General features: G+C 36.3%; 2 protein-coding genes, 1 non-coding gene and 1 pseudogene across 3 annotated transcripts; 1 reads left to right on the top strand and 3 right to left on the bottom strand.

Annotated features, from left to right (window-relative positions):
- Positions 1–40,331: 40,331 nt before the first annotated feature.
- LOC124516735 (U6 spliceosomal RNA) lies at positions 40,332–40,438 on the bottom strand. Its single transcript, XR_006963143.1, has one exon. It is a non-coding gene; the product is annotated as a U6 spliceosomal RNA (small nuclear RNA).
- Positions 40,439–62,757: 22,319 nt separating this feature from the next.
- Positions 62,758–102,834, top strand: COL3A1 (collagen type III alpha 1 chain). The gene is made up of 51 exons (XM_047084046.1): positions 62,758–62,861; positions 73,184–73,386; positions 73,871–73,921; positions 74,362–74,475; positions 75,942–76,022; positions 78,042–78,095; positions 78,740–78,793; positions 79,587–79,640; positions 80,289–80,342; positions 80,510–80,563; positions 81,241–81,294; positions 81,717–81,761; positions 81,899–81,952; positions 82,416–82,460; positions 83,031–83,084; positions 83,486–83,584; positions 84,128–84,172; positions 84,327–84,425; positions 84,625–84,678; positions 84,764–84,871; positions 85,086–85,139; positions 85,742–85,840; positions 86,152–86,205; positions 86,364–86,462; positions 86,848–86,901; positions 87,010–87,063; positions 87,395–87,448; positions 88,226–88,279; positions 88,610–88,654; positions 89,243–89,341; positions 89,429–89,536; positions 89,796–89,849; positions 91,576–91,629; positions 91,716–91,769; positions 92,466–92,519; positions 93,095–93,202; positions 93,639–93,692; positions 93,919–93,972; positions 94,148–94,309; positions 94,428–94,535; positions 95,459–95,566; positions 96,714–96,767; positions 96,863–96,970; positions 97,405–97,458; positions 97,840–97,947; positions 98,247–98,300; positions 98,397–98,504; positions 99,367–99,664; positions 100,741–100,928; positions 101,418–101,660; positions 102,412–102,834. Exons 1-51 carry the CDS (start codon positions 62,783–62,785, stop codon positions 102,556–102,558), a joined length of 4,401 nt encoding a protein of 1,466 aa, XP_046940002.1. The 5' UTR covers positions 62,758–62,782; the 3' UTR covers positions 102,559–102,834.
- Positions 102,835–120,494: 17,660 nt separating this feature from the next.
- COL5A2 (collagen type V alpha 2 chain) lies at positions 120,495–272,939 on the bottom strand. The gene is made up of 54 exons (XM_047084300.1): positions 272,840–272,939; positions 194,082–194,306; positions 191,085–191,098; positions 186,824–186,856; positions 185,490–185,522; positions 184,471–184,524; positions 178,944–179,054; positions 177,301–177,378; positions 174,899–174,943; positions 173,893–173,946; positions 173,195–173,248; positions 172,056–172,109; positions 169,133–169,186; positions 165,930–165,983; positions 164,726–164,770; positions 164,231–164,284; positions 161,267–161,311; positions 160,115–160,168; positions 157,775–157,873; positions 156,990–157,034; positions 156,774–156,872; positions 155,500–155,553; positions 155,103–155,210; positions 153,984–154,037; positions 153,324–153,422; positions 151,634–151,687; positions 150,821–150,919; positions 150,659–150,712; positions 150,495–150,548; positions 148,816–148,869; positions 147,989–148,042; positions 145,645–145,689; positions 144,755–144,853; positions 143,640–143,747; positions 143,258–143,311; positions 141,002–141,055; positions 140,730–140,783; positions 140,257–140,310; positions 139,744–139,851; positions 139,573–139,626; positions 138,986–139,039; positions 138,091–138,252; positions 136,892–136,999; positions 135,225–135,332; positions 133,709–133,762; positions 131,713–131,820; positions 131,162–131,215; positions 128,979–129,086; positions 128,557–128,610; positions 127,431–127,538; positions 125,248–125,539; positions 124,338–124,525; positions 121,624–121,863; positions 120,495–120,865 (listed from the first exon to the last, which is right to left on the bottom strand). Exons 1-54 carry the CDS (start codon positions 272,934–272,936, stop codon positions 120,719–120,721), a joined length of 4,500 nt encoding a protein of 1,499 aa, XP_046940256.1. The 5' UTR covers positions 272,937–272,939; the 3' UTR covers positions 120,495–120,718.
- Positions 167,322–168,632, bottom strand: LOC124515637 (heterogeneous nuclear ribonucleoprotein A3-like; annotated as a pseudogene).
- Positions 272,940–288,358: the final 15,419 nt, after the last annotated feature.

Below are 288,358 nucleotides of genomic sequence, written 5' to 3'. Positions count from 1 at the left end.
ACATTCCTTTCTCCACAGTGATCATGCTCTTCCCACAGTCAGGCTGGCTTCCCTCCCTCTGGAACTCCCCTCTTCTCAATCTGACAAATTTCCCATAAGAGCAAGATTCAATCCAATTCAGCCTCAAGAAGACTCAACCAGCCAGTGAAGGTATCAAGCACACAGTGCATTGTGTTGAGAACTGTACCATGACATGGATCTCTCTATGTCTCACTTACCTCCCCTGTGAAATGGACATAATAAAACCAGCTGCTTCACTGGGTTGTTGTGAGGATTAAATAAGATAGTTACACATGATAAAAGCCCAATCAATGTAGTAGGACTACCATAAAAGATGTGGATTTATGTGTGTAGTTAATGATAATGATGACTGCTTAGATATCGCTGGTAAGATATTTGAGGTTCAAAGGTCAGTAATATCAGAGATTTCTATAAAAAGATACAATACATGTTATCTACACTCACACAAAATGAAAATCATTTCATTTTTCTCCTCTACCACATTGAATGCTAGAAGACACTAGCATATCTACTGAATTTTCAAGTGGAAAGTTTAGGACCCGAGACATTTTTACTCATACAATACAAACAATAGAAAGATAGTTTCAAATACTCAGGGACTCAGAGTGTAATCCATGTAGTCTTCATGAAAAAAAAAAGTTATTCAAAACATACTTTGACTGAGAATAGCAGCCAGTGTCATCCTTTTAAAAAGTAGGTCAGATGAGGTCATTATTTTGTTCAAAACCATCCAATCACTCCCTATTCACCTTAGGGTGAGTTGGCAATGGTCAAAAAGGACTGAGAAACTCTGGCCCCAGTTACTTCTCTTACCTCATATCCAACTACCCTCTGTGTTGGTTACTCAGCTCTAATTGCAGTGACTTCCTTGCTGTTCCTCAAGTAAGTCAGGCTTTTTTTTTTTTTTTTTTTTTTGCATCTGGGTCTTCTCAGAGACAGTCCTCTCTGCCTGAAATGCTTATCCCACAGTTATCTGCAAGACTCTTTCATCATCTTACTCAAATATCCCTTCTCCCTGTGACTCCTGACCAGTTGTTTATTTGATTATCCTTATCTTCATTCCATTTTCTCTGTGCCATCTGTAGTATGTGCTGCATCTGTAGTATGTTCTCTGCCTCTTCCATATCTATGAACTCTTTTCCTTCTTTTTTTCTCTTTCTGCTGAGGTCTGAGCATTTTGCTCAACTTTATTTCCAACTTTCTAGTTACTTTTTTTAAATTAGATCCATACTCTTAATTTAATTTTTCTACAGATTTTTAATTTTTTAAGAGTTGTCCTTGGTCTATGATTACTCCTTTCCCTAGTATCTTGTTTATGCTCTATGGCTGATATATTCATTCCCTAAAATATTTCTAAGGATACATATCCAAATTTTTTAATTCTCTACTATTTCTTGCGTTATTTCCATATCTGGGATCTGTTGTTCTGATTGCCCATTTTGGTCTTTCTTTTCCAGGCTGTTAAATATTCTAAGAGTCCTTGGCTAATGTTTCAAATTTGTAAACAGAGTTTGATCTGACTCTGCATAAATCATGATCAGGCTTTTCCTTTTCAGTAGCGTATGTCTGTCAGTCTAAATAGGAACAGCTGACTGAGATCCCCATGTAAGTTGATGGATTCTGTTGAAAACCAAGCTTACTTTATGGTACACACCTGGGAGTAGAAAGGGCAGCTCAAGAACTCCACAAATCCCAAAGTAATGTATATGTTACTTTGAAAGTTGACTTTCCTACAATGTACTTTTTATAGGCACTGTAAATATGTGCCATACTATTGTGCAAATATGCTGTCCTTTTGGCTCCTTCTTTACTTCCTTCACCTGACTACACAGGCTATGACTGACTCCTCCTCAAATCTATTTCTCTGTATAGAAGGAGAGTCTTGGATTTCCATCTGTGCACAAATGTTCTAGAACGCTCCTCCAAAACTGCCCTGGAAGATGAGGAACCAACTTAGACCATACGCATTTCTGCAACACTGCAGCTCCAAACATGGAATTTCTCTGGGGCTCAGCTAGGAAGAGCGTCTCCCTCATCTGTAGCATCTTACTCCTGCATCCCAAGTGTGACTTTTTTTCACCCATCTGCTTTATCTATTAGTATAACCCCTTCTACTTTAAGATTTCCAAAAGTTTGTAAAATCTCTGGTTTGCTAGAGGAATCCTCTCTTGTTTACAGTGTTCCCAGAGAATTACCATGTTTTATACTTTTAGTGCCATTCAGTGAGATCTATGGATGGAGGAGAGATGTAAGTACGTGTCCCGTTTGCAACTATGGAGTGAAAAACAGGGTGAAATGTTAACCGCACAGTGACAAGAGACATATTTCAGATGAAGAAATTAAAATGATAGGAGTAGGAATGCATGTCAGGGGTTTTCCTAAGACAAACCACCATGCTATCGCCTATTACTCACTTTTTAACCACCAGGAAAAGGAACTCCACTGTGTTTTTTTTTTTTAATGTTTATATATTTTTGAGAGAGAGAGAGACAGAGCGTGAGTAGGAAAGGGTCAGAGAAAGACAGAGACACAGAATCTGAAGCAGGTTCCAGGATATGAGCTGTCAATACAGAGCCCGACATGGGGCTTGAGCTCACAAACCGCGAGGTGACCTAAGCTGAAGTTGGCCACTTAACTGAGCCACCCAGGCTCCTTCACTGTGTTTTTATATCTTTATGACTTGGCTCTCCTTGATTCACAAGGCTTCTCATGAACTGTAATATAATATCCCACTGGAGCCAACACCTATCTTTGTAGTCTGTACCTGTCAGAAAAGGTAAATGTAAAAACCAGCCAGAAGTCCAGGCTCTGGTCTTAGGTCTTATGCAAAGGTGACAATAAACTTCACTGAAGAAAAGAATGACCCAAGTTCCATGCAAATTATTTAAATATGACAATAATTTTATAGAAATAGTCTATAAATTTAATCGAGAAAGCTTCTTTCAGACATATTTTATCATATCCTTATTCTGACTCTTCTGTCTTTGTTGATTTAAAAAAAATTTTTTTAATGTTTATTTATTTCTGAGACAGAGAGAGACAGAGCATGAGTGGGGGAGGGGAGAAAGAGAGGGAGACACAGAATCAGAAGCAGGCTCCAGGCTCTGAGCTGTCAGCACAGAGCCCAACATGGTGCTTGAACTCACAGACCATGAGATCACGACCTGAGCCGAAGTCGGTCACTCAACCAGCTGAAGCCACCCAGGTGCCCCTTTGTTGATTTTTTAAAATTTGGTCCTTTGATTTGTGATTTGTTCTTTCCATCTCTACCTCCTCTGCAAAATCTTGCAAGAAAGTAATTCAAGATGATAGACAAGGCAACATCTTAACTTCATTATGGTTTTCCATCCCTTAACAATTATCATGACTAGAGAATGACAGATGCAATTGGCCCAGGAGCCCAATACTAAAATTGAGCTTTTGAGAACAAAAGTCAAGATATCAAAGCCATCAGCACAAATGAAGGAAGTACAAACCTCCTACATTCTCTAATTTTAAACAAAGCAATGAAAATCCTTTTCATTCTAAATTGATGACTCAAATAAATTAGGGCAAGAGAAAGTAAGATATAATAGGATTGTCTAGAGTGATGCAAATGCCAATTTAAATACCATTGTTTCCACATTTGCCTTTATAACTACTCAAATATACATATGTTGATGATGTCCTTTGCTTATAATCTGAAGTTTCATTAGACAGTGGAAAATCTCCTTGGAGGCTTTATAATTAGCATAGACAATCATCATCTGTTTTGGATGATTTTGGAGACAGAATTTTTAGGCCTCTTCCAACTCTGATCCTGTGTCTGGGTCTAAACAAAATGAATCACTTCCAAACAATGTTCCCAAATGCACACATCAGCACTTTCTGGTACTGCCATGTCTCAACTACAAGTGTAAATTTGGGAATAACCACTCCCCACCTTTTATCTCAATACCACTCACCCCAAAACACACTTCTGGCTGTGGTCTTCCCAGGATGCTCTTCTCACACCTCATTCCCCTTTCTTTCCCTAGTCCACCCACACACCATACTCGAGTACACACACATGCTTACTCTTTCTAGCTCACCAACTAATCCTTCATTTCCCCTCCAAGTAAGGCTGCCCAGCTGCAAAGAACATCATTAAATCATAGTTTATATGTTCTCCTTCCTGCTTTGATGTGAAGTAAATCATTGTTTCTCTTGAAAATTCCTTTCTGTTTTCAAAGAGCCAAGTTTTCACACAAATAAGATAATTAGAAGTTTTGGCCTTGGTAGGTAAACAGGTGGTCACACCAGCATACAATGATCCACCATTGAGCAAAATTATTTATCAAACTCAATATAATCCCTCTTTGATGTATAACATTAATCCATATCTGATATATAATATATATTATTATAAAATTTCTAAATAAAATTAATATATCTGACAAAATTACTTTAGAGTTAAGTAGGTTTATGAATTCTATCTTTCCATTGACTTTCATTATAAAATAAGAGCAGGAAAAGATGGAAATAATAATAATATCTAATGTTTCTTGAGATGTAACCGTTGTTCTCAACACTCCAAATGGAAAAATCCATTTAATCCTCACAACAACTCCAAAGAGTGGGTGTATTTCTATCCAGATTGTGTGTGTAAGGAAATGAGATATAGAAATTTTACATATCCCACCCAAGATCACTGCTACTAAGTGGCAAATTCAGGATTCAAACCATAAAATACTTGCAGGATTCCTGGTCTTAATCACCATGCTCAAGATATAATGGGGTAGTGCTAATAGTCCTTTAAAAAACATTTAAAGGAAAATAAAATTATAGAGTACCAATGATAGCACTGAACATTTTAATAATAATAATTATGTGCTGGACAATTTTATCAAAGCAGGTTAAAGTAAATAGCTGCTAACAATGAAGAAGAAAAACAACCCAAAAGCCTTTCTCTAGTAAAATTATGCTATGCATATGCTGCATTTACATACTCTGCCAGAACTACTGTGAAATGACAGACAGGTAAATATACAAAATGCAACGTGACTAAAATTGAATTTATGCCTGTCTATGTCACATAATTATGATTTTCCTAGTGCCTATATAGCAAGTATCCTTTGCACAATAAATGTTTGTTGAATTGTATGAAATTTTATTCGTAGCCCCTTAAGGGAATTATAAGGCATAAAGTATTCAAGTGCCTTCTTTGAATTAAGTTGAATTTAATTCTTTAGGATTTGTAAACTTTGGAGTAATCTTTCTTCAAAAGCCTTCAACAACATACAAGGAAGTAAGTATTTTGTCCATAGGCTGTGAGAATGTTAAAGCAGAGCCATTAGAAACTTTCTGATCTAATCCTCTCATTTAGAGGTAAATGGGCCAAGAGTGGTTCACTGACTTGCCCAATCAGCTGTTTAATGGTAAAGTGACTAAAACCCAAGTTCCTTGATGCCTGGGTTGACTTGAGAGATGCACATGTGTACACAAACATGCACAAATTCCATCTGCCCTAAACTCTCTTGCTCACTAGTATGCTACAGATGCCACAGTTCTGAAATCTTACCTTAAAAGGACAAAATTATATATATATATATTGGTCTTCTCTGCATCCAATACTTCTGCCAAAACTACCATCCATGAATTTGTAAAATGCCTTATCCACCATCATGGTACTCCACACAGCATTGCTTCTAATCAAGGAACTCACTTCACAGCAAAAGAACTATTGCTATGGGCCCATGTTCATGGAATTCACTGTTTTTACCATATTCTTAATCATCTTGAAGCAGCTGGCATGATATAATGGTGGAATGGCTTTTTGAAGACTTGGTCACAGCACCAGTTTAACAATACCTTGCAGAGCAGGTGAAATGTTCCTCAGCAGGCTGTGCATGCTCTAAATCAGCGTCCAGCGTATGGTGCTTTTCTCCAATACCAGAATTCATGGGTCCAGGAATAAAGGGGGTAGAAATGAGAGTGGCATCATTCACTATTACTGTTAGTGATCCATTAGCAAAATTTTGTTTCCTTTTCTCATGACTTTATGCTCTTCTGCTTATTAGTGTTAGTTTCAGACCGAGGGATGCTTCCACCAGGAGACACAATAATGATCCATTGCAGTGGAAGTTAAAACTGCCACCCAGACATTCTGGGAGCAAAGAAGGGAGTTACGGTGTTATCTGGGGTGATTGTTTCTGACTGTCAAGGGGAAATGGGACTACTACTCCACAATGGAATTAAAGAAGCACATGTCTGGAATATAGGAGTCCCTTCCAAGTGTCTCTTAGTATTAACATGTCCTACAATTAAGCTGAATAGAAAATTATAAGAACCCAACCTAAGCAGAAATACTAATAACTTAGACTTTCCAGGAATGAAGGTTTGGGTCACCCAGTCAGGTGAAGGACCAGGACCAGCTGACATGCTTGCTGAAAGCAAAGGGAATACAGAATGGGTAATGGAATAAATTGATTATAAATGACAGCTATGATTATGTGACCAGTTATAGAAATTAGGACAGTAATTGTCATGAGTATGTTCTTCGTATTTTGTTATGAACACATTTGTGTGTGTGCATATGTATGTTTTCATCCCTCTCTTATTCCCTTATCATGTAATATAAGGTGTATTGATTGATTTTATATCATATCCTTTAAATATTATTAATTTTACTTCATAGTGTTTAAGTTACAGTACATCAAGAAGAGTAAACATTACTCAAGAACTTTATCTCCTCTTCTAGGGGAGATAGTGTGTTTTTGGTTGTATGCAGAATAGTTGTATCATATTAGGTGGAATTATGACCTTGTTATTGTCTTTATTTGGAGATTAAGCATGGTTTAAGGATATGTGTGTGGGTGCCCATTTAACAAGGGGTGAACTTGTGATGGTTAATTTTATGTGCCAACTTGAGTGGGCTACAACGTGTCCAGATAAAACATTATTTCTGGGCATGCTTATGACAGTGTTCCTGGATAAGATTAGTATTTGAGTCAGTAGACCAAATAAAGTAGTTTACCCTCTCCAGTGTGGTTGGGCATCACTTTATCCATTGAAGGTGTGACTAGGACAAAAGACAGATGTAGGAACAATTTAGCTTATTTTTCCGCTTCACTGCTGGCGGTGGGGCGTCTCATGTCATCCTCTCTTGCCCTCAGACTGTGATTTACATTATTGGCTCTCCTAGTTCTCAGAACTTTGTACTCAGGCTCAATTACACAACCAACTTTCCTGGGTCCCCAGTTTGCAAATGGCAGATGGTGAGACTTCTCAGTCTTCATAACTGTATGAGTCAATGCCTTATAATAAATCTCATTTTATAGCCCATTGGTTCTGTTTCTCTGGAAATTTTTGACTAATGCAGATTTATTTTTAGCTATATAAATAAGTCAGTTGTTACCCAAGATTTTAAAAGAAAGAGAAAAAAACAATAACCTGACTCCTTACACTTTTCATGAGTTTATTTGTGTTTTAGTCACCAGGCAACTGCTAATTGAATGCTTTCTGCGGTTGCATTGGTAAGCAACACATCATGTATCTGGAGAATGAGCTCTGCACACATCTGAAACTTGTTCTTTTGTAGTATTTTTATTTTTCATCTTAGCCTTCTTTATCCTAAAGTGATGTATCCACCTACCCAAGCCTAAGAGAGTGCTAAGTATATAGAGGAAAGCATACTCTGTCATCTCTTGGCTGTCTTACCAACTTAGCAGCTCTGAGATATAAAAAGAAAATTAGAGAATTGAACAGCTAGTACACTATGTAAAGAGAATCACCTTTTAACTCCTTAAGACCATATTTATCCATGTATTTTTTGGTATAGATTAATTACAAATATAATTGTTCAAATGACTGAAATTGACTCCCCAACATCTAGTTCACCTAGCTGCAACAAGCACTATCAATACAATTTTGTGACCAAGGTTGGGCCCTGATTATTCTGAGATATTCATGATAATCTCATCCCCTTTGCCAGTGATTGGCTTAAAGAGTCCCGTAATCAACTTGGTCTGATGAGACATGTGAGAAAGTATTCAAAGGCTTCTGGAAAGTTTCTTCAGTCTCAAAAACAAGTGACAGAAAAAATTCAGTCCCCCTTTTTTCCCCATACTGGATGCAGATAAAGAAACATGTACTCCTTATGCTACTGAAACAATTATTCAATGAAATATCAGGGTTACTCTGACCAGATAATTCTTTATTTTGAGGTATTACATACAGGATGTTTAGCAGCATCCCTGGCCTCTATAAGCTAGGTGCTAGTAGAAACCTTCCAGTTGTGACAATCAAAAATGTTCTGGACACTGTCAAATGTCCCCTTTGGGGTAAAATCTCTCCCAGTTGAGAAATACTGACTCAGATGAAGCTAGAAAAATGGACAATAGTAGGAAGAGACCAAAATAAATTTGATTCGTGATTATGTCATTAAAACTCTAGGTCAACTAATTATGAGAACTTCTTCACATCTGGCCTATTATATGAACTAATGGATTTCTTTACTTCTTAACCAGTGTGAGTTGATCCGTCACCTGCAGTGGATACTGGGCAAAATATGGAGTGAATTGGAGAGTGGTAGGCAGAAATAAAATGATACAATATTAAAGCAAAAGCTTGTGAAAGAAAGTGAGAAATATGGGGTATTGGGCACATGATAGTTTTTAACTTGGGGAAGAAGTACACAAGTAGGTAGTTGAAAAGAAGACAAGGAATGAGCCAAGGCACAAGACATATTTACTCTATTGGAAAGAATTTTAGACTAATTATATCTCCCATTCTATTGTTCTTCCATGAATTTTTTTCAGCAGCAAACATAATACATTTGTGTAGTACATTTGCTCTCCCACTTCCCTAAATGACTACTTTATATGTCTAATCTCCTCAAACTATCTTCTTACCATATTCACTGTTATCCAGTGACATTGCTCCCTACTACACTGAGAATATAAAGCCGATGAAATCTATTTATATCCCACATCTAAATCTATTTACCAACCAGCATCTCTTTCCATACACTGTACCTTGTCACTATTACTATAGTAATCTTTCCAATCTCTTCATTTATACAATAAATCTCATTATTTTTCTTCTAGTACAACTCACTACCCCACAAATTTTCTCCCTTTCTCTTTTCTGTCTGTATCATTCCAATCATTAGGCAATGCTACAATTTCTCCCACTTTGTATTAGTCTGAGTTCTCCAGAGAAGCAGAGCCAATAGGATATCTATATCTATACCATCTATATATCTCTATCTCTATCTATCTATCTATCTATCTATCAATCATCTATCTCTATCAATATATTATAAGAAATTGACTTACACAGTTAAGCAGGCCAAGAAGTCCCAAGATTGGCATTTGGCAAGCTAAAGATCTAGGAGAACCAATGGTGTAAGTTCCAGTCTGAGTCTAAAGCTAGGACAAGACCAATGTTCCAGTTCAAAGACAGTTGAGAAGAGAAGTCACATTCTCCCTTGCTTAGCTTTTTTGGTCTATTCAAGCCTTCAGTATAGTGGATGAGGTCTGCCCACATTGGGGAAGGCAATCTGCTTTACTCAGTCTACTGATTCCAATGTTAATCTCATCCAGAAACATGCCTATTGATACATCCACAATAAAATTTAGCCAAATATCTGGGCACTCCATGGCCCAGTCAAACTGACACATAAAATTAACCATCACGCACTTTAAATTTTAAAAATAGCATTTTTATGACCTCACTTTCCATGCCAGCAACAGACCCATTCATCTACTTTCCTTTACAGCAACCCCTCAAAAGAGTTACACTCATTAGAACTGCTTGTACTCAATATCTCCAACTTTCTCCCCAACTATTCTCTCTTAATGTCACTATAATCAAATTTTCAGTCCCATTTCTCCATCAGAGCTGCCTTTATCAAGATAAGTAATGACATTTACATTGCTATATCCCACTGTTAATTCACAGCCCTCATTTTAAATCACTGATCAGGAGCCTTTAATAAAACTAATCACCCTGTCTTCCTCTATATATTTTCTTCACTTGACTTCTTACCTCATTGCAAACCTCAGGTTATTATACTGAGTTCTCTTCATCTCATTCACTTCAATTCTGAGCTCTGTTTTCAGTTCTTGGTTCTATTCTTTTCTCTATGTAAATGTAACTCCTTTGGGGATTTTATTCAATTGTGGTTATAAATCGATATGCTGAGGTCTGTCAAATTTATGTTTCCAACCCAGATATGTCTTAAATCTGAAACATGTGTATGCAACTATCTACTTGATACATTTTCTTAGCAATCTAATAAATATCTCAAATATAAGTCCAAAACTCTATTCTTGACTCCCTCCCACCCAGACCCAATCCACCTGAATTCCACCCCTGCTAAGTTGAAGATGAAGCTCTTCTTTTAGTTCTCAGAACAAAAACCTTAAAGTTGTTTATCATTTCTCTCTTTTCCTCACTTTCTAGGTTCAAACTGTCATGAAACCCAGTTGGATCTATCCTCAGAATATATCTGGAATCTTACTGCTTCTTATCAGCTCCAGTACTACATCCTACTGTATATCTTGCCTGAGTTACTGAAGTTACTTCTGTTTTTCCTTTTTCTTCTCTTCCCACAACCATAATACATTCTCAGAAGCCGGAGTAATACCTTTATAAAAGCAATATCATCCCTTTCTTCAAATCCTCTCAATGGTTCTCCGCCTAAACTTTACGAGCCAAACTTCTATCAAAAATACTAAAAACCCTATGTGTGTGGCTTCTCTAACTTCTTCTACTGTATTCCTCTTTTTCTGATAGCTCTGGTTGTCCAGGCTTCCTCCATGTTCTACAAACATGCCAGGCATGCTTCTCCCTTAGGGCGTTTTGCACAGACCCTCTCTTCTGTCTGGAATGCTTTATCTCCAGATATCAATATAGCTTACTCCTCTAACTTATTATATAAATATAGATATAGATGATATAAGTATTGATATTGAAGAAATATGGCTAAAACATTACCAAAATGTTGTAAAAGACATACACAAATGCACAAATCCAAGAAACTCTATGAATCACATGCCATATAAATACAAAGGAAACCACACTCAGGCGTGTCTAACCAAACTGATGGTAAAGCAAAAAGAAAAAGAAAATTTTGAAAGTAGCTAGAAGAAAATTACACATTACATTCAGGGAAAAAATAACGTGAATAAAAGTTGACTTCCTATTAAAAAAACAGAAACAAAAACAAAACTTGAGTTTTATCCCAATGGAATTGTATCCTTAAATTCTGAAACAAACAAACAAAACATACAGCAATTACAACAAAAACATCAATAACCACCAATACCCTATCCAGTAAAATACTCTTTAAATAGGAAACGAAAAATAAAGAAGTTTTCAGATTAAAATGGAGAAAGGGTATTTTCAGTAGTTCTGCAATAAAAGAAAAGCTAAAGAAAATTCTTCTGGCTGAGGAGAACAGAAACCAGATGAATACTTTGATCTATAGGAAAGAATATAGAAAACTAGAAATGGTAAATATAAGAGAATTAAAAATGAATATTTTAGTGTAACTTCTTTAAAAGCCATATGATTGCATGAAAATAATAGCACTGTTGTGGCATTTATAGTATAAGTAGCTGGAATATATATGACAATATCAGTGACCAGATATAGATTACTGTCACAAAGTTATTACCTTTTATATAAAGTACAAGGTTAATTTTAAGATAAAGATGCTTGGGGTGCCTGGGTGGCTCAGTCGGTTAAGCGCCTGACTTTGGCTCAGGTCATAATCTCAGGGTTTGTGAGTTCAAGCCCCACGTCAGGCTCTGTGCTGACAGCTCAGAGCCTGGAGCCTGTTTCAGATTCTGTGTCTCCCTCTCTCTGACCCTCTCCCGTTCATGCTCTGTCTCTCTCTGTCTCAAAAATAAATAAACGTTAAAAAAAAAAAAGATAAAGAATGCATACTGCAATCTTTAGGACAACCACTAAAAATAATGTAAATAGTTATAGCTGAAAAGTATTAAATGACTAAATTAAAAATCAATAACTATGAGATATCTAGGAACTCCCCAAATATTTCAAAATTTGACACACTGCTAGGTAACTCACAGCTCAAAAACAAATTGCAAGGGAAATTAGAAAATATTTCAAAGAGAATGATAATGAAAAGACATCACAACAAAATTTGCAGCGTAAGTTCAAAGCTATGTTTAGGAAAAATTTGTACCTTTAGGATGTGTATATTCAGTTTTTCCCTGAAGAGACTAGAAAGAAAGAACAGCATAGGCTTGAATCATATAGAATAAAGGAAATAATGGTGATTAGAGCAAATGCCAGTAATACAGTGTGAGAAAAAAGATAAAATTAATGAAGTCAAAGTTTGGGTCCTTGAGAAGGTAAATAAAATTGATAAACACATGCAAGATTGATCAAGGAGAGAGAGAGAGAGAAGGGAGACACATTCAAAGAGAATTAATAAAGCAAATTAGGGTAAAACATAAAATAATTGCTGAGGGGTATGGGGAAACTCTTTGTAGTATTCTTGCAAATTTTCTTTATTTGAAAGAATATCAAAAATTGTGAAATAAAAAAAAATCCTATATATTACTTGAAATTAGAATAATATCTGAAGACTCTAAGATAAAACTCAAGTTGGCTTATACCAGATTTCACTGGCTGTTGTTGGGAGCATTTACCCTCTGGAAATCAGCAAACTTCATACATAAATCAAGGTTTGATTTATTTTTTTGTTGATTGGCTAGACTTAAGAAAATGATTGAGGAAATGTTAATAATGCAGATTAAAGTATACTTAAAAGTATGTCAGGTACTTATCCTTTATATTTTGAATAGCACAAAAACAATTAAAGAAATATTCTTCCAGTATTCAAAAGCTAGTATGATATTCAATAAAAAAAAGTTGCTGAATACATTGACCAGTGAGTGAATTTCTGATAGGTGTCTTTATTATTTCACTTTCATCTTAGTCATTAATATAAATGAAAATGTAAAACAGTGTTCATGTCAGAATTTATCCATCATTTCCAATCATACATTGGCTACGGACAGATGTAGACAGAGTCCAACAAAAATCCAAGAGAGTTTTCTGTGAGACTTAATTGGTTATGTGGAATTGACATGGAGTATTTTAGAGTTTATTGATATTTGTAAATTGTGTGCTACACCTCTTTTACATAAGTAAAAGTTACAGTAAGTTTATATATATACATGGGTTTATCTACAAATATAATTACATATGTGTGAATATATATGCATACGTTTATTTTTCAAAAGAGCTGGTGGTTAAACATTTAGCATCACGTCACTGAACTCTAAGCACATCCCTAAACTCTGAAAATTTCCTAGAAACAGTTTTACATCTGAAAGTTAATATGATTAAGAATTACCTCATCGGTTCAATGTGAGGCTATTGAAAAACTGCCCAGTCTAGTTCTTAATAGAAGATGACGATTACTATGACAAATATTATGATCATTGTTTTAGTATTCTTACTACTGCTAGATGGTCACAGCTGATCACTGCTGCTCTAATTCCCTCATACTATTCCCCACTTACTTTGTGTGTCTTAGGGAAGTTTATCTGAAATGTATCTGTCCCATCATCCTCTCAAGTATTTTTTCTTTCTTTTCTAGTTTGCTAACCTCAAAATCATAAGCAAAGTTTATATTTCTTTCTAGGTTTCAATTTTCTTATCAGTAAATGAGGGGGTGACATGTTGTCCTTCAGACAGTGGCATACACCTATTTTTGTGAATGACTAAATGTATCCACTGAGCACGACTTACAATTCCAACATTTATATTTGGAAATTGGAAACTCTTCCTCTTTATTTTTCTTCTAAAAGTACTGGAAAACACTATAAGGTAAAAATATCCTCTAAGTCTACCACCTAAAAAAATATATGAAGATCTGAAATTAGATGTAAAAGCCTCCTTCACACTGCCTCTACTCATACCCGGTCCATCAAATCCTATCTCCTGAAGGCAACTACCTGCAATTTGGAGTACAGTTTTCCAGGCGTGGTCATGAGAAAACTTTTCAAGGAAAAATTTTATTGAGACATGAAAATAATAATTAACATTTATTAGTGCTATGTATTATTCTAAGTTCTTACACACTATTTGATTTGTCATATATATACATGTATACACACATAGAGATATAATATTGAGGTTTTCCTTTTTTTTTCTTTTTTTAATTTTTTTTTTGAGAGGGAGAGAGGGAGCTTGCATACCAGGGGAGGGGCAGAGAAAGAGAGAGAGAGAGAGAGGCACAGAATCTGAAGCAGACTCTAGGCTCTGAGCTGTCAGCACAGAGCCCTATGCAGGGCTCCAGCTCACCAATGATGAGATCATGACCTGTGTTGAAGTCGGATGCTTAACCCACTGAGCCACCCAGGTGCCCCATTATCAAGGTTTTCGTATAAAATATACATACAAATATATGATATAAAATCTGTATTTTTGACACAAGTAAAAATGTATGTATTAGTCTTATTTTATCATGAACATATTTTCCAACTACATATACATCTATCATGTTTTGATAATTACATGTTAATATATTAAGAAAATTTACTATAATGAGGTAACCATTTTCTTATTGCTGACATTTCAATTGTGTCCTGTGTTAGCCTGTAAACTGCATCCTATAAGCAATATCTTTTTTCTCCATTTTATGTATTGGTATTTTTCATTATTCTTTTTGTGAATTAGATCTTTTCTTTTTCATACCATAACTCATTTGCAGCATAAAGAAAAAATATAGTTTGCCTTATATTTAATCAGCTCATAGTATTTATCTTACTAAATTTAGTAGATTTTTAGTTGAATACTTCGCATTTTTATGACAGTATCTTTTCCTATGTGATATCTTATGTGATTAATTCTGCTTGATATGTTGCATTTTGTAGAAATTCCAAAAATTACTTGATTAATAGTGATAATAGAAATAATCCCAATTTCTCCCCGAACTGATGGTGTAGAATATAAGCACTTAAAGATATATGAGGGGCACCTGGGGGCTCAGTCCATTAAGTGTCCGACTTTTGCTCAGGTCATGATATCATGGTTCGTTGGTTGGAACTCCGCATTGGGCTCTGTGCTGATGGCTCAGAGCCTGGAGCCCGCTTCGGATTCTGTGCTTCCCTCTCTCTCTGCCCCTCCCCAGCTCCTGCTGTCTCCCTCTCTCTCTCTTGAAAATAGATAAACATTAAAAAATTTTTTTTAGAAATATGTGAAAAACTGATGCCAATAATTTTAATTAGGTTTAGGAGGTTTCCTTTTATTATTGTTTTTTATCAAGAATGGAGGATGCTTAATCAAATGCTTTTTTGCAAAGTAGCATTTCCTGATGTAATGGTTGGATTTGCCTCCTTTAATTTTTAATAAAACAAATTACTATGGTGAATTTCCTAATATTGAACACCTCTCATTCCTGAAATAGGCCTGTTTAGGCAATATTCATTTCACTTTGTTATACAATGATTTATTCACTTTGTTATACACTAGTTTTATTTAAGGACTAGAACAGGTATGGCATATGCTTATTTGACCAATGTGCATAATGGGATAAACATGAAATTTTGACTGCCCGTGACCGGGAATAAAAGCCTGCCCTCCTGATTTAGCAGCTATGTGATTTATGCAAATTAGAATCTTTGAGTTTCAATTTTCTCCTGACATGGGGCTGGATCCCACAACCCTGGGATCATGGCATAAGCCAAAAACACTAGTCAGATACTCAGCAGACTGGGCCACCCAAACACCCTCAATTTTCTCATCTTTATGCAGAACTGTTATGAGTTGCATAGAAATTTTAAAGGATAAAATGTGTGGAGATATATGAAACCCTAGCAAAGACCTCTGCTCTCAGTAAAGGTTAATTTACCTGTTCTGTGAGCTAACAACTAAGAATAGTAGCATAACACATATATATGCTTTCAAGTGGATGAGAGTGGCTTTTTTCCTGAGTTACATTGGAAAAGTCCAACTGTGTATCTATCCATAAATAGCAAGGGCGATATAAATATCACACCAAATAAAATATTTTTTGACTGTTACTACTTTAATAACAGCAGCCGCTGGTGAGTGAATCTCCTGGCTGGGGTACCTTTCCAGCAATCTGTCTTTTGCAGAACAGGACTGTTTGATCCAAGCATGTGTTCTTGTCAAACCTTTCCCAGGACTCCTTATTTATAACTACACCATGGCCAGTGTAGTTCTCCTTACATATAATCTCTAAAACATATTTGCAATTTAATAGTTATGCCATTTCCTTCTCTGAATTTCTTTCTAGGACACATGGAAAGGAGGAAGGCCCACTGTTTGCATAGCCAAACATCCTCGGTGTCCAGAAATTTCCTTTGGCAGTCAATGCGGTAGGTTTCTAAGTATGATGAGGATACATATTACACTGTGAACTGTGAAAGCAGCTACCAGCACTATGCCTGGCACAAACTGGGTTTGAAATAAATGAATGAATAAATGAAAGAATAAGAATTCAATTAAAAATAAAAGAAGTTACTTTTTTGGAAAACATCTTAACACTTTAGAGAGCTGGGGAAACAGAAATATTTTAATAGTATTTATTTGATAATAATAGAAAATATAACTCATCCATCCATCCACTCATCCATTCATCAAATATTGACTGAGGTTTGCCATTTTCCAGACACCGTGCAAGTTACCATGAATATTGTGCTTCACTATGACATGCTGGTCCACATCGAGATTGCAGTCTGCTGAGGAGATAAATATTAAACACAATTTCAAAATTACTGACAGTTATCAGGAAGTCCACTTGCACAAGTATAACAGGGAATATAAATATAGAAATTTCATACTTTATCTATACCATTATAGGATTCAGTTCATCGAACCCTCCTTAATCTACATTTGTACAGTTAATGTTCAAGGACAACAATCAAGTATATCATTATCAGGTTCCGAATGTTGGATTGATCTAAATTGTAGTTCAAGGTCTAATGCTATATAAGTTTATTATAAATTCATCAACTATAAAATCAAGGGATAATATGTACTATCAGGACAACGTTGAGATTCAGTCCAAATTTATGAAATCAATCTCTTATCTCTTATCATAGCAACATAGCATCAAAAAAAATAATACTACTTGAAAACAGAGAGATAAATCTTCAAATGTTAATCTGGTATAACTCATAAAATCCTGATACTGATCAGACAAAAGTAACACAAAACAGATAGCAGAGTATGCTCAAAAAATTGAAATATAATCAAAACAACAAAATATACTATGATTCAGTGTAGGAAAAAAGGTAAAGAAAAATTACAGTTGAATGTCATAGAAGATTGAAGGCTCTAGATAGATAATAAGAAAAGAATACTTTTAGACTAGTCTGAATCTACAGGCTAAGCATGGGTAACTTTCATTTCTGGTGAGATAAAGCAAACCTATTAGCATGAGTATGCTCATCCATGGAAGTAATTATCAAACTCTTTTGCTGCCTTATTCCTGTAATTTTCTGGCAACAGTCATTGGACCCTGAAGATCTATTAGCTTCTATCCACACAAATCCCACTATAACTGAATGAGACCTTGATAAGATCCCTAAAACCAACATGTATCAGCCACACGAACCTCTTCCACCCTTCTACCACTTTGATTATAGTAGATAGAGCCCCTCCCATCACTTCCTACCCCTATAATGTAATCCTCTCACAGAGCACAGACTACAGGAAAAACAAGATTCTGGAAGGCAGAATTAACCATCCCCTGAAGCAAGGGATTGCCAAGGTTCGACTCTCCTTAGAAAAGGAAATGGAAAAGTACAGTGACACAAAATACATACGAATATTCCAGTATACACATATGAATATTCCAATATACTCAGCACACTCTCTCTCACATGGATCCCTTGCATCAAAATTCTAAAATCCCAAAGTAACATCAACAACAACAAAAAAACGAAGAATAAAAACAAAAATCTCACCACCAGAAACAGCTACATTGTCAAATTCAGCTCAGACGTTTTTATTCCCAAACTTCTTATTGACCTGATTTTACATAGGAATTAAACTTCGACAAAAATTAATTGCCAATCTAATTGCTCAGCTGTTTGCAACAGTTTGGTCAGCTCTTCCTTCTTCAAACATTCCTTTTTCTTTCCCTGCGTAACAACCTCTTGTTATACTCCTAACTCTGCTCAGTGCTCAGCCTTCTCAACCCAGTGCTGCAGTTCTTCAAGGTTATACTGTAAGCCTTCTTCTCATTCTACTCATTTAACTCGACAGTTTCAATTATCAATCTAGCCAACTGGTGACCTGACACTACTGTCTTCCAAATTTCCATTTTTAGCCCCCAGATCATTTCACTGAGTTCTAAGCCTCTATATAGAAATACTACATAGGACTACACAGTTCCACTAGGGCATCTCAGCTACATCTCAAACTTAACATGGCCGAAATAAAATTCCTGCTTTCTCCCCATCAAAACAAAATTGCACAAACAAATGAACAAAACAAATCCTTCTTCACAAAAACATCACGCGGTTCTCTTCCAGTGTTGCCCAGCTCAACACAATATTCTAGTTTAAATTAGTATAAATTCTACTAGAAACTTAAAATAACATTCTTCCTTATTCCCATATTCAGTCAGTTCTTTAGACTTCAGTTCCTACATACCTCTTAAATGCATTTACTCTTCTTTATCCTGTCTTTCACAACTTTAGTATTGGCCTCCGTTTTCTCAAAGCTTGATTTCTGAATTGCGTGATAATTGGTTTCTTTATGTCCACTCTTACTCCAATCCAATCCTTTCTTCATACTGCCTTCAAAGTAATATTTTGAAAGCTAACATTTCATCACTGCTTTCTTCCTTAGACGCTCTTAATGGCTCTGCAGCCTACTGAGAATAAACACGTGTACCTTTATGTAGTATCAAGTGCCTTCCATGGTTTCACTCCTGCCTGCATCTCCTGCTTTGCCTGCCATCTATTCTTGCTCTTTGCTCCAGCTCCACCAGCATTTTCTCAGTCCCCTCAAAGTGTCTTGCTCTCTCCTATTACAGGGCTTTTGCTAAAACTCTTCCCTTAGTCTCTAATACTCTGCTTTTCCCCCAACTTTGAAGAATACTTATTCAGGTCAAATTTCATTTCCTGATGGAATAATTCCCAAACACCAGGGACCAAGTCAAAAACTTTTGTTCTGGACTCTGGTAGCACAATTTGTCAGTATTTAATAGCACTTGCCATTGTTATGTATCAGAGAACAATTTGTATAGCACTAGGATTAATGTTTCTCTTTCCCAGTCCCTCTCTGTAATACTAGGCACCATGACTACTTTTGTCACAATTACATACCTCGAGTCTAACACAGGACCTATAGCATTATATTGATGTTTAATAAATTTTTGTGGTATGAGAAACTAAATTAACCAATTCTGTAGAGATGGAAATTAGTTAATTCAATTTAGGGAAATAATGAACATTTTTTTGATAACTTTATAATAGAACATAATTTAATATGTTATTATGTTATAACATAAAAATGAAATGCTTTTTTGATCTACATGGATACATTTGATCAAGTAAATCTGACTCGAAAAAATGCTGATTTCTGGGGTCCTGGGTGGCTCAGTCAATTAAGCGACTAACTTGAGCTCAGGTCATAATCTCATGATTGGTGGGCTTGGGCCCCTGTAGGGCTTTGCACCGAAAGCATGCTTCAGATTCTCTGTCTTTCTCTCTCTGTCCCTCCCCCTCCCTCTCTTTCTCTCTCTCAAAAATAAATGAATAAACATTAAAAAAATTCTCTAAAAAATGCTGATGTTCTTAACCATGTGCAACTAGTAATATTTATGGATGATTGGTTAGCAGCAGAGCAAGAGTGATCTACAACTTTGTACATTTTGCACCTCTCTATTTTCATGATGCAAAATTCTAGCTCTTATGTATCTATGACTTGAAACATGTAGTTGGCATATATATACACATACACAAACATATATACATATATAATGTGTATATATGTATATGTATTTTTTATCTTACTATATAATGATAAAATATTAAAGGGAGCTGGGCCCTCCCCATCTCCCACTGTGAAATTTAGATTGAGAGTAGTCTTTTTTAATTTAGGAAGAGATTTTTTTTAACATCCTTTTTTTAAAAATTTTATTTGTTTTGGGGGAGAGAGAGAGAGAGGGAGAAAGAGCACAAGTGGGACGGGGTCAGAGAGAGAAGGAGAGAGAGAGAATCCCAAGCAGGCTCTGAGCTGTCAACATGGAGCCTGACCCAGGGCTTGATCTCACAAACCTTGAGATCATGACCTGAGCCAAAATCAAGTGTCAGACGCTTGACCGACTGAACCACCCAGTAAATTCAAAAGTGATAGTACATTATACTTTAACTTAAATATGACCTTAGAGAAGCAATGGGAATTCTCTGAGCAATGCTTGACTCTGCCTTTGAGAAAGCATCTGATTTTAATCTCAATTGAACATTGCTGGTGATTTACCAGTCACACATTGAAGACACATGCAAAAAAAGGAGACACATCATTTAAGTGGTTTATATAATTTATGATAGTTATTTCCATCTTTGAGCTATTCGTAAATCCCCCCAAAAAAATTACAGGTCACTGATGAAGAATCTATATTCACAAGGCTATATAGTCAATATTTTATCATAGCCAACTCTTTGGAAATCAATGTATAAATTCAATGCATATGTAATGCCTATGAAGGTATAAATGTTTTTTTAATTATCACACAAGATATCAAAATCCATTCTATATTTTTATTTTAAAATGTTTTTTAGGTGTTCATTGATTCTAAGATTGTTTATCAGTTATAAAATTCTCAGCTAAATGTGTCCTATAACATAATAAAGTAATTATTATGTGTCACTTTACTGTTAGTATCATCAAATCAAAATTTGTATAAGACATTCCTTCTTTTTAAAAAAGCTATAAAAACAACTACGTGGGAAGAAACACTAAGACCAGACTCTGAATACTTTCGAATGAGAATGTGGAAAATGCACATTTAGCTTCTAAAGATCCCTCTTCATTCATTCAACAAATAAATCTCCCAGACACTCAGAATGTTCCTAATAGCTAAAATGGTCCTGTGTATTAGATCTCCAGGACTTATCTATGTACTAGTTCCAAGTATGTACCCTAAACAATATCTCTTATTCCCCAACTTCTTAGCTCTTGGTGACCACCACTTCACTATCTGTTTTTTGGAATTCATTTCTTTTTAGATTCCACATATCAGAGCTATCATAGAGGATTTGTTTTTCTTTGTCTGACTCATCTCACTTAGCATAATGTCCTCAAGGCCCAGCCATGTTATTGAAAATGGTAGGATTTCCTTTTTTGTCATGGCTGAGTAGCATACACACAACATCTTCTTTAAACATTCATCCAGTGACAGACACTATGTTATTTCCAGATCTTGGCTTTTGTGAATAATGCTGCACATTAAACTTTCTTAGAGACTGGATCTTAATTGTTCCCACCACTAGAAGAATTAATAATTATGTGGCATCAAGGCTGTGTTAGCTAATGCTACAATGGCAATCATAATGTAATATAAATGTATCAAAGCAATATGTTGTACCCCTTAAACTTATATAATGTTCTCTATCATTCAATTATATCTCCATTAAAAAAATTTATAAAAAAGAATTTTTAACAGTGAAAAAAAATTACAACCTCAGAGAGCTTAATCTAGTTCTCTAAGAATTTTAATCTCAATTTTGGTAAATCCCATCGTATAGAGATCTATTTTTTATTCTTGATCATTGAGCTTGTATTATGATCATCGTTATACTCAAATAGTACCCAGTAGTATTTGAGGTTGACATTCAATAGTTAGTTCATAGCATATACACCAAGTAGACAAAATACATGTTTTAATTTATTGATTGTTTCTTGTGTCATTTTCCAAGTATTTTAAAAATTTATTTCATATGTGCATAAAATAAAACATAAAATGGATATTGTACTTAGAAAGAAAATTGGTTTTTCAATTCCTTTCAGTAGCAGAGACTTCCTATTTTAAATTATTCTAGGTCATTTCTAAAGGCAAATTTTGTCATCTGTTCCTCATAACTATTTATATACCTTCTGGATCCTACCCCTCAGGTTGGCAAGAATCTGCATGGTATGTTGTTGGAGAGAAGTATTCATACTCCTGAAGGGGAGCATGAATGAACAGGGTGTGTTCAGGGATCTGCAGAAGTGTTTTTCTTGAACTGTAATGACTGTTCTTTAATTCCAATTGACTCATGCAAAATCACACATACTTCCAGCACAACAAGGGAGTAGGATGGCTATTCTCCATCCATGTTATTTGACTGAATTTGGAAAACCAGGTGTCCTCTCCAAGAACTGTTTTCCTTTATTTTTTTCATCAGAATGACATCTTGCATTCTGAGGAACTATATCTGGATGTAGATAGAAATGTCTCATGCACAACTATTATTATTGATGGATGATGTCATTAGGCAAAATCAGCCATGCATGTCTCATCTTAACATTCTTCTCATGTCTTATATTTGTCAATGACACAAATTCTTCATAATCTGACCCTACCATGACAGAGAACCTCAGGGACAGGGAATATATGTTATTTGCATTTATATTACCAGTGTTGAGCAAATATTTGGACACTTAGAAGGCACTTTAGAAATGTTTGTAACAGTAGGAACAATATGTACCAACTCTCCATTTAATGTTCTAGTCAATTCATAAAATAACTCACAAGGTACAGAAGAAAGACACCGGCATTATATCACCAATAGCTTAGATTATTGCTGCCAATCCTGCTTACTTTGTTGATCTTGCAGTGGTTCTCAACTCTGACTGCATGATGGAATCATCTAGGGATTTTTTTTTAGAAGACCCAACCCAGATCACATCTCAGATTAAACAAACCAAAATCTCTGGAAGTGAGATGCAAACATCTGTATTTCTTAAAGCCTCCCTATTGATTTCAATATGCAATTAAGTTTAAAAAGCACTTTTGTGTAGGAACCTGAAGAATACTGTTATTTCACTGATATATCTTAAAAAGAAAAAGCTAAGCTGACTTCAAAAACTGATTATAGTAAAGATAACTAATTTAAACAACCTCAAATTTCTTAGAGAAGAATAATTAATATTTCAGTTCCTCAATCTTGATAAACTGGAAGATATTTTTGGCTGAAAAGACGAAAATGTACTTGCTTGAAAAGTTGTACAAGTAATACAAAATACATTAAACCCGGAGAAGCTTCCTGGATTTTAGAGACCTTCATTCATACAGTAAGCTGTGCATCTCAGTTTCCTCCCCCGTCAAGTGACCAGGCTGAGCTGGATCATCTCTCATTTTCTCCAGCCCCACAATACTATAACTGATTTGAGAAGCATCCTGAATGATTATTTTAACCAGTTTCTAAACTGTACTTTTCATTTGAGGGAGTATCCTTGATAATTATGATGAGATGTGCTTTTGATGGCCATCAAAACTTTTTGTTTTATATTTAAGAGCTCTATTCAAGAAAAATAAGTCTAGAGTCCTTGTATTTTGATGAAAGGTTTTCCTTGGCTCAAATTCTTTAAGGCTCAGTCCAGATACCAAAATTCCTGCCCGCAGTCCACATGAATGATTCCAACAGTGTTGGCTATTATATTCTGTAAATCAGAGTTCATGGAATAGGGTTGATTCTGATCAAGAAAGGGCTTTGCCAACTAAAAAGAATCGTAAGAATTAATTCTAGCTGCCACAAATCTGTAGCAGAATGATATGATATAGAATATTTCATGGTTAAGAATCAGCATGATAATACACAATTAAATCTATTGTCGAAAATTTCACAATACCAATCCACCATTCTACTTTGTTTCTCAGTACTTTCACATGTATCTCAAAGCAATTCTGTGAATCAGAAAACATTATTTTGACATTTTAAAATGAGAAAACTGAGGTTATAAGAAATTCAGTAACTTGTCTAAAGCCAGCCAGTGGCAGAGCCAAAGGCTTGTATCTTGTATTCTTGATTCCAAGTCTAGGGTGTTTTTGTTATGCCTTGTTGTTTCATAAGCAGGCACATCGTTAGTCAAGTTGCTCTTTTTATTTACTCTTAAAAGCTGGACTCTTACTTTTTTATTTGGTTTACAGTGACTACTTCTTCAGTTCTTTTCAGGGTAGAGGAAGGGACTGAATAGAGTTGCAGACTCATACTTAGAAACCACTTGAGACAATGTCCTAACCAACTATGATGGGTGTCAGTGATGTCAGTTGTAGCAGAAGAAACAAAGTTCTGGAATTAGAGATGGGCACTCCAGTCTCAGTTTTGCCATCAAATAGCCATATCTTCTTGCGCAAGGCACAATCTCTCTGAATCACAGTTTCCTCTGCAGTAAAGTAAAGGGGTGTGAATTGAAAATCCCTTATACTTTCTTCTTCGATCTCAATGTGATTATCTTAGTACCATACAACAGATGATATTCAAATTGACTAGGTTGTCACTTTTAATTTTTTCCTTCTATTTACTACAGATATCAGCTAATATTATTTGTCTATAGTGAATTCTGTATAGGTCACCAAATAATTTTTCTTTGACTAAATGTTTAATGAAATAATTAAATGTCTTATTGTGCCTTATCTCTACTTATCATTAGTAGGCAATTGAAATCTTTCTTTGTGGTCTTCATTAAATTACTAGAAATGACTACCATGTACCTGATTTTTCTACTTACATTTGTATTTCATTTATTTATTTCATTGTATGTTGGCTAAATTATAATTTCCCTTGACCTAATAATATTAAATATTGAACAACTTTAAAAATTTGTAGAAATCACATTTCAAATTTCCAATTATGTAGGTGTTAACAAGTCTAACTGTATCTAAATATGTATAAAAAAATCATTGTGGTAGACAGAACTCTAAGATGACTCCCAAAATATTCTGTCTGAATCTTTGAAACTGTGAATAAAATAGATATTACTCCCATGATTACATTCTGTTCTATGGAATGGGTAATTCTAAAGAAGACAGATTATTCAGTGATTATTCTAGTCACTAGAATCCTTTAAAAGCCAAGAGTTTTCTGAGTCTTGTTACAGAAGAAGTCAGAAATTCAAAATACAAATGTCATACACCTTTGCTGATTTGAAGACATAAGGGTATGGCATAGAATGTGGGTGATCTCTAGGAGCTGGGAGTAGTTCTCTGCAGCAAGGAAATGAAGACTTCAGCCCTGCAACTGCAAGGAATAAGAATGAACTTGGAAGTAGTATCTTCTCTGAGCTTGCGGATGAGAACTCAACCAGGCAATGTATTGATTTCCGCCTTGTGATACCCTGAGCAGAGAATACAAGTACACCATACCAAACTTCCAGTAAAAGTGAACTGATAAATGGACATTATTTTAAGTCATTACAATTGTGGTAATTGTTACACAGAAATAGAAAACTAATGCATACCACCTTGGCTTTAATTTTCTGTATATAAAGTTAATAGTTATAAAGGCATACTACACAGAAAACAATTATTTAAAAATAAATCCAATATATTTTTCAAGGGAGGGCTCTGGTATAGCATTTATTCAAATTTTCTCCAGGCAAACAGAAATCTAACTTATTCCACCAAATGATAAACTATTCTATTTCTAAGCCATTCCAGAGAGTCCCTGTCCAATGCATTCATGTGCTAAATAATTCATCATTAGGAAATTTGTTCTTAGTCCTCATTTCTTCCAAATAATAAAACTTAGCATAAATCATGCATACTATTTACTGCTCCTACCTAGGGATATTATCTCTTATATAAAAATTTGTACATGCTGCTGTTAAAAAAATAAAAATACATAACGAACTTCTTGAAGTTGTTACAAGTGTAAGGGAAAGGACAACAATGAGAACCAGAATGGTGGTGTGTGCTCAGGGAGACTTAGCATCCATCTTATTTCTCTAATTCGCCGCAGGGTTTTCCTCTTAATGTATTTCTCACAACAAATTTCCCTCGATGTCTCATAACTTTAGCTTCGTGTATATAAATGCTATATATTTGCTATAGTCACTCTGTATTGTAATTTTTCAGGTTACGCCCTTTTTCCTAATTGGTAAATCATTTTCTGCATCTGATTCAGATTTTACGAAAGGAATCTGATTGGATTGGCTCACTTTACCCCACCATTTCATGGTAAAGGCCAGGAACCAGCCTAAGGATGTTGCCACTGGATTGCTGAAGCAAGAGAGCGATGATTTCACAAATTCTATAACATGGCTGCCCATGCAGGCAGTAGAGATAGAGATCCCCCAGAACAGCTTTACCCACTAATCATCAGCTCTAGTAGAAACCTCATAACCTCTCTCTGTCTCTGATTTACAAACTAAAACAAAGGGTAAAAATTTGCCTTATCCTTTACTATTGAGACAAGAGGAAACCATACTTATTTAATTGGCAAGAAGCATAGGTACAAAAGAACAGTCTCCATAATTGAGAAATAAAATTGCAACTGATCTTCCCATAAAATATTTTACTCAAAAATGTAATTGAACATTTCTATATCTATACTATAACCAAACATTGTAAAAGTAAATGAAAAGGAAACAAAGGCAAAGTTAACTGGAAGCCATCAGATAATCAGAGCTGAGTTGGGAATAGTTATTAAATTATGTCCCTCAATCTTTCAAAAAATATCTGACAACAGAAGTGAATTTTGATTTTGACAAAGCTTATATTAATAGGGCCATTCTGGTCCTAATTAGCCAACAGGGACAGAGGCTTTAGGCCATTCTAAATTTTGAAAATATGTTAAATATCATAAAAACTCAAAGGGGATATCATCTCTTTCTAAAATAGCTTACAACAACCTGTAAAATTGATCTTGCCTTTGGATGACAGTAGTTCTTGGATACATGCAGAGGAATTGAGAAATGCACTGATAAAGGGGTTAATAGTTTAAGGATGACAATGATGAAAATGAACAATGTCCCCTGAGATAATGTCAAGGCCTGGAGAAAAGCATTCATAAAGTATCTTAGAAGTTGATTTGTACCAGATTAAGCTGTCAGTATGAAGGCAATCTGGATAGAATGATGTAAAAGAAACTGGTCATAACAATTTCATGACTATCAGATAGTGCATTTTGTATAATGACTAAAACTGATCCAGCCTTTATTTAACTATATGCCAGGATTTGTGCTTTGTATGTATCAACTCATATAATACTTACAAAAACCCTTTGAGATAGTTGTTATTTTTTTTTCCATTTTACAGTTAAAGGATCTAAGGCAAAATTGGCCTAATGACTTGCCCAAGGTCATGCAGATTAAAAAAAGAATTTGAGGGGCACCTGGGAGGCTCAGTCGGTTAAGCGTCCGACTTCGGCTCAGGTCATGATCTCACAGTTTGTGGTTCGAGTCCTGTGTCTAGCACTGTGCTGGAAGCTCAGAGCCTGGAGCCTGCTTCGGATTCTGTGTCTCCCTCTCTCTCTGCCCCTCCCCCCCAAAAGTAAATAAACATGAAAAAAAAATTTTTTTAATAAAAAAAGAATTTGAAACCAAAAATGCTAGTGTCTACTTTTTCTAGCCTGTGCTTTCTTTATTCGTGTGTGTATGTGTGTGTGTATTAAGAAAATTGTCTATAGTGTATAGAGAAACCCATTGTATACATATGTATTTGTGAGATGTGGATGAGGTCATTTTGTGTTATTACTCTTGAGTTAATGGGAGAGGAAATGGCAACAATCAAATATGGATTGGGCAAGCACAAACTTGGTAAAATAGAAAGAATATTCATTTTTTTTGAAAATTCATTTGAAAGACTAATAAACAACAATTTCTTTGTGGGCAAATTTGCTTGTGAGCCTTTTTAAACCCTGAAATGTTTAAGGCAACATTCAATATGCCATTTATTTCAAAGGGCATATAGTTTATAACTCTGAGCTGTCATTTATCCCAGTTCCCACAATTTATCACTGAGACCACAGACTTGAATACTCTTTGCAGAAGTTAGCTGGGGTTGCTTTCATCTATTTTTTAAAACTGAGATCTATAAAAATTTCTTGTCAGTTTATTCTTTTCAGGCCAACAATTTGTGATAGTACTAACCATGAAAAAAAATTTTAAAGTTGATTATTGTAAAAAACAAACAAACAAAAAACAAAAACAAAAAAAAGAACCCACCACCACCAAAAAAAACCAAAAAACAAAAACAAAACAGCATTTTATGTGGTGTTTGCCTACGATTCTTGGTTGTATTGAAGTGGAAAAAGAAACATCAAATTGATTAGTAATTAGAGATTTTTTTCCCCTAAATTTATGCTTAACTACTAATATTCATTGAACTTAAACTTCTTTCATCAGTCAAGTTCATGGAGCTGAGGAAACAAGCTTCCTGATCACTCCATTTATTGATTTTTTAAAAAATTCCAATGACAATTGCAATTACACTCTTTGTTGAAAGAAGTTTTTATTAATTAAATACTTCTGTACTGAATTTAACTGAAGGGTGAAAAAATTCCAAAGAAGACCACCAAAACTTGCATAAAAATTTAAAAGGACCTATTTAAATGACAGTGGGTTGTGATAGTAACTTATTATTTTTTTAATTTTAAAATATTTATGTAAGTGAGTAAAATTTGAATAATTCATTTGCAGGTCTCACATGGAAGTTCTTTCAACCTAAAAACTTCTACAACTTGGTTGAATGTAGTGGTTTTCCTTTGAGTCAGGAAACCCCTCATGTGGCCTTCTCATGTTTTTATTGTTTTTAAGTTCACTTTAGAGATCTAATTGAACCAAAGAATTCAGCAACTTTAGAAGAAACCACCGAGGTTTACATGGTTTTATTAAACATTCCTCTAAAGTTATTTTGTTTCTAACAATCTTGGCTGCATACAGTCACTTTCAAAAGGCATATTTGTTTTCTTTTATCTTTGTCTTCTCAAAGATCTTACGTTTTTTTACTGTTCATTTATTTATTTTTATTTTGAGAGAGAGAAAAAATTCAAAGGCGGGGAGAGGCAGTGAGGGAGAGAGAGAATCTCAAGCCGGCTCCACACTCAACATGCGGTCTGAGGTAGGGCTCAATCCTACCTGAGCCAAAATCAAGAGTCAGACACTTAATCGACTGAGCCACCCAGGCATCCCTCACGATTTTCTAAGATGGATATCTAATGATTAAATTACAATCCAATATCTAAAATAAAAGTTGAATATTTTAATGCTTCAGACTTTCAATCTCTTGTAAAGATGGGAAGTAACTAGGTTCCTATACCATGAAATCTCTAATGTTATGTATGCAATGTCTTTTTTTTTAATATGCCACAATTTTTATTGCAATATAGTCATTTTTGTGAGGGTAGGGAGTTTGATCTATATATGCAATTGTGGAGAGCAAAATGGAGTCTCTCATGTCAAGTGGGAGCCTGTGTCAAGCCGTGATGCAAGCAGTTAAATGTACCGCAGCTACAAGATATTGCTGAGACCAGCATTAGCTGACACTCCAGAACTGAGAACAAGCAGAACCAGAGGAGGTCTGCAGGGGCCCAAGACCAATCAAGTCCCTTTAAAAAGGGGAAGACTTTTGCAACAAACTGTCAGACTCTTCAGGTATGACCTCTGTGTGTCTGACCACTTAAAATAGGCAACTACTGGGGCACCAGGGTGGCTTAGCTGGTTAAACGACTGACTCTTGATTTCGGATCGGGTCATGATCTCACAGTTTGTGAGATGGAGACCCACATTAGGCTCTGCACTGTTAGTGCAGAGCCTGCTTGGGATTCTCTCTCTGTGTCTCTCTCTCCCTCTCTGCTCTTACTTTGTTCTTGCACACACACACTCTCTCTCTCTCTAAATAAATAAATAAACTTAAAAAAAGGGCAACTGCTGCCAAAGGTTCCACCCAATTGATCTCTGAACAGAACTGCGACCCTTCACTCCTTGAACCTAACATTCAGTAAGTGCCGGGAGCTGACCTGAATGGGACCCAGGCCTTATCTCAACTGCGCACCCACAGACTGGCTTTGAGTTTCGTTCCTTAACTTCTTATACCCTTCTGTTATCTTGTTTGTTATAGGGTCTGTCTTATGTACTGCTCTGTGTGTTGTGTAAGAAGCTGAGTTTAATCACATGGTGAAATGTCATTCAGTTTGGACTCCTTAACCTGCTTTATAATTGCGATTATTTTGCTTATGATTGGATAAAGTTGACACCACGGAAAAGCTCAACTTGTGTGTGTGCCTTTATAGCGTGCTCCTGATAGCAATGTTTAATAAATACCATCTAAATGTTCTCTCGTATGTTTGTGCACATATGAGTAACCTGATACTCAATAAAATTTCCAGATTTTTCACTGGAAATTTTCTTCTGAGAGCACATCTTAGGTCTTACTATTTTCTTTAGCCCACAAAAGGTGATCAGAGGTGGCATGCCAGTTACTAACAAGAATAATTAATAGTTGTCCAATTCTCTATATTCTCTCCAGCCGACAAAGGTAACCCTAGAGCCTCCTGTTAATGTGACAGCAGATTTTCTATCAGCCTGATTCCCTGAGTCACCACGATGGGCAAAATCCCTACTGATCTTTAGCGACATGTAGCATAAACACAAAATAAATCTGTATTGTTTTAAGAGTTCTTTGTGGGGTATCTGGGTGGCTCAGTTGGTTAAGTGTCTGTCTCTTGATTTCAGCTAAGGTCATGATCTCATGGTTTGTGGGTTTAAGCTCCGCATCAGGTTCTGTGTTGACTGCACCATGGAGCCTGCTTTGGATTCTGTCTCTCCCTCTCTTTGCCCCTCCCCCTGCTCTCTCTCACACTCTCTCTCAAAATAAATAAATATACTTTAAAAAAAGTATTCTTTGTATATTCTGCATACAAGTCTTTTATCAAATATGTGAATTTCAAATATTTTCTACAGTCTGTGGCTTGTCTATCCACTCTCTTAGTGTCTCTCACAGAGAAAAAGTTTTCAATTTTAATAAAGTACATTTGTTTTCCTTCCATGGATGATACTTTGGGTGTTGTATCTAAAAATTCATAACCAAACACAAGGTCATTTAGATTTCCTCCTATTTTTCTTACAGAAGTTTTATAGCTTTGCATTTTACATTTATATCTTTGGTCTATTTTGAGTTGATTTTGTGTACGATGTGAAATCTGTGTGTGAGTTTATGTTTTTGCATAAGGGCATCTAATTATTTCAACACCATCTGTTGAAAAGACTATCTTATCTTCATTGAATTACCTTTGCATTTTTGTCAAATATCAGCTAACTATATCTGCGTGGATCTACTTTTTGGCTCTCTATTCTGTATTATTAATCTGGCTTCCATTTTCCTCAATACCAGACTGTTTTGATTCCAGTAGCTTCATAATAAATCTTGAAATGTAATGATGAGAACACCCTGAATTTATTCTTGTTTCTCAAAATTGTGTTCACTATTCTAGGCTCTTTACCTTTCCAATAATAGTTTTTTCATAGTTCCAAAAATGCTAGTGGGGATTTTGATTGAGATTATGTCTAATCTATGGATGAGCCTAGGAAAAACTGATAACAATATTGAATTTTTCAATCCATGAAAATATCTTTTGTTTCTATTTATTTGGATATTGTTTGATTTATTTCATCAATAATTCATAGTATTCCACAGATTCAGAACATATGTTGTAGATTTAAAGCTAATTATTTCAGCTTTCTTTTTGGTACTATTGTAAATGCTATCTTTTTTTTAAATTTCACATTCTAATTTTTTTTTAATGTTTATTTATTTTTGAGAGAGACAGAGACAGAATGAGAGTGGGTGAAGGGCAGAGAGAGAGAGAGAGAGACACAGAATCCAAAGCAGGCTCCAGGCTCCGAGCTGTCAGCCTAGAGCCTGACGTGGGACTTGAACTCACAAGCTGTGAGATCATGACCTGAGTCAAAGTCAGATGCTCAACAGACTGAGCCACCCAGGTTTCCCTTTTAATTTCACATTCTAATCGCTAATTGATGGTATATAGGAAAGCAACAGGCTTGTGCCATTGTTATTTTAAACGATTAAAGCTTGGGAGTTATTTGTTACCAAATTGACTGTCTTGATGAATATGAAAATTTTGGATTTCCTAACAAAAATTTAAAACATTTGTCATTATCATTGGAATCTAATAGCTGGTGGCAGGGCATCATACTGGAAACTGAAAAGTTGGAGACTTGTGCTTTACAGCATGGTGAAACATTAGTGAAGGCCTGTAATAACATGAAAGATACATCATGTTCCCAACGCACTTGTAGTTCTAAAAGAATACGTTGGAAAGCAAAATGTTGGTTATGTGTTTTGGTAACCACCAGATAGCTTGGCAATAAATTGCAAGAAACAAATGAACCCAGGAAAGAACCAGCCAGTTTCCAAAGCAGAAGGGAAAGGAAATAGAATGAGTCCAGAAATTACTTTTTCATCCCAAACAATGAAAGTCTTATCTTTCATTGAGATATACTTTGTGGAGCCAAAATCTACTAAAACCTTTGAACTGATTAAATTAAATTTGGGCAGAGAGCAAATTAGGAATGAAAACTCTTAAATCCTTTCAATTAGGAAAAAAAGTTCATTATTAATAGATCCTAGAGTGTCAAAATACCTGACACTGAGGAGAAAGAGAGAGAAGGAGGCTGGGGTGGGGTTGGGGGGGCTAGAGAGAGAGAGAGAGAGAGAGAATGAGAGAGAATGTGGAAGAGAAAACATAGAAATGTAAGTCTGGGAACTATATCTCAAAAAAATAGTGTTGATCTGGTTACTAGTCCAAGGAGCTGACTAAAAGCACATAGATAATAATCTCACTGAGTTTCTGAGGAGTCTTCCAGACTTTAAATGATCTTTGGGCACTCCACCTTATAAAGGAAGAAAATGAGTTAAGAAAGCAAGTACATATTCCCCAGTGGCCACTTAAGATGTGGCCAAGAAATATATTGGAAAAGGAGTACTCTCCCAGAGGGTGTAGCTAGTGACTTGAAAAACAATGAACAAAGGAGTTCCTCCCACTGAATACAATCAGGGCATAACCAAGGAACATTCCATACCCCCAGGATAGGGAACCTCATATCTTCCCATTGGAATTTTAGAATTACCATGAATTAGAGTTTAACGAAAGTTCCCCATTCTTTCCCTTTCTGAATGGGAGTGTTTATTGTTTTCCTTTCCCATCCTCGCTTGCTGTGTGTCTATCTGGTTGGGAGGGTAGCACATTTTAGCTGTTTTTAGCTCCCTATTCTCTAGATCAAGGGAAGTCACACTAAGACTTGATGAATAAACCAATGCACATTAGTCAGAGATCCTGGATTCAAAAATTCCAGACCATGACCTGAATGGACTTTTGCATTGCCTCTTTTGAGGTGGTGATGGGTGTGTTCTACACAAGAAAAGTGAACACAATATTTGATGATCAGAGAAGCAAACTGGTAGTTACTAATACTGTTCCCAGAGATTACTGATTCTCCTCTCCCTCCAGAAACATTCATTCTTTAAATTACCCTTGTCCATATGACTTGGTTTGGCCAATGAAATGTGAATGAAGGTGAAGTGTCACTCCTGGGCACTTCAGAAATTCAATTCTCCATGTTCTTTGATCCTATTGTAGCTAACCTGAAACCTCATGCTTAGATAGCAACAGAGCTTCAGTCAAGGTGGTCTCCTGAGCAATTCCAGTGAGTGGGTTGCCCTTTGCCAACCTGGATTACACACATACCATAATGAAGAAATCTATCTCTGTTATTTTAAGCCACTAAGAGGTGGTGATTCTTTGTTTTACAGCATAAGGTAATCTGTCCTGATTATTTTAAAAGGTAAATTACATAACAACATTTGACACTTTGATGCATTAAAACTCAACAACTTTGCAGATAGATAAAAATGTCCAGATTCTGCATGAAATCCTTAGGGGAAAAAATCATGATTTTAGTCCTCTCTATATCCTTCCAAAATGCGGTAGCCATAATAAGCATACAAAAAGAGCAAGATATACAAATCTAGATAAAGGCAATCTTATGAAGTTTGTTTTTTGAACTTCTCTACTTCCTTTTTCTGTGGCTATTCAGTCTCCAGAGAGCCTTAATCTCCACTCACCAACCCCAGACTCTAAATACATAATTGTACACAACTCAGAGCATGATCGTTTTGGAGAATATGTAAAAGTGGTGCCATTTGGAGTTAGTGCAAATTATCTCCATTATTTGGTTTGGAAAGCTTGGAGAAAATGATATGGGATGTGAAAAGTAATGAACAGGTTTATACACATCTACACTAGAAGCAGTGTTCAATCATACTTTCCCTCCTCTTCTCGCTCTTACCCATTTTTTCTCCTTTTCTCTTTTTTTCTATTCATCTTTTATTTTCTCCTGTTACTATGCCTCCTTTACAAGGGCAATTTTAAGATAAAATGCAACAATTTGATGTGTTATCAGGAAAATGTATGTGATGATGTGTTCACTTGAGCTTCTTTAAAATTTTTTTTAACGTTTATTCATTTTTTGAGAGACAGAGCATGGGGGGAGGGGGGAGGGGTGGAGAGCGGAGGAGACACAGAACCTGAATCAGGCTCCAGGCTCTGAACCAAGAGCACAGAGCCCGATGTGGGGGCTCGAACCCACAAACCGTGAGATCATGACCCGAGCTGAAGTCAGACGTTTAACCGACTGAGCCACCCAGGCGCCCCTATTTGAGCTTCTTTTAAATCCATGTTTTATGATGTCTTATTTACATATTATACAAGAATCACAATAAATTCCATTTTAGAACTTGAAATTTAGTGTTCAGAGAAGTTCATTTGTCTGAAGATTTATGATAACAGGGAAATTCAGGTACTGCAGTTGGAGAAAACAAATAGGACTAAATGGTAATAATGGAGGATCTCAAATAGTATAAACAGTAGGTGTGTTGCTTATCATACCAACAATTTTCACTAAATGTTAAATGAAATAAATATAAGCACTTTATTCTAAAATAAAGGCAGATGTTTTATGAAGTACATCCTAGTTCTTCTATTTCCCAAGACGTTATTAAGCATGATCCGGTAAACTATTTTTTTTTATGAGTTGTTTAACATCTAGATAAGGCCTAAACTTTCCAGTGTCCTTTAGGTGGAAGAAATTCAGTGTATAATACACTTATTTCCAGTGACAAGAAATCAACAAATGCCCAATTGTTAATAGTATTTTTTCAATATTATTTCAAAATTAAATGCAATGCATATTGATGTTGATAAAATATGACAGAAAAGTATGTATTTATAGGGCTGTAAAGCACTTAACACAAAATATACACAACAGTGTAAGCCCGTTAGGGTGGAAGCCATTTTGATTCTCTCAGGAATACGTTCCCAGGATCCGACCATTGACTGAGGGCTTTTTTCCATGACTGTGATGAGACTCAGCTGGGCCTCTAACAATCCCCTCCGGGGAGCTGGCAAGTCCAGAGGATATTGCTGCAACTGGCTTCCCTTCCCCCACCTTCACTCTGCTGCCCTCAGTGAGACTGTCTGGGGAGACAAAAGTGTACAGACAGAGGATTCGACACCAAGTTTAAAGCATTGCCAAAACCCACTTTATTTAATGTAGGCTGTGACTTTCCACCCACAGCTTCCATCTCTCTAAACGTTCCAGTCCTGCCGGCTCATGAACAATCTTTCCCTGTGGACAACTGCCAGTTACTTGATTGTTATATTTTCCTTTCTAACTTTGAGCTGAATTATCTTTCATTGGTTGAAAAATCTTTCAGAAATATCCCCCAATAAAAATTAACTCTTTTTTTTAATCTTCCCCTTGACTTGTGGAAAACTTGTAGATATGTGGCTAGGTAGCATTAAAATGAAATTACAGTTACAAAATAAAAAAATCGAATATATTGATATGGGGAAGGAACTGATGTAGGGAAAGTAGTTGATATCTGCTATTATATATTATTTCTTTTCAACATAGATCTCAGCTGCTGATAGCATACTTCCGCTGATACCATACTTTTTTTTTTTTTAACTTTTTGGATAATTGCATTTAATTTATTCTCATATTCATTAGTATAGCCACAAAGAGTCTGCTTTTCTCTGGTCCAATTTTACCTTAGAATTCTTCATTATGGCTCAAAGAAGCTACAAGGTGTAGAAGGTACTAACTGTGACTTTATATATCATTCAATATGGCTATCTTGGTCAGAATAGAATGAGAAAGTTCTGGGCTGCCTGGGTGGTTCAGTCAGTTAAGCATCTGACTCTTGACTTTGGTTCAGGGCACGATCTCATAGTTCATAAGTTTGAGCCCTACACTGGGCTCTATGCTGACAGTGCAGAGCCTCCTTGGGATTCTCTCTTTCCCTCTCTCTCTCTCTCTCTGCCCCCCATGCCTCTCTCTCTCAAAATAAATAAATAAACTTCAAAAAGAGAGAAAGTTTAACCAAACTCATTAAAATCTTGTTACACTGACATTTCTACCAAGTAAATTTGATAATAAAGGATAAGAGATGGTAATAAGAGACTTCAAACACTAGATATATTTATCAGATCAAGAGAAAATACATAAATGATCTTGCATTCTCATCCTCCTTGAAAAGGTGTAATAAAAACTAATCACCAGGTCTAGTTTTCCTAGACCAATTGTTTTCCTATACAGAGTAAATTCCAAATTTTTAAGCTAAATTTCATTAGGAAAGTAATTGAGGCTCAGATCTCATGAGGGATTGGTAAATTGTTGGTTTCTTTGGATATGTGTGTAAACATTGACCTATATATACAATATTCAATGAGTATTAAAGGCAACATAAATGTGTCCTATTTTTTACATAAAGAATTTATTGAATATATATACTTTACACATAACATTGTGTAAATTTAAGGTGTACAACATGTTAATTTGATACATTTACAGATCGCTGCCATAATAGGATTGCCATTGTAGCAATATTTAGCACCTCTATCATATTACATAATTATCTTTTTTTTTAGTGTTGGTAAATTTTTTTAGCGGAAAAATGTCAAGAGACAATTCTAGAATAGTGAAGGGCATGCTTTTTGGAATAAACAACACTTAAAAAAAAACACCCTTTGGCTGTCATATTGTAATGACACACACCATTTCTAGTTCCTGTATAAATGCTTCCATTTCATTTGAGGACAGGTGCCATTTGAGGTCAAGAATAGGGTGGTCAGAACACGTATTACACATTGGCAGTGTTAGACATGACTTCTGGATAAAAGAATGAGAAGTTAATATATTTCCATTCAGAGTGTCAGTTAAAAACTCAGTCTTTGGTGATGATGACGAGTGGGTGGGGAGAGACTTGTATAGTTTTCTTCTTTTGCTGTGGCTTTTTAGAATGTCTCAAAAATACATACACCGTGCCAAAATAAACCACATAGTTTGTAATAAAATAATTGAAAAATTTTATGAATTTTAATGGTGCTCTTTACTTTGATGTAAATAATATGGCTTTCTATAGGTAATTGAGGCAATAAAATATTAGTGGCAGTACTGGTAGTAGTAATAATGATGATGATGATGATGATGATGGTGTTATGTTTGGCAAAGAGAAGCATGTATGGAAGTTCTAAACAAATTGCACTTGCCATAGTAGCAGATCTCTGTCCAGTTGGGAGGTGACAGCAAGATTTATTTTCATTAAAATCCAAGACTCCTTCCCACCTTCACCAGAGCACCTGTTGACAAAATCCATCAAAACTATTAAGGAAAAGCACAAGGTATAAAGCTACTGTTTTTTAAACAAATTAAAGGATTTTTGAAGTAATATTGGTTGTCACTTTTGCCCCATCGTTTTCTTAGCTCATAAATTTTAATTGAGGTAGCTAGTTTGATCTCAACAGATACTACACAGAGAATATTTAATTTACTGTGTGACTTGAGAAAAACTGTCTTTCCGTACATTCATTCATGTGACATAAAAGCCCAGGATGGTAATTTCCTGGCAGGCAGAGCCATAGTCTTTTATACTGATTGAAAGTATAAAGATTGTATTAGTTTTCTATTGCTGTAATGAAATGCCACACACTTAGTGGCTTCAAACAACACACATTTATTATCTTACAGTTCTGGAGATCAGGAGTCCAAAATGGGTCTCACAAACTAAACTTAAGGGGTTGGTAGGGCTCTATGCCTTTCTGGAGGCTCTGGAGGGGAGTTTTCTTTGCACTTTCCAGCTTCTAGAGGCCACCTCATGACTTGATTTGTGGCTTCCTTCCATCTTCAAAGTCAGCAATGGCTGGTTGAATCTTTTTTACATCATATTACTCTACCTTACTGCCTTACTGTTCCACATTTAAGAAACCTTGTGATTATTTTGAACCCATGCAGGTAATAGGGATAATCACTCTATTTTAAAACCCACTGATCACCTGAATTCCATCTACTTCTTTAATCCTTTTGCACTGGAATTTAACAAATTCACAGGTTCTAGGAATTAGAACATCTTTGGTGAGTCATTTTGCCACCTGCCACAGAGCTATTCTTTACACATTTGTGAAGTTGAGCATCTTAAGGAGGTGATTTTCTATATGAAACATGTGGCTACTAATATATTTCCACCTGCTTCTTTTCACAAGGCCATATTCTTGTTATATCTAGCATTTTATTTCTTTAAAGGAAAAAAAACTTAAAAGAAATCATTTTCCTTAAATGAGTTACTTGCTGGGAATATATTTAGGCATACAAATTGATTAAAAACTTTGTAGAAAAAGTAATGAAATTTCCATATTTTAATTTTTTTTTTAAGTATATTCATTTTTGAGAGTGAGGGACAGAGCATGAGCAGGGGAGGGGCAGAGAGAGGGAGGGAGACACAGAATGCAAGGCGGGCTCCAGGATCTGAGCTGTCAGCACAGAACCTGATGCAGGGCTCCAACTCATGAACCATGAGATCATGACCTGAGCTGAAGTCGGATGCCTAACTGAGTCACCCAGGTGCCCCAAAATTTCCATATTTTAAAAATGGCGGGGCGCCTGGGTGGCGCAGTCGGTTAAGGGTCTGACTTCAGCCAGGTCACGATCTCGCGGTCCGTGAGTTCGAGCCCCGCGTCAGGCTCTGGGCTGATGGCTCGGAGCCTGGAGCCTGTTTCCGATTCTGTGTCTCCCTCTCTCTCTGCCCCTCCCCCGTTCATGCTCTGTGTCTCTCTGTCCCAAAAATAAATAAACGTTGAAAAAAAAATAAAAAAAAATGGCATGTGGCTCAGCAATAGTTTCAAGAGAATGAGCAATTCTTTAATAATGACTGATTTGTAAAGAACCCTTCAAATCTATAGTTCTCTTCTTTAGAAGTTTGTCTTACTGAAATATTTTCTTTTATGCACTAAGAGGAAACTTCACTTAGTTAATTGCATGCATCCTTGGGTTTTTTTCCTAATGTTTAGTTATTTTGAGAGAGAGTGTGTGCGAATTGAGGAGGGGCAGAGAGGAATGACAGAGAATTCCATGCAGGCTCCATGTCATCAGCGCAGAGCCCAACGCGGGGCTTGATCATAGGAACCATGAGATCATGACCTGAGCCTAAATCAAGAGTTGGACACTTAACTGACCGAGCCACCCCGGCACGCCAGCAACCTTGTTTTTTTTTTTTTTTTTTAATATTGGAAATATTAAAGCAATTGTGTGTTTATTGTTTTACATCTTTAAAGGTGTTATATATACTTTACCCACTCCCTCCATCCCAGACAACCATTTATTTGCTTTCTGTCTTTATAGGTGGATTTGCATTTTATAGAATTTCATAAAAGTAGAATCAAATACTACATACTTTTTTTGGTTTGGTTTGTTTCACTCAGCGTAACTATTTTCATTTGTTTCAAGATTGGTGACTGAATCCATAGTTCATTGCTTTTAATAACTGAGTAGTATTCCATTGTATACCAAATTATACAATTTGTTATCCATTGACCTTTTGTTGGAGATAGGGATTGATTCCAGGTTAGGATTATTACAAATAACATTTGTGAACAAGCAAATGAAATATGCTTTCATTTTTATTGCGACAATAGCTAGAAATGAAATGACTGGGTCATATGGTAAAAGTATATTTAACTTCCTAAGAAACTGAAAACTATTTTTCAAAGCAGTTGTTATATTTAGTGTTTATGCCAGCAGTGTGTGAGGGTTTCAGTTGTTATACATCTTAACCAACATTTTAACACCTCATCAGTATTTTAATTTTAGACTTTCTAATATTTCTAATAGGTGTGCAGTGTTATCTAATTGTTCTAATTTATGTTTCTCCAGTGATTAATGATGATCTTTTCATGTACTTTTTACCATATATTTATATACGCACACAGACATATATATATATATTCTTTGATAAAGTAGCTATTCAAATCATCTGTTTGCTTTTCTTTTTTTCAAACATGAAACCCTTCACAAATTTGTGTGTTATCCTTGCTCAAGAACCATGCTAATCTACTCTGTATCGTTCGAATTTTAGTATATGTGCTGTCAAAGCAAACACTCTTTCTTTTTAATTGGATTGTTTGCTGTTTCAATATTGAGTTTTGAGAGTTCTCTATGTATTCTGAAAATAAGTTATTTGCTAGATGTGCGGTTTGCAAATATTTTCTACCCATGTTTGGTTTCTGTTTTCACTTCCTTAACAGTTTTGTTCAAAAAGCAAAAGTTCTTAATTTTGATGATGTTCCATATATGAACTATTTCTTTGATATATTGTGAATTTGGTGTTACATCTAAGAAAACTTTACCCAAAATCAAAAAGATTTTCTCTCACGTTTTCTTCTAGTGGTTTGTGGTTTTTGGTGTTTCCTTTAATTTTATGAACTACCTTGAGTTTATTTTTGTATTTAGAGAAAAGTATGGATTAAGATTTTTAAAAAAAAATAAATGGATACTCAATTATTCTAGAACACTGTAAGAATTCTATTTCTTCCCTATGGAATTGACTTTGTACCTTTTTGGAATATCAATTGACCATGTATGTGTATGTCCACTTCTGTAATTTCTATTATATTCCATCAATCTATTTGTTTACCCTACACCATGATCACACTGTATTGACCACTATAATTTTTAATAAGTCTTAAAGTCAGATAGTGTTAATCATCCAACTTTAGTCTTCTTTTTCAAGTTGTTTTGTCTATTCTGGGTAATTTGTATTGCTATATGAACCTTAGAATGAGCTTGCCAATTTCTACCAATAGAAAAAATCCTGTTAAGATTTTGCCTGAGACTGCATTATTTATAGTATAATTTTGGGAAAATTGACATCTTAACATTATTTTGTGTTCCTTTTCGTAAATGAGGTGTGTTTCTCCATTTAATTAAATTTTCTTTGAAATCTTTCATCAGAATTTTAAAATATTCAGCGTGTATAGGTCTTGTACATATTTTTCAGATTTGTTAAGTATTTTATCTTTTAACGCTATTGTAAATACTATTTATTTAAATCTAAATTTCCAATTTTATGTTGTTAGTATATATGATAAAATTAATTTTAGTATATACATCTGGTATTCCCCAATGTGCTAACCTCACTTAGTAATTCCAATTTTTTTATTTTCCAATCTGGATGGCTTTCATTTATTTTTCTTACGCTACTGCACTCTCTAGTGCATCCAATGTTGAATAGAAGTGGTGAAAGCGAACATTCTTGCCTTCTCAAAGATCTTATGGGGAATGTTATATATATACACATAATCATGTGAAAATAAATTAAATAACCCTTTGCCTCTAAATATGAAAAATAAAGATATAATCACATATAATTATCAATTTCATAAATTGACATTGATATAATACTTATATCTAATTTACCATCAATACTCCAATTTTGTTAGTTGTTCTAGTAATTTCTTTTATACCATTCCCTCCCTCTTTCAGAGCATGCAGTCTAAGGCTAGATATAGTGCTATCTGCCATCTCTCTGTAGTTTCCTTTAATTTTGAACATCTCCAGCAGTTTTCCTTTATTTTTTATGACATTGACAGTTTGAAGAATAAAGACCCATTTTTTCATTTTAAATTTTAGTTAGTTAACATACAGTGCAATATTGGTTTCAGGAGCAGAATTCAGTGATTAATCACTAAACATACAACACCCAGTGCTCATCACATGTGCCCTCCTGAGTACCAATCACCCATCTAGCCAATCTCCATCCACCTCTCTGTCAAACCATAGTTTGTTCTCTATCATTGAGTCTCTTACAATTTGTTTGCCTCTGTTCTCTTTTTGCCCCCTCTTCCCAAATATTCATCTGTTTTGTTTCTCAAATTCCACAGTGAGTGAAATCATATAGTATTTGACTTTTTCTGATTGACATTTCACTTAGCATAATTCACTCTAGTTCCCTCCATGTCATTGCAAATGGCAAGATTTCATTCTTTTTGATGGCTGAGGAATATTCCATTATACACACACACATACACATACACACACACACACACACACACACACCCCACATCTTCTTTATCCATTCATCAGTCAATGAACATTTGGGCTCTCTCCATTGTTTGGCTATTGTTGATAATAGTGCTATAAACATTGAGGTACATGTACTCCTTAGAATCTGTATTTTTGTATCCTTTGGGTAAATACCTAATAGTGCAATTGCTGGATTGTAGGATAGTTCTATTTTTAGTTTCTTGAGGAACCTCTATACCATTCTTTAGAGTGGCTGCACCAGTTTGCTTCCCACCAATAGTGCAAGAGGGTTTCCCTTTCTCTGAATCCTCACCAACACCTGTTGTTTCTTGTGTTGCTAATATTAGCCATTCTGACAGGTGTGAGCTAGTAGCTCATTGTAGTTTTGGTTTGTATTTCCCTGATGATGAGTGATGTTGAGCATCTTTTCATGTATCTGTTAGACAACTGGATGTCTTCTTTGGAAAATTAAGACCATTTTTTAAAGTCAATTGTTCTTCTCCTATGTTTGTCTGATGTTTTCTTATGATTAGGTTGATGTTATGGACACTGCATAGTTGTGTTGGATGTTTCTAAGTTATCACACCTGGAGACATAACATATCCATCTATCCTTTATCGGAGATGTTAGTTTTGATCACCTCACCAAAATGGTACCTAAATCTCCACTGTATAATTACACGTTTTTCTCCCTTGAAATTAATAGTTAATCTGTGGGGAGATACTTTAGGACAATGCAAATATTCTACTCCTAATTAAAAATTTGCTTTAGGGATGCCTTGATTGCTCAGTAGGTTGAACGTCCAACTTCAGCTCAGGTCACAATCTCACAGTTCATGGGTCTGAGCCCTGCATCAGGCTCTGTGCTGACAGCTTGGAGCCTGGAGCCTGCTTCGGGTTCTGTGTCTCCCCCCTCTCTGCCTCTCCCCTGTTCGTGCTCTCTCTCTCTCTCTCCTTCTCTGAAAAATAAATATTAAAAAATTCTTTTTAAATTTATCATACATTCATAATTTTGCCTAATTCAATGTATATAACATATTTATCAAATGATTATTTTCCAAGTTTAACATTCCCTCCACATTGATCAGTTAGTCATCTGCATTTACTATAAGGAAGAGATCTCTTTTCTTCAATTATTCATTTCTCCATTTATTACCATTATAGACCCATTAATTCCCATTCATTTAATGGATTATAATTCATTAAGGTGTATAATTATTTTGGTGCTAAAATTGTCCCAGGTTTGGCCAGTAAGCATCTCTTCAAACTGGTGGTTGTATCCTTATAACAAGCTCCCATCACTCTTTTTTTTAGTGCTTCTTTACTTTCTGGCACACCAAGAAGTGCCAAAAGCAGCTTGTACTTACTGTGCCCAGCCATGGTATCAGATTCTTCAAGGTGCCTTCGTTCATCTTAGGGAAGAGTGGTAACAGAGAAGAAGTTATGGGCACTAGGTGGTTTCATTGTTACTGGGGTGTCATTTCTTCTTGATCCTTTTCTTGGACAGAGCTAAGAAAAAATGCATATATATACATATATACATACACGCATATACATACACTTACCTAATTGTAGATACCCACTTACATATATACATGTGTACATAAACATGCATATACATACATACTAATAAACATATATAAGAAATCATAAGTTCACACTAGTATATCCAATTCCAATCCATCCCTATTGGGTTTGTACTTGCCTTTCCCCCATTCAATATATATTGTTTTTCCAAAGTGAAACATCAAAACATTTACCCATTTATTCTATTATTTAATGCATCAAAAACATAACGCTTTGCCTACAGTAGTACAATCAATAAGCCTATTAAGAATACTTCAGGATTTGTCTGTGATTCTTCACACCGTATTTTGCTCAAGATTGAGGGTATATAAATACTATGCTCATGAATTACTTTGATTAGTTTGTTATTTATTTTTCCTGCAGCATGTTTATGGCAGTCAATGGAATTACAATTAGGACATACATTTCAGTGTTCTTTCAGTTTTTGAGTTACCATTAATTTATATCTAAAAATAGGTAGAATGTTGCATGCTTCCAGATATCAAAATTACAAAGAAGAGTATATAGAAAGTGCCTCTCTCTCTTCCTTATGCCTTCTACTTCATTCTCCCCTCAAGGTTTCCTACCACGTTTGTCTTTTCAAACTACTGTGAAACTGTGATTTATAAATCAGGCCATGACAGCATTTGAACTTGGAGAAAATTCAACATTTATATATTAATTAATAATTTGACTTCTGCTTTTCTTCACTGTTCTCAACTCAATTGCAATGGTTTTATTTGGCAACAAAAAGCTGCAAATACAAATATAAATACAGAGACTAATGTTTGGCACTACTTGGTTATAGAATTTTGTTCATATTATCCAGAGTATACATATGTGTGTGGGGGGGTGTATGCTTCTCATCAAAATGAGAACACAATAATGTAAAATCTCACAGGGAACACTGAAAATTCATCTGTTCCAAGGACAAGCAGGATGTGTTCTCTTCTAATTCTTTCTTTGTCAGGAATCACACCATAATTCAGAAAAAAAAAGAAAAGAATTGATGCCACCTTTAATAAGTCTATGCATAAGCCAGTTGTTTTTTGCTCTGCAATCGCATATGAGGTATATAAATAAGTTATATTTTGAAGAGATAAGTAAATGTATAGGTTATATTAAATACAATGCGTGTATGTTCTTCCTAATAGTGTGAATATGACTAAATACAAGGCAAAACCTGAATTTAACTTACAACATTTTTTAAGGTTTATTTATTTTGAGAGAGAGAGAGAGAGAGAGAGAGAGAGAGAGAGAATCCCAAGCGTGCTCTGCATTGTCAGCACAGAGTCGGACACAGGGCTGCAACTCACAAACCACAAAATCATGACCTGAGCCAAAGCTGGACATTTAACTGACTGAGCCACTGAGGTGCCCCTTAGCTGACAACTTTTTTTCACATTCTTCATGTGAGTTTTGGTGGGAAGTGTACTCACTATACAGGGTTTTTTTTTTTAATTCACTAAAGAATAAAAAGAGGTTCAGTGATAATAATCAAATTACAGGTGTAAAATAAAATAGAATTTATCCAACTACCCGTTTTCTTGTATCTCTTCCTCCTGTCTTGGCTTCCACTCATAAGCCAGTCAGCACTCTGGCTTCTACTTCACAGACTTCCTCAAATACTTTTTCCATCTCAAAATCTCGCTCCACTCAATTCCCTTTCCAAGTTATGTCAGATGTTAATTTCACATTCTTTCCTCTCATTGCTCAGATCTCACTTTAACATATCAAGACTTATTGATCACATAATTCTAGAAAGTACATTGCAGTGAATTGATAATTTTGTAGTGAAATAATACCCAACACATTATCAGATAATTTTATTTTATTTTTTTCAGATCATTTTAATAATTGCAAAAATAACAAAAAAAGTTACAGAATTACAGTATAACAGTGACAGTATATGCCAGATATTTGGCTTTAAATAATAAAATTTGATAAAATCTTATTTTCTTGTATCAACATTTCATGATTTAAGTCCCCATTTCCCACATTTTTCTCTTTTATTCAGTTAAGAAATGATTACTATAGTCATAGTTCTCTTATGTAAGCAGACCTTGAGAACAAGTAGTGCACAAAAATGTAAGTTGGGCATATTTTGACTGTAACCAAAAAAAAAAAATTCAAGACACAATATAACAAGGAATTGAACATTCCTATATAATTTTTAGTTATTATTGTTTTGTTTTGTTAGTATGAATATAATTTTGCCAGTTTGGTATGAAAGAGACAGTTCTGTTTAATAATATATGGGAGCTCCTCATCTGCATTCTTGTCTTAAGCATAAAGATCGAGTTTAGTTCTCCAATGACACCAGATGCTGTGCTATCCTGCAACATGAGCTCATGGTCTGCGGAGAATTGTAACATGTGGCAGGCTCGGCAAAGAGATGGATTCCAGATCCTTAGCAGAGTTCTGAAAAACGGCAATAATATTTTGGCGAGGGAAAGTCAATACACATGGTCTTGGCAGCAGTCCCAAACTCAAGACAGCTTCCACCCTTTTTCCTCACCTACATTTCCAACTTTGTTTCAGGCTGGTTATTGTTGCAGATCTGAGAGAGGGACAAAAAGCCTCTAACTTGGGCGATACTTTTGTGAGGGTCCACCCAGCCTTTTCTACGGCACGGTTTCCAGGTCTAGGCAGGTCAATATTTGGAAGTGCTTACCTCTGTATCCTCGAAAGACAAGAGTAGATACAAAATTTGATCAAAGTTGGGGGAAGTAAGAGGGAAGCTGATCATATGGTGGCTCGAAGTTGTTCGAGACATCTGGACATTTTAGAAGTATTGTGGATCCTGGAGAGTTTTGAATGGGTTGTTTGACAACAATTGAGAACATGTATTTAACACAATGACTAATAATTTGTGGAACTTGATTGCCCAGGAATTGATGATTCCTGAAGATGTAACCATTTTAATAGCAATTTTGAAGAAAATATAAGTAATATATACATCTGATTTAGAATTACTTGATTAAAAATCCATTATATTAAGGATGTCTGGGTGGCTCAGTCAATTAAGCATCCGGCTCTTGATTTTGGCTCAGGTCAGAATCTTGTGGTTTGTGAGTTTGAACCCCACACTAACTCTCTGCTGTCCATGCAGAGCCTGCTTCAGATCCTCTGTCTCCCTCTCTCTCTGTCCCTTCCCCACTGTCATGCATGAGGGTGCACACACTTTCTTTCTCTCTCACTTGTCTCAAAAATAAACATTTTTTAAAACAATCCGTCATATTGAGATGACATCTGAGGTTCTCTTATTTATTTCTGTCTGTGGAGTCACCCTCAGTCTTACAGTGAACACTAAGTTGTGTGAACCATACCCTAGCCTGGAGGGCATCTTGAGTGATCTCACTGAAGTATAGTAAACTTATTGAACAAACAATCTATATATATTCACAAAGATTACCTCTTATCTAGCTGTAAAGAAGAACAATCTTGTGAGTTATTTACCAGATATAAATTTGGCATCTGTTAAGGCCTAAGGAGGATGTTGGGTTATTAAAACAATATAGTAGCTTAAAAATAATTATTGAGGGGTGCCTGGGTGGCTCAGTCGGTTAAGCATCTGACTTCGGCTCAGGTCATGATCTTGCAGTTTGTGAGTTTAAGCCCCACGTCGGGCTCTGCTGACAGCTGGGAGCCTGGAGCCTGCTTCAGAATCTGTGTCTCCCTCTCTCTCTGCCCCTCCCCCACTTGTGCTCTGTCTCTCTCTGTCAAAAATGAATAAATGTAAATAAAATAAAATAAAATAAAATAGATAATTATTGAAATGTTTTCTAAAATCCAGCAGACCTCAGGAAAGAAGTCAGAGGTGAAGTAAAGGTTTAGGGTTTATTTATTCACTCACTAATTTTACATATATTTGTTAAGGATCGACCACATCTAGCACTTGGCACTTGCATATTAGGTGTTGGTACTACAAGAAAGAATAAAACAGACAGAAGTCCTTGTCTTTGTGGAACTTAGAATCTAGCTGTAATGACAATAACAGAAAAATAAATAAGATATATAATATTTCAGAGGATCATCAGTGGTTAGAAAAAAAATAATGCAGGAAAAAGAAGGAAGAGGGCTGGTAAGTTGTGAGATTTTAAATGAGATAGTCAAAGAAGTACTTATTGGGGTGAAATTTGAGCAAAGGCCTGGAGAAGATACGCAGATACTGGGAAGGAGTGATCCAGGTGGAGGGACCGGCAAGTACAAAAACTGTAAAACAGGAGTATGTCCTGTGTCCATCAGTCTATGTTGGAGGTTATAGCCATAGAATACACAAGAAAGAAGGAGAAGGAGGAGGAGGAGAAAGGGGATGCCAAGATAAAAAGATATCTAGGTTGCTCTAAAATACAGACACTTAAATAGAACTCTTTCTCAAATGTGTTACAAAATTACTCAACTCCTTTAATAGAATATAATGTATAACATATTTCTCTTACTGCTAAACATTATGGAGAGTACAATGGAATAAGATTTGTTCATGGCTAAGCTTTTGTAGATTTGTTTGCTCCTGCTCTGAAAGTTTTGAGGCTAATGGGATTATCATCTGGAAAATAAGAAAGAAAAACAGATTTGCCTTTTAGATTTCTTCTATCTATCCTCTTTTTTACTTTATCTCATAAACAGGCTATTGGGGTGTACAACTTAAATGCAACTCTTTCTTACAAAGGAGAAGCAAGAAGGATTATGAAAGCTCTTTGGTTCTCAGAATCTATCATTGCCCAATTTAACATTCATAAGACTATTCTGGATGGTTGAGGAAGTTAGAAATGGTCCCATGTCAATCTTTTCCAGACAGTATAGGGGATGGAGAAGGGTTGCAAGATCATTATAGAACAGGCCAAGCTTGGGATCTAGATGTCAGTGGATGAATCTCTTTGTGTGAGATTGGTGGAAAATAGGAGGTGTTATTTTCTACATCACCTTCTCTGGAAAATCCATCTTGAGCTCTGTTGAGGAAATCATGTGCCCTTCGAATGTTTCAGTACCAACTTTATCATGACATTTGTCACTGTGAGTTGAAACTGAAGGCTTCTTGTCAGCCCTCCAGACCAGACCATAGACTTGCTAATGACATGGATCAGGACTGTTTCATCACTAAGCCCTGTACCTAGCATAATGCTAAACACATAATAGGCACTCAATCAATATATGTTTAATTCATGAATGAGGGCATGGGCTAATTCAGCAGTCATATCTCCATGGTAGGATCAACTAAAATACACCAACATTTTTTTTTCTACATCAACTACTACTAAAGCCATATGTCTCCTCGGTATATTCTTGTGCAATCAGTTTTTAACAGATGTTTTTACATTAATCTCTTACGTAACTTGATTTAAGTTGGTTTCAGCCCACCAATACTCTGAGATTTTTATTTTAATTCTAATGCTATCATGTAATATGTAGCTTTGTATCACTTACAAATTTGATAAGAATTTCTGTGTCTATTAGTCATTATTTTATAGGAATATTTAATTAAACTTATTTCATGTCTCCCATTTCAACATTATCCCACGAAGATGTCCTCACTTACCTCGCAAAGTATAGTATGAGAGACTTTGCCAAATTCACTAATAGGAACTCTGTAGTGTCAGGAAGACAGCTGGCATCTCTAGCCACAAACATATAGAATTGTTTAATCATAAGGTATTAAGTGACTTATGTTCTGTCATTTTTAAGCATATTCACTCCTCTCTACACAAATAAGGGTTACATTATTGTCAGCACTTTCTCAAGCCAGAGTGAAGCATTTGATTAGAAATGCTTAAAGAATGCATGCATGCAAGAGCTTGAGTCTTCTATAGGACAAGATGAATCAGACTCAATTGCTTGGACTGAAAAATAAAATAATGTGACAGCCAGATGAAAACTATGCCTGCCATAACTCAACAGTGCAATCACGAATATACTAAACACCCCACCTCTGAATCATGGATAACGACAGCCCCAATATTTATTAAATAGTTGATACTATTTTTAAAAACCCTACTTCTTTTGATGTGAATTTCTTTGATCTCTTGGTATAAGAAACATTATATGTGGAATGAGAAGGTAAGCTTCTTTCTTTTCTTTTCTAGGCCTATTTCACTGAACTGTACACAATGGGAAAAAGTAGATGTCACCTACCATTAGCGAGAGATTCTAAGCCTATTGCCACATTTTGAAGCATCCCATTCAAAATTAAAACATCAGTTAATCAAGGTGCTCAAAACAAAAATGAAGTCAAGAATGATAAAAATAAATAATAACAGTATAGGTGATTCCAGAATTATGTGTACTTCTCTATTTTAAAGCACAAAAATTTCTAGCATGACCTTTAAGTGAAAAACATCCATACATCAGCTCCAGAGAGAGCTTAAATAGTTTAACATCACACACACACACACACACACACACACACACACACACAAACATGTTTGGATCTCTTTTTTTACTTTTTAAGTTTATTTATTTCTTGTAGTAATCTCTACACCCAGTGTGGGGCTTGAATTCATGACCCCAAGATCAAGAGTCATATGCTCTTCAACTGAGCCAGCTAGGTGCCCCCAAAACATGTTTGGTTTTCTTTACCTGTATTCCTGTGCTATAGGAAAAAAGGAATATGTTCTGTTAAATCCAGAGAACAGTTGCATCTAATTCTGTGGGAGCTATTTGGAAAACAGAAACTTGTCTATAAATACAAAATATATTTTGAGAGAAAGGAACAAATTTGAATAAATAATTATACCTCTTTTAAATTGGGGGAAAAAGTGTCCCATATGATTTTTTTTCTTTTAGAAAATTACTGAATGTTTAAATGAAAATAAACTTCTGTCAAATTATATTTTAATCTTATCATTTCATAAATGAATTTGTGATGAGTGGCTGAATAAGTGGTTCAATATTAGATTATAATCTCTTTAAGTCTAAGGTTTATACATTACTTTTCTGTTTGTACCCTAACAAACTCAGTGTGTGCCTTGTACACATTAGGTATTTGAGCAGCATAATTAATTTAGCAAATGAAAACTATTGGAAACATCAGTTAGAAACTACTATTCACCTGGAGGCATGTGCATGAGTTGCTGGGAAGTAATTTGGAGGCAAAAATGCAGAAAGTGAACAATGTCCTTGAAAATCCAAATTTACAGAGTGAAAGGAAATGGCACATCTATCAAATGATAAAAGTATAAAAATGAAATAAAATTTATGGGGCACCTGGGTGGCTCAGTCGGTTAAGCATCCGACTTCGGCTCAGGTCATGATCTCACCGTCCGTGAGTTCGAGCCCCGCGTCGGGCTCTGTGCTGACAGCTCAGAGCCTGGAGCCTGTTTCAGATTCTGTGTCTCCCTCTCTCTGACCCTCCCCCGTTCATGCTTTGTCTCTCTCTGTCTCAAAAATAAATAAACGTTAAAAAAAATTTAAAAATATGAAATAAAATTTAAAAATGAAATATAATAAAAATTGGAATTTGGTTAGCTGCTTTAATTTATTTAATTGTTAATCCACAGCTGTCTCCCAGTTTGTTTTATGCATTCTTCACTTGCTTCTTGTCACTAATAAACATGTAAATCAAAATGAAAATTTCTCTGAAGAAAAAATTTTCTTTGAAGAAATTGAAAATTAAGCAAGCTCTTTTTTGAAAAAATGATCAAGAAAGAAAGTGATAAAGAGAAGGTCAAGTTGAGAAATGCTGGAAAAGTCTAGGGAATTCTGTTGTAAAGAAAAACCTATGATCCTTTGGAAATATTTGTCTAAGTATGTCATTTCGGGACAGCTCCTGCCACATATGTAAGTTTGCTGGAAACTGTTCATTTCTGCACTGTCAGGATGGGATCATTTTGTACAGTTTACAACGTGGACAGGGCCTGAGGGGAGGGAAGGCCTAATTTTTCACTTTCTGGTTTTGCTTGGCTAATCCTAACTTAATATTGACTACAATAAACTTGGACTGTCCTAGCAGATTCGGAGAAAAACAGAAATAGGATTAAAAATATATCATTTGGTAGAGGAGTGAGACTCTTCTCACAAACAGACCTCTCACTTTACAGACCTCCTCATTCCGACGTATATTCACACCATCTCAATACAAGACAGTAGGTTCAAAGAACTCTTATACTGACTTAAATTCCACAGAGCACTGAGATTTTTTTTATCCTTTCTCTCCTTTTCTTTTTACTAACACAACAGAAAGGATACATCTTTGACTATATCCTCACATTATTTTTTAGAACAAACACTTTTGGATCTACTCTATGGGATTATCTTTGGAATAATTTTAGGAGACATGCAAGAAAGTTGGAACTATTACCTTATATTCACATTAAAACAAATTTTTTAAGGTTTATTTATTTTTGAAAGAGAGAGCATGAGCAGGGTAAGGAGCAGAGAGAGAAGAAGACACAGAACCTGAAGCAGGCTCCAGGCTCTGAACTGTCAGTACAGAGCCTGACACAGGGCTCGAATTCATGAATCGTGAGATCATGACCCTAGCCGAAGTCAGATGCTTAACCGACTGAGCCACCAAGGCGCCCCTCACATTTTCTTTTTTGATGCAATTTCACTCAACTTGTTTACTCCCATTTACTCATCGGAAATTGCAGCAAATTGTTTTTGGTAGTCTAAAAAAAAGAAAAAAAAATTAAGCCTGCCCTTAATGGATCCGCCAATGGAAATATTCAAAATAATATATTTCTAACAAGTATGCAATTGAGAAAAAAAGCTGAACTAAATATAGTTACCCAAAATATTTCATTGAAGATGAAAACACTCATTTCAAGTTTTTGATCTCTTTCAAAGAAATTAATGCTACTCAATTCAATATAATGTATGGGGATAAAAAGAATGCATTCCAGAACCAGACTTCATAGGTTTGAATCTTGCCTTTGCGTTCACTAACCGGGTGATCTTTGGCAGGCTATTGTACTACTCATCTGTAAAACAGGTATAAAAGTATATGCTCATAAGGTGATAGTGAGGATTAAATGAAATATATATAATATTTTTATATATTATATCTGAAATACTTTAAATATATATACAGTAAAACCTTAGATTGCAAGTACCTTGTTCTGCGAGCGTTCTGCAAGATGAGCAAACATTGCTAATAAATTTTAACTTGGTGAACAAGTGATGTCCTACAAAATGAGTGGTACATGACGCCAGAAGGCAGATGACAACAACTGAGCCAATGGTTCTTGAAATTTACTTTGATACACAAGTGCTTTGGATGACAAAAATGTTTCCATAATGAATATGCCTGCAAACCAAGGTTTTATTGTATAAGAATTGATTTTATTATTTTTATTAAGAAAGGCTTTGTTTATTGTTTTAATGACACGCAACCATCCACAATTATTTTTCCCTGACAATACCCTTCTTCGTACTAATAAAATAAAAACGTGTAAACCTGCTTTATAAGTCATTCATTAAACAGATATTTACTGAGCACCTACATGCCAGGAACTGCATTAGGTATTAGAGATTTAATATTTTTCAGATTTTATTATGAGATGTTTGGAGCTCTCTGCTTAGTACTTTTTGGGGCTAAGTGCTTAGACGACACTGTCAACAACAATGTCTGAGAATATTTTCATTGTGGGAGACTCTCTTCCTCTTCTTCACTCAACCCCATTCCTTGCCTTTATCTGTGCAAACCAGCATTAAAGGGCCAAGCTTTTTCTTATAAGGCTTTAGAAAAATTATCTCTTGGATACAGATCCAAAATAAACAGTTCAAATAAGATATGCTTTGGGAAAATGTTAATAAACTTGCCTCAGGCAAATTATTTGAGTTTCCTTCATTTCTTCCATTTGGCAGAGATTTTACTTGGGATTAAAAAAAGAAGAAGAAGAAATGAAGAAAAACGTCACTAGATTTTATAGATGAATACTTTTATTCTAAAGTGATGACTTTCTTCTAAAACCACTATTCAAGGTTGAGAATTGGGAGGTCTTTAATTTAAATTTAAATTTAAATTATATAAATTAGGCCAGAAAAACAGTGAAATCACCAAAAAGCTTAGAGTCATTGGCATTGGACTAGATTCTCAGCATCTCCTCAGTGTACAGGTTCTTAGGGAGAGCCTTCCCTGTGAGACTGTGTGCCAGGTGCTAGAGAAATGGTGACCACAAGAACAGGCACAATCCTTTCCCCATGGAGCTTGGTTTTGCAGGAAATATAAAATAATAACTATGAGTGATCAAGTAAATTACCATAATAAATAAACAAATACCAGAAAATAAATTAAGCAGTTTTGGAATGTGATCATTCAATATGGCACATACTTTGGGATTCTTTCTCAATACCTCAAAATCCTGTGTCTTACAATTTCTTTACCCCAAACTTTTGATGCCGATTTCCCCCCAATTCTAAGTTGTTGAAAAGAGAAAACAAGAAGTGTTGCCCTTATCTTTTTTAGCTGAAGATGAGAAAATTTAACTGCACCAATGTAGTGCTAGGAAGAACAAGAAAGAAAGGGAACACCATGATGGGTACACAGAGACACTAGAGATGGCTGACATGACTGCTGTTGTTTCTTTCAGTTCACTTGTCACCCTTTCTTCTTGTGAACAGCAAGGAAGGATTTTGCTAACTAGTATTGGCCTCAATCGTTAACAATTTGGTGAGGTTCCAAAATCCACAGCCCCTAGAAATTTTCCTGGATCCCCTACTTGGAGAAGCACTGCAAGCAACTTACAGCACACTAAATCAGAAAGGTTGGCCTGGAAAACCATTTATGTAATTTCTCTGCCTTTGTTTTGGGGAATCTTCCAAAAGAAGTGTCTAGAGAATCAGATATAATTTTGAGCAGGGTATGCTAACGTGGCTTCAGCAATGATTTTACTTTTCTTGTAATTTTGCACTCGACATCATTTTTTCCAGTGGTGTGTCCCAAATGCTGTCCCAACTGACTGTCTGGCCATATTTTGCTCCATTGTTTGCTATAGCAAAAAGTGCAGATATACAATTGCCTTCTTCAACCTGATGTTAATTTCAGTGAAGTCTCCCAAGATGTATCCTCTCCCCTTTTCCCCTACTAAATTTACATGATTTCAAAGAGACCATCCGTTTTTTATTATATTTTGAATAGGAAATAATAACTCTTTGGTATTTTAAAACAATCCAAGAGCCTTATTTTAGCTATGGATTTCTTCTTAACTAATCATCGTAACTAGCAAACATATTTTTTTCTTTTTTCTTCCTTTCTCCAGCATAAATGTATGTTGCTTACACCACTTCAAGCCGGGAGATGGAGAGAGTCAGGGAATTGTCACACAACCCTACTCAGTTTAATCACATACTGACTCCAGCTACTAACCATTAGCTGCTGGCTTCCCATTGCCAGTCACACCCTAAATGGAGTTTTAGGAGTGACTGCCTCAGTTCATACCACCAAGAGTGATACAACGCTGACGCGGAATCTAGGTCAAAGAAGGTGCCCACTTGTGAGTTAACCTTGCCCCTAACGACCAAGAACTGGATTCCAGTTCCCACACACAAGGGACCTCTTGAGAATACCATTATCTGACTTCTATTTTTTGGCATGCTCAACTAACCATACTGAAGTTTCCACACTGCTCCATGGAATTTAAACCAATAGAGCAAGCAATATAAAACAAAGAATTAAACAGTTGTGTTACATTTTGTGTGGGTGTTTGGATTTGTGGCAGGAAAGGGAAATTTCAGTATTTTGATTTGATATTTTACACTTTTTTTTTCCTTTTTAAAATTTCAATTGCAAGGAAATTGAGTCAAGGGAAGTAAAACAGCTCAAACAAAAAAGTGTGAGAACGTCTTTTTCAAGTATTTTGTTCTTATGATACTCATTTATATGCCATTTTTTTTTGTTTTTACACCCCCCCCAAAAAAACACGTTAAAATTGTGATGAATTTCTAGTTCAATTATTTAAATTCATTGTGAAATGATGCATGGATTTTCTGTCATTTTCTCTTACAATCCTTGGTAAATTACCTGTGTTTCTTTCCATTGTACAAATTACTTTTTTTTAGTGGTCTCTTACTTGTAATACTTGTGGTAAACACAGAGTTTGACTGCTTTCCATTTGTTTGCTAACCACTTCTATTGTTTATTTTTTCTTATTCTAGAAATAAATTAATAACATCTGGAAGTTTTAAAAATCCATTATAAATCCAAAGACTTCCTTTGCTGGAAAGAGTGACCTTTCTTCTTTCAGAGTGATAGAAATACTGGGAGTTATTAGCTTTTTGAAAATTACATGAATTCTAAAGAATACAAAGGAAATAGAGTATTTCATATGTATTTTGTTGAATTAAGTGTTTCATATTTTAAATCACATGTCACTTGATATTTATTAATCACCTACTGTATGCAAGATTCTATAACAACTGCTATGGGGTATAAAAAGATGAACAAACCTAAATCTTACCCTAGAGTAGCTTTTCATTTAATAAGGAAGATAAAAAGCTGTAAATCAAAAGAAACTAACAACCATGGGAAAGATCAGGGAAGTTAGGGGAAGAGGAAAATATTTCAACAGGGTGTATCAGAGAGATTTCCTATATTAGGTGATCTGTGGGTTGAGTCTTAAAAATGTGGTAGAGGAAAGATCATACAGAGATGCATGTACAGATATAGGAAAGATCATGTCAGACAGAAAGGCAACACAAGAAAAAGCATGGAAACAAATAAACATAGGTTAGATATTAGAGAAAGAGAGCTATTCGACTTAAGAAGGCAGTGCCTAAATCAAGATAAATTGCAGATTGGAAACTATCTAAGAGAATTTGCCTCTTGTTGGGGTGGGGATGGGAAATGGAAAGGGTAGATGGACTTGAAAGAATAGAAATAAAGTAACAGTAATCTATTCAGTATCATCATCCAAAGATTAGCGCTTTGCATAATCATGATGGCATAATTTTTATGTGGAAACTTTTTACTTGGAGTGGTTATTTTCATTAGTCAGATGTTTTGATTTAATCACATCATGAAATGTATCTAACATCTGTAAAATGGTGAAGGGTGGAAGCAAATTCTTAATATGATTCCTATAAATTTTAAGAAATACTTACATTATTAAACACCTAAAATTCTTCCACACTTTTATTTATTTACTTTTCAATAAGTTTAAATCCTTGAGGGGTGCACCACCATACAGATTCTGTGTCCAACGACCTTAGCAGGAAGATTGCTTCAGAATTTGGCAGGAACTATGCCTCTGTTTTCACTGGCACCTCTCCCCAGATTACTTTGATTTTGTTTGGTTGGCCACCAGGAGTCACTGTGTTGTCCTTTGTGTGCCTAAGAACATTTCTTGTCCAAAGAGAATTCAGTTTTATCTCAGGGATAAGTGCCTTCAATTTAAGAAGAGCTATGTGCACCCTCTGGTTCTGGAGACTCCACTTAAGCCATCAAAAATGGTCTTGGACCATACTCTTGCAACCATACTTTCATTTTAGAAATCCTGTTCCCAGCAGGCTTCCATAGGCCCCAAAATGGCAGGAAGAGAATGCCTAATATTTTAAATACTCCATTCCAATGCCATAAATTTTTTTCACATTTCCCAATACCTATTATGTTCAAGGGACTGTGCTTGCTGTTGTGTACGATTTTAAAAAGAAGATGGGGTAATAAATAAGAATGACCTATATGTAGGAATAAAATAAATACATAAATAAATGTAAATATAAAGCAAAGCTATTAAAATAGTGTTGCCACATGAAAGCTAAGATTCCAGAAGGCTGAACTTGGATCCTTGAAAACAAAAGGAGCCCATTTGCCATAGCTCCCTCCCACCAAGAATTTAATGTTGGTATTATTTCATAGACCAATAACATACCTAAATACAGAGCTTTTTAAAACTTGATTTAAGGCACAGTCAAAAATAAAGTCTTTAGACAATTAAAACAGGATATTTTTTACATGAACACTATAACCTGAAGACAGGTTAGCTGTATAAAGTAATAGTCACAAAGTTAAACAAAGAAAGGCCACATTTTCGTTCATTTTGGGAAAGGGAGGCCAATGGCTTAAAATTTCTGTGTCCTAAAGAAGAATTATTTGGATCAAAAGATCCTAAATCTAGGCCCCCTCTCCCCCAGTGAATATCTGAATATAAAAAAATTGATAAGAATTAAAGTTAGTCTGCATTTGAAGCATGCAAATCCAACAAGTTCAGCTTTGGCCTATCTAATGGTTCTATCTGTAGATCGTGATTTGGGCCTCCTTTTTTTATCTGTAGACAGAATTGGCTACGTTTAAAAAGCTATTGCAGCTGTGTTGGATATTGCTGAAAATTCCTAAGTATGACTCAAATGACAAATTATATTTGATATAGAGTCTAGTGGGATTTGCAGAGAAGAGCTTCAATCCTGAGAATGATTAAGTTAACTGAAGACCCAACAGGGAACTCCTAAACTACAAGATGTTGCATCCAAGCCTCTGTCACCTTTGTGGCAAAATTTATAAAGTAATCACACTGTTCTGGATGAGTCAGTGTGTTAGGTAATGAGATGAATTTCAGTTTTCTATGAATTTTCAAATATAGTTACCATAATAATTATGATGGCAAATGAATCATCACTGAAACACAAGTATATAAAGACTTCATTCAAGAGGACATACTGACAATGCTTCAGAAACTTTCACATGAATTAAAATATGTATATTAAGGCAATTTCCAGGAAATTGCACTTGCTCAAATTTTTGTCAATCCTTAAAAGTGTGTGTGCATATATATATGTATATATATACACACATATACATATACATATATACATATATATACATATATGTGTGTGTGTGTATATATATACACACACATATATATATATAAACGTACACACAGACACACATGTAAACACACTCAGACACACGTGTGAATTCTCCTGCATGTCCTAAAATTGGACCCCATCATGCAGTGTAATGGGGTTATACTGAATATAGTATACAATATTTACTCAAAAACTTTTAAATTATAGCAATGCTGGAAATTACATAAAATTACATAAAGGTTAATGACAAGCCAGAAATCAGAAGAATAGCAGTTTTTAGATTGGCTATTAACTCTCCAACTTCATTCTTTCTCTTCTTTCCAAACTTTTACAATCCTCCATTAGAAAACATACAAAATTAAGTGCCAAATTTGTGTTCACCCAATTCTTAAATTGCATAAAAATATCTTTACCACAATCAGTGACTAATCCAAGTGGAAAACATTTGAAAAAAAAATTGGAAAGTGTGCTATTTAATTCCAATCCCAATGAGTAATTTTGAGAGTCGTGTAACCTCTTTGAACTTGGGATGATTTTCAGTAGAAAAACATAAGGATAGAAATGCAGAACCTCAGTCAGACCAGCAAAGGATATAAAAAGAATAGATTTGAATAAAGCTATTTAGTGTTTCCAAAATGAGCGTGTGGTAGCACACTTCATTTTACTAAATGGCAAGGAAATCTGAGTCTTGTCCAAAAGTAAAACTTCAAGGCTAGAGAGAACAGGTTATCAATATAGTTCAATGGGAACAAGAATAAGAAGACAAATAATTCTACCTTGTGCACTAAGAAGAAATTAAAGAAAGGAATCTCAAAGAATTAGTCTTAGTAAATCACTCAAATATTTGTCTGTCATGTGCCCTACCAATGTCATTGCTTCAATCTTGGATTTATCTATGGTTAGATATGCCCAAGTTCTTTATCTACAACATGACATTTTTTTTAGCATTTATTTATTTTTGAGAGAGAGAGAGAGACACAGAGACAGCGTGCGAGTGGGGGAGGGCAGAGAGAGAGGGAGACACGGAATCCAAAGCAGATTCCAGGCTCTGAGCTGTCATCACAGAGCCCAACACGGGGCTCAAACTCATGAACAGTGATATCTTGACCTGAGACGAAGTCGGACGCCAACCGACTGAGCCACCCAGGCGCCCCACGACATGACATTTTTCAACCATATTTCTAGCTCAACTACACACATAGTGTGCATTTGTCCAAAATTTTTTTAAAGGGACCATAACTCTCCAAATGTGTTTTCACACGTGTAAACTAAATGAACTGATCCATCCCTCCATAAATAGCAAAGAAAATCTGCATTGTGTTTTACAATTGGATTACAAATTACCCTATCGTAGGGTGCAATTCTGCTATGGATTTGGTATGTTTTTAAGTGAATCCCATTATAGATACATTTTAAAGGACCTTACAGTGATTTGAAAGCACATAGAAAATGTCCATCAAAATCATGTATCTCCTTGGCTTAGAAAAGAAAATCACACAATGAAGCAGTACAAGTAGGAGACAGAGTTCTCCTCCATGTGTTTCTCATGATGGAGATAATTGATTTTCTTATTGCAATTGTAGAGAGCACTGCTGACATTCACTGGTCTACTGAGTTCATCACAGCTGTGTTGATGCATCTCTCCCAGGCTGCCTTTTCCACTGAACTGGAAAAGATTTGAATTTTTGGCTGATAATTTGCCACACCCTCATTTTGCCTCATCTTTCCAGTCTCTTTGTTAAAGGAGAGCCACATTAATCAGTGCTTTGAAGGGTACAGGTGTTTAGATTTGTGTTAAAGCTCCAAATGTAATCCGGAGAACAAAATGACATGTCTGTGTGAGCTGGTTAATATCAGTGGATCCAGGGATGTATGGAAAAGAATGATAAAATACAATAGAAAGGGTACATATAATACTTGAAATAAAGCATAAAAAGCATTATTTTAAAAATAATATAATTGGGGCGCCTGGGTGGCGCAGTCGGTTAAGCGTCCGACTTCAGCCAGGTCACGATCTCGCGGTCCGTGAGTTTGAGCCCCGCGTCGGGCTCTGGGCGGATGGCTCGGAGCCTGGAGCCTGTTTCCGATTCTGTGTCTCCCTCTCTCTCTGCCCCTCCCCCGGTCATGCTCTGTCTCTCTCTGTCCCAAAAATAAATAAACGTTGAAAAAAAATTAAAAAAAAAATAATATAATTTTCACACCGCAAAATGATTTTAATGAAGAAATTTAACAAATTTCAACTTTTATTGACCAAAGCAGTAAGATAATAAATATAGATACATGAATTTTTTTTCTGCAAGTGTCAGGGGCACCTAGAGAAAGATGAATCACATTTCTGGCTTAGTTTGAATGCAAGGTCTTTTTTGTTCTGTTTTGTTTTTATTTTTTAAGTATAGGGTGAAGGTTATTGGAAGACACGAAGATGTATGTAATAGTCTTTTCCCCAACATCTTCACAGTGATCCAGTAAAACAACTTATTTTTTTTCCCTGTTTACTTTTTTTTTTCCCTCAAGTGGTGATTCTCCAATCTAAAATCAGAAGACTCACAAGAGATTGGTCCAACCGGTTCTCTTTTCCTGTCATCAGATTACGTCATCTACACTGGGACATCTCTGTGTTTTTTGTAACTGGGCCTGGGATTCAAGCCTACCACTCTCCATCCTTACAGAATAGATATATACCTGGGAATATACATATAGCATGTAAATTGAATAAAAGTTGGGCAACATGAATCGAGAGAAAGAAAGAGATGAAGGCAAGTTTAAAGAAGGACAGTTTTGAGCTGGGTCGTAGAGAAGTGACTTCCATGAATTGGTGTGAGATGGAGAGAATTTTCTGGGCACATGCACACATGGAAATGGCCACAGTTGAGTTAACACGGAAAAAATAAAATAAATACAGAGGATCGTGACTAGAATTGAAGAACCAAGATAGAATATACAGGTGACTGGTGATTCAGGTGTAAATAAATGTCCTCCTTACTAAAAATATCTGGATACTGCAGACATGCATGTTTTTCTGGCAAAGATTTATCAAAGACTTGCAGATAGTATTTACACCCCTTTCAAATATGACCCAGAAATTACTCTTTAGATCCAGAACTGCATTGAAAAGCTATGTTAATGTGGCCAGGAAATTGTACGTATGAACATCTAAATTTAGAAACTTATGCCCATCTAGATAAAATGAGAACTTCTACTGGTACTCTTTTGATATTCCATGAGATAAGCCCTTTCCCTTCCTTTTTCTTACAAAGTCAAATCATGAAAAAGCTAAATGTTTCTCTAGAAAACTCTGTTCTGGCTTTCACAAGCAGCATGAAAATTTGAAATCTCACCAGAAATCACTCTTTGGCTTGCCAGAGACATTTGTGAGAAATAGAAACAGCTATTGGTAAGTATCTAACTTTTAAGATGCCACGCAAACATAGCTCAGATACTTAGTCTTTTGACATTCGCCTGAAACTGAACTTCTAGGACCCAGAGTGGGTGGATGAGAAGGGACAGAGGCTTTTCTTCCAGTTAATCTCTTACAGTTCCCTATTTAAATTGAATGAGGGTGGATTCTGGCAAAATCCCAATATAAAAAACTTCTAGGAAGATAAGATTTGCAAATTAGCCATGCCCAAGAAAAGGGCATCAAGCAATTTCTCAAAATCAACCAGTTGTTAATGTTGTCAGGGGAGATGAAAAATATATACATTTAATTCTTTCATCAAAACACAGGGCAGAGCATGTAGACATACATTCTTAAGTTATACAAACATATATGTATATGAATAAAATATGTAGCAAACTTGTACACAAACCGATGCACACAAACTCCAGATGTATTCTTTTTCTTACTTTGTGGGTTGTGTCTTCTATAAGGGGAAAAAGACATATTAATCACTTCTTTTACTGCTAAGGGGATGGGTGCTGCTCTCATATTTCAGAAAGGGGCTGGAAAGTGAGGGAAGCCAAACTTTTTCCTATTTAAGGCCAAAGCAAAGGAATCTCAGTGGCTGAGTTTTATGACGGGCCCGGTGCTGAAGGGCAGGGAACATCTGATGGTGCTACTTTGAACTGCTTTTCCTTTCTCCTTTTTGCACAAAGAGTCTCATGTCTGATATTTAGACATGACGAGCTTTGTGCAAAAGGGGACCTGGTTACTTCTTGCTCTGCTTCATCCCACTGTTATTTTGGCACAACAGGAAGGTGAGTAGGTACTGCTTTCAAGAAACTTCATGCGGTTTTTGTCTTTACTTCTCCGTACAAACAGGTATAAAGGGGAAATTAATCTCTGAGAAGTTAATTGCCTCTGTAAGCTCCTAATTGGGGAATGTAGAACGGACTGTGATGGTGCTTTTTTAGACTTGCTTAGGAAGAATGTTGTCATTTTTGTATTTAAAAGTTTTCTGGTTGTCTAAGATAAAGATGTTCTGGTACTAACTCATTTTCATGTCAGCGGCACTGGAAACTTTTTAAATGGCTTTAAAAAAAGTGCCCCTCCTGGATTGTTAACATCTTGGAATGCTTCCTTAGGCAGTCTGGAAGTTATTGGTCTCTTGTAACACTTTTACACTCTTTTGTATGCTGGATTCTTTGTAAGGATAGAATACTGAGCATTGTTTTCTCAATAAGATAATGCATTTTAAGGACAGCATGCATTTAGAATAATTTAAAGGAAAATAGGCACTATTAAAGTTATTGAATATATTTCTGTAAAATGGCAACAAGTGAGTATCTTCAGTGTTCTTTAAATGGACTCAAACGGCTAAAAATGTTTCATCATTCCTATATTTATTCTGTTTCAAGCACTTACACGGTCGATTAATACATGTTTTCTAATAATTTATTGCTAAGGGTCTGGTGTTTTCCACACGTCCTACATTTTAACTGCATTTGCATTAATGAAGAGAATATTTAAAAAAATGTTTTCAAAAAAATGTTTTCAACAGGAATGTTTGACTTTTCTGCAAACAAGGTAAAAAGATACTGGTACTGTTTGAATTCAAAAAGTTGATTTGTTTTATTTTCTAACAACTGCAAACAATGGTTTTTCTGCTCTAATTCCCCCCAAATCACATTTGTTTTCATTATTTGATTGTGTGAAAATATTTCTTTCAATTCATGTTTCTCATAGTCATGAAAATACTGGACGCATTGGGATACAAACTTCCACAGAAATAAATATTTAAATGCTAAATTTAAAGATGTTAGAAGAAATTATTACACATCAATTTCTGTTTGCACGTAATCAAAAGGATTAGTATTTCAATCTAGTTTTTGCAAACATGTGTCTGAAAATAGTTTTTGTGTTTAATTTCAAATCTTTGATGTCCTTGAAAGTCATATATAAGTGGGGGAGGGGGTGGGGGTGGGGGTGGGGGGAGACACCCAATGACATCTCTTCAGTTACAATCAGCCTGTGGCCACGAAAGAAAAGAATCATCCATATTGCTTGTTCCTCTCATTTCCTCTCCCCCTTATTCCTCTTTTCCCTTTCTGTCCCCTCCTTCTTCATCTCTCCACCCCTTTGGCTCTTTTGCACCTCCTCCCCCTTTTCATTCCTTCACTAGTCACCCCCCTTTCCTAGGCAAGCCCATGTTTCCTCATCTCTCCTCCCTCTCTTCCTCTAGCACTTCCTCCCTGGTCCCCATGTGTCCTCCCTGTGCCTCCATCTCTCCTGTTTCTTCTTTCCTCTTGCCCCCTCCCACTGTCTTTCCCTAGGACTCTAAGTCCTCCTTCCTTCCTCATTCTTCTCTCCTCCTCCTTCCCACTTTGTCCCTCCCAGAACCTGCTTCAGCTCCTAGTCCTTGGTGAGGGTACCAAATGCCTCCTGCCACATCCCTAGCCCAATAAAGACATTTATCTCTTTTAAAGCTCTTAAGTTCTCCTGATTTGGTGGGGGGAGGTAGGTAAAAATCACAGAGTTGCCATTTATTGGAAAGACTAACAAACCTTTGGTGTTTAGTTCAAAAGACTGACAAAATATTTGCAGTTGCCCGGTAGTGACCATCTTATATCAGCATTATGGCTGTTTTTCTTCTCCATCCAACTTTAGAGGGAAAATAAGTGTTTAATACCTTTGTTATCTCTACATCACACAAGTTCTTTGCATTTTTCCTTTTCTCTTTAGCTACAGAAAACAACAAATTGTTATGAAATTTGCCATTATATTTGTGTGCTTTTAAGCTCAAAAGAAGTTGAGAGGGATTTTGGTCAGCTTACGATTTTTGTTTGTCATGAAAAAAAGTTTAAGTATTTTAAGATAGTAAGTACTTTTTGCATTCCCTATAAATTTAACAAGAAAATTCTGCTGGTAGATTAGCTTTGGGGACAGTACAGACGGTGGCTGAATATACAGCAGGCTGAGAACAGAAAAATTCAGTTCTGGGATATAGGTTTCTTATATCTGCTCTGAGAATTTCAGAGACAAATAGCCCAACCCGAAAGAATACTAACTTCTAGTCCACTCACACACGTTTTCTGGAGCATAAAACATCTCCCTCCCAAATAATTTTGGTCCCTTTACAAATTTATAAAGTTCTATTTAATTCATGTATTTTATTCCACCAATGGAGAAATGTGGTCTGTTTTATATTTCCTGTAGTTTATAAACATGCCAAATTTGTAGCACAAAGACTCGCCACCTAGTGGCTGACAGTGTTACCATTTACACAACCAATGCCAACATAAATGTTACACAGCTGGATTCCATATTTTAGAATGAGATTTAAAAATATTACACGTGCGAATTTTAAATATGAAACATTACTTTCCTAAGGAAATAGTGTATCACTGATAAAATATTGCCAAACACACATACACACAAACACATGGTAGCAATAGTCAAAGACTGGAAATGAGCTTGAATGTTATGGCCATTTTCAAAATTCCACATGTAACTATTCCACATATAACATATAACTATTTTTTTAATATTTGTCAAGTTTTTTATGTAGTCCTTATTTTACATAAGTATTTTGGTCACTTATTAGATGGATAAACTAATAGATATTATTAAGTAATATTGCTTCTTTAGGGTAAGGAGATAAACTTTATTTTAATTAAAAATGTTCTAATGATTGAACGTATATTTTGCTACCCTGATAATTCCACTGTGATAATGAACTGTGGGACTTTAATTATTTTAGGATTACAAAATAAATGGACTTAAGAGAACCAGTTCCTCATTACAGGTTATGAGAGTCTATTTTCCATTACGCTTAAGGAGAGAATTTGTAACCCATAAAGTAGCAATCAAGTTTTCTGGTTGGTGCTGCTCCCCAAGTTAAACCTATCTAATAAATAAAATATGACATAAAATCACAAGAAACACTTCTCCCTTTAAGAGGAGAGAAAGCATAACTGCTCATGCATTTCAGGGTCAGTAATCTCACATGAATTTAGTGCTTTAGTTGAGATTATACAACTAGGAAATGACAGGGTTAAGACTAGGATCAAAACTCTGTTAAATCTTAGGCAATTAGAGAACACAAAACATACATTAATTCTAGAGCATCTAACTTTGCTCATTCTTGTAACTTTGTCATTGAAAGGGAATACTAAAAAATTGTATATTATCCTAGAAAATATATGAGAGAATGCATTTCTAAAGGGGAAAAACAGTAGATTTTTCTCTATTTAACACTCAACGTTGAATTGGTAACCCTATTTTTAAACAAGAGAAGCAAAATCTCAGTTATGATTTAACCAGAAATTATCTTCCGTTCTGTAATAATATAAATTTTAAGTAAATAAAGTATTGATACAAAATTTTGTGTTTTTCATTCATGATACCTTGCATTTTTTACCATCCACAGAGTATTCAACATCAGATGATCTAAAGACCTATGGGTAATTAGATATTCTGATTAAATTCTGGAATTAAACAACTCAGTGTCATAAGCAGAAAGAGCAAAGCCACTGGAACAATTCTGGGAAAGAAGGAAATACTGTGATAATGTGCCTAATTTAACTAATTTAGGTTCCTGGTTTGATGTCTTACCTACAGGCTTATATTAAAAGGTTAAGAACTGTTGGCTCCAGGAGTTTTCCAGGAGTAGAGTTGAGACAAAATAAAAGAAAAAGCCCCTGTTTTACACCTACAGAGTCACTTGCCAGACCTTGAGTAGTCATTCAGAGAAGAGTGCCATCTACTGAAACCTCATGGTTTTCATTGCCGATGACTGGTGCAGAGTTCCAAAGGTTTTGTAGCCCAGTCTTTTATTTTGTAACATCAAATGATATCACCGCCTTGAAGTCATTAAAGTGGATTGCTTAAGAGTTAAAGTTTTAAAGATGAAAGATGTTATTGCCTTTGCTGGACATGAAGAACATTTGTAAGGTTTCCAGGTCTGCAATAACCTTCTGGAAACGTCTCAGTGGACTGTTTCTTGTAAAACAGTCTTCCCTGGAAAAAACCTCAGTCCCATTGTTTTCCACACTCAAAAAAAAAAAAAAAAAAAAAAAAAAAAAAAGAAGAAGAAGAAGAAGAAGGAGAGGGAGGTGTAGTGTAAAAAAAAAATCCAGAGTTTTCAAAGGGGAAACTGCCTGTTTCATATCAAAATGACAACGGAAAAAATGAGATAGCTACTCTTACACAAATCATTTGTTAACTGCAGCTTGAGGAGTTACATGAACCACTAGAATGTCTGTCTGTGTCTAATGAAAACACAGCAGAAGTGGATTCCTTTCAGATTAACTAATAAAACCCTTGTATTTTCCATGGCTGAGGTCAAGAACTGCCATTTAAAATGTAAATTAATGAACAAAATGAAAAGTTCAAAGAAGAAGGCAAAAGTTAAAATGCCCAAAAGATCTAAAAATCAAAGACAAAGGATCCAGAACCTATTAAAAGTTAAATTTGCTTTAAAAACTTGCATTGAGAAATTCCTGTTTCAGTGAAATGGCATTTATTTTTCTGAAACTATGCTTTCTATCGTATTTGGTGTGGAGGATGACAAACAGGGAATGTGTTTCTCAAAATTAATTAAAATCAGAGGAACGTTCTTTGGAGCTGAAGAATATGTTCATAATGTTTAAGCTTAGAAGGGAAGCTCTAATGAAGTTAGGAGTTCAGCAATATGAAACATTTAGAAAAAATAGATTTGCAGAATCATTATCTTAGTGAGACACCCTAATTATGATTTTTTTTTTTTGCATTGGATACTTAAACCTTACTGTTTGTGGCTTTTGCTGTGAAGATAAGGCTTCTCTGTATACAGTAAAACGTATGCTGGGTTTCCCAATCACACATTAATCGTGTTGGTGGTCTGCATGTCATTAGGGTGGCCTTGGAGATATATCTCTTTTTCCTAAGGTCAGGAGAAAATAAACATCAGAATTGAACTCCAGATGCTATCTTCTTGTTTTGAGACCAGATAGAAAAATATTCTGCAGAAGAATGTTATCCCTTAAAAAAAAGAAAAAAAAAAAAAAAAAACAAAAACACTGTCTTGTTAGACTCTGCTTTTAAGCATGCAGGGCTTAGAAACCATAATGGGATAGGGTTTGGAAGTTGCCCTTGAAATTGCAGGAAGAGTTAAGAGTATCAAATTTAGAGATAGCTTTTCCAGGTTCAACTCTTAGCTTTGCTTCTACCATGTAACCTGGGAAAAATCACTCAGCTTCTCTGGGTCTCAGATCCCTTATCTGTAAAATGAAGATTATAACAGCACTCAGCCATAGGGTCTTGGGAAGATTAAGTAAAATAGATGTGCAAAGCACTCAGAACAGTGTCAGTGACATAGGCAATACTATACCCGCACTGCCTAGTATTAGTTTTACTGGTAGTGCAAAATAAAATTACTGTAAGGAATTAAAGCACTTAGTGACTTAGTGATAAGTAAAGTAAGATATAAAATCTTGGTGATGAGATGCAAAATTTGAAGATGTTTGGCAACTGTAATAAAATAAGTAGAATATATTTTCTTCAGTATTGCTATAATTTGTCACTAATCAGTTTATATTATAATGAGATTGCTGATTGTTAGATACTTTTAATTCTAATTCTCTAATTATTTTTATTTTTCACAGGACAAAGTGTTAATCACCTTAAAGGAAATTTCTAATGGGAGACATAAAAACTCATATATCTATAAAGAATAAAACAAGGAAACATCTAGAAATGATGATTCATAAAGCTTTTTGTTTTGTGGTTTTTCTGATGGGGACAAGAATAATCAGGATCCACCTTGGCCATGTAAAACAACATTTTGAAATTGAAGTTACCCACCTATATAGGTGTATAGATATTTCCTTGAAGATCTTTTTGTTAACTCATCTAACATATTTTAAAATATTTTGGTAGATGTAAGTAGCAGAAACATATTTAATAAAAACGTGTGCTTTCCAAAAAGTATCATTTAATAACAGTTGGAACATTTAATAACATATTTCAGTTGGAAACTATATAAACTTTATATATTCACACCATATTCAACTTTCTCAAGTAACAGGGAAATAATGTTATGATAATTTGCATATCACATCTGCTATTTTTAATTTTCAGATTAAAGAACACCTTTTCACAGAAAAGAATTCAGTAAGAAGAGAAGAGAAAAAAAATGAAATCTATCATTCAGGCTAAATTAACAATTTGATTGGATGCTTTGGGACATATTACTTTTACTCCAAAAGTGGAATTAAGACAAACATAGTTTACCTTATTTTTTTAGTTACAATAAAACTCTAGCAAATCATCATAAATTAATGTTTACAGAATGGAAACAAATACAATAAAAAGGAAAGTGTTACACATATCTAAAAATATTAGATTATGTTACTTGATTTTTTTTTCCTCTGGAGTTTTGAAACAGAGAGCTAAGCAATAAAAGAAGCTAAGAGTGGATTATGTCATTTACTAACTTCATTTTGTTTTATAATTTTGATCCCAATAAGGAGATGGCTTAGTCTAATGCATTGCGTGTGTGGCCACAATGAATTTATTTGAAGACTGTGCTTTGTAATAAGGAACAGAAACATCAAGTGACATGAGAGGTGGAGTTTAAAATTAATTACATATTGAAACAGGGAGACTTAGTTCAAGCAATAACAATAAAGGAAGTAACTGGAAAATCTATTTCTTGTTCAGTAGAAAAATGAGATTATTTGTCTTTGATTTACCACTTTGAATTTCTGAATCCCATTTTCTAAATGCTGCAAGTGACAAACTAGAATATTTTATTCCTCTTGAAAACAAAACATTCTTTTTCCTGACTCTCCCATACTTTTCCCACATACAATTAAACAAAGGTACTAACATTGAGGGCCTTGAGTCATCTGTGTAAGAGGTTTAGCTTCTGGGAGAACATATTGCCAACCATATTTTGTCATGCACGGAACAAGAAATTAGAGGAAACTGCACAAAAGTCTCCATTCTTTCAACAAAGGTGATTGAGCTAGAGTAACAGAGAAAGGTCTTTCAACCACGTTTCTATAGAAACTGACTTCAGGAGAGCCAAATTTCTTTTAAACAGATGTGAAATAAGTTATGGCAATAAACAAATTGCATTAATTCTTATTTTTCAAACATCCCAACTTTCTTCTTTTTCCTTAGAACAATATCACTTATTAAAAAAAAAGAGATGTACAGTAAGGTAACTCAACCTTTATATTGGGACCTCTGTGTTTTAAAAAGCATAATAAGCATAGTTGCTAATAAAATGTGGAAAAAAGAGGCAAAGTAATAATTTTCATTTAGATAGCATTGGGTTTAACCTAATTCTAGCAAATTCATATATACAATTTTAAAAAGTCAATATTGTGCCTACTTAATAGTTTACAGAGCAAAAGGAAAACACTGTATTTTTAATGATGTGATGATACTTTCTTTCAATGAGACATAAACATGGGAGGATGAATACACAGGGAAAATTTACGTTAATTTTAGGGCAGATTAAGAACATAAGAAAAGCTTTCAAAATATGAGATGCTTGACTCTCACTTTAACTGTTATCATTTGTGTTTAATAAATCATTAGTATTCAATATCTATGTTTTGTAACATAGGTCCTGTGTTACATGTAGAAAGATATTCCTGATCCAGAGACAAAGACTTGAAAGAATCATTTGAATAAATTAGTTGTATTCTTTTTTTTCTCCCCCACAGTTTTATTGAAGTATTATTGACAAATAAAATTGTATGTATTTAAAGTGTACAACATGAAGATTTGATAAAAATATACACTGTGAAAAATTACCACAATCGAGTTAACTGATAGTCACCCACATAGTTACCTTTTTTGTGTGTGTTGGGTGTAAATGCTTAAAAATCTACTCTCTTAGGAAATTTCGAGTATACAATACACTATTATTACCTGTAGTCAACATAGTGTTCTACACTATGTGGCATTTTCAAGAAGGCTGGGGAGCCTGAAGTCCACATTATTAAAAGGGAAATCTTGAGCTAAAACTAATCTTTTGGAATGTGACACATAATGTTAATTTAGAGAAAGTTTTAAAATGATTCATGTGAAGAATGAGAAGCCAATGCTAAAACCGAAGAATGCATTTCATGCAATTTTGCTAAACAATCTTCCATCTCATTAAAACATTCAGACTTTTTCTGAAAAATAGTGAACTTAGTCCCTAAATATAAAATGTCAGTTCCACTTAGAGAAAAATGAGTTTGATACCTCTATCTTTTAACATTATTATTGTTCACAATAATATGAAAAGGATTATGCTTTTCTGAAGCATATCTTTCATAACACCATTTAAATAGACCTACTTCATTTGCATTAGGTAAGTATTTTGGCATTCAGCTTTTATGCTCACTAAGTAGAAAAGAATGTTCCTCCAAAAGCTTAGACAGTATTTCTTTCCAATATTCTCATATATCTGCTTCAAACATGGAGGAAGAACTAGAATAACTTTTTAAAATAAACAGATTCTTGCCTTCTTAAAATTGCAATTAAACAAACGTGCTTTCTTTTATTAGCTGTAGACCACGTTGGGTAATTGTAACACATTGAGAACAGACTTCTACACTTCCTAAATTGATCAAGGATATTGCGCAAGATCATGAAAGTTGTATCTGCACACAAAAATGGAAAGGAGGAATGGAGGCAATTTCAGTATGCTATAGAATCTATAGGTTCTGCGAGGACCGTTTTTTGTGCGTGAACTTTTGCTAAATCAGCTAAACCTCTGAGCCCAAAGTATTTAGCATGAACCTAAATCAATATTACTTCAGATATGAGAGGATGTAGAAATGGGAACTTATCAAGGTGATCTTCATGGCTGTATGCAATATCCAGATGGAAAAACTTCAGCAGCCCCTCAAAGGCCTCTGGGCCACAAGGCAGCAAAAAATATGGTTGTTAAACCACTTGCTTCCTCCCAAGCGGGCCTCTTTCAGCAGACATTTTAAAGCTCTTGGCTCTCAGAAAATAAAATTTCACTGTTTTACAAAAATATAAATCCTGAACAGTACATCATTTGTTGTTTGCAAAAATTTTTGCAGATGTTTAGAAACTTCTTACTTATTTACTCAAGTACTGGCAAGCTATCACAGTAATCCTCAAGAACTGAAGTTGTATTTAACCACAATCCACAGCTAATGCTTTAAGAATTGAGAGCAGGTTTTGTTTTGGCAATCCCTGAGCTGATTCATTGTTAATGGCTGCTGAAATGTGAGTACCTTACATATAATTAGGAAACAAGTTTAAAACTTTGGTTGAAGCAAATTTTTGACTATGTTAAGCCACAAATACACATGGTCATGATTCATATGTTTCCCTATTATTCTTACTCATTCCTTGCCCATATTTATTTTTTAAAAACGCTGTTTATTTTTAGTGATTTGGAAATCTCTTTACATTCATATGGGATATACGATACATTATGTCATATCATCTTGACCTACTAATGCCCAGTGGAGTGGCAGTGATAGTCAATACATACAATAAGCTTTGCTAGAGCTTTCCCAGGAATCTGGAAGAGTGTTGTGCAGCCAGGAGTATCTGTTTTCCCCTGGATTTCCTAATTAGCTTAATAAAATCCAGAAAGTTTTCAGAGTTAGTGACAAAATCATCATTATAGTTTAATACTCTTATCTACTGTTAAAGCAAAGTATAGTGATGGCTAGAAAGGCTTGTTTTCAATCACACAAGGAATAAATAAATGTTTAAGTGCTTGGTGTGATTTCCATTGGTATTAAATTCTTAACTCTAATTGAAATTGAAACACTTATTGGCCTTAAGGAGAATTTACTATGATGTACCATTTTGAAATTAATAAGCAGATTTGGTATTTTAAGCAATCTCTTACCAGTTAGCAAATTATGTAGAGAGAATGTGATGCTCTTGGTAATTTAATGTGTGGATTTTTGTGTTTTTTGGGGGGTTTTTTTGTGTGTTTTTGTTTTGCAAAGGCATGCTTATAAGAACATACAAGTTAGTTTACTAAAAGGAAGAAATCCTTTGTTTCAAACTCTCTCCACTTTGGTTATTGGAAAATCATGATAGTGTAACAAAAATCATATTTCAGCAAAACATAAGATAACAACACACCATCTAACTTATTTTCCAGCTGTTGATGGAGGATGCTCCCATCTTGGTCAGTCCTATGCGGATAGAGATGTCTGGAAGCCAGAACCTTGCCAAATATGCGTCTGTGACTCAGGATCTGTTCTCTGCGATGACATAATATGTGACGAACAAGAATTAGACTGTCCCAACCCAGAGATCCCTTTTGGAGAATGTTGTGCAGTTTGCCCACAGCCTCCAACAGCTGTGAGTTTACCAAAAATCTGTACATCTTCAAGATTTGTGTTTTTTTTTTCAACATTTATTTATTTTTGGGACAGAGAGAGACAGAGCATGAACGGGGGAGGGGCAGAGAGAGAGGGAGACACAGAATCGGAAACAGGCTCCAGGCTCTGAGCCATCAGCCCAGAGCCCGACGCGGGGCTCGAACTCCTGGACCGCGAGATCGTGACCTGGCTGAAGTCGGACGCTCAACCGACTGCGCCACCCAGGCGCCCCAAGATTTGTGTTTTAATACATGAACAGTTCCTATGTCATAGGAGCCTGAAAGGAAAAGAAAGTAATGTCTGCCAAACAATCATGTTGGTATTACAAGTAAAAGGTGAACATTCTGGCTTAAAACTAGGGATTGGATGTGATTGGGATAAGAAATAAATATGCAAATTGGGGCACACTTCATGGGAAAGATGTTCTTATGTCTTATTTAATATGTATCTTTTCCATTTATTAGCCTCCTCGCCCTCCTAATGGTCATGGACCTCAAGGCCCTAAGGGAGATCCAGTAAGTAAACATTCTTCAGGGGATTGAAATGAGTTCCTTAAGTAGTTTGCTTTTTTTCTTCTTCTTCTTCTAACAGCCTTTTCATATTTGAGCTTTCATCATTCAGATATTTCTTTTACTACCATATATTTAAATGACACAAAAGAAGGCAAACAGAGAATCCATAATTGTACATGTGAATATTTAAGTTTCCCAAACTTTAATAATGTCTTCATCCCCAATATCAGTTTGAAAAATAAAATATACGTCAATATACAAAGAAATAAATCATACTGAAATTATTCACATGATTTAGATAAAAGTGTATGAATTCGCAAGAAAATATGTATCACGTATATTGACTCCTCATCTTATAAAGTAGAGAGGCTACAATTCGATAATGATTCTGAATCACTAGAATTTTGCACTGTTTTATGAGTTTTTGTCTCTGATTCTTTTAGGGCCCTCCTGGTATTCCTGGGAGAAATGGTGATCCTGGTATTCCAGGACAGCCAGGTTCCCCTGGTTCTCCTGGCCCCCCTGGAATCTGTGAATCATGCCCTACTGGTCCTCAGGTAATAAATTCCAGGACAAAAAGATCCTCCCCTCTTTCCCCCTTTAAAACTACCTACTTCATTTTCTTTTCTTTAGCCTATGTTACATCTCACTTTTGTGGATTCCTTATATCTATTCTCTGACTTTATGTATTTAACAAATCCTTATTTAGTGTTTATGAGTGAGGAGCAGTATTTTAAGTGCTTCATAGATTTTACTTTTCCTCATAATGTCAATGCTGCTGCTATTATCTTTGCAAAATTTCCCAACTTCTCAGCAGGCATATATCACTATGGTTGTGAAATGAGCCATTAACTCCCAAAATAATTAACCTAGAGTATTTAGGAATTGCTGCAACTGTGCCTTATTCTATTCATAACCTCAATGGTGAAGCCTCTGAAAGTTTGGACAAAAAGCAGTTGAAGAGCTGCAAACACTCCTTGTTGACTTCAACAGGATTATTCAAGCTTATGCAGCTACTCTTGCCAAGCCTTCAGAGCACATCCTGCTCCTCCTGAAAAACATGGCAACCAACTACCTCTGCATTTAAAGCATCTAACCAAAACAAATAAATAAGACAAGATTTCTGCTACATGGTGTTAGGAGAAATAAGAAACCACATATGCACAAATCACTCTGAGTGCAAAAAAAAAAAATGCTGTACAAAAGTCAATTCAACAGAAAGCAAAGCATACCATCTAACTTATTCTTATCCTGGTACCAAATATAACCCATTTGTAGGCCTGGGATTCAAAACAAAATAATCTGCAAAGAAATCCAATAAGCACATGAGCTTTTCTATTATTCTTGTGCCTATTTTCTGTGGGGATGTTTACTTGGGGGGTAAATTTGTTAGGCATATTTATTCTTATCCTGGTACCAAACATAACCCATTTGTAGGCCTGGGATTCAAAACAAAATAATCTGCAAAGAAATCCAATAAGCACATGAGCTTTTCTATTATTCTTGTGCCTATTTTCTGTGGGGATGTTTACTTGGGGGGTAAATTTGTTAGGCATACTAACCAGAAGCCAGGCAACGCAAATTTTACTTGCATCATTAAATGTTGGTAAAGTAATTTGACTTCTCCATTTTTTCTGCTCAAAATGAGAAGATCAGACTATATGATCTCAAGACTCTTTCAGCTTTCAAATAGTCTGTGATCCTGTGTTTCTAATGCTGCAGATATCACTTAGAAATAATAATTTGAGTAAGACCATATAGAAACAAGTTATTTGGAATTAACATTGCATAGAGTTAGTTGAAAGATTGGTGCATTACATAAGCAAGTATTTCTGTAGGGTATCTACTATCTGAAGCTACAGACAGGATAAGCAAGATAATTAAATAATGCATACCACATCCTCTGGCATGCAGAAACTTTTTATCAGTGAATAATAGATGTTACATGCACCTCTTCTAAATGCTTTTGGAAACAACTATAATCTATATGTCAAAATGATCATATCTGTTCTCTTTGCTGCAGAACTATTCTCCCCAGTTTGAATCATACGATGTCAAGTCTGGAGTAGTAGGAGCAGGACTTGCAGGCTACCCCGGGCCAGCTGTATGTACAAATGTTTCTCAGCATTTTAGAGCATTATTTTGCTTCCAGTTTGTTAATTCTTGAATGGTTGTTTTTCTAGTAATACATTATTATTGCATACTTGTACAAAATAGCTCATTTTCCATTAAGGCTGGGAATGCACATGGTAGGATTATAACAATCCTTCCATCCTCGCTCATTTTTTCCTCACTCCCTTTCATCCCATGCCTGTTTTGCCACCCCTTCCTTCTTTACACAAGCACTCCTACCAGGGGCCCACCTGCCTTCATGATTAGGTCTCAGACTCATGTATTTCCTCATTTTAACCCAGTTTTGTTATTTTTCCCTTTCATTTTCCCTTTTGCTCCCTAAATTGTTCAGAATCTTCTTTTCATGAGCTTTCATCAGTTAAATGCTCCCTTCTAGATGACAATCCGAGTGATGAATTGTCCAAGATTACAATCTGCCTTACCTCAAACCCTAAAATCTAATACAAATATTTCCAGAATGTATTGAGCCTTTAAGTTCTTCTATTACAAATGGTAGCTATTCACATTGAACCCAAATGGTTTCCCTGAATGTAAATGACCTAGAGTTTTAACAGAAGAAAATAGAAAAAAATCACTGAAACCTGGGCACCTTGACATGATGCATAGTGTCCCGGGTAAATGACCCTTATCATAGAACAGGCTGTCAGGAAAAGCAACGTGGGGAAGATTATGGTTTTACTGCCAGTAACAGGTATGTAAGTGTAAATGAAACAGGACACTGGATTTTCAGGGATTACGGAAGATTGCCCCCCGGATCATTAGACACCACGTTTGTGACTTCCAAAACTACAGAAGACAAAATTTTAACTAATAGATCCAAATGACCAGTTTGGAAAGACCCTTAAATTTGATATAAGTTATAAAAAGAGAATTTTACAAATCTCTGAAGTTTTGAGGAATGTGAATTTTGTTTTTGGTTTTCAAAGCCAGAAGGAGACCTATTTTTTTTTTAAGTTTATTTACTTATTTATTATTGAGAGAGGGAGAGAGAGAGAGAGAGAACACAAGTGGGAGAGGGGCAGAAAGAGAAAGGGGGAGACACAGAATCTGAAGTAGGCTCCAGGCTCTGAGCTGACAGCAGAGAGCGCAATGCAGGGTTTGAACTCACAAATCTTGAGATCATGACCTGAGCTGAAGTTGGATTCTTAACCAACTGAGCCGCCCAGATGCCCCAAGATGGAGAACTATATTAACAATATAAATACCTGGTCTTACTCAGCTACATTGAAATTACGAATTCATTTTCCAATCCTATATACAGTTTTTACTAAAAAACAAAAACTAAAAAGAAAACACTACTTATTAACATTCCAGAAAAGCGGTTACAAGAGAAAGTTTAATTATATCCTGTAGTTTTATATCTTTAGTGTCAGTATTTAGATACAGCATGCTACAAAACTGAAGGTTTTCTAGTGTAAGCTGTATTTCTGAGAAATGATACATCGATTGGTTATAATTGTAATGTATCATTGTCCCATGTATGATGATTCTCAAATACACATCTAGACCTTCATATCAACATAATTCAGTGACGTAGTTAAGAACTTCTGGGTTGATTTACATCATTAGTTTTAGAAACTTGGATTTACAGTATGCAGATAAATATTTTTCCACAGGGAGTTGGGCTGGCAGGCAAAAAAAATACTTCTTTCACCAGTACCAGTTTAATCTTAATATTGCAGGGACTCTCTTAGCATTTTGCATGGATTTTTCCAGATTTTGAATCCCCTTTTGGAGGGATTAGCAATAATTTTAGCAATGATTTTTGTTGATTCTGTGGAAATTCCATTTAGAGTGATGTTTTTAGTGATATCTTTACTGTAAACCTAATAAAATTAATCATATCCTTGAATAGTTACCATATAACAAGGTATGCTATTCTCATTGTTTTAAATGTATCATTTCTAAACAGAGGCATCTCTTTGATGCCTGAATAAAGTGTATTTCAGATGCATTTATTTTATATTTATCCCTCAAATTTACATTCCAGGGTCCCCCTGGCCCTCCTGGTCCCCCTGGGACATCTGGTCATCCTGGGTCTCCAGTAAGTATAGCCATTAGTGGTGCTTTCTATTTTCATGCATATTATATAAATCAAGGTAACACGGATCTTGCTGTAATTTCACCATTCCAGCATGCATAGTCACAATTAAGTACAGATATCACATCCAAAAGACTATCATTTCTTCAAAGATGTTGGAATTTCATATGTAATTCCGTTCTACCAATAACTACGAGCAATTAAAACCTTTGTAAAATTAAGCCATAGGCTTTTCAAAGCCAGAAGGAGAATTATATGTTTTTCTTAAGTTTGTTTGTTTGTTTGTTTGTTTATTTATTTTTGAGAGAGAGAGAGAGAGAGAGAGATTGAGAGAGAGAGAAAGCGCACAAGTGGGAAAGGGACAGAGAGAGAGAGAGGGAAACACAGAATCCAAAGTCTTGGGCTTAATGTGCATGTGTTATGGCTCCAAGTTCAAAACAATTCAATTTCAATGGAATGGAGTGGATAGAATGGAATAAATATGCTTTATTCTAATCTGAAAAATTTTGGTTTCAGTATTTATAAAATGGAATAAAATTCACTGACTGCCTACACGAATCCTGATTTCACACTGTCTTCAAGATATAAATGTCTGGTATGAATATTACATTACTTTTAAAATATTTACACATTATTCTACTCATTAGGGTTCTCCAGGATACCAAGGTCCCCCTGGTGAACCTGGGCAAGCTGGTCCTGCAGTAAGTAACAATTATATCTACATTTAAGAAATTGACAATTCTACATAGAAATCAGCTTCATTTTCTGAAACATAATCACTATAATGTCCTATAATGTATAGATTGAATTTAAGCTCAAATTTTAAAATAATAACTGATATTTTCTTATGAGAGTTGAACTGGTTTCAAAGATCTTTTGGACTCATTTAATGGCTTAGATTTCTTAAGGATACTTGCTATTTATCTAAGAATTCCCTGGCTAATTAGCCACCACAGTAGTTCCCCTCCTAGTGTGGATGCAAATCCTCTATCTCTTAAATATAGATTTAATTTTTCTGTAGCCACTCAGTTCACCTTAATATCTACTCAGATATGTCAGAAGACGTATAATTTTTAAAAGAAATTTTTAAAAGAAATAAGCACAATCTAATAGAGCCCTGTGAAAAAACATGCTGTGTAAATAAGCAAGTGAGGTGAAGTTAGTTTAATATTTCAAAATATTTGGAAATACCTAGATATCAAAAATTCAATCTCTTACAAAATGTAAAAGTGCACATTGGTGTATAAATACTTACATGTGATGTAAAATACAGGTATGCGATATTTTTAATTCCTATTAAAAATAAGTTCATTAGAGAGTAAAAACTTGATATAATATAGGTGTAATATTAACTCAATGTGTCATTATCATAATGAAAACTGTTGAGAGAATTTCCTAAAAGGAGGTTCCTTTGAGGAAAACGCATAATATATAATCATAAATTGTAACAGAACAACCTACAGATATATTTGTATTTTATTTCCTTATTTTCAGGGCCCCCCAGGACCCCCTGGTGCTATAGGCCCATCTGGTCCTGCTGGAAAAGATGTAAGTTTTTAAAGATTGAATGGGGATATGGCAAAATTCAAGTTGGCATATCGTAAGTGGCATATGGTGTGTACTAGGCTCAGAAGAACCTCACTCAAAGAATCATTGCTATCCTAGTGACATTTTAGCTCATATTAATCTTTGAACGTATAGTATTTGTATAGCTATAGATACATCATATTTTGAATTCCAAACTAACAGAACCCCTACATGTGCTTCTTCACTGTCAAGAGGGCCCATCCAGTGAATATATCACTCAACTGGAGGAGAAACAAGTATCTTCTCTCTGCCTCTTGTAATGGAGAAACTGATATCAATACTTTATGATCTTGGACACTTAAAAGCACCTTCAATATTGTGCCATTCTTCCTTTCCCATTTAATTTCCAATGGCAAATTTTTCTCAGTGGATTGAGAGAGAGTCATAATGTTTCAACGAAGAGTAATGCCTGCATTACTCACAAGTTCATATGGAGACGGGAGAAGCCCTCCCCGTTCCTTCTACCAGGAAAGCTGTCCTAACAACATATGCTTAGCTTCATTTTCATGAGTCTTTGGGGAGAAAAAAGCTAAGTAATTGGTTTGCTACTTGGCTACAATGTGTTTACTCTTACACAAGCACCTATGTATTTTTTATTTCTCCACCTAGGGGGAATCAGGAAGACCTGGGCGACCTGGAGAGCGAGGGTTGCCCGGACCTCCAGTAAGTCTTCAGCATCTAAAGAAATAGTTGGAGTAATCACAGTGATCTTAGCTTGAAAATTATGATATAATTAAATGGCATTAAACTTAAAAATAGAAGACATCTTACTACTTCATTGTGATTCTATTTGAAAATTCCTTAATAACTTTTCTATTCCTTATTTTTAGGGTATGAAGGGTCCAGCTGGCATGCCTGGATTCCCTGGTATGAAAGGACATAGAGTAAGTAGAGTTTCTAAATTGACTATAAACTGTTTCATTTCTCTGTGTTTACTTGCTTAACCAATTTTATTGGGCAATTGAGTATGTGTCATATATATATATGTGTATATATATATATATATGTTTGACAGCCAGTTGATTAGATTTTGTAAGTCCATCAACTTTGTTGACCAAACCAACTAATTATTTTACAGATAGTAATGGGACTGTTTTTAAATGTGTGAAAAGGCTTGGGAAAAAAATATTTAATTTTCTTATCATCACTGTCAGAAAAAAATGAAAATATATTATTGAGAACTATATGTTATTCATGGACTTGGTAAATGTAATTTACACTTGAATGAAGCAACTTTATTCTATGCAAGCATTAGGTACATTCAACCAACCGACTCCCAAATCTAACAACTTAATAGAATTAAATCTATGAAGCTGATATTTGCTATAGTTAAGGCAACTTCCTAATTGAACTAAATTGTACTTGCTAATTAGTTCAGATTTTTTACTATAAAATCAATGTCAAATGTCTTCAATCAATTTAAAAGAGCTTTAAATTATTTATGTCAGTGTTGAAAATAGTGCTGAGTGGTAAAAACTAGTTATGAAAAATTCAATGGTTTTCAACCATTCTGGATAGTTAACAGATCTTAATATTTTTACTACTTTTATACATTTCCTAGGGCTTTGATGGACGAAATGGAGAAAAGGGTGAAACAGGTGCTCCTGGATTAAAGGTAAATCAAAACAAAATCACATTTTCATAAGCAAATTCATTTAAATGTTATAGCTATAATTAAGATTTAGATTTTGGGGTAAACTTTTTCTGAAATTTACCTGAATTTTGTATTTTAGGAGCTGAATAACAGTGACTAGTTCAGATGGTCTGTTCAAGCTTCCATTAAAGCAGATAACCTGAACTGTCTAGATTAGAAATGATTGTGCATCTCTGAGTAACTCATTGATTACTTCTGTTTCATCCTCAAGTTTTCAAAATGCTGACTGGGATTTATGATAAATAAAATGCTAACAAAAGTTTGATACTGCTAAAACATACATCTTTTTCTTAGGTTCTGTAATATTCTTCATAATACTTCATAAAACTATAAATTGCTCTCCCTGTTCTACAAAATGGTAACATATTTTTACATATTTCTAGGGGGAAAATGGCCTGCCTGGTGAAAACGGAGCTCCTGGACCCATGGTAATTGTATTTCTCATGTAATTTTCAGTTTTATTTTCTTAACCTCCATCTAAAATTAAACTCGCCTTACTTCTTCCCCAGCTGTTCTTACACAGGTCGGTTTAAAGTACGACCATTGTTTCCGTCTTATTCTATAGGGTCCAAGAGGAGCTCCTGGTGAAAGAGGACGGCCAGGACTTCCCGGAGCCGCAGTGAGTATAGCCACCCACATTGCACAGTTCCAGCCCAGAGTCCCAGATAAGGGTCTCAGCCAAGTTTTCAGGCTGTGACAATCTTCAGGAAAATCTTTTCTATAAAATAGCACTTAAAGACGCCTCCGTAAAATTTTAGTCTTAATGGTAGGAAAACAAACAAGGGTTTTATAGTTATTCTCTCTTTTGAAAAAAAAATTTAAGGGTTATCTTTGCATATGTTGTTAGAACCATTAATTCACATTCAGTTCTGTTAAATGCAGAATCCAGTTCTTCCACATCAGATCATCTCTGTATGCATCAGAATTTTAAAAATTTGACTCTAAACATATATAATTGGTAAGCAGATTTGAATACACTGGAGGAAAAGTCAACACACTGGAGTCAGCATTTTAGTCAGAACATTATCTGTGACTAGCTTTTCAGAATTAAGAAGATATTTGAGACAAACTTCTCTTTTTAGGGGGCTCGAGGTAATGATGGTGCTCGCGGAAGTGATGGACAACCAGTAAGTAACTTTTGATCTAACCCTGAGTTGCCTCAGGGTAATGACAGATTACATGGTATGGAATGTTGGAATAATATGAACTGTAGACTCAAAGCTCAACGCTGTTTATAAACATTTCACTCAAACTGACACTAAGTCCATAAACAAAATCTAGACACAATGTAAAGAGACTGAACCCAAAAATAGAATTCTGATACTTTCTATTATACTTGGCCAATTACTAACATCTGTATAGTGCATACACAGTCAGTTAATAGCCAGTACTGGACATGACAATTAAACGGGCCCTGCGAAACAGATAATAGTGTTAACTCGATTTTATAAACAAGAGGACGAGAGCCGAGGGCTAAGAAAATTGCACAAAGTCACAGAATTTGTGGCAGAAAGATTTTACTCTCTAGTTTACCACATTGTTTCTCCACATCATATTCATCCAAGAGTGACAAATACTATTTTGTCTGCATAATTGTCTTCAGTGCTGTGTATGTGCTAACTTATTACTTACTAGTTGGTATAGTGTTAGATTTTGTTTACTCAAGAGCTCTTGAAATTGTATTTAATTTTTTTCAGGGTCCCCCTGGTCCCCCTGGAACTGCAGGATTCCCTGGTTCCCCTGGTGCTAAGGTAAACATGTATTTCTATAATAGAATATAAAATAGATCTTGGAGAGGACAACAGAAAATCATTGGATTGCTTCTTGAAAGTAATATTTTCTTTGTTACCCATCAAGTAGATATATTTTTACCGATTCAGTTTTTTAAAGCCTTATGTTTTTATTCCAAAAAGGGTTATCCCTGGCATTCAACTATTCTGATATTTCTTTTCTCTTTCCCCAGCCTCTTTCTAGAAAGCAGATAACATAGTCACACACATAGTTACCATTTTTCTCCGCCTTTGTGATTCAGGATTCTTTGCTTGTGATAAAGTGTATTGTCCTGCTACCCCAGCCTTTGGGAGATGGGTTTGAACTAGCTTAGTGATTAGAAATGGCAAGAGAAAATGACTTCTCGGGGTTTATCCCCTAGGGTGAAGTTGGACCTGCAGGATCTCCTGGTTCAAGTGGCTCCCCTGGACAAAGAGGAGAACCAGGACCTCAGGGACACGCTGGTGCTCCAGGTCCTCCTGTAAGTAACAAATACAGCCATTGTGAAGAGTTGCTACACTCATTTCATGGAACCATATGTTTTAATGTTGCTATCAATTAAAATATTTTTTGAGAAAAAAATGTTGCTTGGTCCTCTGAAATGACTTTACTGTGATAAATACTGATTGGATTAGTGCTAAAAAATCATGTCTTTTGAGGTTTAAGCTCTTCTAGAATTTATGAATTATCTGTTTATACGACTAAGTGAAGTTGAGGATGTCGAGTTATCAGATACTTCAAAGAATGTGCCCCAACTAATCACCAATTACAGAACTTCAGAGAAGAAACAGCATTAAAAACTGCTTCTATATATTATTTAATAATTTAGACCATATACATATGATCTTTAATTTATTCAGATTATGATAATTCTTTTGCCTACATTTTATGTGTTGTGCTGTAGTTGGAGGAATCACGAGGAATCACCGAGTCTCTATAAAGCACAACACCCACCAATATATTTACTTTACAAATGTATATTCACTATTTGCATTATTTTTAATATGCTATTTTTCCCCTCTAGGGCCCTCCTGGGACCAATGGTAGTCCTGGTGGTAAAGGCGAAATGGTAAGGTGCCCTCACCCCTCACTCTCATTGCATCCACACACATTATTGGCCTCCCTTGCATTTTGCATGAGAAGACATTTGCGATGTTTAAGTTAGCTATTCAGAAAAGAAAGTTCAAGTTTGACTAATATTAGTGTCCCTCGGCTATTTTTAGGGTCCTGCTGGCATCCCTGGAGCTCCTGGACTGATAGGAGCCCGGGGTCCTCCTGGACCATCTGGAACCAATGGTGCTCCTGGACAGCGAGGTGCTGCAGTAAGTTGCCTATTTTTCCTTCATTGCCTGACAGGTGTGGTTTAACTCCCCCAACAAAAATACAAACAGCAGACTTTTTGTACTTGTTCAGCTGAATTTATGTTGGTTTCACCCCGGTTTTATAATTGGATCAGCCATTGCTGCTGCTGACTTTGTAGTCTACTCTCCCTGTTTTTACACCAAGATTTTGTTTCACTAGGGTGAACCTGGTAAAAACGGTGCCAAAGGAGAGCCAGGGCCACGTGGTGAACGTGTAAGTATTTCCCCAACAGAACTAGTTATTTCTTCGGATGAAAATTGAGTAACCAAATTATCCCTTTGGTGATATCCCCTCATAGGGTGAAGCTGGTTCTCCAGGTATCCCAGGGCCTAAAGGTGAAGACGGCAAAGATGGTTCGCCTGGAGAACCTGGTGCAAATGGACTTCCGGGAGCTGCAGGAGAAAGGGTATGTTTCCCAGGAACATCTAAAAGGAGAACAACATCACTATCATCCACATAGAATTTCACCTTCATGGTGAGACAACCGTGATTTTTCTCGAGTACTCTATCTCAAATACTGGTTTTGAAACATTGTGTAATATGGGAAGATATTGCTACTCAAAAACTGTGAAAAATTTTTAATGCTTTGGGCTGAAACATTTGCCTGTCACTATTTCCAGGGTGCTCCTGGGTTCCGAGGACCTGCTGGAGCGAACGGCCTTCCAGGAGAAAAGGTAGATAATTTATTTTCTATTTTGTAAGTGCTGCTACTACAAATAGTTATATTCTTCCGTACAGTTCCCCATTAACTGAAACCTAAATATCTGAAAGAAATATATTAGAGTTTAAAAATAATAAAAATTCCCAATATAAAACAATGATTGCAGCCCGGCTCAGCCGTTCTCCTAGCTCTGTAACTAAAGCAAATCACTTAACTTCTATGAGAATTCTTGAGGTTATCTGAGAATCATTTATTTCAGTATGATTGCAAGAATAAGAGAAATTAAAATGCCTGAAAGTTCTTTGAAAACCCTAAAGTGCTATACAAATATGACTTTACAACATCAAAGATATTTGACTTTATATGCACAGAAATATGTCTCTATGCCCACTGAATATTGCTGGCATGTGATGTGCATCAAAGTTGCCTCCAAATATTCCCACTATGATCATCCAAGCTAATAGATAACAGTGATTTTATACAGGGCATGTAAGCAGCATACCAACTCTCTTTAAGAGACAAAAGGAAGTGTTCTAGTTATAACACCTAAATATGGTCAATGTCCAGGTCAATAAAAGTTCTTTTACATATTTGCTGATTTATCTCATCTCTTAGGGCCCCGCTGGGGAGCGTGGTGGTCCAGGCCCTGCAGGGCCCAGAGGAGCTCCTGGAGAACCTGGCCGAGATGGTGTCCCTGGAGGTCCAGGAATAAGGGTACAGAGAAACACTCATTTGATTGACACAGCCATTTAGTAAGAAGAAAGGCAAAGAAAGGATTAAAGGCAAATCAAAGCAAACTGTACTTTTATAGCCTCAAAACAAAGCAAAATACTCTTAAGATAACTTAAGGTTAGAATTGATGGAAGAAAAACGGAAAATAGAACACTTGACTGAGACACTTTATAGGCAGAAAAATGTGTGCGAATAAAAGGCTGCACATGAAATCTCAGAATTTTACAGATGGTTATATATATTTTTTAATTATCCTTTTTAAATCACCTGACTGACTGACTTCTTCAATTTAGGGCATGCCTGGAAGCCCAGGAGGACCAGGCAGTGATGGGAAACCAGGACCTCCCGTATGTACATTTTGACATCTCGTTTTATAAGCCCAGTGAATAATGGAATGCACAGTTTGGCCTAGCCTTGATGTATACTGTATAGCCTTTATATGTATATTGTATATTTTGATGAGATCTTTATCAAACCTCTATTAATGTAATTTTTTTCTCATTAGGGAAGTCAAGGAGAAAGTGGCCGACCAGGTCCTCCAGGCCCATCTGGTCCCCGAGGTCAGCCTGGCGTCATGGGTTTCCCTGGTCCTAAAGGAAATGATGTGAGTTCCTTCCTTTATTTCTTCAATAAATATTTGACAGAAGGCTTTTACTTTCCATATGGGAGTGTGGAGATGGCCAAAATGTGATCTTCACTTCAAAGCACAGAAGAATATATGAAAATCAAAATACCATGTGAGACAGGGAGCTTTGTGGGGTTTTCTTTCTTTCTTTCTTTCTTTCTTTCTTTCATCTTTCTTTCTTTCTTTTGGGGGGGAGGGGGTTCTGGGGGAAGAGTGGCAAATTTATGGAAATCAAGTTCTGGAAAGTTGTTTTTGGTTATGGATGTGTGTATGTGTGTGTGGAAGAGGCAGATCAAAAATAAAAGGGAACAAGACAATGAATGATTTCTTTTTGAGAATTATTAACACCTGGCCACTTCTTTAGGGTGCACCAGGCAAGAATGGAGAACGAGGTGGTCCTGGAGGTCCTGGCCCTCAGGTATGTAGCTTTCATTAACTTCTTTCCAACTTTCTATCGATGCATTCATCTCCAACCTATGAGTTCTATTATCTCTGTGACCTCTTCCCTAACTGCTTGATTTTTTAGGGTCCTGCTGGGAAAAATGGTGAAACTGGACCTCAGGGCCCCCCAGGACCTACCGTAAGTTCACTCGCAGAAGGTGAAGGAAGTGCGTGGGAGTGGGGCGGGAAAAAGACCGCGGGAATTGTATAATCTTTGACACTAACTACATCACTCTAGTTCACCAGAGCAGTTATGAAGTTTGGTTACTTAGCTAGCTGAATGCTGAGGGACTAGAAGTAAAGATTAGATTACATGTCTCCTTTGCATCAGTTCCGCAGAGCAGACTCTGGCCTGCTTCCCTCCATTAAGTTTTAAATTAAGTAACGAGCCTGTTGAAAGGAAAACTGTGTCCGCTAAATATAAAAGGGTATTTTGTAATAGAACTTCTCATTATATCTTTCTACATTAGGGGCCAGCTGGTGACAAAGGAGATGTAGGACCCCCTGGTCCACAAGGATTACAAGTAAGAACTTGTTATTTAAATATCACTTGGCTCCTGCTTTAACCAGACAATTCAGTACTTTCCCTTGAGAGCTATATCTTTGTTCAGCTAATTGAGTTATTTTTTTGTGACACTACTAGATTGTAATACATCTGAAGATGTGTGGGTCTGTTTTCCACCTTGAAATAAAATGACAGCCAATGTTAATAGACAGGCAAAACTTCCATGTCTATTCCAGAATTATTTTTTTTAATTAAGAATGCATAATTCTTTTTTTAAATATTTTTTTAATGTTTACTTATTTTTGAGAGATAGAGAGAGACAGAGTGTGACGGGAGAGGGGCAGAGAGAGAGGGAGACACAGAATCTGAAGCAGGCTCCAGGCTCTGAGCTGTCAGCACAGACCCCAACGTGGGGCTTAAACTCATGAACTGTGAGATCATGACCTGAGCCAAAGTCAGATGCTTAACCGACTGAGCCACCCAGGTGCCCCTAAGTATGCATAATCCTTTATGCTTATACTTAATTTTATCATAATGTAAGTTCACATAGCTAAATCCATTTCACCATACTCATTAATTCATTTTTATATGCAGGGAAAAATTAGAGGGGGATAAACATAAGTTTGGAAGATATGATTGTCACATCTCTGCCATTGAATTTTGAGAGCCACAAATATCCTAGTCTTAAAAAGATTGCTAAAACCATTTTGAATACCTTGCAGAAGCATACATATGAGAAGCTTTTCTGTAAGCAGTGTTTGAAGTGATTACACAATACAAATATGATCCCTTGTAGGGCTTACCAGGAACCAGTGGACCTCCAGGAGAAAATGGAAAACCTGGAGAACCAGTAAGTTGCATGCCTTTTTTTCAAAACTCAGAAACCAAAAGAATAAATCATAATCATTTATCAGTTATTAACTTTTGCATTTTCTCATGCCACGGTTTCTGAGTTTTAACATTAAGCTTTTAAATATTCATTAACAAAACAAACAAAAATTACTTAATCATAGCTATCACATGGAAAGTTTCAATTTTACCATAAAATAAAAGAAAGACTACATAGCTCAAGATTTAACAAATTGTATAAAATGCAAACAAATCAAATGCGTACTTTACTTTTACATTCATGTAACATGCATTCTGATATAGGCCTAATCATATAATGCCAATCTTCTAGGGTCCAAAGGGTGAAGCTGGTTCACCTGGAACTCCAGGAGGCAAGGTAAATATCTCTATTTACTTTCTAATTTCGTCAGCCTGTTATAGAGCAATTGATTAGTGATTCATTTTTAGTATATCAAGGGAAATGGTCTTTTTTTTTTTTTAGAAGCACAACATTGCAAATATCTGGTGAATACATTCTGGGTAACTCAAGACATTTCTAGTATATTAGATTTGCTTCATCTGGAAAATCAAATTTTCTGACATGAATAAATGCTACAGAAGCAACTAAGGGCCTGAAGTGGCAAAAGAAAAATCTTTCCAGTGCATTGATTCTGCAGAGGAAAACCGTTTTGGTAGAAAAACTTTATTAAATATTCGCCCTTGTGAATAAAATAATAAGAACATTTTCAGAGCAAGCTCATCAGATCAGGAATCAAAGTTACCTCGTTGACACAGACTCTTTTTTGGTTTCCATTTCTCATTCAGTTGATCAAATGTCTTTTTGTAACTATAAAAATTTCCATATTGTTCAAAAATATACAGTAAGAAGCGAGAGGTGTGCATCAGAATAATACAATTCAGGGTGGTTTGGTTTGGTTTTTAGCATTGGGCTTTCTAACAGAGCTATTCCATTTTCCTCCCACAGGGTGATTCCGGTGCCCCCGGTGAACGTGGGCCCCCTGGAGCCTTGGGGCCCGCTGGACCGAGAGGTGGAGCTGGCCCCCCTGGTCCCGAAGGAGGAAAGGTAACTCTACATCGTTCATTTTACCTAGATTTCACAAAATGCACTCGATCTCCTTCTTCTGGTTTACTATTTCTCCCTTAATTTCAGGGGCCTGCTGGTCCCCCTGGGCCACCTGGCGCTGCTGGGACTCCTGGTCTGCAAGGGATGCCTGGAGAAAGAGGAGGTCCTGGAGGCCCTGGTCCCAAGGGTGACAAGGTACCGACATATCTGCTGTTAATTATGTCATGAAACAGACTTCATAGTTTGAAGGAAAGAAACATTGTTGTAAAGTAACCTCTTTTCAAAACTAATGTTACCGTTTTAATAGTAAATGAAAATTGAGATGTATTGCCAGGACAACTATTAATCGGAACACCTACTATACATCACAGCAGACCTTAAGGGTTGCTCTTCTTCTTGACAGATTTTCATTGAGGATGCTTCTAATGGGATGACATTGGCTTTTATTTGACAGGGTGAACCAGGCAGTTCAGGTACTGATGGTGCTCCAGGGAAAGATGGTCCAAGGGTGAGTATTCGCACTGGCGAAAAATAAGACTTACCCGTATGTGACAAGGAATAGTTCCTCTCCTCAACCTATATTTGCTCTAAGAACTCATCATGATAACTTATACCATGTTTTGCCATTTTCTGGCCATTAGGAAGGCCCAAATGACTTGACTGTTAAAATTCCTGTTTTATATCTACCATTAGCTGATAGTTCAATAGTGACCTGAGAATAGAAAAATCTCAAAATTGTGATAAAGGTTACTTACAAACTAAAGTCATAGTGACTCACTAAAATCCAAGATAATCAATACTGCTCATGATTTTATGAAAATTATAATTCTGTGGTATAGTCATACCATGGAATACTACTTAGCAATAAAAAGGAATGAACTAGTCATCCATGCAACAACTTATACAGACCTCAAGGACACCATGGTGAGTGAAAAAAAGTCAACCTCAAATGGATACACGCTGTGTGATTCCATCCATGTAACACTAATGAAATAACATAATTAGTGATTGCCAGCAGTTAAGAATAGGGGAGAGGAAGATGGGTGTGACTAAAAGAAGTGATGTGAGGGAGTTTTGCAGTGATGGTACGTTTGAGTATCTTGATTATGGTGGTAGTCGTATAAGGCTGCACTTCATAAAGTTGTGTAGAGCTTAGGCACACCCACCCTCACAAGTGAGTGCATATAAAACTGCTGAAACCTGGGGGCGCCTGGGTGGCTCAGCCGGTTGAGCGTCCGACTTCAGCTCAGGTCATGATCTCACCACTTGTGGGTTCGAGCCCTGCGTCAGACTCTGTGCTGACAGCTCAGAGCCTGGAGCCTGCTTCAGATTCTGTGTCCTGCTCTCTCTCTGCCCCTCCCTCGCTCATGATCTGTCTCTCTCTCTCTCACACAAATAAATAAAACATTAAAAAAAAAAACTGCTGAAACCTGAATAAGCTCTATAGATCATACCAACATCAGTTTCTTGGTTTTGATATTGTATGATGATTGTGTAAGATGTTAACATTGAGGGATGCTGGGAGACAAGTGCACAGGATTTTTCTGTAAATTCTTTTGCAACCTCCCAGGAATCTATAACTACTTCAAAATGGGGGTTAAAAACAAACAAAATGAAAAAAAGTTACCATCAATATATTCACATTAGCAAACACATTGTAGAAGACTGCAGCAAATAAGCACGATAATTAAGTCATTACATAGATTTACTATAGTTGCCTTAAAGAAGTTCATAAAAATTTCACTTTTAATAGACTTGGGTAAACCATCATCCAATTAAGAAAAAAACTAGTGTCTCATTTATGTAACATGAGTAAAACTTCAATATTTGAAAATGTCAATCTGAAAACTTTAATATGTGTATTGATACTCTGAGTAGTTAAATTAAACATTTTGGATTATCAAGCAGTTGTATAAGGCAATGTACCTTAATTTTAAAAAGAGATTACTGTAAGATCTTACAGCACATCATTTATCTTCTGCAGTGGAAAGAAAAATGAATCAATAAATGGTCACTGAATCTTACAGTCTTTTAGAGGCATCTCCAGAGAATCTTATATTTATTAAGGTCTGCAGTATTTACACTCCAAGTGAAGCATATCATTGGAGTCATAAAAAAAGTCCTACTATCTAGTTCGGTAGATGAATGTTATGTCTATATTCTCTCTGTTTGATTAACAGGAAAAAAGATGCTTTTCATCTTTAAAATTAAAAATGCATTTCTATTTTCTCCAGGGTCCTACTGGTCCCATTGGTCCTCCTGGCCCAGCTGGCCAGCCTGGAGATAAGGTAACACTTAATACTTCCTAGAAACAAAAAGAAAATATCCTCGGCTTTTTGGATGCAAGGCAATCCTTTTTCCCTCTTGTTTCCAGGGTGAAGGTGGTGCCCCTGGGCTTCCGGGTATAGCTGGTCCTCGTGGTGGCCCCGTAAGTGTTAAAGGCATCTTCGGTGTGCTTGTTAACCCCATACGGGCAGGCGGCTGTGCGGGCTTGCTTCTTTGGCAATTCTGCCCGGGCCGCTGAATCTCAACGGCGGGATACCGTTTTCTTAGGAATCATACGACGTGCCAAGGAAGGCCAAAGTCCTTAAATCTAAAATTCACAAGAGACAGTTTTAAATCACACTTTCTCTCCGAAATAATCCTGGAAAAAATATAAAAAACTCACAAGTAATATAACGTTTGTAAATAAGTATTTCTCAAGCCTACGGGATTGTTGCCTGAGGCACCTTCTAGATCTAAAATTCTCTACCTTCACAGTTTGCAACTCAGGACAGATATATACTAAATGGTTTTAAGTGATTAATCGATTTATCAATTAACTCTTTTACTACATTTTTAAATACTTCCATTGTTTAGAAGTTCTGTGATTGCACTTCAAAATTCTCAAATTACTTTTCTTGCAAATAGTAGAACAATCAGAGGCAGAAAGAATCCAAGGTTTTGGTGTTGTCCACTCCTAATGTTGTTGAGAAATGGAAAAGTCTTCACAAGTTAAACCATGTCAGCTAGCTTGGCATACTTCCTGCTTGAAGGAAAGAAAAGATGATACAGAGGGTGATATAGCATTGTCCCTTTGGAAAGATGTCTTCACTGTGACCAATGAGAATATTTTTCACTTCAGGGTGAGAGAGGTGAACATGGGCCTCCAGGACCTGCTGGCTTCCCTGGTGCTCCTGTAAGTATGAACACATATGAGTCACACAGCCCAGAATCACTCTCTTGCTGGAAAACACACGTTTGAATCTGGATTCTAGTCAAGCCTCAGCTGGTCCTTCCCTATAGCGTTATTTTGCCCACCCCTTTTTGTTTTTTACTTCATTCATACTCTTTAAAAGATGGAGATAAAAATACCTTCCCTGCCTTTATGCCTCATCAAGGTGGCTCCCAAGATACCCTAGATTTTAAAACACTCTGAAAATTTTTAAAGTTATTCTATTATAAAATGATACTAATTAAAATTCGCTCTAAACCTTATCTTTCTCAAATGAATTTAGGGGTGCTTATTTATAAAGCATAATCGTTGGAAAGACTTTCTCCCTTAGGACAAATAACATACATCTTAACATTTTCTTGATACTTTTATCATGGAAGTATTTTGATCGGCTTTGTTTTGCCATGTCTTCAAAAAACCTTCTCTTCCAATTCTATTTCACCATCTCTTCCAATTCTATTTTCTGAAGAAAGAGTATGATAGGCCAAGTGTATTGTGAAGGGTGTCAGCTCACAAGTGCTTGTCATTTCTGAATGCAGGGACAGAATGGTGAGCCCGGTGCTAAAGGAGAAAGAGGTGCTCCTGGTGAGAAAGGTGAAGGAGGCCCCCCTGGAGTCGCAGGGCCCCCCGGAGGTTCTGGGCCCGCTGTGAGTATTCTCCTTCAGTGAGCTTTTGAATAGAAAGCCCTCGGGTTCCTGGATAGTCTAATACTTCGTACTGAAGGAGATTCTCATGGTGACAAGCTTAGAGTCTTCCTTGGAATATAGTTCGGAGTTTGAAGCTTGGCTCCAACAGCCTCAATCAAGTTGCTTTAACCACCTCGTGGTTACTGTCTTGTTGATTTGCGTTTGTTTGTTCATTTGTAGGTCTGCTGTAGCTTTTTTCCACAGTTTTATTTAGATATAATTGACAAATAGCAGTGTGCCAGTTTAAGGTGTACCACACAATGATTTGATACGGGTTCACGCTGCAAAATGATTATCATTATAAGTAGAGTTAGTGTTTTTCAAAGACCTAATGCTTCTGTGAAATTTTGATTTTGGTGCTATTCTGATCAACCATGTCTACCTCTATTCTATATAGGGTCCCCCTGGTCCCCAGGGTGTCAAAGGTGAACGTGGCAGTCCTGGTGGTCCCGTAAGTATTGATTCTCTTAAACTGGCATTCTCTAAACTCTTATTGAAAAGCAAGAATTAATATCAATCTGTATAAAAACTGCATTGAAAGCACTAGATCCCTGTAGAGGGTGTAAAAACTATAATGCAGAACCTAGCACGTTTCTCACACTTGATATTTGTTTTTAGCAGTTTGTTAGTCATTCTCCTTAACTTCTGAAATTCACAAACATATTCTCATTTCCCAGGGTGCTGCTGGCTTCCCCGGTGGTCGTGGTCCTCCTGGTCCTCCTGGTAATAATGTAAGTATTTTTTAAAATATTTTTTCTTTATTTCATGAAGAACATTCATATATGCCCAGAATGAGAAACCTACCCTTTGCAACTTTTCTGTATTAAGTCCCATATAAAATGTGAGAGGGAAGACAAATCCACTTTTTCATTAGAAAATACTCAAGTTTCAAAATTTTCTTTGTAGGGGAACCCAGGCCCCCCAGGCTCCAGTGGTGCTCCAGGCAAGGATGGGCCCCCTGGTCCACCTGGTAGCAGTGGTGCTCCTGGAAGCCCTGGAGTGTCTGGACCCAAAGGTGATGCTGGCCAGCCTGGTGAGAAGGGATCTCCCGGCGCCCAGGGCCCCCCGGTGAGTGGTTTAACGAAATACTTTCTTGATTGAAAATACTGTTTTCTTTGTAATGACGAATTCAGTAGAGGAAAACATAGTCACACAAAGAACTAAGGCTTTATTATTTGCTCAACAGGGAGCTCCAGGCCCACTTGGCATTGCCGGGATTACGGGAGCGAGGGGTCTTGCAGGACCACCAGGCATACCAGGTCCCAGGGGAAGCCCAGGCCCGCAGGGCGTCAAGGTGAGTGTGGCCATCTCTCACGCGACTCTGGTTTCCTTTGGTAGCCTTTGGAGAACGCTTAACCATAATAAGTATGTAATGAGCAAATTTTCCTCTCATAGAAACAAATTCTTGATCTTTTCATATTATTAAAAGGCTGCAGAACACAAAAACAACACACATCATAGGGCAGCCTTGAACGTAAACACAAATAAGTTGATATCACAGAAAATATCTTGCCATCTTAAATACTTCTATCAGATTTGTGAGCATTCTTTCATTTGCTGACTGTCAGTTTTGAAGAGGGAAATAGTTTATAGATCTATGAAAGCCTTTAATTAATACCATTTTTCCATCAACTCAATTTATTTTGCACTCCTAGTGCTTAGCATCTTAAATACCCATTTAAAAATGGGGTAATATAATTCAGTATTATTAGGGCTCACATTTTGACACTTTGAATGCCTCTTTAAGTAAAATGTCATATAATATTGTAATGAAGTTCAGATATAACATTTAAGTGGATTCAATTTATAAGAACATATCTGATAAATGTATATTCTTTAGATAGAGCAAATGTCCAAAATACCCTAATTCGAATGGTTGTTATAAACCTATAATTTCATGATGGTTAATCATTATTTTTTTCTTACAATGGTTATGTCTATTTATACATCTCATATTGGGATGTATTCTGAATAATATAACCATGTAATTACTTAGCTGTTTGGTATCCAGAGTCACTGCGCAATGTGGAAAATGCAGGAAACTTGCTTCCCCACGGCTTTTCCTCAATGGTGGGGATAGTTTTAGGAAAAAAATCAATAGAATTTTAATAAAACAAAGTTTTTCCTTGAAAAATAAGGACATCTCATAACATTATATTGATCGATTGCTTAAGATAAAATAAGAAAACAAAATGTCTTTGATTTCTTTGTGCACAGGGTGAAAGTGGGAAACCAGGGTCTCCTGGGCACAATGGAGAACGTGGTGCTCCTGGACCCCAAGGTCTTCCTGGTCTGGCTGGTGCAGCTGGTGAACCTGGAAGGGATGTAAGTGCTAACTCTTAGTAAATATCCAATTATCCAGATAGTATTTGGCAATCTATTTAAGCAAGGGTCGAATTGTGCCTTAATGTCTAAGAGTGTAAATATTGCCAAATTCCAGAGTTCTCCTTTCCTTAATAACAATATAACCTTTCTATTACAGTTTAGAATAATCTTAAATGCTCCTGTTCATTAATATTTACCTGATGAATGATCATTAATGTAGAAGCATATGAATGCTAGCCAAATAAAGAAACAAGTTGAGGATGGGGAGACCCCAATTTACAGCATCCCTCCTGTGTGAAAACGTGCTGCGTGTTATCCGTGATTAAGGTTCTTCTTAAATTGTAGATTTCCATTATCAGCTTAAATTACTATTTCTCAAGCTTTTTAAAAGCAATTTATTTATTTTGAGAGAAAGAGAGAGAGAGAGTGAGAGAATGTGAGGAGGGACAGAGAGAGAAAGTGAGAGAGAATCCCAAGCAAGCTCTGCACTTGTCAGCGCAGAGCCTGATGCAGGGCTTGAACTCACAAACCATGGGATCATGACCTGAGCTACAATCAAAAGTCAGATATTTAACCGACTGAGCCACACAGGTACATCAGCTTCTCAAGCTTTCTCTATTATCTCTTTCCTAGGGATCCCTTTTAGACATTTTTTTCCCTAATCACTTCTCCCCTTCTCATCTGTGAAATTTTAGTGACATAGGTATACTGCTTATCTATTTACACATTGTGACCCTTTGAAGCATCATAGCCATTGGAATATCTAAGATTTTTCAGTCCTAAGCAAGAACCAGGTTTAAAACAAATTTTTTTTACTGTTTATTCAGTCTTGAGAGACACAGAGAGAAAGAGGGTGAGCGGGGGAGTGGCAGAGAGAGAGGGAGACACAGAATCCGAAGCAGGGTCCAGGCTCTGAGCTGTCAGCACAGAGCTCAGTGTGGGGATGAACTCATGGACCTTGAGATCATGACCTGAGTCTAAGTGGACCACTTAACCGACTGAGCCACCCAAGCACCCTGCTGGGAACTAGTTTTTATGCTCTTTGGATGCTGTTGCTACCATTGAGAATACATGGCTTGGATAGTATTTGAATGGTTCCAAAGAGTTTGATTTCTTTTCTCCTTTTTTTGTTTTTTTTTTAAATCAGGGAAACCCAGGATCAGATGGTCTGCCAGGCCGAGATGGAGCTCCTGGTGGCAAGGTATAATAAACCCATAACCCAGGTAATCCAAGTTTGTGTACTTAAAGCAATAACTACTGATCATATTTATTTGGGGTCTGTCAATTTGTCCTCAGGGTGACCGTGGAGAAAACGGCTCTCCTGGTCCTCCTGGTGCTCCTGGTCATCCAGGCCCACCTGGCCCCGTCGGTCCGGCTGGAAAGAATGGTGACAGAGGAGAAACCGTGAGTTCTAATGAGCACTCTCTTTCTTTGCTTACCTCCTTTCCTCCAGATCTGCCAACCAAACGACCTACTATCATTCATTTCAGTTTTTATCCTAGTTGTTCCTTAGGTAACTGTGGTAATAAAGGTGTCTGATAAGTTTCTGGCAGTAGTCAATGAGGAATTCATTAGTAAATTCAAAGCAGCTTTAATCACACCAATTGTATATTCACTGGGTGAATGCAAGGCTGAATTAACAAGCCTTTCTTGGATTTCCTGTTTGGAGCCCTTGGTAAAGATATACATAGGGAAAGCTCTTTGAAGGAGAAAATGGCACTAACTTTCAATGCTAGTGTGCATACTATTCTTCCATCACTGTGAAACTATTCACTTTTAAAGGAAACAAACCTATATCAATTAATAAACAATTCCCTGTGTGTTTGGTTTTATTTCAGGGCCCTGCTGGTCCTTCTGGGGCTCCAGGTCCTGCTGGCTCCCGAGGTGCTCCTGTGAGTTGTTTTTGTTTTTGTTTTTTAACTCATTCCACGGTATAAAAAGTGTTCTATTTTCCAGCCTGTTCAGAAAAGGAGATGACAAAACACGCCACTATGGGACAGAATTTTAAGTTTCCTTTCATGATACAGAAAGCAGTTCAGGATCTAAAAGTTTCTTGGGGCCAAGGACTTATATATCAGACACTGGAGTTTCATGCCATTATCCATCCAGAAATGAAAGTTACAAGAACAATCTTTATTGTTGCATGTATGCAGTGTCGATGGGATCTGTAGCTAATAGAATGTCATCAAATAGACTTAATTGCTATAAATTCTGTTTTGTTTTACTAATATGTATGTGTGTTTATGACCTTAATTTGAAATGTGTTTGTAAAGGGTCCCCAAGGCCCACGTGGTGACAAAGGTGAAACAGGTGAACGTGGTTCTAATGGCATCAAAGGACATCGAGGATTCCCTGGTAATCCAGGAGCCCCAGGTGCTCCAGTAAGTGCATCCATTTTGTTAGAAAATCCCCTTCGGTGTGTGTTAACTGATGAGATAGGCAAATGGTAGAGACCGAAAGTAGAAAAATGCCCATCTTTAAGAGAAGATGCTAACAGAGAGGTGAGAAAGGGTTCAAGGGCTTATCTGAAATAGTAGTTGGCGTGAGACAGTGGGGAGATTAAGGAAAGAGAAAATCATATTCCACCATGATCCCCATGTTTCTTGATTTGATCGTGAGTGTACAGTTTCATAAATCTTTCAGAAGTCTTCATTTATATCCACCCTTCTCTTCCTTTCAGGGTCCTGCTGGTCACCAAGGTGCAGTTGGTAGTCCAGGACCCGCAGGCCCCAGAGTAAGTGCCACAGAATGATATTGGAAAATCAGTGTCTTTAAAATGTTAGCACTGGAGAAAGATATTCTAGCACTGTGATATCATGACATTTTTTAGGGACCTGTTGGACCCAGTGGGCCCCCCGGCAAAGATGGAACAAGTGGACATCCAGGTCCCATTGGACCCCCGGGGCCTCGAGGTAACAGAGGTGAAAGAGGATCTGAGGTAAGACATCTCTTACGAATATGTGCATTTAATGTGCTGCAATCTTCATATTTTCAGAAACACTTTGCAAGACTTTAAAACTGAGAGAGTGAGTTAAACACAATGTAAGCATCCAGTTTAATTTAGAAAATGAGCAATGGCTTTAAGACATTCTCTACCGCATTAAGACTTTCTCCAGCACACGATAGCCACAAGAGAAAAAACCTTTTTGCAGTTTGATCGGAGAGCAGTTGTATCAGAATAAAGGCAAAAGCCCAAGTAACCAAATGAACTCTGCCAGTGTTGATTTCACACTAGAGATCTCACAATCACGATAATCATAATAATTTGCAAGCGTGTGGTACATCTCACTTCTCAAACAGCTGCCATGACTCCTGTTTTGCTACTGGTACCGTCATTCCTACTGCCTTCCTATCCTACGTCTTTGGCATAAGTGGAATGAAACCCTTATCCCCCCAAGTTAACACACGTGGTAATTGAAACGCAAATAAGTCATCAGCCCAAAGACACAAAGTTAATGACAAATCCGGGGGCAGAATCTAGGTTTCTGGTCATATTTCCTCTGTCATGTCAGAATTAGAGTTGTTTACATCATTTATTCAGAAGGAAACATGATAGAGTAAAATTTGTGCTCTAACTCCACTAATTCGTATACAGGGGAGCACAATAAATTTCATGGCAACAAATTGAATGTATTATAATTCGGTTATCATTTGATTATAAAACAACTCAAATAAATCTTTCTTAAAATAATTTTGATGACATAACATGACTGTTTTTAATGCATTTTATTGGCCTAACAACATGTTCGTTCAGCAAAGACCAAGTACACCTCAATGATGCCTGTTCTTACCCGTCCTAGGGGTCCCCAGGTCACCCAGGACAACCGGGTCCTCCTGGACCTCCTGGTGCCCCTGGTCCATGCTGTGGTGCTGGTGGGGGTGTTGCCTTCGCTGGTATTGGAGGTGAAAAAGCTGGCGGATTTGCCCCATATTATGGAGATGAACCAATGGATTTCAAAATCAACACCGAGGAGATTATGACCTCACTCAAATCAGTCAATGGACAGATAGAGAGCCTCATTAGTCCTGATGGGTCCCGTAAACACCCTGCTCGGAACTGCCGAGACCTGAAGTTCTGCCATCCTGAACTCCAGAGTGGTATGTTGGGGAGTCTTTTGTATTCACGGCAACAGGACTCCAGAGAAAGCTGCTTATATTAGAATTGGGGGAAAAGAAAACTTTCACTGAAAATAGAAAAAATGTTATAGCCAAAACAGTACTTAAAGAATGTTAGTTGAATTGAAACTGCTTGATATTTTAAGAAAATAGAAACTGAAGGTGTACTTTGGCTGTAACATAAATGCCTTCAAAATATTCCAAACGTGGGAAAATTTAAAGACAGTTTTGCAGAAATTTTAATATAAGTCATAGTTTGGTATGTTTCCATATCATTCCAAAGTTATTTGAATGATAAAGCAACATATATCACAGTGTTTTCAGGATAAAATTTATATAACTTGATAACAGACATCATTTGCAATTTAATTTTTGCAGTATTTATTTAATGCAATTAATTTTTAATAAATCTAACTATTAGATTAAATCTAGATTTTTCATATTAAGAAACAATGAAATGAAAAATCTCAGACTTATATAAAATAAAATCAAATATTGTAATATTGTAAGGTTTTGCATATATTGGGTTAATTCTTTCTGAGAGGCAAAGATTATTTCAGGCTTTCAAGTATCTCGGCAATGGAACATTGTCTTTGTTAGGAGTCATTTCTGAAAATTACTTAAAATAGAGACTAACCATCAGTGGGTTAAACCTACTGGCATAGATCTAGATTAGACCAAAAGCTTACATTAGTTAGTAAACCCACATTAAATAGATAATCATCTTAAAAGAGAGGGAGAGAGTTCAATAAATACAAAATACCAATCAAAATGTCTTGGCTTACTATATCATTATTTTTCAATATCAAGATGCTATATTGTACATCAGTGCTTTTTAATTATCATAGCTAACTCTTTACCTCAAGAATTTCAATCTAAAAGTTTCTATATTATATTGTACTATAAAATACAAATACATTAGCAGGTAACATTTTGCATGCCTTACCAGGTAAACAAACAAAATCATTCTGGCCCAAACTTCATTACTGGATTTTATAACCAATTCCCATTCTTGTGTGTGTGTGTGTGTGTGTGTGTGTGTGTGTGTGACTATTCAGGAGAATATTGGATTGATCCTAACCAAGGCTGCAAGTTGGATGCTATTAAAGTATTCTGTAATATGGAAACTGGGGAAACATGCATAAATGCCAGTCCTGTGAATGTTCCACGTAAGAACTGGTGGATAGATTCTGGTGCTGAGAAGAAACATGTTTGGTTTGGAGAAACCATGGATGGTGGTTTTCAGGTAATAAAGGATATTTTTTTTAACTAAATCATTCCTACTTACCTGACTTTTCTGGTTCCATCTACTTGTTTATCACAAAGCTAAGTTAGTTAATAAATAGAAGAGCCCAAATGATTTTATGTATTCAGGTGACTAATTTTATAACTTTTATAACTTCTCTCCCAAAGCTAGGTTAGACTGAATTATTTTTTTATTTTAATTTTATTTTTTTAAAGTTACATCCAAATTAGTTAGCATATAGTGCAACAATGATTTCAGGAGTAGATTCCTTATTCTTGTATGCAACCCCCTTTCTTTCAATTCTTAACACCTTTTTTACTCTAGCGTTATATGTTATACATGCAATAAAACATATTTGTATATAAAATATTCATTCATAAAATATACGAATAACCTACATTATAATGACCATATTATACTGCATGAATCCCTTAGGAAATATGGTTGCAACTAAGATATTCAAGCAGTTTTGTTTGTTACCTTCCACAGTTTAGCTATGGCAATCCTGACCTTCCTGAAGATGTCCTCGATGTCCAGCTGGCATTCCTCCGACTTCTCTCCAGCCGGGCCTCCCAAAACATCACGTATCACTGCAAGAATAGCATTGCATACATGGATCAGGCCAGTGGGAATGTAAAGAAAGCCCTGAGGCTGATGGGTTCAAATGAAGGTGAATTCAAGGCTGAAGGGAATAGCAAATTCACATACACAGTTCTGGAGGATGGTTGCACTGTAAGTAATAACATTTTTATAAGCAAGGGTCACAATGATCTCAGCATTTTTAGTTTAATGATGCTATTTTGAAAAGCAGAAAGGAAAATAATGAGGGTGAACAAAAGATAGCATTTGGTGCAAGTCACATAGAATCTACTGATTCGTTGCAGGGAATGTTCAATACTACACAAAAAAATATATCTTCCCAACCTCCAGGTGAAATCAGTTGAAATGAAAGCAATTGAAATTTAAATCCATAATATAAACTTTATCAGATAATCTGGATGCTTACTATACATTCTGCATAATAGCCCTCATATGGACTCAAATCTAAAATCTCTGCTTTCTTCTCAATTTTCAAGGTTAACCTTAAATCTATTCTTTGTTTTTACCATTTATGACCAAAGGGAGAAAACACTTCTAGAATTACAAATTCCATTATGAGAGACCTATCCACTTCTAGTAAACCTGTCATCTACTTGGTAGCTGTGACCAGACAGAACCAGGCCTCCTGAGAATGCACTGGCCTGTAGCGATCTCTCTGCTGGGTTTTCTTTCAAGTTCTATAAGGCTTTTGATGAACAATATGGTTTATTATCTCGTATGATTATAGCTTTAAAATGGAACAGGTCTCATATGCATGGTAGATAACATGGCAAGTTAGCAATTCCCTTAGAGCAAACTATTTTTTTTAACTTGGTCAGTCAGAGGAAGTGTCTGAGTAATTATAATGTCATAACCACTTACATTGTTTTGCTCTTTTTTACAGAAACACACTGGGGAATGGGGCAAAACAGTCTTCGAATATCGAACACGCAAGGCCGTGAGATTACCTATTGTAGATATTGCACCCTATGATGTTGGTGGTCCTGATCAAGAATTTGGTGTGGACATTGGCCCCGTTTGCTTTTTATAAACCAAACTCTATCTGAAACCCCAGCAAAAAAATTCACACCCCATATGTGTTCCTCTCGTTCTAACCTTGTCAACCAGTACAAGTGACCAACTCGATTCCAGTTATTTATTTCCAAAAGTTTTGGGAAAAGTATAATTTGGCAAAAAAAGGATACTTTTTTTTTTGCTGTTACACCAAATACAGTTCAAATGCTTTTTGTTCTATTTTTTTACCAATTCCAATTTCAAAATGTCTCAATGGTGCTATAATAAATAAACTTCAACACTCTTAAAATAACACTGTGTTACATTCTTTGAATCCTAGCCCATTTGCAGAGCAATGACTAGGCTTACCATTAAAAGATAACCTTTCTTTCTGAAATAGTCAAACATGAAATTAGGAAAGACCTCCCTGTTTCAACTACCTCAACCTGGTCAGAAATACAGATGAATTCTAGAAGTCCTGGAAGACGAGAAAAATTATATAAATCGGCAAAACTTATGAATTTCATTCATTCACTTCCCAAAAAAGTGATAGCATAAGAAAAAAGTATAGCATAAGAATTTAAGGAAATATTTTAAAATCCACATTTGAATCTTGGATACCAACTGCTTTTAAAGGTGCTTTTCTCTTTTCTTGTCATTGCTGAAACGATCAAGATTACTGATATTTGGGAAGGCTTTGAAGACACATATTATGGTGCTAATGTACTTTCACTTTAAAAACTCTAGGTCAGAGTTGTTGCCTTGCCTTCAAAACATAAATGCACACCATCTGTACATGTCTCCTGTCAAAAAGATTTATTGGCGTGTCACTTCAGAGGACTCTCTCCCTTGATCCTGTAAAAGTCAACAACAAGAAACAAATGAGGCTGCTGTTGTCACAGTAACACAGAGAATGTGTTGAAACTTAACTTTGTAAACTTGTATGTGGTTGTTGATCTTTTTTTCTTACAGACACCCATAATAAAATATCATAATAAAACACTCCTGGTTTTTGTCACTTTTCATAGCTACAAGAAATGCATGTGTACACTCATGAACTCTGGAGCATATTGAATTCTTTAAGCATACTTGAAAAAAGGCATATTGAATTCTAACTCTCTAGCTTAATAATGTAACGAGCTCAGGAAAATGAGATAATAATCTCTGTTCAGAAGAGAGATAATGCTCAGTGGGGAATCTCGCAGATTTTTACATCAGATTTTTATATCAGTGAAACTCCTGGGGCATATTGAAAACTGAGGATGTTCTATTTGAGTCATCCTTGGAAATAATAACATTGTAAATTCGACGGTTCCCAAAGTGGGAGTAATCAAGAAGGAAGATGCTGGTAATTTAGCGGAAGAAAGTGGGTCTGGCAAAACAGATGTTAATATTAAGAATAATTGGAGGTTGAGGCTTCTCTACCACATTTTTACTGCGCACTGCCTCATTGCCCTCTTGAGTCAGGTCCTTTTCTACCATCAAATTCTTATTCTTTTAGTTACCATAAGTATAGTCTTGCACATTTGACTTTATAGTTTGAAGTTTGCTTAGTCTATATGATTTATTTATTAAAAAAATTTTTTTTAATGTTTATTCATTTTGAGAGAGAGCAGGGGAGGGACAGAGAAAGAGGGAGACAGAATCCCAAGCAGGTTCTTCACTGTCAATGCAGAGCCAAATATGGGGCTCGAACCCACGAACCGTGCATATATATATATATATATATATTTGTGACAAAGAGACAGAGACCGAGAGAGAGAGACAGAGAGAAAGCTGAGTTTGCATTATGCATTAAAATTAAATGATGTGGAGTTTTAAATTTAGGCATCTTCGAAGCCAGAAATATTGGCTAAGTCTTCTTCACATTGCATCACTCTGGCATTGACTCTCCTCCCTCTTTTGTTTATACGGATTCTTATAATTACACTGGGTGCAACTTTGACAATTTCTGATAATCTCCCCATCTCAGGGTCAGTTGATTAGCAACCTTAATTCCATCTGCAGCCTTATGCCCAAAATAGCATCTAATGTGCAGTGCTATGATGGCTTCACCAGGCTGCTTTTGGGGTATGATTTTGAATACGGCACTGAATGTCAGCGTTCTTTTCATTTCTGTTTATTTATGAGCCTGGCTTCTATAGCTTTCTCTGAATTTCCTTGAACTTTGGACAAAATCTATAAATTACATTTCTACTTAAAACAACCAAGTTGATTTAGGCTGTTTGTAACAAAGAACCCCGACTAGGTCAGCAATTGATAACAGCGGTGATGGTGGAGAACAGAAATTCAGGAAAATGGAAAAACTCTGGGATCAAATGTTTGAGCTGGTTAGGGGTAAATATAGGAAAATCCAATGTGAATGCAGAGATGAGAACTTGGCAGCCTAGGGAGATAAGACTCACATCTGTCATCACCAGGAATAATTTGCACTTTGAAGCTAAGGCTGAAGAGGATGAATGACATCTGCTACACAGCAGGACATTTAAATTTCATGAGAAATTGCAGTCCTGCATGTGGGTGTGTCTGCTTTATTGGTGATGCACAGGAAGAGAATGACAAGTTCAAACCCCTAACTTCTTGGCTCAAGGTGCAGGAGGAAAGTTTCGGCCTTTGTCTGACTGTGCTGAAATAAGTATATAAATGTGAAAAAACACATTTTAAAACTCATCTATTTGCACAGGTTTGAGATTACCAAAAAGCAAATATAAACCTTAATTTTGCAGATCGGCAAATTTCAACATAAATCTAAATGGATTTTCAAATTCCTTGTTTGACTGATACATAAGTGGGAAATAATAGGACCCAAAAATCCGCATGGGATTTTTGAAAGAACTCTCTTCAAATATTCCTGTTTCATATTAAATTACTCTAACCATGTAAAATAGGACCCTTTATTTTCTGCCTGGTAATATTTTTGCCTTTCTTGAGATGAAAAGATGTCTATAAGAGAACAATTCTTCTCATACTTCACTCCCACCACCGCTTATTGTCTACAGATTTATAAATAAAGCCAGATCCCAGAATGCATTGAAGAGCAATTATAACAACTAAAAAGTCAATCTCAGGAGGAGGCTTACACATAAAAAGAAGGAAAAAATTTAATTAAACAATTTGTTCTAAAATCTGGACAATATGTGTGGAAGTGGGTTCTGAGGTACTAGACAAAGAAGAATTGTGCAATTCAGATTCGACAAAATGTACCAATATGTGAAAGTTAACAGAAAATTCTAGGTTATAATTATTAACATGGTTGGTTGACTGAACCAGGCCTCTAAGGCAGCCCAAATTAAATGAACAAAATGATTTGAGACATTGCAAAATTCCTACCAGATGGAGAATTAAAGAACTTAAGATAGAAATGTTGGAATGGCTTATCCTATGTGAGACAAGATATACCTTCTAACTATAGTCTCAGGATGGACCACCAAGATCTTAAGAGATACACAGTGAAGTATTGCCAGTGCTTTTGAAAGCCTCCACATAAGTGTGTCTTTAGTCTGGAGATGGAAGTGGAAAACAAACTAGCTGAGATAAACTCCTTGCTTCAGTGGAGATGACAGGAGTGAGCAAAGGCCAAAGAGCATCTCTAGATCTCACCAGATCACCAGAAACAAAGTGAGAATAACTGTTGAAAGCTGTTAAGAGACAATAGGGTTAGAATGGTTAAAAAAAAAAAAAAAGCCTAACTGTGAAATATAGTATCTTTGGTGATGAGTAATTGATAAAGGGCCTACTATTTGGGCCCTATTAGATGGGCTGACTGTGAGAGCTGGGCTTAGTTTTTTCTAAACAATAATGACAAAAAATTCCAGTGCAGCCCAGGTAGAAAGAGAGCTTGGTTGAACAATCATGTAAGACATGACTTTCCACCCAGTTTCCAGACCATGAGACACTTCATACAGCCAGAACCTTGAATGAAATAGAAGTTCAGAACTTTTCAGAAGTTCAGAGGAATTCTCCTACAATAACAACATAACCAATGAGCCAAGCATTGTGAATATGGCCAAACATTGTTCTAGTCACCTTAAACTTATCAATTAATGTACAATTCAATTCTATGAGTATTATTATCTTCATTTTACAAAAAAGAAAAAAAAAGAAGAAAGAAAGAAAAACATCATGAAAGATTAGGTAAATTGCCAAAGGTCACTTAGCTAGTAAGAGGTTAAGATTTGGGGTTAATTTAACACAAGCAATCTGAATTTAGAGCTAATACTACAAATCATGACAGCAGTCTAACAGTTACCATGCTAGTGGTACACTGGAGAAAGGGTAAATGCATGTCTTGGGGGAAATTCCTTCTCCATCTCTATCGTCTTCCTCTCATCAGTCATTACACTGCCATTAGTCTTTCTAATATCTCCCCTGCACAATCTTATTTATGTCCAAGACTTCAGTCAGCACTTTCACTGAAGATAACTCACAAATTTACATCTGCATTTAGTAGAACAAATGAGCCATGTATTCGGTGGTCTGAGATCCCCACTAAAGTTTCCAAATATCTTTCAGGAAGCAAGCAATATGGAGACCTTGAAGAAGATTGCTTCAGACAGAGGGAACAGTAATTGCAAAGGTGTTGAGAGTGGGATGTTCTTGGTGTGTTCAAGGGACAGCAAATGTAGCATGGTAGGAGCAGTTAGCATGTGGGAGAGTAATATAAGAAAAGACCACAGAAACAGACAGGGAAGCAGATAGTATGGACTCTTAGAGGAAGGGTGACCATGGGTCCGTAGTTCAGCTTTGCCTGGGAAAGCACTAATTGTAAGTATTTTCTGGATGTCTCATGACATTCAGCATCTTAGAACTCTTGTAAGTATTCTGATTTGATGATATTATATGGCCACTCTACTTCTATTTGGCCACTGCAAAGATCTTGGCCTTTGCCCTCAGTAAGATAAGAAGTCATTGAGCAAATGGACAGCATGATCTGACGAACAGTTTTAGCATGTCGCTGTAGTTGCTCTTTTGAGATAACAGTGTGTTGGAGCAGAATCTATGAGAATGATTAGGAGTCCATCACAATAATCTGGACCAAAGATCATGGTAGCTTCCACCAGGATGGTAATAGTGGAAGTGATGAAAAGTAGTTGAGTTCTAGATATATGTTGAATATGGAGGCAAAAGGAATTGCTAATAACTTGGATGTGTGATCTAAGAGAAAAGGAGATGTCAAGCATGAATCCAAAGCTTTTGGCCTGAGTAACTGGAGGAAGAGAGTCGCTAATAGCTGAGATGGAGGAGACTGTCAAGGTTAGAGATTTGAGGGGTTCAAGATTCTAGGCTGGATAGGCTACATTTGAATGCCTATCAATTATCTAAATAGACTTGCTGAGTTGATGGTTAGACAAATTCGGAGGTCAGAGGGGAGGTCCAGGTTAGAGAAACACACTTAGGAGTTTCAGCATATGTATGGCCTTTACATTCATGGAAGGAGATGCAATCATGAAGTAACTGAGTGTAGAAAGATAAGAGAAAGTGAATAAAAACTGAACTCTGGAGTATTCCAATATTTACAAGTGGGAAAAATGAAGAGGAAGCAGCAAAGAAGATAGAGAAGTAATGAAAGTAAACCAGCCAAGTACCTAGGCAGCAAGATGAAAAAAAAAGTTTGTTGTTTCAATTTTAAAATCACAGCATACTATGAGGATAAGTAAGCTTAGAATATGTATTCCAAGGTCACTAATCACAGATTTTAAAAAGTGAGATCAAGTGAGGTTCTATCAGTTTTCCAGTGTCTTATAGATTACAGTGATGTGATACAATCCCCCAATTCATATTATCATTTTAAAACCATACTATCACTTTATTATCTCTTACTCATTGAAGGATTGAATACAACGCTCTTTACCTTCACACTGGCATTTAACAACAACTTTATTATTTGAAGTCAAATTCATTTTATAAGTCTTGAGGATGAAATTTATATAGTCATTGTAACATATTGGGAACATGCAGACAAGTAAGAAGGAAAATCGATTATCCTTGTCCCATACCAGTGGATATTTCCTTAAAATATTTTATGTATATGCTAACATAACTGTGACAATATCACAGAGGAAATTTTGTATTCCACTTATTTCATTTAACGTGATACCACTTTATATAAAAATATTTTTGGGGGCGCCTGGGTGGCGCAGTCGGTTAAGCGTCCGACTTCAGCCAGGTCACGATCTCACGGTCCGTGGGTTTGAGCCCCGCGTCGGGCTCTGGGCTGATGGCTCAGAGCCTGGAGCCTGTTTCTGATTCTGTGTCTCCCTCTCTCTCTGCCCCTCCCCCGTTCATGCTCTGTCTCTCTCTGTCCCAAAAATAAATAAAAAAAAAAAAACAAAAAACGTTGAAAAAAATTAAAAAAAAATTTTTTTTTTTGATTTTGGGAATAATTAGGAAAAACACAAAGGCAATTATTTTTAATGAGTAATGGCTTCAAAGTTAGAAATCACACCAAAATGTCTTTACTTTTATCTAGTTCATGCTAAAATTTTACTTGTCTGGGTTCTATCTTAGAGGAATGTGCTTATTTTTAAAAGTGAGTCATAAACTGTGAAAAATGTTTTCCTTTCAGACACAATTCTCCATTGAGTCATAACTCACTGAGTTTGATATAATATTAAGGAAACATTCTACATGATAGAACATAGACAAAAGCGCTCACCAAATCTTTGTGTTTCCCAGTCTGCCACACTATGGTTTTCACAGCCCTTATAAAGAATCACTTGTTGAATTCATGTCATAAAGAAAAAAAAATATATATCATCTATGGCCAACATTTTTTAAACAAATTCTTCTCTGATGATAATTTTGCTTCTCTTTTTTCTTCTCATCTCTTTAAATACTGTCCTAAAACATACTTCCTTTTAAAACTCCTAAATGTTTTACTAAAATGTACAGAATTACTTGGCATCTTTTAATCATATCTGATATGATTCTTATTAACAGAAATCAGACTACCTTTTGTGGTCCATAAAACTTATTTCACATCAGTTTAATGATGATCTGAAAACAATGATATGCTTGTTGCAATGTTGAAAATGAGATACTTCATAATTAAATAGGAAGAGGAAAAAAACCCCGCCCCTCCCCCCCCCCAAAAAAACGATTTAAGCTCATTCTTAGATTGAGTTCTCTGGAAACAGACTCTAAACTGGCAAAGTGTGAGCACAAGATTTATTAAGGAATCATTTCAAGAGATACAGAAAAGCAGGTTTGGACAGAAGAAGCTGACCCACATGCAATTGACACTGAGGTTTCAGACAACCCTGTAATAAATTCTGGAACTGAGATGTCCTTTCAGAGTTGTTATAATTCACAGTAAGAGGGATGGGTCTGTGCATCCTTGAGTTAGTCATTGACTGGACCCGGAGGGAATGGAACTTACCTTCAGTAAGGCAGTCCTGGTGACTAAACGCAATTCTCAATGAGGGGCATGGTTGTGAATTCTCAGTAACAGGTACAGGTATTCCCAGGTGCTGTTGATGCTTTGGTTTTGAAGAGAAAGTGTGAGTGGAGCAATGTATTATCTACAATAAGCTCCTACTCTGTGCTCAGCACTCTGCTAAACACTATAGGGGGATATAACAAATAATTGCTTCTCCTTAGGAATATGTTGTCTAGAATTGGTAAGTTGAACTCTTATGAAATAATGCAAAAGCATTCATGGTGGTGAACAATTAAGTGCCAAGATGTGTGGGTTCAACTAAGGAGATACAGACATTACATGAGAAAAAGAAATGGTCAGTGATGATTATATTGTCAGTACAGTCTTCAAGAAGATAAAACTTGAGTTGTGCAATAAAAAAGGAGTATGATTTGGGCAAATGGTGGAGAAAAGGGAAGTAATTTCAGACTAAGAAACAAAAGAAGAAGAGAAATAGAGGCAGGAACAATTATTCTATGCCCATGGAATAGTGAAGAATCCATACTACCTAAATCCATTCATTTGAATTCAGAAACATTATTGAGCAATTATTTTTTTTTTTTTAAATTTTTTTTTTTCAACGTTTTTTATTTATTTTTGGGACAGAGCGAGACAGAGCATGAACGGGGGAGGGGCAGAGAGAGAGGGAGACACAGAATCAGAAACAGGCTCCAGGCCCTGGGCCATCAGCCCAGAGCCCGACGCGGGGCTCGAACCCACGGACCGTGAGATCGTGACCTGGCTGAAGTCGGACGCTTAACCGACTGCGCCACCCAGGCGCCCCAATTGAGCAATTATTTAATGCAAGGCCCAGAACCAAATGCTCAAGAAGGCTCAAGGAGAATGAGAGACCATGAAGTTTAGAAAACACAAGACTCAACATAATAAGTTGTGTTAAAGAGACATGAGGTACTAGAAAGGCACAGGACGGAACAATCATGTCCACTTAGCAGAGCTCATGAAAGGTTATATACAGAGGGTGGCCTTTGAGGCAGACTTTTTCAGGGAGAGAGAGAAAAGAAGTTCACAGGAAATACTGTAAAGAAACAGGTGCAGAGTTATGGGGTATATTTGTTGTTTAAATTCATCCAGTTTCAGATGGAGCATGGGTTTCTTGTGATGCTGTAATAAGATAAGGCTGAAAGTATAGTCTGGACCAAAGAACTTAGAAAGGTAAGGCGACAGGTTTTTTTTTTGTTTTTGTTTTTGCTTTTTATTTGATTCTTAATGTAGAGCCTTATAAAGGTTTTAATTATTGGAAGACTATTGCCTGAGGAGAGTACAAGACCGAAGGAGGTGTGGGGGGACAGGATCAGATTTACAGGCAATTAAGGTATATCTGTTTTGAAGAAGGAAGAATGAATCACCATTTTAGGGAAGAAGTGGATAAGACTAAAAAAATTTGACAAAAAAAAACCAGAGTACTTTTTTTTTTCAAAGACTAGACAAACGAGTCACAGAGAGCAGACATACTTGACGGGAAAATTGGGTTAAGAGGAGAAAAAGGGGTCAGCAAAAGGAGGACATCAAAAGTCATGCATGAGATGTTTCTGTTTAATAAGGGAGGACTAAGTGGAAAGTTACACAACTTTCTACGTGGCAGTTCAACATAACAGTGATTCATCTGGAAGAGTGGTTGAACGTGATAAAATGTGTGACTGATTGGAGAATACTAGGTCAGGGGCGGCTAAGTAGATTTGGAAATTATCCTTCTACAGATGGTCGATGAAATCATCTGGCTCCAGATGAAATCATTAGGGAGCAAAACTTCCAAAGGAAAGGGGAAAAGGTCAGCATGGTGTATACGTGGTGGGAGGGAGGCTGTGGAGAGAGCATCAGCAAGAGTCTCATTTGGCATACTGTAGCTTTTAATGGTTGAAGAAAAGGAGGATTTAATTTTAAGGGCTAAGATGGTGATGAATTCAAGGGCTATGAGCACAGAAAGGAAACTGAACAGAAGGCAGGTATTGTTAGTGCTGTTGATAAAAATGATTTGGGCCTGATTTTCAAATTTTGTCTTGAATTTAAGCCACCTGGAGACTATTCTCTGTGGAGGCAGCAAGAGCACATATTTGAAGGAATTAAGGCATTCACTGCCTGGAGGAACCCACAGAGCACAGCATTATGTAGCGAAACACGTCAGATGTCCCAGGGAGGAGCGTGGACTGCATTGCACCTTCCTATCTGAATCTTTGGGGCTTACATTTTCATTACAGATGTCTTCCATTTCTGTTATTAGTGGCTAATAATTGTTATCATTCTGTATCTCCAGCTGCCTTCCCTTGTATGATCTATCTTAGAACAGCTTCAACTGTTGGGAAAATTGTTCACATTGACATTGCTGTTCTACCTTCCTCTGTTTATTACCATTGAATCTGTATTTTTTATTTCACATACATGCAGACAGACCTCTTATGATACCTGTGGCATTTAAGCATAATTGCTTATATGCATAGGCTTTTGGTGTGCCGTCCTTGAATGGTGGTAAATCATATTCTTTGATTCAAAGAAATGCAGTTTGGGTTTTTGGTTTTTTACCTTGTAAGATAGTCACGTGGTAAGGCATTAATATGAATTAAATATCATTTGAAATGCTTCTTGGTGGCATCAAAATAAAATTCATCAAAGACTTATAAGCATAATTTATATAGAATTATTGGGGCTCCTGGGTGGCTCAGTCTGTTGAGTATCTGACTTCAGCTCAAGTCATGATCCCAAGGTCAGTGAGTTCAAGCCCTGCATCGGGTTCTGTGCCGACAGCTCAGAGCCTGGAGCCTGCTTCAGATTCTGTGTCTCCCTCTGTCTCTGCTCCTCCCCTGCTCACACTCTGTCCCTCTCTGTCTCTCAAAAAAAATAATAAAACATTAAAAAATTTAAAAAATTATATAGAATTATGCTGAATTTCATCTTTAGGGCTTCATATCGTAACAGCCTCACTGGTGCCTTTGCCTACATTGATTTTCAACCAGAATTTTCATCCACATATTTTCTTCTGTTGGGTCTTCATGGCTTTAGTCATGAAAGTGTAAAAATGAGAAAAAGAACTGCATTACAGCATCAGAGGTGGCTTCAAGCTCTCTTTTGCAAAGTTTGTGGTTACTTTTAACAACTAAGTTTCAGGATGCTGTAATTAAAAAACAATACTGGTAGTAATAGGAATATAACTTTTCTCTTTCTCTTTTTTCCCCCTTAAACATCAATGTTCCCAGTGATCTGTCCTAGTTCACTGCTCTCCTTTTAATTCCTTCTTGAGTGATCCAAAGCTTTAACAGCTCGTTGATGGGAAGGCTCAAATGTCTTTAAGTATAATACCAGCCTACATCCAGCTGGATGTTCCTTAGGCACATTGCATGTGTCCTCGGCCTGTCCCCTTAACTACTCCCCATCTTAGTAAATGCCACCATCTTCCATCCAGCTACCGAGCCTAGAAACCTGAGAATTATCTGAAATTGCTTGCTGCCTCACCCCCTTCTTTTTCTTCATATTCTATTGATTCTATTTCTTAAATATCTCCCAAATCCATCCCTCTTTCTCCATCCTCAGTGGCCTTGACTTATTCCTTGTTTCTTTCTCTCCAACATTGTTCTAACTAATCTATTTTCAGTCTCACTCATTTTGAAATTTCTCCCTTAAGTATTGTTTCCAAGGTGATGTTTCTAATATGCAAATCACAATATGTGTCTTCATTTCATTCAGTATTTTTCAATAAGCATTCTATTTATATTTTGGATAGTTTCGATTTTGCTCAAAGGGATTGGCCTGCATGCAGGATATTCAGCATCTTTGGCCTATCCACAAAACACCTAGAATATCTCCCAATTTTTATGCTAAGCACAAACACCCTCTTCACACACTTCCAAGGGCCCTCTAGACGGTATGCTTACACTCTCCGCTGAAAACCAAAAATAGTTTCCTAAAAGAAACTCCTCCAGGATAATTTTCATTCTCTTTAGCTTGACACGCAAGTTTCTTCAGGATACCTCTTTCTGCTGCTTTTATTTATTTCCCAACAACTGCTCGCATGCAGCCTATGGCCATGCCAGCTCACCTGGGGCTCCCCACACAGGCCACATCTTTTAAGAACTCCGTGCCTTGATCTATGTTGTTCTCTATTTCTGGTCCCTTGCTCAAGACAGTTCTTATCCTTCAAGACTCAGGTATCCCTCTCTGCTTCCCCTTCTTTGCAAATCCCTGCCTAGTTTAGATGGCTCAGTTCTATGGTTCCACTGTGAATACTTGCTTCATCAAGATCAGCTGTCACCACGTATTTATCCAATTCAGTTGCTGGGTTGTTCTGTTTCACCCACTTAACGGTAAATATAAAGCTTGAAGTGGCTTCCTGTAGCATCGGCTGGATAATCGTTTCACATTCCAAATTTGAAAAGTGCCAATAACCTTACATGAAATACACATGCAAATCATGCACCCACAACCAATTCCTAGGCTATAGCCTAAATCAGTCTGCCACCATTGTAAAATTGCTTTTGTCATGTGGATTTTAAGTTCCACTCTGTTCGATATCTGTTCTTGTAATTTTTACAAATGATGCTTTAAGTTACTTGTCATCCTGTAAAATTGATGGTCCTGGAAGATACCCCATTGTACACCTGCTCTTTCTCTTCCCTACAGATCCCATCTGGCCACAGCAACTCTTTACATTAATAGGAATCCAGATAAACCAATTTGAGAAAATGACTTCCACATTCAGTTAAAAAAAAAAAAAAACAGACAAAAAGTATGTTTTCCTGCATCTTCTTTTACACCTACTACAATCAGACATTTTAAAATTTGTCAAATTCTGATAGAATTTAGTATCTTAATGTTTTCATTGCATCTTTATTTCTAATAATATGAAATATCTTCCACATATTTGTTGGCCTTTACATTATGGACTCTGTGAATTATCTAGATAGGATTTTGCATATTTTATTTGCTTTTTTCTTATTGATACCTAAGAACTTTCTGTAAGTAAATCTATTAAGCCCTTTCTGTCATGTTAATTACAAAAATTTTCTGGACACCTGGGTGGCACAAGTGGTTAAGCATCCAACTAGATTTTGGCTCGGGTCATGATCTCACGGTTTGTGAGTCTGAGCCCTGCATCGGGCTCTGCCCTGACAGTGCGGAGCCTGCTTGAGATTTTCTCTCTCCCTCCCTCATTCCCTCTCTCTCTGCCCCTCCCTTGTTTGTGCACTCTTCTTTCTCTCAAAATACATTGTTCTAATAAATGTTCTAATGTTAAATACATATATACATATTTATATATATAACATTAAATATAAATATATATAAGTATATATATATATATAATTATAAAACTTTTCCAGTTTGAACATGCATGTAAGGTTTTATAATCTAGATTTAAAATGTCTTTGAGAATCTGATCTTCCAATAGTTTATTATTTATATATTTGTTTTCACTCCCATTCCAAGATTATTAAGCTGCTCAAAATATTTTATTCTAATATATTTAGAGGTTTTTCTTTTCAAATGGAAATATGCAGTTCATTTGGGAAATTTCTTGGTATGAGGATTAGAGAAGGAAACATGCTTAAAATTATAAATGTATATTGGGTGCCTGGGTGGCAATCATGATCCCAGGGTCATGACCCCAGGGTCAGCGGGTTGAGCCCTACGTTGTCCCCTGCACTGAATGCTGTGTAGCCTGCTTAAGATTCTCTCTCTCTCTACCTCTGTCACTTCTCCCCCACCTGAACTCTTTCTCTAAAATAAAATAAAAGTAAAATAAAATGATAAATGTCTATCAAGTGCCTGTAATATCTTTTAGTAAATGAGAATTTAATTATATGTTAAATTCTAATATAGATACATAGATTCATTTCTGAATACTCTTCTTCCACTGTGGCCAGTAGCTTTTTTTCTATATTTTTCATCTAATTTTATCTAGTAGAGCCAGTGACCCATCTTTACTCATTTCTGTTTTGAGAGGGATTCCTCATCATTTTCTTGCATATTTTTTATTCCAATGAACTTTAGAATGATTTTGTCATGTTCCACGTTTTTAAGATTCTATAGGGATTTTGAGTGGGGTTATAATTAATTTAGACATGAATTTAGGAAAAACAATTACATTTCTCAAATACTGAGCTTCTCTATGTCAGAATAAGTCACATTGATTCCCATTTTAACCTTATTTTACATATCTTAGTCAAATGTTATAGTTTTTCTAGTCAGGTTCAACAAATTTATCATCAGGTTTAGTTTTTAGTGTTATATGCTGTTATTGCCATTGGAGATAGAATCATTTATTTTTTTGTGTGTTTCCTATCCAGTAATACTAATAGAAACAGTAACAATAATACATAATAATAATTATATATACTTCACACTAGTAAATCAAGTATTAATACTCTCTAAATGTACTTTTCCAATTACACAGTATATAATTTATCATCATTCAATGAATATATTTTGGATAAACACAAATACCAGGCAGTATGTTAGATCCTTATAAACAGCCCCTGCCCTTGTAACAATGAATAGAGAAGACTGACACTAACTGAATAATCATACAACTGTATAAAGCATTGTAGTTGTGCTACAAGGAAAAGTACAGAGTGCCAAGAGAATTTATAACAGGGACTTTATTTAACCAGGGTGATAGTGAAGGGTGAGGATGTATCTAAACAGAATCTAAAAGATGAGTACAAGTAAACTGAGCAGAAGGAATACATATCCAATTAGATTTTGACAGGCTGGGGAATCAGCCTTTCAGGAAATGGACATAAATCCATTGTGTGTGGAGCAGAGAGTAAGGCTGATAGTGGCAACATGAAGCTTCAACAGTCAGGTGTCAGGTCATGGAAGAGTCTCAGAGTTTAAGGATTTTTATCTTTATCCTAAAAGTTTCTACTAAAGTTTTTTTAAGGGGTGTGTGTGTGTGTGCATGCACGCATGCACGTTGGAAGGAGCAAGGGAGAATGAAGTGACATATTCAGATCAGTATTTCAAATGGACCATTCTGGCTCTTTGGGAAGAATGGATCAGAAAAACACAACAATGAATACCTGAAAACCTATTGGAAAGCTACTGAAGGAGCCCAGGTGAGAGATAATGATAATGTGGACTAGCATAGTGGCAGGGGACGCAGAGAGAAGAATATGGTTTTAAGAAACATTAGGCTGACTTAAAAAAAATACAAAAGCACCAGTTATTTTACTCAAAATGAGTTTATTTGGAAATAGCAGAGGAATTGCAATTCGGAACCAGCAAACTGCTGTGAACGCATAAGCCATAGCAAGTCTGGAGTCTTGTTTTTATAGCTGAAGGGAGGAAGCTGGGAGGGACTGTTTCACTGAATTCTCATTGGTTGTGCTGTTGCTAGGCAAAGAGAAATTCTTCCTTCCACCTGCTGGGGTACATAAATTATGCTTCTTTCCTGCTGGGAAATTCGAGATATACTTCTTACAACAAGTGGTAGTTTGTAAGAGCTCTCCCTTCAGGGCTTCCCAACTCTGTTATAAATTAAGTTTCCTTTATTTTCACAAGGCAAAATTGAAAATACTTTGCAATGCCAGAATTCTGGCTTGGTGAGGGAGGGAGGTGACAAGAACAACTCCCAGGTTTCTGGCCTGACTAAATGGATGGATGGTGAGGCTATTGTCTGAGATAGGGTACACAGAATATAAAACCAGCTTTGAGATAGAAATATCAAGAATTTTTTTTTAAGATGCTGAGCTACAAGTACTTCTGAACACTGAATGAAGATGGTGAGTTAAAACATTTATGTATGCATTTCTCGAACTCCAAGGGATTTGTGCTGTGTATATGCATTTTGGAGCTACTGACACATGGTAATTAAAACTGTGGGCATAGATAATGGCCAGTGATGACAGAATATTGTGTGTGAAGGTAAAGAGAAAAAGACTGATCCTTGGGGAATGCCAACAATTAAATTTGGATAAAATGATGCAAAATGGGAAGAAAAGCTGTTCTTGGGTAATCCAGCCATTTGATTAAAAAAAAAATCAGCTTATGGACATGCCTTGTGCTCCACAGGCTTTTGGTTGTCATGTGGTATCATTGCCTTGGTTTACCATTGTTGGAACTCTGCCCCCAAAATTACCTTTTAAGAGATTATTCTTAGTCTTTCCTGAAATCTTCATAATTTCAAAGAAAAATGTTATTTTAAGATGCTCTTTTCCATGGTGGGATAGGGACTCTGAGGTAGTTCTAATCAGTGTTCTTTTTCTCCTCCAGTATTTTCTTGCATCTGCTTTCTGCCATATAACACCACTCTATTGAGAAGGAATTTTGACTATAATTTCTCTGAATCTCTTTTCAATTGGGAATAAATTATTCAACTTGGCCATAATTTAACACATTTTATGAGTTTGGGACTTTTTCAGCATTCTTTATGCTTTCTTTGCTATTTTTTATTCATTTCTGTTAATTAGACAAATTTTCACTTGTATTTTTAATAAATTAATATTAAATTAATGTCACCATCCTCCCTAGCTATAGATTAGTTCACTTTTGATCATGTAGAGTTTGAAATATCATTTAGAAAGGTAAAGAGGTCCATGAGTCTAGTGGGACCTATCGATCTAGAACTCAGGCAAGTAATTTGAGGGCTTTTGGAATTGTCTGGGGCAAACTTTTATTCCTGAGCTCCAAATAAGAGGTGGTATTTCTATAGCTAGAGATTATTTAGTGTTTTTGACTTAAGAGAATCACCACATATTTCTGGTTTATCTATCTAAACTTGTACAAGCTTTATAGGTTGGATTTGAAGGAAGTTTTAATACAAACAAAACTCACAAATGTCCTTAGGTATATAAATATTCAAATGTAAGATGTAGAGTTCAAATAATAACCAACTTGGGGAAAAATAAAGTTGTGAAATAAATACTGAAAATAAAACTCTGAAAACATTTAGGCTAAATTCATATGTGTTATACTTTGAAACAGACATTTTATTATCACAGTTTATTCAACCATGAAAAACCAGTTGCATTTCTCTTTTTATCAATAATACTACCCGAGATTTTTAAGGGCAAAGACAGTGATAATTAGTGTCATGTTGCCTTTGTGGGTGATTTTAAAATTGATTTTCATTTCTAAGCCAGTATGTACACAATGGGAGGTATTTGTTGTTTTATCCTTTAAATAAATGGCAAGTAAAGAATACCACAACACTTTACTTTTCACTATTGGAAATAAAATGGATCTAATATGTTCAAAGGAATTTCACAAAACGAAAACCATTGACATGACAAAAGCGTGCATTTAATTTGATGCTTTGCAGAGATACATGACTAAAGTTGCGTGCATGGCTTGTCCTTTGGGATGGTCCCAGCTGTTTATTTTTAAAGAAAAAATAAAAATGGAGCCAACAAATGCATTTAAGGGGGAAAAAAACCTTGAGACACAAGGGGACCTACATGTTCTGGTCTAAGAAACATGCAAGTATCACAAAACATTCCAGATACAGTATGACAGATGAACAATGAAAAGGCACTGGAACAATGCTCCTTCTTTCAGAAATGGGAAGTCTAACAGTTATTTTTTCACAAATGGTATTGGTGAAACCATCTTTATTTTTAAAAAATTTTATAAAAGGAATTTTAGCACCATCATTAGAGGAAAAATAATAATACATTTTAGCCCTGCCTATCTCCAGTCTTGGAATAATAACAGAAGCATAGCACCTTTTAGTATCTAAAATATAAACAAGAATAGTAAGTCCATCCCAGCTTCTAGAGATGAGGTAGCTCATGCTAAGAAATGTTGGGTCACTTTTCCTATGAGAGTTCAAAGGCCAAATGTTCTACTTCCAATCATCACATTTGATTAGAGTCAGCTCCACCACTTGAGTTTCTAAATCTTTTTCTTCATTATAGCCTTCAGGATGATGAGATTGTACATGTGGAAGACTCTCGACTTTGGGTCCTGGACATATGTTTATAAAGTTGTACATGTAAATTATTTTTCATTCAATGTCTTCTTAAACAAGAAAGTGCAAATGTATTCAATGGTATATTCATGGTAACTTCTATCTATATTGATAGACTGAGTCAAGAGGGAAAGGTACCTTTAAATTTGAATGAGAAAAAGTCTGAACTTACCACCCTTTACAAAAATTTCAGATCACTTTGTTTTCCAGAATTTCCAATGAATGTATAGTACTTAAAAATTCCATTTAATACAGTGAGAAATTGATGGGGTTTTTTTCAAGTTCTCTTTGAAGAGTCCCTATGGTAGTTACACAATCTCTAGACATGCATGTGGGTTTCAATCACAAGGGTAAACATTCTGATTTCATTTTTAATTGATAATTTGGGAATGAGAGGTCACAAAAGGGCACTACTTTGTATTTTTCAAACTACAGTCAAGTGAAACAAACATGTGTTGTGGTTTTACATACCCCACTCTTTAAGCTACCTGCCAGGAAGAAGAATTTTCTCATAAATACTAAGCAACTTTGTCATTACATTGAAATAAATTGAAGAAAACGGAGATTCATTTTATTCAATCAGTTTACTTTTTTAAAAGGTGGTCAATGTCATTGGTCGTCTTAAACCTAAACTGCTGTATTGAAAAATATTTTAAATCAATTAAAACTTGAGGATTGTAAGTAAAATAAATATTCTGAAGGATAAGGAGGCCAGGCACTTAAGACCATATATACAATGCTGATGCAGGATCAGCCATTACTTCAAGAGTCTCAGGATCAGCTTCAAACAGTCAAAATTCTTGTGAATGGTGGTGGTCATTGATGGCGGGGGTGGTGCTCATTGTCGATGTATCTTGGCTTGCTTTACACAAAACAAACTGGCCCAATTTCGATGCCAAATTCTTGGTCTGTGCTGCCAACATCCACAGGGGCAAGATCTATGATGGGCAAGCGTGCCACATTCTGTGTTCTATATTCAAAGATGGTCTTGCCCACATTTCCATTTCGTTTCTAGAATTAAATGGTGCAACAGGTTAATAGTATATACAAATTATTCCAAAGATGTTAGGCATAAACTTCCAAGCCAAACTTGATAATGTGAAAGCAATTTCTTTTAGTGCACTACTTGAAATTAAGAGCACTGTTAATATCAAGCTGTACTGGCATAGCTGGAGGCATTTATTACATACTTTAAATTGAGAAAATGCCTTTTGTTCTTTTGCAGCTTCCCAAATGGTCACTAACAACATAAACTGTGAAAGCCTTTTTTGGTTTTCACAAATGAAATAATTCACCATGAAATATTTTCCTTTTTTATATCTATATATACAAATGGGGAGAATACAAATCAGTGAAAAATACAAGGAGTATCTCAGATTGATTATCTGTTTTAGAATCAAGGAATTTTAAGCATGTAACTGAGCTGAAATAAAGTGACTTGCAGGAGAACCAAAGTGAGTTTGCAGAAGAGCTGGGTTGAATCCCAAGGATCCAGTCCTTTGTTAATTATCGTATTAAAACTTCTACCATGCTTCATGTACTAATACACATTCACATTTATGCTAAAGAGTATAAGTGAAGCTATACTAAGCTTCACTAAGCTATACTATACTATTCACTACAGCTATACTAAGCTATAAAAAGTATAAGTGAAGCTATTATGCATAATCATATACTGGGTAAAATTGCCCCCACTTCTGCCAATGCAGCATTTTTAACAAAATACATTTTTACTCAACCAGATCAATATGTAGATTAAAAGTACTTACAGAGCAAGTATCTTGAAGAACTACGTATCTGAATCTAACATTTCCCTCTGCTTTGATTTCCAAGTCATTTGACCCTTTGAGAACCACAGCTTTCTTGAGGTTTTTGGCTTGATCATCCATGTATCCTACACTGTTTTTACAGATGTAAGTAATGTTCTGGGAAGCTTCTTTTGATAAAAGGCGCAAGAAGGTCATTTGAGTAATGGCTGCATTAGGTGACCGATGGTCTCCATAAACAAACTAGAGAAACAAAGAGTCTTTGTTATAGGAAACACTGAAAGGTTTTAATAAGTGCTGTGTGTGTGTGTGTGTATGTGTGTGTGTGTGTGTGTGTCTGCGTGTCTGTGTGCATGTGTGATTTCAGACATCAATTTCGAAGAGTATTACTTTTATTCTTTCATATAACAACATACTCTACCTATATATAAAAATATTTTAAAACTTCTATGAATACTCACAAGGGAGAACCTGTCTTTATTACCCCAAACAAAAGGTAATGAAATGAATGACAATTACAACTCACTAGAGAAAATATAAGTATTTTAGAAATCTGCTTCTGTTTAAAAAAATCTTGCGTATTGGGGCGCCTGGGTGGCTCAGTTGGTTAAGCATCCGACTTCGGCTCAGGTCACGATCTCACTGTCCATGAGTTCAAGCTCCGCATCGGGCTCTGTGCTGACTGCTCGGAGCCCGGAGCCTGTTTCAGATTCTGTGTCTTGCTCTCTCTCTGACCCTCCCTCGTTCATGCTCTGTCTCTATCTCAAAAATAAATAAATGTTAAAAAAAAAATCTTGCGTATTGCTTTTTAGCAGTTATACCTGAGCACTAGCTCAATCATGTATCAAAAATAACTCACTGTCCTTATTGCTAATTATAATAAGAATTGGAACTTAATTCTTTAAACCCACTGTTACATACTTACAGGAAATATGAATTACAAGCTTTCTATCAGCTAACAAAAACAGATAATCAAAAAAATTTGAAACATAAAGAACCTTCTTTTCTGCTCCTCTTCTCTTTTAAGCTCTATTTTCAATGCTCCTATTTAAGCCTTTTACATAGTATATTGACTAAATTACATTTCAATTGGGTGTATTTAAATGTTAAAATTTCCTACCCATTAAAGAATTGTAGATTCTAGTATATCCTGTACACACCTATAATATCTCATTATGTTTACTAGTAACATGAATTCTGAGGAAAGGTCAGAAGCAGAGTTGAGAAGAAAGTTTCAGAGTTAGGCTGCCATAAAGAGATCCAGAATGAAATATTCTTATTATAATAGGAAATGGCAAGGCTGGTTGAGAATCTAAATACAGGACCGTGAAAGAAACATAAAGGAAAAATATTAATAAATTCATATGCAGTTGACCATGAATAATATGGGTTTGAACTGCATGGGTCCACTTACACATAGAATTTTTTCAACATACACAGTACAGTGCTGTGAATGTATTTTCTCCTCCTCCTGAGTTACATTTTCTTTTCTCTAGCTTACTTTATTGTGAGAATAGAGTATATAATCCATATAACATACAAAATATGTGTTGATCAACTGTTTATGTTATTGGTAAGTCTTCCAGTCAACAGTAGGCAATTAGTTGTTAAGTTTTGGGGGACTCAAAAGTTGTATGCAGATTTCTGACTGCACAGATTTTTGACTGGTTTTTGTCCCTAACCCCTGTGTTGTTCAAGGTTCAAGTGTAATTACAAAGACACCTTAAGTTTAAATAATACTACAAAGCTTACAAAGTGATTTAATTATTAAAAATACTATTACAGTGATTATCTAATATTTATTTATAGCTTATCATGTACCAGATATACACAGAGACTGCAATATATTATCACTTTCACTTTAAAATTGCAAAACTGGGGGCACCTGGGTGGCTCAGTCAGTTAAGTGGCTGACTTCGACTCAGGTCATGATCTCACAGTTTATGAGTTTGAGCCCCAAGTTGGGCTCTGTGCTGACAGCTCAGAGCCTGGAGCCTGCTCCGGATTCTGTGTCTCCCTGTCTCTCTCTCCTCCCTTCCCCAGCTTGTGCACTCTCTCTCTCTCTCTCTCTCTCTTTCTCTTTCAAAAATAAATAAACATATAAAAAAATAAAATAAAATAAAATAAAATAAAATAAAATGGCAAAACTGGGGCACCTGGTGGCTCAGTAGGATGAGCAACCAAGTCTTAATTTCGGCTCAGGTTATGATCTTATGGTTCATAGGATCAAGCCCTGTGCTGAGCTGTGAGCATGGAGGGATTCTTTCTCTCTCTCTCTCTCTCTCTCTCTCTTCCCCTCCCTGTTCATTCTCTGTCTCTCTCACAAAATAAATAAATAAAACTTTTTTAAAAATGCTAGAACAAGGCTCCAAAAGGTTAAATGACTTCCTGAGGTCACAATGTCAGCAAGAGATGCAGGTACTTGTCACCAAGGTCTTCTGACACTAAGGATAATCCCTGTCTTTCAACTCTGGCAAGATCCCTTTAGATATACTCCACAATCAGTGTCACATGCATTAAAGGAACTAATATTAAAAATAGTTACTTTTCCACATTCCATGCAAAATTTGTCATGCAAAATTTATGTTAATATAATTTATAGCAAAATTTGTTTATGCAATAATAAATTTGGTCAAAAATAATAGCATAATCCTAAATAAAGTACAATAAATAATGAAAAGCAAAGAATACAATTTTAAGTAAGCATATTAAATTACCTGAGATCCTCTATTCATATCAAGACCATACCAAATAGGCTTATGGTCAGAAGATTTGCTGGCCCACCAGGTTTTACGAGGCACACTGGATGGGTTTGCTGAAATACATGTTTCTCCTGTTTCCATGTTGCAGTAAACTTTGATTGCATCTTCAGCAGATCCCTGGTTAGGATCAATCCAGTACTCGCCTATTTTCCAAAATAAAAAATTTGCCACATAAAGAGAATTTCAAGCATGATTATGAGTCTCTAGAAGAATTAACAGAGGGTTTGAAAATATGAATTCACTGATTAAGGACTTTTTTAAGAGAGAGTATCTCAGTTAAGAAAATACTCTGCAGTTAAGGAAAAAGTAACTGGTACACATTTGAGTCCTTTCTACACAGGAAGCACTGTTCTAAGGCACTTTGCCAAATCATGTGCTAAAGGCTCAACATATACATGGGAAGGAAATATCATAATCCTCATTTTATAAATGAGAAACCTCTACCAAAAAGAGATAATCCACCATAATTAAGTGGCTTTGCCAAAATGGATGTGTTCTCATGAAATTTATAAGGATAATATTTTAAAGCAAACTATAATTGGAATGTAATAAAATAACATATTGTCAAAACTATGAATAAAATAAGTAAATGAGTTGAAATACAATTAGAATGCTATAAATTATCTCTGTAACTACATGAAAATGGATCAATAGAATATGTCCTCTTTTGTAATACTTATCATCTCATCTTATAATTTTTCATGTCACTGACTGTCCCCACCACTAACGCATAAATTCTGTGATGTTTGCCATTTTGCCTTTTGTGTCTGTCTCTAAGTAGAGAGTCAATCAAATATTTTGGGATGCAGTCGAGAACACAATGGGAAACAATGGACTTTGCTCAAATGGGCACGTGTGTACTCACCGCTCTGTTTTGCAGAATGGCAAAGCTTTAAATCATCACAAGTCCGGGCTGGATGCTTTTTAGAGCCATCAGGGCTGCGCATAGTTTCAATCTGACTACTGAGTGACTTCAGGGTAGCATGGACCCCTGGGTCAGTTTTGTTTTTGTCATCAGGAGCCGCCTGATCTTCAGTAAACTCTGGAAGTGGATCTGGCATGCTCTCATCGTAGTGACCCATGATATCCCCAAGAGCAGCGGTAAGGTGGCCGGGGGGACCCGGGGGACCAGGTGGACCAGGCTCACCAGGAGGACCCTAATTTTTAAAAAACATCAGAAATACAGTTAATATGTTTTTTTTTTGTTTTTGTTTTTCAGCTGGACACAATGGCACTGATGGGACTTGGTGCATAGGGAGTTACACGGCTATACTGCAGTCTGATGGCACTGACCAATCTATGACCTCATGACCTTTTAATGAAACTAGATGGCTCTGGCCTGCCAACCTCTAACTTCCTAAGGATGAGAAATGATGTGTAACTTTTATCAGACAACATTATCTGCAAGTCAGCATCTGAGATCAATAAAAATCAAAGTGCAAAACATTTGCTCTTAAAGATAACAATATATTTTGTGTTAAGAATGTATAGATATGTATATTCATTTCCACACTATTTGGGGCAAAGCACAACTAAAACGTTTTAAAAGGATTTATGGACACAAGCTGGAAAAGGAGATGTAAAAGAGTTGTGGGTGCTAGTTCTTTAAGACCTCACATCTCTATCAAGGACATACCACAAGAAACACTCAGAGAAGAATTCTCCCCATCTTCCAATTACAGGGGAAAGTATAGAAAGTCGTTTTATGTGCATTAATTGGTGTGTAGATCAAAATTCTCTGTACTAAACAAAACTGGAGGAAGTTCTCCTTAGCCTTTTTATCAACAAAGTAAACAGCTCTCTCTTTCTCTCTCTCTCTCTCTTTTTTTTTTTTTTTTGCCAAACAAGAACTATTGGAATAGTAGGGAGATAAGCACAAAAAGTTTCAGGGTCTTGGAAGTGGATCCTCGCCATCAATCCTTTCTGCAATTTCCCAAGGAAGAGCTCAGTGACTTGAGAGAATCAGCTGACAACCGGAAGAGATGTGGCATCCATGTCTCCTGTGGGGAGCACAGTCCTGGCAGTCAGAGGGCTGGAGCTCTGAACTTGCCATGCGACTCGTCAAGTGGCTCTGGACAAGTTGCTTCACCCTTCAGTGCCAACCCTGCTTCATCCTCAGCAGACCGTTAAACCGTTTTTTCTTTCTTTCTTTCTTTTTTTTCCCCAGTAAGGTCATATCATGATTCTATGCATTCCTTTCTGATAATGAGGGGAAGAGTTTTTTGGTTTTTTTGTTGTTTGTTTGTTTGTTTGCTGTTTTTTCTATTAAGGACTGCTGACCCACAGAATAAAGTCAAACAAGAGCCACATAAGTCAGAGGTATTCCAAATCTGCAGCTGTTCTCCATGCACAGAGAAATAAATAGGAAATATTCCTCTTGACCATAGAAAAAATAAGGCTATTCCATTCATATAATAAATAATAAATATTTAATTTAATGATAATACCAGTAAAAGGAAGAGACAGGATAAGGAGGGAAAGGTAAATAAGACCAGAGAGGAAGAAACACCAGAGAGGGATGCAAAACTCGTATACATACATGCACACACATATACATGCGCATGGCAGATATATGAGGATGTTTCCCGAATTCCTGCTGTTTCCCAACTTCATATTGTTGGAAATTTTCTCAAAAAAGTTTTAATTTAAATCCTTTCTAAATGTCATTTTCAATAGAGAAAAACTTTAATTTCATACTTTCCCCTTTCTAACATTTCCATGAATGACTATATTTATCAAATCTCACATTTAGCATATTGCCATTGAAAGCAAAGCAACATTTTCATAATTTTAATTATAATTGCTCTTTTCTCTCCTTGATGTCACATGAAGTCAAGTTACATTTGGTAGCTTGGACTCTAATTTTACATACTCTGAATAATCGGTATTAAAATATTTGAGTTACTTAGACAAGCTCTTGTGTGACTTTTAGGTTTGTTTTCAGAGTTCCTTAAATCTCTCGTCCACCATGCTGCACAGATGTTCCCTGGATAGAATCTAAGCGATGGGAACCAATAGCATCACCTGCATGCAAACCCCTGTGATTACCTCAGGTCCTGCTTCTCCGACACTGCCCCGCACACCAGGAGGCCCTATAGGCCCCAGTGGCCCAGGGTTTCCTTCTTTCCCTGAAGGACCAACTGGGCCTGGAGGACCCTGCCAGAAACAAAGACTGTATTTTAGATTCTATGAAGAAAACATTTACAATGACCATCTAATCAAAGAATTATTTTCCTTATGGAGTTGTCACAAAGGTTTCTCATGCATATTCCTAATGACTAGTCAATAGAGTTCTGGCTCTCTAATGTTCCCTGTTTCATCATACATGAACTCTCCATCATACAAGCTGCTCAAAGCATTCAGCTTTGGTTTTAACCAGCATTCAGTTAAAAACTTTAATGGACTGGTTATCTACTTTTTTTGGAAGAAGGCTGTTTCATCAAATCTCATATATTGGAAAGTTAATTAAAAACTTAATTAACGTAGGACTAAGAAAATGACGGAAGTTATAGGGATTGATATAAGTTAAATTTGTGTGTATCCCCCAGGATCTCATCACATCTCAGTGTTATGTATGATTTGTTTACACTGTATTTAGACATAGCAGAAATTCTTTCCAATGATTTTTTAAAATAATTATGTATCAATTGTCTTATGACATTAATTGGAGGCATATTGGAGGCCTATTAGAGGCAGGATTAACACTAATGTAGAATTTTTAAAAGCTTCAAATATTGGTTTCATTTTATGATTTGCTTCCAAATTAGGCTTATGCAAACTCATACTTTCTGGGAAAGTATCTCACTTACTTAAAGAAAAAAAAACATATCCAGCCTCAAAATCTGTTTCTACTTCATGGTAAGTCCTATTATATATTCTCAAAGAGTACAAATGTAATGGAAATTTCTATGAACACAGAGTAAGAAAATGAAGTAACAGATGAGTATATGCACACTAGGTACTTCATGGTTCCATGAAGTAATATGTCATATTTCAGAAAATTTCTACATAAAGGTAATTGCTGAATGGTTTGTCTCATGTATTTGCTTCTAACTGCAGACAGCCTGGGCCTGACTCCTGCTTCAATGCCATGAAAATGATACTGAAGCCCAGGCATTTTGTTACCAACAGCATTATTATTTACATCAGCAACCTACTAGGTTTCGTTACTTACTCTAGGGCCAAATGGTCCAGGAATTCCAGCACTGCCTTGTTCACCATTTGGACCCTAAGTAGGAAAAAGTAAAAAATGTTGCCAAAATATTTACACCTACATTTTGCCATTCTCAGCTTTTAAAAATGTGCTCTCATTGACTTTAGCAGCATACGCTAATTTCTTAAAGTCTTCAGTCTCTATGATGTATACATAAGTTGACTAATACTAAACTGTAGGAGTAAGGGAACATATATCCTGACATATATACATATTGGCAAATTATAATGGGCAACTTGGTAATTAAATATTCATCAAGATATGCTTCAAAATGAAAATAAGATACAAAAAGTCCAACCATTTTATAGACAAATAAATATTCATGTCAAGATACCTGTGTATTTTCATATAGCAGGCAAATAATACTTCAAGGAATAACTTACGGGAGGTCCAGGAAGACCTTGAAGACCAGTGAAACCTCTGTGACCCTTCTGACCTCGGTCACCTCGGTCTCCATGATCACCTTTGTCACCTCGAGGTCCTTGAGGTCCCTAGAAATAGGGTCATGGAATGGATATTGCTTGTTAAGATTACAATTTACTACAATTTTAATTTTTACAATTGTATTTAGTACAATCTTGCAGTAGTCCCCCCTTATCTATGGGGGATAAGTTCTACGATCCACAGTGGATACCTGAGCACTATATATACTATATTTGTTCCTATACATACATACCTATGATAAAATTTAATTTATAAATTAGGCACGAATTAAGAGATTAACGATAACTAATAATAAAATAGAACAATTACAACAATATACTATAATACCAGTTATATGAATGTGGTCTTTCTGTCTCAAAATATCTTATTGTACTATATTCGCTGTTCTTCCTGTGATAATGTGAGATGATAAAATGCCTATGTGATGAGATGAGCCAGGTGAATGATGTAGGCCTTGTGACGTAGTGTTAGGCTGCTATTGACCTTCTGATAATATGTCAGGAGGATTAATTGCTTCCTGACTGCAGTTAACTATGGGTAACTGAAAACCGACAGAGCAAAATAGGGGAGGAGGGACTACTGTATGAACTAACATAGTTACTTATAGAATTAGACCTAGAAGTTTTTGTCCTTTTTTCTCAAAAAATGAAGGTGATCGCTAAAAACATAAGATATATAATACTGCTTTCCTAATGATTCAGTTTTTTCAGTGTTTATACTGCATTACACTAAAATGATGTATTTTAAAAAATTTTAATGTTTATTTTATTTTTTAGGGAGAGAGAGACAGAGTGCGAGCCAGGGAGGGGCAGCAAGAGAGGGAGACACAGAATCCAAAGCAGGCTCCAGGCTCTGAACTGTCAGCATAGAGCTGTGCGGAGAAGCTGTGCCTAGAGAAGAGGTGGGAATGAACAGATCAGTCTGATCAGTCTTGGGCCGCCCTTTTATTTGGTTGTTTTTGTTTGTTTGTTTGTTTTTTAAGTCTTAGGAAATAGAAGCAGCTCCAGGGGTCCAGTGGTTCATGGTAAATGGCCAAGAAGCATAGGGTCATGTACTATATAGCAACAGCTTCTGCTCTCTTTAGTTTTCCTAAAGACCATTCAAACTGTCAGTCTGACTTCAGAGAATGAAAAATATCATCAAATAGACTGGCTCTCAGGTTAATTTTTCTCTGAATATTTCTTGTTCTTATTTTTTTGGCTCTCTCCCCCCCCCTTTTTTAAATTTGTACATCCTAATTGTCAAACAGTATGTGAATCTTTTTATAATAAAATTAGTTCTCAGTTACTTTTACATATTCTATATAACAATACAAATTTAAATACTAAAATCAGCCTGAATGCTTTCATGTTAGAGAGGTTCTTTTATTTTGGGAATGCCCTAAAATGTTTAAAATGAAAATAAACTAAACCAGAAACACCTACTTAAATTATTAGCTAAAATTCATTTAATCATGAAAAATAAATCACGTTGTTTTTGTAACTAGTTAGAAAATCATTCACTTGACACGCTATGTAACTATGAAATTTCCAGTCAGGCTCAAATCAAAGCTGAGAAATATGAGTTAATAACAGATCATGAATTTAGTCTATAATTTTTCTTCATCGATATAGAGATTAATTCATACAATGAGTGTCAAAGGAACATGGCCTATTAGACTGCCCATCAGACATGATTCATTCATTGTAAAACATTTATATAATAATCATTAACCTGGAGGCAACTGCAAATAGCAAAAAGATCAGAACATGGGCAGGGTAGTCTAGCTGAAATTAAAACATATTTGGCTAGCACATTTCAAGTTTACAAAGAGATTTCAAACCCATTTTCTATGTGATTCTCAGAAAATCTCTGAGAAAAGGGCACTATTATTCCTATTATTTTGGGAGAAAACTGTGACTCTAAAAGTCTTCATTGATCACTGAAAGAATTAACAGTGAAACTCAGAGGACATATGTTTGAATTATAGAAACAAATACAAATTCCTGGGTATTAAATTAATATTTTTGTCCAAAGTTTGAAGAACTCGCTGATTTTCATTGATGAATCTTAAATTGTGCTTCTTCGGCAGTGTATTTTGTGTGAGATGACTTTTATTTTTAAAGAAAAACAGAGAACTTACAAGTAAACCACGTTTTCCAGTTCGACCAGGTGGTCCTATCGGACCCCGAGAACCCTAGAAGAAATTTTCACAAAAATTGGTATGTAAAAAAATATGCATATACTATATAGATATAGGATTCACAAATATGTAAATTGTATATCTATGTGTATACTCTTATGGCTAATTGATTAAAATCAAGCTAATGTCCTTAGGTATACAATGACACTTACTTAGTCCATTTATTAATTTACTTCACTGAATGAAGATCACGTTAGTTGACTATGGTAGGATATTACTTGCTTAAATTTAACACAATGCATGCATACTACATTTCCTATGCATCACAACATTTTTAGATGTTGAAACTCAAAACATCAGGATTTTTGAATATCTATTAGAAACCAAATGTTTTCCATTAAGATTTAAAAAATTAAATCATAATTGGCTGTCACTCTTTGTATAGAGTGCTTAATCAAGTGCACGTGTATGATTGTATGCAGGCGTACCTGTCGCTCACAATATGGCCTCCTGATATTTATAACTGTCAGTATGAAATTGACTCTCCTTACCGGATCTCCTCTTTGTCCTGCATCTCCTGGAGCACCGACAGGACCAGGAGTTCCAGGGGCACCCTGAGAGCCTGGCAGACCTGCAGGCCCAGGGTCTCCACGATCACCCTGATGAGAAGATCCATGGCATTATTCTTTCGATATTTATTCTAAAATAATGGCATTCTATATGCTCATGCTATTCATGAAAATAAAATATATACCTCTTTTAAAACTCATTTTTTTTATTCAACTTATACTTTACTTAAATATTTTACTTACATTGACTTGTTAACCCCAATTTCAGATGTCCTCCCCCCCTCACTCTCACCCTACTCCTCCTATAGTCAGGATTGCTGGAGCATAGCAGCGTCAGCTCCCGAATTTACGTGTTTCTTACACCAGCAGTCTTCAAGTGTATCCATTAACTTGGGGTAAACAGAGACTTTCCAGAGTGTGAAAGCTGAGAAAATTTTAAGGAAACCACTTTCTAGATTTTCATCTCCATAAGTGATATCTCAGAAAACTGATCTAAAGCATCCTTCCCTACTTCCTCTTTAATAATCACTCCTCTCCCATTTTATGAAAGAAAAAACAGACATTAATATCTGTCTGCAATCTTTTTATGATGCAATGCCCCCAAGGAGTAAACACCTCAGGGCACAAAACTAAAGATTTTTCCAGAATTCATAGTTCTCTTGAGAATAAAGCAGAGATATTTGGAAAGAAAGAGGATGTTGCTTATTTTATCCAGGTGACCCAACTATGACAAGGCTCCAAATCTTATTGTCTCCTTAAGAAAGTCAGAGATGAGATTATTATTATTATATAAACAATGTTATATCATAATTATTTGACTTGAAAAATGGAGTCAGACCTATTTTGCTGACAGAAATTAAGTCTTATTGGACTGATTAGTTTGGCAACCAGGATAAACCTTGGCCATTAGGTTAGAGAATGGACATATAATACATTGAATAAGCTAAATCGGCAAATACAAGATTTTGAAAAAAAATATACTGAAAGCACATAAACATTTAGAATTTACCAGGAATTACTCCTTTTGCAACTATTTAAATTTAGAATTAAAATAAAATGTGATGACAACTTAAATTGTGCATAGGGTTTCACAGACTATCGAAATTAAGCCAGGGAATGCATCAGAAAAATCTTTGAAGATTATTGCACTGCATAATGTATACTGACCAAGGGAAAAACCCAGGTGCCAAGAGAATTTGCATTCTCTGGCTTTATGGTAGATGAGGGGAGGGGCTTACTCCAAGAGTCCTCAAAGCTCCATACTCTAAACATGTTATTTAAAGCACAAATGTCCAGTGGAATAGGTATTGATCATATTTAAAGCATTTGAAAACTGACGTTCCAAAGATTTGTTCAAGACCTCATTGCCAGTAACTTAAGGAATTAAGATTCTACTTGAGGTCTATCTGACTGCAGAGCCCATTCTGCTACATGATGAGCTCTCAGAATGAAAAGAGCCGTTGTGTCATAATAGACGTTAGAGGAGGGATTGGAACTTCAAATAAAGTTGGTGATATTTTCAGTTCAGCAGTCATGGGATTTCAAATACATCATGAGATATATAAATATTTAGGTAGCCACATGGTTTATTTCCTCATGGGGCATTCACTTTAGGAGATGAGTAGAGAAATTTAGATGTCACACAACTCTATTTCTGCTTCCATACTTTTGTGAATGAGTTTGCAATTTAGACTACTTTATCTGTATCCTCATCCAGAACCTTCATGTTGCACCAACTATGAAAGCAATTTGCTTTCCCATAGTTAATAAGAAATGCCATCTCACTTTGCTGCATATTCAAATCTCATTTCATTTACAAGATCTATCTAAATTATGACATTAAAAAAAAGTAGCTACTATCAGAAAAATCAGGGGTGCCCCGAAGCTATGAAAGAAAAGGCAGATTTTACTCTTTAGTATTACAAAAATTTTAAAAATACATGACTGCAGATTTTCTAATTAGTGAAAATGCCCTTACACGTTCTCCAACAGCACCATCCCGTCCCGGAGTGCCATCATTACCAGCTGGACCCTATAAAGAATCATATTTGAAAAATGAGTTAACTGAATAATGCAAAAAAAAAATAACCCACCTAATTCCAATTGCCAGAAAAATTACAGCATGTTTTCCACTTCTCTTCTATAAACTATAAATTAGCACTTATGGAAATTTTAGTCAAAGAAAGTCTTCTGACATCTTTTCTATTACTTGGAATTGCTTGTAAAATTATTAACACATTCTTACTTTTTTGTGCCAACTTTAATACAGTTTTATTGAAGACATTGCATTTTCCACTTACAATACAGTGCTTATAAAGTGTAATGTTATTACCTTCCCTGTGCACATATTCCATATTGAAGCATGAAGAATGCCCAGTTATTTACCATGGCAGCTGAACTTTAAAACTACCATGGAATTTGCTACAAATTTGGGTCCTTCAGTGTCTTGTGTGGAACAATACTTAATCTATGCTCAGGTTGGCTTAATGATCTTCTTCAATAGTGGGGCTAGAGGGGGGAGTGCCAGATGGAGGGAGGAACTCTACCAGCAGGAACCACCCACCCCCTCCAGACACTCCTGGCATGCCTCCTGCACTTAATCTAAATTCTTGATTTCTATTTTTTATTTTAAAACAGGGCAAGGGGAATCCTCAAATCCTTTGAAATACATAGGCAACAATTATATTCTTTCCATTTTATGTTTTGTCTGTATTACCAGTGAATGGTTTTCCTTACTTTCATATCTTAAGTTTATCCAAACAATACCCTTAGAGTTTTAAAATAAAACAACTATGTTTAGATATTAAATAACTTGGTGAAATATATGTTCTTTATTATTTTTTTTCAGAACTCTGTTTTTATCATTTGACCAAAAACTGCTCTGAAAGGCATTGACTTTTTCAAGACAATGCGACACTGTCCAGGAATGGACTCATTAAAGCACTGTACAGAGGGGATTCCAACCTGTAACTTCTCAAATCACCTTTCAAAAATTGAGTTCCTCTCAAATGACACTTAGGGATCAGGACATGCATCATGTTACTTTAGAATGATAATTAAATAAAATTCTCTTACTTCTCTGTTTTTGCAAGCTGCAATAGTTATATTAATCCTACCACCACAGAACTTGGCAATTTTGACAAATATGCCATTATAGAATGAAATAACAAGGAAAGAGATTAATGAACATGTCCTTTCCCCTTCAAAATAATTTGGCAACAGCCTAAATCAACTAAAATACTTGGCTCTAGACTAGATGAAGGGTCAGTGCAAAGTACCAGTCTTATTACCTTCTGTTTTTGTCATCATTTAGTCTACTTTCCTGGGAAATAAAGGACATCAAATAACAACACTAAGAAACTTCCTTCACATCACATGTGCAATCAATTTCTAAATTTCTAAAATGATTTCTAAAACAAACAAACAAACACACAAAAAACTGTCTCATGACACCCAGATAAGGAGAGGAGAGTTATTTTCATTGCAGCACTCACTTCCGGTCCAGGTTCCCCTACGGGGCCATTTGAGCCTGGGGGTCCCACAGGTCCAGGTGGACCTTTATCTCCGGGTGCACCAGTAGGTCCTACTTTTCCTGGTGTGCCCTGAAATCAAAGTATAAACATGTCAATGGCTTCTGAATAAATGTAAAAATGCCAGTTCACACAAAGGCTGTGTTTTTTTTCAAATGGCATTTCAGTCCCTCCTTCTCCACAATGATTGTCCATTATCCCACAACATCCACGTCATTGTAGTACCTCCTTAGAGGCATGCTCGCTTATTATCACAGTCATTCTGACATATCCCAGCGACTAAAAAGCATCCTTTGCCATCAGTTCAGGTGTGTGGTTTGGATTCAAATGTGTTATATAGTCAGTTCTGGCTGCTCTAAAGGAATCTGCATTGCTGGTAAGACATGCTCATCCACATTCACTTCCACTTTGTTTACTCACTTTATTTCTGTATCCTGGCACTTTGATCTCACTATGGGGAGATTTTACTTCTGGGCTTGGCTCACTTTTTTTTTTTTTTTTTTTTTTTTTTTTTTTGAGGGAGGGAGAGAGGGAATGAGCTACAGAGGGGCATAGGGAGAGGGAGAGAGAGAATCTTAAGCAGGCTCCACGCACAGCGTAGAGCCTGACTCCGGGCTTGATCTCACAACCTGAGATCATGATCTGAGCCATAATCAAAAGTCAGACAACTTTTTTTCTTTTTGTCTTTTTTTTTTTTTTTTAGAAAGAGAGCACATATGTGCATGAGTAGGGTGGTGGGCAGAGAGAGAGAGAGGGAGAGGGAGAGACAGAATCCCAAGCAGGCTCCATACTGTCAGCTCAGAGCCCAACACAGACTTGATCTCACCAACCATGAGATCATGACCTGAGCCGAAATCAAGAGTCAGAAGCTTAACCAACTAAGCCACCCAGTCGCCCCTCCTTGGCTTACTTCTGAAACAAAAAAATATCCCCTAACTCCTAGTTTGCTGGATTCAGACCTCTATCCACATTCCCCCAGTTCCAAGGTCTCAGCAGTACATCTCCCTGTCTACATTCCATATAAAAACATTATTTCTTTTCCACAAGCATGTAATCTTTCAGCAGTAAAATTTAGTTTCTTCAAAGCTAACAGTGAGGCAAACTTTTATCCACATCCCAGGGAATATGAAGTTCTTAGCACCCTCCAGGGAAGAGAAGATTACTTTCAGAGTCATCTTTATAGCTCACCCCACTTTCACCTCCAATATTACTTTAGCTCAACTACTCTTCCCTTTGATGATTTATGAAAACTTACCCTCTGAACTGTGAAGTATGAATGTTTTTGTCAGGCATGTTTATTTAAAAAGCAGCTACCTACTCACCAGAGGAGATTATCCCCCTTCTTTAGCTCCGTGGATATTTTTAATCTTTGAAGAAAGCTTTAGAGTCATCAAAAATCCAGATCCTTATTTGTCTACTTCTCTAGTCCCAGGGTTAAGTAAATATATTTTTCAAAATTGTTGTAAGGTACTTAAGTAAAGAATTTGACATTCAAAGTCAAAGGTTTTTAAGATAGTCAGAATTTGTGTCTAAAAAAGACTTTAAATCTACTAAGCACACACTCACACCGATAAATTCTCTCTTCACAAATTATATAATCAGATAAAATATTGACCAACACAACCACTCACCGCTGGGCCTGGCAGGCCGGGCATGCCTCGCTCTCCACGCTGCCCTGGCATTCCGACAATTCCTCTTTGCCCAGTAGTTCCGGCTGGACCAGGGGGACCATCCGGACCCTAATTGTGAGGATAAACTATAATTAGAAATTCTCTGGGACTTCATAATAGATCACGGCTTTATAAATTTTTCAGTAGAAGAAAAAAATCCTCTGTTTCATAAAACCATATGATACATGAGTAGTCCTAATTTATACTTCACACAGAGCCTCTAACATTGTTTCGAGGTGAAAATGGCTCATTAGTTGCAAAGAAACATGAAGAGTGATGTAAATATTAATGGAATAAAAGAGATGCTATTCATGCAAATATTCTTCCTCTTTTTAAAAAGATAAACAAAATTTAAAAAATAAAATAAATAATGACCTATCTAAACACATTAGTGTTGAGACATATAGATATTAAATAAAATAATGTACTTTTTAAAAGTTTATTTATTGGGGCGCCTGGGTGGCGCAGTTGGTTAAGCGTCCGACTTCAGCCAGGTCACGATCTCGCGGTCCGTGAGTTCGAGCCCCGCGTCAGGCTCTGGGCTGATGGCTCAGAGCCTGGAGCCTGCTTCCGATTCTGTGTCTCCCTCTCTCTCTGTGCCTCCCCCATTCATGCTCTGTCTCTCTCTGTCCCAAAAATAAATAAACGTTGAAAAAAAAAGTTTATTTATTTATTTTTGAGAGAGAGAGAGACACAGAGAGACAGACAGAGAGAGTGCACAGCACATGGGGGAGGGGAGACAGAGACAGAATCCCAGGCAGGCTCCACATTGCCAGCACAGAGCCCTATGCGGGGCTCGAACTCACAAACCGTAAGATCATGACCCGAGCAGAAATCAAGAGTTGGATGCTTAACCGACTGAGCCACCAAGGTACCCCTAAAATAATGTACTTTTTAAAAATTTACTTTATCCAGCTCAGGTATTTAACAAAGAATGTTTTCTTTTTGGTTTTTGAACACCACATCCATTACTGTTATATTTTATACTTACACTTTTTTTCTAGAGCTGAGAATTGTAAATTAAAAACATATAGGGCATAAGGATTTATGAAAGGACCCAGGTTAATGTATAAACAGCTTCCTTGTGGCAGTGAATATTATGGATTTCTATTGTAAATATCTCTATTCGAGGTGGCCTCGAACAAAGATGAGAAACTTACAGGTTGCCCATCTTCTCCTGGGTCTCCTTTGTCTCCTGGGCCACCAGGGGGACCTGCTGGTCCTCGATCTCCCACTCGCCCATGAGAGCCAGGGTCTCCACGAAGACCTGGGGGTCCCTCCTTCCCAGGTTCCCCTAAGGGCCCTGCAGGTCCTGGAGCTCCCTAGTATAAGACAGAAAGAAACCCGGGGGCGGGGGGGCAAAGTGGAAGTCACATTAGAGGACTTGATGCTTGATGCAAAGGCCTCTCGGGTCCATTTTTCCTGTTAGATAATCAGTCATCCACTGGATTTAAATAAAATTAAACCAAACACAGCTGCAGATTCATTTCCCAGGATGAAATCTAAATTATTTGCAGACAATTACCTTTGAGTCAATACCAAAAGTGTGCTGAAATTAACTTGACTTTTCAAACTTCTTAAGGTTCTGCTCCATTAATAAATATATAACATTTAATTCTATCTGGCCTAATCTTATAATGAAAGAATATCATTTATTTAACTAAATTTCAGAGATGCCGCCTAACTTAAGGAAATGATTATTAGCACACCATACTGTTAGTATTTAGTACCCAAATGGAATAATGGTAAAACATTGGGGCTAAAAAGGACTTTTAAATGAGCTTTTCATTTAAAGATGATTAAAGATGAATTTACTTTTACAAGATACCAGTATGTATGAATTCTTAGGATAAGGGTTGTTTACATGGGTTAATCATTAAGAGATTAAATAAAAGAACGAAAAATAACTCAATATATATATATATATATTTCTATATAATGTGTACATATATGTGTGTTTGTGTGTATTATCGTGTGTGTGTGTGTGTGTGTGTGTGTGTGTGTGTGTGTGTGATGGCTTCACTACTAATGATCTGAATTACTGAAGTGACTTACAGGAGGGCCTGGAGGTCCAACTCTGCCGGCAGAACCAGGAAACCCTGTAGCACCCTAGAAATATAATATCATATAAGAAATTTTAAAATAACTATTAATTACATATTCTTTCTGGGATCTAGTTTTTCACAGGGATACTTAGGCCTTTAGATTCCCTTTCGTGTTGTAAACAATAAATTTATTCTTGTATCCTATACAAGAATGGATCAGAATTAATCAGTTGGAAAGATGCTATTTTTCTCTTTCCACCTTCCATTTATCTTGAACATATACAAATGTGCGCAAGACTAGAACTAGAATCACATTAATATTTTGCATAACAGAGTTCTGTAAAGCAATTCCCTGTTATTCATTACCTACGTCTTCAATAGGTAATATATTATTTATGTTACATATGAGGTGGCTGGGTCTCCAAGATCATAAAACTAACTGTAACCCAGATCTCCATTTAAGTGCCCTTTCCATTACAGTTTGTTATCCAAGTAAAAATTTGTTGTTACAGCTTCAGATGAACTTTTATATGGTCACAAAGTGCCACGTATCTGTGACTAGCTGCGTGTAATTCCCAGAGCTTCAAAGCAACTTACAGGTGGACCCTGAGTTCCTCGACCACCTTTTAGTCCAGGAACACCATTAGGACCCTATATAGAAAGACAGAAACAAAACATCATTATAGTAAAGCAAAATGGGCTAAACACGAAGTCTAAACATTGGGTACTTGACTCAAGTTTTTGGTTTTTATTTTTCTTTTAACTTACATGAGGGCCTGGGGATCCTGCTAGACCTTGTGGTCCAGGTGAGCCGGCATCTCCCTTCTGCCCTGGCTCTCCAGGTTCACCTTTTACTCCAGGCTGCCCATCAGGACCCTATATCAGTTGTATAAATAAGCAACTGATTATACTTGTAGGCAAGTTATTTCACAGTAATTATTACTAACATATCACTTAACCTTATATTGTAAAATGGTGCTTTGTGATCGGTATTAAAGCACAGAAGGAAAAATGTCCTCGTGGGATCTTTGAAGACAGTCTGAAAAAATAAGTTATCCCACCACATTTTTATTAAAACAAATAAGTATAGAATTTTAAATAGTGCATTTTAGTGCCACTCATGAGAAAAATGTATTGAAAATGAGAATATTGCCCAGAAACCTGTAAACTTCCCAGAATCTTTAATATATCTTCAGTACATATCACAATGATGATTAATTAAATCTATTGCTATAGCAAGAGGAGTGCCCACTGTAAATTAGAGATATTTGGAAATTATACCTGAGGTCCAGCAAAACCAACAGCCCCAGTTGGGCCATTTTCACCACGAGAACCCTAGGATAAGAGAAGTGTTATTGTCGTTTTCACACGTTATTCTAAATGGGAACAGTATTTAAAAATATAATTATATAAACTTGTAGGATCTTGAAATGTATATGTAGATGAATCAGACTTATTTCTTAAGGAAGACTTTTAAGGGTGAGATAGAGATAAGGGCCATATAGCAAAATTTCCAATGTCTGAAGTCTCAAAAAAGCTTAATTATTTGGTAAATGAACTGCTTAGTTGGATTTAATAGATTGCATAAAAATTACAGACTGTTAAGTTTTTGAGTCTCCTGTAAACACTGAAAACTAGGAAGTTCTAAGTAGCCTGACCCAACAAGCAAGGTTTTATATAAACATCAATACAAAATGATGAATTGTTTTTCTGCTTAACCCCATTCTAAAGAACATCAAAATACTGTCACTTACAGGATTGCCACGGGAGCCGGGAGGCCCAACTAAACCTCGAGGGCCAGGTTCACCCTAGAAAGCAGATGTCAGATGGTTATGGTCCAAAGCAGGAACAAAACATAATACACCTGGGGGAAGCTGAGCCCTGTGTGTAGGGCAGACAGTGGGGGAGAACTCTGAGATGATCTGGCCCAACTACTACATATTAGGAAAGAGAAAACATTATGAGAAAGAGCTATCATCCAGACTCCATGATTCTGAGTCCACAAAATACCAATTTATGATACTACCTTTTCTCCAGTGGGACCTGCAGGACCTGGAGGGCCCAAGGGACCTGGAAGACCCTGTTAATGAATAGAACATAGGTATGTTGAGGAAAAGAATGCATGGAATTTCCCAGGATTATACAAACATTCAAAGAAGGTATTATTTTGTGATTGCTTTAGTTGCCTTTGCAAAACATTGTCTATAACAAGTCATATAATCTGTATATTGTTAAGATTTTTCTAGTTACTCTAAAACAACTTGTGGAATTTTCTCCACAAAGTGTCTTAATATCTTTCATCCATACATAATACAATACTGTGTTCAAACATTAGCTCTAAATTAATGTTATTTTTCCACAATATTTCTACGTTTCTTAGCCTATTTAATATTGAAATTTGCGAATAGATTGAAAAAAAAACTTTTCTTCTTTTGTATAGGATACTATATTCTTAAATTATACAAACAAAATATCACTCTATTTTATTTTTTTAAGTGAAATTCTGATAAAGCATTGAGTTTTCTACACTCTCCAAGATCACAAGGAGTGTAACTACCCAGCCACACTGAGGCTGAGTCCTTTAGGCTCAGAGCTTAGGGCGCTATCACATGGGGGTTCAAACCACGTCTTCTTGGTATGTGGTCACAATCTTTAAACTGCTTGACTGTATTGGAGGCTTTTCTAAAATGGGTTTTCTATCTGATATTTGTGCATTGCCTCTACATATGCAGCCTAAATATTCTTTTGTCTTTTAATTTTTGTATGTATTATGGAAGAAATTTAAAAAACAAAAAATTACTTCACGTTTTTATGCTCTTATAAGGACATAAGAAAACTGTGATCACATGTTCTCTAGATCTATAATGGAACAATAATCTTTCAACAATCTCCCTAATCTATTTCCTTAAAGAATTGGATTAAATATGAGGATCACTTCATTAAATTCACATTTTTTTTTCATGCAGAGAAAGCATGTTATTCATTTTTCCCCTTTACTATGAGATTACAATAAATGGTCTGCTCTGCTTCCTCCCTAAAGCAATGTATTGTCATTACTAAAAATAAACCAGTCATTGCTTAAGTCCTGTTCCTATCACACTGCATTTTCAAAGTTAGTTCATAGAAACAATAGATATGTATTTCAGAATTCACCTTAAAATACAGTCAATGCAACATGCCTTCAAACAGTACTGCACTACTTTACTATGCACTATAGACCATCTATGACATAAAATACAAACAATATGCCAGATTTACCTAGACCATTTTTGAAATATGAAGTTAAACATTAGAGTTAACTAAAAGGGAAGAAATATCTTGTGTTCATAATTCGCTAAATTAAGCGTGTCACGCTTAAGTAGATATTTAGAAAAAGAAAAAAGGGTTAATTACCGCTAAGACTAAAACTTGTCTGTATTTTACTTTTTTTTATTAAAAGCTAATGTAAACAATGTATTAACAGTGGCTCAATGTGCAGCATCAATATGTTAATGATGGTTCGATGTGAGCTCTTTCTGTGTGACACAACTGCTCTTGCCAGGGCACAGCGTGACAACTAATAGCAAACCATGTCATCAAATATCAGGAATTACTCCAGGGACTGTTGAATGTCTAAGCTCTATCTTACATGAGAGAATCATGTCATTAATGTCTAAAAAATCATATTCAGTCTGTCCTGAGAATTGCAAATGCATTCTATTTTTGAGGACCTAAAGCTTATTAAAGGTCAATTTCTCACATGACATTAAACAATGCCTTGGTATCAACCATCTTTCTTTACATTTCACTTCTTCATCCTCTTTATTGATGAAAGAATTAATTCATTGGGCAGTAATTTTCTAATCCTTAAATATACAGTATATCGGGAAATATTTATCTCAACTTGGCTGCTCTGCAAAACTCTAAGTGCCTGCCCTGGAATGAGGTCTAGAACAGCTCATTAGATCAACACTTTAACAAAAATAAACATTGCATGAGAAATAAAAAGATGATAGAAAAAGATAAAGAGGGCCCCCCTGCTTAAAGCACTGGTCTCAGATGCACAGGAAAATGTGTTTTATTTCATTCCCTCAACAATGACTGCTTTTTGGCTTGCTCTAATTCAAAGTAAGCAAAATGAGTATCCATGATTTTTCAACATCAAATCTCAAAATTCATCATTTTCCAAATCCTGACTATTATAGAAACACAATGAACTTTATTTTGGAGAGTTCAGGCAAATTCACATAATAACGATAATATTGATTCCTTGCTTAGCTGGGAAAGGAGAGATTTCACTTACTCTTGCTCCGTCATTTCCAGCTGTGCCTTCAGCACCTTTCTCTCCTATGCCACCCTGGGAAAACACACAAAACACCATTATTCATTTAATTGTCTTTTTTCTCTCATTTGCATGGATGCTTCATGAGGGCAGGGGCTTATTCCTCCTGTTCATAGATAAATCCCCTTGAACCTAGAAAAGTGCCTGGCATTCTGCGTTCTGCATTCTGAGAGAAAGAAAGAAAGAAAGAAAGAAAGAAAGAAAGAAAGAAAGAAAAGAAAGGAAGGAAGGAAGACTGATTGACTTGTGACTCAGGATGGTAGAAGTAAAAGCCTGCCCAGGAAATCATTTTCAGTAGAAATGTAGAAAGTCTAAATGAATGAACTAAAAAAAACAGACTTACCCTGTCACCCTTGGGGCCAGGAGTTCCTGCGATTCCTCTTTCTCCTGGCATACCTTGAAGACCTGGTGGGCCTGTATCTCCAGGGGTCCCAGATGGTCCTGGACTGCCCTAAATAAACCAACAATAAGTGACCTCATCAATATAATATTAAAATTCAGCCACATTAAATTTCTCTTCTGGTAGGCCAAAAATAGTTGCATGTCAGCAATTTCATATGGTTCAACTTAGGCCTTACATTTTTCATTTGTGAAAATTGTCTCTGAAGTGATATTTTGAAATCAAAAAAAAAGATTTTGCTGTTTTGATTTTTGGTTTATATATTCAAGTTTTTTCTTTGGGGAAATTGAGCGTCGATTCAAATAAAAATAATGGTTGCCTTTCTTTTTCTTTTTTTGACATCATGGGGATCCTAATAAAGAATGAAGACATTAAATTTAGAGAGTATTTCACTCTCTCTCTAATGAACCCATGATATTAAGCTTGCTTACAAGCTAATTCAGTGATTAAATTGAAGCAGATCCTATGTAATCACTCTGGACCTTGAAGATGATAAAGGATCTAATGTTATGCGAACATGAAAAATTCTACTTTAATTGTTTACACTGAAGTTGTCTTCTTGTCTTCTACCAATCTTAATATGGCACCCAAACCAAATAGTACTGATTTTTGCCTTATGATGTATTCTACTTTCATAATTAAAATACAACATCCTTGCGTATGATTAGTAAGCAGAACTATGGAACCTGAGACAGAAAAACAATGGAACACATAATTAGGAATACCTCTTAATAAATTATGCAATTTTCTATTTATTGCTTCTGCTTATTAATGGAAGTCACTAGTTAAAGCTACACAAACAAATATTAGGAATGGATTTCTAGATGAGAATGTATTACCATGTACACTAGACCATAATTTGCATCACAGAAAAGAGGCTTCTTTTCAACTGATTCTTTAGTGCCAAGGAAAAAGCCTAGTAGATGTTCACTCAATATTTGTTGAAGAGGAAAATCATATCATCAAATTATGTTGGAACCATAAGGGAAACACATTCTAGTTCTGTCATGTGTTTACAGAGCAGTAATCTTGGGACATTTGGTCAGGGCCATACTTACTTTTGGGCCATCAGGGCCATGTCCTCCAGCCATTCCCTTCTCACCAGGGAGTCCAGTTATTCCTGGTTCTCCTCTTTCCCCTGGATTTCCGCGTTCTCCCTAGTGCAACATTGGGATGTCAGACAGTCTTAGCAACTGATCTGAAAGTAGGTTAAAAAGGTTTCTGGAAATCTGCAAAACTGCTTCTACTGGAGAAAAATTGAGAAATGAGCAACTATTGAGGCTCAATTTTCCTTAAAAATTTTTTTAATGTATATTTATTTTTAAATTTTTTTTAACGTTTATTTATTTTTGAGACAGAGAGAGACAGAGCATGAATGGGGGAGGGACAGAGAGAGAGGGAGACACAGAATCGGAAGCAGGCTCCAGGCTCTGAGCCATCAGCCCAGAGCCCGACGCGGGGCTTGAACTCACGGACCGCGAGATCGTGACCTGAGCTGAAGTCGGACACTTAACCGACTGAGCCACCCAGGCGCCCCAAATGTATATTTATTTTTGAAAGAGAGAGGCCGAACACAAGCAGAGGAGGGGCAGAGAGAGATGAAGACAGACAGAATTCAAAGCAGGATCCAGGCACCGAGCTGTCAGCACAGAGCCTGATGGTGGGGCTCGAATTCACGAACCATAAGATCATGACTTTCGCCGAAGTCAGATGCTTAACTGACTGAGCCACACAGGAGTCCCGGGGCTCAATCTTCTAATTTAGTGTTAAGAAATGAACCTGGAATAAGGATGCGCTAGTTTCACAGCACAAGATTTTCTCATAAGATTGATTTTCATCAGGTTAAAGAAACCGCATGCTTAAAATAAAGCCCAGTTTATGATGAAAGATGCTTTTTAAAACTAAAGCCAATGGAAACAAAGTTAACGACGAAGGAGAAAATACTTACTCTAGGTCCTAATGGGCCAACTGCTCCAGGATCTCCAGGAACACCCTATAAGATATAATTTTAAAAACCGGAAGAATTGCTTTGAGCTTAATTTTAGGTATTTATTACAAATCTTTCCATATCACATGCCTAATTTCTTTTAATTTAATATTAGAAGTTTTGACTAAGCCCATACATTAGATGGAAATATTTTTCTAAAAAAATGTTTATTATACTTGAACATTTGATTTTGGGCAATTAAACGTGCAAAATATTATCTCAGAAATATAATGCATTGGTTTTTTTAGAGACAACAAAATATACAGTAATTTTATTTCCTAACATGAACAAATTTTAACAGATGAAACTGAAATAAAAAGCAATAAAGAGACTGATCTTTTAAACAGAACCAATTCAATTTAATAAATATTTTTTGACCATACACTATGGACAATGTACTGGGAACTGTGGGTTCAAACTAGTGCAGTCATGATATATTACAAGTTTCAGTTTGTTCTTAACTAAAGGAAATTTTGTCATGAAGTTCAAAACTTTTCTCTTTGATTGAAAATAATAACTAATGACAAGGAAAGATGTTGTGTAGAAAATCATGGTTGTCAAAGAGTGAGATGAAAAGTAATTTAGAAGTTGGGTTGGTTCTGAATGAAGTTTTAAGGATAATTTAATCAAATTATTTTTCTTTCATTTTCTTTTTTAGGTATGCTGATGAGTGATATATGGTTTAAAAGAAAATCTAAATATAAACAAATCTGAGGGTTCTTTCAATAATATTTTATCTCATAAGAAAAATATTTTATCTCATAGTTTAATCAGCTTTATGTGGTATTTTTTAGTGATATGTAGTTAATGGTACATCTTGCAATTACTAAATATAATATTGCTTACAATTTTGTGGTAGATAGTGCACTATTCATAGTGTCTTGATTTATACCATTATACCCTGCAATATTTTGAATAGAGTACTTTTTGTCAAAGTAGCATATTTCTGGCAGTTTGGATGGTGACAGATAACTATGGTCACTACAACCTCTACCGTCTATGTTTATAAAATCACAAATGTTAATCTCAATATATTCAGTTATGTTTGCTTCCATCATAATCTTCCATCATGAGAAATTTTCATTTGTCTGCTAGAAGAATTCTCTTGGGCATATGGATATGTCTTAACTTTAGATAAGGCATCAGTGTCCACCTTCCGTCCCCAACCCAGGACCTTGCCAGGCAAAGTGAAACATGAAGAAGCGTAAGCTGTCCTTGGATGGTAACTTCGCATCCTCTGAAATGGAGGGCTGGCATTTCCTGTGCATTTAGCACCAGCACATAGGCTGGTAGCAGCCACACTAGAACGTCACTGCTACTACTGACTTAGGGACCTGCCTCTTATGTCAATTCCTCAAACTCTGCCTTTTTCTAAAAACATGAAACAAAACAAAAACTGTATCAAGTGGGCCGCCAATCTGAAATGTATTGTTCTTCATGTGGTGTGGTCTTCATAAAACCCAAATCTAGTCATACTACTCCCTACTTAAAAGCCTTTCATCATCTTCCATTAGAAGAATAAGAGCAAATAATATTCAAATTCAGACTTTCTATAATCTGGCTCCTGATTCACCCACCAGCCTCATCTCTACCTCAAGTTATACTCTGCATTCCTGACTTACCAAATTTATTCAGTGCCTTAATTTGATCAGCAAAACCTTTGCACCTGCTGTTCCCATTTCCTGGAGTATTTTATTACCTTCCCTTCTCCTCCCTTACCATCACACATCCTTCAGATCTCATAAAATATATTACCTGGTCTGGGAGACTTTCCCTAAATCCCCAAGTCTGAATTAGGTGCACCCATACACACAGTGCCTCCCCAGAAACTCTATCTCATGCCCATCTTGTTCAACTGGTGGGGGCCAGGGATGATAAATATTTGTTGAAAGGTTAAGTGAATGAGTGAATCACTCACAGAAAAATAAATTAAACTGATGTCTTAATAAAATAATAGAAATAAAATGGTTAGTATCTGTTCATAACCATTTATAAAGCCTCCAGTAAAACTCTGTAGATATGACAAGACATAGACTTAGGGATTAAGAACAGTCTTGGGAAGCACACTACCAGGATTCAAATCATATCAGCTGTGTCACTTTGGGAAAGTTACATAACATCTGTGTGCCTCATTTGCCTCATCTGAAAAATGGTTATAATAATTATATGGATACCTAGATATATAGGGTTGCTTTGAGGATTAAGAGAGATAAGGCAAACCAGAACAGAACCTCAAATATAATAAGTGATATTATGAACCTACAATTTTTAGTATAGTTATTGTTACTATTACCTTAAAACTTACCTGATCACCTGGCTTTCCACCTTCCCCAGGAGGCCCTGGAGGACCAGGAAGCCCCTAAAAAAAGAAAAAAAAATTGTAGATTTGTAAAAGTTTAATAGGCCACTAGCATTAACAGGTTACCTTTTATATATCATGGAGTCTCCATGACTATACTTTCAAGCAAAATATATTGTTTAAACACAAGCAAAACAGAATGAGAAAACCATTATCTTCTATGATAATGCAGCAGCCAGTCAGCTTCTAGGTTTAGATTTTCATTTGCACACCACTTAGCAAAAAAGAAAAAAAAAAAAAAAAGAGCTAAGACTCTAACAGGAGATTCTTAACATTGGTCCAGTTTTTATGGGTCAGAAAGCACTATTTTAGGCTGCTAGAATAATAATGATAACAATAATAATATTAAAAGTCATTCCTAAAAGGTTTTTTTTGCCAAATTATGATTATCCATGCTATTAAATAATAAACAATTTCCCACACCATATATATTTAAATAAATCATGAAAATTTGTTCAAGAAAAATTTTAAGACATTTTGTCAATAAAACTAGATAAACCTTAAAATAGTTCAATAAAACTTCTTGAGGTATCAAGAACACCTAAAAATTTTAATTTGTTAATAATTTTGGATTTTGATCCATTTTTCAGGGGAAATCTGTTCCTTCCCTTTGAACAAAAATGTTGGGTTTTATCCAAATCTTTATTTACTAAAAGAGGGATGACTTTTTTAAAAAATTGTGGAATTTCACATCATTTGATCATATCTTTTTATATTTAAAAAAATCAGTTTAATTAACGGTAGAAGACATGGAAAACTGAATTATTACATACCTGAAAGCCAGTGGGTCCTGGGGGTCCCTGTTCTCCTCTCTCGCCAGCTAGACCCTAAGTCATAAAGGAAAGAAAATCATGAAGAGAGCCAGATCTTAACACCTGCTTCCTGTTTATGTGACCCACTGGAAGTATTGATATTTGCTTTTTTTCCAATCACATGCTTTTCACTTTAGCCAGATTATAAACTAGCATTACAAATAGTTTAATGAGATTCTTTGAGGTCCCTGCTGGTAAGAAAATGTCTTCTAAAGCCAGAAAAGAGACTGAGGACATATGTTTATTTTTTGATCCAAACATAAAATTGTCTGGAACCAAACACAAACTTCTGAGGAAATTGGAGAAATTGAACATGGAAAAATTCATTACTTTCATACATCGAATAGAAATAGGTAATACAAGTGTCCCCTGCTTTTCCAAAGTTGGCATTATGTCACTTTGCTTTCATGAAAGACCTGTATTAGTACCTCTTTGTGCTAACTCAAAGGACTCTGAAGAGAATTTTTGCTTTTATGAGAAAAAGGCAAAAGGCATTCAGAGTTTGTTTTGCAGTGAGCTGTAATAGAGGCAGTGAACACCCAAGTCTTTCTGGGGAACTAGACTTAGCATCTCAGCGTCATCTGTGTCTGTGAGCATCTGTGCTTTATCTGGATTTATTTTGCGCACCTGTTAGAGCAAGATATAGCCTAAGATATGTCCTAAGATATGCCAGAAAAGCCTAAAAGACGTTATTTTGGGATTCTGGGAATCTTAAGAAATTTTTCACATAAATTAATAATTGCTTCTTTGCTTTACACCATTTTGGCTTACAAAAATTTTCACAGGGATGCTCTAATTTCTGTTCCAATTTAGTTCGCAGTGTTAGAAGAACTATTAATCAAGCCTTCAACACTAGAGCAGCTGAAGAAAGCAAAGCTAACATTTTAGAAAGATATTTAAATTGCCCCATCATAAACAAATAAATATGCCAAAATATTTCTGATAAATATTTAATTTTAGAATCCTAGGATGCAGATGCACCTCAAAGGACAAAATACTTTCTTTTTTAGTCCCTCTAAAGAAAAATCAGCTAGCTTAGACAAATTTATATGAGACATTATCAGAAGAATGTAAGTATAGTTCAGTACTTATATTTTTCAATAAGAGACAGAACAAAGTATTTGTCAAACATGATTCTGTTCAGTTGATATGTTCCTTAACTGTGACACATAAGGACAATGAGGTTGCTTCTGCCATCAGCATTTTAAAGAAGTTTAAAATGAAAAGTCCAATCGTTCCATTTAAAAAGGCAGAAGGTGCTGGCACAGGGGTCAGAAGAAAAGATTAGAATTCTTCAGGGGCGCCTGGGTGGCTTGGTCGGTTAAGCGTCCGACTTCGGCTCAGGTCACGATCTCGCGGTCGGTGGGTTCGAGCCCCGCGTCGGGCTCTGTGCTGACAGCTCAGAGCCTGGAGCCTGTTTCAGATTCTGTGTCTCCCTCTCTCTGTGACCCTCCCCCGTTCATGCTCTGTCTCTCTCCGTCTCAAAAATAAATAAACATTGAAAAAAATTTTAAAAAAAAGAATTCTTCAATCTTGCACTTTCTCATTACTTCCCCTGAAGCTTACTCATAAGTAAAGTCTTAAACAAACATCATCGAAAAGTGCAATGTGAATGTAATTCTCGCTAAAAGATCACATACCGGGGGGCCCACAGGACCAGAAGGACCAACTTCACCATCTTTTCCAGGAGCTCCCTAATATCACACAGAGATAATATGTGAAGTAAGGCGTGAGACATTTGGGTCATTTCATATATATTTATATATATTTCCTCCCTTTTGGCAGAAAATGTTTGTATAGTTACCCTCTGCCCAGGAACACCAGCATTTCCTGCTTCTCCAGGTTTTCCAGGGTCACCCTAAAAGAAAGAATAGAAAACTACCTTAAAATTCAATCAGTTTGCTCATAACATGCCTACTTCAGGTGAGGATGATGATGAGATAGCAAACATATGCACTGTACTCACACTGCTACCTTTGGGGCCTGGAAGACCCATACTCCCGGGCTGCCCTCTGATTCCTATGGAGCCTGGAGGACCTGGCCGGCCATCCTCCCCCGGAGCACCCTACAAAATTGACAGGCGCAATGTAAGTTTTACGTAAATTCTCTCTGAATATCAGGTCACCCAAATTGTCACTTGCCTTTCTTTGCTTACTTATGAAAGTTATATAAGTTTTAAATTATCCTTCATCTTTTTCTCAGTGAATCAGACCAGTTGAGTGTTTTAAAAAAAAAGTGCTGAAGGATGCTGAGTATTTAGAACAGAGATTTTACTCTGGTTCTACACATGACCCTCATCTTCACAGCTCCTTACACTCTTCTATTCATAGGGGAAATTGTCCTTTTACTCTTTAATTTACTCTAGCTTGCGGTAATGAAAATTTGGGACTCCATTTCACATTTTTTGGTATAAAGGAAGGGCCTAGAATACATAAGTTACCAAAAGTCATACCTACTTATCTCTTAAACCTATAAAGTTGGGAGGACATTTATGAAATGAGAATGTTTCCAGTAGACAAATTTCACCAATACTGGAAGAATACATAATTTCGACTTTTTCCCCAGATGTTAGAGAAGCAACTTCAATCTCAAACATTTATATCAATTAAACTTGATCAATTTTTAGTGAATTTTAAAATATGAAGATCCTATGAATTTGCTTCGGCATTTTAAACACGTAAATATGATCAGCACTCACATGATTAAAAACATTAACCTCAAATAAACATCTTACGTTATATGTCTATCATGGCTATGGATTTCTGTTTACGTCACTTACCAAAGGCCCAAGCTTTCCTTCAGGACCTTGAACACCAGGATTTCCTGTCAGACCCTGAAAATTAAAAGTGATTGTCATTTTGTTGCTGACCTGCAACTGAGGTAAAGATTCTAGAGAGTAGGGGCACCTGGGTGGCTCAGTCCGTTAAACATCCAACTCTCGATTTCGGCTCAGGTCATGATCTCAGAGTTTGTGAGTTTGAGCCCCATGTCAAGCTCTGCGCTGGCAGTGTGGAGCCTGCTTGGGATTTGCTCTCTCCCTCTCTCTCTCTGCCCCTCCCCTGCTCTCTCTCTCTCTCTCTCTCTCTCTCAAAATAAATAAATAAGCTTTTTAAAAAAAGATTCTAGAGAGTAAAAATAGCACTTCATTAAAAGGATCCAGTTCCACTACGCAATGCCCATTCTCAGTGGCCTTAGGCTCCTCTAGACAAACTTCACAGGCTAATCATGGGCCTCCCCCAGCCTGGTTTTGGAAGGATACAGAGCAGAAACACACAGCCAACAGGCAGCATCACGTGGGACTCTCCACTGGGGGGCAGCCCTCACAGCATGGCCTCCAAGGGCACCATCTAAGCCTTCTACAATGGACAGGCCAGATGTCAGGAAATGAGTCTACGTGGCGGGGACAGGAGCCACTTTGGCTTAGAAATCTCAGGTAACCAGTATTTGTAACAGCACCTCGAACACAGTATACTGATCCTGGCAAGGTGAATGTGCAGGTACCAGTTTCTCCAAACTCAGGATGCCCAAAGCCATGCTCCCCTATAAGGTTTTTATAATTTATAGTCCTCCCAGGTCCAGATGTGGTCTACAGTCGGGCATCATTTTTACTATAAGCAATGCTGACTGCTCATTCACCTGGCATTCCAACTTTATTAGGTATCTAGGGAAGAAGTTCTAAGAAAGTTCCAGTTTCCTACATAGAAGGAGAAAGGGCTGTAGTAGACTTTTATTCATATATTTAAAAACACTGGGTACGGGGCACCTGGGTGGCTCAGACAGTTAAGGGTCTGACTTTGGCTCAGATCATAATCTCAGTTTGTGAGTCCGAGCCTTGCATCAGGCTCTGTGCTGACAGCTCGGAGCCTGGAACCTGCTTCAGATTCTGTGTCTCCCTCTCTCTTTGCCCCTCCCCTGCTCACACTGTCTCTCTCTGTCTCTCAAAAAATGAATAAATGTTAATAAATACATACATAAATAAATAAAAGTGTTGGGTTCAAGATTATGTGGAGCCAAATGTATATTTCCATCCAACAACTTTTTGTATAATTCCTTTGTTTTTAAGGAGCATTGTGGACAACTGAATGTAACAGCAATTACACACTTCAAATGAATTTTCAAGTAACATTTGTTCAGGATGAAATTTATCAGGAATTCTCTCTGCCAAAAGCCAAACAGGTTTTTGTTAGCAAGTAAAGAAAAATAAAAATTGGCAAACAGGATTTTTTTTTCCATGTCAAGTGGCAAAACTATTAATGCATACTCCTTTGAGAAAGGAAGACTAGAAATTACCATGTTTTTCTATATGTCATGAAAATAACAAAGCAGTTTTTTTAAAAATAGTAAATCAGGTCAAAATCGTAAAAACAAAAGAAATGATACAACTTGTCAAAACTAGCTTAATTAAAAAACACTTCACTGAGTACCGACGAGCTGTTCTGGGTCGATGTAGCAAACTGCTGTGTTCTTACCCGAGCACCTGGAAGGCCAGGTTCACCTGGACGTCCTGGGTCCCCCTGCCCTCCTTTAGGTCCTGAAGAACCTACAGGACCCCTCTCTCCTTGAGCCCCCTGTTCCAATGCAAAGCAGAATGTGTCAGAAAAAAGAAACAGTGCAGGAAGATAAAAGCAAGTGAATATCAAAATTGCCTGTTACAAGTCAAAGGACTAGAATAACATACAAATACTTTGTCAAAGTGATTACAAAGTTACAAAAACTATCACTACATATTTTGTTCTAACTCCTAGTTCTTGTAGAATAATGGTTTTTCATTATTAATAAAAATTGTATTTAGATTATCACTGCAATAATCTAGATTTGGGTGAGGGGGAACACCAAAATTCTAGAGTCTAAATTTCTAGATAAAGGAAAGGTCTGTGACCTTTTTTCTCAGCTGGGTCTCCAGGAAGTCTGAAAACAAACTCCTACATACTTGCAACCATTATCCTTCTCCCCTAGCCGTCTATAAAACATAAATTGCACAAGAGGGATTTGGCATTAGGCTTGACATCTGTGTCTGACTCTTTTCTGGATCTGAAGCCATGTGGACCAAAGCTAGATCACCATTCTGGACAACGGCATCTTTTGGGGCACCACCCACGTGAATGTCAACATGGATGGGATAACCTCACCTTTGGTCCAGGTAAACCATCAGAGCCTGGAAAACCACGATTGCCAGGAGCACCCTACAAATGACCAAAATGAGATTCTTAATTGTTGTTGATGTTTTTGTAATGTATAATGAGTGGGTAATTTTTATTTTTGGCATTACAAGGTTTTAGGAGTTGTGATCAAGCCAACATGGCAAAAGATAAAGTGGAAGGGACAAAACCCTAACTACATAGAAATATTTAAAAATTTTAAATTTTTGAGAATATGTAAGTATCAAGCCAAAAATTATTCAAATTAAGAACTATCCTAACAATTAATTGTAAAATAAACATAGAGCAAAATGGTATCTAGATAAGCAGCAAAGGAATGGCACCATCTACCATGATCAAAATGTCAGTGATGACATACATTAGTATTGTCTTGTATGTGAAGTACTGTGTATTCTTTGAACGTCTCTACAAATGTAAGGTGATATTATCATTGTCCCCTACAGACCTGTTTCATTATACTCCAGTCACAGCAACCTCTTCTAATCTCTAAAATCACCAAGCCCTTGCTGGCTTTGCACTAGCCGTTTCCTCTGCTGACAGTGTTCTTACTCCCAAGGTCTCTTGCTGGTTTGTCCTCATCTTCAGGTATCAGCTAAAATGCCATCTTCCCAAAGAATCCACTTCTTAACCACCTAATTTAATGTCACACTACTATCACATACTCAAAGCTACTCTCTACCACATCACCCTGTAATTTCTTAAGTGTATATGGAGCTCATTAAAATGTATAATTATATTTTTGTTTGCCTGTTGACTTGTTTATTGCTTACCTCCCCACTAGAATAAACTGTTGCTTACTAGCCCCCACATGAAGGCTGGCACCATAGCCTTCTTGTTCACTGATGTCCTAAGTACCAATATATCGAATTGGCACGGTGTCAGTGTTGGCTGAATGAATGAATGAATGGGCAATAATTATTAGACAGTTGGTTCCTTTAATACACAGTTAACCATACTTAACTGTGCAATGCATTTGCAAGCAATTCTTTCAATGACTCTAGCTTTCCTTATTATCCCCAAAGCTCCCCACATAATCCCCCCCACACACACACACAACTCTAAGAATTTATCTTATTATTCAAATTTTACCCTTTCTCCCATTGGGCCTGGAGGACCAACTGTTCCTGGATCACCTCGGGGACCTCTTTTGCCTTCTTCACCAGGTGGACCTATTGGACCCTGAATACCATGTGGCCCCTATTAAAAACAGAAGGACAGTTACCAGCAACAGCCATTTGACAACTGAATTATAGTCAAAAGCTTCATTTAAATAAGTCAATTACAAATTTTAAACTATATTAAACTATTTCCATCCAAAGTAATGAAGTCAGTTACAAGTTTTAAACTAAAGTATTGCCACTCAAAGTTATATTTCTCATTGATATTATTTTAAACACTTGAGCATTTTGACCTGTGCCCTGCTGGACAATATTCATGGTCTTCTTATCATTGAAACAAACAAACAAACAAAAAAACGAAGACTTACTGGTTCCCCTTTGGGGCCAGCTTCTCCTTTGAAACCTGGAACTCCTGGATCACCCTAAAATAAAAGTATCAATAGTTATAAAACCCAGGACTTTTAGCCAGTCCAACTTGCTTTAATTAATTACAGTTAACAGGCCCTAAAAACTTTCTGCAGCTGAGTCTGTATTAACATTTTTTCTAATTTTGCAAATCTTGTAGAATGTATGTGAAATTTTATAAAACCCAGTATAAGTAGTTTATAGAAGTCTGTCTATTTTACAGTGGTCTTCAAAGGACTTATTTTTAAAATCTTGTGTGTTTTATCATGCATACTAGGAAAATTAGAATTATTCAGTTATTCCAATTTGATAATTAAAATTAGAACTAACAGTGACAACTTTTACAGATAAATCTATTTAGGGTATAGTTTAGGAAATAGAGTTATTTACCCAGAATCAAAATAACTTTATATTTATGTTCTATTTATTGAGAGTTTGACAAGTTCAAATTCAGCATTTCATCTTCGGAGTGTTCTAGGGTTTTGGTGTGTATGTGTCTTTAAATACCAGTTAAACCTGTGGGAACCAGGTGGCTAAGAGAACATGATAAAATCAAATGTGAAATATCAGCAACACTCATGTTTTAATAAATCTGCCACCAGGATTTAAAGGGATTTATTAGCATAACTAAGTTACTTGGAACAGAATCTAAAATATTTGTTTTAGGTAGTGCTAAGAAAGAAAGTTTTAATTTTTATACAGAAGCTAAAAATATATAAGCACAACTTCTCAATGTGTTTATTTCTTATGGGTTTAGCATAACATTTTTTCTAATAAATAATTTCACAAAATACGGAAATTTCATTCAATGTGAATAATATGGTGGAACCACTCTTCAAGATAACTCTCAAGAAATAGCTGGTGAACCCATTTTTAACCAAATTGCCATTATAACCTCCACATTTCTTCACACTGGCTTGGAAAATATTTCTATAATGTGTACTATTCAACCACTCATAAATATCTATGAGATAGACTATAAAGTTATGACCTTATTATTTTAAATTTTAAAAAACCACTAAAATTTAACACAATGTAATAATGTTCCCTTTTGAATTTAAACACCTAAATTGTACATTAACATGTGGCTTCCACTTTACAAAGATTCCTATCTTCACTTGCCTCACTCAGATATGTCCCATTATCCATGTTTCATTGGCTCTCACTGAATATTATTTTGCGTGGTGATCTTAGTTGGATTATACTAATGGATGATAGTTATTTGAAAGGACATTACCGGTTGGCCTCGAATTCCTGGAGGTCCTGTGCTACCCTGAGGTCCTGGAGATCCAGGGGGCCCTGCTAAGCCAGGAGGACCAGAGGTACCTGGAGAGCCCTGTCAGAGTAGAAGAGTGACATGATGAGCAGAGAACCCAGTAGAAGTCTACTGTCAATGTCCAAAGGATTGCATCCATTTGAACTTCACGTGGCATTGATGCAGTTAGTTACTCACCGTTGGGCCTTTGGCACCAGGTGTACCATCAGTTCCTACTGCACCCTAAAAGATCCATGAAAAGTTTACAAAATATTAAGCCATATCTAGGATGCTATTCCAGATGTCCACCCACATTCCAAAAGGAGGCAGAAAAATTATTGTAAAAACAACCACCATGGGGAACCTGAGTTCGAGCACCATGCCAGGCTCTGTGCTGACAGACAGCTCTAAGCCTGGAGTCTGCTTCAGATTTTGTCTCTGTCTCTCTCTGCCCCTCTCTAACTCACACACACACACGCTCTCTCTCTCTCTCTTTCAAAAATAAACATTAAAAAAATCAACCACCATTATATCATAAAACTCGCTTTATGACTAATTCCCTCTTCCATAAAATAGATAAAATTTTGCAGAGTTGACAAGAGAAATAGGTTTCTTTAATCAGTTGGAAACACTCATTCAGAATTCAAAGAGGATATATTAAAACTGTTCTGACGTTATAAAAGATGTCAAACTTTCTGTCAAGAACACAATTCTTAGGGGCGCCTGGGTGGCGCAGTCGGTTAAGCGTCCGACATCAGCCAGGTCACGATCTCGCGGTCCGTGAGTTCGAGCCCCGCGTCAGGCTCTGGGCTGATGGCTCGGAGCCTGGAGCCTGTTTCCGATTCTGTGTCTCCCTCTCTCTCTGCCCCTCCCCCGTTCATGCTCTGTCTCTCTCTGTCCCAAAAATAAATAAAAACGTTGAAAAAAAAAATTAAAAAAAAAAAAAAAAAAGAACACAATTCTTAAATGTACTGGGAACTTACGGGAAGACCTTGAGAGCCCACTGGACCTGGTGGCCCAGTTTCACCTCTTTGTCCCTGGGGACCTTCAGGGCCTCTTGCCCCAGTGGGACCCGCTTCTCCCTAAATGGGTACAAAAAGAAATGTTATAAGAAAAATATAAATGTGGTGTCATTCAAAGTTTATTGCTTATTTGGAGCCCTACATGCTATACTCAAGTATTTTTAAAGGGTGATGAGCACTAATCAGTTTATAAGGGTTGTGTGTCTAACCTAGCTTAAGGAGTAGACTCATTTTCCAGCCCATCAAGTATGATAATATCTTCAGTATTAACAGCAGAGTAAAGTGGTCAAGGTAACCTGATATCTACCCTTATTTCAACCCATGAAAGTAGTCCAGATAGTAAATAAAAATACAGATGCCTCGTTAAGTTTTAATTCAGATAAATAACAAATAATTTAAGTGTAAGTTTGTCCCAGGCAATATTTGGAACATATCTATACGAAAAATTTATTCTTTACTTATCTGAAGTTTAAACCTAAGTGGGTTTCTGTATTTTATCCAACATATTAGGTCCCAATGTAGATCTAATCCTAGAGAAACCTGGACCTAGAATTTCAGAACTAAAATTCTAAGCCTGAGGAGGTTCATTAGTGCTAATAAATATATAAAATCCCTACTGACTCTCTGAAATTCGAAGAACTGGACATAGAAGTTTATTTTTCATCCAGAGAAACAGAGACCATGGAAGTACTTTATAGGTATAGCAGAATCGTGGCCAAAAATGAAGATCTGGAAACTTTATGCTTGGCAGGGGAGGATGGTAGGATAGGCAAACAATTTCTGAGAAAACCAGTTTTGCTAAGCGTTTGACTTTATTAAACAGTCTTTAGTAGCCAAAAGCCAGTACTAGAAAAACTCAGGAGGAGAAGGAATTATGCAGAGTGAGCTGTTATATAAATTGCCATTGCTAATGAGGTCTTCACTAGATGCCATAGTAGGAGCAGAAACTACTTTCTGCCAAGTCTTAGTCCTAGGCATTGTGAGTATTCTTTCCTTAATTCTCTGGCCAAAGCTCAGTTTGAGGGTAGAGGGTCTCACAGGAAGGAGAGAAGGAGTTTTGTATATTTTGATGGGAACATGGGAGATTGGGCCCTCCATGGCCAGAGTCAGTGGTGGTAGGATTAGCACTTCAGGGAGATCAGAAACAGAGGGATCTCAAGAAAGTCTTATCTGCTTGAGTGCACAGTGAGCTCTCAGTGAAACAAGGGACTGGTTGATGAAACGACTTAGGGACAGCATCATTTTAAAGTAGCAGCATTCCTGTGGCACAGAGTTTAAAGACAGTATTAGAGAGAGCCCGAAGAATAATTTAACCCGATGACTCTCACATTTGAGAGTATTTGAAATGTTAGCTATGGACTTTTTGTTGTTTTTGTTTCACAGTTCAAAGCCCATTTGTGTAGCACTACCAACGAGAAGCAAGGACCTATATGGAGGGCATCCTCTGCATCAGGCAGTATTAGAGTTTGCATTGCTCTCTCATGTAATCTTCAACAAAATCCCATGAGAAAACAAGACTTACAGAAGGAAAGTGACTGCCATGGCCACAATCATTTTTGTACAGCAGAATCTTGTGAGTAAATCCCTTCTTTGAGATGAAGAAAATTATGGCAAGGGAAACTGGGCGTGAGGGGTAATCCAATGTACTGTGTTGTTTAAAGTGTGAAAACAGTGTTCTGAATGTATTCACTAATTTAGCTAATATAATCTTAATAACCTCTTACTGTAATCCTTGAATTTATCACCCAAAATACTGAAAGAACACATTGTGACTCACTACAGATGTAAATCATCCCAGCAGAATGCTTTAATCCAGTCCCCTGTGGAAAGCCAAATAGCCTCCCTGCCTATTCCTTTCATGGTTGTGTCAATGGTAGGGGGCCTGGGTTGGAATGAAAGCCAGCATTGTGTGAAAGAACAGCCTTTTGACAACCTTTGATTTATTTTAACCTCCTATTGTTTAGAACATTCTGCTATTTATTACTGCCAGGCACTGTATCCAAGAGCAGAGTTCCAATTCAGATTAATCTCTTACTCTTTGCAGCTGTTACAATTGTCTAGTTTAGAGTTCTAATGCAGCGGATTCTTTGATATTACAATTGTATGATTAGCAGTAATTCTCCTTTAACTACGTATTGCATAGTAATCTCATTTTTAAATTTATTTCTTTTCCTACCATTATACACACTGAGAATGCTCTAGGTTTTTTCATTAGTTAAGAGTGACTTCCATACAATTAATGACATTCTCATATCATCAAGTAATTCTTATAATCAAGAGCTAAATATATTAACATTTTACCTTCATTCCAGGATTTCCTGGAAAACCGGAAGATCCAGGGATCCCAAGAGGACCCTATTAAATGAAACCAGAAAAGTGATCAGATTTTTAAATTAATATCTAATTAAGTCATCTTTTATTCTTTGACAACATTCTGTATTTTGACACATGAGAATAATCCACTTAGTACTTTAACATCACAAAGATAATGTAATTTTATTATAGTATCTTCCAACATTGATATGAAATAGTGCTAAAAAACTTGTCCAGTGGTATTAAACACAATAGAATTTCTTAGTTCTACTATATAAGAGAGTAAGTCCATCAAAACACAAATTGTTTGAAACAACTGCTTCTTGAGAGATGTACTTTCTTTGTATTAACGAAGTAATACAGTTTTGAGAAAGTTATGTTTTATACCATAATCTAGGTCTCTTTAAAAAAATGATGCTTAAGAATCATTAGGATATTTCAAAGTGATTTTTGAAGGGCTAATATGTGGATATTTGTCACCATCCTACATTTGGGAAGACATGCATAGAGTTTAAGCCATTGACTTAAAGGTCAGATTTAAAGGAAATGAGTATAAGAGGAATTCCATTCTAGGTTATCCTGATTCTTCTTTGAGGATTTGTTTTAATTCCATCAGTTTTTCAGTAACAAAATCTCTTTTAAACTATAGTTATTCTTTTCCTCCCTTCTTTTGTTTCCTTTTTATGAATAACAAGGGAGAAAATATCCTAAGGGCAAATAATTCAAATCTGATTTACCCTCCTAGTATTCCCCTGAACTCATCATGTTTTTTTCATCTACCCATCCTATAAACCATGCTATATTCCTGTTCATTTTATATACTCATCTTTCAAATCTTAGCTTGAAAGTTACTCCTTTTAAAGTCTTCCTTGATATATTTATCTCACTATAAACGTAGGTGCAGGTACTCTATACCATGTTGCACTCTATAGCATAGCAGTTAGCAACAGCATTATGATACATTATTAATCGATATATCTCTCTTCCTTGATAGACAAGGCAGTTCCCAAAGATAAATTCTGTGTGTTTATCATCTTTTTATTCCAAGTGTCTGAGATACAGTGGGTGCTCTGTAAATTTTAATGAATGTACAAATGGAACAATAAATAAATGAACAAATATGAAAGTCATACAACTCACCATTGGCCCAGGTTTTCCAGGCATACCATGTGTACCTCGTTGTCCCTAATTAGGAGAAAAAGGGACAAGATAAAATTATATTTTCTACAGTATTTGCTCATAATTAATTTGTTTTATGAAAATTCCCATGTTAAAAACTGAAGAATAAATATTTAAAGCTAACCAACAACAACCTTAACTAGGTCAAAAGCAATTAAAATACATTTTTGTACAACAATAAAGTAGGAATAAACACATCTACCCTTATAACAATAACAAAGAACAATCATGACTTAAAAAATGAAACTGATTAAAATGATTCTTCTTACTTGAATGTATGACTTTCCATCAAATGAGTTCAAAGACAATGAAATTTTGTACACCTCAGTCTTTTTAATAAGCAGATTAACTCAGAGGAGTTAAGACCCTCCCACAAACTGCCCTCAGCTAAGGTAGCATTCCCAAAATTATGCCTCTTCCAAGGTCAATGAAGCAGTACAAAGGATTGGCCCTCATTCAAGACAAGTCTGAAAAGCCATCCCGGTCCCATAGTTCTCATGGAACAGAAGACTCATGGAGACTGGGGTCTTTGTTGTAATTATAGTACAGTTTATATTCTCCATGCAACAAAGCCTGTTTTTTATTCATTTCTTCACCAATGTAGTTTCTGAGAGCACTCCCCAATAAATTTCCTGCACACCAGTCTTTGCTTTGATGCTGTTTCCTGGGAAACCTGAACTGAGACCAATACCATTGGTACCAGAAGCAGTACAAAAAAGCAGACTCTAAAATGGAATTTTAAAGCTGGATTCCTCACTGACCAGCTGGTGATCAATGAAGTCTGATTCACTCTTGACGTCTGGTGATAATGCAGCAATAAATATTGCCTCCAATGGTAAACTAAGAGAGGGCACAAGTGTAAGAGAAAGGGCTATGGGTACAATAGCTCAGGCACTTGAAAAGGTTTAGAAGAAATAGCAATTATAAAGTTGATGGAATTGCATGAACTTGTTGAATGAATACACTGGAGAAAGACTTTGAAAGGCTAATCGTGATTAATCATCAATATAAGATTCCTTGGAAGCATTTTAAAATCTTGTGATCTTCTACAGTCTGAGGGAAGAAAATCCTGAAGGTTGGGCCCAGGGCTTGATAAAGGTTCAAGAGTTCTTGAGAAGGTTGAATTCTAAAACATGGAAAGGCTGTTATGCCATGGTCAGGGGCTTTGATTAGAAGGAATGTAATTTGACATTGGGATATCTTAAGAACTTTGAAATCTCAACCCTGAAGCCTATGGGCCTGTAGAAATTCTCACCATTCCCACCTTTAACAGCTTATACTTCTCCCTTCCTTAAAGATGTTGCAGAAGCCTCTACTTTATCGGACAACATATGCTATCACCACCAACACCACTTGCCCCTGCTCGTTGGCCACCAGACCAATAACTAGCATCAAGTCACAAAATAACTGAGTTGAGGAAAATCTTCTTCTGATAAAAGAGGGAAAATACACCCCAAAGGAGCTTTGAGTCCTATACATCATGTAGAGCCAGAATCCAAAAGAAAATGTGTGGGAGTAGGTCCTGAAGGTACTGGATCGTGAGGGAAAGGATATAAAGTGGAGAACTTTAATGATATGGAAATACTCTCCCATGATACACATTTAACACTCTCATAAATATCCTGAAAGATGGTATTAACATGGAAGATGGTTCTTGGAAACTCAGAACGAGCAATGCCCCACACTAAGTGAGGTAGAAATGCCAGAACTGTCTTGGCAGACAGCAGAAGAAAGCACAGAGAAGTGAACATACTAGATCAGATATATTATGTAAGGATGGATACATCAACAGTTGACTATATTCTACAATATTTTCTATGTTTCCAGAGGACAGTCTATCTTCAAGGGGACAAAGATGGGCCTAGTGAGAAGGTCTCACTTCTCCCAAACCAGGGCCCTGACTTTGACACCATTGAGAAACTCTAAACTGGTTTTCTTCTGTAGGCTAAGTGTAACATCAGGGGATGCTGTAAACCTGAGTGAGATCCCTGATACTAATGGGGATGATAAATGTAAAAATAATAGAGGCAAGGTGGCAGTCCTTAATTGTCCAAATGAAAACAGGTAAAATATAAGGAATTGCAAGGTTGAAATATTAGCTGCCTAACCTTCAGAGATCTATGAAGAGAATTAATAGAATATTCCCCCTTTCTAGCTAGGTTCAAGGTACATAGGCAGACAGTAAAAGTATTTCTCAATCTATGCATTTAAAATAAATCAAAGACAAGAGTGCCTGCATGGCGTAGTTGGTTGAGCTTCCGACTTCAACTCAGGTCATGATCTCACTGTTCGTGGGTTCAAGCCCCGCGTTGGACTCTGTGCTGACAGCTCAGAGCCTGGAGCCTGCTTCAGATTCTGTGTCTCCCTCTCTCCCTGGTCCTCCCCTACTCATGCACTGTCTCACTCTGTCTCTCAAAAATAAATAAATGTAAATTTTTTTTAATAATAAAATAAATCAAAGACAGATGATAAAGAAACTCAGCTCTTGTAAGGGTACACTCAGTACTTACCTTTCAGGATTGTGATGGATATAAAATAAAGATAATGGAAGAATGCTTGGCATATAAAACCTGCTTGAAAAATGTAACCTATTATTATAATTTTACTACTATTCCCAATTTCATATTTTCCCATGGACTATATTCCATGTTGCTGTAGGTTTTTATAGTTTTCTTAACTTCAGCATTCAGATAAGTAAGCAACAAATATACTGTGGTTATATAAGATGTTAACATTAACAAAAGGTAGGTGAAGCATACACAGAAACTCTCCATAGTATCTTTGCAACTTTTCTGTAAACCTAAATTTATTTCAAAATAAAAAATAAAGATAAAAAAATAAATTTAAATGTAGGCAACCAGTACCATAGTCTCATTTAAAAGACATGTTCAGTTCATTTGAGAGAGTTGAAATATACATACTTACAGGAGCACCCTGTGGCCCAAGTCTCCCTCTTTCTCCTGGCATTCCCCTTGGACCCTACAGATGAGAGAGGGGAAAAAAAACATCTCTTAAAGCATCTTATTTGAATTCTAAGGTAGTTTGACTACATCACTCAACTCAATCGAGACTCAATATTATTAGCTACCAAACAATATGACCAAACAAGGAGCAACTTCAGGTTTGAAACTCTCTACCTGTGGGGATACATAACCTACCACCTCTTACCTAAACAGATTTCAATTTATATAGCTTCAAGGGGCTAAGTCTGCAATAATCCTGATTTAAACACTAAGAAACAAGAAACATTTTCTATTCAAAGGGTGCAATTCTCTGAGTGTGCTGGTCTGCCAGCTGGTAATCAAGATTACTTCATCAGCTATCATATTTCCTCCATGTGTTTTTTTATTTTGCATTTAAACATTCACTTAATATAGTCTAAAAAGCAAAAAATGCTCAAAGTATTAAATTGATACATACCATAGGACCCATGGCACCCATTGGACCAGTAGGGCCAGCTTCACCCTAAAGCAAAAATGAGATTACAGTACAGTATAAGAAACCTACAATTGATATTCACATCACTTTTTCTACGCGTATGTCATTTTAAAAGTATATTTTCAAACTGGCTATTTGAAAGGCATACTTGAAATGACGGACCTCAAAATTCTGCTGTATTACTTTTTCTCAAAGAGCGATGGCAATTTAGTTTCTATGGAAATAAGTATAAAATAAATTGAGGATATAAACAAGATTGATGGAACTATCACATTCGCCCACATTAATTAGTATCAACAAAGTAATTATATGTTTATGTCTGATGATACTTAAGCTCAAGTAAAACTTGATATAAAGTTAAAATTGATTAATATTCCTTTAAGATCTATTATAGGAAGTTCAAAAATTAAAAATTTAAAGCCAACACACACACACACATACATATATGTATGTACATATATCTCACATTTATATGTATTTCACATGATGCTTCCCACTAAAAAGTCCTCTGTACTTCTTCTATGGTCTGTCTCTCTCTCTCTCTCTCAACATAAACACATCTTGGGAAGAAACAACAATGGCTAGAAGGCCCTGGAATCGAAAGGGTACTTTAAAAATTGAGCTAATCGGGGGGCCTGGGTGGCTCAGTCGGTTGAGCATCCGACTTCAGCTCAGGTCACGATCTCGCGGTCCGTGAGTTCGAGCCCTGCGTCGGGCTCTGGGCTGATGGCTCAGAGCCTGGAGCCTGCTTCCGATTCTGTGTCTCCCTCTCTCTCTGCCCCTCCCCCGTTCATGCTGTGTCTCTCTCTGTCTCAAAAATAAATAAACGTAAAAAAATTTTTTTTTAATTGAGCTAAAAAACTACCTAAACCTCTCAGATATTTTTGAAGGAGAAAAAAAAGAGTGAATTCGCAGTACCATCTTCATCCACCCATCTACACCCATCCTATACTGGTATAAACCCAGTGCCATGGTGGCTACTCTTAGGGGCAAATTTAATCCATGTCACGTACCCTGCTAAACCTATTGCCACTCATCTATGAAAAATTATATTTATCTACTCAACTATCCCTTTTCTGTACTCCTCTTTCCTCCAGAATTTAAGGTGGTTCTGAAAAAACTGGTAGGGACCTGACGCAACCCTGAAATGCAATTGTGGGATTAGATTAAGCTACTGTACAGTTACCTTGGAACCAGGTGCTCCAACTTCACCTTTAGGGCCTTCAAGACCTTTGTGTCCCTAAGAAGAAAAATATAAATTTGTGTTTTTCTGCTTTTTTTGATTATTAGATGTGTAAAAGAAGAACCAAAAATAGGCTCACAGAAAGTGTCTTATAAAAACAGATATTTAAAGTCGTTACCCAAAATGTTTACAAATTCTCAACATTTTGTGAAAGCCTATTCAAAGAAAATTAAATTAAAGGTTTTTTGAAAGCCTATTCAAAGAAAATTAAAAAGGTTTCTCCCTTCAAATAACATTTTTAATTTATGATGTTCTCACCCCTTAAATTTTTGTGACTTCATAGAAATTTATTCTATAACTACAAATGAAAAACTTATGGTGGCTTTATAGAAGACAAGTAATTATAGAGTTTATATACCTACAAGATATGGGTTATAGCCGGGTTGATGTTCAAAATAATTAATAACTAGTAGAGCACCAAGCATTCTAATCAGAAACTCACTACTCAAAACAGAGACCAACCAGTATATACTTATTAAATATCAGCCATGCTTTGTGATAGATAGATGATAGAAAGATGATAGATGATAGAAGATAGATAGATAGATAGATAGATAGATAGATAGATAGATAGATCTATCAACCTGCAGTTTTTGGAATTTTGAGATTTGCTTCATTTGAAGGTAAATATTAATGCTGTTACATTCACAAATATGCTAACTTAAATACCCAATTCTATTTATCTAAAACACACATTGCAAACATACAAATATCTATTCACTCCATATGTCAGAGCGCATTCATTTCATGGTTTAAATGCAGAGAATAGACTCCCCTTAAAACTGCAAGTCAGGAGGTGTTTCTTTACAGTTAACTTTAACAAAATTCATACAAACTAGTAATTAACAATGATCTTCTTTACTTGTTAACTCACAAGGAAACACATTCAAAACTGCATTGTGTTAAAGTTTCTGTAGTAAAATGTAGAAAAACTGAACTATGCAAATATTGCAAAGTTAAAAATTCCTGAATTTTTTGTTCCTGGTACCACTACCACAATTTACTAGGCAATATACCTGATGTAATGAAAGACAAAGACAAAGACAAAGCCACAACAGATAAAAGACCTCAGGAACATACATCAATTTAACACCACGTTGCATTAGTCAATAACTGCACTGTTTGCAAACTGTGGCTATGACAGACGTGAACAAAAAGGGTTTCCTGCTTAAGCTGAAATAACTTTTCTGACTATGGATCATCACTCCTCTCTGGCAGATTTTTACAGTTCCTCTCAAGTATTTGGGATGACTGCCTCAAAGTAACCTGCAGCTTTCCTGACAACTCCTCGCTCTCTCTCCTGCTAAGAACTGTAGCTTTTCCTTCTGAATTATTTTAGCAGCTTGTACCACCATATCCACCACTTCCACCACCAGATCCATAACCATTACTGTAGGGACAAGCCCACGTTTCTTCCACCAAAACTGCCCCCTTCATGAGTCTATAATTTGATTGCTATTGTCCTCTATAATTTCCAAAATCATTATGGTTCCCACCACCACCATAGTTGCCTCCAACATTTCCTCCTTCATGGTAAGCATTATATCCTCCACCACCAAAGCCAAATCTGCCTCCTTGGTTTCCATATCCTGGTCCACCACCACCATAGCCTCCTCTACTATTGCAAGCAGGACTACCCCCATAGTTGCCACCATCACCTCCAAATACACTTTATCCACCATCACCTCCTCCAAAACTACCTCTGCTGCCATTGTCTCCACCACCATAGCCTTCTCTTCCACCAAAGTTTCCACCATGGCCAAAGCTACCGCCACCTCTAAAGTTTCCTCCACGACCCATAAAGTTGCCAGATCCAACTCCATGACCTCTTTGTGATCTAGCAGACTGCATTTCTTGTTGAGAAACGGCCTTTTCCACTTCACAATTATGCCCATTAGTAGTATGGTATTTCTGAACAACAATTTTATCAACCTTATCATGATCATCAAAAGTTACAAAAGCAGGGGCGCACTGAGTGGCTCAGTCGACTAAGGGTCCAACTCTTGATATTGGTTCAGGCTGGTCGTGATCTCACACTTCGGTGCTGATAGTGCAGAGCCTGCTTGGGATTCTCTCTCTCCCTCTCTCTCTCTCTGCCCCTCTCCTGCTTGTGCACATGCGTGCACTCTTTCTCTCTCAAAATAAATATTTTTTATAAAAGTTATAAAGGCAACCCTCTCTTTTTTCCACTCTGCCTGTCCTCCATAACTTCTATGGTTTCAATCTTGCCATACTTTTCAAAGAAGTTTCTCAGGTTATACTCTTGTCTATCTTCTGTCATGCCACCAGTGAACACTTTCTTCATCGTTAGATGGACAGAATCCTCTCTAGAAATACCTCTCTTTGGTTCCCCTTCACACCCATCAACCTTTTGTTGTCAAGCACACATTGCTGTTGCCTCCTCCTAACACAAGAGCAATTCACAAAACCCAAACCCCTGGGGTCTCTCATCACCACGAAATCTGTGAGTGTGCCATGTCTCAAAATGTCCTCTGAAACCATCATCTGTAGTTTCAAAGCTCAGACCACCAATAAACAGTTTTCTCAACTGCTCTAGTTCCTTTGGATCTTCTTCTCCTCCCCCTGCTGGCGGCAGCCACTGCTGAAGTCAGGCTGGGGGTTACTGGGCAGCAGTTTTACCTCCATTTTGAGTGATATGTAATTTCCATATATGTAGATAATATATAATAATTACATATTAATTATCTTGAGTTATAAAGACAGAAGCATTCCATGCCTTCCACATCGGGGTTGACTGGGCCCATCCTATGTTTTAGTGCACTTTCTAGTATCATGTCACTTATTTCATTATGGAGCAGTTATTTTTTCTTAACTGTAAACCTTATTAGCCTGAAGCTGACAACCATGGGATTTTTCTCATTCACCACTATGTCTTCTTTTGCACCACAGTAGCCAGCATGAGGGTAAGAACAAAAATATATTTGTTATAAAATCAGATAAAATTCAAAGGAAATAGAAAAAAGCATTGTGAAGTTGGTGACCAGAGATGAATACTGACACTACAGACAGTTAAAGACAACTGACAAATAGAACTGTAAAGATGTTAAAGGTAATGCCCCCCCCCACCCCAGACCCTACTGGTATAAGCCATGGTATCTGCAAGGATTATAAAGGATTGAACTTACTCGGTGACCCTTCAGGCCTGGAAGACCAGGAGCCCCAGGAAATCCTCGAGCTCCCTGTGGGAAAAAATAGAGAAGGCATTTGAGAGTCATTAATAAGAACAGGAAACTGCTTAATACACTTTTTGTTCAAACTGAAAATCGAATACATAGTTTTCCACTAACATACCAAAGAAGAGAAAGGGGCAGTGTACTTTTAATCTGTCAAAATACACCTAGATGATCAAAAATTAGCAAAGCAAACTCACTGTTAGGTATGGAAACATGACTTACACAAAAAGGCATGGATTAATGCCAGGTATTGATTTGATGACATTTCCAAATTTTGAAATTATATCACTGCATTATAATTAGTAGCAAAAAAAACCCCACAACATAGAAAAAACAAAGAAAAAACAAGAAAATAAGCCTGAATCAACATGTTCAATGTCTGAATCAACTAAGTCACTGTACATGGAAAAAAACCAGAAAAGTAACTTAAGGAAAACTATGCTTTCTCTATATTGTGCTTTACTTGTGGCAGAAGAATCAATAAACTTGTACACACCAATGTGTTTTATTTTCTCTGAACTACTAAATATTGGCAGCAGAATATGGGGAGATTGCATTAAAATGTGATCAGAAATTGATTTCAAGTAAAATGTTTATGGATTTGTGATTGTTTAAAAGATTAATTGAAGAAATGAAATATCCAACAGAAGGGATGGTCAAGAAATATGGAGAGAACAAGTTGGTTCCTTGACTCAATAACTCCTTAATTTATGCTAATTTTATGCATCCTCCACCTAAGCATAGTGAATAAAAAACAATAGAAATCAAACAGAAAATTAAATCCAAATGGTATGACTACTTTGAAATGATGCTTCAAACTTTTTCCTCTTAAAATAGATAAGGACCCGGTGACTTAATTATTCAGTTATTCTCATTGCCTACATTAATTTGGTGTTGAACTGAATGCTATTACCACTGGTACCAGTCGATTGAGTACACTGATAGCATAGGTTGCTGTATCAATTATTAACAATTGTTACTATTAATCTGCATATGCCTGGCACTAAGCCTTACGTGAGTGGGCATTCAAGGAATAATCATTGTATAAACAACTGAAGAAATGGTTTAACATTTCTTTTAACACTCAAGCACTTTTCCTAAGCCTTTCCTAAGGAACTTCTCTTATTCTAACACAATCTTACACAGATGGAAAAGTCTTCTGTTTTGTACATCATCGCCTTCATTCACTGTTTCCTAAATGAGTGAATACTCCTTAAATGAAATTCATATGATAAAAGCAAAGCAATCATTCCTCTGTGACCTCTTGTAGGGAAAATGTCTCAGTAGTGCTTTAAGGAAGGATTATAACAGGGCACATCAAACCACGTTCTCTGGACAAATAAAGTTCCACTAATTCTTCTGTTTACACAGCCCTGCTTAGGAATTCCTCACTTCAAGAACTTCCTTTAAGTTTTTCCACTGGAATGCTCCCCTTTACGTAGATTTGCTCCCCCTCTTTCCTGAGCAGAAAACACAGTACACTGAGCCTATAGGAGAATTACTGAACTATGTTATTTCAAGTAATTAGTTAACTTTGAGTTTTTGTGGTCTGCAAGGAAATTCTCAAGTGATTACATATCTCTAATGCAACAAGAAAATGAACCAGATGTACCAGTACTCATAAAATTTTCTCTTTCTGCTGACCCAAGACTGTCATCACACCCCAATCACATGTCATTGCACAGCGCTCACAGAGTGCATCTGTGACATGCTGGCAGGGCCTGCTTCCTCCCCATGGAGGGCCCACACTGAGAGGATGTGCAAGAGTGCAGCAGGGTGGGAGTTCAAGCCTGGACCGGCTGACGTGGACATCTGTGCTAATGACTAAACCTCATGCCTTCGTCTGCACTGACTCCCCAGGCTGATGGGGGAGGAAAGGAAAGAGAGAGCAGGGACCTGGGAAATTGGTTTTATATTTGAAACTAATCCTTACAGCCCTGTAAATTCCCTTAAAAGATAAGCACTCATTTATTTAAAAAAAATCCAAGCATTGAACCTCAATACTTTTCAGGAAGTAAATGGAGACTAATTCAGCACTATTGGTTGTATTGATTGCAAGAAACATTAGAAAATCATAGGAAATGCAGGGAGTAGAAGGTTAAATCCATTTAGAGGATGCCAGACAAGAAGAAATTTTAAGAGCAAGAATGTTAAGAGGGTTTCACTTGCTGATCTCTAATTTTCCCCATTGGCTGCGTAACATATCCTAGGAGAGGGCCTATAAAAGTAACATGAGTGAGGACAGAAAGGTGGGTTTAGAATATGGCCAAGGGGCTCAGATCCTGAATTCTGGTGGAGCGCATCACCAGGGACGTGTCTCTGTAGTAAACCAAGGGGGGGAAAAACAGCTCTGTTAGGAGTGCTGGCCATCAGTATATCTTGTCATAAGATTTTAGGGTCCAGAACACCAATTAAGGATTTCAGCCAACATTAGGGTTTGGAGAGCAGCCAAAGAGGCATAATTTATTGCCCCTATCATATATAAAAGACAAATCAATAAATTTTCAAGCTGTTCTTTTTGATATGTGAACAACAAAAAATAAAATATTAAAAAGATAAATGGGATTAGGATATTGGGAAATGTAAAGAGGTCAGGCTGGTGACTTTGCAAATTTGACAGTAAGTTTGGAGAGTATCCGTATTAGGTTATAAAATGACTATCTGATGCCAATTGTTCATATGGGGCCAATGCAAAATAGGAAATTGGAATTAGCTATCACTCTGGCAAAATGTACTGCTTCACGATGACAGAAGGGAACATATGTTGGTGAGAGCTACTAGTCCACATGCATAGAATGAAGCACAAGGTAATTTTAATGTTCTTTGCCTTTCAAAGTTGGCCTTCATGGCATTGTACTGACAATTATAAACTTACTGGAGATCCTGCAAATCCCACTTCACCAGGGTTTCCATTTCTACCAGGTTCACCCTTTAAGGTAAAAAAAAAAAAAAAAAAAAAAAAAGGCAAGGTGAGGGAGAAACAAAGAGGATTCAAATGTTCCCTTCTAAGACTAGATGACAAATCAATTGCAGACAAAAGACTTTTTAAGAAAGCTCATGCCCAAAGCTCTAAACAGTATAAAAGTACTGGCTCTACTCCTGATGGCAATCCATTAGAGCAAGTCAGTTTGTGAAGTTCTCATTAATTTATCCAGAAGAAGAAATTAATATAAATTATACTAGTCTGACCTAGCTTACCATTTCATAAACGTTAAAATTTACACACGTGTACACACAGAGGCATATGCTATGAAATTCTATATCCACATGTGGCACTGAATTAAAAGTTTTTAAGAGTACTACTTGTCATTTCTTGTGATAAACTAAGAACTACTAGACATATTTTCCTTATGACCAAATTCAATGTAATCTCCTAAATAAATCTCACGACACACGAGGAGAAAGTATTTACTTGGTGTAGTATCACAGAGAAATTAATGATTTAACCATGGTTTTATCCTCAACTTTGGTACAACTAACAAAAAAAATCCAGAGAAGCAAATCTGTTTTTTCACCCTGTTTTTAGATCACATGTTATTACTGTTAAAATCTGAAGTTGAGTCTCAACTTTAAAAATGAGGAAATGGCTTTTTCAGCATTGGAGAACAATATTGGCACTATACTCTCAGCACGTTAAAAAACTCCGTTCAATGAAGACCTCGTGATGATGGTTAGCCATCAGAGCAATGTATTTTTCTTTAAATTCATTTCAAAGGTTCCACCAGCAAAAGTTGTGGCTATCATGACAGCAATTCTAGTATCTTACAGAGAAATTATAATGGACAAAAAAACCTGGGGAATACAAGGAAAAAGAGAATATCTAATGATATAAAACTATCAAAATTAAGAATACTTTTAGATTTTGTAAAACCACACTCTGAGTTCTCCAGCTTTGTGTGCATTTAATGGAAGCTAAAAGTGGAGAAAATAAATTGGGAATTAATGAATAATATTCATGTAGCTCCTTCTTAACTTCTGCAAAATTTCAAAGCAAAATGAAGGATGGCAGCTTACATCTTCACCAGGTTTTCCAGGAGGGCCCTCTGGTCCACGTGCACCTATTGGGCCCTAATAACAAAATAAAACAAAAGGAAAAAAAGAAAATTTACTTATATTTACCTATACCTACCAATGAGATAATCTAAAATATTGTTGAGACAAATGAAAAATATCACAGAAAATAGCTTTATTAATATTCTGAATTTTATGTTGCATGCCTTGATTAGGTACTCAAAGGAAAGAATTTTAATTTCATGAATGCAAATATCTCAGCATGGTCTGCTAACCATATTCAAAGCCTCTGAACTTAAATACTCTACTACAGGGGCACCTGGGTGGCTCAGTTAGTTAAGCATCCACTTCAGTTTGGGTCATGATCTAGACACCTGTGAGTTCAAGCCCACGTCAGGCTCTGTACTGACAGCTCAGAGCCTGGAGCCTGCTTCAGATTTTGTGTCTCCCTCTCTCTCTGCCCCTCCCCCACTCACACTCACATTCTCTCTGTCTCTCAAAAAATACATAAATATTAACAAAATTCGAATACCCTGCTATAAGAAACATATATCTTAAGCACTGTCCATAATACAGGCCTCCTGAACTGGACTGTAATTTCTTGCTACTTTAGGAAAGAGCTGGTAAAATAAATAATTCACAACATTATTATAATGTTGGGCCCATATTTAACTGGGTCTACATGCTTACTTGACATTTACCATTGGTCCAGGTTCACCAGGTTCGCCAGGAGGTCCTGTAGGGCCAACACCACCCTAAAATTGAGAACAAATTATGTAAATAAATATAATTATATGTTTATTATATATACAAACCAAAGAAAAACAGAATAAATTAAATTGTTGGCCCTACCACTTTCCAACTTTGCGTGAGTCACTTAATGTCTCTATACCTCAATTTCCTAATCTTTGAAGTGAGAATAATCAAGCTACCTACTTCATTAGGCTGTTGTAACTCTCTTAATAACAAATACATGTTAAGAACCTAGAATAATGCTGGCATAGAGTGTTCCATCGATGGGATAGTTATCATCATGATCATGATTGTCATCTTCTTCATCATCACCAACAACTACATTTTCTATTCACCAATGGCAGTAATATAAAATGGCGTAAGGTAAAACTCCACACACATGATAATGACAATACGGTAAAAGCTAAGAATTCTTTCTTTCCCTTTCTCTTGAAAACGTATTTCCTACTGCTGGTTAAATCACCACAAAAATTAAAAGAGCACTACATTACTATTTTATTGGTATTTGATATGCTATAGAAACAAAGTATAGTATTATATTCTTCTTAAAGATTCCATGGATTGATTACCTTGACTGTGATTTCTAACACCACATGGTGGTAGCTTCTGTGATCTGATTTCACAGCCTCAGCGTTAGCACATAACCAAATATGAGAATTTTCATTATGATGTGAGATAATGATCTGTTATTTCAGAAGCGAAGGTACAAAAATTCTTTGCATTGGAGGCCAGTCACATAAAGAATCCAGATAATGGAACTTCAGTCCCATGAAGAAACTTGAAAAACATATTGCATATATTTCTGAGCAGAAGTTAATTAAATACAGCCTGTTCAAAGTGAGCATTACAATATGAAATTTAAAGGCTGGCCAAAAAACACTCATGTCACAGAGACCTTATTTGTATTTGTTTCTTTTTTGCTATAGTATGTAGTTTAATCATAAAAAGACTTACTTGCTGCCCTTGTAAGCCTTGAGGTCCCCTTGGGCCAACAGGACCCTTAAAAACAAATGAGAAGAAGAGTTGGATAGTGTTCATGACAATTAGGCCAAACATTTCAAAAATGTTGAATCAGGCTTAGAATCTGGAAAAGTGAAGCTCTGACAGCAGAAGATGATGACATTCTCCATTTGTACTCATCTGGAATGCAGCTAAATTCAAGAAGATTAAAGTCTGGACAACATTTGGGATGATTTTATACATACTTTCAGTCTCATAAAGGGAAAAAAGGATATGCCTGTATACACCCAATGTCTTTGGAACAAGAGCATTTGCATGCATGAGGGTGGTTCTGTTAAGCCAGAACAGCCAACAAAAGAAAAATCTTGGCAGGCATTATTAAACTGTCTATATCAAACTGTTCTTCAGCTTCATGGCAGAAAACTTGTGAGCACATCGAATTAAAGACTTATGAAGCCATCAACAATATTGACTAGATTATAGTAAGTGTTAATTTACAATTATCTATGGCACTGAGATTTCTGGATTCTTTTTGTCTTTCATAACATACATTTAAAGGATCAACACAGGCTTTCCCCTATTAAACATGAAATGATTATACCAAGGTATGACAAAGGGAAGAAAAGGAAAATGCAATTTGAAACATTTTATTAATAATATATCTACCTAATTTTACCTAATTTTGTAAATGTCAGGGAAAGTGAAATCAAATCAAAACCATTTGTTCTTATGGCAAAAAAATTAAACTTTTATTCTGAATTGATCAGATTTTTAGCTAGTAAGAAAGCAAAAGCCCCATTAAAAAAAATAAACACAGGGATGCCTGGATGCCTCAGTCGGTTAAGCTGACTTTTACTCAGGTAGGGATCTTGTGGTTCCTGAGTTCAAACCCAACATTGGGCTCTCTGCTGTCAGTGCAGAGCCAGATTTGTATCCTCTGTCCCCTTCTCTCTCTGCCCCTCCCCTGCTCTCTCTCTCTCTCTCAAAAATAAATAAACATCTTAAAAAATTAAAAAAAAAAAGATTCTCCCTCTCACTCCGCCCTCCCCTGCTCATACTCTCTCAAAATAAATAAACATTTAAATAAATAAATAAACAAACAGATAAATAAACAAACATATATTCAATTGAACTTAAAATGGATGAAAACTCATATATTTCAGAAAAATATCCCAAGATAATCATTGTATGAGCCCATACTGCTAGTGACTTAAAAAGTATACAAACAATATTTTTTTTAATTTTTTTTCAACGTTTTTTATTTATTTTTGGGACAGAGAGAGACAGAGCATGAACGGGGGAGGGGCAGAGAGAGAGGGAGACACAGAATGGGAAACAGGCTCCAGGCTCTGAGCCATCAGCCCAGAGCCTGACGCGGGGCTCGAACTCACGGACCGCGAGATCGTGACCTGGCTGAAGTCGGACGCTTAACCGACTGCGCCACCCAGGCGCCAAAACAATATTTAAGTCACTCATAATGCTGGCCTTAAGGATGGGTAAAGGGGGTGGTTCTGTGGTCTAATTTTATACTTGCTATTGCCTTGAAACTCCATTAATCTGGGATGCCTTTGAATTATGTTATGAACAAGAAAAGCATGGGATTGTTGGTTTGATAAGTATTAATTCATTCAGTGAGCTTGTTTTCTCCAAATACCCAGGTTAAAGTACTTGCCCAGAGAAAATGGGACTCTTTTTGGCAGTTGAAGAAATTCAAAAGAGGATGGGAACGGTTAGCAGGTCCAGTCAGGAAACTTCAGAGTTGTTGGCATAGGCATCCAGAGGATATTACGTAGGAAATAATGAAAATTAAAATGGCAAAATTTCCCATGTCAAAATTTTGCCAGATCACTGTTTCTAACACCATTAAAAGTACAGTTTTTGTTGTAGTAGGTTATATGTTTAAATTCTTTATTTTCTTCCAATATTAAATAAAATATATAGGCAGCCCTTTATTAAAGTCAACAAATACTTCGCACAGTTATGAATGGAACACCCACTAGGCTTTTTTAATTGGTGCATGGCAGGATTTGATACATAAATTGAATGAATTAATGGGTGGATTTATTTAAGAAGACACATATTACTTCTTGGGGTGCCTGGGTGGCTTAGTCAATTAAGCATCCCACTTGATTTCAGCTAAGGTCATGATCTCATGTTTGTGAGATTGAGCCCCACAGTTGGCCTCCAGGCGAACAGCATAGAGCCTTCTTGGGATTTTCTCTTTCTACCTGTCTCTCTCTGCCCTTTCACCACCAACCCCCACCCCTGCCCCAATCTCAAAATAAACTTACAAAAAAATAAGACACATATTACTTCTTAATTAGCAAATTCAAACCTTGCTTTACAAAATGTTATTTTCCACAAGAACTTTGATTATCAGTAAAATTTTCACTTACCACAGATCCAGGCATCAGTCCTACTTGACTCCCGAGTCCAGATTTTTCATCCAATCCAGCCATCTGAGCTGAAAATGGCTATAAATGCAATGTCTTCATGTTATTTCCAAAGTAAGAGACATATATCAACAAACTTACATTCAGAAATGCACATTCTCTGGGATTCTTATAGAATGGCTCTGTTGAGAATCATTTGATATTTTAGACTTTAAAGCACAGAAAAAGATTCAAATTCTTTTTCACTGTATGTGTTTCTGATTGAACAATCTTCCTTAGAATATTTATGACTATGTTGCTTCAGAATAACGACTTCAATGGGCCAAATGTCTCATACTTGATAAAAGCATGTATCATTCTTCCAGTCTCATCGATTTCAGCTTTAAATCTCTTTATCTGATTTTCTCCCATGCCAAAAATCTGAACAGAGCTTAAGAGATGCTTTTAAACATATTCCCTAAAGATTCCAGTTTCAATTTGAGACTATTTTACTTAGATGGTATTCTTGTTTCTTTGTTCATGACCAGTAAACTTTACACTGTATTTATATAAGTTGATAAAGATTTTATAATCCTTCTAATCTTTGACTATTCCAAGAATTGGCAACAGTTTTACCTATTTTCTTTCACATCACAAAAACTCTGGTAACCCAACTGACCAAAATTGTCCACATATATTCCCAGAGTTCTTTCCAGATTTTGGGGGGTAAATGTGTATATTATTAAAAAAAATTAATTGGCAATTACTTCTACAATCAGTTGAGAAATAAATGTATAAATTGTTATAAAACAAAAATCATATTTCAGGGCTCCATATGTTCCCTTGTTTTGCTATGCAATCTACTCATAAATCACCTATGTCTGCCACCAAGAATTCAAAGAAGCAGGTATAGAAAGATATTTTGCTTTATTTTATTTCTTGCAGGAAACTAAAATTTGGGAAGTAATCAGATAACATTTTTAGTGTCAACTAGGTAGCCTTTCTATATACATCATAATGAATCTGTCATCCTCCCTTCTTGTGGAGGAAATGACACAGATTTTGTGACCGTTCTGAGCCTAAGAACAGCAGAAGATTAGAGATGTTTCCCTTTTCAATTCATATTGGGAACAATATTAGCAGTCCTTTAGAATCAGCAGAAAGAACCAAACCAGTTCCAGAACTGACACTGAGAAATAAGTCATTCAAAGCGGTACTTTACAAAATGCTCTTGTGAATTTTCTGACAATTCTCTGTGGGTTTCCGAGTTCACTGCATTCACTTAGCTGCTGTTGCAGTCAAGGGCCAACTTCTGAACTAAGACAACTTAAACTCTTAATAATGTATCAAAATTTTGGGTGAGGATGGGCAAAATAGGTGAAGGGGATTAAGAGGTACAAACTTCTAGTTATAAAATAAATAAGTTACTGGAATGAAAAGTACAGCATAGGGGATACAATGAATAATATTGCAATAATATTGTATGGTGGCAGATAATAACTATACTTATCATGGTGAGCACTGAGTAATGTATAGAATTGTTGAATCAATAGGTTGTACACCTGAAACTAATACAACATTGTACATCAACTATACTTCAAAAATAAAAAAAATTTAAAAACTAATATATAATCGAAATATAACAGTCAACAATATATAGAACTTACCCTGCTCATGCCATCAGGTCCTGGGTGGGATGGATGTCCAGGAGGCCCAGGGGCACCAGGTTGACCAGGAACACCTGGTTCTCCATCAATTCCCTGAGGACCACGAGGACCCTGGAAAAACAAGCCCATGCTCATTAGAACCCATTGCCAAATATGTACTTAAGTAGAAATCTAAAAGACAGACTTCTTGATGGAGAGGAAGTGTTCATTATGTTTAAAATGAATAGCCATACTGTATGATTCCAATTCTATGACATTCCTGGAAAAGGCAAAATTAGGGAAACAGTGAAAAAGATCAGTGGTTCCCAAGGGTTGGGGTGGGAATGGGGAGATAAAAAGGCAAACCACAGGAGAATTTTAGGACAGTGAAAACACTGTGAATGGTACTGTGATGATGATGTATGTATCAGTATACACTTGTCCAAACCCACAGAGTGTACACCACGAAGAGGAACTCTAATGTAAACTATGGACTCTGATGGGAGATGTCGATAATGGGGAAGGCTATGCATGTACGGGGACAGGGCATATATGAGAGCTCTTTGTGCCTGCTTTGATTTTTGATGTGAACCTCAAACTTCTCTAAGAAAAATAAAATCTTTTTTTTTTTTTTAATTTTTTTTTTCAACGTTTTTATTTATTTTTGGGACAGAGAGAGACAGAGCATGAACGGGGGAGGGGCAGAGAGAGAGGGAGACACAGAATCGGAAACAGGCTCCAGGCTCCGAGCCATCAGCCCAGAGCCTGACGCGGGGCTCGAACTCACGGACCGCGAGATCGTGACCTGGCTGAAGTCGGACGCTTAACCGACTGCGCCACCCAGGCGCCCCAAGAAAAATAAAATCTTAAAAAAAATAGATTGCAATCCAGCCAACTACAGCAATTTCATCAGCTCTGCTGACACTGCTGACTTCAGCACGGATCACAGCCTCTGCTTAGGGGCATGGTATATTTTGGGTAAGAATTTTAGTCTTGATGTGTTAAATCCCCAGTAATGAGCTGTCTTGGAATAATTATAAAATTTTATTGAGTTCACCAGTATTCTAGAATAAGCTTCCTTATTTGGTTGGTTTTGTGGTATTTAATCAATAAGTTCTAAATTCACATGTCTGTCTTAGATTATGGTTAACTATATATGTGCTTGCTTAACCTCCTCCTACTGAAAATATATACATATATATATACACATATATACATATGTATGTATGTGTATATGCGTATGTATATATATACATATATATGTGTGTGTACATATATATAGAAGCTCCTTGACTGGTATGCTCCTTGACTGGTATTTGTGGCTTTTTTAATCTTTCTAATATTTTGATGTTTTGTATAGTTCTTGGCACATAGTAGACCCTCGATATATGCTTATTACATCTTCACATTTCAATCCTTTTTATTCTACTACTTAAGTTCTGGCATGCTTTGTTTTTCTTACCACCCCTAAAGGTGGATCAGACCAATGAGAAACAGAGGAAAAGGCACAGTGATCCAGCCAAGTCTAGTTCTCAGAGAAGTGAGCAATGATTTCTAGCTGCCAAATTCCACCCTCCTCCCAACCCACATTCTGAAGGCAGCTTGGTGAACAGCCACGTCCTCAGTTCTGGAAATGTTCTGTCCTCCAACCTCATCATTCCCACAAGTCTTGTGAAGTATTTTCTGTCTGTTTAACCCTGAAGAGTCTGAACAGTTTTCAAAAAGAAAGAAAGGACCAAAGAACTCAAAGTCAATATGATTTTTATAGTTAGAAGCAGGGATCAAGAAAAATATGATAAGTGAATTGGAGTTTAAAAAAAGAAGCTTCTCCTCTCTAAACATGAGAACACCTCCTGGCTTACAAAAGTAATTCAAATATGAGCTGATACAGCTGAAGGAGGACATATAAAACAAGATGAGGTGGGAAAGGGGGCAGCTGGCATATGATGGCTTTGGGGAGGGTGGCATAATTTAATTAATATATTCAAATATTTGTATAGATTCATATAGATATATGTATTTCTTAGAAGAGTAGAAGATAAGCAAACACATCTATTCAAATAGAAGTAGATAGTCTGAAAAACACTTTGAAAACTGATTTCTCAGGAAATTATTCTCATCCTTTATCAAGTCAAATGCTTTCTGACTCTTAAACCACTGTAGAGTCACTTAACTCTTTTCATTAGACATAAGAGGCTGATGTAAATTGCTGTCTAGGATTCCTGATCATACACATGAGAGCAACATGAGCTGGAAATTCATACTGTCAATGGTGGGACAGACAAAGTTAGTAGTATGATCTACTCAGAGCCTTGTGTGGAAAACTTTTAATGTGTTTCTGAAATATGAAATTGCTAACTGATAACCAGGTATCATTGTATACAAAAAATGAACTAAAACATCTCTCCTCCCAAAAAGATTTCTAAAGACAAAACCAAAAACTACATTTAGTTTCAATGAGAATAGAGAGAGGTTTGGGTGGTATTGATCCTCAAAAATCATATGCTTTCTCCATCCCTCTGTGATTAATTAATCTATGATTACTGCATGGCCACCACCCTCCACTGTGATTAATTAATGTGAAACATTAATAATCATGTTTCAAAGTCTTGTTCTGAAGACAGCCCACTTTTCTATTGACTTCATGATGCATTCAGTGTCTCCAAAGAATCTCCTCTAAATAGCCTACATGAGTTACACTTCTACAAATTGAGATTAAAATTAATAAAAATTTTTTAACTTATCCAAAATTAAGTGAACATAATTATAAGTGAAAGTAAGAAAAAATATAATACATGAGCAGTTTTACTGATAAACATTGAAAACAAAAATATAATTTGGGAACACATTAAAATATATACTTTCATATTTCCAAGTGAGATGAATTACATACATTTTATATTAAGGTAAGTATTCTATTTATCATCATTTTCTCCCATTCCTCAAGATACTCTAGTACTAATTTCAGGCAGCCATTTACAATACAAAGTACTTATAGATTACCACTAGGTGGCGACCTTTAAACATTCACAAATAGAAAGGACTAACTACCCCAGTAGTCAAGAACTTTATTCACTACACACACACACACACACACACACACACACACACACACACACAATTATGAAATGTTGGAGTGGGTAAAATATAGCATATTTCCCATTTTACATATGTAGAAACAGATCTACAGAGGTTGAGTGTCACATGCAATTAGAACTCAGCACACCCTATCTATCTCCTGACAGATTGCTAGTTTGTCACTATGAAGTTACTAGGATTACTTAGTTAAAACTAAGGACATATGATAAGAGACAGTCCTGGGGGTCACTGACTAGTCATAAAGACTTCCGGAGAGTATTTATATCACAGTAGTTCTCAATCCTGAGCACTTTTGCTCCTCTCCCCTGGAGACATTTGGTCACATCAAGAGACATTTTTGTTGTCGCAATTGTATGTGGGAGGAGGACAGGTGTTGCTACTTGGCATCTAGTGGGTAGAAATCAGGAATTCTGCCAACCATCCTACAATGCATAGCTATTATGTGGCCCCAAATACCAATAGTGTTGAGGTTGAGAAACCATGCATTACATAGTGAGCATTCTGTAGTGTCTGATGGTAACGGAAGCAGGAGGAGAAAACGGTATTTATGATAGCTGTACCACCCTACGTTGTGCAAGCCACAGCTTTAGTCTAGTTAAGCAGCTCCTGCAAGTCTTGGGACCTGAGGCAAAATGCTCTACCAATGGATATTTTGTAACATCATGCCAGTATCTTGCAATTGGCCATAGTGGAAGTATTTACACCAGGGAAATCAGCAAAAGTATAGGCACATTTTTTTTAATGAGACAGTTGTTAAAAACTATCATCCCACTGCTTGCTAGGATTAACAGAGGAACAGATTGCCTATTTGGGCAACTGCCAGGATTGTTTTTGCTTAATTCCAAATAAATAACTACTCCTCACTCTTTTAAACACACACACACACACACTCACACACACACATACACACACACACACACACCTAATTCCCATTGATTATCTCAGGGCTAACCAAGATAGGAAGGGCAGCATATCACACACTAAGTCAAGAAAAGAAGATAGGGTGACAGCAGACTCACTGAATCCTAACAAGGAATTCTGAAAACGCAATCACTATTTCTATAGTAACTTCCACCTAGACCTAGGGCTAAGTGTTATCAATTATCCTGGGCACAAATACATTGATGCACAATGTTACTGCATGGCCACCACCCTCCACCTAATTGAAATTATCTTCGACCTGTTTATGTCATTCTAGACCCTTGGACAGGCATCTAGAGAGCTACTAACAGTATTCAGGTCACCAGTACTCGTGAGACAGCTCAGTAGAACAGCAGTGAAGAATGAATAACAGCATAAGATAATCAGAACATAGCATTACTGCACACATATACGACTATGCCCCATTTCCCTGGGGTGCTGTCATTTACCTGCATGCCTGCCAATACCATCCATAACTCCAGCCCCAATTTTGTAGTACTGTCATCATGCAATACTTGGTCAAACGTATTCAAAGATGAATCAAGAGGCAAGAGTTCCAAGCAACATGATCTAAAATACATTTTTCTTTATATATTCAAGGTTGTCTGTTGCTCTCCTGCTTATCTATTTCTCCCATCTAAATATGTATAAATACATATTTGGAAAGCTAAAAACCTAGAGAGTTGAATTTAGTAGACATTAGACAGAAAATTAAACAGCACAAGCTTTTCTGATTAAAACATAAGATAATGATAGCAATACAATGATAGCAATACAAAAATTAAGCGAGTTATTTAATACAGAAAGACATTAGTTTCTGAGGGTAAGATATAAAAAGAAACAGAATCGCTATCCTAGGACTTGCTAATAAGAAAAAAACACCTGGCATGTGTTATATAATATCTTCATGTTTTATCTCTAGGGTATCAAGTTGATCATTTAAATTTAAAGGTGTTCCCTTTGTTCTGGTAACGGATTTGTTGATTTTTAAAATGACTCCTTTGATAGTTCTGCAGCAGCTGCACAGTGAAAATAGATAGAGTGTTATTTGGGAAATAAATTCATTGTACAACCACTTGAAATAAAATTTAGTCCTCTAATAATTTTTTTTTCCTTTATCCAGTTTGGTTATCCCTGCAGCAACCACAGATCACAGAACTTTGGTGTTTTATCTCAACAGTACATTCCTGGCATTGTTCACTCATGATTTACAACTTCTGAAAATAACATGAGGTATTCATTATGTTTCCTTAGGTTTTCTACTTTATTTTACTTTGACCTCACGAGGGACAAAGAAATGTCATTTGTGTTACCTAAAAAGATAACAGGTAATTATTACCATGTGATACTTTCCTCTGAATCAGAAAAGACCCACAATCACTTCATGACCTGAATTCTGTCACATTTAATAGAGATGAGAGAGAAACAGTGCCACCAACTCTTTGTTGCATCCAGAGAACGTGGTATAGACGGGCTTACCCGGTACATGGTACACTTCACTGAAAAGGGAACTCTGCTGTCAACTTACAGGTTTTCCTTTTGGGCCTCTCTCTCCTCTTGGTCCTTGTGATCCTGGAGGCCCCTGAAATGGAAAGTGATGATTAAGCCTGCAAAACACGTATACTTCAGATGTTTTTATTTTAAATGTTTGCTTGGTCTAAGAAAATCAGAAAACAAATATCACTTTTTTTAAATTCAGTTCAGTTGAAGACTGTAGAAAATAAAGCCATGTGCATATAAAAGCTCTGTGTACACAGAAAGGCTATTTATATTAGCAATGAAGCTTAAAGGTCTGTAAAGAATTAAAGAATTAAGTGTTACATTATAGCATCATGGAGCTCAGTGAGCTAAATATATTGCTTGAATGATAATTACAAAGTTTATGAGGATCATTTTTGCTGTCTTGTCCTAAGCAAGCCTTTGTCACTACATTATGGCCATAAAAACCTACAGTTTGGATTTTTAGAACTACATAGATGTGCAAACCCTAAATTATCAATGATCTGAGGGAATATATGTATGTGTTTTCTGTCTAGTTACCTAGAATGCTACTGCTAATCCAAACTTGAAATCAGTAGTCTTTTGTGCTAACCCAGTAATATGCTATTCTGCTGTATAATTTCTCAAATTCTATGGAAATACGATTTAATTTCATTAACAGATGAAATTAACAGTTTGTTTCATTAAACAGATAAACGTAGTCTATCTTTAATTATTGCCAAACAATAGGTAAGTGTGTCTTAATGAGTAAAGCTAATCTAAAATTAACAATGTAACAATAGATCATTTTGGCTTTTACATAGCCAATAAAAACACTAACATGGAGGAAAAATAGGGTTCATCAATTTCAGAACGAAATGATCTTTTATATATCATTCATTGCTGCAAAGGAATGCTTATACTTGAAGATGTTTCAAAACAAACGTTTCAAGAAACCAAGCATCATGGTTTTCATTCTATTGTCTTTTGATGGATATAATATTCATAAAGATGTTCAGTAACTGTAAGAACTTAAGAGTACCATGAATGTTGGAGGAAACTACTTACTGCTGGTCCTGGACGACCACGTATGCCTGTTACCTAAATGATAAACAAGATAATCTGTAAGGATGAAGTTTCGATAGAGTTTAAGAAAAATCAATAGTCAAACAAATAAGAATAACAACAAAAGCCCCAGTGAATTTTTTCAGAGCAAACAGATGTTGTCAATTGATGCCCATGTCCTCCTTGCTTATGCCTTAAGATGTTATCTAATTTAAACTCTCATATACAGAGGCAGGACTGCTATAGGGATTAAGAGCACCACACTGGAGCCAAGAGGCCTGGGTTCAAATCCTAACTCTATCCCTTACCAGTTGTCTGACTTTGGACAAATTACTTATTACTTTATGTTTTCATGTTCCTCTTCTGTAAAATGATGATGATGATTATGAAATTACCTCCTTCACAAAGTTGTCATGAAGACAAATAAATATTTGTAAAGCACTTAAAATAGCATGTAAGACATAGTAAGTACACATAAGTGTTTTTAAATGAAAGACAACAATATGAATGGTTTACTTTTTAGGTAATCTTTGTTAAAAACAAGCCAATTTCAAGGCAAAGCAAAAAGTCAAACACTGCCAAATAAATCAACGTGCATATACTTTTCTTCTGACAGAGTGATGATAACTCCTTTGAGATCTATGAGACTGATGGTTGAAGAATTTTCATCCCACTTAACAATATACTTTTTGATCATGTACAAGTCTAAACAAGTCTTAAGAACTCTTATACAATATGGAATTTCAATCAGGAAAATGGCAAGATATATTTCCAGAAGTGTGGAATATTAAGTCATGCTTTTTATTTGGATTACGTGACTATTTATACCACAAAAAATAGGGGCACCTGGGTGGCTCAGTCGGGTAAGTGCCCACCCTTAGTTCTGGCTCAGGTCATGATCTCCCAGTTCGTAAGAACTGGAGCTGGGAACTGACAGTGTGGAGCCTGCTTGGGATTCTCTCTCTATCTCACTCTGCTCCTCCCCTGCTAGCACTGTCTCTCTTTCTCTCTCATAATAAATAAATAAACATGCAAAATATATATATATACATCTTAACTATCACTTTACATCTATATATAATATGCTTAACTTTAGAAAACCCTGATTTCCATTTATAGTCATGGGACAATAAAAGTCAGGAATATTGTAATAAATAAACATTAAATAGTATATTAAAGAATTAACCTCTTTTGGTTTGTTTGTCTTATACTATAGCTTGGTTATACCATAACTAACATCCCTTTTCACAAGAGTGTGTATATATGCAAAACTTTACAACTATACTATAGCTAAGTTTATTAAAGACACATGAAAATCAATATATACATATACTTACAACAGGCACTAATCCTGGTTCTCCTTTTTGTCCCTATGAAGCAAAAATTGTTCAATTATCAAAATATAATAGCTTGGTGAGGATAGTCATATCATACTAGAATATTCCATGTAAACACTGAGAATTTCTATGTAAGAAATGTAAAAAACAAAAATGAGAAAAGAAGCAATATTTATAGTAGTCAGACATTGATGAAAAAAATTACTACTCATCTGAAAGACACAAAAATATCAATCCAATGTTTGAAATGTGTAACTTCAGTCTTTATAGTGAATATCTAAAGAACTGACCAGACCAAGAAATACTTGTGATTAAAAGGATGTAAAGTCAAAGCACCATAGGAAAAACTACCCAAAGACTGAAAACTCAGAGAAAATACAAAACTTGGATACGCTGAATTTTCACACATATTCTATGCCACCTAGTTTTAGTAACTTATCAGATGCCATTCCTAAAACTCTTGCCACCTTTTTTAAAACTCATGGAAGAATCTGAGAAATAACAAGAGGTAAGTTTGCTCATCTTCAAAAGGAAGAAAGAAAGAAAGAAAGAAAGAAAGAAAGAAAGAAAGAAAGACCATACTTATATTGGTTAGGTAATTCTCAATATCTGAAGAAAATCAAGAAAAAATATTAACTGAATAGGAAGATAAAAATAACACAAAAAACAATCATAACATAAAGGAAATAACATTGGACAATTTAATTGCCTTTTATAATAGATGTAGCAAACATAACAGATGTAGATGGGATTCTTAGAACTTCAGTCTCTCAAAAATTGTATTCTCAGAGCATGATTTCAAGTACATAGGTAAAATAATATTGGATGAATTCTACCTTCATATACCTTTATTTTACCTTGTATCTACTTGTATTATTTATTTTTGAATTTGTCTTCCAACAGATTTTGGTCTCCTTAAGGTTATGATCAAGTCTACTTTACATCCTCGTTTTGTCTAACAGAAAACCTCAATAAATTCTTGACCATATTAATTTCCATTAATATAGTATGAAATAATGCTTTTTACTGGTTAATTGCAAAGTATGACTACATTAAGGATTATATCCAAAATGTAGAAGAAGCAAGAATAATGAGTTCTAGGGGCACCTGGGTGGCTCAGATGGTTAGGCGACCAACTTCGGCTCAGGTCATGATCTCACAGTTCATGAGTTCGAGCCCCTCATCGGGCTCTGTGCTGACAGCTCAGAGCCTGAAGCCTACCTCAGATTCTGTGTCTCCCCTCTCTCTACCCCTCCCCTGCTCACGCTGTCTCTCAATAATAAATAAATGTTTAAAATTTTTTAAAAAAGAATAATGAGTTCTATTTTATTTAATTTTTATTTTCACATATATTGCTCTTCTATCTGATTATAAAAAGTATATTGGTTAACAGGGAATTTTGAAAATAGAGGAAACTTACAAAAGAAATTAAATATTATACCCAACACCCAGGAGATAACCACTTTTAACACTGTAGTATTCTTAGTTTTCCATTGTTTACCTGAACTTGGTTTACTTAATCAATGCCTCAGTATTTTACTCTTAGATTATACTTTCATTTTTACAATTAAAAATATCATTACAATGAATATCCTTGTTTATAAATACTTGTGTAGTACCTCTAACTAATACCTTATGGTGTATCTCTAGAAGTTGAAGTTGTAGGTTAAAGATCATACATATTTTTTGGGTGTTTGATCCAGATCTCCTAAGTGTACTCCTGATAGGTACAATTTAGTTATATCCTTCCAGTAGTATCCCACCTCTGACAAAATTTTGTAAAGTGATATTTAAAAATTATTTTACAATCATCATAGTCTTAATAATGGATTCAATAGCAGAACAATACCCTGATCATCACTGCTGATTCTGCCAAGGTTAGGAAGTCAGGAATAAATTGATAATTCAGCCCTGGGAAATTTCTCTACAGAGGCAGGAGGGAGCTCTATATGAGTTAAGTTCAAGGTAGAACATAAGAGACTAAAAGACAACCTACAAAAAGACTAGAGAAGAAAGGGATGAACACATATGGTCAGTAAAACAGAGCAGGCTTATTTCTGCATTTCTAAGTCTCCTAACTTCTAGCTTGGGTCTTTCCATTTATAACATAATCTGAAAGTAATAAAAATTCATCTTTTAAGAGCTGTAAGGGCTTTCTTTGAGATGCTGAAAGAATTTGAATTATTTAGGAAGGGTAGGTAAATGTGTGCCGAACACCTAAAGGACTTTATGAGAATAATGCTGAAAAAAAAAATCTTTATTTCTGGAATAAATTTAGAAAAAACAAGTAAAAAGTGAGGAGAAATTATTTCAACCAAAGAGAGAAAAATGAAATAGTCCACTAAGAATGACTGGGAAATCTCCATTTTATGAGACCAGCAATTACAATGCAGCCTTTGCTCTTACTTTGTGTTTAGGAGAATGGTATTTGCTTGTACCTTTCTCAACTAAATTGTAAGTTTTTTGATGTCTTATTACAAACTTTTTATTGCTCCACAATACTTGATATGGGATTCGGTGTTACATTATCAGGTTCCATGATAAATTTTTCTAATGATTCTGTGATAATTCTTATTTTGGAAATAAGCCACTAATGTAAGTATTTGTTGCTTTTTTTAAATATGGGCTTTGAAAAAATAAAAAATAATATGGGCTTTGAATAAGTTAATTTATATGCAATGAAGATTTATCTAAACTTTTGCTAAATGTGATTTTCATACTCACTGGGAAAGATAACATTCAAATACTCTGATTCAGATGTGAATTACAGTTTAATTTTACCTCTTGTCTGTTACTTATCACTTAATGCCACATGGACATGCCTCGCCACTTTTCTAGGATGCCATTACCATGGAGACAGCCACAGCGTTTTGCCCACCATTGCATCATCTGTATCATTTGCCTCATACAGGGATATAACAAAGGCTCAGTAATTATTTGGGAGTTAACATGCATGAGAGAATAGATTATAAATAACATCAGTATTAATATAAGCCATGCACAAAATACATTTTTATAACATTACTCTGCTCTGAAAGTTCTGATGGCACATGATAACAAATGACAGAGTCATGAATATAGCGGCACATAACTAGAATGTGGTAAATTGGCAGCTGGTTTGAGTGTGTCTTTCTCCCAGCTGTCCCATACTGCCTTTGGAAAACTTCAGATTTAATTTCAGATGTAAATAAATGTAAGCTGGTATTTGTAGACCTATTCATTTGACATATATTCAAATCTAAATAGCTTCACTGATATTTATTCCAAATAAGACAATTTTTGGTACTGCCTTTTTAATCCAAAAGTATAAAAGTAGCCAGGACCTCCCTTGATAGCATCACTTTCATTTACCATGAAGGTGTAGCATTGCTTTATCACCTTACTGAAGTTCTACTGTATGCAAAAGTAAAGGCAATTTAAAGTCGCTGGTAATCTGCCTAATATCTGCCATGAAATTTGGGATGACTTCCCATTTCCATTCCTGATCCCTGTGCCCATCCCATCTGGATAAGACTGAAGCAAATGCCACAGTTTTTAAATTACCTAGAAAACTGAGAACAATTCCAAGGGAATGTAACTCTCTTCACTCAGGGGGATTACCCATATCCAGATGACAAGTGGCTAAACTGGCCAGCTGTATCTAGGCTCATAACAATATCATACATTGTCCTCTTGAGTGTAAGGCTTGCCTCTGGGATTAGATCTTAGGCTCCTTGAAATGGCAGAAGGGGAGGGAAGAGAAGGTGATGTGTGTTTGGTAAAGTGTTCAATTAATTCTTTTAGACATATCTTTACTTCCCAACCAATAGAAGCAGGACCACAACCCCACTGAACAACAGCCATCACCCACTCACCTACCCTTCCTCCCTTCCTTCCTTCCTTCCTTCCTTCCTTCCTTCCTTCCTTCCACTAAGCAGTTACTGCACTTCTAATATGTGCAAGGTATATACTAAGTACAGTGATACATGTAAGTAATTCAAAGGCTCATGTGGCACAGTCTCAATCCCTAAGAGATTTACAACCTTCTAGAAGAAATATCTATAAACAAAAATTAACAAAGTGAATAAAATAGAGGCAGTTGTAATCTATAAGCAAAGTAGCTGAACTGTGTTTATATATTTTTATTTATATGGTATGTACCTACAAAAGACTTGTACTTTACAAAAGACTTTCAAATACACAAAGCACAGTCCTGTGTGAACAGTTATCATAGAATAAAAAAGAAATTTATGAAAATGGAACTATGCAAAGTAAAACTTACCTTTCTTCCTCTACCTATAAAAGGGAAAGAATAAATATGTTATTTTATGAAGAAACAGTAATTGAGAATCTCCTAAATATTTATTTTCAATAATAGGTTTTTTGGGGAGTCAGAATTTAACCTAAACAGGTTTCCCTATTACCAGTAAGCAAAACTCAAAAGTTGTTTTTGATCAATATTTCCATTACAGGCAAAATATGCATCCCTTTGGAAAATTCCAACATTATTTGAATATTCTTCACACCATTCATATAGCATTTAAAGTTCACTAAATTATAAAATTAACTATTAAAATTGTAATGAATTTTCAATCAATATCCTATATTTTTTTATGCTTTTTTGAGTAAGCTATTCATTCATATGGCTGAAAAACCAAAATACATTAAAGGTATACAATTATAGAGTGAAAATATCTCCTTCCATCTTGCCCCCTTCCCCTAGTTCCCCCATTTCACCCCCACCCCAGAGTGGGCCACTATTACTGTTTTTTTTTCTATTATTAGTCTTACTAACCCAAAACATAATGGGACATTCCATTTTTTCAAGTTGTTATTTGAGTTTGTAGTGTTTTATAGTTTTCTTTTTTTAAATTTTTTTAATGTTTATTTTTGAGAGAGAATGAGAGTGTGAGCGGGGGAGGGACAGAGAGAGAGGGAGACACAGAATTGGAAGCAGGCTCCAGGCTCTGAGCTGTCAGCACAGAGCCTGACATGAGGCTCAAACCCACGAACCGTGAGATCATGACTTAAGCTGAAGTCAGAAGCTTAACCAACTGAGCCACCCAGGCACCCCTGTTTTATAGTTTTCTTCAAATAGATCTTATACATCACATGTTTATTCTTAGCCATTTTATCCTATCTGTTGCTATTATAAATGAGGTTTTTTTATTCCTATTATTTATTCTATGGGGTGACTGTATATAGCAAATTTATTAATTTGTTTGTTAAGTTTACACTGCACTTATTTTTTTAGTATTTTTTACCTCATTCCCTTAAGTTTTATAAGTACACAATTATATTCTATGCAGCTAATCATTTTACCTCCTCTCTTCTCATTTCTAAACCTCTATTTCTTTTTCTTATCTAATTGTTCAGATATTAAATTGTAATGGTAATAATGGATATCCATGTTCTATCTCTGAGTTTGGAGAAAGCAATTCTAATATTAAATATTATGAAGCTTCTATGCTGACATGTAAATATTTTACCATGTTAATGAAATGCCATTTGGTACTAAGTTACAAGCGTCTTTATCAAGAATACTTATTCATCTTTGCCAAATATCTTATTTCAACTTTTCAACCAAAAGCCCTTTTTTCATAGATCTTTATCTATGTTATGGCAGTATTGATTCTTCCTGTGCTTCTTCTTGTGTCATCTTCATTTCCCTATGATGGCTTTCGGTTTTGTTTCCACTTCCTTGCTTATCATTAATTTTTGCTGTATCTGTAATGTAGGCCTTTCTTAATAAATTACTTCATTAGGTTTTACTTAGTTTATGGCGAAATGGTCATAATTTTTATCCGTTTTGTGGTATTTGCCAGCGTGTTATTTGGTAAATTTAGCCAAACTCTCCCACCTTTTTTTCCTGAGAGTATTTTTGTATCAGTGCTCTTGCTAACTCTGTTTTTATTATTCATTTTGGAATAAACTGGACTTTTTAAACCCAGCTATTTGTAGAATGTCACATATTTTGCTGTTTTTTTTAAAGTTTTTATTTATTTATTTTGAGACAGAGATAGAGACAGTGCAAGTGGGAGAAGGGCAGAGAGAGAGGAAGAGAGACAGAGAGAATCCCAAGCAGGCTCCAAACTGTCAGCACAGGGCCTGGTGTGGGGATTGAATTCATGAAACTGTGAGATCATGACCTGAGCCAAAATCAAGAGTCAGACACTCAACCCACTGTGTCATCTAGGTGCCCCTATTTTTTTTTTAATTTGTCACTATTGTCCCAAGTTATTATTGACATATCTCTACAGGTTTAGTTTTACTTTGTTCCTGGGGCTTCGTTGCACATTGCATCAGCTTTGGATAGCCCTTAGGTGTCTTGTTTTTAATCCTTTCTATTATACCTTCTTCATTATATTGCTAAACTTTGAGTTTGGTTATTTATTCAAGGCATATTGTTACTATTGAATGATATCCAAGAGGAGAGTTGGTAAACTACTCTCTAATTTTTCCATGAAAATATGGTTGAATACGTCATTATATTTGTTGTGATTTGCAATGGAATTTTTGGCTGGGGGAAATAAAGCCTTGACACTATGTTGACAATGACGCATGCATGTCACCACTCAGGACTCCGCTAAAACAAATAACCTGATAGTTTAATGCTAATCTTACCTGGTTCACAAAATATGAACTTATTTCTCTTATATGTAAGTGTCTTTAACACATGTATTCAAATACATAGTCTATATTAAACACAGGCATTTTTCTCCAAAATAAGTTTTAAAAACCGTAATTTATATCATCCTTTTCTCCAGGAAATCTATCCCATTCTCTTGTCTTTCTGAGCCATCATTAAAAGCATTCTGCATTTGTGAGCCAATGTAAGAGAGGGTACTCTAACATTAAATTACATTAGAAATAATCATTCCATTCTCAAGAGCAAATTTGGCACAAGAGAAGATAAGCATGTTTTCTAGATCTCCTCTTGGACATTAATGTACCTCATAGAATACCAACAAATATCTTGGAGGCACCCAGCATGGATAGGGTAACAAATGACCATCTTAAGTGATATAAGAGATTCTTAAATTAGACATAACAACACCAAATTCAGCCAAAAATTCCCCTGGTTTTTAAGAAGACAGGGAATTATTTCCACCCCCCTCACTAATGTTACATCAAGTGAGTGACAAAACCATTAACCCCAAACGCCTCTGACTAGTGGTTTAATTATTCTCTCTGGTTGCTGAATTCTGAGAGCAGAAACCACCGCAACTATAAAGATGAGTCACTGGACCAGCTCTGAGTTGGCCTTGAGCATTCTTACCAAAATTGGTATTGCCACCTCCAGTTGTGTGTGGACAGACAGGACAGCATTCTCCAGGGGGAGTTACAGGGTCAGCACATTCAAGTACATCCTGGCACTGTATCTTGTCACAAAGGATGGCTCCATTGTCACACACACAGATTTGGCAAGGGGCAGGTTTCCAAATGTCCCTGTTTAAGTACATCTGACCATTCTGAGTGCAGGCTATTTCTTCACCATATCCTTCTAGAATAAGAAAAAAAAGAAGGGCGGGGGGGGGGGGAAGGAGGTTAGTAATATTCTGAAATTTTGGAATCTGGGAAATACTTAAGAAGGGGAGTCATCTTGTGGGTTCTAAAAATTCTGGGCTAAGCAGTAACCTACCAAGGAGGCAATATACAGATGAACTTACTTTATTTGGTATTTACATACAAAGCAAAATGCAATTCACAATGAAATGCTTATACTTCTAGCCCAGCATGACGGGGGAAGAAAAAAAAGTGATCAAAGGAGATATATTTAATCAGATAATGCTTCCCAAAAGATTTCATTTGTGAAGGTATAGATAACCAAACATAGGAAAATCAGTAAGAAGAGATAAAAACAAACCATTTGAAAGGGGGAGGAAAAGAATAGTTCAAAAGGGAATAATATATAACTTCTGGGTTTGGTGAACTTTTATGTGATTTTCAATTCCCTAGAAATTTTAGATTAGTAAATCCCACAACAACAGAAGATGATATATATTCTTGCACTGTGAAGAAAAACTTTAAAAAGAGTGTATGGGTTTTCAAAAATTAGTTTTTTGAAAACGCTATTAAAAGAACGCTATTTTGAACGCTATTAAAAGAATAATAGCGTTCCATTTCATGGACTGTATTTGCTAAACTAAAGGTGTTTACTCAAGGAATAGCAAAGCTTAAAAAGGCAATGCAGTAATTATCTTTGCATAAAAATTAATTAAGGGGAGTCCTGACCACGACAATATGGTAAGTTATTATATAATATCTGCCAAATACTTTTCTACACTTAGATAAAACCTTAATGCAGATTTAGAAAATATATACACACATTTACACACATAACAATAACAATACAATTATAAGATAAATATAATTTATTTATTATAAGATAAATATATATATATATATATTTAACTTTGTGACTTTTAAGAAACAAAACTATAGTATTTTAAAACACAATGTGGATCATATCATATCATATCATACCATCCTAGTTTAACTCCTGTAGAATGTTCCCAACTACTCAAATTCTAAAGCCCAGAGATTCCTCCCTCCCAGTCCTTACACAACTTTGCCCTCCCTCCTTGAAGGCACACAGAGTTCACTATTACATTTTGCTTACTGTCACCTGCCCCCACAGTTCTCTGACTACTCTATAGAAGTAGATCTCCCTCGCCCCACTCGTGCTCTCTCTCTCTCTCTCTCTCTCTCAAAAATAAATAAACATTAAACATTTTTTTAAAGAGACCTCCTTTATCCAACTAGTATGACTCTCAGTACTTTTTGAAGAACTCAGTCGTCCACCCATCCATTCATTAATTTTGTTTTATATGCCGGCTAATTAACCAGTTTCTAAAATGTGAACAGACAGGCAAAAATCACAGCCCTCATAAAACCTATCACAAGTAATATTAATTTACCATTTTTACTTTTTATTTTTTATCTCCTTCACTAGACCATAAATGCCATGAAAATAAGGACTAGTTTTTCTTTTTCATCATGGTATTTCTAAAGCTTGACTCCATACCTTGCAGGGAGCCAACATTCAACAAAATAGATATGAATGAATGAGTGACTGAATCTGAATTATGGTTCACTAACTTAATTGCACCCGCATTAATGTATACTTTACAAAAATAAAACTGAAACTTTAAAAATGCATTAGTTTATAAGATAATTTATCATTTTTCTTTATTTTAATGAAGTATAGTTGATATACAATATTATATTTTCAGGTGTAAGACATAGTGATTTGACAATTATATATACTATAAAATGCTCAGCACGATAAATATAACCATCTGTCACTATCTAAAGTATTACAATGGAAAGAATTTATCATTTGCCATATAAATATACTCAAATGATAATGCAGACTACAGATAAAAATTTCAGTGTAGGATAAAGACATTGGCCCATATATCCATCTTCCTAACTTTAGAAAGCTTTCCTTGGATAACATTCTTTTCACTGCTCCATGGAATACTTGGCTTCACACATCTAGCCCTTCATCACAGCTATATGGCAAATGGAAAGTTGCTTTCAAAGCATGACACCACATCCTGGTTTCTGTGTCATTCACAAGGAGATTCTAAGACACTAAGTTTCTAATCTGTTTCATTTTCATCAAAAGATATTTATCACAGAACACACAGCTAATCAACAAAACAATATTGGCTCTGTGTACCTGGTGCTGTTTCACGAATTTTAAGCCAGGGAGAAAATAGAATTCCTGCCTTAACATGTAATACAGGACTATTCTGAAACAAAATAAGAAATTTGTACATCAAATAAGCCCTGTTACTTTTGTTTATTTTGTTTGTTTCATGTCTTTATTGACAAAAAAAAAAAAAAGGTCACAGCACTTCAGACTTTATTCAGATACACAAACCGTACCCACAAGTGATAGGCATGGTCCCTAACCTCTGAGTCAAAGGCCATGCTGGAGGGTGTGGGTGTCCTCTTGGCCACCGCCCCAGCATCTCTGTCCCTTCCTCCCCTGCACCTCGCTGACACCCCTGAGATCAGTTAACACTGCAGAAACGAAGCTGCTCTAGAGGTTGGGCTGCACTCACTGCCAAGGAGAAAGCAGGTTCTGAGGAAAGACAGAAGTGTGCTATTACAGCATCTCCTAGGAGAGGCCAGGCTGCTTCCCCAGCTGGGCCTGCATTGCCCCCGGCCTCAGCCCCAGCACAGAAGAGAGAACACATTCCCCACCTGGCAGCACAGGGAAGCTGGAGATTGTGGGTCACTGGCCATGTGACACCCCCAAACCGATGGCCAGACCTCCCTCCAAAGTCATCCACCGGATTCTCTCTCCCAAGGGGAGAAGGCTTTCAGTAAAATAGATGATCTGGTTCATAAAGGGCTGGGATGGATACTTTTCCAGAAACCTTAAGAACTGAATCATCCATGGGGGCACCTGGGTAGCTCAGTCGGTTAAGCGTCCAACTTCGGCCTAGGTCATGATCTCAAGATTTGTGAGTGAGCCCCACGTTGGGCTCTGTGCTGACAGCTCTGAGCCTGGAGCCTGCTTCGGATTCTGTGTCCTCCCTCTATCTCTTGTTCGCGCTCTCTCTCTCTCTCTCTCTCAAAATAAGCATTAAAATTTTTTAAAAAACAAAAGAACTGAATCATCTTCAGATTCAGGAGCATTGGAACAATCGTCACTGGGTTGCCTTGAGGAGGGAGACCTGTAGAAAACCAGCCCTCTAGCAGAGCAGAAACATCACTTGCGTTTGTTTCTCAGAGCACCCAGCATGGGGCTCAGCAGCCTTTCTACAGGATCCACTGTAGGACTCTGAAAAGAGACATGAATAACAATGCATTCCTGAGGGGCCTGCCCTCAGCTGCCCTCTGGCCACCTCACTTCACTCCTTCCTGCAGGCTGGGGAGCATAGTCTGAGGACCAGGCATTCCCCAGGGGAAAAGCAGATCTGATTGGGCTCAAGGCCCCAAATGAAGCTGCTTTCCCTCGTTAGAGTCACATATGACTTTTTTGAATAGGCCAACGAGCATGTCTTCCAAAGTCCTCTGTCCTCCCCAGGTCAGAGCAGCTTTTCCCTGATACACTCAAATCTTGTGTTTTCCGAACAATCATAGGAGGATGCCTGTGACCTTTTTGGAAGGTGACTGCTTTTACTGTAGGGGGCAGTTCCTCTACCATTTTATAGCTGTAGAAATCGTGGGCACAGGCCAGAGTTCTGAGGTGCCCATGTCAACAGGCACACTCACGCTGGTGTGTAGACACACACGTACCAGCAGACACCCCTGTACACACATTTCTATCCTGCTCTACACACACAGAGATAAGGTCAAAGTGTGAACCCTGGAGAAGAGGGGCCGTCTACGCATGGGCAGGTTACAGACTCAAAAGGCATTTAGCACTGTCTGTAAGTCAGTCCCAAAAGTTGCAGCCCCAGACCCACCTCTTAAGCACTGAGCTATAGAGCAGAAAGAACCTCACTGTGAAGGGAACCAGGAGTGAGTGGTGCAAAGTGGCTGTTACAGATGGAGCGTTCCCCAGAGGCACCTTCCCCTTCCCTGGGCCGTTTGCCACACTAGGAGAAGTCAGGATTCTCCAGTCCTTTGCGTTCAGTGACTGCTCACCAAGACTCAAGAGCTCAGGGAGAAGGTCAAGACACAAGGTCTGCGGCCCCAGCCCAAAGGAGGGCTTTCTTCCCCTTCTTGGTCAAACAAGAGTTTATTCTCCATGACATGGCACTCTGCAGATAGCAGTGATGGTAAGGGGTGGGCTCAGAGACGCGGGGAGTTCTCAGACTGCCCAGCAAACACATACACCCTACCGGGAATGGTGTGGGGTCACCGACACGGCTACGAGGCAAGTTTGCCAAGGTTAGAACCCAAGAAGAGACCGTCGAACAAACGTCGATCAAAATTTCAGTCAAGGCATTTCCCAGAGATAATCACAGAAATAGCAACACTTTTGGATACTACAACAGAACACATTTGGCAACTTTCAAAGAAATAGATGTCCCCACCCCAAGCCATCAGAGGGTACAAAGTCCCTTTATCTTTGGTCCAGTTTAAAAAGTCAGGGAAGGAAGATGGGCCAACAGAGGGTGAACAAAGGCTGCAGACCATTTGTACCAACTACCTGACGCTCCCATCTGTGTGTGACACAGTGTGGGATGCCGTCTGCCTCAAACGAAAGCAAGCTACTGGAGGGTCAGAAGCCTTATAAGTTTTAGGTGAAAAGTCACGTTGAAATAATGCAGTTTCATCAGGAAGTTACATTTCTATATGTAGCTATATAGAAATGGACTTATTTCTATAGTCTACTGAAAAGTTCAATTAGGTAAATACCTTAAGAATAATTTTGTTCGTTAAGTTTTTTTTCAAGTTGTTTCTTTAAATTCTGGTTAGTTAGCGTATAGTGTAATATTGGTTTCAGGAGTAGAATTTAATATTCATGAAGTTTTATGATTGACAATGAAATAATCCAATAACACTAAATGCCATTGGCTGAAAATGAGATTCACCATAAGATCAAGTAGCTTGGTTCTTCCTTTCTCCACCCTAAGGGGACAAAAGTGTTTGCACATATTTACTGAGAGATTTAAGTGGGTATGTGCTTCCTATTGCATGTGCAAAATACTGAAAGTATATATGTTCTGTCTTCAAAAGTTATATATTATTACTGTAAAGTAGACCTCAGTTGCACCTATGAAACAATTAGATATGTGGAAACAGAGAATATGAAAAACAAACAAAAATCAAAATGACATGCAATAAAGTTGCCAATTAGATATCATTAAAATGTGTGAGAGACCTCTTCCGGGTGAGTTATCCTGTTCTCTATGGCTTCTTTGAGGTTGCAATAAAAAGATACATTCTCTCTTTTGTGTTAACTCATAGAAGATCACTTTCTTCCTGAAAGTTTAAGACAGCATGACCTCAACCCAAGGGACAAAGAAGTGAGCCACTATATTACTTTCTTTAAATGACAATGTTAAAAGTTAGTTATATACTCTGAGTCATCACTGGTCCTTCTCCCCAGAGAATTTATAATTAAATTTAAGATGATGTGGAAAGTTAGTTGGAATGCTTTTAAATGGCAAGGAGATGAAAAACCACATTTGCTGCTAAACCCTGTCTTCTCTTCCCCCGCACAAGAATCCATACACATTACAGAGGGCACAAAAACTCAGTGAACTCTCATTGTTCATGTCTGAATGAAAGACATGTACAAAGAAACACTGAGTAGAAAATACAGGGTGTCTTGCAGCTCTCGGGTTTGTACATGGTAGTTGTGCACCTTATGATTAGTTTGTCCCCTTTGCTTTCTACATAGACGTTCACGTAAATGAAAAGAAAAGTAAAATGGAAAGCAAAATTGTAGACAATTTGCAGTGGAGTTGTCATGACACAATTATTTTATAAATGACAATATTATAAAAAAAAACAAATAGGAATTTTCATATGACATTCCAAGACATTCAATACTATCTTGACTCCTTTACCCAAATCATAAAAATTTACCCATGCTAACATTAACCTTGATTTAAAGCCTAGAACTTAAACAATTATTGGTCTTAGAGTACGTGGGTAAACATTTTTTTTATAAAATCTGAAAAAAAATTCCAAAACTGCAATATTGTGACTCTTGTATTTTGCTATTTATGTTTCTTTAACTTTCCTAAAATTGAAGAGGACTGGTGGATGTCTGATAATTTTGCCATTACTTTGTAATCTTCTGTGGTGTCGTAACTTCCAAAAATTTTGTCTCCAAGCTATGGGGTTCTTTTACCCTTACCAATTGTTCCAACAAATTGAACCAATCCACTGTGAAGTCATTACCACAAACGTCCTGGCACTGATATCTTAGAGAGAAGAGATGTACTTTATCTATCCACATTTTATTCAAGAGTAACTCAATTGTCCTCTGTTTCTCCTACATCCTCATAGATCTGTCTTCTCATAAAGCTTTTGTGTGCTTTTAAATGTAGCTGTAAGAATTCAGTTCTTAATCACTAGATGGCAGACCAAACCCACCATCTTATTATAACAGATTATTAGAAATTCAGTTATCAGAGCTGTGGCTGACCTCTGTGCTATGCCCCAGGTCTATATCCCTTTATATAATTGTACAAAAAAGCATGCATAGGAATGGCCATATTGAAACCTTTGACTGCTCAGGAAAGATGTGATTCTCTTTGTATATTAAATGATTGGGGTCTACCTAAACTCTGGAAAATATATGGAATAAAAATCCCTAAGCCTATGCGGAATATTCCTAGACATTAACTGAAGTTGTTCCTTGCAGAAATAACGTAGAGTTCTCACATGTCACAAAAATTTTGAATCTCTTTTCCAGACAAGTGTTTGTTCAGATAATTTCCCCCACCGGACTATGAGCTCCTTGGGAGCTAGAGCTACATTCATCTCAGTAACCTTCACACCCAATGTCATCTAATCCACCTTTCATAAATGTTTGCTGCATGAATGAATGATGAGTGAATGAAGGAAAGAAGGAAGTGTCCAGTAATGTACTTATTAAAAAGATAGCACAGTGAGACAGGAAACCATCAGAACCTTAGAGGAGAAAGCAGGAAAAGACCTCTCTGACCTTAGCTGTAGCAATCTCTTACTCGACACATCCCCAAAGGCAAGGGAATTAAAAGCAAAAGTGAATTACTGGGACCTTATGAAGATAAAAAGCTTCTGCACAGCAAAGGAAACAACCAACAAAACTAAAAGGCAACCAACGGAATGGGAAAAGATATTTGCAAATGACATATCGGACAAAGGGCTAGTATCTAAAATCTATAAAGAGCTCACCAAACTCCACACCCGAAAAACAAGTAACCCAGTGAAGAAATGGGCAGAAAACATGAATAGACACTTCTCTAAAGAAGACATCCAGATGGCCAACAGGCACATGAAAAGATGTTCCGCGTCGCTCCTTATCAGGGAAATACAAATCAAAACCACACTCAGGTATCACCTCACGCCAGTCAGAGTGGCTAAAATGAACCAATCAGGAGACTATAGATGCTGGAGAGGATGTGGAGAAACGGGAACCCTCTTGCACTGTTGGTGGGAATGCAAATTGGTGCAGCCGCTCTGGAAAGCAGTGTGGAGGTTCCTCAGAAAATTAAAAATAGACCTACCCTATGACCCAGCAATAGCACTGCTAGGAATTTACCCAAGGGATACAGGAGTACTGATGCATAGGGGCACTTGTACCCCAATGTTCATAGCAGCACTCTCAACAATAGCCAAATTATGGAAAGAGCCTAAATGTCCATCAACTGATGAATGGATAAAGAAATTGTGGTTTATATACACAATGGAATACTACATAGCAATGAGAAAAAAATGAAATATGGCCTTTTGTAGCAACGTGGATGGAACTGGAGAGTGTGATGCTAAGTGAAATAAGCCATACAGAGAAAGACAGATACCATATGGTTTCACTCTTATGTGGATCCTGAGAAACTCAACAGGAACCCATGGGGGAGGGGAAGGAAAAAAAAAAAAAAGACGTTAGAGTGGGAGAGAGCCAAAGCATAAGAGACTGTTAAAAACTGAGAACAAACTGAGGGTTGATGGGGGGTGGGAGGGAGGGGAGGGTGGGTGATGGGTACTGAGGAGGGCACCTTTTGGGATGAGCACTGGGTGTTGTATGGAAACCAATTTGTCAATAAATTTCATATATATATATATAAAAAAAAAAAGATAGCACAGGAAGCTCTCCTTCATCCTTCCCTAAACTTCTCAGAGAAGATATGCACTTGGGACTTCTATTTGAATGAAAAGGAAACAGGTCACTTGATGCTTCCTGCCAGGTGTGTCCCTCATATCTAGACCTCTGTGTGACCAGAAAGGAAGAAGACTGTGTCAGTCAAAACAGCTCATATTTTGGAACAATTTTCAGAAAGTGAGAGCAGTCTTTCAGCTTTCCTAACCCAGCTGGCCACGGCCCCTTCTGGGGTTATGAAGGTCTGGGCTAACATTATTTAAAGTTTCTCTGACTGCGCAAGTCCTTAAAACACTACAATCACAGCACTGTTGGCTGCTGCTCTCATTAAATGGGCAGAGAATGCCTTATGCAACAAATGAAGTAGCCGCAGGGCTGTCCCACGTGTCCCCCTGGACCAAACCACAGATGCTGCCTTTTCCAGTGCACGGCACAGCCCCAGCTGCTGGCTTTGGTTCCAGAGAATCTTCCAAGGAACTCCCCCCTCTTCCTTCTGCTCTTGGGCATTGTTTATCATAAGAGAGAGACAAAGAGGTTAGAGTATTCGAGACCTTCCTTCAGACTTTTCTAAGTAAATGCCAACAATCCCACATTCATCATTTTCCTTTCTTCATCTGATCCCCAACATTTAAAAAATTAGATACATATGAAGCCATCGGGGATAGTTGAGGGGTATTTGTCTCATATTTGGACAATATTTTTCTTTCTTTACTTTTTTAAACGTGTATTTATTTTTAAGAGAGAGAGAGTGCGAGCAGGGGAAGAGCAGAGAGAGAGGGGGGGACAGAGGACCCAAAGTAGGCTCTACACTGTCAGCAGAGAGCCTGATGCAGGGCTAGAACTCACGAACCGTGGGATCATGACCTGAGCTGAAGTTGAACATTTAACCTACTGAACCACTCAGGCACCCCTAGACAATATATATATATATATATTTTTTATTTTTTTTATTTTTTATTATTATTTTTTTTTAATCTCAGCCTTGAAGTCAGTGAGAGGGTCAGGGGGTAGGTGAATATGGAGCAGACCTATGGAGTTTTCATCTTTTGTTCTTCAATCCATTACAGACTTTCCAAAGAGCTCTCCAAATTTAAATCTCCTTTTAGGATGATTATCTAAATTTTTACTTTTGTTGTACCTACCTCCACTCTTTTATTGCACCAACTGAACAAGAATAGACATTCAATGATTATTTGAGCTGAGTTAAATTTCTATATTACAAAGAATAATCACATTTTACATTCTAAAGCAATAATCTTGAAAAACTACCTTGAAATCTGAGAAAGTAAAAAGAAGACAATTCATACACAGGATTTCAATGAAGAATACAGATAAAATGAAATTAGATAAACTGTCTAAAAGGTGATTAGTTTCTTCAGTGCAGCCAGTAAACATTCCTCAATCTCATATGTAAAGGCTTCTCAGTTAACTAGTAAAACTGCTGTTTTCACTTGAGTTAAAATGGAAAAAAATTAAAAAAAGGAAAATCTCTCATGTTAGGTACTACTTAAGTTTCTTTCCATGTATCATTGGGAAATCTAAATGATTGTGGCCAAAATGTGAAACTACAATTACGCATAATGCACATGCAATGCTCATCTACAGTTCTGTCTGGAAAACCAACTTACAGTCTGCTAATGCATTTGACATGGATTTTTTTTTGTCTCCACAAACATGGCTCAAACTATTGAATAGCTGTAAAGACACCACAAAGAAAATTAGGCCTGCCTTGTGTTGAATACACTAGAAATTTCGGTAGTAACTTCTATCACAAACCCTAGTCCTTTTCTCAAATGTTAATCCTCATGAACAAGCACAATTTGTGCTATGCCAAATGTGTCTGCTGACCTAAATGCATAAACAGCTTTGAATTGCTTTGAATCAATTTGGTCTACTTAATCTCTCCCCAGCATGATATTGCTTACAATGAAGAGGGGAACCAAAAATCTGCTTGGCTATTTTTCTGTCAAATGAGTGGTATCGTGACTTTTATATATACAATCTGGAGATAAAGTAAGTAAATAAGCAGCAAATTCTGGCCAAGATATAGTACTCACATTCCAGCTTCCCATCATTTCCTTCAAGTCTTAGCTCAAATGTCACCTTTTCCATGAAGCTTACTCTGACCACATTACAAAAAATGTAAAAATTCCCACACACATGTCACTCTCAATCCACTAGTTCCTACTCCTTCTTTTTTCTTTTAATATAGTTCTTTCTTATCACTTTTAAGCCTACTATAATACTGTATTTGTGGTTATTATTTGCCTCCCCATGATAGAATAATAGCTTTATTAGCACAGATATAATTTATTCTGGCTTGTTCATTGATATATCTCAATATCTTATAATAGTTTCAGGATCCAAGTAGATGCTTAATAAGTATTTGATGAATTAATTTGTTGAATATTCAATTGTAAGAATACCAAGGAAAAGATCTAAACATTTATTTGCTTTGATCCTGGGATTATTACATAATTTTTTAAAAAGCTTCATTTTTCACAACTATTCAGATGTGGGCCCTCTCTACAGGGATTTAAAATAGCTGGCATTGTGGGAATATCATGTGTTAATGTTATTTATTCCAGATATGATGCCCTGAAAAGAACATATATTTTTATAACTAAAAAGAGTTATTTTTATATTTTGAGAGAATCTGGGAGACTCAGATGGGTGATGAATGGTAGCTATACTTGTAGTGAACATAGAATAACGTATAGAGTTGTTGAATCACGACCCTGTACACCTGCAACTAATGTAATGTTGTGTGTCCACTATACTAAAAAAAAAAAAAAAAGACTATAAAATTAAGTACTTTACATGATGAAACATTTTTAGAATGATTTCAACTCTTTATCTTATGATTTCTTTGCAGCTGAATTTTGCTTTCTTTCCTTGTCTTCCCTAACACAGAAGAATAGTTAGGCCTCCAGAGAAACTCCAGACGTTGTAGCCAGGTTATGTCTTCTAATTTATTTTTGACTGACTTATTCTTTATTCACTGCCCTTGCCCTGACCAAACTGAAATTTCGTTCACAATCAACCCAACATTCTCAATGGCTCTTTGATCGCATTCATTTGACTATCAAATATTGTAAAATATCTTGACGCACTCTTCTCTCGGGAGTTCATTTCTGGGGGAAGCCCCCCCCCCGCTTTCATCCTGAAGGCATAATTTCTAATTTTATCCACATGGGTATATTTAGGGACTTGAATTAATCCTAATAATACCTACTTTTGTCCTGATCTACCTAGGTTTAATTTATGTCTATTTTGTGGCCATTACATATTAGGTGATTTCACTGAAGAACATAAACGAAAACGGATTTTATCCTTATTTCTGGCATTCCTTACTCAAGTCACTTCCAGAGCAGGTAACAGATTCTTTAAAACAAGACTAAAACCATTATTTCTGAATCTAAATCCATCTCTTCGTCCTCATGTTCAACTGACCTTCTATAATGCACATTCATGGTTGTATGCTGGCCCTCTTATTTGCTGCAGTTTGAAGATCAAGCCCCAATATGCACCGAATCTCAATGCCAGACAAATACCACAGTAATATTCAGGAGAAGAAAGAGAGACTGCTGCTTTACTGAAAACTATATTAATAACTTTCTATATCCACTGGGAAATTTCTGTGTTTGTAGGGGGAACAATAGACAAGAAAAGCAAAGAAAGAAGAAGAGGAGGAAGAAGGAGAGGAGAAGGAGGCTGAGACCAAACAAGACAATATTTCCCCCCTATATACTTTTACTACATTGAGAAGGAAGATTTGCAAGTTTATTTAGCAAAACATAGAACTCAGCTAGGAATATCTTGTCTTATGATTGAATAAGAAAAATTAAAAAAAAATGGAATCCAATATTTTGATCTGTAGATGTATGTGCTTTTGAGAGGTTATTTCCCTTAATAAGTAAATGAATGGAGACGAAATTAAAACACTCTTTTGTAGAGGTAACATGAACATGACAAGCTTTATCAAATTTTAAAAGCTTTAAATTATTTATAATTGTTCAAAATTATTCCTTTTGGCTCTGTTAAAACTCTGAATTTTATCATTATTGTTTAATTCATATGTTAACTTCTTAAAACATGGTGGCTATGAATATATGCAAAAGAAAAGAACACTCATTACCTTCTTAAAATATCTGTAGTGAGATTTAGAGTTTTCAAAACTTTTAATTATTTATTCAATCCCAAATAGCCATGAAACGCTTATTTTGTGCTAACAGTGACTAACAGGAGTTAAGATCAGAGAAAAATGTGGGACGTTTGCTAACCTATGGAATGTAAAATTTAGGTTGTACAAAAAGAGTAACTGGGTTATTTGCTTTAGTGAATGGAAAAGGAGACTCGGTGTCTCTGTTTATCAATGTATAGGAAAAATAAAATATGAGCCTTCACTTTTAGGTGAAATGAAATATTCTGGGATATCACAAGTATGTTTGCCTTCAACTGTTGCTAAAAGTTAATCTAAATAAATTAGTCAATCTGGCACAAGGAATGGAGGCATTATTTAATCCATTTAGTCAATATTTATTTATATGGCAAATTTTACTGAATACTTGTCTAGTACAAGAGTACACTGTGGATCATGAAATGAGACATTTGGAGCCCAGCTTCCTTGCCAAAAACAATCAAAATATACAGAAGCTACAAAAGGTAATGAAACTTTCTTGTAGGAGAAAAATAAGTTTGCGTATATGTGTATTCCAGCAGCACATTCTGGAAAATTTGCATACACATTGAAATTTTATAAACTCAATTCTGGATATTTTCCTCTGTGTTTTGCAAGGTCTTTGCCTAATGCTATTCATTCTCATTAACCAGAACTAATTATCAGGAACATCAACCTGAGGATTTTTTTGAATCTGAAGCAAAAATAACCTTCAATCATATAAGGGGGAAAGTTATGTTTATAAAAGCAGACTTCAAGTAAGCTAGGAGTAAAAAGAATACAGAATTCCAAATAGCATTAAATTATCTTAGGAATACACTGATCATTTATTTGACTGTCCTTCGGTGTCCTATTTGGTAATAAAGTGTATTTCAAATTCTAGGGCAGTCTGAATACATATCAGTGAAAGAGCAGAAGCCCACACATGCATACCACCTAATGAGTTCTCATAATATAGCAGTCTTATGCCAAGGCCAGTTATGAGATCTCCTGTGTGGGTTTCAGCCTTCTTTGTATGTTTTAGTTTCCAGAATCTTTGGCATTAAGAGTGATTTCAAATGATAAAGTAAATGTACTTACTCTAGAAGCAAACATAAAAATAACATAATGAATACATTTTGATAACATAAATTTATTCATTCAACAAATACTCATTATCTATCTGTTCCTTTGTCAAATATTGGGAATTCAGAAATAATGAAACAAATTAACTACAAAGAAAATTTTCCAGAATGTACTGCTGAAATGCATACATATGCATTGTTTTTCTTCTCTCTTTTTCTTTGAGTGAGAAAACTGAGATCCAAAGTGGTTCCTTCCAAAAACTCACTTCCGAGCCATATAATATTGTCACTCCTGGCTCATTGCTGGTAACTGGCAATGGACTCCTTCTCTTTGCCAACTGGCCAGGATGGATCTGAAGGAGTACAGCACTTCCTCTCCCTCATTGCTTCCTATTTTCATTTATTTTTGCCACCTCTTCTCTTGCCTGAAGGTAAAACAACAGCACTCTTGTTTCTAAACCTCCTAGCGCTTCCACAGCTAGGTGCTTTGGAGAGGACTGGAGGCACAGGTCATCAGTCGCAGAGCCAACCAGCTGTGCAGAAGCCAGGAACTGGCGCACAGCAACATGGGAGGATCCAGTTGCCCTAATGACTAAGCCTGGCAATGCTGAGATGAAGTAGAAATGCGTTTTTCCAGGTCCAATTCTACAACCATTTGGAAATTGGGCAAAGCCAAATTTAATACCACTTTTAAAATTTAGATACAGAATTCTTAATTATATGGCCTTGGCATTTTAGGAAGTCAAACATAGCTGTATTGTCTAACATTTAGTTTGAAAGACACTGAATTTAATCCATGGATGAATGCAAGTTTATAATTTAGAAACCAGTGAAAAATAAGGTATCAAATATCTATGCTAGAAGTTCTTTATGTTATTCCTGGCAAACCCATTCATATCCATTTTCACAGATTTACTTAAGGTAGCAAATAATTTATGTAAAATACTAGCTTTGAAAAATTATGTATAAGAAGTTTTAAAAGATGCACTATGAGCTGATATTATCTGAGAAAGGATGAACAGAAATGGGTTTAAAGTAGGCCTTGAAAAATGCAAGGTGTTTGAGATGGTGAAGGAAGACTGCCTGAGAAGGGAGAAGGGGCCACCTAAAAAAAAGCATGGAGAGGAGGGCAAACATGTCATATCAGAAAAGGATGGTTCCATCTAGAGTAATGTGAATTCTGGGAAGAGTAATGCTTCTACCTCTAGAAGGATTCCATGACTTGCCCCTTCCCTATATGTGATTTCTCTTCTCTGTGCTCTGATTTCACCTTGCCCATACATCTAACAAAATATCTGCAACAATCTATCAAACTTACTTGTTTGCTTACATGTAAACTCTACCAGAGTATACATTTGTCCCGGATAAACATTTCTTTTACCTCTGTATCATTAGTGTAGAACAATGCCTGATGCATAGAAGATGTCCAATAAATGCTTGATGGGTAAATAAGTGAATGAATAGAAGAATATAGAAGTAACCTTCAGGAACATTAATCTATAAACAGAATTGAAGATGAGCTGGAAGCAGATGAGACTAAAGGCACCTGGGTGGTTCAGTCGGTTAAGCGGCTGGATTCTAGATTTCAGCTCAGAATATGATCTCACAGTTTTGTGAGTTCAAGCCCCACATCAGGCTCTATGCTGATGGTGTGGAGCCTGCTTGGTATTTTCTCTCTCTCTCTCTCTCTCTCTCTCTCTCTCTCTCTCCCTCTCCCTCTCTCTCTCTGCCTTTCCCCTGCTCTCACTGTCTCTCTCCAAATCAATAAATAAACTTAAATTTTTTTTAAGTAAAGGCTACCAGTTGAAAATGTTATACTGTAGTTAGGAGAAATAGTTATTCTGGGAATGAAGAAAGAGGGGTAAATCCATGAAACACCAGATATGAAATATGCAAGGTCTGATTGACTATAGGTGGGACAAGATATTAGAAAAAATTTAAAAATGACATTCAAGGTTCAAGAATGAATGGAGGAAGTAACACCTATTGGATATGGTTGTGAGTTGAATTATGTGCCCTAAAAAGATAGGTTGACCTTATTTGGAAATAAGTCCTTTGAAAATGTAATTACTTAAGATGAGGTCACATTAGAATAGGGTGGTCGCTTAATCCAATATACCTGGTGTCCTTATAAGAAGAGAAGACACAAAGAGACACAGACACATGTGATGGAGGCAGGGGCTGAAGTGCAGCTGCAAACCAAGGCAGTGAAGGACTGTGGGCGACCACCAGCAGCTAAGAAGAGGCAAGGAAGGATTCTCTGTCTACAGGTTTCAGAGAGACCATGGCCCTGCCAGTATCTTGATTTTGAACTTCTGACCTTCCTAATTGAGACAATAGATTTCTGTTGTTTTAAGCCACCCAGTTTGTCATACTTTGTTCTACAGCAGCCTAGAAAACTAATGCAGATACCTACAGGAAGGAGAATGGTGTAGACATAGAATAAAATAAAAGTTTTTGGAAGATAAATTGGAAGCTTGATTGGAAAAGATTCTAAATTCGATTGAGGCATATTAGGATGAATATGTAAGGAAAAACAACCCAGTGTAAATACTAATAGCTATGGGGTACTGTGTTGTGAGAGCTATGCTAAATGTCATAGGGAAAGTTTATACTTAATCCTCACAACCACTTGGGGAGAGGCTTGGAGTCGATCATCACAAAGTCAGTGAGTGACAGAGCCAAGATTTGAACAACCACACACTCTTAATGACTACATTCTAAGTAAGACAGTTGCACTGCTACCATAGAGAGAAAATAAAGGGAACACAAGTTTTTATATATAAAACTTAAAATTCACACTCTGAATGTGGATTTTGCATAAGAGTAATAAACTGATAGTCCATACGAAGAATGAAGAGGAAGAGGAGTCTGGATTAACTTGAAAGGAGAAAAAGAGTAAAGCATGGTTTACCTTAGAGATAAGAAAAGAGAGACCACGATGTTTTGGGGTTTTTTTTAAGCTGAATTTTTTATCAAAGGGAAGCAAGTGAAACATACTAAGAATGTAACTCCATTCTTTCTATTCAGTTCCCAATTCTAAACAGTCAATATTTCATTTCCTGATGTTATGTCTGTGTAGCCACCAAATGTTACCATCCTAATATCCTGTGAAATTTCCCCTAGCTTTCCTGAGGCTTCACAGGATATTGATGGGGAAAAACTATCTCCATGACACAAATAAGCCTTCAGGCATCTTGATGAGTATGAATAGTAAATGACTGCATACCAATATTACTTAGTCCCTTTCAGACTCTTTTATAGGACACAGGAAATGAAATTTTCCCCCAGAAAATTCAGCTTACACTGTATAAATATGACTCCCCTAATAACAAACATTGTACTTCATTCTATCTACTTTATTTAAACTAAAGAGGTGATGCTGAAAAGGCCAAATGGGAAAAATTCGATAAAATTCAACACTGAAAAATACAATTTAAAACAAACCAATAACCACTAGCTATACCTTATTCAGGTTTTCCTTTCCTTTCATTTTTCTGAAGTCTAAAATAGTCTTTACAAAAGTTCTTAACTGTTTTCTTCTTTTTTTGAAATTTAATCTTCTGTTAATTGAGAGCTTTGAAAATAGAAACCTCCCTCCAAGGACCAAGGTACAATTGCAATTTTCTCCTGTTCAGTAATGATCTGTTCAGTCACAATTAATCTGAATGGCAGTAATGATTAGAAATAAAAGCAAACAATGGAATAAGTGTGACTGCTCATTTTGTTTTAAAATAGGGCATGTGATCTAAAAAAAAAAAAATTTAACCTGATCATTTGCATGCTGATTTAATGGGAGGTAACTGGATGAAAAGATATTCTTATGATGTTAATGGAATAGCTGTGATTTAAGAGTTATTTAATGCAACTCTATAGGTTAAGTATCAACCATAAAAGCTAATGGAATTTATCATGAGCTCAGCTAAACTTTTCATGACTGGCCCACGTGACCAAATGAGATGACAAGATGGGGAAGATACTTAATGAACTTTAAAAAGAAACTTAAAAACATTGCTAACCAGAACAGTAAATTTAGAAGCATTATTTCATGCCTATCTATATTGACCAATTATCTGGGAGTTAGGAATTCTAGGAATAGACAAAATCATTCTCCATATGCATAACAAGCAGCTTGTACACCAGAATTCATATATTCAACATTATTCTACCTCATTCACAAAATGATGGACCTCCCCACCTTTGTATTCCTTTAACTATCTAAGAGTGAGTAAACAGTTTATCAAGAGCTTACAGGAATATGAAGTATACAGTGATAATGCTCTTCCAGACAGGACTTTAGGCTAATTTGTGCCAGCCCATATATGATGAACTACAAACTCCACTATTTAACATGCTAAAAATGTCGGCATCTTTAAAATTTTATTTTTATACAGGACCTATATTATATTTAAAATTATTTGGGATTAATTTAATCATTCAGTTTTTCCAGCTTAATAGTTAAATAATTTAAAATATCAGTAAAGGAAAAAAGCCAATGTGACAAAAAGGTAGCAACGTGTCTATAATCTAATAGTCAGTATAGGTAGATTCTTTATAATGGTAGTATTTTGTATGATGGAAAGAGACTATGGCAAATTTTCTCAGTTATCATTGCTAAATTAAATTATTATTTCTTACTTTTATGAATATTAATACTTAAAAAGTATCTTATTACCAAAAGAAAGTACTTCTGTTTCCTAATATCAAAAAAAATTATAAAATTTTCTTTCTTTTCATGTTGCTATACAAGAGTGGATTTCAAGAAAAGTAATTTGGCAACGACAGCACATTAGGTCGGACATTCTGCAGAATTTCTTAACAGGAAAGAGGAAATCAGCTCTTTGGCAATTATAGTAAAAGGTCAAAGAAATCCTAAAACTCGGGAGGAATAACATGTTTTTTAGTAAAGCATGTATAAACAAAATAATGCAAATCAAATATCATTTCCCCTATTAAGTGACCATTTAATAAATGACCTATATAAAACCCAGTATGCTGTGTAGGGGCCTGGAAAGGTCTTGGCAAGGTAAAGGGATGATTTAGAGTCTCCAAAGAAATAATCCACAGAAATACTCCAAGGAATCCTAGGGACATGAACAGGGAGAATATGATCTTTATCCATCCAATAGATGTTGAGTCCCTACTATGTGCCATTTCCCCACTGGGTACTAGAGTTGAACAAAATAAAGGACAGCATTCAATTTCCAAGTAGCTATAGCCCAAAGAAGGAAACAGATAATCAAGCAATTAAAGTCCATAGTAAGTACCTTGATGGAAATAAATATAGGATTTCAAGAGAGCATACATAAGCCTTGTTTAAGGCATTTTGCAGGAGGGGTAGGTTATTCTTGGGTAGGTGGAAGTGTTGGGTCAACTGAGAATTGAGAAAGAAGTAGAATGTATCCAGGACCTATATGGAATTCACTACTGTTAGAAGGAAGAGAGAGAGAGAACAGAAAGCAGGGGAAAGAGACTGAGTGGTGGGTAAAGGGACCGAGCTAGAAGAAATGGCAGATTGGGGGTTTGGAGCACAGATTTCTGATGCACTTCAGGCCTCTTACTTTGCCTTCAGCTTCAGGGTAAGTAGCACTTGCTCATTTACATCAAGAGAACGAAGAATGAGAATGAAAGGGCAAACGTGCAGCTCTAACTCAGACACCTTTCAGTTGTACTTTGACTCTTAAGCTAGCTACGGGGAACTCCTAAAAGGCAAAGTGATGTAGGGGAAATGGAAATTAAGGAGTCAGGGAAACCTAAGCGTTTTGTTTTATTTTGCTTTTTTAACCCTGGCACTGAAAATCCCTTGTTATACAACATTTGGCAAATGGCAACTTTTTTGAACCTCAAATTTTTTCATCTAAAAATGGGAGTGATATACTCTCCCTTCAAGGTTGTTTTGAGAATCAAATAGATGTGAAAGTGCTTTGAAAAAATCATTTTTTGTGTGTTATTTAAACACAACCATTATTATTTAGCACAGAGGTCCCAGACTTCTCTTGCCTGCCTCAACCCCACTTACATGTATGTCAACAACAAATTCATGCTCACTTCTCTCCCCTCTATGGGAACCTATCAGAATCTGGAGTAGGGTGAAGGAGAGATAAATCATGCACTGCCTTATATTGGCAGAAATCCATTTGTATAGGGCTATGATGACAGTGGAGGAATCCTGTTTCTCCCACAAAACACCCTGAGGTCAAGTATTTAATCGCCAGGCTTTGGGTCTGTCCACATAAATAACATCCCAACATAGGAGTGTGATCAGATTTCAAGAACAGCAGTGATAACACATAGGGAAGAGAGGAAATAGGGCAAAGGAATTTTTCTGAGTTAGCATATTAGACAAAGCCATTGTAGTAATTAGTATGACCTGTTAATGCCACAAAACCTGAGCTACCTGCCCACAGCAATACACCTGTGTTTAATATAAACACAGATGGAAAGTTTTTGAGACTAAGTATATGGTATCCTTGACAGGAGGCTTTTTAAGCTGTCACAGAATATTTAGTGATTTCAGCCAATATATCCACACCTTGCAAGTTATGTTTTTATAAAGTAGGTGGCATTGAGCCTGCAGGGTTGGGAGGCAAACCCCAGTATTATCTTTCAGAGCCATTGAAAGCTTCAGGTTATTTTTATGATCATATTTTATGATCTTCCATTCAAAGATTTCACCCCAAATCAGTCCCATGAAAATTATATGTGTTTTGTGACTTTAAATGCTATGTATTCCTCAAATTGAAGAGTTTTTTTTAATTTTAAAAAATGTTTATTTTAATTTAATTTTACATTTCAGCCTTGATTCTGTTTTAAATTCATGCTTCTCAAATCTGGCTGTGCATCAAAATCCCTCAAAGAAATTATTTGAAAATATCATCTCCTAGACCCTACCTCTTGTGATTCTGATTTTGTTTTGCAACTGGAAATCTGTATTTTTTAAAAGCTTCTCTAGTATTTTGATGCCAGATTTGGGTATATTACTTTAGTCATTAAGGGAAGCACCTGCAGTGATGCACTGCTTTCTTTAAATGGAAGAAACAGCAAGAAAACTATTGTTTCTTAGAAAGATCATGCATATGTGGGGACTTGCCTTCCTTATGTCCTGTGGTTAGAAAAGAATATATTTTCTGCTCCTTAAGACAACACAGATAAAAGCTAAATGGCACCCCCCCACCCCCAAAGGAAAATTTACCACTAAAAACTACCACAAATCTGAAATCTCAATAATCTTTTTTTTAAGGTGTAAAAACTCTTAAATTAAAATCACTTTAAGAACAGCATGACTCCTTGGTAATTTCAGAAATCTATCTCCCTGGAAATAGATCTAGCCCAAATTAGATCAGTACAGTGAGATTCTGGTGCAAGGATCAGAAGTTACAAAGCTCCCCCAGAATCCATTTGTGCCTTCATGATCCACTAGTGAGTAGAATCACTGGGTAGAAGTCACAGACCAAAAAAAGAAATCTCAAGAAAAACATTTCACAGGGAGAATTTAACAAGAAAAAACAACAACTACCTTATAGGAAACAGATGGGTAGCGTTACCAAAGCTGGAGGCTGCTAGCTGTGCCTTCAGTCTGTTTTCTGTGCTTTTATAAATTGGCAGGAAAAAAATCCATTACATTTTACCAAAAGGGGCCCAGTGCATAAATAATTCACTAGAGAAATAAAAAATCCATATTTCAAATATGAAATATGTAAAATGATTGAAGAATGACCTTTTAGTTTCTTTTCTTTTGAGAGATGATCTTGAGACATTCCTTAAATATGCAAGAATCAAGAGAAAATGATGTGGACCAAATAATAGTTTATATGTCAAGTATCATTTTTGTTTTTATCTTTTAAAACCCTGTTCTCTGCAAAAACTACTAGGTGATGTTTACTTTCAGAAATCACCTATTTAATCTAAAAATGGACAAATTATAGTATGTGGCCTAGGAAATTATTTTCAAGTTAGGAATTGAAGGGCGATTTAACTGTATTATGTGCATCAACTCAAATTTCATTTGTGCTAAGATTTGGAGACAGTGGTTGGATTATAAGTTAGCCACTTATTAAATAAACACATTGTACAGCTACAATATAGAAGACAGTGTGCTAGGAGGTTTATAGTGATAAGTTCATGGCCTCATGTGGCATGAACACTTTAGTTGTTTCAAATTGTGCTCTTTTAATGGCTTTGTCTATGGCCGTTATGAATTTTATGCCCAGAACTGACCCTGAAGCAAAGAGAGAGAGTCTTCTAAAGAAATGAACAGTTAACTGAAGATGCCTGTATTGTGATATTCTAGAGATCATTGTGGCCACAGAGTTAAAGTATTTTTCCCTCCTTATATTCCTTCAGTTCAATTTGACAAAATGCATTTTCTTGTCTTCTCTGTGCCAGACACTTCCCTGGACACTGGTGGCAGAGTCATGGACAACACATTCCTGAACTTTTACTTCTGAAAGGAATTGTCTCACCTGATTTTGCATGAGAATTTTCCTTTCTCTGGTAATTCATGGAAAGATGGCAGTATTTTATAGGTAGAATCTGTGTTGTATGTTTTTGGGCAATTTACCCCAAATCCTATTAATCACAGAGAAATTGTGAGATGAGAATCTATTGGAAAAAAAAGTTTGACTTTTCACTTACAGAAATAAATTAAATTTTGATTTAGAATTTCTTTAAAGTTTCATTTTCTTCATTAATCTAACAATTATTGAGCACCTAATATGTGCTCAATTTCAAAAGGATGCTCACTTCTATAAAAAACTGACCATATTCATCCCTAATTTTGTTCTACCACCTCCTAGACTGCACTCTCCACTCTGTCTTGGGTAGCATGGCAGGGTATCTTTGTCTTGTTCAAGGCTATATCATTGACACCGAGCAGGGAATCTGAGACATAGTGGATGTTCACTGTAGAGCTGTGTGAACTGTAAGGGAAGGAAGGAAATAAAATCAGAGGATTGCTACCATACTTAAATAGCCACTTTGGCTTTGAGAAGATTTTACACGTATCTATCACCTCTTCTACAGGGATAAGTGTCCATTTCATTTTAATAGATTAATAAATACTCAGAAGATAAACCAATCTACAATCCTGCCTTTTGCACAAGTAACTATGAACTATGAGTCCAGTTTTTAAATCTCTAGTCACATCAAGAAGTTCAATATATTTCTTATTCATTCTTTCATTCTTATTCATTCATTCAATGTATCAATGTACCTGCTATACATTAGGCACCATGTCAGTGTTAGGAATGTAAATGTGAACAGAACAGGAAAAGTTTAGTCTTTAAGGAGTTTACACACTAGTAGAGGGAGACAGAAAATAAGTAAATAAACACAGAATCATATATGTCTAATAGTGACAAATGTCACAAAGAAAACTGCAGAAAGGTAAAGGCAGAAAGTGCTAGGAGAGAAATGAATTGAGTGGGGAGGAGAGACTACGGTTAATTTTAAATAATCAAGGGTAATCTCACAGATAAAGCAGACTGAGCAGAGATCTGATGGAAATAGTATATTTTTATTTATTTATGTATTTGAGAGAGAGGGGGAGAATGCAAGTAGGGGAGGGGCAGAAAGAGAGGGAGGGAGAGAATAGCATAATATTTTTAAATAGAAGAAATGTCATCTTTAAGTATTATCATCATGAACAGCAATTTCAAGTTCTTTCTTCGGTTATAGGAAATGATTTTGACAGTTACGTGCATTGTAAAGTTTATGTAATGAGATACTTTTCCAATGTAACTTAACAGCAAATATAACACAAAGCATCAAAAAGTATTCCTTTTGCCCTTAAACGATTCATGCCATTTCAAAATTTCATGAAAATATGGCAATCATTCAGTGAAAAAATTTAACTTTTGCTTAGAGTTCTCAGCTAAAAAAGAAAAAAAAAATGTTTAATAAATTAGATGGTCTTAAGACACCAAGATAGTCTTAGGACACTTTATTGGGCAAAAGATTTGACTCAAAGGTTGGCTTCGAGCTGCCATTGGACATTGACAGCCACTATAAACACTTTGCTTAATCCATAGAGAAAGGTATGCATCATGACCAGTGGGTTTCTGTTGGGCAGAAACAGTGAGCAACTAGGTTCGGAACTCACGGATGAGACACTCAGCCTATCTGGACCTGGAGAAAGGAAAATATATGATGATTCTCCATGCAATTTGGCTTCAGGAAATCGCAATGATGATACCCTCCTTAGCCCAAAAAGGTGAAAATTTAGCAACTCTAATGAAATATGAATTTAAGAACTGAATTGTTAGGGTGCCTGGCTGGCTCAGTCAGAAGAACATGTCGCTCTTGAACCAAGGGTCATGAGTTAGAGCCCCATGTTGGGTGTAAAGATTACTTAAATAAATGAAAAATAAAAACTTTAAAAAGTAACTGAATTATTGACAAAAATAAATATTCAACTATGCTTCAAATGTTCTTTCCAGAGTATTTCATCATATATGTGTGTGTATGTGTGTGTGTGTGTGTGTGTAGCCTTTAGCTACACTCACTTCTTGTACTTATTAGAGTACAAATTAGAGAAGAAAAGGAGAAATTCTATGTGTTAATAATCACATACTTCTCATGCTAAATTTTACTATTTTGAAAAAATAGTTCCATGTAATGTAATTGATAAAATTTAAAAAGGAATACTGAAGTTTTGATTAATTCAGAGCATAACAGATTTTGATTGTGAAGTATCAGTTCATCCACTGAGGTTTATGTTTTCTTGTCTTATATTAAAATGTCTGTTATTTGAAATATTAAGTCACTGAGATGTACAGACATGTGATTAAACATGCTCATGGCAAGGTTCTCTGACCTCAAGAGGCCAGAATAGCCACGTTTTACATCTATTTTTATGATATGTAATCATAGCCTACTTTTTAGAGACATAAGTAGAAGTTTCCTACCACATCAACATTCCAGAATAACAGTATCATTTTAGTACAAACAACTTCAGAAAATCTGAGAAAAAAAAGAGAACTTGTTTTAGAAAAGGTTACAAACCTGATTATATATTAAAAACCTTTGTAAAAAAAAGAACAGCTTTTGTTAATAACTAAAATTAATTTTGTGTGCTTAAAGGAGTTGTAGAAATTTATTAGCCCTTGCTTCAAATATTTAGTAAAAGCTATCGTAACTTTTCAATAATTTGACAGTACTTCTATGTAAACCAAAGTCAATTTTAGAAAAGCATAATAGAATTGAAAAACAGTGAATGAAATTCAAATAACCAAATCAAAATGTATAGGAAAAAAAGGTGTATAATTTTAACTATCCATCTAATTTATTGTCAGACTTCAATAAAACAAATTAGTTGAGCACTCACTGCCTGTGAATGTCTGGCTAGGAGCTTTAGCAATAACAACTGGGAAGACACTTAAGCAATTACTCAGAGATGGGGTGTGCTTGGGGAGCATACTCAGATTTGGTTTGTCTCATACTGAGTATTCCATCTAGGGAATAAGTGGAAGAAATGCCAGAAAGTGTCAGTTGCCTCCAATCATAGAAATCCTGAACACCAACTAACAGTGTTGTGTTTAACTGGGTTGATGGTAATGTGATAGCATTGAAGTCTTTCCCTTCATTGAGCAGCAAAAGGAAAGAAGGAAGATTGAGTCTTCTGAGATTGTAGAGTAAGTGGGGAGAATCATAGAGGAGAGAAAGATTCCACGCAGCAAACCAGATAAGTAGTCATTATTCTCGTCCTAGTATGAATCAAGGAGGGTTCAGCCTAAGGACAGAAGGGGAAAAAAAAAAAAAGAAAAAAAGTTAGAGAGGCAGGTGAAGCCTGATGTTGGTGACAAAGTCAGAGGAGTTCAGAAGTTCCATTTCGTGCAAAATGGAAATTTTCTGGAGCATTTGTCCTGCCTTGAAGAGTGGAAAGACAATTTCTTTCAGTTTTCTTTCAGGTGTCTATTTCCGAACAAGCAACTGGGTAGATATGCAGGAAGTCACTGCCTTGCCCTCACAGACCTTACAGACTAGTAAGGACATAGCATACAGAATTGGTTCACCATTCCAGAAAGCTCTTCTTTTGCCAATAAAAAAAGAAACAAATGTCAAAAATGGTACGCTGATCAATGTTCTTTTGTAGTGAGACCGATTCCTAGATCTAACATCTTCTCCGTGCCATTCTGAGGGTTATTTAGTACCTCTAGACCTCCATTCTGTTCCAATGTCAGTCACTGTAGCAACTTTTCCTGTCACCAGCAAGGAAGCTTTTACAGAGTTGATAGTAATCATAACCTGAGCCTGAAAATTATTCTATTAAGGTACCTGAAAATATAAACATAACAATCCCTTGGCAATTTGCTGGAATGCATTGGATTACATCATTTTCAACAGTCTCACATAAAACAAATTCAAATTTGATGAACTATAAAGTAAAAAAAAAAACTACTTAAAAAAAGATTTTGGAATTTAGGAGTTACCAAACACCAAGAAATAAAGGGCAAATTGTATCATAAATGGCAATGCAAAAAGTTCTATTTATATCTCTTAAGCCTGGCCAAATGAGGGAGATGGGGTGGATAACCAGTTTTAAGATTTACAAAATGAAATCCCCCTAGTTCCAATTAATCCATCATTAGTGAAAACACTACCTCCTACATGCCTTATTAACCACATGAAATTAGTACAACCTGAGAAGTTATAAGAGGGATTATTTTCAAAGCCATCTTGCCCATATCTCCAGGTCCACAACCTAGGGTTAGCTGGAATATGTATAATGTATATAATAGATCTTCAATTTATTTCACAATTTTCCTTCTACTTCAGTTTTTCATTTCAGCTTACGTTTATGGCTGAAGTCAAATAATAAAAGCACTAGCTTGATTTAAAAACAACTAACTTCTCATTCAAACCAACCAAACAACAAAAACAAAACCTACCACAGACAAGTCATGGATTTCTAGATTATTATCTCAGCCCCTTAGCAACTTTTTTTCTTGGATAATAACATGGATAATAACATGTAATATGTAATTTATAGTGAAAATATTTTATGACCAAATATTGCCACACAGGTAACTGTGTGTTATTTATAGTAACACACACATTTTCAGTGCTCCATGACACCGTAGAGTACCTATCTGCTAAGAGAAACACTACCTAAGCTTGCAAATATAATATCGCAATGATTTCTAACAAATCCTACTCATTTGTGTCGTAAATAGTGGTTACCAACAGTGATCTGAAAAGCTAAAGGCAGTTTATTGTTAATGATAATCTGCAGGGCTAAAGTGTTTCAATTGTTTCCATTGTTTCCATTTCAAACAGTTGCAAACATTATGACCATACCTACACACTTATGGAGGTTTCCAGACTGATGACAATGAACTAGTGACTCGGAAGTTGTATATTGGCCTTTTTTTTTTAATTTATTTTGTAAGAGTTATTAAAATAGAAGACAATTCAGTCTAAAAGGACTTTCTTTACTCGATAGCTGTCATAGTAGTGGTAGCTGAAGTAGCCATCGAATATGGCTTTGAATTGAGTACTTTATGTGCTAATACTGTCCAGAAGTTTTATATACTTGATCTCATGAAATCTTCAACAGAGTGTCATTCCCATGAGGTGACAGTAGTGGCTCACGGCAATTAAACAGCTTGTCCTGGGTCAAGATTGCCACACTTTAGAAGTGAGAGGCCCAGATCTGAAACTAGACAGTATTTGTAGGTGTGACCTTTTCCATCAGGAATGAAGATCAACAGGGAAGTAAGATTTTGTTAATCATCCATTCTTCATCAATCACATTCACTCCCTAGATGGGAAGTGGTCAGGTAGATATTATAATAAAATCACTGTTAGCATGAAATCTGCTGAGGCAGAGTCCTGATTCAATTTCTGATTTCTCAGCACTGAAAGTCTAGAATCTTAATGTTTCATCCAAGCTGTATTCATCAAATTTATTTTTTAATGTTAATTTATATGGCAAATATTCCTAAGAAATTATATGAAAAATCAACATATTCTGCATACCAGAAGTTTCCGTTGAGTTTATTATTATAGTCTAATTGAAACATTACTGTTATATATGTAAACATATATAAGAAATATAGTTTTGAATTTTTTTTTCAACGTTTATTTATTTTTGGGACAGAGAGAGACACAGCATGAACGGGGGAGGGGCAGAGAGAGAGGGAGACACAGAATCAGAAACAGGCTCCAGGCTCTGAGCCATCAGCCCAGAGCCTGACGCGGGGCTCGAACTCACGGACCGCGAGATCGTGACCTGGCTGAAGTCGGACGCTTCACCGACTGCGCCACCCAGGCGCCCCAAGAAATATAGTTTTGTATGTACATGTTGTGGTTATAGATATTTTCTTTTATAGAAATGGTTATATACCCTCATATTAGGCACTTGTAAATCTTTAAAATAAATACATATATAGACAAAAATATTACGTATCTATAAATATCAAATTGTGTGTTTATATATTCATCCATACATGCATATAGACATGCATAAACATGATAAAACTTATGATGCCAACAATTATGCAATGATACTGGGGGGAGAGGGAGGTGGTCAAATTGTCAAACTTGGTTTATTTTTTTACGCTCTTAAATTTTATTTTACACTATATTTATTTTTATACTTAAAATTCTACCTAAATTCACTTTTATTCCAATAAGTATAACCTTTTTTTCCTTCTTGCCATAAGTTCACTTTCTTGATAAATACATTTAATTTGGTACAACCAGTAAAACATGGCAAAGCTTCAAGCTTCCAGCCACTTGTAACCTAGACTTTATTTTCATTTAGCCACTAATGGATCAGACATTTTATTTTCTCATAATGTCATCATTTTGAAAACAAGACAAATGTCAAATAAAATGCTTAGTCCATATTCCATCCACATCTTTAGCATACTAGAAATCTATATTCTATAATTAATAACTTCTTTCTTTATTCATGTCCCTTCTGAATAAAACTAACTGAATAAAACCAACTGGACTGAATGAACAGACAAAATCACAAAGACAGTACTTCAACATAGCAGTAAAATGTCGTTTTTAGATCTTGGGTAAATTATTTTTTATTGGCCTTTTACATAAAATAATGCGGTTCAAGATTTATAAAAACTTTCATAGAAAATAAGAACATAGAGATGGCTTCTAAAGATTTAAAACTAGGTCACATAATAATGATATATATATCAAGTCCACATCAAAATCCAAACTCTGTGTTGGATCATATTACTTTATGAAGTCACTTTGTGAAGTGGCAGGAAGTTTTATGTTCTGATCCTTATTGGAGAATGAATTTACTGGTTAGGGTTCATTTTGCATTGGAATATTAAGCAGTATTACTTTGATACAGTCACATTTTGCATATTAAGTAAATAGGGATATTTCCTACTTGCATAGAGAAATATGTGTTCTCTCATTTTACTTAAAAATCTATATCTATATCTATATCTGTGTCTATATCTATGTATCTATATCTGTACCTGTATCTATATATGCTACAGACTATAGATATATATATGTTATAGGCTATCTTTCTTTTTCCCACTGTGTTATCCATGGATTCAAAAAACATTTTCCTCTCCTCCTCATCATGGGAAAAACAACAGTACATGTGGGACGGAATCTGAGCTGGCTCTTCCGTATCCAGGAGAAAAAACGGTGGGGGTGGACAGGAGCTTGTGCAGTCCTCACCAAGATTTGAGCCGCTGTTCAATGCAAGGCGATTGGTGAATGAATAATGAGGGTCTAGAGTTTCTCAGATATGATAAACTTTTAAAGAGAACCTAGAAATCAATATTTGGGGTTTTTTTTTGTTTTTGTTTTTTGACATCTCTCACTTTTTTTAATGTTATGTAATTCAAAACGTTTTAAAAGCACTGTGTGCACGAAACAAAACATACGTGCAGGCCTTATTCAGCCTATGAACTCCAGGTAGGATTCTCTGGTTTAGGGTATACTTTTATGATATATTTCCAGACTTTACTTAGTTCTACCTTTAATTATTCATTAATTTGTTCTAATTTGCATCTATTTTATATGATACCCCACACATGGGAAGTTTAGGAAGGAACGCTGTGAATGCTGTGAATGAATAGAAACATAATTCATTAAAATATTTATAGGTATATGTATATACACCTGTTTGTATAAACACATATATTTCCTTGCTCTGTCAACTGAGATGGTATAAACAAAAAATGACTCCCCAGTAGCAGTGAACATATCTAGGTCCCAAACTGTGGTTTTAATACCATACTCCAATAAAAGAAGGCTCTTTGGAGAAAACACAGATTCTATGACCGAAACAGGAAATATACAATATATGCCAACAGCATCTTATAATGCTAAAAAGTAAGCACTAACAAAAGAAAAAAGAAAAAAACCCCACAATGATGGGGGTATAACAAAGATATACCACAGCCACTTGGAAGAATTCCCAATGACCAAAGTGGGAACAATTTGACCAACAACAAAAAAAGAAAAGTAGCATTAAATTATTACCCAAAGTTTAAAATAAATACCCATGAGTACACACTGATATAAATAAATGAACAAATGAATGAATGGATGAGTGAATGGAATGTGCAGAATTCCAAATAATTTATGGAGATACTCCACCTCAAGGAGATGGAACATAACTCTCACTCCTTAGGTGTGGGCTGCACATAGCGACTCTCTTCCAAAACAACAGTAAATTTACAGTAGAGACAACTGACAGACACTACCTCAGCCGGGGAAGGAAGTTTAACATCAATAGAACAAGTCATGTTGATGGTTGAGAATGGCACTTTACCTCTGAGGATGTCCTCCCCCAAATCCACAACCCCAGTCTAATCAATAAAAGAAAGCTTAGGGGCGCCTGGGTGGCGCAGTCGGTTAAGCGTCCGACTTCAGCCAGGTCACGATCTCGCTGTCCGTGAGTTTGAGCCCCGCGTCAGGCTCTGGGCTGATGGCTCGGAGCCTGGAGCCTGTTTCCGATTCTGTGTCTCCCTCTCTCTCTGCCCCTCCCCCGTTCATGCGCTGTCTCTCTCTGTCCCAAAAATAAATAAAAACGTTGAAAAAAAAATTAAAAAAAAAATAAATAAAAAATAAAAGAAAACTTAGACAAATCCCAATTAAGAAGCATTCTAAACTGTCAAGGTCCTGGAAAACAAGGTAAGTCTAGGAAACTCTCACAGCCAAGAGGAGCCTAAGAAGACATGACAACTAAATGTAATATGGTATCCTGGGTGGAATAGTCCTGGAACAGAAAGAGCTCATTAGGTAAACCCCAAGGAAACCTGAATAAATATGAAATTTAGTTAATAATAAAGTGTCAATATTGGTAATTTGTGTTAATGTAAGATCGTAAGAAGAGGGGAAATTGAGTCGGGATTGAATCTCTACAATTTTTCTGTAAATCTAAAACTTCTAAAATAAAAATGTATTTTAAAAAATACATTTAATACATAGTTAAATTATGCCAAAATAGAACTGTTTAGCATTTCTATAATTATCAAGTATAACAAGCAAGAATGAAAATAAGCATCAAAGTTAAGAAAATCATTTATAGTAAGAAAGAGAATTCATTTTAACATATATACATACTCCATTCAACACTATATAGAATAAAAAACAAAACAAAAGTTTCCCAGTATATTAAAACACAAAGAACATGCCCAAGGCTTCAAAGATAAACACAGTCCTCTGACTCCCACTCCAGAGCCCTTGCCTGGGGAACAAGTTGCCTTCTTTCCTTTACTCAGTCTTAGATTAGAGAACTATTGTGAACACCAGTACATTTTAAGCCAGGAGGCACATTTAGCATTTGATCATAAAACAGAGATATGTTTATAGAACGGAAAGCTAAACATAGAGATACCACTGCATTTCAGCAAAACTAATGATAAGGATACAGAAAATGTATGGATATGTATGTATATACAGAGAGGAAGACAGAGAATGGGGAAGTTTATCTTTGCTCAGATTGTAAAATGCCATATTGTCAGAGCTTTAAATCTTCATAGTCCTTTCCTTTTAGGCTGTTATCTTTACCCTTTCTGATTTCTGTAGTAAGTCTTATTTTTCACTGTAGAAATTTAGTACACACTAGGAAAAACAGTGTCTTGTATCAAAAGAGCCAGGCTTAGTAATTACTAGCAGGGACACCTTGAGTAAGTTATTTATTTTCCTAAGGCTCAGTTTTTTCTAATTTAAAAACTAGGTTTACTAATTCTCACCTCAAATAAAATGAGATAATTTACATTAAAAAGAGTGAACTATTAAGTATGACTTATTTTAATATTTTGTTAGTTGATATAATTCAAATATTCTATCCTAAAATGTCCTAAAAAATCATACCTTGCCCATTTGAGATTTAAAAATATTTTTAATAATAAATAATTATTCTTTTATGAAAGGAACTTTTAAATAGCCAGGTGTATTCCTTTTAATAGAGATGTGCTGAAGTAAGGCATTTTGCGAATTAAAGCAGGATTGACAGGCAGAGAGATGGGAGTTGAGTAACATGAGCTAAGGAAATTAGCTGGAAATATAGTGTGAAACCGACCAATGAAGACATTGGTTAATTCATATGCATAAGGTCACAGTAATAATAAGAATCATTTATTAAGTGTTTACGTTATACAAGGCATTTTTCAGATGTTATCTGATAAGTGTTCAAATTTTTATTTGAGGTAGAAATTATTTTCCTATTTTCCCGTATTGTAGATAGAAGGACTGCAGCTCACAGAGGCATATGATTTCCCCAAAGTAGTAAAGAGTCACTTTTCAAAGCCTTATTTACGTGACTGCAGAAGGTGTGTTCTTCATATTACTTTAGCTAACAGCTATGTTGTTAATATACAGTAGAGTGCCCTTCTGACTAGGATGACTTATTTGTGGCTCTGGTTAAAGATTTCCTCTTGCCCAATAAATGAAGTAAGTTTATAAAGTCACATGGGTCACATGGTTAAAGCAACATTTAAAGTTAACAAATTCTCATCTCTCAACTTTCCCCTGAATTTTTGAAATCTACCAGTGCTGCAGAGAAAGACTGAAATGCACTGCTAACTTTCTTCTGGATTCTTAGGGTATATTTTGACCTGTAAATAAAGTTAACTGGCCAGTTAATTGGATCAAAGTGATTATAGGATTTAGTAGTAAAGCTATCTCTTTTAAAATCTTTTTAAAGATCCAGTTGTCCAGTAATATTTTAGTTATTTAATTTCATAATGAAGTTTATGTCAAGAATCAAAGACCAAAAGTTAAGCTTCATGATACTAAGGAAATAAATTGAGATGTTTTATGGATAATCATTGTATAGATACTATCGAACTCTTTTCTGGAGTCTCTTAGGTCTTATGCTAAGTGACAATATAAATTTGATGTAATTTTTCCCTTATCTATGTAAATATTGAAAACATTGCATAGACTTGGCAAACTGCAGTTGGAATAGATGCAGACTAGTCTAAAAGATTTATCTTTTTAAGTTTATTTATTTATTTTGAGAGAGAGAGAGAGAGAGCAGGGGAAGGGCAGAGAGAGAGAGGGAGACAGAATCCCAAGCAGGCTCCACCTGTTAATGCAGAGCCCTACTTGGGACTTGAACTCATAAACTGTGAGATCATGACCTGAGACAAAATCAAAGAGTCAGATGCTCAATCGACTGAGCCACCCAGGCTCCCCACAGCTCTTCTATAAGATTTAAATTAAAACTACATTTGAGGGGCGCCTGGGTGGCTTGGACGGTTAAGCGTCCGACTTCGGCTCAGGTCATGATCTAACCGTCTGTGAGTTCGAGCCCCGCGTCGGGCTCTGTGCTGACAGCTCAGAGCCTGGAGCCTGTTTCCGATTCTGTGTCTCCCTCTCTCTCTGCTCCTCCCCTGTTCATGCTCTGTCTCTCTCTGTCTCAAAAATAAATAAACGTTAAAAAAAATTAAAAAAAAAACTACATTTTGATAGTTGAAAATAACTTTAAACCAAAAATCTCTTCAAAATAGTAAAGTTATTTCTACTACTTTCCAACTAAATATGTCTACTACTTTCCAACTAAATATGTCTAAATATGTCTAAACATTTATAATTCGCAAATTCCTTTTTTTCTCATTTTTGAGATAAATGCCTAAAATCCACAAGTAGACTGTAGACTAGGATTTTCCATATGGCAAGCTCACCATAATTTTAATTTTTCTAAATTAGTACATACCACATACCATTATTTCTATGTATTTTCCATTAAAATCTATTTTAGGGCACCTGGGTGGCTCAGTCGGGTAAGCATCCGACTTTAGCTCAGGTCATGATCTCACAGTCCGTGAGTTCGAGCCCCGTGTCAGGCTCTGTGCTGACAGCTCAGAGCCTGGAGCCTGCTTCAGATTCTGTGTCTCCTTCTCTCTCTGCCCCTCCCCTGCTCATGCTCTGTCTCTTTCTGTCTCAAAAATAAATAAAAACATTCAAAAAATTTTTAAATAAAAAAAATAAAAAAAAATCTATTTTAAGTTGACTCTTCCATTTTTAACCTTTAAAACTTTATTTATTTTTTTTTTATGAAGTTTATTGACAAATTGGTTTCCATACAACACCCAGTGCTCATCCCAAAAGGTGCCCTCCTCAATACCCATCACCCACCCGCCCCTCCCTCCCACCCCCCCATCAACCCTCAGTTTGTTCTCAGTTTTTAACAGTCTCTTATGCTTTGGCTCTCTCCCACTCTAACGTCTTTTTTTTTTTCTCCCTTCCCCTCCCCCATGGGTTCCTGTTGAGTTTCTCAGGATCCACATAAGAGTGAAACCATATGGTATCTGTCTTTCTCTGTATGGCTTATTTCACTTAGCATCACACTCTCCAGTTCCATCCACGTTGCTACAAAAGGCCATATTTCATTTTTTCTCATTGCCACGTAGTATTCCATTGTGTATATAAACCACAATTTCTTTATCCATTCATCAGTTGATGGACATTTAGGCTCTTTCCATAATTTGGCTATTGTTGAGAGTGCTGCTATGAACATTGGGGTACAAGTGCCCCTATGCATCAGTACTCCTGTATCCCTTGGGTAGATTCCTAGCAGTGCTATTGCTGGGTCATAGGGTAGGTCTATTTTTAATTTTCTGAGGAACCTCCACACTGTTTTCCAGAGCGGCTGCACCAATTTGCATTCCCACCAACAGTGCAAGAGGGTTCCCGTTTCTCCACATCCTCTCCAGCATCTATAGTCTCCTGATTTGTTCATTTTGGCCACTCTGACTGGCGTGAGGTGATACCTGAGTGTGGTTTTGATTTGTATTTCCCTGATAAGGAGCGACGCTGAACATCTTTTCATGTGCCTGTTGGCCATCTGGATGTCTTCTTTAGAAAAGTGTCTATTCATGTTTTCTGCCCATTTCTTCACTGGGTTATTTGTTTTTCGGGTGTGGAGTTTGGTGAGCTCTTTATAGATTTTAGATACTAGCCCTTTGTCCGATATGTCATTTGCAAATATCTTTTCCCATTCCGTTGGTTGCCTTTTAGTTTTGTTGGTTGTTTCCTTTGCTGTGCAGAAGCTTTTTATCTTCATAAGGTCCCAGTAATTCACTTTTGCTTTTAATTCCCTTGCCTTTGGGGATGTGTCGAGTAAGAGATTGCTACGGCTGAGGTCAGAGAGGTCTTTTCCTGCTTTCTCCTCTAAGGTTCTGATGGTTTCCTGTCTCACATTTAGGTCCTTTATCCATTTTGAGTTTATTTTTGTAAATGGTGTGAGAAAGTGGTCTAGTTTCAACCTTCTGCATGTTGCTGTCCAGTTCTCCCAGCACCATTTGTTAAAGAGGCTGTCTTTTTTCCATTGGATGTTCTTTCCTGCTTTGTCAAAGATGAGTTGGCCATATGTTTGTGGGTCTAGTTCTGGGGTTTCTATTCTATTCCATTGGTCTGTGTGTCTGTTTTTGTGCCAATACCATGCTGTCTTGATGATGACAGCTTTGTAGTAGAGGCTGAAGTCTGGGATTGTGATGCCTCCTGCTTTGGTCTTCTTCTTCAAAATTCCTTTGGCTATTCGGGGCCTTTTGTGGTTCCATATGAATTTTAGAATTGCTTGTTCTAGTTTCGAGAAGAATGCTGGTGCAATTTTGATTGGGATTGCATTGAATGTGTAGATAGCTTTGGGTAGTATTGACATTTTGACAATATTTATTTTTCCAATCCATGAGCAGGGAATGTCTTTCCATTTCTTTAAATCTTCTTCAATTACCTTCATAAGCTTTCTATAGTTTTCAGCATACAGATCCTTTACATCTTTGGTTAGATTTATTCCTAGGTATTTTATGCTTTTTGGTGCAATTGTGAATGGGATCAGTTTCTTTATTTGTCTTTCTGTTGCTTCATTGTTAGTGTATAAGAATGCAACTGATTTCTGTACATTGATTTTGTATCCTGCAACTTTGCTGAATTCATGTATCAGTTCTAGCAGACTTTTGGTGGAGTCTATCGGATTTTCCATGTATAATATCATGTCATCTGCAAAAAGCGAAAGCTTGACTTCATCTTTGCCAATTTTGATGCCTTTGATTTCCTTTTGTTGTCTGATTGCTGATGCTAGAACTTCCAGCACTATGTTAAATAACAACGGTGAGAGTGGGCATCCCTGTCGTGTTCCTGATCTCAGGGAAAAAGCTCTCAGTTTTTCCCCGTTGAGGATGATGTTAGCTGTGGGCTTTTCATAAATGGCTTTTATGATCTTTAAGTATGTTCCTTCTATCCCGACTTTCTCAAGGGTTTTTATTAAGAAAGGGTGCTGGATTTTATCAAAGGCCTTTTCTGCATCGATTGACAGGATCATATGGTTCTTCTCTTTTTTTTTGTTAATGTGATGTATCACGTTGATTGATTTGCGAATGTTGAACCAGCCCTGCATCCCAGGAATGAATCCCACTTGATCATGGTGAATAATTCTTTTTATATGCTGTTGAATTCGATTTGCTAGTATCTTATTGAGAATTTTGGCATCCATATTCATCAGGGATATTGGCCTGTAGTTCTCTTTTTTTACTGGGTCTCTGTCTGGTTTAGGAATCAAAGTAATACTGGCTTCATAGAATGAGTCTGGAAGTTTTCCTTCCCTTTCTATTTCTTGGAATAGCTTGAGAAGGATAGGTATTATCTCTGCTTTAAACGTCTGGTAGAACTCCCCTGGGAAGCCATCTGGTCCTGGACTCTTATTTGTTGGGAGATTTTTGATAACCGATTCAATTTCTTCGCTGGTTATGGGTCTGTTCAAGCTTTCTATTTCCTCCTGATTGAGTTTTGGAAGAGTGTGGGTGTTCAGGAATTTGTCCATTTCTTCCAGGTTGTCCAATTTGTTGGCATATAATTTTTCATAGTATTCCCTGATAATTGTTTGTATCTCTGAGGGATTGGTTGTAATAATTCCATTTTCATTCATGATTTTATCTATTTGGGTCATCTCCCTTTTCTTTTTGAGAAGCCTGGCTAGAGGTTTGTCAATTTTGTTTATTTTTTCAAAAAACCAACTCTTGGTTTCGTTGATCTGCTCTACAGTTTTTTTAGATTCTATATTGTTTATTTCTGCTCTGATCTTTATTATTTCTCTTCTTCTGCTGGGTTTAGGCTGCCTTTGCTGTTCTGCTTCTATTTCCTTTAGGTGTGCTGTTAGATTTTGTATTTGGGATTTTTCTTGTTTCTTGAGATAGGCCTGGATTGCGATGTATTTTCCTCTCAGGACTGCCTTCGCTGCGTCCCAAAGCGTTTGGATTGTTGTATTTTCATTTTCGTTTGTTTCCATATATTTTTTGATTTCTTCTCTAATTGCCTGGTTGACCCACTCATTCGTGAGTAGGGTGTTCTTTAACCTCCATGCTTTTGGAGGTTTTCCAGACTTTTTCCTGTGGTTGACTTCAAGCTTCATAGCATTGTGGTCTGAAAGTATGCATGGTATGATTTCAATTCTTGTAAACTTATGAAGGGCTGATTTGTGACCCAGTATATGATCTATCTTGGAGAATGTTCCATGTGCACTCGAGAAGAAAGTATATTCTGTTGCTTTGGGATGCAGAGTTCTAAATATATCTGTCAAGTCCATCTGATCCAGTGTCTCATTCAGGGCCCTTGTTTCTTTATTGACCGTGTGTCTAGATGATCTATCCATTTCTGTAAGTGGGGTGTTAAAGTCCCCAGCAATTACCACATTCTTATCAATAAGGTTGCTTCTGTTTATGAGTAATTGTTTTATATATTTGGGGGCTCCGGTATTCGGCGCATAGACATTTATAATTGTTAGCTCTTCCTGATGGATAGACCCTGTAACTATTATATAATGTCCTTCTTCATCTCTTGTTACAGCCTTTAATTTAAAGTCTAGTTTGTCTGATATAAGTATGGCTACTCCAGCTTTCTTCTGGCTTCCAGTAGCATGATAAATAGTTCTCCATCCCCTCACTCTCAATCTAAAGGTGTCCTCAGGTCTAAAATGAGTCTCTTGTAGACAGCAAATAGATGGGTCTTGTTTTTTTATCCATTCTGATACCCTATGTCTTTTGGTTGGCGCATTTAATCCATTTACATTCAGTGTTATTATAGAAAGATACGGGTTTAGAGTCATTGTGATGTCTGTATGTTTTATGCTTGTAGTGATGTCTCTGGTACTTTGTCTCACAGGGTCCCCCTTAGGATCTCTTGTAGGGCTGGTTTAGTGGTGACAAATTCCTTCAGTTTTTGTTTGTTTGGGAAGACCTTTATCTCTCCTTCTATTCTAAATGACAGACTTGCTGGATAAAGGATTCTTGGCTGCATATTTTTGCTGTCTAGCACCCTGAAAATCTCGTGCCAATTCTTTCTGGCCTGCCAAGTTTCAAAAGAGAGATCAGTCACGAGTCTTATAGGTCTCCCTTTATATGTGAGGGCACGTTTACCCCTTGCTGCTTTCAGAATTTTCTCTTTATCCTTGTATTTTGCCAGTTTCACTATGATATGTCGTGCAGAAGATCGATTCAAGTTACGTCTGAAGGGAGTTCTCTGTGCCTCTTGGATTTCAATGCCTTTTTCCTTCCCCAGTTCAGGGAAGTTCTCAGCTATGATTTCTTCAAGTACCCCTTCAGCACCTTTCCCTCTCTCTTCCTCCTCTGGGATACCAATTATGCGTAAATTATTTCTTTTTAGTGTATCACTTAGTTCTCTAATTTTCCCCTCATACTCCTGGATTTTTTTATCTCTCTTTTTCTCAGCTTCCTCTTTTTCCATAACTTTATCTTCTAGTTCACCTATTCTCTCCTCTGCCTCTTCCATCCGAGCTGTGGTGGTTTGCATTTTGTTTTCCATTTCCTTTAAAGCGTTTTTCAGCTCCTCGTGCCTGTTCATTAGTCCCCTGATGTCTGTAGCAAGAGATTCTCTGCTGTCCTGTATGCTGTTTTCCAGCCCAGCGATTAATTTTATGACTATTATTCTAAATTCACTTTCTGTTATATTATTTAAATCCTTTTTGATCAGCTCATTAGCTGTTGTTATTTCCTGGAGATTCTTCTGGGGGGAATTCTTCCGCTTGGTCATTTTGGATAGTCCCTGGTGTGGTGAGGGCCTGCAGGGCACTTCCCCTGTGCTGTGGTGTATGACTGGAGTTGGTGGGCGGGGCCGCAGTCCGACCTGATGTCTGCCCCCAGCCCACCGCTGGGGCCACAGTCAGACTGGTGTGTGCCTTCTCTTCCCCTCTCCTAGGGGCGGGATTCACTGTGGGGTGGCGTGGCCCGTCTGGGCTACTTGCACACTGCCAGGCTTGTGATGCTGGGGATCTGGCGTATTAGCTGGGGTGGGAAGGCAAGGTGCACGGCGGCAGGGGGGGCAGGCTTAGCTCGCTTCTCCTTAGGTGATCCACTTCAGGAGGGGCCCTGTGCAGCCGGAGGGAGTCAGATCGCTGCCGGAGGTTTGGCTCCGCAGAAGCACAGAGTTGGGTGTTCGCGCGGAGCGAGCAATTTCCCTGGCCGGAGCCGGTTCCCTTTGGGATTTTGGCTGGGGGATGGGCGGGGGAGATGGCGCTGGAGAGCGCCTTTGTTCCCCGCCAAACTGAGCTCTGTCGTCCGGGGGCTCCGCAGCTCACCCTCCCTTTGTCCTCCAGCCTTCCCGCTTTCTGAGCAGAGCTGTTAACTTATGACCTCCCAGACGCTAAGTCGCGCTTGCTGTCGGAACACAGTCCGTCAGGCCCCTCCGCTTTTGCAAGCCGGACTCGGGGGCTCTGCTTGGCCGGCGAGCCGCCCCTCCGCCCCGGCTCCCTCCCGCCAGTCCGTGGAGCGCGCACCGCCTCGCCGCCCTTCCTACCCTCTTCCGTGGGCCTCTCGTCTGCACTTGGGTCCGGTGACTCTGTTCTGCTAATCCTCTGGCGGTTTTCTGGGTTATTTAGGCAGGTGTAGGTGGAATCTAAGTGATCAGCAGGACGCGCGGTGAGCCCAGCGTCCTCCTACGCCGCCATCTTCCTAGTATCTTAAGAACCTTTAAAACTTTAAACTTAGTTCTAAAAAAACCTCAGATTTGACAAACTATATAGTTTTTCCTAATATACATGTAAACATAAAACTTGCAAAATATAAAATGTTATATGCTACCTAAAATTATCTCATGTACCATCAAGACTAATGTCTTATGTTAGATCATAGAACTTTAGACTGTAATTTTTAAAGTTAGCTTATAATCATAAATGGTTTATAAATTAGGGAAAATAAATCATCCTACAATTAAAAAAATACTTTTTAAGTTTATTTATTTATTTTTAGAGAGTGGGAGAGAGAGAGAGAGGCAGAGAGAGAATCCCAAGCAGGCTCCACACTGTCAGTGCAGAGCCCCATGCAAGGTTCGAACTCATGAACCATGAGATCATGACCTGAGCTGAAATCAAGAGTCAGATACTTTAACTGACTGAGCCACCCAGGTGCTCCTAAAAAGAATACTTTAAACCCATGCTGAGGAGATCATATTTTTGAATGCCACCTAAGCACTATGTACTTGCTTTACTTGTAAGGATGCACTGTATGTAGGTTTAATAATTGAGTTCTTATTATTAAGAACTCAATAAACTGTAGTCTCAAAATAATAATAATAATTATTGTTATGTTCATGAATATCCATTAAGGAATAATAACTTAAATCATTATCCAATCCATTTCCTCAACTTTCAGAGCACTCATCCTCAGATTTTATACTCATAGAGTCAACCAGAAATTTCTCTCCATACTTCACCTTGATCATTTCCCTTTCTTTCTACTTTCAAGATCACAGACATCCGGCAGATTTCTTTCTACTATCGCTACCCTGAAATCTATTTTAAATGCAGCTACTAAAACTGTCTTCTTAAGTGGCACTCCAACCATGTCACCTTTCTCAAACCTCAGCAGTTGCCCTCAGTTGCACTCTGTCCCAGTAACAAATTTGTCCACACCTTCAGAATTGAGTCATTTTCTACATTCTGATCATTGTTCACACCTTACAGACCTTATCTGCTGTCCCCTTACCTGTCTGTGAATTGGCCTATTCATTCTCTTAAATGTTATTTTGTATGCTAATTAAAAACCTAGATTCTTACATAAATCTTTCTCACATCTCTCTCCCAATTTGTGACCCATAATATTCCCTGGGTTCTTAGCCTCTAGTTTTGTGCCATGGAGTATGCCATACAGAGTAAGTACTTCCTAAACTACCAAGCTTCCTATACTTGCATGCGTCATCTGTACCACTATTTGGAGAGCTGCTGAATATTGTTTGCAGTTTGTACACTTCATAAAGTCTCCAACTGAGGGAGCCAGTGGGAGCTGACATTCATTCCAAGCTCCCCTTGTCACGCTATAAGCCCTAGTTTGAAGGCCACACCTACTGGAAGAAGGAAGCCCTTTTTGTTTGCACAAGGTGCAAGGTGTAGTACACAAGGTGTACTACTTGTACAACTTGTACTACTATCTACTTGCCTAGGGTCACCGAGAGGTGATGCCTTCTCTAATTCATACAAAAGCTATGTAAAGGCTAGACTTGGCCCTGTAGTCGAGGTTAATATTTCACAATGTAGAATTTTTCCTAACTTAATTTTTTCCTAACATAGTCGCTCCCACATTCTGTATTAGAGTGAGGCTTCTTTGATGGTATTAATGCAGTCTTTATTCAACAACTAGGGCCTGAATATCCATTATGTCCCTTATACTTTACAAAAAAAAAAAAATCTTGTTATCAAACGACTTAAGCTCTTATTGGAGAACCAAAGCACACACATGAAACATTCAAACCAACATACATTTTGATTTCAGTGTGAAGACCAGTGCTCCAGGCAATGAAAGAGAGATGCATGAATATTAGATTAACCCTCCAAAACTTCACAGGGGAAGCAAGTCTTAAACCAGCCTTTGAAAATAGAGTAAGATGTGGCTAGGCTATAGAAAAGAATGAAGACATTACAGCACCATGGAAAATGTCCTACAAATGGAATGTCACATGTATTGTGTGTTCAATCTTTAAAAACATATAGCTGAAGAAATTAATTCTTAAAAAATTTGACATGATAATGAAGATTAATATTTTAGGGATCAACAGGGTAGAATTTTAGGTCCAATCTGTTTCCCAGATCTTTAGGGAGAGAAAAAAAGCCTAGTGTTTGTATTTACCATCTGCAAACCAGATGGTTATGGAAAGGGGTGCAGGCTCTCAAAGGCATTCTTCCTCTGTATGAAGCATGTTGCTGTGATGTAAGACTCTTGAGCCTCTAAAAACAGTAAACTCAAAAGCACTTGAGGGTTTTCTGAACAAATCAAATAATCAAAAGATAGATAAATAAAGAATATGCAATGTGATACAGATTAAAAATAGGAATCTCTGTTTCAGTAAGCAAGTACCTAGTTGGGAATTTGCTTACGTTCACCTCGTTAGGACAGCAAAAGCTTTGTTTTGAGTAACAGTTTTCTTAATGGAGAGGAAGGGAAAACAAATAATCAGTGCTTGTTTATTATAAATGTTGAATTAGAAAACTGTACAGTGATTTTATAAATATATCCTTAGCTTCATAAGGACTCAGTAGGCTGCAATGTCCTTGTTGTAACTACACAGTGCTGAAAGATTGGGACCAAATGAAAATATATGACCAAACATAATATATATGATCATTTTTCAGATAATCTGACTGGATAAATTCCATGAGGCGTCTTGTTAAATTTTAAAAATACACACATTTTTTATCAGGCTTTTTTTAATTGTAATGAACCTAAGAAATGAGAAAGTGCTTAAAATTCCAAGTAATGTGAAACACTAGATACACTATCTAGTCTGTATGAGTAGAATATCCTCAGTGGTAAGTACAATTTGAGTACTGAGCAGCCCTGACTTGCTGATGTGAATGAAGAATTCTCCATTTGGTTCTGAGTAGGAACAGATGCCTCATCTTCTTTTAGAAAGGAAATTACATTCTACATAAGAGGAACTCTGCACTGCCAAAATAATAAGATAAGAGATTTCATCATCTCCTGGAGTACATTAGCACGCAATTTCCCTACTATTACTCTTACTGAACTAGCTCTTCTTTGAGTTTGGAACCTCATGGAATGCTGAACACATTGCTAGTGTTCAATGCTAGTTCAATGCTAGTCCACAAACAGCATTACCTTCAGAGCATTGTAGAACTGTTTTTAAATCTCTACACTATGGAACACTGGAAGCCATGTGCTTCCTTACCCCAGACTCTGAGTAAGTGGTGTATAAGGGGATATAAGGATTTTTGCATATAGAAAGCATTAGAAATACTACATGGGTACTATTGGAGCACCTGAGTGGCTCAATCTGTTGGGTGTCAGACTCTTGATTTCGGCTCAGGTCATGATCTCACAGTTCGTGCGTTTGAGCTCTGCACTAACAGTATGGAGCCTGCTTGGGATTCTCTCCCTCTCTCTCTCTCTCTCTCTGTCTCTGCCCCTCCCCTGTTTGTGCTTTCTCTCTCTCTCAGAAAAAAAGAAAAGAAAAGAAAAAAGAAGAAAAGAGAAGAGAAGACAAGAGAAGAGGAGAGGAGAGGAGAGGAGAGGAAAGGAAAAAAAGAAATACTACAATACTATGCAGGTACCATACATCTAATAAATATCTTACTTAAATAAGTAAAATAATGTGAAAAAATCACTTACATCAGGAATTAAGAATAACTTATTCCTTGAGCATCTTTTTCTTGTTTAATATTTTTCCATAGGTTCATGGCAGTGTTCACTGAGTTTCCTATTTAATAGTAAAAATATGGTAATGCAGATATATTATAGCTCACTAAAATCATGCAACTAAGCTGAAAATACAAAAGATTCATTCATACAACCCCAAATATTTATTGAATACTTATATTGAATATTTATAGCATACTATGTAGGTTTTATACTGAACTCCAAGAAAACAAAGTGAATTAAGACATCATCCCTCCTTTGAGATTTACAGACTAATAGAGGAGATCAATTCACAAATAATCAGTTATAATAGTACATGGTTACATGTGAAATAGAAGTATGTACTAGATGCTGTGGTAGCCAGAGGAGTGGCATCCAAATCAAAATCAAACTGGGGATCAAAATCAAATAATTTGTAATTATGTACAGTTTCTTGGATAACATACTAAATTAGGAACTCTATGAAGGCAAAATGTTTATCTGCACTTACACTACTGTATAATCAGTGCCTACTACATTACCTAGATCATTGTAGGCATTTAAAAAATTAAATGAGCTAAAGAAGATTTCATTCAGTAGAATTTCTATGGAAAAAGTACAATATTTTAAAGAAAAGAATATATTTTCTGGGGTGCCTGGGTGGCTCAATCTGTAAGCAGCTGACTGTTGATTTCGGCTCAGGTCATGATCTCACGGTTTTTGAGTTCAATCCCTGCATTGGGCTCTGCACTGACAGTGTGGAGCCTGCTTGGGATTCTCTGTCTCCCTCTCTCTGACTCTCTCTCTCTCTCTTCAAAAATAAGTAAAATTTTGTATATATAATATAAATATATGTAAATATATAATATATATTTGCTAAGTTGCCTATCAGAGAAATTCTGTAAGAAAGGTGAGTTCAAGCTACAAAAATATATAAGATAAAGAAAAGTTTTGTTTTTTTTTCTGAGAATGAAGATAAGGAAGAAAAAAGAGAGTAGAGATATAGAGGCAGAGAGAGAAAAAAGAGAGAGAGATGGGGAGAGAGAGAAGAGTGAGGAAGGATGGAGAAAGAAAATATTGAAATCTTATTCCTTAATAATGTGATCTTTGTCTAGAACCCTAAATCTTCAATTCAATTATTAAATCTTCACAGGCTTGGCATGAATGCCCTTTATTGTGTATGAGTGAGGTGCTGACACTCACATCTGGAATCACATGTGTCAAGACAGTAGAATTACACAGAAGGCAAAGGATCATGGATTTAGGGAAGTTACATGCAATTTAACTGGAAAGTGGCCTACAGCTAACATTTTGATTATAGTGAAGACATCTTGATCTGATTTGAATATGTATGGGCAATGAAGAAGATGGGTAAAGGTATTCTAGGAAGGTCTTGGAGAAGATACAAAATTGTGAAATGATACCACTTAAGAACTATGCTGGGAAAGAAAAGAAAGCATTCATGTGGGCAGTAAGTGAAGATAGCATAATTAGGAACCAAATTATTAAAGGCCCTGGCTGTTAACTAAAGAAAATGAACCTTATTCAATGCTATAGGGAACATTTTAAGAAAAATAATCAGAACAGTATACAACAATTAAGAAAGTGGAAATATCTAACACAGTAATAAAAATGTGGATTTATATTGTCATTATCTCAAAGGCAGATGGTATGCATACTGGAATGCAAAAATACAGGCCATTACAGACATCTGCTTGCTAAAATTGAATTTTAAGCATCTAGACAGATTTGAGCAGGAATTGATGCCGGCTGTATCATGGGTGCTTATTTCTGTCTACTAATTATTTACAACAATTCAACTTGGCATTTGGGTAAAAGAAGGAATGCTATATAAATCATTTAATTTTAGGAAAGGGAGCTTAGGAAAATGTGGTCATTATAAAAAAGTAAAAAGGAATAGTTTAAAACAAAATAAACCACAGAAAGTCTGGAGACTATTTTAAAATACACCATTAGAAGCCCAAGATGAATTTTTTGTCATGAATCATAAAAACAAGCCAGATGCAAAAAAAAAAAAAAAAAGTAAAAAAAAAAAAAGATGCTTTCACAGCAAAATGTTACAGTAAAAGCTGACTTCACAGAGAGTAATAGGCATAAATTGTAAAGATTTCCAAATCAAAGGGAAAAAGGGGAACTTCTTAAAGGTGACAGATCAGATACAATTAGAAATTAAGCTGACCAGAAAAATATTTGTGAAACTATCCTATAAGAAAATTCAAGGACAATAATGAAAAGAATCCTTAAAAATGTCAAAGAGAAGAAGGAATCCAAGTACAGAATACATAGGAATCCTAAATATAAAATCATACATTGGAGTAATACTCAAATAATGTTTAGTTATTTTCTATTTTGGTTTATTCATTTGAAGATTTCAAAACTTTACTGTATATTGAAGTAGGCATGCCACAGGTACTGAATTCAAATTGCCAAAAATGCATTGTTTTATTCCTTAGAAAATCTGGCCCAGGTAAACATCTATGAGGCAATAGCATCTACAAAAAAAAATTATGAAAGAACTTAAAAGTGAATAGGGAATCAAGGCATGTTATCTGTCAATAACAAATTACACCAAGCCAGAAAAGGTAAATTGTCAACATGACCCTCATTCCAGAATCCATTGAAGACCTTGAAAATCTAAGACTCATTTCACCCAGTCAATTCAATGGACTCTGTTACAAAGTGGGGGATAACTATGTTCTTAATACAACAGAACTCACTGGGAATGGTCCTAAAAGAGGAAATGATGCTTGACTAACCTATTAGAGTTGTCAAGCAAAGTAAGTATTTGGACAGAAGACAATTGGTGAATATAATTTATTTATATTTTCAAAAGTTCTCTGACAAGGTCAGACCAAAACTACTTGAATGTTGAGTCACCATGGGATTTAGGAAGATGTTTTGACATGCATAAGGTGTCAGCCTAGAGTCAGGAAACAAAAAATAGGGCCAATTAAGTACTTCTTCACGTAGAGAAGTTCAAATGTTGGAATCTTCCAGGGAGTAGAGTGTTATAACTTCTCTAGAAAAAGCAGTGCCTACAAAATTCTCTGGACTTATAGATAACATCAGAGAGATTTTTACCTTTGAGTCTGACCATAAGACTTCCCCAAAATTCCAGCACCCCAGCAATGTCTCATGAGTAAGGCAATGAGAGGAGAAGAGGAAGGAGTGGGGAGGAGAAGGAGAAGATTTATCTCCTCTCTGGTACTTTCTGTTCCTCTATCAAATGAGCTGCTAGGAAATTTCTTGAACATTTTATCACAAATCCTTAGAATCACTCCTGGACAATCCTAAACTCTTCTAGGAATTAAAAAACCAAATTGTGAGTGATTATCATAAAAAAGTTCCATGATGCTCTTGGTAGATAGATAAAGGACTAATGAACTTCTTTGTGGAAAATATATTTGCACAAAAATAAATTTCTATCCATGTGGGGGCTGGGAGATCCAAATTTCCCTTAGATGACAAGCTACATTATGATGGGAAAGACTCAGAAAAATAATCTGAGTTCTGCATAGTCCATCCTTAAGATAGTCCAGCAAGAAGCTAGTTTAAAAAGCCAACATATTTGTGAAGAGAGAAAAGTATACAAGTAAAGTAGTATCTGATACTTTACAGTCATAAATAGCTGAGCGTAGAATATGTCATGGGACTTGGGTTGTCACATCTAAGGAAATATCAATAAAGAAAGAATCCAGTGAGGGACAGGCACAGATCCAAGTCAGGTAAGCTATCTGAATAAATCCACAGAGAAGATGTGGGGCTTCCAGGCTGAGAAGATGAGATCAAGAAGAGTGTGATAGGCCAGCAAAATATACTAAGTCTTGGAGGGTGTAAACAGAGACTGGAAAGATGTAAATAGAGGATTAAAAAGAAAAGAACATTATAGAGTTGGTATTAAACAAAATCCATACCACTCTCCAATATGATGCTAGAAAATTATAAAATACCGCAAAAACAAGATTTAGCTAAACCTAGGAGTAGTAGACAAGGTGTAAGATACTTAGGAATACTTTTAAAAGTCTTTTACCCTTACATATTCTAGAATCATAGATTTAGCTGAGTCTTCATTTTTTTGCAAAGAATCTTCACTGCACAAACTTGATCCTACATACAGATTACTAGTTCATACAGACCATGGCCTTAATCAAAGATGAAATACCAAAGATATGTGAATGCTAATTAAGCTAATTTTAATTGTGATATGGTTTTCTATAAGAAATACTGATTGCACTCTATAAACGTTGGAAATAATGGAAAATGTTATCCCTCCATCAAGGCAATTTCACTCTCTTTTTATCAAAAAGAAAAGTTGATACTAAATTTTTGTGAAGATTTTCTCACCGTTACATCTTCAGAAGCTAGTGATGAAAACAACTAGAACTAAATTTCTACAAACTTCAAACAAGACTGTTTTAGAAGTGAAATAAATGCAGTAATACTTGCTGATTAATAACCTTGTAACAATATTTGATTGATTACTAAAGTTTTTGGCTTTCCCTAATGTGAAATATTTACTAATATACTTGATATTGGATCTAAATTCCATTTATTTCTGAAAGTCTATGATACTTTTAATAGCCACATGAAATGCAATTTCATTGGCAGAAGTCTAACAGAATCAAAACAAATGTAATACTTTATGTTAAAAAATAATAATCCACCACACTATTAACCAAAAAAAAAAAAACCCAAATTACACATGATAAAGGTTGATTACAAAATTAAATTAGACTTGGCTAAATATCAACATATTCTGAAAATGCAGAAAATGAAGAAACTATAAATGCTTAAAAATGACTGATTTTTTTAGTGAGTTAAGATCTACACTCTACATTTCCCCTTTGCTTCTTAAGTATTTAGTGGTTTCAAGATAGTTTGGAAGGTTAGCATTAGAAAATTCCATTATCAAATCATTAACCTCCAGAATAAAATGTGACCTTCTATACCAATATTCTTTTTCCATAAACAATTTTTCTAGAGAAAAAAACTCCATGGTAACACTTATTAAAATAGAACCTTTTATTCAGTGTTCTTTGTAAAGTCTTAGTAGAAACTGAAAACATACACTTTTCAAAAATGATATATGTCCTATATGGCTATGTAATTTCAAGCTTAGTGCAAAGCAAGGGCTTTAAAATCCCTCTGTGAAGTATATTTTATGTGTATCCTCAGTTGTTATGGTTTGCTTTAATTTATGTAATTATGTATGAGGTCAATATGGAAAACTAGCCCTCACTCATTACTGGCAAACATTCCTGAACAATCTGTGTGCCTCCAGGAATCAAACTAACAGACTCACAGAACACAGCAAGGTCAAATGAAAGCAAGCAATTGTTTAGCCACTAAACGGTTGTGATTGTTTCCTATTTTACAATTGTACTTTGGAGATGGCTTAACAGGCAATAAATTACGTCCAAAATGCTCTCAGATGACAAGCAACAGCAAAGGAAGTGAACAGAGTTCATGCTAATTGTCACATATAAGGCCACAAACACAAATCTCATTCTGTTAGGTCAATATAAAAATCCTTGAGACACAGTGCACAGAAGGGGTGTCTATTTGAAATTTAGTCAACTAGAATTCTTTGGGACAATATTTGAAGATACAAATTTTAAAGACCCATAAAAGTTCTCAAAGATTAAGGGGTGCCTGGGTGGCTCAGTTGGCTAAGGATCCAACTTTGGCTCAGGTCATGATCTCACAGTTTGTGAGTTCAAGCCTCACATTGGGTTGTATGCTGACAGCTCAGAGCCCTGAGCCTGTTTCAGATTCTATGTCTCCCTCTCTCTCTGTCCCTCCCCCACTCATGCTCATGCGCTCTCTCTCTCTCTCTCTCAAAATAAATAAACATTAAAAAATAAATAAATAAAAGGTTTCAAAGAGTAAAATGTTAATTTGAAATGTAAGTTGTCTCTGTGGTTTACCATTATTTTTCACTTTAATCTAAACCAGGCTTGGGGGGGCACCTGGGTGACTCAGTCGGTTAAGCGGCCTACTTCGGCTCAGGTCATGATCTCGCGGTTCGTGAGTTCAAGCCCTGTGTGGGGCTCTGTGCTGACAGCTCAGAGCCTGGAGCCTGTTTCCGATTCTGTGTCTCCCTCTCTCTGACCCTCCCCCGTTCATGCTCTGTCTCCCTCTGTCTCAAAAATAAAATAAACGTTAAAAAAAATTAAAAAAAATAAATAAACCAGGCTTGGATTTCATCACTTCCATTAAAAAAAAAAATCTTTAAAAGATAAAGAGTTTCATATATTTAATAAATGTTCCATGATTTTTGTTGAAAACTCTATTGTCCATTCTTTTTTCTGGAATGAACTTATGGAGCTTGTCTTTGGCTTCTTGAACATGAATTCATTTACACAAATCATCAGAAGAGAACAAGAAGTTACTTAGTCCAATTTCTTAGGAATTCCTTCTGAGCATCCCTAAGCTACTATAAAGCCTCTGCTTGGTTGCTTCCAGAGATGGAAAATTTACCACCTTGATTGGAGCCCACTCTATTTTTAGTTAAGTCAACTCATTACCAAGATCTTCCTAGGGAATTCCACATGTCATTTTAGAGAGGGTTTCTATATATAAATACTGAGCAGAGTCCTCTTTAATGTAATTTAATCGACATTGTATGCACTACCTGGCAGCCAAAATTGACCTACCTACACTTTCTACTACACGGAGCTACCTTGGTCTGTTAGAGTTATAAGAAATAAATCTAATTCATTTCTACACAGAAGATCCCTTCAAATATTTTATAAGACACACTAACAGGGACCCTACCTTGTTATCTTCCCTTCTTATCTTCTCTGATATGAACTCAATCACTTCACCCTTTGAATTACAAAAGAATTATCATATTCTTCCCTGGACATACTTCCAAAACATACTTTCTTTAAACTAAAATGAACTCTATGGAAAATGGTATTGTAGTCAGTCCCAAAATTATTTTATGTTTATATATAATAAAGGCATAATGACAAATGAAGCAATCTTCAGACTGAAGACACTTATAATCTAGATAACAGATCCTCTCAAGAAAAGCAATAATGAAAATAATTGTGTTTTGACTGTCTTATTTTCTATTATATCCATGACTAAAGACATGAATGCATGTAAAATGCTTAAAGAGAAGTGATGGTCTAGATAACCTGCAAATTAAATAAAAACCTGACATATAGCCATTGCTTTTATAAAATGCCATATCACTTAGCTTACTCTCCTTCCACAATGGATTGCCAACATGTATTTAAATTAAAATCTTAAAATCAAGGTGTGTTTTAATTAAATTAAAAGACCATAAAAACATATATTCCTCTATAACTTTTCCTTACATTCTTTTTTTTAAGTTTATTTATCCATTTTGAGAAAGAGAAAGAGACAGAGACAGAGAGAGAGTGCTGAAGCCAGGGGAGGGGCAGAGAGAGAGAGAGAGAGAGAGAGAGAATTCCAAGCAGGCTCCACACTATCAGCACAGAGGCCCAATTCAGGGCTCGAACCCATCAACCCTGAGATCATGACCCGAGCCAAAACCAAGAGTCGGACACTTAACCGACTGAGCCACCCGGGTGTCCCTTTTTCATACGTTCTTAACTTCAAAACCACTAGAGTACCTTCTCAAGTTTTATTCTCTACTATTATTTTCAAAGCTCTGCTATAAGTGAGTTTTTCAACTGCACACATCTTACATGCTTCTTAATAGCTTTGATAAAACTATATCCTAGTAAGAAACGACGTAAAAGCCATTTTTATTTTAAAAGCCATTTTGTTTTTTTAAAAAAACATGCAACTATGAAGTTCATCTGAAAACTGTATCCTTGGGTCTATGATCCTAGTATTTACATTAAAAAGAAAACAATGCCATTCAGTGTTTACTGAAGAGCCTTAAAAAGATAAAACCTTATAATTCAAGGCATAAAACTGTTTTCAAACTTCTAGGAGAAAAAAAAGCATAATCATCTAGTATAGAAGAAAATTTGTATTAGGTTACAGAAAATCTCATTGGTCACATTTTTTTTTAAGTATTGAGTACCTATAATAAAAATAAACCTGGGTGCCTGGGTGGCTCAGTTGGTTAAGTCCCTGACTCTTGATTTTGGCTCAAGTCATGATCTCACAGTCAAGAGATCAAGCCCTGTGTTGGGCTCCACATTGAGTGTGGAACCTGCTTAAGATTCTGTCTCTCCCTCTCTCTCTGCCCCTGCCCTGCTAATGCTCTCTCTCAACAAACAAGCAAACAAATAAACAAAAGCTAAGAAATTTTGTAAGTTTAATCCATACCATGAATTGGGTTAAATGCTTTAGGTGTTCTCTGATAAAGGAATTAGGTAAGCAGTGACCCTCATCCCATTTTACAGATGAAGGAATTAAGACTTAGTAAGGTTAATTGTCTTGCTCAAAATTACATACAAGGAGGTAGCCTGAGATGTGGATTTGTTGCAGCAAGACATCAGGGACCCCACTCATAAGAATGTTCCATATACCTCTCCTGGACCAAGCATATGCTAGGTATTGGGGTTGACACAAATACACAGAAAAAAAAAATTATCTCTCCTTTAGTCACTAAGGAGAGAGAGTCAAGTAATTACAATGCAATGTGGACAGATTAATTCAAAACTTCAGAGAACTGAGATGAGAGTCATCTACTCTGTTTTATGTACTTTGACGCACATGATTCATTCAATCGTCATACACTATAAAGTAGTCAGAACAAGTATTTTATATCCTCTATGTTTTATAGATGTGAGGTCCTGAGGTCAATGTGCATGATTCAAAATAGAAGATCATGCAACTAGTAGGTGGAGGAGCTAGGATTTATGCTAAAAACTTCTAATTCCAAGTATAATAATAGGCAAGGTCAGTATTCTATGATGAAGTCATGATACCAAAAATTCTGAATTGTATCTCTGTGATGCTTCTTCAGAGAAATTAGGATGACAAAGGGCAGGGCAACTAATGTGCTAATTTGAAGTGGCAAGCAGATCAAAACACAATGTAGCTCAATTCAAAATTTAGACTTCAAAGCTTCCCCAGCAAATTCACAGTGGAACACGGCCAGATGTCCAGGTGTGGAATGAGCTAATTCCCCACAGGATCTCTTCCTGTTATCCTGGCTCCCGTTACTCCACCCCTTGGGAAAATAGTTGGAGTATGAATTAGGTTTTTAGGTTCCAACTCTTGCAGAGGCTGGCCTTTTGGAAGAATCTGGCCTTTTCTGGTCTGGGACCAGGTTTAGCACAGAGATTGGGAAAAAAAAAATCTCTATTTCAGAAAAGATCTGGTGAAGAGAATGTGATAGAGGGAAGGGGAGAAATCAAAATTATTTAGAAATGAAAGTCCAAGATCTCACCAAGATATGGTGGCAGATGGCAAATTTCATTATCTTGAACTGCTTGGAACTGGTTGACTAGTTTGGGATGACAATTAACAGTCTACTTTTTAAAGTCAACACACAGGTTAAAAAAATATTGGAGTAAAAGAAGCACAATGGACATCTGGTGTGTAAAAGGAAATACTCCAATGAGGATGGATGTTTATTTTCCTATTTTCTTCACCTTTTAGGAAACAATCCCAAAGGAATGCCTGATATGTAGACAGAATACCTGGCTGCCTATGTGATTCTATTACAAGAGCTTAGAAAAAGCCAACCTGGCTAAAAATATCTGATCTATGAGTCTGCCAACATTATATTCAATTCTCAGATGTCTTCTGAAAATGTTTTTCCTAACTGGACAAAAACATGTGAATTCTGGAGGTTTGTTGCCAGTGGGGGGGGGGGCGCAGATAGGAGGAGAAATTTATTTACGTGTGTACTTCACATACATTATTTCATTTGATTCTCACAATAGGACTTTGGCAATGAAATTATAACCTCCCTTCTATAGATGAAAAAATTGGACCGTTTAGGGGTTAAGCAATTCAGTCAAGGTCACCCTGGCAGTAAATAATGAACCCAGGATTTGAAGACAAACATGTTTAACTCCAGCCATGCATGCTTTACGAACCCCATAATATCTAACAAACAAATTAGCTGGGAAGAGTTTCCCTGATTAAAATATTAACATCAATTTTTACAGGAAAGATAATGAAGGTAGAGGAAGGGGTAAGTGGAGTGTATAGCAGTGGTAAGCATGTGTGTGGATCCCACGACAGAAGCAAACATGCTTTCACTACATGCAACTAACTGGAGTTCCAGATCTTGTTTTCTTGGCTCAACTATCTTCCCTGTATCTACACTTTCTGGGTTCTGCTTGCTTTGCTTGCTGTGTGCCTGATCCCTCTTACATCAGTGCTTCACATCCCTTCTGGTTGTTCTGGCAAGACGTGCTTCAGTTTTCTGTAGCAGTTGCCAAAACAAGCATTTCAACATCTGGAAATCATCTTCCATCACTTTCACCGGTAAGATGCATTTGCCTTAAAAGGTAGTTCCCATATAGACCCCCTGAGATTCCACATTACCTTTGAGTAACAGCTTTCCAATATTCCCTGGTTATATTGGAACCCACTGACTGCAAACTCTGGCACTTTCTATCACGTTAATAATTACATATTTTATGAATCAGTGTTATAACATCCTGAAGTAAAAGAGTTTAAAAGGAAAAAATTAAAACAAATGATCAAACACTCAAAAAAGCACACGCGTGAGCACACACACACGCGCACGCACACACACACACACACACACACACACACACACACACACACAAATTCTCTGGATTCCTTAAAGGAAACAACCATCCCAGAAACTCTTTTCTTTTTTAGTACATAAGACATGATCATTGAAAGTCAGTACACTAATGTAAACTGCAAAAGAACAGTGAAATGAATATATAGCAACAACAAAAAACATGTACTATCAAGATAAAGTTCTAGTTCAAGACTTATTAGTAGCAGGACTTAAAGTTTACTAGAGATGAACCTCATTTGCTGGGTGAACCACAATTCATGACTCCTACTTTCGCTTCTTCCATTGATGTGAGTTGTGTTTTTGCCCGGGTTAATCAGTTCCACAAAATGACCAGGCACTTATGGCTTTGCGTTTTGCTCCTTCAACCTGCAGTGCCCCTCCCATGGCCCTTCACATGCCCAATTCCCTCTTATCATTCAGATCTTCACACAAACTGAATCTGCCTTATGCAAAGTAGTGCCACTCTCCAGAACAGCACTATCCAAGAGAATCTTCTGTGATGACGGAAATGTTCTATCATCTACACTATCCCATACAGTAGTCACTAGCCACACTGATAGCCCTTAGATTTTAATTAATTTTAGTTTAATTTAATTTAAATAGCTACAAGTGGTTAGTGTATATTATACTGGACCACAGAACTCCAGAACCCTACTCTGTTTTAACTCCTTTATGCCAATTATTATCAAAAATTATCTATTTTTTAAAGAAATATTTTGTTTATATATTGTCTTATCCTGTTGTCTTGATTTTCAATTGTTGCTTTTAACAAATTATCACAGACTTAGTGGCTTAAAGACAACACCGATTTTTTATCTTAAAGTTCTGGAGGTTAAAAGTCCCAAATGAGTCTCACTGGCTAAAATCAAGGGGTGGGCATTCCTCCCATGGGCTTTAGTGGGGTAATTAATTGCATTGCTTTTGTCAGCTTCTAGAGGTGGCCTACATTCCTTGGCTCCTTGTCGCATCCCAGCTTCAAAGCCAGTGACATTAGGCAGTCCATCTCGCACTGCTGTTTCTCTGGTTCTTCCAGCCAATTCCCTCTTCCTCTTTCATGTTGTATTAGTTTCTTACTGTGGTTGTGACAAACAACACAGATTTGTTATCTTACAGTTCTAGAGGTCAGAAGTCTGAAATGAGATACAATGGGCTAAAATCAAGGTGTCCTCACGGCTGCTCTCTCTCTAGACGTCCTAGAAGAGAATCCATTCACTTTGCCTTTTCCTGCTTCCAGAGGCTCCTTGCATTCCTTACATTACACTCAATAAATATTTGTTAAATAAATGAATTTTAACTTTCCTTTTTTAGGGAAACAATTTTTGGCTATGGATTTTGAAGACCATAGGACTTTCAAAGAATAAAAAACACCATAAAATTATAATATATATTATATCGGAAACAAGCCAACATATTGTGTCTTCTTTTCAACGTATTTCCTTTTCACAAGGACTTGTCAAGACTTGGAACTTTCAAATATGCTCAGTTTTCTGAGATGTATTGATGGCCTCACCCTCATATATTAATTCTGAAAGAGTATGGTTATTTTGCTTTGTTAGAGACTGCCCCAGTGAGACATATGCATTAAATAAGCAGAATGTTATCACACATTGATGCATTAATAGAAAAAAATAATGTAATTTTTGTATATCCCAAGATATATATTGATGTGTCCCAACTATATTTTTGTACCAAATATTTCAATCTGTTATCTAAGAATAGATTCCATTAAACTGACAGTGTAAAATTACATTATCATCTGAAACTTCCAAAACAGCTAGAACAAAATCCAGTATTAATTTACACCAGGGAATATAATAAGCATATGCTCTATTAAGTTACTCTAATAATTTGCAATAAAATATAGTGAAAATATGATTGAGGATTAGTTGCCATGGTAGCTAAAATATAACATCTGGTAACAAAATGGAAATTCAGCCGAGGCAACTGTTAATATGACTATGTAATGGCTCTGACCACCTTGTATATTTTTCATCCATCTCCCCAGTGGACAGCACTCAGCACTCAGGCTATAATGAAGCAAGCAGTTAAACATTCTGTACCGTTTAATGAAAATTATATACAAATATATACAGATCTCTCTCTCTCTCCCCCATATATATATATATATGTGTGTATATATAAAGATGTAAATACAAACAACTATTAAATCACATTAAAAGCAGTACTAATTTGGTAACTTAAAAAAAATTGTTTCTTCTGTGTTTACCAAAGCATATGCAAATAATAACACATCTAGAGATTTAACCCAAAACAAAAGGAAAAAAGCCCGCAACAGTGGTACAGAAAAATTTTAAATATTCATTGACTAATTCGAGCATGTTAAAGACATTTGAAAAAAGGTCCAAAAAGAACAGAAATATAATTTTATCATTCATCCTGGACAATAATCACACAGGATTCTGCTATCTTCTCCCACTAGAAGTGACACTTGTACCACTTTGCCAACAATGACTGGGCAGAACAGGCAACATAGAACCCCAACCCAGACTATTGTCTACTTCAAAGTGGATTTCACATGTACCAGTAACAGAAAATTTGGAATGTAATGTGCTTTTAATGACAAAAATAAAATGTGGGCTAATTCTTCAGTGAACTAAATGTTTTGTGGTATTCTTGTCTGAAATAAAACTTTGCCAAGACTTTGGTCAAAATGCCCTATTCTCCCTGGTACATCCTGGTTTGAAGAAACAACTTACCATTCTACCATCAATGAAATCGCTGAAATAATAAACTTTTCATCTGATATTAACTATAATATGTGACTATTTCTTTATCTAACTAAGAAAAAAAGTTTGTGACAACTTAATTTTTAAAACATTCACATTCTCTATGCTGGTTTTCCCTCTCTCTCTTGACTATGAATTCAATGAGAATAACGAATGTGTCTCAAACTGTGGTATTCCCATAGCCTTGCACAATACCTGAACACATGTCCAACAAAATGCTTGTTGAATTTTAATTAGAAAGCCACAGTTTTTAGGTAATCATGTCAGTAATTAATAGGAGGATCTCTGAGAATCTGCATGGTAATACTGAAGGTATGTGCATTGACTTACTCCATAGTAATGACTTTATTGACGAATCTATGGAAATTTGTGTTAGTTTAAAACAAGTATTCTTATCACATATAGATTAAATATCATCAACCCAAGAAGGATTTTATGTAATTTTCAAGTATAGCCCATTGATCACAGTCCTCTACTTTTGTACAGTACCTCATCAGCACTACAAATTATTTCTTAGCACTAAAGATATTAACATTATGGGAACACCAACAGACTGGACACTTCATTTCATTAATAATATCCAGTAAGTCCTTTAGAAAAAGTATAGAACTTAAAAAACAGAAAGAAAATGGTAAAGAAATAAATTAGCTGATTAGAATTTTACTTCAATATATGACTTAAATAACTACTATATGAAATTAGTTCAGAAATCAATATATTAGAATGTATAAGAAGTCTAACCTCTGCAAATTTTGTTTTGGTTCCTAACTATTTGGACAACTATTCTCTCAAAGGTCATCAGAAAACTCCATACTGCCTGGTTCCCTACCTTTCTTCCTTCACCCTTCCCTCGGACCTCTGTGACACAATTACAGTTACTCTAAGAACCTTTCTGTTGGCTTTCACAACACCCTATTCTCCTGCCTGCCTCCTCTCTGAAACCTCTCATTTTGTAAAAGCTCTAGCCAACATTTCCCTTTCCTAAATTTACTCCAGGCTTATTTTCAAAAATTAATGTATTTGTGTTCAGTGCTTATATATCCTATTTCTTAGCTTAATTATTTCAAATGTTTACTTTGAAACTACATTAGAAACTTCCTAAGGTTAGGAACCACAGCTTCGAGTTCTGAATTTACTACTAACTAACTATATAAGTTGAGTACACCATATAGCACATGACTTGGTACACAGAAATCAAATATTTGTTACTATAGTTTGATTAATTATCAATGGGCAGCATTTACACTTCTAGTTCTGAATTTGTTACTAAATACATAGATTAAGTACACTATAGTACATGGCTTAGTACACATAAGTCAAATATTTGTTATTATAGATTATCAATGGGCAGCATTTACACAAATGTAAAACATTTCTGCAGGTGATTAAATTTTTAACTGATTTGTAACTACCTTCATGGAATGGTGAAAAAATATTATGATAAAAAATGTCACTACAGAAGGAAGAAAATATTTTCATTTTTTTAAAGGAGAAATCAAGTTTTTATTGCTAAATCTCTCATGAGTAACTTTATTTTTCAAATTCTTTCTTTTTTAATGTTTATTTATTTATTTTGAGAGAGAGACTGAGAGAGTGTGAGTGGGGAGTGGCAGAGAGAGAGGGAAAGAGAGAATCCCTCACTGTCAGCACAGAGCCAGACTGGGGAGTGGCGGGGGGGGGGGGGGAGGTGGTTAATCTCACAACCAGGAGATCATGACCTGAGCTAAAATCAAGAGTCAGACGCCACCCAGACACCACCCAGACGCCACCCAGGCAACCCAGAAGGAGGAAAACATTTTCTTAGCAAATAAACATTTTCACTGGAGATCCTTCTACCGAAAACGTTTGGTGCAAATTCTGCTTTGTTTTTATTTTGACAGAGAGAGAGAGAGAGAGCAGCATAGGGGCAGAGAGAGAGAGAGACAAAAGATCCAAAGCAGGCTCTACACTGAGAGTGGAGAGCCCAATGTAGTGCTCAAACTCACAAACAGTTAGATCAAGACCTGAGCCAAAGTCAGATGCTTAACTGACTGAGCTACCCAAGCTCCCCTAGCAGATGTCTGGTTTTTATAGATTTTAACTAATTTATATACCAGCGTAGGCAGATATGCATGCATGCTGTTACCTATCTATCAGTTCTCTTTACAAAGTTTTACAGCTGGTTGTATCTCCCATATTGGGACTCTGTAAGTAAGAAGACCATTTCTTATTTTTCTTTCTACTTCTAGTGTCTGACCTGGTGCTTAGAATCCAGACTCTGAGGGAGTGAGCACACAATAATATCTGGCCAGTGACTTTTTAAAATTAATTTTATAATAAATGGAGTATATAAAGCCAGGACAGAAAGCCTAATAATTAGAGGTGTCTCACTGAGTGCTAAACCCGCATATTTTTTTTCTTTCCAAAAGTCATTTTTGGCTCTTACCCGATAGCACATCTTGTGATTACATCTGTTTTCATCTCTATGCAGACTCCTGCTTACAAGGTTTCCTATTTCATCTCAAGTAACATTTTTAGTTGGGTAAATTAAAAGTTGCTTGGTTATTTCCTCATTATAGGTCTCCATGAAAATCCCCAACTTCCATGTCTGAAAAAAATAAAATCTAAAAAAAAAAAAAAAAATCTAAACTTCTTCAAGATCGAATAATACTTCCCCTAATCATTGCCTGCCACAGGTTTGGTCTCACTGAGGTCTCTAAGAATCCAGCACTAAACAAAAATGATTTCCATATAGGGTGGGGTGCTTTTCTTGTTGACTAAATCTGTCTCACTCCCTTCCTTTTCTCCTTTCTATAAGATACAATTGAAAGAGCCATGGATCAGGAGTGAGAAAACCTAAGTTCTATAGCCCTGTCCAAAATCCACTGCATTATTTATCTGTTGTGAGTCTCAGTTTTCTCATCTGCAAGCGAAGGTACTTGGGTTTTATGTGTGCATCAAATGAGTAAATGTACTTTGTGAACTGTACAGTCCTACCTATAGTGTGATATTACTTATAGAAGCAGAAAACTCTACAAACAAATGTCAACTGAATATAGATCACTGGCCAGTACAGAAAACCCTAGCCTTACCTCTGAGAAAGTGAATCTCTTTTATCATTGGGATCTAGTAACATGCAGTGAGGGCAGGTAGGGGTAGTTAGGGACTGACAGAAAGTTGAAGCTGACTACCCAAAAGAACAGCACGTCACCCAGTTGGGAAAAGAAACATTATGCATCATCATGCAGAAGCATTTTGAGCAACTCTCTGACATTGAACCAACGTTCTCAAAACAAATAATTTACTGATAATTTAATCTTCATCATGTTAGCACAAACAGAGCAACAGTTAGAATAGTCTCGAGGGACAGTCCAAGATATGTAATTTAATTAATTACATTACATTAAATTAATTTTGTATTGAATTACATTGATGCATTCAAGTAACTAAGCATTAAAATAATGTAGGCAATAGGGGCGCCTGGGCGGCTCAGTTGTTTGAGAGCCCTACTTGGGCTCAGGTCATGATCTTGTGGTTTGTGGGTTCAAGCCCTGCGTCAGGCTCTGTGCTGACAGCTCAGAGCCTGGAGCCTGTTTCAGATTCTGTCTCCCTCTCTCTCTGACCCTCCCCCACTCATGCTTTGTCTCTCTCTTTCTCAAAAATAAATATTTAAAAAATAAAATAATTGAGGCAATAAAAATAGTTGATGTATCAAGCATGAACTATCCCAACCTTCCACTCCCACCTCTGGGACCCCCAACAGACTGCTTTCACCTGAAGTTACATCTGTATCTTTGCATCCTTGCATCTAGTGTCAAAGATGTAATATCCCCTCATCTCTTTGAGGCTAATCTCTACCTTTACACCAAAACTGTGCCTTTCTATATCCTGGTCAATCATCATTGCCCTTTCTTTCTGTATTTTCAAGATCTCTCTGTCCCTGGGACACTTTCTTTCAGGCTATAAACATCCCATTCTGTCATTTGAAAATAAAATAACACAAACATCCTCACTTGACTCTACCTCCTATCTCAACGATGGTTCTATGTTTCTTCATCACTTCACAAGTCAGGTTTTTAATGGCTAAAGGAAAAAAATAATAATCTTTATCTGTTATCTCTACTACTATTAAATACAGAATTTATAAATAATCAATCAATAAATTGTCTAAAAAATCACATTTCTTTTTTTTTAAGTTTATTTATTTATTGAGAGAGAGGGAGGGAGAGAGAGAGAACGAGTGGGAAAGGGGTAGAGAGAGAGGGAGAAAGTGAGAATCCCAAGCAGGCTCCATGCTGTCAGCACAGGGGTTCGATCTCACAAACCATAAGATCATGACCTGAGCTGAAACCAAGAGTCAGATGCTTAACCAATTAAACCACCCAGGTGCCCTGCCTCAAAATCATATTTCTAATAATGAATGAGATGATTACGCCTTCCATTCTATGCACCAAGACAGGAAAGTAGCTGCAGTTTTCTGCAGTTTTCCTGCAAAGAAATGCTGATTAATACTTCTTAGTATTTCTTCATGTCTTTTTTCCCCAACTAGATGCACCCTCTTGCTCCTCTCTTGTCTCCATTCTGCTGGTTAGCACACATCCATCATTTATGTTTGGGGTCTCTCTCCTCCAGGAAACCAACCCTTGCTATATTAGAGTAGATACCTCTATGCCATTCTTTTTCACCAAATTTATTACATTTGTGTTTCACTTTTTTGTTCATATGTTGATTCTCCTCATCATGGATGTTCCTTAAATACCAGCTAGTGTGTTAAATCATCTTTGTGTCCCTAAAGCCTGACTAAAGTCACTATAAATAGATAAATTATAAAATTAACTTTTGTTTCTATTTTGTACACAATATGTAGGCTTTGAAGTATGTATTTATATGAGGCTTCAGACAAAAAGCCACCAAATATAGCTAACCTATACATAAAAGCTGATTCCACCTAAGTTTACTATTTATATAACAGCTTAGGCAAGATTGAGTAATATAATTAGAAAACAATCTGATAATTAACTGAGAGAAGCCACTTGATTTTGAACCATCAAAAAATATATTTTGCTTGAATTATTTTTTTAATTTTTTTTTAGGGAGAGAAAGAGAGAGCATGTGAGCTGGGGAGAGGGGCAGTGGGGAAGGGAGGGAGACAGAAAGAAAGAGAAAATCTTAAGTGGGCTCCACATTCAGTGTAGAGCCAGATCCCAAGACTCTGGGATCATGACCTGAGCCAAAATCAAGAATTGAACACTCAACCGACTGAGCCACCAAGGTGCCCCTATTTTGCTTAACTTATTAACCACAAATATTTATTGAGTATCTACAATATGCATAGTACTGGAAATGTATTTAACTTTTAAAGAGGTTAGAGTGGGAGAGAGCCAAAGCGTAAGAGACTCTTAAAAACTGAGAACAAACTGAGGGTTGATGGGGGGTGGGAGGGAGGGGGGGGGTAGGTGATGGGTATTGAAGAGGGCATCTTTTGGGATGAGCACTGGGTATTGTATGGAAACCAATTTGACAATAAATTTCATATATTGAAAAATTAATTAATTAATTAAGAGTCAATAAATAAATAAATAAATAAAACTTTAAAAAATAATAAAAAATGTATTTAACTTTCTGGGATTTGAGAGATTGTCTTCTTCTTCTTCTTTTTTTTTTTTTTTTAGTTTTTATTTAAATTCCAGTTAGTTAATGCACAGCGTAGTATCAGATTCAGGTGTACAATTTAGTGATTCAATATTTACATACAACACCTGCTGCTCATCAAAACAAGTGCCCTCCTTAATACCCATCTTTATTCTCAAGGAGCAGATGATAAAACTAAAGATCAATAACATCTATTGATAAATGAAACTAAAACAATGGACAACACAGAAAAGTTTCTTTTGAATGCTAAAGGTGTCATAGAAAGGGGAAGTGCTGACTACTGTCATTTAGACAAAAAGAACAAAGATATCTCGGATAATCAAAAAGGTTTTCAATGGGGCACCTGGGTGGCTCAGTTGGTTAAGCATCCAACTTCAGCTCAGGTCAGGATCTCAAGGTTTGTGAGTTCGAGCCCCACGTCGGGCTCTGTGCTGACAGCTCAGAGCCTGGAGCCTGCTTCGGATTCTGTGTCTCCCTCTCTCTCCGCCCTTCCCATGCTCATGCTCTGTCTCTCAAAAATAAATAAATATTTAAAAAAAAGGTTTTTAAGAGAATGCACATCAGACCTGATTAGGATTTGAAGGATTTGTGTGTATGACAAACAGGATGGAATGCAGATGAAGGAGATAATGGAAGAAACACAGGGGAATGACTCTGCTCTGGTGTTCCCTCCTCTCAAATCTTCCCTGACCTCCCATCCCAGCCCTCCACCTCTGAGGTATTGAATAGTAGGGGTGTCTTCCTGGTGCCCCTAGTATCCTCTATCTCTGTCTCAGCACAGACCACATGATATTGTCCTTTATTTCCCTTGTGCCCATTAGATGATTAGCTCCCTGGGGACAAAGATTAAATATTTGTTTCTGCATCATTCAGAAAAGTGTCTGGTAAACAATAGGTACTCAGTAAATGTTCACTGAATAATAAATAAATGAAGGAATGCAAGTAACTGCCTCATCGGTGTGTGGTGAGAATATCTTCTTCTATAGAGAAAAGCAAGTCAAAACCACCAGCAGCATTATTTGTTTTTTAAAAAAAGTCAAAAATTTCAGAATCATCTGAATTAAATTCTAATGTCACTAACACACTTATAATAGCCTTTGAGGGGGATTTATATTCCCCCCAAAAGTAAATTATGACAAGTGCTATAAGATGAGCAAGTGGATCTCACTTATCGAAGAGTACATTCATCTAGAACCTAACAGTTCTTTCCCACTGGCCTCTGTGATTTGAACATGGAGGTGAGCATTTGTGAGTATTTTAATCTTTTCAGATTTTTAACCTAAATTTTTCATGCACCTGAATTAGACACATACTTCTTATAGAGACATTTTTAAAAGGGCTGTTTTCTACCCCTAGGATATCTGGGAGCAAAATTCTAGCAGGACTTGGGGACATAAATGTTTACAAGACTCAGTCAGTGTTGTTGAAGGAAGGAAACTGGGAAAAGAAGCATAGGAATGGAGTCTCGTTTTCCCTGAAAAAAAAAGGACATGCAGCATGTTCCAAAAGTCCTGTGTGTAAGAAATATCAATGGGACAAATCAAATCTTCTAGATATTCAAACTAAACATGTGCATATCTCCCAACAAACATAATTGCAAAAAAATAATAAGGACTCCAGAATAAGTTTAAAATATGGACTCAAGAACAAGCATGACTACCCCATGATCTACTCCTCAGGTGAAATCCCATAGCCTCTTAATTCTTCTTCTCCTTTTTTTCCTTTTTTTTAAAGTCTGGAAAGAATAGCATTTTAGTAGGTTCAATTGTCAGGAAAAGTAGACAACGTTCCCGCTACAAAGACAAATCCATCAGTTATGAGATTGAGAGTATACGATGTTGCTTAACTTTGACCGCCTATTCCGCCAAAAAAATATCTAAAGAACATGGAGTCTTAACGGTTGTAATGGTGTAATACAATGCATGACACATTTACATATTTTCTCTGTCGTTGGAAAGCTCAAAATTATACGAAACCCACACAATTTGAGGCCATAGTACCATAATTTTTTTCCATAAGCTCCTTTTAGAAATTTTGCCTAGAAACTTTGCTTTTAGACACTTCTCTAGAAACTTTGTTGTAAAGCCATTCACTAAAAAGCATACCATTTTCCAAAGTTATAAATTGGAAGTTGTATTCCTGAGATGAACCCATAGTTAGGTGAATAACTAGAAACCTGGATAAGAACTATCAAATCTTAATTTAAAAGTACAGCAACACATCATTTACAGAGACTATGCGTGATATCTCAATCTACCCAAAGAATGCACAAGAGTCCTCACAGTAGAGCACAAACCTGACCTATGTGAAGTAACTTTATGTAAACCTTCTACAGTCACAGATTTTCAGGGCAGGAAGTGTCTCTGGGTAATATATCACAGGTTTTACAAAGAAGGAAACTGAGGCCCAGAGAATTTACGTCACTTCCACAAAATCACCAAGTTAGTTCATGATAGAGCTGCAATTAGAATGAGATTTCCTGTCCTGCTCCAGTCTTAATCTAGAAGCTTTTCTTTAAAATTACTTCAACAATTTATTCATGAAAGAAAGTAACAGTCTATTTAGTTGAGGCCCTCATCTCTTTAACTGCATGTTTCTCTCTGTACAAGTAGAGAGTCTTAAAATATACCAGAAAGTAGACAGGCCTGAGGGCTGATGGAACCTTTGTCTAAACACTTGGCTCAGATTGTTGTGGATATTTGTCACCAGTTTAAACTTTTAGTTCAAAGTCACCTTCTGACCTAGGGAAAAGAGATACCATGCTACAAACAGGCCCTTAGAGCTTAACTTTGATTTTGAGACAGGCTTCCTGATGAGAGATGAATAGGGGAAAAGTAATGATAATAGTGGAATCAGCTTTCTGCCAGGAAGCTACATTTTTGCTTGTAGAGAGACTACAGTCCAATTATATTACAAGAATCATGGTGGGTTTTTTTTTCCATCTGATCTGTTTACCCTCACATCAAAGCCTCTGTTCTTATTTTCTCCTATTCTGGGGCTTTGGGAGGTTCCTAGATAGTTACATAAGCAGGTATTTCACTTTCCTCAATTCGAGATTTAAAAAAAGAAAAAACACTAACTTTGCTTTCTTTCATTTCTATGGAGAGTCTTATATTCCTTTGGAGCATTAACATGATCATTTGCTTAAAAGAAAACATTTAGTCTGCATTCAGCTAACTGTTCATCACAGCAAAGGCATGCTAAGATAATAACACTACCCTTACATTGGCCTTTCTAGCTAACCATAGAATTTCCACACATACTATGAATTCTTTATTTTGAACCTGAGAAGTGATAAAATAAAAAATATTATTCCTGCTTTATAAATGAGGAAATTAAGGCTCCAAACGTTGTATTTATAAGAAATTTATAAGCAAAGAGTCAGGACTTTATTCCAGTCATCCAGCTCAGGGCTAGAGCTCTCTAGGTCCCACTGCCATGTTGAGTTAGTAGAAGCTGAGTGACACACACACAGCGCCTTCCTTACCCTTCAGTGGCCACCCAGGTGGAGGCGCCTGCTTTCCCTCACAAAAACATTGCCCAGTGTTCAAATAAGTATGTCTTGACATCAGTAAAATTTGAGGAAAGTAAACAGAATTGTTATATATTAAGGATAGTTTCACTTTTCTTGAACAACTCTACCTGAACCAAATCTGCAAACAGTTGCCAAAATCATTATATTAGAAAAAAAAGAATAAAATTAAATGAGTATGTATACTGCCAAGTTTGTGAAATGCATCCTGATACCAAAGTATAACTTTCAGGGTTTTTACTGCTTTGCTTTTCCTAACTTGCTTTGTGAATAATCAAGAGTTGGGCACAGTCCTGTCTCAAGGGAAAAACACGAGATAAATAAAAATTCTTTATTGCCCTTGCAAGCCTCCCAGTTATACCTCTCCCTCCTAAAACCACCTCTTCTGCCCCTGCACCCCCAAACTTTTTCCTATCAAACCTAGTAACTGGGAACAGATTGATGGAAATTATTTCAGTTATGGAGAAAGCAGTCTGCAATGGCCTAATCAGGGAATCTATCCAAAGTATTAATAATATCTGTTTTTCTTCAGTGCCTATAAAGTGCCATGAATTTTAACTCAATTCTTCAATATGCAAATGAAAAAAACTGAATCTCAAAGATGAGCAACCTGCTTAAGTTCACAAGGTTACCAGGCAAAGTCAGGACTCAAATGTCAGACTCCAAAGACCCATGCCCTATTAACTGCTTATTGAAAGTGAGTGGAAAAGGAGAAATTCGAAGCATAGAAATTGTTAACTGTTAAAAACCCTAAGTATTGAAAAATGGCAATACGCGGGAATTGAGGGAATTTCACAGAATCAAAAAAAATCTCACTATGAAACAATGACCTATTCCTTTTTGTCCATAGGCTTGTTTGATAGTATATATGCTATTGGCTAAAAAAAAAAAAAAAAATAGATATAGTATTGTGGTAGTGTTTATTTATTTTATTCTAAAATGGCTACATTTGAGGAACATAGAGTAAAAAAATAGAGGAATTAAAGAACAGAAATTAAGAGATATCACAAACTTCCCCAACCTCTTTAAAATTCTAAATAAATCTCACAAGACATGATACAATCATGAAGTCTCATGTTAGCTTGGTGCCTGACACTTCAGTGTATTACAATGAAGTTAATTGGCACCCTTACATAACCACAGAGAACCCATCCTTCCATGCTTTTATGCCTTCCATAGGATGCACTATCATAGGGTTCTATCCTGAAGAAACTCAAAGTTCCTCTTCAGAAACAATGGGAATGTGGTGGGCAAATTTCCATTTTGATTATACTAAGGCAACTTTTAGTTTCTATTAGAATGGATCTGAAGTGATTTTAATGTCTTGATTGTGGAACCTTCCATGGGCAAGTACAGAATGTCCAGGACAGCCATGTTTCATCCACCTAAAGCGTGAGTCTCAGAGTCCATCTGATGATACTGGAGTTTTCATCCACAGCCATGATGTCCACTGATTCTGATGGCCAGAGAATAGTGAAAAAAAGGTTGCAAAAGGCAAATTACCATATAATGGCTCTCATTATAAGGGAGTAATATTACTAACACTATGCATTAGAATAGTAACTAGGGGAGCATGTATTATATATTAGTTTCCTATGGAGTAGGAAAGAAAAGGACAACAAACAGTAAGTTCTGATAGGAGAACAGGCTCCAAGGAAAAGTCTGTAATTTAAGGCAAAATTTGGGAAGGTGACATCCAGGTGGAGTTGCAGTGAGACCCTGATTTTTTCATGCAGAATTCTGAATGCTTTCCCTTCAAACAGAAAGGAGGCTGAGAGCATATTTTCCTAAAACAAAACAAAGCAAAATAAAATAAAAGTCATCTATTTCCAAGTTGTTTTTCTAGAACTGAACCTGCTCTTTCCTCTAGGACTTTGCAACATTGCCTCCATAGAACAGATGTGGAAAGAAGACAAGGTAGCTCAGGTAAGTGTTCCTTTGGCAAGTTTATGGAACATACTTATCTATATGCTGCAAATGCCAAAATAACATTTAAAAGTACAAGTTTAATTATCAATATTTTATCATCCTCTGTGTACCAAACCATCACGAGCCTTGCCAATGGAACTTCAAATGCATTCACTGATTAATCTCTATAGCACTAATTCTGTTTCAGTTTTGTCTCTTTCTCTACATAAAGGAATTACCCCACTTTTTTAAAAAATAGAATAAGCAGATTGCAAGAAGACTGAATTCTTCCCAGGCTAATGAGAATTCCATTTGTTCGGGAATTTATTAGTTGTTTCTCAGCAAAATCCAGTTCAGTTTTACGATGCTTGAGGGAGAAAAATAAAAGCACAAACCCTTGCCTAATCTCATCAGTGGACACCACGACTTGAGGGGATATGGGAAATGGTTGGAGAAAGAAGTGACATTTTGTATGAATACTCAGAAAGACATAACACTTATAGCACCTGAAGGTCTGAACACAAGAACTCTGATGAAGTGTTCAGTTGTTCCTCCTTCAAGGGCCCAAGGTTATTTTTTTTTACCAGTATAAACTTGTGTAAAAGAAAGTTCTTATATCAGAATCACTCATTTACCTTGGAATGACCAGTACCCTTCTGCCTTCTCAAAATAAAGTATAAGGCTTGTTTATAAAGCTTCAGAGATTTAGTGTTTATAGCCAAAGACCTGAAAACTAGGCAGGTTTTTTGCAGTTCATCTACTATGACAACCAATTAACTTCACTGTCCACCAGCCCATCCTACCAGAAATTCTAGTTCAAAAATTAGCACTAACATGAAAAACATGATGTTCTGAATTAAACTGTAACTTAATCATTTCTTCAATATAAAGCTCTGCAAAGAATGAGACAGAAATGTCTTAAAAGTAATTTCAAACTAGGGGCATCTGGGTGACTTAGTCAGTTAAGCGTCCGACTTTGGCTCATGATCTAGTGGTTCCTGAGTTCGAGCCCCGCATTGGGCTCTGTGCTGACACCTCAGAGCCTGAAGCCTGCTTCTGATTCTGTGTCTCCCTCTCTCTCTGCCCCTCCCCCACTCATGTTCTGTCTCTCTTTCAAAAATAGATAAACATTAAAAAAATAACTTCAAACTAGCATAAATGAATCGGATAGGTTCCTCTACCTCAGGAGCAATAAGCATACAACTACTATTTAAGATAAATAAAAAGATTAAAGCTCTATAAATGAATTTATTTGCTATGGAAACCATCCATATGTTTAGAATTCCATAATGAAAAAAAAAATCTAAAGCTGATGGCCACAGAACAACCATACTGGATAATAAAGATTTAGTTAAAGAAATTCATAGCTACAAATTATCTGGTAAAATTCCATAAGCGTGCCTCCCTCTAAGTCAAAACCATCATTTTATTAAAGTGTGAAAAACTGGGAAGAATGAAAAGTGCAGCAAAGTAGGGAAAGCATGAGTGTGAATAATATGCCTACTTCCTACACAGTTTCTGCTTTCTGGAGTAAACTTCACAAAAATCTCCTGGGAGTAGGAGTGAAGAAACCAGCAACCTTTGGAAAATGAAGAGACTTGCTGCGAAGTCTGGGAAAAGATGGGTCACCCCACTTCTGTATCCAAATAGTCCTGGAAGCTGCCTTGTAAATCCCTGTGCAGTGAAGCAATTCCTCTCATTGCAAATGCAACCCAGAGCAATGCAGTTTGGAAAATAAGCTTCCAATTTTTAATAGAGATTTTTATGACTCTCATATTTTCAGAGAATAAACTCTGAAATAGACATAGCTGGTAGACAGGCATGAGGTAGCACTGGGGCATGGAATGAATCGTGCTTGGCTTGCTCACACACTGGAAACCATTGCACAGAATGAAATGTGTGTGTGGGGGGGGTGTGAAACAGGAAGTGGGGGGTGATGCTTCAGACCACATGGCCATGAGACAGTCTCCAGTCTCCAGTGGAAAGATGTTTTTGTTTCTTTTGCTTTTTCCCATAGTAAACCTATATAAGGAGCCAATACAGTAAAACTCTACTGTTTGAAGAATAAAAATTTTAAATAGGTTTAAAATATAGCCCAATTAGAAATCAGGTAAATACATCGATGTATTATCAAAATGACCATAATACAATGGTAGGTAAAATTTGCATTTTAAGTTTTACACTAGACGTTCATCTCTTTGAGAACAAAAGTTGTTTATTTTTCCATACTAACAGTTTCATCGTCATAATCACCCAATAAGCACTTATTATTATTTCTATGTTATTAAGTAGTAATGGAATAATAATATCAACTATCATTTAATGAGCTCCTGCTATTTGCTAGGAGCCATACTATATAGGTGGTTTATATGTGGGATAGTGTTCATAATAATTATTTGAGGTAAACATTATCATTCTAATTGTATACATAAATAAACTAAGACAGAGAAATAAAAAAAAATTGCTCAAGAATATGCAAATTTGCAAAACCTGAGTTTGAAATAAGTGCACTGATACTTGAATAAATGGCAGGGGGAAAAAAAAAAAAAAGAAGGGCACCTGGATGGCTCAGTGGGTTCAGCACCGACTTTGGCTCAGGTGATAATCTCACAGTTGGTGACTTCGAGCCCCACATCAGGCTCTATGCTGACAGTGTAGAGCCTGAAGCCTGCTTCGGATCCTATGTGTCCCTCTCTCCCTGCCCCTTCCCCTGCTCGTGCTCTGTCTCTCTCTCTCTTTTTCTCTCTCAAAAATAAAATAAACATATAGTAAAATAAAATAAATGGTGGGAAATTTTTTTTAGATTTTAAAAATTAATATTCCATTAAATTAATATTTAAAATTATAATTTAAAAATATTCCATTAAATTAATAATGGAATAACTATCATGTACCTAATACATAAAATGAATTCATAACATGGAGTGGAATCTGAAAAGCAGAGGTAAAAAAAGGAAAAGTGCATGTGTGTATGTGCAGTGGGAGGTCAAAACTACAAGCAATTTCTTATTTTGAGACATGGAGTTACAGCTGATCTGACTCACATTCTAGAAACAGGCCAGATCTTAGAAGGTCTTGTGTGCCATGCTTAGGAGCTTGAACATTATTCTTTCTCCAAATTATTGGAGTCAATGGAAGGTTATAGGGAAGGTAATGATGTGATCAGATTTTAGGTTTTTTGATTTAGATTTTTATATCACAGTGGCAACAGAAGAGGTCTATACACATGCAAGTGGGAAGTGGCCACACAGGAGGCAAGGCAGGGAATTTAAATGCTACTGCAATTATCCAGGGATATAATGTAGGCCTGAACTGAGGTGTTTGGAGAAGGCAGGAAGAAGAGGTATATTGAGGAAATATTTAGTGGATAAAACGGAAGAATTTAGTAACTGATTGGAATTTTGCTGGAGTGACCAGGTAAGATGATGTTGCCATTAACTGATATAAGGAATACACAGGAAAAATGATCTTGTCTTAGGGGAAAGATAATGAGTTGAGTTTTAGATACACTGAACTTGAAGTGGTTATGGCCCATCAGTGGAGAATTCTGAAGTTCATGTAGAAGTTCAGGATTGGAAAGAGATTTGAGAATTATCAGCAGTTAGTTGTTAAGCAAAACCCTGAGAGTGATTGATTCCTAGATGGATCTAGGAAGAGAATATACAGGGAAGACCAGTGAACTAAATCCTCTGAGAAAACAAAGTGCTAAGGGAAAAAAGGAGAGAAGGAGCCCATGCTGAGAAGAAAAGGTAAGGTAGCTAGAGGAAGGACTTTCAGAGAGTAGTCTTTCAGGAAAGCTGGAGTGGTTAATTGTATCAAATAAAGGCAAAAGGCCTGATAAGACAGGTAAAAGGAGCCCACTGGAAACATCGCCATTTTTGTCTTCATCTTACTCCACTAGCTTCACTGGAATGGGGCAGGGAGCAGGCAAAAGTCAGAGTACATAGGGATGAGTGAGGGCATGGAAGGAGAGACAGAAAACTATATTACTCTTTTAAAGCAGGCAGGGTAAGAATTAAGAAAGGGTGGGAGCCACACAGGGGCCCTGGGAGAGAGCTGAGATTGTTTATAAGATAGCGGGAAAAGCACCAAAGAAAGAGAGTGGTTGTAGTTATAGAAAAGAGAACATGATTGATGGAGCAAGTTCCTCTGGGAAATGGAGAATAAAGAAAGTACAGAAGAGGAACAAATCCAGAAGTTTTCTCAAAATAAATTCAAAGATTAGGTAAAGTAAAAAATATACCACTAAGGTTTGTATCGGTGATGACTGAAATCAGATTGTAATATCACTCTCTGTGTCTCATTTAAGTGCTCTAAAATTACCTTCAGGTAATTTTCCCAAATGATCTGCCTAGGAGTCCCATCAGATTGACAGGGGTGTGTACATTATCCCTGATTTTAGATGAGGACTCAAAGGCTTGGTGAGACTAAAGGACTCTCTACAGGTTGCAAAACAGCTAAATAGCAGAGATGGACCAGAACCCATGTGTTTTCCCAGTGATTGTTGGACTGGGCTTCCTTTCCTTACTACAGTATGCAGACTGCAATAAGTCTATGATGCTTATGTTGCAAGCAACATTTCCACTGAAAATATATTTGTTGCCTCTTGAAACTGGGTTTATAACTCTGATTGAGCAGACACCCAAAAAAGAAAAAAAAAAAGAAAAAAAAGAGAGAGAGAGAGAGAACTGTGAGACTGTCTTTTCTCCTTCCTAGGAGAAACTTAAAAAAAAAAAAAGGATGCAAACATTTTTGAGTTTGAACATTATACCATAGAGCTATAGGGACAAGTTTCCATTAATTCATTAATCTTAATTTATTAATATTGTTAATATCACTACCTTCTCTGTAGAAGGCAACATGGGGATAAGAAAAATCTTGCATTATTGTGATTTATCTTATACACTGTTCCTTAGAGAATATATTATGTATAAGATGAAAACAACTTGATTTCTTTGGAAGGGCTTAGTTTTGAACATCAATAAAATATAATAAAAACATCAAAGCTGCCAATGTGGCCACAATTTTAAGGCAAAATATTCCATAAGACAGTCTGCTCCTCTCGTCAAGCAAATGCAAGAGTAGATTAAAAATATTGTTTTAAAAATATTGATTATAACAGCTCAACAGTCTTAAAGGAAATTTAGATGAAATACATGTAAAATTTACATGGAAAGAAATTAGGAGGAAAACTGAATTGTCAATATCTTCCCAACTCCATTGTTTTATACAAACTTGTACAACTTGCCCAAATTTATATAATAAAATCAATTAATAACTAATAATTTTAGTCTTTTCCTCTATCATTACTACATCTTTCATATGTAAATCTAAATTTTTGAATGTTGTGATTCAAAACAAAACATAGTAGGTCAAAAAATGACTGATTTTTAAACATTTTATGAATGTGATAAAAGGCCACTGATGATGTATGGATTGTCCTTCAAGTAGGAGAACATTGTTTAAAAAAGATTTTTTTCTGTGGCCATAGATTAACATTATTCCAAACTTGTAAGTCCCAGCTACTCAAAACAAAGATTTCTCTTTGTGTTTTTACCTCACAGTCAGCATTATGTGCATTTCTAGACTGACCAATACAATGAATTTTAGACCTGTGGTGAAAAAGTGTGCTAAAAATGTGAAGACAGGAAGCAAGAGAGAAAATGAAAATTATATAACCACCTGGAAATATATTTTAATAAGATGTACTCATTGCATAGTAGAATGATTTACCTAACTGCCGTGAAGAAGATTTGGGCACTGAGTTATTTTTCCAGAAATGATGGTGAATTTGCCACAGTTTCTCTGCAAACTTTAATTAGGCAACTTTGTAAGTGAAAGGAATAAGTAGAATAGCAAGTTATTTCTACACCACAGTTGTGTAGTCTTGGAACAAGAAGCCAACTGGTCCACGTCAATATCAAAAGGATGTTAGGCAGAGATGCAGTATAGTGGTTAACCAACAGGAATCAGAATCACCTAGAGAATTCCCAAATCCCATCCAAACCATCTACATCAAGATATCTGGAAAAGAGGGAAGCCTAGAATCTATATGAGTAACAAGCTCTTCAGATGATTATTCAGCCAGCTCAACGTGGATCTGTGGATTGCTTACCCACTAACCTAAAGAGTCATGGTCAAAGCACATGTTGTTCTGTCAATATAAAAACTTATCTGTATCTATCAATCTACCAGTCTACATCTACAGAGAGAGATATAGTCTTCAAAATAAAGCCTCACTTTAGTTTGGATAAAAGTTATAGGTACTTCTAAATGTATTTTAAAAGAATTAGAAAGCAAAAAGCTGCAGTCTAATTTAAGTGCCACCCAATGTTCTTGGCTTCATGGACTACTTGGAAGTGACCAATAACAAGGGTACATCTGGTCACACAACTATATCCTGCCCAGTGAAACTAGATCTATTCCAATGAAAGTGGGTGACAGTTACACTCATTGCCGTTGGGACTATATTTGCCTCCTAACAGCTATTCTCTCTTTTATTTCTTTCGTAACATAATTCTATTCAGTAGAGTATACTGCTAGTGCTACTCACCTAAAAGACTGCATTTCCCAGCCACCCTTGTAGCTTTGTGTGACCATATGACCGAATTCTGGCCACAAGTAAGTTGAAATGGGATGAAGACTTAATAGTCTCCATGAATAAAGAGAGAATCACAGCCTTCGTCTCTCATCCTCTATCCAGATGCCTGGAAAGTAAATGTAACGGCTGGAAATTCAGCAGCCATCTAAGACCATAACATCAAGGATTATACCCCAGGAATATGAGAGTAGAGAACTAGAAAGAGACGGGGTCTTTGATGACTTTGTAGAGCTAATATACCAGCCTTTCACTACCTAACTAAAACTTTCTTTTATTAAAAAAAAAAAAAAAAAAGCACTTTAAAAAAAATTTAAACAATTGCATTCTGGTATATGCAGCTGAATCTAGATTAAAACATCCACTATGAAAGAAAAGGTTGTATGTCCTACATAATCCAAAGTATCTATTTCAATAGTAATGAGTTTAAAACAATTTATGAGTTTTCAAGTATCTTAAGCTATGTATTCATATTCTCTACCTCCTATAAAATGATCCAATCCAAGTACTACTTAGTAATGTACTAAGTACCATTTAAAACGATCTGGGCCAAGTAGTACTAAGTAATGAGCACTTGTGTCTTCAAGTTTGTATTATAATAATGAGATAAATGGTAGATGTGACATAAAAATGGAAGAAACCATGATATAAAAAGGACTCTGAGCCCTTCATCTCTTAGTAATCAGAAGCTGGCTTGGGTCCAGGATATCAGTGTAGGGTTGCAACAAGAGGGTTGCAAATTTATGGTCCATGAGCCAGACTTGGCACTCAGAGATATTGTATTTGGCTTATGCAATGCTTTCTGGAAAACACTGGTTTTGAATGCCTTAAAGTGGGCATATGCATCTTCAGTTCTCCACAGGCCCATCATCCCCTGTTGATATGCAAACACTCACTTGCTTCACCTGTTTATGTCACCTACCTGGTCTCTGGAAATAAATGGTACAATGTTGCACCTTTCCTTCTCCCCATTCTTTCTCTGTTGTTGAAATCAACGATTCATATCAAAGATTATATTCTCAGATTAAGTCTGTCCATTTCTAATAACAAAAATGTGCATAACTCAATAGGTGTTAGACCTTTGTTTAGGAGTATAAAAATTACTATAAATTCATAGTATTTTCTCCTAGAAAAAACAAATGGGGAACCTTTTAAAGCATCCCACCACCACCATCACAAACACATATACCCCAAAAATCATGAAAAGCTGATTTTGTCTTCTTAACTCTGCTTCTTGTTACTGAATAGTGTCAACTAAAGTTAGCCCAACTTCCCTTCAGTTCTTAGGAATGTAAAAAATGAATTCAGTTCTTATATTTTTGATAGGTAGTAATTATCTGGGCCTATATGTCCCAAAACTTTATTTATTTACTCTTATCGCATCATTCATAAGTATTTCTATCAGGCAGACACTGTGCTTATGTTGACATTTCTGGTAAATAAACACAGTCAAACAGATAAAAAATATACCTTGAAGTCTTGAAAAGAAAACTATAAAAGCTTGTAAACATGTAGTTACCTGTGATAACACGTGTCTACATTTCAAAGGGGACATATTTTTACACAAAATCACTACCACATTATATCACTTAGTTATAGCCAAAATTTGAAAAATATACTTGTTTTGCCTGTGAACCTTAGCTATTTCTTTAGTTTAAAGCATTTACTTGAACTTACTCTTCCCCAAACTTAAAATCACATGGAGTTTCAAAATTCTGACACTTTTATTAAGCTTGTGTCAAGCCTGAACAGGGGGAATAAAGTATTGCCAAGTATCCATTCAATATAACTGAAACCAAAATATGAACAGTAAGTAAGTACAATACAAGTTACAAAACTCTGAATATACTAGATTCTGGAATTCTTGTGTATATTACCTTTAATTTGGGCCATACAACTTTCTGTTGCTATTGAATTTTTATCACATATTCTCTCCTGGGTTGAGTAATAAAACAGAGGAATTTAAGTTTTACCATGTGTATGTACGGAATTATACTTTTTCTGTAAAATCTGATGTTTGGGATTCCGATTGCTGTGCTGTTTGGCTATATAGGGGGAAGAGGGGTTGGTATGGAGATGGAGACTGTTTTGCACCAAATATAAAATTTCTAAAATTTAGGTAAATTAATATTAGAAAACATTAAACTCTCCTTATTTTTCAATAACACCTACAGAGTAATTACAATTATTTGGGAAAGTCTTTTAACATATGCCTATTCCATATACCTTATGAAACACTCTTTTCGTTTATTCACATGATCAATTATTTCCACACTTTATAAAAGTAAGTTGTTTATTTTAAAGTATATTGACATGGAAAATTGTGTTAATTAAGTTTTAAACTAAAGTTGTTGATTGTTTTGGTGGGGGAGGGGAGTGAACTGTTCCTTTTATAATTAAATTTGCTATTTCTATTGTAATTTTTCCATATTTTTTCCTCCCCTTTCCTGACTCCTAGTACCTATTCAATTATTTTCACCTCCCCTCCAAACAACTAATGTTTTTCACACCATTTCAAAGAAACTCAACAGTTTTACCTTTTATGAATTGCCTCGTTTTTTAAAACATAAAAAGTAACGTAAAAAGTTACAAGATTTTAGAAAGTGCCCCCTCTATGGGACTCTGGACAGATTGTTGAGTATTCATCTCACATTCTTATTTTCACTCTTTAAATGATTTTTAGACCTTGTGGCCTGTAGATTAATTTTATGAACATCTTCAGAGCAAAAATACACAGAAGCAGGTATTAAAAAATATACACACACATATGCATATATCTGTATATATATATATATATACACTCAAAATATATATAAAAGACAATAACAGAAAAGTTTAAATGTGCTAAGTTTTAAAAGCTTGAGTTTGATGTTAAATAGTTATGAAAATGTATATGGTCTATTATGAAAAAAAAACATGTCTGGAGAATAAGGATTTAATAACCAGTGGAACCAATTTAAATGTTTTCTTATATTCTATAGCAGCCATGCGTTTTTGCTTAACCATACCATGCCACCCAACTCTAACCATGAGCAAATTGCATAGGAAAAAAAAAATCGGTAACCAGGCAAGATTTGCCTTAAATCATTAAAAAGAAATGAAACTTGTGTCTAAAGGATAATGCCCATGCAAATACTCCATGATAAATACATTATATATAAGGCATGCCGATTTGCAGCCTTCCGCCATCCAGCAGGGAGCCACCACTGTCCTGATAATCAAGTCAGTAGGGTGGGAAAATACCACTGTTTAAGAAATCTGGCTTCTATCAGCCTCTGTCACGGACAAGTAAACGAGACTGTCTCTCAGTAAGCAAAAGTGGTTTAAGATCACAAATGAAAATGGGAAAGAAGTAAAAGCCTGTAAAGAGAAAAGAATAAGGAGCCAAAGACAAAGAAAAATCAGTTATCAGAGTGGCTGCAGAGGTTTTTCTAAACAAAGAATTGTATGAAGCAGCTGAAGTTCCGTACAAAAAAGACTCCACCCTACCCAGCTCCTGCTGCGACTTTTCCTTGCTCTGAAAACTCCAGCCCACAGAACAGAACTCCTCTGGCTAAAAGTGCCTTTAGTGCTCCGTTTTAAGCACTCTCCATTTCTTTTAAAGTTCCCACTGTCCACATTCAGGCAAAAGGACTTCTCCTAGGGTTTCCCAGAAACATGCAGCCCAACGGCAGATGGAGAAGCTCCGCATTTACAAATATCCTGATTGTCTTCCGAGAGAGAGCCGTTTCCCAGGTGCAAATCTGTCAGCCCCCTTCTCAACTTCAAACCAGAACTTCCTCTTCACGCTCTTCCTTCCCGAGGCTTAACATTCCACCTATTTCCCAAACCGTGCAGTAAACACCACAAGCAAAGCAAACAGCAAACTCACCATCCTCGCCTTCTTCCTGGGCTTTTATTGAGACAAACTGCCCTAATAAAACAGTAAGAATGAGGAGAGGTCTTGCTTCCACCCAGTTTGCCATCATGTCTAAATATTAGACATGTGGGTCCTCCTGGGAGTGAAAAGTAGATTCTAAGGTTATTGTAGCACCATGAAGTCAGCTGCGGGCTCTTTTAGCACCAGCCCCAGGGCAGCCTTTGCAAACCCCCTTTTTCAGCACCAGCTCCAGCACAGTCTGAGAAAACTTTTTTCAAGCGATGCAGCTTTAAATAGGAAGAATGCTGCCTCCACTTCTTTTCCTGCCCCTTTTCAGCTTGTTCAGGCTCATAACCATCCAGTGTCTGCCAAGCAACGGTCTGATTGATGGTAAACAACCAAATCAGAACACGCGCCTCTGTGCCTTGAACTGTCCCTACTTCACTTATGTTTTAAACACAAATGAGGGCTTAATCACAGGAACAAATGTTTATTTCTCTTTCTCTTTCTTTCTTTCTTTTGTTTTTTAACAGAAAGCCTGTTAGAAGGAAATAGTCCTATTCTCCCCTCCCTAATCCTTCCCCCAGACACACACCCCTTCACTTTTTTCCCTATAAGCTACACAGCCTTTTTGCCTACTCTTTGGTGTCTAGATAATTCAGGACTCTTGTCTACCTTAAACTTTCAAAGGATCAAATTTTAACCCTTTCTTTTCACTGAAGAGGAAGTATTCTTGTCTCCTTGACAGACTGTGTTTCTTTTTCCAGATTCAGTTTCTTTTCCCAGATTCTGGAAGGGGACTATTAAAACTGTGCCCAGGTAAGCTTCAGGTGAAGGAAACTGCTTGAGACGAATGAATTTGTGATGCATCCTACTTTGAATTAAGATGATCTCCGCATTTCTCCACATCTCTTGTTTAGTGGAACACATCTGCAGATCCCTCTTGGCCCAGAAAGTTTTATTATGTAGAAAACTAGTCGACTATGTTAGTGTAGAGGAATGGGAAGTATACTGCATTTGGATCCAGCAAGTCTCATTTTCAACAACAGCTCTGCCATTTACCAATTTCGTAAACACAAAGTCCTTTATCTCTGGGCACTCCCATTTTCTCATTTGAGAAAAGGGCACTGCCTTGACCAGTGTTTAAGGTTTAGGGACACTAAAATGAGTAGTGTATTATTAACTAAGTTCCAAATTGCAAAGAGCTACATAAGAGTCGATGGTGGAGTTATTATTCCTACACCAGTCTTTCAGGGACTGTGGTAGTCCCAGTTGCACATGCCCTTTAAGAGCGATATTCACGAATTTTTGTGCCACCCCTCTTGCTTGCCAAGATCTTAATGATCTCTGAGTGTTGTACATGATCTAATACATTCACTGCCTTGAGTACACCTAGACCCAGAATGGCTGTCCTATACAATACAGGTGAGTCAACTGCTTATAGTAACTACGCAGTGATCAGGTACCTTGCACCATACGAAGCACTGAGGGAGAAAACGACACGAAATAACTGAAGGCCTTGTCCCATTGTCATCAAGGAACACAAGTAGATGCTAAAAAAGATAAATTTACATGAAACAAAGAAACATAAGCCAGAGCATATAAATACATTGGGGAGTGCATTAAGGCCAGTAGAAATTCAGAGAAAGGACAGATTATAGAGTGCAATTAGTCAAGTAATACATGATCACTTTTAATAGAAGAAATCCAAGAACCTTTGAATTTTAGCTGGGAGCTAGAATCTCTGGAGAAATATTCCAGAGGGGCTCAACTCTCCAAGCACCTTGAGCCCTGGATGTCTCAGTTTAATTTTTCACTTTTACAAGAAAGATTAAAAACGCAATTCAGCCTCTCACGGTTCCCTCCAGCTTCAGCCTCTTCTTCCTATCAAACCAAAAGCACATGGTATGATGGGGACACAGCAAATATTCTCAGGACAGCTGTGATAAATTAGCTCGTCTCTGGGAGCTTTGTGACTCAGGCTTTTCCTCTATCATCTATTAGGATCCTACATTACAATTTGCAAGAGTAAAACGTACACAGGTGTTCACCAGGTGTGTCTGTTTTATAGATGTGGTTGCATTCAGGATAGAGGACTCAACCATTTCTTAGTTCTTGAAGAACTGATTCTAGGCCTCAGTGCTTACGTGGGGAGCTCATAAATCCATCTCAATTTCAGTGAAGTCCTTCCCAAGTATACACATGATAATAATACACACCTCTTGAGTAAGCATTTACCAATTCAATTTCCACAGCAACCCTGAAAGTTATTATTTTTCTCAAATCATATATAAGGAATTATGATTCAAAGAAATTTACCTGCTCAAGTTTGCTCAGCTACTAAGTGGTAGATTTAGGGTTTAGGGTTCTATATCAGAGATGTCTGACTCCCAAGTGAGTATGTTTATTTCTTCCTACGTCTTAGATCTGCCTGACACCAATATTTCCAGTCTCCAGAGAAAAGATGTCTCAGCACCCTCACAGTTGATCATTCCCTTGACACTCCTTTTTTTTTAGTTTACTTATTTTGAGAGAGAGAGGGAGAGAGACAGCAAGAGAGAGCATGAGCAGGGGGAGGGACAGGAAGAGAAGAAAAGAGAGAATCCCAAGCAGGCTCCATGCCTTCAGTACAGTTCAGCTTGAACTCACAAATTGTGAGATCATGACCTGAGCCAAAACCAAGTGTCAGACACTTAACCAACTGAGCCACCCAGGCACCCCTCCCTTGGTCCTCTTTATCCCATCCTTTCACATCTCCTGCAGGACATTTTTCTGTGTCATCTCTATCCTCAAAAAAGAAACAAAAAACCCCAAAGATTTCCCTTAAGTACTCATCTTGTGTAGTCTCTTTTTTCCCCTTCTACTCCCTCACCCCTCAGTTATACTTCACCCTTTCCATTAGAATATCATCGCCAGCAGTACCAGAGACATCCATATCTCTATTGATAAACCCAAAGACTTTTCATCTTCCTTCCCTATAGTATTTGATACTCTGACTATTCCCTTCTTACTGAAACTCCTTCCTCTCAAGACTCCCTGGTCCTACATACTCCTCTTATATTCCTTGCTTTTCTGGTCAAACATCTTTTTCTAATTCCTTTCAGAGAGTTATTGTTTTTTTCCAACATTGTCCCATCAGCATGTTACCCATGCTGCCCATTCTCTTGGGCTATATTAATTATTAGCTCCCTGGAGTTCATTTTCATTTACATGCTAACGACTTCCAGTCAAGGCTTTCTTCCTGAATTACATATCTGCAGACTTGTATTTCTTTTTTTTAATTTTTATTTTTTATTTTAAGATGGTGCTGCATACACAAGTGGGGGTAGGGGCAGAGAGAGGAAGACAGAGGATCCGAAGGGGCTCATCGCTGACAGCAGTGAGCCCTATGTGGGCCTTGAACTCATAAACAATGAGATCATGACCTGAGCCAAAGTCTGATGCTCAACCTACTGAGCCAACCAGGTGCTCTTGCAGACTTGTATTTCTAAGTGTCTGCACTGAACATCTTCCTGTGAACAAGTTCACCAAGCTCAAAGAGTCCAAAATGAAACCATTATCTCTCATTGTTCTTTGTACCCATTAACACTGCCACCATTATTATAGTCCCAAAGATCAGGAACATAGGAAGACACCCTTCCTTCTCCCTCAACATACATCCAATTGATTGCCAAGTCTTGTTGGCTTTATTACATGTTTCTTCACTCAATTATTTCCCCCTTCTAAAAACAAAAAACAAAAAAACAAAAAACAAAAAAAACCCTAAACTACATTAACTCCCAAGTACTTACAAGATATAGTGACATAATATTTTAAAAGAAGAGGGAAGGAGGAGGAGGGGAGAAAGGAGGGCACAGGGAGGAGGAAAATGCCTACTTCTTGGTTCCCATCTCTTTCTGTTTTCCTCTTTTGGCTTCAGCCATTGGAAACATAAATTTTCCCAGGCACATAAGCAGTTTCACACCTCAGAATTTTGCTCAGGCTCTGACCTTTGCCTGAAATAACCATTTCCCTTGTCTAGTTCATTCCCTCATTCAACAAATATTTGTTGAATACCTATTATTTGCCAGGTTCTACTCCAGGAACTGAGGATATATCTGTGAACAACACAAACAAAGTCCCTGATGCTGGAGAGCTTACAACCTTGAGTGGAAAAACAATAATAAATAAGTGAGTAAATATGAAAATAGGTAATTCCAGACAATGATATGCCATGAAGGAAATAAAGAGTGTGTTGTTTTAGAGTTGTTCAGGAGGTGGTGGTGGGAAGAATGCTGAAGATTAGGGCCATCTGAAAGAAGTAACAGGGAATCTGAGACCTAAAATTTGAAAAAGGCTCTATCACTAGGGAACGGGGGGGGAAAATGGCATTCTAAACAGAGGTAACAGCAGGTGTATGTGGCTTGGAATTATATATTAATTTTCTATGGCTGCCATAAAAATTATCACAAACTTAGTGGCTTAAAACAATACAATGTACCATCTTATAGTTCTGTAGGTCAGAAGTCTGGGTCTCATTGGGCCAAAATCAAGGTGTCAGCAGGCCTGCATTCCTTTTTAGAGGTTCTGGCAGAGAATCCATTTCCTTGCCTTTTCAACATTCTAGGGGTCACTCACGTTCCCACAGCCTCTTCCTCCATCTTCAAAGCCAGCAACATAGCATCACTCTGACACTATTTTTGTGACCACATTTTTCTCTGACCACAGGCAAGAAAGGTTCTCTGGCTCTTAGGACACATGTGACTATACTGTTTCCACCTATATCATCCAGGATAATTTCTCCCATCTTAAGATCCTTAATCACATCTGCAAAGTCCTTTTGACATGAAAGGTAACATATTCACAGCTTCTGGAGATTAAGACATGGACATCTTTGGAAGGCCATTATTGCTCCTATCAAACATAGGAATAAACTTTGAATATGCAAAAATAAAAAGAAAGCCTTTATGGCTATAGTCTGTTGGTAAAGTCTCACAGGTCATGAAGAGGAGTTTAGATTTTTTTCTAAATGCAATGAGAATCTATTAAAGAGGTTTTTTTTTCTTAATTTTTTTTAATGTTTTTATTTACTTTTGAAGGAGAGAGAGAGACAGAGCATGAGCGGGGGAGGAGCAGAGAGAGAGAGGAGACACAGAATTTGAAGCAGGCTCCAGGCTCTAAGCTGTCAGCACAGAGCCCAATGCGGGGCTCAAACCCACAAACTGTGAGCTCATGACCTGAGCCAAAGCCAGACAGTCAACCGACTGAGCCACCCAGGCACCCCTATTAAAGAGTTTTAAACAGAGGAATAATGTGCTCTAGTATTAGTACTGTTTTTTTTTTTTTAAATCTAAATGACTTATGAGAAATACATTTCAGCAAGGCGAGAATGGAAGTGAGGACACAAGTTAGGAAGTACTTTTACACCAAATGAAACATGATGGTTTCTTGGACTAGGGAAATGCAGTGAAAATAGAAAGAAGCAGAGGGATTCAAGATGTATTTTGGAAATAAAATCACTGAAAATTAGATAAAGAAAGTTGAAAGGACACCTCTGCCAACGAAGAGGATGATAGAGCCGGCAAAGCTCAAATTTTACCACCTCCCTCCGCGCGGACAAACCAGCCTGTTCCTTCATAGAACTGGCCACCATGTTCTGTACAGACTACTCTAACACCACATTATATTTACATGTCTGTTTCCCCTATCAAATTGAAAGCTCCCTGATATTATAGATATTGTTTGGTTATTTATATTTGCCCAATGATTATTTGTTGAACCCATATTGTTTGGTAAACAATCAGTAGAACTTGATGATTGAAAGGCCATGACAGAAGTGGCAGTGAAACAAATGAAAATGATTCTAAAATGTCAACACAGAGCACTAGGAAAATGATGGTCCTGGTGAAAGGAATAGCTCAGCTAGGAAGAGCAATGGGTAACAAAGTAGAAGAACGGCACAGAACTGATTAGGTGGATCTCTGCACATATATGCTATGAAATACCATAACCATAATTTCTGAACAGAAAAAGCCTGCATATTATGAATATACTCTCTTTCTGGCAGAAAGTCACTGAAAATAATAACCATAACAATAGTAATAATGGTAAAATGTATTAAGTACTTGTTGCAAAAACTATGTAAGCATTTTATATGTATTAACTTAATCCTTAAATCCATGCTATGGGGTAAGTGCTATTATTTTCCCTGTTTTACATATGAAGAAAGGAAATTGAGGCTCATAGAAACTAAATAACTCATGGCGTGTCATACATCAAGAAATTACCAGATCCAGGTGTAGAACTCTGGCTGCACAGTCTTTTCATAATAAGGAGCTGAGGTTCAAAGACATTATATGATGTTTATTTCCTTAGCTTAAACTCCATCACTGATTTTTTTTTTAAACAAATGACAACACTGGGAGAATCCCTTGAAATGTATTTAGCACCACATTTTTCCAAGTAAACAAATATATGAACCAACGTATTTAGTCACGAATGCTATCCGTATCCAAACTTTATAAATATAGGTTACCTCTAGCTGAGTATTTGTAATAAAAATACATCTTCCTACACCTAGGCATAATTAGAAATAATTTTTTGTATTGGAAATTGTTAACTTCTTATGTTATGAACTTTCATTTTTATGTAAATATGTTTCAGAGTAAGTCATATTTTGAGAAAAGTTTGCAATTTTACATTCCAAAATACAGTCTTATCTCCTGAGGCAATCAATAGTCACATTTAGAAGTTATGGAGCGTTCTGTGTGCCAAAATTGTAAGTGACCTGATAAATAATGTTGGCTTGTGTGGCATCCTACTCTTTACATACCATTTGAGTACATACATATTCTTTGAGACTCACAATAACCCAGTAAAGTAATATGGTCAGGATAATCACATTTTATACTGGGATTCAGAGAGATTAGTGACTTTTCAGAAGTTACACAATGCAAACAGTCTCAAACATAGGCTTCCGAGTCCTAGCACTCTATCCATTGTACCTCATGATAATTAAACTATAATTCAGATTTTTACTAACTGGAAAGGCAGTATCAAAAAAGTCTGCAGAAATGAGATCTGATGTACAGCATAGTGACTATGTATACTTGAAATTTGCTAAAAGAGTAGGTCTTAAATGTTCTCACCACACACACAAAAAGATAATTATATGAGATGATGGATGTGTTAATTAACTTGATTATAGTTGTTATTTCACAATGTGTGTGTATATATATATATATATATATATATACACATATATGTGTGTATATATATATACACATATATGTGTATATATATATATGTGTATATATATATATATATAAAATCATCACTTTCTACACCTTAAAGATACATAATTTTATCACTTATACTTCAATAAAGGTAAAAAATATATAATATATTTTGTTATATAAAATAATAACAGTAGTAACAATAAATTCTGCAGAAGTGTAGTGGTTATGAGCACAGACTCTGAAGCTGGACTGACGGTGTCCAAATCCTGGCCCACTACTTACCGGCTAGGTGACCATGAAAACATTGCATATCTTCTCTGCATAGTTTCCTTGTCTGCATAATGAAAATATAATATTGCCTACCTCACTGGGTTGTTAGGAGGATTAAATAGTTGATATTTGTAAAGCTTAGATAATGTCTGCTATAAAAGTAATATCTAAGTGCCAGTTAAATAAAAACACATAACCTCATTAGTGCTTCTTTAAAAAAAAACACGCATAATTTCTCATTCTATTCTCATTTAATTTCTCATTACAATAGTTTAAAATTTAACTATTGGGGAGCCTGGATGGCTTAGTCAGTTGAGCATCCTACTTCAGCTCAGGTCACGATCTCATGGTCCAGGGGTTTGAGCCCCGCCTCGGGCTCTGTGCTGACAGGTCAAAGCCTGGAGCCTGCTTCATATTCTGTGTCTCCCTCTCTCTCTCTGCCCCTTCCCCACTCGTGCTCTGTCTGTCTCTATCTCTGTCTCAAAACTAAATAAGTGGTAAAAAATTTTTTTTAATAAAATTTAACTGTTAATATATATATAATGGAATATTACTCAACCATAAAAAATGAAATCTTGTCATTTAGGACAGCATGGATAGAACTCGAAGATACTATGCTAAGTGAAATAAGTCAGACAGAGAAAGACAAAGACCATATCATTTCACTTACATGTGGAATCTGAAAAAAAAAAAAAAACAGGGGCACCTGGGTGACTTAGTCAATTAAGCATCCAACTCTTGATTGAGCCCGCATCAGGCTCTGTGCTAAGCACAGAGCCTACTTGGGATTTTCTCTCTCCTTCTTTATCTGCCCCTCCCTACTAGCTCTCTCTCTCTCTCTCTCTCTCTAAAAATAAATAAACATTTTAAAAATTCTTGATAAAATAACACTTAATTGTTAACATTTATATAAAGATGAAAACCTAAGGTAAATAGAAGGAAGTTTAATTATCCACAACAGTATGCTCCACTAATTCAATCCTCATTCTTTTTTTCTTTTATATTATGTTTATTAAGGCATGATTTATTTTTTAAAATTTTTAAAATTTTTTAAAGATTTTTTATTTTTAAGTATCTCTACACCCAACGTGGGGTTTGAACCCACAATCCCAAGATTAAGAGTCACATGTTCTATTGAGCCAGCCAGGTGCCCCAAGGCATGCTTTAAATAGAGCAAGATTCACCTTTTTAGGTGTACATTTCCTTGAGTTTTGACAAATGCATACAATCATGTAACCATCTTCACAATCTAGAGGATATTTTATTACCCCCAAAAGTCCTTCCATTTGGAGTCAATCTTTTCCCATCCGCATCTGGGAACCACTGATCTGATTTCCGTCCCTATAGCTTCGACTTTCCAGAATATTATATAAATGAAATTACACAGTGGGTAGCCTTTTTTGTCTGGTTCTGTGATTTCATCCATGCTTAGCATGTATCAGCTGTTCATTCCTTTTCTTAAATTTCTATGTTTATATTTTTAAGTTTATTCCTTCATTCTTAACCATTAATCCATTGTTTACTAAGCCTAATAAATCCTAAAACATGGATAATTGTTTGTATTGGAATAGACAATTCTCTGTAGCTAAAATGAGAGTCCATGAGTCAGGGCTTCCCCTGAGGGAAACTTTTTAGATGGCAGGGCTAGGTACAGGCTACAAAGGAGAAATTGTCCAGAAACTCAATGACACCAAAGGCCATTTATACCAAATGAGCTTGTTATGTTCCATATACTCCTTTTAAAAAATTAAAAGCCTCAGAGTCAAGTTGCTTCTCAACAAAATAAGGAGTCATTCAGTCCATCAGACTCAGTTCTTACATTGTTCAGTTGACAATTATCTGGCCGTCAGAGGTCTGGGAATTGTGTCCTTGGGATGGAGAGGGAAGTAGAGGGCAAGGAAATTAATGTAACATATTTTATCACCTTTCCCAAGTCCATCAGCACTTTGTTTAATATTTAAAATTTTCCTGTGTATTGGGGCAAACTACTACTTCAGCCCCTTTAGTAAATTCAGTGCTATCTGCTGAGCTGTGGAGTTCTCTGCCTTTGAGAGAATATGCAAGAAGTTTTTGTAAATTGGCTCTTAGGAAAGAATAGCATTCTATATAAAATTGCCATTTGAAGTTCATTTATGCTGTAGTTTTGTTTTACATTTCATATTTGTGTCCAGTGTTTGAATAAAAAAAAATACCAGTTATCAATATGTCAGAAGCATTCCAACCAATATCTTTTAAGTATTTATTTTTGACAGAGCGAGCACAAGCCGGGGAGGGGCAGATAGTGAGGGAGACAGAAGATCTGAAGTGGGTTCTGTGCTGACAGCAGTGAGCCGGATGCAGGACTCAAACTAATGAAAAGTCAGTTGCTCAACTGACTGAACCACCCAGGGGCCCCTCAAAATGATTTTTTAAATACTTTTTTAGATAATCTGTGAGTAATAAAAAAATTCATCCCCTCTCTCTCTCCCCAGTGTAGATACATCAAATGGGAAATGACCATCAGTAGTAAGTCTTAAATCAATGTTGAAAAGCAGGAATTTCATAATCCCTACTATCAAAATTATTTATAGTATGCAAGTACTTTAATAATCATTAATAAGATAAGATGACATTATTGAATAAAAAATATAGGGGCGCCTGGGTGGCTCAGTTTGGTGGGCGTCCGACTTCAGATCAGGTCATGATCTCACAGTCCGTCAGTTCAAGCCCTGAGTTGGGCTCTGTGCTGACAGCTCGGAGCCTGGAGCCTGCTTTGGGTTGTGTGTTTCCCTCTTTCTTTGCCCCTCCCCCACTCACGCTCTGTCTCTGTCTCTCAAAAATGAATAAATGTTTAAAAGAAATTAAAAAAAAATATATGATGCACTTGGATTATAATTTTTATTTAAATATCTTCAAGTAACAGTGAGCTCATTTTTGTGTAAATACAGTAAAACCTTGAATTGGGTTAACTTATTCTTGTGAGTGTTCTGCAAAACGAGCCAACATTTCTAATAAATTTTAACTTGATAAATAAGCGATGTGTTGCAATACATACAAGTAGTATGTGATGCTGAATGTCACATGATCACATTTGAGCCAATGGTTCCTCCCTCTCTCTCTCTCTCTCTCTCTCTCACTGCAGGATTGTGGGTGATCATCTCCCCTGCCCGAATACTCAGTCTCAGACCATGGTGTTTGGCAGAAATCAGTGATTTTTCTGAACCTTGGAAGGTGCCCACAAGTGGCACTAGTGTATTTTTTGTCACTTCAAAAAATACAGTCCTTTGCTTTTCCATTCAAAAGTAAGTTTGGGAATGCTTTGTTTCATTCTAGGTCAGGCTGCCTACAGATATAGATCCTTTCCTCTGCTGCCTTATTGCCAGTTACATTAAATATGGTTTATGACAAGAGTTTACTAATACTGCACTGTAGTCAACATCTGTGCGAACATATACAATGGCCCCCATGCAGGAAAAGATTCCATTGAGTCAATAGATAGCAGTGATTCTGTCAGTGATAGTGAAAACCAGGAAGGTTTTCAAAGGTAAGTGCAGGTTAATTTGTTTTTCTTTACATTTTGTATTTTCTTTGTTACTTTGTATTGTATTATAGTATTGTAATCATTTTCCTATAAATATTTTTGGGTTGTGGAAAGAATCATTTGAGTTTCCACTATTTCTTATGTGGAAATTAACTTTGATATACAAGTGCTTTGGATTACAAGCATGTTTCTGGAATTAATTATGCTCACAAACCAATGTTTTACTGTATATAATTATGAATTCAGATAAGCTCTGACCACAGTAATTGAAGTCTTAATTAAATATTAAAAATGTGTCACTATGTATCCAAGTTTTTCAATGTTCTTTTATTTCCTGTTACAATTTTTTATTTAAATTTTAGTTTAGTCAGTTAAAATTTAGTTAGTTAACATATAGTTTCAGGAGTAGAATTTAGTGATTCATCACTTACACATAACACCCAGTGCTCAATACAACAAGTGCCCTCCTTAATCCATCACCCATCTAGCCCATCTCCCCACCCACCTCCCCTCCAGCAATCCTCACTTTGTTCTCTATAGTGAAGAGTCTCTTATGGAATGCCTCCATCTCTTTTTTTTCCTTATATTCATGTTCCATTGCTTAAATTCCACATATCAGTGAAATCATATGGTATTTGTGTTCTCTGACTGACTTATTTCACTTAGCATGATACACTCTAACAAATGGCAAGATTTCATTCTTTTAGATGGCTGAGTAATATTCCATTATATACCACATCTTCTTTATTCATTCATAAGTTGAAGGATATTTGGGCTCTTTCCAATGTTCTAAACACCACAAGTACCCCATGGCTCATTGATTATACTGCTTTGAAATCAGAAACATCCTGTACATTTAGATCATATTGCCATAATTACTATTTAAGTAAAATATGTACATATTCATACATAAAAATATACACCCATACAAAGAGAGTTGGTGAAAAGTCAACTTATAAATTTCATTTTGCGTATGATATGAAGTTACTACACTCATATAAATCTGAGTCCTCCTTGGCACCTAAAGATGGGAAAATCAAAGCCTCCTGTGAAAACTTACTACAAAAATTGGGTCATTATTCCTAATGCATAGAAAATACTAACACAGGCTTCACTCACTAGTTGGAGAGTATATTATTTTAATTTTTTTTTAAGTATGTGAATGATATCGTCTCCTGAGATTTGGAAGAACACATGGACCTCATTTCCTTGTTTTACACAGACTTACTTTTGTTTTCTCTGGAATAATTGCAAGCATAAGATATTATTCGATGAGTGAGATTTTATAAATGTGCCTTGTCTTCCCTTTCAGCATCATCTCCACTTCCATGATTTTGGAATGAGAGGAATCTGGAGAATTATCCCTGGAACATCTGGAATCTCTTTTTCCACAAATATTATACCTAGCTAAAACAATCAAGGGACACTTAAAACTTTGGCAATTTCTCTCCCTGTTACCTTAACTACAATTAAATATATACACATTTAATTATAAGAAGAGATTCTTTATTAATTTGCATCTTATAATCGATCTCTAAGGCCCATTAGTTGGCTCCAAAAGCTACGGTGCACTTAATTTACTAAATTTGTTCTGGATTCTGTTCATTTTTTAATGAATCTATTAAACACTCTCCAAATTATTTCAATTATTTGGGACATGAAAATCATCTGTTAAAGAAAGAATTAAGAAGTTATTGTGCTCCTCAGGCACGAGCATTGGCCACCGCACCCTTGTTTCAAATGTACTTGGCTCATCCTAATATATCCATCCTACCTACTTAAGGAAGTGAGGATTCTGGTTTCAAAAGTTATATGCAATCCAACACAATGCACATTTACTGAGATATTACTCCCAGGATGCAAACGTATATAAGACATAGTCATTGCCCTCCAAGGGCTCACCTGATTTGGTGGTAATAGATACAAGCACTGATATCTAAAATCCACATAATACCAGGATGAGTTCTATTATAGAAATGCACACAACAACAGATAAACAGGGTAGGGTAAAAGGACATAGAGTCATAAGGAATCTGAAAAGAGCTTATGGATGTGGTAGACTTTAAGCAGACCTTCAAAGAATAGATGGCACTCCAACAAAGATCAGCTGAAGGGAACTTAGCAAAGACAGAGAGGAAAACATTCAAATGGCTTAAAGAAATTGTTAGTAGCCTAGCAGAGTTAAGTCATGGGTCACTCAATAGTACAAAGTGGGGGAATAAAACTTAATATTTTAAAAAGCATATTTATATTTTATATTTTAATACTTAAAATCTTCTTAAGTAAAACACAATATTTTAAAAGCTTAAAGTATTTACAGTAAAGGAGGTGGGAAGAGGGGCCAGGAAATATTTAAAAGCCAATTACAATAAATCCCAACTTTAATAATACTTTCATCTTTTAATAGCCTAGTCAGTATTTCAAGATAATATCTATGCTAATTATTCTATTTCAAGGTACTATGGTTTTTTTTTAAATGATTTCACTAAACTAATATACTACTGGACTATATTCTCCAGAACCCTCTGTCAATAGAGAGGTGCAGAAAGACATCAATAACATGCTTACATCTTTATTCTTGTAGGAAAAAAAATGTATTTCTAATATTCTGTGTGGTTTCCTTGTAGAACCACACCCATATCTCTGCTTCCAAAAAAAGACATAGCTCAAGAAAAAATGTGCATGAATCAGTAACCATACATAGATTTGAATTCTGTTTTTCACATAGCAACCTCATCTCCTTTCCTAGGTTCACTCCAAAGTGGTTTTTCAGCAGCCTGAGAGTCAACACAGAAAAGAGAAATGGAAAACGTATCTTTAAGTCCCTCTCTGATGCAAGTCTGTGAGTGTTACTAGCCCTTTAAAGTATTTAGAGAGATAAATACCATTCCAAATTCCAAATCCTGAAGAAAGGGAATGAATTGCAAGTATAATCTAACTAATTTTAGGTTCAAAAAAAAAAAAAAGGAACCTAACAAAAACTCCTTTATTGTCATTAAGAACTTGAAGTGTGATTTCTCTGAAAGGACTGTTCTACCGAATATTCTCTCTGGCAATACTGGGCCATGGGAAATATGTGCTCTGGTCCTGGGGCAGCCTCTGACTAACCACTTGACCTAAGGAGAGCTCCATACATCAGCAAAGCCCAGTTCCTTGTTTGGGAAATGAGCAAGTGAAAGCCCCTTCATATTCCAAAGTATTACTACAGGAACCATTCATGAATGAGTTTTATAAATTCTAAAAATTAATGAAATATAAGCTATCATTATTCTTACAAGCAGACTGTTTGAGAAGAACCTTATTCAATTCTTTGCTTAATAATGGACAGTGTGGGATCCTGCAGTTATTTTTAGCCATTAAAAACATATTTTCAGTGGGTAAAAGGACAAGACAAGTGAGCAATCCCTTAGTTTGGCAGGGTTCCCTTCAGACTGCCTGAACTCAGAAAGAACTTCCATCTGAGCGCTGATCAAATAGAATGAACTAAAAGGAGAGTGCTTGTAGAGAAAAGATGGGAAAGAATAATGAAAGTGTCTGATATCCTCCTGAAAAAAAAAAACAACAGACTTTCCATTTGCCTAAAAGTAATGTACATAACGAAATATTATTCCTTTACTATCTATGACTATGAGAGTTTCAAACACAACTATCTATAAGAGATTTTATTTGGTTACATAGAGAAAACACAAAAATGACCTGTGTGGATTCCCAGATCTTTGTTTTGATACTGCAAAGGACTTTCACAACTACACCCCATTGAATTTTCTCAAACATCTAGTGGGATAAGAATCTCATTTTATAGGTAATTAATATTAAGTGCAGTAGGGTTAAATGACATGCAAAAGTTAAACAACTAGTAAGTAAAGCATGCAGGACTAAAACCCAGATCTGACTTCCAGTTCATCCCTACTTCAGAAGGTCTAAGCATTCCTGGGTGCTCATAAGATCTTCTTTTTTTGGGTGTTACCGGTGAGTCTGTGAAGTTTTCCCTTTTCCAAGTACATATATAAATGAGGCCAGATTTTTTCATATACTTTAACCATTACAACAAATGGCAACAGATTGAAATCAGATGTACAAAAGGCCATATTTCATTTTTTTCTCATTGCCACGTAGTATTCCATTGTGTATATAAACCACAATTTCTTTATCCATTCATCAGTTGATGGACATTTAGGCTCTTTCCATAATTTGGCTATTGTTGAGAGTGCTGCTATGAACATTGGGGTACAAGTGCCCCTATGCATCAGTACTCCTGTATCCCTTGGGTAGATTCCTAGCAGTGCTATTGCTGGGTCATAGGGTAGGTCTATTTTTAATTTTCTGAGGAACCTCCACACTGCTTTCCAGAGCGGCTGCACCAATTTGCATTCCCACCAACAGTGCAAGAGGGTTCCCGTTTCTCCACATCCTCTCCAGCATCTATAGTCTCCTGATTGGTTCATTTTGGCCACTCTGACTGGCGTGAGGTGATACCTGAGTGTGGTTTTGATTTGTATTTCCCTGATAAGGAGCGACGCTGAA

The sequence above is a fragment of the Lynx rufus genome, unplaced genomic scaffold, assembly GCF_022079265.1.
Source record: "Lynx rufus isolate CCGP_SWC_20201006 ecotype Redwood Valley unplaced genomic scaffold, mLynRuf1.p SCAF_2, whole genome shotgun sequence".
In the NCBI taxonomy this organism is placed as follows: Eukaryota; Metazoa; Chordata; class Mammalia; order Carnivora; family Felidae; genus Lynx; species Lynx rufus.
Note: the sequence above shows the minus strand (reverse complement) of the source record. Positions and strands in the feature narration are given on the sequence as shown.

Bases quoted from the DNA above. Each gene is read 5' to 3' on its own strand.
- COL3A1 (XM_047084046.1), top strand. From the start codon at position 62,783: ATGACGAGCTTTGTGCAAAAGGGGACCTGGTTACTTCTTGCTCTGCTT. The intron at 86,206-86,363 runs GTATGTACATTT...TTTTCTCATTAG, and splicing joins ATGGGAAACCAGGACCTCCC to GGAAGTCAAGGAGAAAGTGG. The intron at 87,064-87,394 runs GTAAGTTCACTC...TTTCTACATTAG, and splicing joins AGGGCCCCCCAGGACCTACC to GGGCCAGCTGGTGACAAAGG.
- COL5A2 (XM_047084300.1), bottom strand. From the start codon at position 272,936: ATGATGGCAAACTGGGTGGAAGCAAGACCTCTCCTCATTCTTACTGTT. The intron at 172,110-173,194 runs GTAAGCTGCCAT...TTTACCTTAAAG, and splicing joins CTGGAAAACCTGGTGAAGAT to GGTGAACCTGGTAGAAATGG. The intron at 139,040-139,572 runs GTAAGTTGCTTT...TTATATTTCTAG, and splicing joins GAGGAACTCAGGGTCCACCT to GGTGCTACAGGGTTTCCTGG.